The 282,274-nt window shown below is 34.0% G+C and overlaps 1 long non-coding RNA gene and 8 other non-coding genes across 9 annotated transcripts; 8 read left to right on the top strand and 1 right to left on the bottom strand.

The window, feature by feature from the left end:
- Positions 1–6,190: 6,190 nt before the first annotated feature.
- On the top strand, positions 6,191–230,626 carry LOC146993537 (uncharacterized). The gene is made up of 2 exons (XR_015044393.1): positions 6,191–6,558; positions 230,317–230,626. It is a non-coding gene; the product is annotated as an uncharacterized LOC146993537 (long non-coding RNA).
- TRNAL-AAG (transfer RNA leucine (anticodon AAG)) lies at positions 21,590–21,671 on the bottom strand. The gene has a single exon. It is a non-coding gene; the product is annotated as a tRNA-Leu (tRNA).
- Positions 64,742–64,823, top strand: TRNAL-AAG (transfer RNA leucine (anticodon AAG)). Its single transcript has one exon. It is a non-coding gene; the product is annotated as a tRNA-Leu (tRNA).
- TRNAL-AAG (transfer RNA leucine (anticodon AAG)) lies at positions 67,700–67,781 on the top strand. The gene has a single exon. It is a non-coding gene; the product is annotated as a tRNA-Leu (tRNA).
- On the top strand, positions 80,102–80,183 carry TRNAL-AAG (transfer RNA leucine (anticodon AAG)). The gene has a single exon. It is a non-coding gene; the product is annotated as a tRNA-Leu (tRNA).
- Positions 83,060–83,141, top strand: TRNAL-AAG (transfer RNA leucine (anticodon AAG)). The gene has a single exon. It is a non-coding gene; the product is annotated as a tRNA-Leu (tRNA).
- Positions 95,463–95,544, top strand: TRNAL-AAG (transfer RNA leucine (anticodon AAG)). Its single transcript has one exon. It is a non-coding gene; the product is annotated as a tRNA-Leu (tRNA).
- TRNAL-AAG (transfer RNA leucine (anticodon AAG)) lies at positions 98,421–98,502 on the top strand. The gene has a single exon. It is a non-coding gene; the product is annotated as a tRNA-Leu (tRNA).
- TRNAL-UAG (transfer RNA leucine (anticodon UAG)) lies at positions 180,510–180,591 on the top strand. Its single transcript has one exon. It is a non-coding gene; the product is annotated as a tRNA-Leu (tRNA).
- Positions 230,627–282,274: the final 51,648 nt, after the last annotated feature.

The following is a 282,274-nucleotide window of genomic DNA, read 5'->3' on the forward strand; positions in this document are numbered from 1 at the left end:
AAATGGTGTGAAAAGCAGTTGGAAATCAGTCACGGAACAGTTGTGGATTGGAATAACTACATGCGAGAGGTTTGTGTGGATTCTTTACTTAAACGTCAACAACGCAAAATAGGAGGCCCTGGTATGATCGTTGAAGTGGATGAAAGTATGTTCACGAAGAGCCAAAACAACGCGGGACGGATTTTACCACAACAGTGGATCTTTGGTGGAGTTTGTCGTGAAACAAACGAATGTTTCCTTGTGATGGTGCCAAACCGATCCATGAGTATTATATTAGAGGCAATAAATGAAAACATCGAAAAAGGAACTACAATATATTCCGATTCATGGAAATCATATTGCACTGAAAAACTGGAAGAGGAAAGTTTCGAACATTTCAAAGTGAACCATAAATACAATTTTGTAGATCCGGAAACTGGAACGCACACGCAAAAAATTGAAAGACTATGGGGAAGCGCAAAATGGCGGAATAAGAAACACAGAGGAACTGCTCGGCATCATCTAGAAAGTTACCTCGCCGAATTTATGTGGCGAACAAAAGGACACAAAAGACCCATTTGAAAAAATTCTAAACGGTATTAAAATATTTATGCCTCCAAAATAAAAAAAAAATGTTTAAAATTCTTAGAATTAACATTTCTTAACATTTTTTTTATGTGTATACTGTGTGTTGTCGCCAATAAGGTCTGCTTGGCGAGATTTGCGCCGGAGAAAGGGAAATGGCGAGGTTTTCGCCGGCGAAACGGAAAAGTACCGTTTATGTTTATATCATATTATCTATTATCATTATGCATTAGTATTATCATTATGTTTATAAAAAATTACTTTTGCGGCAATAATCATTTCCTGTTTTTCTTTAACCCTTTGAAGACCATAACGCCCCAGATGGCCTTTCATTCAAGCGACCACAACCACCCAAAACGGCCGAAATTCCGAAGTTGTTTTCTTCCCTTCCATAAGGTATGCAGTAGCAGGTGCAGTTTCCCCAAATGTATTGTATCAGTTTATTGCAGACAGCTTGTCCTAAAAGGATTTATTTGTGGTTTCTTTATTTTGTTATGAAGTAGACAGGATGACATTTGAAATCTTCACTCTTCTTTGTGCGTTAATGGATGGGGAGGGGAGGAAATTGCTGTGACTCTCGAAAACTTTTTCGAGCGGCTCGGTATTTTATGCATACAGGTTAGCGAAAACTTTGGTTTTCAAAGAGTTAAATAGAGATAGTAAATTGCATGTATTAATATTTTTGTTTCTAGCGTATTGTTTAATTTTATAAGCCGTTATTTTGAGTAACAGAAACTTTCCTTTTTATTCTCGTTTCATTCTCCCCCCCCCACACACACACACAATGCAAACTTCCAGCAGGAGCACGATTCAAATTAGGTAGAAGGAAGGAAGTATTTAAAGGAAGGTTTTGGAAAGTGAAATCAGACCGTGTTCTGCCTGCTGAAGGCCACGTTGCTAAATCAGATTGTCCTGCGATTAGAATTCTGCGGCCTTGAGTTATTCTTGCCATTAGGCTTGACTTATCTTCATCAATATTTTAGTTATTCATTACCATTTGAGTTAAGCCAAAAGTTATACTTATAATAATAATGTTAAACTTAAAACCTATTTTTTCCTTCTTTTCTGCATGTCTTCGTGGTGCAACAGTTAGCATGCTCGGCGCGTATTCGAGAGGTCCAGGTTCGAGTCCCGGCGAGGACATTGAAAAATTTTAAAGTTCCTGTTTCACAAATTCTAATGTTTCTACAAACGCTATTTGAGTTAATAAAAAGTTCTTTACACCCCTTTCATAACTTTGTGGTACTTTAAAGAACTTTATAATAATTCAACAAACAACGTCGCGTACATTTAATGACAGCTAAACCCGACTTACACGTTTAATAAAAAAGTCCAGTTTATTTCAAAAATGCAAGACTTAATTAGTACTGAATTGCTGCTCATAAAGAAAGGGAATGAATATCGGTATCGGTGTATTAGTTTTAAATAAAACCAAAAATTATACACCAGCTATTCCAAATACATATTGTTTAAATCATATGTTTAAATATTTAACGAGCTCTACGTAAAACAAAGAAACTGATGTTCTTAGAGGGAAAACAGAATTAATTCTCTAAACGACTTAATTTTATGAAATTTCCCCTTAATCTCACGTTTGCGTTCTTGATAAAATGCCCTTTATAATTAAGAGAACTCGATTTACCCACCTTTATTACTAAAATATAAAGATAGTTTTAAAACAATCCTTAGTGTTCGAAAAATTGTTTTCGAAAAATTTTTCGTTCCGAAAGTGTTCTTTTTCAAAAATGCTTACCAGTAAAAAGATTTACACTATAAGGTATTTCTCCCGCCTTCTTAGCATGTCTTCGTGGTGTAGTGGTCAGCACGCTCAACGCCTATTCGAGAGGTCCGTGGTTCGAATCCCGGCCAGGTGCACAGATCATTTTCCATCTCTCTTGCTTCGAAATAACCTAATATCTCTACAATACTACAACATTTTCCTGCAAAATATTCAGTATTGGCAAATATATAATACGAAGATAATCTTAGATTATCCTTTCAGTTTGGATTTCAAGGTAAATATCTTCCAAAGATAAGTCAAGAGAATACACAGCGTTATTCTGTTCGGCATTTGTAACTATTATTTAATCACTATGGAACATTATCATGAAGGATAATCTATACTGTTTCCCAGTGTTTTCACTTCATTTCTCAGGTACCAAAGATTATCAATATGTATTTTTTTATACAGCAATACCTTGGGAATCGAAAATAAACTTCACTATATATTATAGAATATATAAAATTCACTATATATAATAACGTTTCACTCTTTCCACACGGCATCTCTCCAAAAGTAGAGAATATGTTAATTTCCATCAAATGACTAAAGTCTTTCCAGTGCATAGCACAAAAATACCACGTCTGTTCTCCAGTGATCATGTCACTTGAGAAATTTTTACCGGCCATATAATTATCAGTTATAGCAATTCGATTTTTCTAAATTCTAGCAATTAGATACTATCATTTTCATGTCTTTCTGCGCCAGAGACTTCTTAAAAACCATCATTTTACAAATGCGATGCATCTGCAGATCATTGATGAGATTACTGTAATAACTCTGAACGTATGTAATATCCAACTTTTCGGACTTATTTCTTCAACAGTTTTCAATCCTGATTGCAAACACATTCCAAACACGCACAGTGTTTTCGGCAGTTGTCAAGGTTGAGGAGTGCCCGCCCCGTAAGCGTATTATCATCAGCAGCAATAATTCGACCTCGTACGGAACTACTCGAAACAAACAGATGCTCATGAATTGTCTCAGGTACTCCTTTATCAGTCTTCAAGAGCATTATAAATGTATCTTATAGTAGTTCTTGAACAAAACACAAATCTGATATTTGCAGCTTGCTCAGTCAGTGCCATTTTGGACACATCTGCTCTCACAATTTTGACAGATAGGTTACAACTTTGAGAATATTCCTCCCTCCCCCCAAAAATAAGCTTCTATACAGAATTAATATCATATACATTGATCATGAGCTCAGATGTACTTGTAGCCAACACTTGCGATAGTATAGTTGGAAAATGATTCAAATCTAAAATTACATATGCTACGCAACGATATTAGAAACTATATATATGTTAAAATAGTTAACATAGGCAATATTAATATCTAAATTAAAGACAGTGATATTTCTCTTTTAACCTTCTCACTCACCAAATACAAATTTTCTGAGGAAAACCATTTGAAAACAACTGTAGGCCGCAAAATGTCGTAAAAGATTTAAAAAAAAAAAAAAAAAAAAAATCTGAAACCTTTCAGATTTTTTTTTTTTTTTTTTATTTTTAAATACGTCCGAAGGGGCGTTTTTTTTAACATTTTGTGTGTTACCTTTATTTATTAAATATCATGTTCTTCGCACTTAAACCATAAAATTCAGGTCAAGAGAAATATCGAAAAATAATTTTAAATTGAGCATATCCTTAGAATTTCCGATACGCAATCTCACGAGCTAGAGATAAAAATGTTTCTTCTGTACAACGTTGCCATTGCTCGCTTTGAAATCCTTGAGTCTGTTAATCAAAAATTCGTTCAAGTTTTACAAAATAGGAAATCGGTAATAACAAAACAAATCGGTAAAACAAATTCCAAATTTCAGATTTAGGCCCATATTTGCAGGAGGATTATGTCATTGAAAATTGGATGGCTCTAGATACCGTTGTTTTATCACAATTCGAGAAACATACATGCATTTATGCATATTCTTCATTATTTAATTTCTTCAAATATAATACAAAGTGATAATATATGGTGGCAACAGTTCGAAAAGTGAAACGGACATTCAGAGTGATTCGATGCAAAATCGCAAAACGAAAAAAATAGTCTTTCATGGACAAAGTTCCTTTGGAATAAAAATTAAGTAATAAACCTGTTTACTCAGAAAGTACTTAAAGTTAACAGAAAAAAGTATTTATTACAGCTCAAGGGAAAAGCAATAATAATAAAAAACAATGCTATAAACAAATGATGTCACAACTGTCTTGTTTCTAGCGAAATTTTAGATAACTGAAAAGCGGATACTATTGCAGACTGTTATCAATCAAGCACAAAAGAGGTTGTAAACCAAAAAACGCTTAAGATTTACAATGGATAAAAATGAGCTTTTTTCGTGTGTCTGTCAATTTACGGTTCTTGTCCGCACGCCCACTAAAGAAAATGAATAACCGTAAACCAAAAACGGACACCGGACATCTTTACGGGCACCAATTCATTATTATCTTCGGATTAAAGAATGATTCACAACAAGGCCTTTTAAGTACAGGAGATGAAGTTGTAAATTCACTTTTGCATGTCAGAGTACAAGTGTCTCGACCAATGCTCTGAGAAAGAGAGATTTTGAAGAGAAAAGACCAGACCCTTCCCATGGCCAAACTGCACGAAAGCAAGCATTTCTTTATTTGTATAAAAGAAAGATATGTGAAGTAAAAAGTTCAGACACAGGCAACAATTTAATATTTTCGCCCAAAATTTAATATTTATTTGAAATTTTACGGCTTTCTGTGCACCATTTATGTCTGTTCTTTAGATCGAAATTAAAATACATCTGATATTCTGTACCCATTAACATATATCGATACATCGTGGGGACATACATCGATCATAATCGAAAATTAAAATCATTAATGATATGATATGAAAAACATCGCTAGCTTTGTTAAAATTTCCATGCTGAAATTAAATCAATTTCAAGAAGGAAAAACAACATACACTATCATGAATAATTTGTATAAAAATCCAACTGCAAGTAAAAGACCAGAATATAGTAAACTTGTTTTTTCAACTGGGCATAGAAATTGGAGAGACCTTTAATGCTTCAATATTAGCTATAATAATTAAGGGACCTGAAAATCGATGAATTTGCAATGCAATAACTATGTCAAAAACATCATAGCATCCATATTTCAGAATTAAATCATCGCGCATTTTTACTTCTTTGTATGAAGTAAAGGAAGTATCGTAATCGTGAAAGATTTCGGGTATCACATTTCAACGAAAATATCCATTTTGATGCCTCTCGAATAACGATAAACGATGTTCATCGTTAACGATGTTTAAGCATCTAAACGATGTTTTTGAGTGACATTTCTACGTACAGACAGGATAAAGGACTCTTTTCCTAGAACGGATTGAAAAATGGATTTAAAATGGGTTCAGAAGAGATTTTTTTTTTTTTTTTTTTTGTGGCGTCTGAACGTGCGTACGTACCTATGTATGTATCTCGCATGACTCAAAAACGAGTAGGCTCAGAACGTTAAATTTTGTATATGGGACTGCTATAACAAGCAGTTGTGCATATCCCTTTTTGGTTCCAAACGGCAGCACCAAAAGTAAATATATGTATATATATATATATATATATATATAAGATATAACAAAATATGATAGCTGCTTTGAAAAAATAATTGGCGATCTCAAAATTAACATTCTAAATTTGGTGCTCTCCCCCTAAATTCATCTATTCTCCCAAATTTGAGATCTTTCCATGTTACGTAACGTTTTCATGGAGATACCTCCTGCCCAATCAAATAATTGTAAACCAAAACTTTCTCTAACTCAACTAAAACTATCGCAACTTCCTCATTTCTTCTTTCGAACTGCTGCGTTCTCTTTCGCTTACGCTTTCTGCTGGCAAGACGCTACATTTTCCCGCTGCTACTTATTTGCCTAAAATGACGTCGTACTTTAAATGGAACTTATTGTATTCAATTATAATTAAGAAATATCTTGTCTGCAAAAGAATGATTTGATATGCATAAAAAATAAAAATTGTGACTCTTCAAGCTCAGTTGTGCTAAATGCGTCATCATGCTTTTCCACTCAGCCCCAGGGCTAAAGAAAGAAGCTCTGACTCAGCACTACCGTCAGCCACTACGGTCTTATCAGCCATCTACGCAGCATCGAAAGCTGCTAAAAGTTCCAGTGCTTTCATCTACGCATTTTAAAATCATGACATATGCATATACCCTTCTGTTATCCGCCTCTGCGAGGTCAGTTTTTTATTCTCACATGTTCGTAAATTGTGCATCTTTTGTTTTAAAAGTGACTGAATTTTTCTTTGCTTTAAAATTTTAATTTTTCTTTGCTTTAAAATTTTAATTTTTCTTTGCTTTAAAATTTTAATTTTTCTTTGCTTTTTTGCTTTAAAAGTGATTGAATTGCGGTTCTTGTCTTCCGGTTAATGTTTTATGCCTTTAGTTAATCTGCATGCAGTAATTGTAGAATTATCAACAGTTTAAAAGTTTTTTAACTACCACTAAGCCTAACGAGGCCGCCATTTGTTTAAATTTGAAAACTTATAGTAGAATAGTGAATTAAGTCAGTTTCTGCACTTTAAGTGTCTTTTTGTCGAGTGGGACCAAAAATAAACTTTCGGTTTTGTGCACCGAAAATTCTGTCCGCTGACCAAATTACTTATTTTTGCGTAAAAACGCATAATTTTACTTGTAAAAAATATTTGTTAACTGTTTTTTCTTAAGTAAGTTGTATATTTGGTGTTTTATGTTTTTCTGTATTTTACAATTTTTTATGAAGATATTTTGTGCGTATTTTTGCCTTGCCACGAATTGACAGCTGAATTAATTAAATGAGGAATATATCTGTAATGAAATTTGAGGAAATAAGCTGAAATGAAATGCAGCGGAAATGTGTATAATTTAATAGGCTGTCATGTGTTGTCCACATCAGATTTTTTGATTAGCAGAGGCAAGAAGGGAAATGCTATTAATTATGGCATGTTCAGGTCGCAACTGATACTACTCTTTATAATGCTGGTGGCAAAAGCAAATATAATTCTGCAACGTCTCTGTAAATACAGTAACATATAGAAAAACATTTTGAAGAATAGCTTGGCAAACCCGAAGGTTAGACCTATTAAAAAGACTCTAACAGCTCGGCGGATATCAAATACTGCTACATAAACTTAGTCTATGTCTATGATCGCCATCGCCATTTGATGTAAACGGTAAGAAATAGATTTAATTCTTGCCATCTCCAGACTGGTCTTCTATTAACGCCACGGCGCTAATAAGAACATATGCGGTTAAGACAGGAAAACATCACCTGAAAAGTAGAACTTTGTCTTGTCTTCAATTTCCAATAACTTTTAGGTACGCGAAAATTGTTCTTTTTAGTTATTATTGCTGACTATTTATTCCGATAAATGGTAATTACGTATTGCGTAATAAATTCATGCGGGTATATTTTGCGTGCTTACTTATTATGAACATTCCAAAATTCTTATTTTTTAACTAGAGAATGTGCAATTTTATACTATTCCTGCCAATTTACAGAATTTTATTCGAGTTAAGACTTCTTGAATGGCGCAATTTTATTAGATATGACACATTTCAGAGAATTTGAATTAGGTTAATCTTCTTGAATGGCTATGCATTTTCACTGTGCATTTTTTACTAAGCAATTTTATTTATAATGCAAGGCCATATTCAGAAATGGTTTTAATTTGCACTAAAATTTAATTGAATCAATTAATATTTTATCTTCATTTAAATTAATTTCTCATATCTGACATCTATGATGTACCAGCCGGCGATATGTTGTTACGTCTGCTGATATTCTGCAAGCAACAATTAATGAAACAGTTAACAGACAGAGTTCTGTGAAGCATGGCTGCACATTCTTCAAGATATTATAGGCCACATAATCGATTCTCTTTCCCATCTTACCTTAACAAATATACTGATTTCTCCTATGATGTTTTAAACTGTTTTTGAATATAAAAAATTTATATATAATTTCATCTTTGTATTATGAGGCATTATTTAATCTTTGTCGCATACAAACATCCTTTGCAAATAAGACAGTTCCAATAACTAAACGGCCCACAAAGATCTTTGCTCACTTCTACATTATTTTCACTTTTTGCGAACGAGATCTCACATAACCCTAACACTATAGTTGACGCAGATGACAGAGCCATCTTATCTGAAAAATGCACCTCTGGGTTCAGTTGTTCAAACATTACAGGAACGCATTAATGCGCTGGATGACCATATGAAAAAAAAAAAAAAAAAAAAAAGGATATTAAAGTTTTATTCAATCCCTTAACTGCCCGAAACACTTTTCTATCTCTGGAAAACAAGTTACTCGTGTATAAAACTATGTTGCGTCCCATTACTACATATGCCTGTCCCGTCTGGGGTTATCTCCGTAATTCAACACTTAAGAAACTTCAAACTATTTAGACTGTTACTGTACGTCACATAACTAAAAGTCGTTGGTTCATTCGCCACGAAGAATTCATGACGAACTAGATGTTGACAAAATCAGTGAATGTATTGCAAAGACTGTCAAAAAAAATTGTTTCGTAAATTTCACTAGCTCAGTATTAATTCTATACCACTAATGAATTATGACTTTACAGAACGTATCAACAGAAAAAGACTAAGAGCGGTTTTATTCTATTTAAGTTAGTTTATAATTTTTTCTTTACTTGATTTACTTTGCTTAGTCGCTAAAGTTAATTATTTATTTTTACAATAGTCCCCAACCCCATATTATGTTTCGGCCATCTTATTTCTAAATTTTGTATGGTTCCCGCCCCCGACCTTGCCTGATCTGCAAGAGTTGCTCTTTATTTCCAGCATTCCCATTGGCTCCGAGCTGATTCTGATCGCCAACTCTACCGTTTAACCTAGCCTCCGACATATTTGAATCGCCTGTTTGTCGACGTTGTACGACGCTTGCTATGATAGACATCACACGACTCGCTTGCTCTGATGTAACGCCACGACTTCAAAATGCCTCAACAACCTTTAATTGCTTATCGCGTCTACACCTTCGACTGAGTTGTTCTTCGTTCTGCTACATCATCAGGATTTTGCACGGATATAAATTTGCATCGGAGACTTCCTTGAAGCACTCGCCATGAGATTAAGCCTAGACTTCTATATGGTCGCGCACGTCCTATATAAGCCAAAAGAAAATTATGGGTAATTCGCCAACAACGTTCTACCCAGAATGGTGCTCATGCCATGCGCCTGATTTCCAGTGACTTGCTAAATCTTCCAATAACTAAAGCTTTTCTTTAATTTAAAGCGGAAAAATGCACAGATTCTGAAAGCAATTATTTGTTCTAAGAATTTTTATGTATCTGAAGCTATGCTAATCTCCAAAGCTACGTAAATAAGAATTTTTTATTTACCGTATTGGCCCGAATAATGTTTCTTGTAATGTTATCCCGCAATTACGAAGGTGAGGCGAAAAAGTATTTTGCATGTAAGAAGGAAATCCCGTATGTAATGATTATGTTGTAATATATTTTGGACTTAATGTAAATGACAAATAGGAAAGAAAGAAAAGAAATTATGTTAATACATAAGGTATTTCAAAAAGCTTGCAAGACTAAATAAAATATGGATTGAAGGACTGACTGCAGACCAGTTCCAAATTAGGAAATTCCTATTATTTGATTTGATCCTAAAATTTGATTGATCTATTTATTTATACTTTTTTATACCGCTAAAGTTCTCTAACAAGCAAAATTGGGCCCTAAGAAAAAAGTTTGCCAAAAGTATAACTTTTTTGTTTTCCACCCGATGTAAATATCCATTTCGGATATATCACATTGTATGAAAGTTTAAATTTGTTAGATAAAAAAGTGTAATTTTTTTTTTCTCTCACAAATAGGATTTGATACTCTGCATATGTTTTCATCCTCCTTTGACGTAATATATATCTTTTAGAAAATATAAATTTTAGCATTTCGCACCAGCTGCCTTTAGCACAATTTTTATACAATCGTCTATGATGTATAAAAATATGAGTTTGTCTGTCTTTTTTTTTTTTTTTTTTTTTTTTTTTTTACTGTGACTATAATATTTCACTAAAAAAATTACATAATCAACATTCTCGTTATCAATCAGAAAGCCTGCGTAATTTAATTCATTTCTTTATTTATTGGAACCACAAACCTCAGTGTCTCACAAAAGTAATGGGACACTTGTGTCAAATATTTATCCAAAAATTTTACTTCTTAAAATGTTTTAATATTTTGTTGGATTTCCTTTTACTTTTAAAACGTGATTTAATCTTCTTGGAATGGATTCGACTAATTCTTTTGTGATTTCTGGAGTGATTTTACCCCATTCTTCTTGAAGCAATGATTTTAATTGTTGTTTTGAAGAAATGGCGTGTTTGCGAATTCTTGATTCCAATTCTTGCCAAATATTCTCTATGGGATTTAAGTCTGGAGATTGTGGTGGTGTTTTTATTATTTCAGGACAGTTATACAGCAGCCAGAGTCTAACGTTCAAAGCAGTGTGCTTGGGGTCATTGTCCTGGTAGAATTTAAAATCGTTATGAAGGGTCAGTTTTCGTGCTGAAGATTTCAAATTTTGATTTAAAATGTCAATATACTTGTACTGATCCATTATACTGTCAATAAAAACAAAATTACCAACTCCAGCGGACGACATACACCCCCATACCATAACTCCTCCTGTTTTACTGTTGGCACCAAGTTCTAAGATTCTACCGTCAGAACCAAATATATTAAATTTACTCTCATCAGCAAATATAACTTCATTCCAGTAATCAGAGTTCTTATTTATGTTGGATTTTGCGAAAGCCAGCCTGAGTTTTCTATTCTTTTCATTTACGAAGAATTTTTTCCTGGCTACTCTACCGTGATATCCAGCAGATCGAATTACTCTTCTAATAGTCTCAGGATTAACAATTATTCCATATAATGCTTGTAAATCAGCAGAAACTTTAAGAGCACTCATTCTTCGATTTTTTTTTAATATTTTGAACAATAATTCACTTTATTCCATTGGAGAGCTTTGATGGTCGGCCAGGTCTTCTTTTATCCTGAATCATATGATTCTTTTTATATCGTTTAATGATATTGAAAACTGTTGAATGACTCATGTTAACTGTTTCAGCAGTTTCTCTAATAGATTTCTCACGTTCAATATGCAAATTAATAACTAATTTTCGAATTTCAGGCAAAGTTTCTTTTCGTTTAGCATTCATGGATGCACAGAGCTAAAAAACTCAAAAATTCCAAAACAAACTGGAGAAAAAGACTGCAGACGATTTTATAAATTATTGCTAATTGCTTTTGAGTAAAAATAAAAAACCCAAAAAATATTTTTATTGTAGTACGCAGTAGTATCTAATGGTGTTCCATCACTTATGTGAGCCATTTTTTGCTCCGTTCTAAACAATTGTATTTTTATTAAATTATTATTTTAATATTTTGAGAAAATGTATGCTATTTTATAATTGTTACTAAATTTAAGTATGAAACACACCCACAAAAAATTTTTACATGTTTTTTAAATTTACTTTATTACAGTTTCCTTTTGTAAAGCACAAGTGTCCCATCACTTTGGTGAGACACTGTATATGGCCAATAGTTGAAAGAGTTACTTAGTCGTGGAACATATTTGAAATATAAAATGTTTCTTAAATATTCGGCTATTGATATGAGACGGGTTTGATTATTTTAGAAGTAACTTTCAAGATTAAAATATTTATCTATGTTGAAACCAAGAAGATAAATTTATTGCGCTTTCAGGCACAGAAAATGTTTTATTTTTACCTGTGCAAAACAGCAAATTGACTTTCCAAAATATTCCAGTAGTTTCACTTATTGCGTGAAAAATATGTACCATCTATTTTATTATGTATGCTATTAAAATTAACAATGAACATTATTATGTATTCACAACTGAGTATTATGTATTACAAAAAAAACAGGAAGAGGGATTTAAATTAATGCACTCAATTCATATCTGAAAAATAAGCATCCACGCCTACATTTACATATTAATACCAATGTAAGAAATCTCTGGAACTGCATATCACTATAAAAATAAGCAAACAAAGTCAAAGGATGTTTTAAACATTAATATTTAACTAAGAACTCAAGTTCAAACGTTTCATAAATTAAATATTTTATTTAGAAATTTACGTAGAATTTTGGTTATTGTTCAGAACAGTAAAAATAAATGTAAAGAAAGATAAATTTGACGTAAAAAAATTTAAAACACCCATTCAAAAAATTCAGCAACATTTAGAAACGTCTAATTACATAAATAAGCCAGTGCAGCTTATGTATTGTGATTGTGTCTGCTTTAAATTACCTCACTTAAGCCAAGTCTTCTCAAATATTTTTACTTCGGAGTAAATGAAAGTTTCAGTGATTCCCATCATTTGAGCCCATTGTTTCTGAAGCAGACGAAAATTCTGAATCATTTTTAGTAGTATTGACAGAGTTTATTAATGGAAACACGTAATATAAAAAAAATTAAGAAAAAAAATATTTTTTAAAAACAAAATCCCTACTTATGAGAATTTTCGTTACATAATGAGACATTATATCCGCTTCATCTAACTCTATAAAACTACAATTCTTTTAATTCCATGCACTTTAAAAATCTTTAGAACTCTGTCTTACTGTTGCCACTTATTTTTGCTAAATATTACAATCCTATTTATCCCAGTCATGTACTATTATTTATAAGTTGTTATAAAATTAATTTTTACAGCTCGTGAGAATTCCTAATAAACAGTTATTATTTGTAAGTCTTAATATGTGAAATTTTAAATTTTAATTATTTTTAATAATTAACAGTTATTATTTGTAAGTCTTAATATGTTAAATTTTGAATTTTAATTATTTTTAATATGTGAAAAATCTGTATTTAATCTGTATTAACCCCCCCAAAAAGTGTCATCCACTACAAGTTTACAAAAATATATTTGAACTTGAGTGAATGAATAAAAAATATTTTACTAACGACTGAAAATTTGAACAAGATATAGGGAGAGTATGATCTAATAGTAAGAATTTTAATAAAAAAAATTTTTTTAAACATCATTAACATGTAAAAAAAACGAAAGCAATTTTAGATTGGAAAATATCCATAAAGCATTTGACTCAAAATAAGTATTCAAAGGAGCACTTAATATTACCCGCATAAATACTTGTAAAATTTTTAATCAGATAATTATTCATAAAAACACAATTCTAAAATCGTCTGCGATTCTCAATAAAATGCGAGCGAATTTTCTAGTGAGTTACGATCTACTTTGAGAAACTTCGAATTAAATGACAATCTGCTTTTTTTATGTCCCAAATTTTTAAAAATTATGCTCACTTATTAAAGGCGACTGAATAATCAGAAATAAAAATTAGAAAATAAGAATGTCTGTACGCTAAATCAAAGCGTTTTATCTTTTCAAATTTTATGCTTCACTTTGAGCATAATTGGAGACGCATCTGGAAGGCTATAAAATTAATGGACAGCTAATGGAAGAGTTTGTGTGTCATTATTCGCCAAAATTATACTTGCTGGAAAAGTGAATTATAACATAGCTCTAACTTTTAATGGCTTCGACCATAATATCATTCTAATTCCCGGCTAAAATAATTAAGCTCTTCATCATAACAATCAATAAAAATTCCACTAGACATTTAGCTCTAATATGAAAATCGATAGAAGAAAATATGAGTTAAAATTATATTTCGTAACAGTATATAATTAACGAAACGATGCATATATATGTGGTTGCGAGCGGAGATGACCGTTAAAGATACGCATGAAAATGGCGGTCGCTAATTTGCTTTTGGGGAAGAAATAAATGTGTTTTTAAATTCCATTGCAGTAATTTTGAAACTATTAAATAGGAATTATCTCTAAGTGTTCCAGAGTGTTAATCACTCATATGACATCAGGCTTGTATCGTATATCATAACAGATCAGATGAAAGATAAGATAAAGCTCATCAGAAAAAGCACCTTTTACGGCGGTTTTCCATCTTGGAAGGACAGGTTTTTATTACTTTCTATTAGCGGTTGGTTTTCTCTTACCTACATTTAATTAGAATAACGATGGGTGGATTTTAAAGGTTCTTCACTCATTTCTCTGTTTTCTCTTTTAATGCATATATTATATTTATTTGCAAATTTTCTAGACCGATCCTTAAAATGCACAATTAAGTACCCGTCACCAAATGTATTTTTCATCATGAAACAGAAGACTTGTTTGACTCGCAGTTATTTGCAAAGTAGTTTTACTTCTAGACTGCAGCGTTTGAAGAAATAGAACTATGCAAAAAAAATTACGAGGGTTCAGTAATCTGTGAGCGTGGTTCTATTCACCAGAGGAAAATCTAATGCGAATTTTTAAGGCAAGATTTAGCTGTCTAAATTGTTATTAATAACAGTATGTTATTCAAAGGTTATAAGGGCGAATTAGAAGGTGAAAGTTTCAAATTATTATAAAACCTCACTAACAGGATCATCAGTATGTTATAAACAAAACCCTAACAATTAAATTTTTAACCATAAATAAAAATACAGTTACAATAGCATAGGGTAATTTCGATGGAGATATTTTCCAGCGAATTTTATGAAAAGGTTTATAAAAATTTGGATTCAATTACAATAAAAAAAGCTCTGATGAACTATCTTTTTCCCCCTCTTCCCCCAACCACATAACTGTACTGAGAATAAAGTTAGGCTTGCTAATACAAAAATCTACAATACGTAAAATAATATCACATAACTCCACCCCCTCTCCCCCCCCAAAAAAAAGTTAACAGAAAAACAAATTAAAACCTATAGATAAAAAATCTGATGTGTACACCACATGACTTCCTTGTACGGAATATTAAATTATACGCATTTTTTCTTGAATTTTATTTAAACTTATTAGATTGAATTAAACCTACTTTGCCGACAGCGCATAAACCACAATAGAATAAATGCATTCTTTAAAATTCACTTTGTTTACCATAGCGACACTCTGGCGCTAGGTTTACTTAACAATATTATATTTCATTCATATTATAACTCAGAATGCACAAAATGTATATCATTTAAAGAATTATCTAATCGTTGCCACATGTTCTATTCAAATACTATAATAAAGCTACAACTATGCATTAAAGAAATTAAGCAAACAAAACAAAAAAGAACCGGTTTTTCACAGACGATTGAGTATTTCTCATTCAATTAATTCAGTTTTCACTTCGCGACAAGGCAAAAATACATAAAAACTCAAAATATCTGTTTTAAAAATTACGAAGTAAATCTTAAACGCTTATTTCCTCGAAAAAATTCCAGAAAGGGTTAAGCATGATTTAAATAATAAATGAAGGCGTTATCATTGTTGTTGCGAAGCTAAGTTTCTCTAGATTGGCAACAAATCCGCTATCCTGCTGTTTCAAATGTAAACAAGAGCAATGGCCGCCATCAAAAACATTATTAGGCTTAGCGGGCACTAAAACAATTTTAAAATTGTTGATAATTCTAAAAATATTCCATACAGATTTACTAAAGGCATAAAAACCTTAACCGGAAGATAAAAACAACATAATTCAATCATTTTTAAAGCAAAAAATGTACAATTTACAAACATATAAGAGTAAAAGAAACTGAGATCACTGAGCCGGGTAACAGAGTGGATATATTTATATACGTTTGGCGCGGCTGATTGAAACCAAAATACGAGGTGCACATCTACATGTTATAGTAGTCTTATATACAAAATTTCAACGTTCTGAGGCTACTCGTTTTTGAGTTATGCGAGATACGTACGTGCGTACGTTCGTACAGACGTCACGAAAAATTCTCTTCAGAATTCATTTTAAAGCAGTTTTTTAGTTTTTTTGGAGGAAAAGAATTTTTTATTCTGTCCTTACGTACAGATATCACGCAAAAACATCGTTAAATTCCTTACGTACACATGTTACGCAAAAAAATCGTTAAATTGCATTCGATAGAGGTCAAAAAAAATATTTTCATTGAAATATGCTACTTGAAACTTTTCACGGTTACAATACTTCCTTTTTACTTCGTACAAGGAAGTAAAGATGTATCTTTGATAAAAAAAAAAGAGAAATAAAACACGAATTTTGAGAATTAAAAAAATGTATTTAAACAAGAAAGAGCGTTGAAATCGCGTTCATTGACGTAGACGTTATCTGTAATGAAACACACTTACCACCTGTCTTAAAACAGCTTTTTTACTGCTTAATTTGATAGATTTCATTTGCTAAATTATTTATTCTAAATTTTTAGTATTAATGTATTAGGTACACTCTGCCCCCCCCCAAAAAAGAAGGGAGGAAACCGTTACAGTTCAATATCTCCCATTCTACTCGACCGAAAGACGAAATTTGATCTGCGTTTTTCATGTCTGGAATGCGCGATTTAGAATATGTGTTAGATTTATATGTAGCATTGTACTGACATAGCTATTGTGAAATAAAATCGTATTTTTTCTAAAATGACAAACCAATATTTTTTTCCATATTTTGATTATACGTCTCACATTGTGTCTAAATATTAAATTTTGTAAAATTTCCTCTGAAATTTAAAATTTATATTGGCGCACTTTTTTACAGTTTGCGCCGAGAATAATTCATTTGGCGAAATTCTTAATTTATGGTAACCTATCTCCCTTTCATTGTGTACGAGCGGAGAAAACGTATTTCGTTCATTCATTCTTGACAAAGTGCGTGAATCACATTTGGTGTTATTATCGCTTATGAAATATATGTCAAATTTCAAAACGCGCCAGTATCACGTATATCTTGTCAATTCACGTATTCAAGCATTAAAAACTCACGTAAATTTCGAATAAAAACTCTAATTCTTGACAGGTACGCCTAGAAATACTTTTACTTTTAAGGTGATTGTATAAATAGCATCGGTTATAATTCAAAAAGTTTCTTTAGATTGGCAATAAATCCACTATTCTGCTGTTTCAAATGTAAATAAGCAATGGCAGCCATGAAAAAATTATTAGGCTTAGCGGCACTTAAACAACTTTAAAATTGTTGATAATTCTAAAAATATTGCATACAGATTTACTAAAGGCATAAAAACCTTAAACGGAAAATAAGAAAAACATAATTCAATCATTTTTAAAGCAAAAAATGTACAATTTACAAACATATAAGAGTAAAGAAACTGAGATCACTGAGCCGGGTAACAGAGTGGATCTTGATAAATTTATCATTTTAGCTAGTAATAGATCCAATCTACCTACTACTACTTCTTGAATGGAAAGCTGCACTAATTAAAGAATTTCAACTTTTACTTTTCAAGTCACCTTATTTCAATTCTTTGCACAGTAAAAAGCAACTAGAAAATCTTATTCAAAAATTGCAAGATAACTTTATCATCACGAAGATTGACAAAGCCAGCAACAATTTTAATGTTATTTGAAAAAAGTTTTACTTCAACCTTCTGCATAATGAATTGAATAACACTTGCACCTACCAAAAAATTACCACCAGCACTAAGATTCTTCTCAATAAATTTAATGCACTGCATAAAAGACTTAAAATACATCCCCGGAAATATAATAACAGGTTTGCCAATCTCTATGCACTAAAAAAATTTCATAAGTCTCCGATCAAATTCAGGTTTATTGCCAATAGTACCAAAAGTTATCTTAAAGAAATAGATTATCTTTTTGCACAAAAACTTTGCCTAATACGGGACCTAATTAATAACTATGATTTTAAAGATCTGCATTGCAACTGGATGATTTTAAGTAACGAACTAGTTCTAAAAACTGTAAATACACTTAAAATAGACCATCTGTCTGTGAATTATTCCTTTTTACAAAAGAATTGACCTTTATCCGTTCACTCAGTAAAGAAGAACATAAATTTTACCAACACATCTATAGTTATATTGATGATGTCATTGCCTTTAACAACTACAACAAAATAGAAGTTGCTAATATCTACTCTACATGCTTAAAACTAAATAATACAAATACTGTGCAACATAATGTAGTCTACCTTGATTTACATATAATTGATTACAATTTAATAAAAGTTTACGACAAAAGAGGAGAATTCAATTTTTCCACACTAAAATTAACCTACTGGAATTCAAATATTTCCAAAAGAGTCATCCTAAACACAATCTATTCACAGCTACTTAGAATAAAAAGAATCTGCAATACAACAAAACACCTTCAAGAAGAAATACTATACTTCGTGACAATTTTGAAAAATAACCTAATTCTTCAAATAATTAAAAATACCTTAAAAAAAGCTGGCATTAGCCTTACCAATTTTTAGATTTTTTGAGTTAGATAATGATATTTTATACTTAAAGCCCAACGGGACCGTATAAAGTGGATGGCTGATTCTGAGAATCTAATGTAAAAATGTACAGATAATTCTTGTCACTACGTTTTCTTTCCTCCAAAAAATTTTGCCACAATACTTTTAATACTATTGTTTAAATAGTTTTAAATTACTTTGATGGCCAATTTTTACTCCTGTTATTAACAAACGGGCCTTTTCGTTTTTCAATGAAGCTTGATCCGCCCTCTAGCTTGAAGAATTACGACTTTTATTAACAAATGACTGTTTTTTCCATTTTACTCTTATTTTTGTGGCCATGTTAAGTAATTTTAGCTGAATTTAGCCATTTTCACTTTTTGAAGCAGTTCTTATTCTTAAAACAACTTGACTGACGCCATTTTGAACTTTTTCCACGTCTTTCCAGGTCTTTCGACCCCCTTTATTATTTGGGTGGGTTTCCGCCAACGGACGGTCTTTTGACATTGGCTGTTTGCCCAGTGACTTTGTTTTCCCCTTCTTACGTCGCACGACGAGTACGAGAGAGTTGAAAAGCACAGAGGGTAATTACAACCCCTTTCAGTTTATGCTCCACGATTGAGAAGACTGCATAGCCACAGGTCTGTTTTTTATGTTTCTTCTACAAAAATTTTTTGCTTGGTCTTAGCAAGACCCTCACTGTTAGATTTCTTTTCAATTTAATTTCAGATTTCTAAAATTTGTAAAGGTTTAATTCTTTAAGCTTGCAGGTCCAGCCCGTACGTTATTGTATATTTTGACTAATAGCAGACCGCTATTTATTATTATTTTATTATTTTTTTATTATTGCTGTACATCGAAGTTGCATTTACATTTTTTACACCTTAATGTGTCATTTTATGCGGACGCTTCGGGAAATTGGAACAGAGAATTGAGACTAAAAAAAAAAATTTAGGACAATTTATGTAATTAATTAAAAAATTTCGTAACGCAAAAGTTTCAATTGTCTGTTTCGGCGAAACGCGTAATGGAGTTAGCTTGGTTCGACGTTTAACCAGAAATTTCCCTTGAAAAGCCAGGTTGGACCTCGAATTGAGCTAATTTACCATTTTCCGCTTTATAATTTTTATATGTTTTTACTTTTTATTTGTTTTTACTTGTTCCATCGATTGGTTTTTTTATATGTTTTAACTTGTTACATCGATTGGTATTTTACTGTATTTTTTGCCTTTAACTTGTATCCAACGATTAGTATTTTCCTGTGTTTTATAATTTACATTTTATTTCACGTGTAGCCTGATATTTCACCCTTCAATGTCATTGCTTTTTTCAAAAAAAGGTGTTGAACTTTTTCTTGGAGCCACAGCTCCTGGTTACTTTTTGGCGAGCTAAATACAATTTCTCTTCTCATTTCCTTAATTTTGCAGCATATTGCGCAAAAATTTTTGACCAAAATTGATCTTTTTAGTATTGTACTTACAACCCAGCTTATAATATTATGTAAATATATTTATATACGTTATACGTTTGGTGCCGCCGATTGCAATCAAAATAAGAGGTGCACATCTACATGTTATAGCAGTCCTTATATACAAAATTTCAACGCTCTGAGGCTAGTCGTTTATGAGTTATGCGTGATACGTACGTACATACGTTCGTGCAGACGCCACGAAAAATTCTCTTCGGAATTCATTTTAAAGAGTCTTTTATTCTGTCCTTACGTACAGAGGTCACGCAAAAACATCGTTAAATTGCATTCGATAGCGGTCAAAATGGATATTTTCGTTGAAATATGCTGCCTGAAACTTTTCGCGATTACAATACTTCCTTTTTACTTCGTAGAAGGAAGTAAAAAACTCTGTGTAAAATGTGTATTACATTAGTGAAAACATCATGCAAAGCAGTTTCAAACTTATTCAAAAATTTATGGTATGTTTGAATAGCATTTTTAACATGGCATAGTCGTTTAAATTATTATTATTAAGAATATTTTTTTCAAACTTCGGCTGACAGATTCGATAGGTGGTAGACGGTTACGAGTATCTTCTCGAATTCGGTAAACCTCAAACCTCAATTTGAGATTTTTAAAAAGTTACTGCTTAAATCGCACATGAGATAAAAGTAAAATGTGCCAATAAAAACAATAAAGTAGGTCGAATATAAAATAATATATTGGATCGTTTTCTAGATTATGTCAAGCCGAAACTGGGTAAAAATTGGAAAGTAATTAAGCAAACAATGTTTGTAATAGCAATTAAATCGCTGTTCAAACAGCAGATATTTTATTAACAATCTCGTGGCCACATTACACTGATGTACCAAAAAATTATTAAGAAGATAATTGGTTAGCTTTATTGAATATTTTTATGATTTATATAAATATACTTTCCGAATATACATCGATTTCTTGCTAAAAATTTTTATTTATTATTTATTGTATTTATTAATTTTCCTCCCTTTTTCTCTGATGAAGATATCTGCTGAGAGGGCTTTAAGTTAATTATTTTGCATCAAATGACTAGTACAGTACCCATCGAAATAATAATTTACAAATTGGACAATAATTACTTTATTGAAAAGTTTATTAAAAAAAGTAAATTATTACTCTTCTCAAACTTAAACAAACTAGGGCTCTGCTGTGCTACAGTGGCGCCATCTGTTTCATACCACATCAGCTATTCTTTTTTTTCCCTTCATAATAAAATTCAGCAAGAGCAAAAGCTTTCCCTGTATTATAATTAACATTTGAAATAACAGAATTAATTGTTTAATAGTATAAAGTATTTTTATCGCCACCTGCCCTCCTGCTGAAAAAAAGGAAAACAAAAAGTATTTAAATATCCGAGGAATGGATATTGCTACCTTTTTTTTTATTCATTTATGGGATAGGGAAGATCTGCTTTTTATTTACTCATAAGGACAGCGAAGATGGCGATAAATTATGCGCAAAATTATAAACTCTGGCAGCGGTGGGATTCGAACCCACGCCCCCGAAGAGACTGGTGCCTTAAACCAGCGCCTTAGACCGCTCGGCCACGCTACCCTTGTTAAAAGGTTTAATAAATTTAATGTCGTTTAAAATTCAGTTAGACAAAAATATTGTACATGCTTGATTATATTTGATTACTCTGAGATTAATTACAGCTTGAAGCGAAAATGTTCGGCATGGATACCATGCAGACACGGCTTATAAAAAGCCATTTGTAATCCAACCCAATTTAAATATGATAGTATTTTTATACTACATTGCAACTTAAATTACTATTATTATAAATATCTATTAATATTACTACACTGTATTACATATTAATAATATTTTACTACATATGTTCTAACATACAATGCTCATAACATAATAAACCTCAAAATTATTCGAAGTATCTGATCATCCTGATTGATGATGATGATTCGATATTACAAAGTGATGTTAAATTTAAATCAGTTAACCAACTCAAATGAATTATTCAAATAATTTTTCGTACTTAGTTACTTGTTGAAAATTTCAATTAGGTGCAGAATGTGATAGGAAATTTTCTAAATTCCTCTGATGCATTGGTGCTTTAATAAAACTGCCTACACCTTTCTCTATATCATTAATATATACTGGTCAGTTAATGTTTTGTATTCAAGAGGTCTTTTTAGAATTCTTTATACTTTTCAGAACGCTCTCTGTTCTTTAGTTCTTGGTTGCTTTCAGAGCCGGATTTAGACTTAATAAGGCCCTAAGCTATTTGAGATACGGACCCGATATTATCTGATATTATATGTCAGTGCCAAATATGATTTTTGGGGGCCCCCAAGAAAGTGGGGGTCCTAAGCTTTAGCTTGCGTAGCTTATTCTTAAATCCCACACTGGTTGCTTCTCTGTCTTATTTCATTTTTGTTGGCGCCTAATCGTCTGCTAAGCGAAAACTTTCTCCTTTAAGAGTCGTTGCCTAGCAACAAATTCTTTAACGCTCATGCGCCAATATAGTTTTTATTATTATTATTATTATTTATTTATTTTTCTTCTTGATACTAATGTTTTAATAGATTGATGTCCGTTTCGCTTTTGAATAGCTGCTAATTGAGCGGTTAAATTATGAAGAAATTAAAGATTAATTTCAAAAGAAGTTTAGTTTCGTTATTTCGTAGTTACAGTCTACAATTCTGTTTTCCCTTTTTTCGGTAAATAGTTTTATTTCTCTTAGAATTTCATCTTCGTGTTTCTTACCGAAGTTTCAATATTCTAGCCAGTTTCAATCAATTTCTTATCAGTTTCCTTTTATTTACCTAATAAAACGTCAATACGATTTTTTTTTTTTTTTTTTTTCTTTCAGTTCTAATCGAAAACAGCAGTCATCGAAAATTCGGCTTATGAGTATAAAATTTTCCTAAATATAAGTATAGGAACTAGGGGAACGTATAAAAAGTTATATTTCGTAACTTTTGCAAAACTGATATTATAAAATTTTTTAAATGTTGCCTTGCCGAAAGTTCATCACCATATGTTAAGCCTCTGAAGCCTTAATATCTTCCATTAAATAGCAAATTAAATATTACAAAAAAATTTATTTTTAGAATGAAAAACTGTGTTGGAGTAAGACGAATTCCTTCAAAAACTTATTTTTAAAAAGACTCATTCAGCGGAGTTACTGATGTGATTGCAGAATCTTTTCCTGTTCCATTATCTTGCAACTTTGGAAGACATCTCTCACTTCAGAGCGAAATACTAATTTGGTTCCGTTAATAACCTCGGCAACAACTATGTATTTATTTAATTTTTTTTTTTTTTTTTTTTGAAATAAATTCTGATATTAGGTTTTAAGTTCTCTCTAAAACTTACCTCATTAAAAAAATAAAATTGGGAATCATTGCAAGGATTAAAAAAAAAAAAAAAAAAAAAGTTATTAATATTTATTGTCTTTTGCCCATGAAGTCCTATAGCAGTGCTTGAAACTGTAGCGTCGTTGACATCTCTTCACCATGTCCGCGTGGCCTAACGGATAAGGCGTCTGACTTCGAATCAGAAGATTGCAGGTTCGAATCCTGTCGCGGACGAAGTTCCTATTTTGCTTTGTTAAGGAATTTTAGCCATTGACATGATTCCAGGAGTACTCAGAACAATAAATAAATATACGTATCTTTAATTAAAAATACTCTTGTTTATGAAACGTTTTATTCTAGTATCGGGAAAATAGTAATTAAACTGTAAGAGGGAACTTAACTTTTGCAGTAGTGTTTCAAGTTATGCCATAACAGGCAGTTGTGGAGCATCTAATAATCACTCGAAATATGGTATGAAATGCAAAGGTAGTAAATGCTAAAACTATATGAGATTATGAAAGGAAATATTAAAAAATACTGCTTCAACGAATGTTTTTAATGCCTTGCCTTCATTTATTGTAAATGAAATATTAATTAGCATTTTTTAAAATAAAGACAAAGTGCAGGTATAATTTGCTCTTTTTTTGGAGCTCCAAAAGTAAAAGAAGTCAATAAATGAATAAGTAAAAAATAATATAAAATAAAAAAAAATAATAATAATAATCTGTAAGCTTTCAGATTTTACATTACGCCGAAAGGGGCGTTTTTTTAACGTTTTGTGTGTTCCTTTATTTATTAAATATCACGTTCTTCACACTTAAACTATAAAATGCAGTTCAACAGCAATATCGCAAAATAATTTTTAAATGAGCATATCATCTTTACAATTTCCGACACACAGTCTAGCGCTGGAGATAATTTTTTGTTTTATTTTTCCCTACAGTGTTGCCATTCCTCGCTTGGAAATCGTTGAGTTTCTTAATCAAAAGTTTTTTAATGTCTGACAAAATATGAAACAGATAATAAAGCAAATTCCTAATACCAAATTTGGGCTTTCAGATGCCCATATTCGCAGTAGGATTACGTCATTCAAAATTGGATGGCTCTAGGTACCGTTGTTTTATCCCCAATGCGAGAAACATACACACATTTATGCAGATTCTTCATTATTTAATTTCTTCAAATAATATTTCAAACAGGGCGATAATATTTGGCGGCAACAGTTTGAAAAGTGAAACGGACATTCAGAGTGATTCGACGCAAAACCGCAAAACGAAAACAACAATCCCTCAGGACCAAAGTCCCTTTGGACTAAAAATATTTTTATAATTACATTTTCGATTTGCCGTTTCCCCATCCTGCCCCGAATAATCCGTATTTTCTTACTAGTGTGGTAACGCTTCATCGTAAGAGTTTAAAATGTACCCTTTTAAAATGCTTAAATGTTTACGATATGCCCTTTTAAAAAAGACTCAAGCAAAGCAAGTGCATTGTCATAATTAATGAATAATGTATTCCATCTAGCCTTACCTACAAAGAGATTCAAATTTACTAGTCTTTCCTTATCCGCTCTGGTTTGTTTGTGGACAAAGAAGTACAGTAAGACCCCGCTTATGCGAAACAGCGCTAAACGAGGCTATCTTTACATGTAAATATTGGGGTTAGGGGAAGATGGCTAGGAAATTGGTTAGGTATTAAATTTAAAAAGTATGTTTTTTTTAATAAAAATAAAACCAAACATTTATTTCTTAAAGCCCAAATTCATACCACATTATTTTTTCTTGCAAAAACAAAAACAAAATATAAATAACAAAACGAATATTCTTAAAAAAAATAATAAATAAATAAAATTCTAATTCAGTCATATTTAATTAGCCTTCCGCGTTTTCAGTGTTCTGCCTTTTTGTGACAAAAGCATCTAATGTCGTTTGCCTTTTTCTTTTGCGTTGTTCTCTTAAAAGTTCTTCATAAACGGATAGAGCATCTCTAACACCGCGCCTTACTTTTGAGCTCCTGTCAAAATTCGGATCATTTTCAATGAATTGATCCATTATTTCAGTTATGGTAGACAAACTCCTTTTTACTAACGCCATCGAAAGTTCTTTTTGCTCTTCTTCTGAATCACTGCTGTCAACATTTTTGTTTTCTTCTTGTTCAGTTAATTCCTTGAGCTCATCATTAGAAAGACTAGCCGCTGCTTCTTGAATTATTTCTTCGACATCTTCCACATTTACCCCTTCAAAATATGTTTGTACAATACCGCACCGAACAAGAAATACAAGTACACTCTTTCGGATATGTATTTGAAACCTATCGCTGCATAATATTTCGGGGAATCCCCGTATGCTGCGAGCGATTTCGTGGAATCCCCGGGTTGAAATAAAAGAGCGCTAAACAGAAACAGCGTTAAGCGGGGTCTTACTGTACCCCCAAACACTCTGAACCGTACTTTAAAACACTTTTTTTTTTTTTTTTTTTTAATTTAGTTATAAGCAATGGATCTTTGACCACTATTTCTATTTGATACATTTCAAGCATATTTTCCTTATTTCCCTGTTCAGATACACACCAAATATCCTTCCCAAAGGGCTCAAAACTTCCCACGACATCATTCAATAAATAGAGCGTAACCCCCTGAAGGGGGGTGGGGGTGATTCGGACATCCAGGTCGCTGTCTAACTACGAAGTGTCGCTTTACACGCTTGTCAACAATCGGTAGGTTGCCGCCGGCTCAAAGCCAGCCGCCCCAGAACGAAACAGTCTTTTGAATGACACTCCAAGCTCGTTTGTGGGTTGAAATTCTATGGATATGTATTTCTTTTATATAAGCAAACCTCACAATAAAAGCGGTGAGCTTTGGGATTCATATTTCTCGCAGTTATTATTTGAGGTTTTTAAAAGACTTACAAATGGTTGCAATACAATGGTTTCTTATCAACCTGCTTAAGAGATCCCAACTTACCTAAGTGGCTGCCTTTGTAAATTTTCAATAACAAATACTTAAGAACGGTAAGAAAAGATGTTATTGAGGTGGTCTTCTGTATATTTGCTGTTACAGAATAGCATAGACACTTACATTTTTGTTGAGGATAAATGCCAGGTATGAGCAACGATGAAAACAGGATTTTAGCATTTGATCCTCAAGCCTGTCCTGTTCATTCAAAGTTAAGAAAGCTGATTCTGGTGATACTTTATTATATTCTTAGGTTCAACTCCACAAACAAAGACTTACAGTTTCAGATCGCATGTGAAAGTTTAATTGATGTAAGTTTACAGGAATCTAATTCTGTAAACTTACACCTGCATCTAATTTATGTAAATTTACAGAAAAAAACCTGCGATTTTTGCGAGAGACATGCCTGTGGTTTCTTTTTACTTCCTTGTGCGAAGTAAAAAGGAATTACTGTAATCGCGAAAATTTTCGGGTATCATATTTCAACAAAAATATCCATTTTGACCGCTATCGAATGCAATTTAACGATGTTTTTGTGTGTCATCTGTACGTAAGGACAGAATAAACGACTCCTTTTTTCCCAAACGGATTAAACTGATTTAAAATGGAATCAGAAGAGATTTTTTTCGTGGCATCTGTACGTACGTACGCATGTATTTCGCATAACTCAAAAACAAGTAGCCTCTGATCGTTGAAATTTTGTATATAGAACTGCTATAGCATGTAGTTGTGCACCTCCCGTTTTACTGGCAAACATCCGTACAAGAAGTGTTTGTATATATATATACAATTTTTAATAATAATTTATTCACTAAAGAAATATTGATTATATTATCTCCTAAGATTAATTTTAGTAGAATTATCTAAAAAGAGTGAATCCATAGTTAGTAAGTTTAATTCCGAAAATTGGTTTAAAGTAACTTGAATGTAAATTGTTAAAAATGTTTAATGGGAACTTGAATTAAATTATGAATAACAAAATTTCAACTGTAAAAAGAAATTAAATTAAAAGCAAGTAATTAAATTAAAAGCAAGTAATCATTGCTATTGATCGGAAATTAGTTGATTTTTCAAGGGGAACAAACCAACTCTCGCTCACTGAACAATAATTAAGAAATAAATACGAAGGTGTTTCGTCCTTTACTCAAGTAATAAGGCGATGCCAAACTGGCAATTTAAGTTAGGCCAAATATTTCCGTGAATTGAAGAGATCAAGAACCAATGCAGAGCACCAAAAAACTTATTCTGATTAAGCATTTTCGCTAATTCAATTTTGAGTAAAAAGCAATTTATGCAGTAAAATTGATAGATTACTTGAGTAATTGTCCCCCGACACCTTCGTGTTTATGCATTTTAATTCAAAACTATTTGTAAAAAATTAAACATTGGAAATCGGCATTATGAAATAGAACTCACAGTAATTGAAATAAACATTAGAAAATTACGAAATATAAGAAATATAAAAAATATAATGTAATCTTTGCAAAAACAATTCAAAAAATAAAAATTGAAATTTTAAAATATATATAATAAGAAAAGGGAATGTACATGAAGATATAAAAGGCGAGAAAAAGCATTAACTAACTTACGTTCTCTCTAGCAGGAAGTGGGCAAAGTGTTGTTCTCTTCGTGTCTTACTCAGAAGGGTTGTGTGTCCGAAATTCTTTATCGGCAGCGTCGGCTTTGAATTATTTCAGGCGGCGAAATTTGGGTGAAGTAATTTATGGAAGAGGGAGTGACTAGGAATGCTTGAGGGCCGTATGTTGTGGAGTTCTTATGCGAGTGAAACCGTCTGTTAAAATTTGAATATACTAGTGAATGGAGATTAATTAATTTCTGGCTAATTGTCGTGTCGTAACGAGGAAGAAATTAAGAAAAGGAAAAAAGGAATTTTCACTGTCAAAGAGCTATTTGACAGACTATAGATTATGAAATAGGCCCAATTTTACTTCCTTGTACGAAGTAAAAAGGAAGTTTTGTAATCGCGAAAAGTTTCAGGCAGCATATTTCAACGAAAATATCCATCTTGACCGCTATCGAATGCAATTTAACGATGTTTTTGCGTGATATCTGTACATAAGGACAGAATAAAATACTCTTTTCCTCCAAAAAAAATGATAAAACTGCTTTAAAATGAATTCTGAACAGAATTTTCCGTGGCGTCTGTACGAACGTATGTACGTACGTACGTATCTCGCATAACTCAAAAACGAGTACCCTCAGGACGTTGAAATTTTGTATATAAGTCTGCTATAACATGTAGTAACAAAAGAGAACTGCTAATTACAAAAATCATGTTATTGTTTCTTCGTTTGCTGTTCTAATCCTTCTGAGCTTGAATCTGTTCTATATAATATGTTAAAATACGATATATATGGTGTGTAGGTGTGTGTGTAGGTGTATTTAATTATGGCAAAGCACACGAGGGCTATCTGCATAAGGGGGAGGGATGCCTTCGTGGAGGACTTTCTAAGAGAAACTGGCTCGTATACACGTTACATATGGGGAAAACCACGAAAACGCCCATGCAGCCAGCCCGTTCGCGGGATTCGAACCTCGGACCGAACTACCAGTGTTCAGTGTCTTTACCGCTCGGCCGCTTAAAATACGATATATATAACATAATATGTTAAAATATGAATTTCCTCAGCCTCACATCAGCTTTGATGGAGATCACTCAGGGGAAAGGATCAAAGAATCTTCTAACCCTCTTTTCTTTGCCATCAACCTCCAGAAATATCTTTCAGATAGACGATATACTCGTATTAAAGACCCTCATATAATAAAAGCATTGTGCGTTTAAAAAGTGAAATTGATACGGTGAAAATCTGGAGCCCTGCTGAGATTTTATTTTTTCTAAGTTATTAGGCTACTTTAAAAAATTTACGTATTAAACTGGATTTTTCTGAACAGTGAACAGCAGTTTTTACCATATTCTGCTGTGCAAGGGGTAAATTTCTGTTTGAGGAAGAATTTTGGAGCTACCATCTTGACGATGCGACCTTCCGCTTTGATTTTATTATCTAACCAATATGATATACCACTATATACGTAAGTACCGTTAAAATAACTGATTTTTTTATCTTAATGCGCCCATGGTTGCTTGCAAATAGTTTTATGTAAACGGCACTTGGAATAAATTGCATATATCCGGTTCGCGTATTAATATTAAATAAAACAATATATGTTTTCTGCTAAATTTAGCTAATTATATACATTAGTTATTATTCTTAGAAAAATGTTTAACTTATTTTAACTTTCATCAAAATATATTTTCGGTTCAAGTTGTACATTTGATGTGATTTTGTGAAATACAATCCAAATTATTTTAATGCCTTTGGAAATTGGGTTTATTTATTTTGGATTTCACATCTTTAAATTTCTATCATCTTTTACAGTTTCATATTGAAATATAAAATCACTTGTATTAGCTTGCAATTTTAAAAACTGAAAAAGACATAAAGATAAATAATGCATATTTTATTTTCAGGTTTTTTTTTAAATTATTTTCTCTAAAGATCATATTCCATTAAAAAAATACTGATATTTACAAAATCTTGAGGTGCTATTATTTTCAGAAAAGTTAAAGTTTAAATTTATTACACCGAACAGTGTGAAGATGGACAAATATTTGAAAATACATCAATTTTGTATCTATAATTTTCCCTCAGTTTTCATCTTTCCTGCAAACTTCAGTGATTTCAGGCTACATCAGGAGGAGCGGCCTTACGGCGACGACGTGTGGAACTCCTTCCTGATTTCCTGCGCCCAGAAGATCTTCTTCGACGAGATCTTCCCTTTTTAGGCGATGAACTCCTCCTCCTTCGCCTGCGACTTTTCGGAGCTCCTGCCGATTTTCCTCGCCTCCTTCTGCTGGAACTTCTACGACGTCTTCCTCTCTCCATAACTTTGTAATGTCCGTCCAGCTTTGATAAGATGCCACGATCTACAGCACTCTTCACGAATAATTTGATTTCAGCCTCATTGGATTTAACATCCATTTTTTGATTGTTACGCAAGTACGTCTTGACATCCCGAAGTGTGGCACCTTTTCTGCCTTGAAGTTTGCGAATGGCATTCAGAAGCAGACGTCTAAGTACTGTTTGAGGTTGGGCATTGTTCTTCGCAACCATTCCTGAAAATCCTTTGGCTTTTTTAAGGGAGTGAACTTCGTTTTTCCTCGTATTCGTGATTTAAATAAGGAAGTAGGGTATATTTTAAAATATTGAAGGCATTAATGAAAACGTTGATGTACTGAGAGAAAATTCGGGTAACAGTTTGAAACCGGCGATTAAAATGGTGAAAAAATTTTCAAACGAATGCAAGAGCGATCTCGAGGACGAAATACGTGCATGATTTGATGAGGTTTAACCATGAATACTTGTTAGATAATATTTAACACACGAGTTTTTGATTTATCAAAAAAGAAAATATTTTAAACCACGAGAAGTATTTAATTAAAAAATTATTTTTAAATTATTATTATATTTAAAATTAAAAATTTTGTGTTTGCAGAAGCTTTATAATTAACAAACTATGCAGTGTGGTAAAACACATTTTAAAGTGACTTGTTTGAAAAATCTGGGTGATCTTTACTTAATATGTTTCACAAACAATCACTTAACACATGGACTGTATTCCTTCACTTTTATTTCATTACACTAATTATAAATAAGATGTCAGCGATGCGAAATAATTGATACAAAATAAGCGATATTCTACATGGCTATCACAAACACAATTCTAACAATCAATCAATCTTGTTGCCACACATAAAGTTCAAAACTAAAGGAAGAAAAACAAAAGAAATTTACGCTATTTGCAACAATAAAATGAAGCAAACGATACTCACATAAATACTGGGAATTCTGAGTAGTGTTTGAAGTATTCAAGTACTTTATTAAAGCGGTCATCGGAATGTTTTGGCGTTATATAAAATTTGCCTGTTTTATGTTAGACTATAAAGTTTCCCAGTTTGGGCGACTAAGTGAAGGGCCACTTTAGTAAGGAAGTAAAATTATTTTTAATGATAATATTGTTGCGTGCGCACGGGTTCGTTATGAAATAAATGCACAAGTCCGATGAAAAATTAACAAAAATTTATTATTATCACAACAAAAATGCTTAAATTTTCTCAAATTATCATGCAGTATTACAATATCTCACAGTAGTTATCTTTTAACTACTCAAATGTCCAATAGAACGTAATTCAAAACAGCTAAAGAACGCTAATCTGCGAATTCGCTACAATCAACAAGAGCAGTTTTCTAAACAACAACAAATTAAGCAACTACTACGAACTTATGACTTATGACTTACTTTTTTCTGGTCATTAACTACTAAAGAGTTTTCGTCAGTAGATCGCATTAAAGTGCACTAGGCAAAGATATTTAACTACTACGAACTGAGAGGTTTTCCTCTTTTTAAAAGATTTTAAAATCACGCGCTAGAATTTTCTAGTACTTTCTCGAAATCAAAAAGAGATATTTATTTATTTAACGCACGCGCTCTTGTATTTTTAATTTTTCCGGCTTAGCTTTCTTTTAATATTCGTCACGCGCTGCACTGCGCGAGAAATAAAACCATTTAATTTATAATTGAACTAACATTAACTTTTTAAATACCAAATTCGTAACAATATTGCCATTTTTTCAACTTTACTTCTATACTTTTTGAAAATTTAAAGAAACAAACTTAAAACTTCATGTAATTTGAATGCTTTTACGGCTAAGGACATGGAACTCGCACATGATCTTTATTTTATCATGTTTGACATATATTCAAGACACAAAATTCTTATTTCTGCGAAAAAATAAATTTGACTAGAAGAAATATGATATAAAATTGGGCAAGGGAAAAACATATTACAAAATTTTAGTCAAATATAAAACTATCAAACAGCCTTTTTAATTAATAAAGAAACTAAAATTTTTAACTGAATAATTGTTTCTATAGTTAAGCTTAGAAACTTCAAAATGTACGTATTCACTAGATAGTTAGATTTTACTTTTTAAAAAATTTTCTAGGAATCCCTTGAGTTGACCACAAATATTGTCGCTCTTCTTTTCTGAATATTTATTGATTGTGAACTAACTAAAAGGACTTACCAGAGGCCGAGCTTAAAAATTGCTTAACTCTAATAGTTCCATCTGGGTCCAAATCCACGCAAACGAGCTGCCTGCATGCGGGTTTTCGTGCTTTTTCCCATGTATAACATAAATGCGAGCCATTTTGTCGTAAAGAAGTTTCGCGAAGATATCCTTCCTCGTATCCAGCCTTCGAATGTTTTGCTATAATCTAAATAATACTAAACTTAACTATAAAGATATATGAGTAGTACAAAATATATTTCGTTAAATTGATTTTAAGAACTCATTAATATATAAAACAAAATGTAAAATGTTTTAGTTTTAGTTAAAAATGTTTTAAATAATATTATCTAAGACAAAATGGGTTACAGAAACCTCGCTGTATCAACATGGTTCCATGGTGATAACATTTTCACACATATTCAGCTATTCAGCATAATGTCACAACTAGTCTATGACAGACATCAAAAGATACATTCTTTTAATGGTTTCTGGAATATCAGAAGTTCGGAAAGAGGCATGTGTTGTTATTGCGAAGTGGAGTAGGTAGTATTTCATTATTTTTCAAATGAAGCAGCCCTATAAGCATTTCCGGCGAGCTTTCTGAAGATGGGAATATATTGAAAAATATGATATTAGTTAAATCAACTTTAGCAAATAGTTTAAATTTTGAATTTTTTTTTTTTTTTTTTTTTTTTTTTTTTTTTTTTTCTTAAAGACATTTGGGGCATTTTTATTCTGATAAGCAGACATTATTTGAAAAACGCAGTTTCTAGAAAGTGAATGAGTTCTAATGTAAACAAACTGAAGCAGTGGAAAACTGGGTGCTACTTTGGTAGACGGTTGCCGGATTTTGGCGATTTTTCTTTTGGCGAGTAATGCGACTTATGGTAAACCCATTGATGGATAAGTTATTTATAGTAACCGATACTTTGTTGTCATTTTTTAGATATATTTATGGACATGAGTGTATTTGTTCCAGTTGAAGCACCTTCGTGTACTTGCTAAGTTTGGATTAGCAGCAGTTTCTAACTCCTCGTAACTAACTAATCGTGTCAAAACTCCACTTCCAGTTCTGCTGCTGTGTATTGTTTAATCGTTCGTTAGACGGTGAGATTGCAGCGGCCTCCTAAGGGCAAGTCCTTCAAGTTGGATGCTGTAAGAGAACATTACGCTAACGCCAATAGTTCGACCCGAGGCGATGTCCAGCAAAGCGGTTAGTGGGTTTGTCAGTGTGGAAAAGACCCATGGGGCACCAAAACATCCATGGATCCTCACTGAAGACGAGAGGTGTAAGTGCTGACACCTTATGTTTCAATAGGTAAAAAGAAAATCAACAATACAACTTTAGCGATCTGACAGATGCTCTACAATTTATTACATACCTATACCAAAAATCGATATCTCAGAGTCATGTTTCTTTTTTTCAAGCTTTTCAATAATTTCAAAACAAGGATTTAAGTTTAGTGTATTGTCTTGAAAAGCTTTGAACACAGACTTGAAAGCATTCAGCATATTCCAAGATTTTTTTTTTTCAATTATTGCAGCTTTTAAGTAACAAACTTTCTGTAGTTCTATTAACAAAATATTATTCCCAATAATAGTATCGAATCGTAATTTAAAATTATTCCATTCTGAATATTTACTCGAAAACTTAGGTATTAGTAATTTTTTTTCTCGGTACATACTCGGTATCCATGTACACATCGACCTATTTTCACTTAAATCGCCCAAACTGAGAATCTTTTATAGTCTAATATAAAACGGGCAAATTTCATATATCGCCAAAAAAATTCCGATGGCCGCTTTAACAAAGTACTTGAATACTTTCGAACATTACTCAGAATTCCCAGCCTTTTCCAGTCACTTTCAAATATGATTTATGACAGTTTATAAATAATTCCTGATTATTTATAAACTATTATTAAATACTTCTTCTTTAATTAAATACTTCTCGAGGTTTAAAATATTTTCATATTTGATAAATCAAAATCTCGCGTGTTAAATATTATCTAACAAGTATTCAGTGTTAAAACTCAAACCATGTACGTATTTCGTCCTCGAGATCGCTCTCGCATTCGTTTGAAAATTTTCTCACAATTTTAATCTCCGATTTCAATTTGTTGCCCGAATTTTCTCTCAGTACATCAATGTTTTAATTAATGCCTTCAATAATTTAAAATAAACCTTACTTCCTTGTTTAAATGATGAATACGAGTAAAAACGAACTTCACTCTCTTAACGAAGCCAAAGGAGTTTCAGGAATGGGGGCGAAGAAGAATGCTCAACCTCAAACAGGACTTAGACGTTTGCTTCTGAATGCCATTCGCAAACTGCAAGGTAAAAAAGGTGCCACACTTCGGGATGTCAAGACGTACTTAAATAACAATAAAAAAATGGATGTTAAATCCAATGACGCTGAAATTAAATTATTCCTGAAGAGTGCCGTAGATCGTGGCATCTTATCAAAGCTGGATGGACAGTACAAAGTTATGGAGAGAGGAAGACGCCGTAGAAGTTCCAGCAGAAGAAGGCGAGGCAAATCGGCAGGGGCTCCGAGAAGTCGCAGGCGAAGGAGGAGAAGTGCATCTCCTAAAAAGGGAAGATCTCGTCGAAGAAGATCTTCTGGGCGCAGGAAATCAGGAAGGAGTTCCACACGTCGTCGCCGTAAGACCGCTCCTGATACTGAAGCCTGAAATTACTGCAGTTTGCAGGAAAGATGAAAATTGAGGGAAAATTCCCGTTACAAAATTGATGTATTTTCAAATTTATAGCACCTCAAGATTTTCAAAATAATAGCACCTCAAGATTTTTGTAAATATCATAATTTTTAAAATGGAATATGATCTTTAGAGAAATTAATTTTGAAATCTGAAAATAAAATATGCATTATATGTCTTTATGTTTTCGTCAGTTATTAAAATTCCATACTAATATAAATGATTTCATATATCATTAGGAAACTCTAAAGATCAAAGAAATTTGAAGACATTTATAACTATGAAATCCAAAATAAATAAATCTAAATTCTAAAGACGTTAAAATAATTTGGATTGTATTTCGCAAAATCTCATCAAAGGTTTAATTTGGACCGAAAATACATTTTGATAAAAGTTAAAATAATTTAAATGTTTTTTTCTAAGAATAATACGTAACGTGTCTTGTTAGCTAAATTTAGCAGAAAACATATATTGTATTATTTACTAATAATACGCAGAGGAAATTTGTAATTTTTCCGAATGCCGTCTACATAAAAATAATTGCAAGCAAGCATGGTCGTGTTAAAGTAGAAAATCAGTGGTACTATTCGGTTTTGTGGGCCGTTAAAAATCGCCAAACTATTTTTGATGCTAGTGCTGCCAAAACTAATTGCGGGAAACCTAATGCAAGAAAGGAAGTATAATAGTTTAATTTAGATGAAAGTTTAATTTCATATAATACTTTTTTATTATTATAATTTATATAAAAAAGGCTAAACATGACTGAATGGGAGCATAAGAGTTAATAACTATTTCAGATCATTATTATAATTTATATAAGAATTGGTAAACATAACTGAATGGATGCCTGCATCGCTATTTCGCTACCGATTTATCGCTAAAGCATAATTTCATCTCGTTGGTTGTTCAAACATAATTTTCTAAAATGAATGAAGCTTTTTATTTGAAAAAATTGTCGGTAAAGTGCAGAATCGCCCTCTTACTATTTGTATACCGCTTTTTACAAGGATAAAAACAAATAGATTTTTATCAATTTTCTTTTACTTTTTAAGAGGAAATAGGTCGATGTGTACATAGATAAAGTCAAGAGTGCGCGCAGTGCCACTTTTGTGCAATTCTGGGGTGAAAATAGGTCGATGTGTACATGGACACCGAGTATGTGAAATTCTTAAAAACGCGTCAAGAAGTGGGTGATTCTGCACTTTACTCAAAATTCTATTGCAGAATTTTCGTCATGGGCAATTCTCAAATTGTTAAATCCATAGGATATCAAAAAAGGATTTAAAATCAAAAAATGAGTTAAAAATTAAACTAGTATTTCAATGGCGTCTTAAAAAATATAGAACTATACGCTGCAATTTCTTTACGGCCCTCAAAATGGAATAGTACCAAATCAGTTATTTTAACAGCACTTACGTATATGATGGTATATCATATTGGTCCGATAATAAAATTAAAGCGGCAGGTCACGTCGTCAAAATCGCAGCTCCAAAATTCATCCTTAAACAGAAATTTACCCCTTACACAGTAAAATATGGTAAAGCCTGTTATTCAATGTTGAGTAAAAATGCAGTTTAACACCTGAGATTATTGGAGTAGCCTGATTACATATTCAAAAATTAGAGAAAATAAAATCTCAGCAGGATTCCAGAACTTTTACATACATATTTTTTTCACCGTACCAATTTCACCGACTAATGACATCTCACTTCTTTCCAAATTCGTTGAAAACTATGAAAAATATTAGAACTAAAATAAAAAGTATGTAATAACTACAATAAAATATATAACTTCAATAAAACATAACTACAATAAAATATATATAACTGCAATAAAACATAACTTCAAAAGTCTATATAACTGCAACGAAAAATACATGAAATTTTTAAACCCAGTTTTCTTTATTATTTCTCTTTTATTTTGAAATTTGTTTTATTCCGTTTTGTCATATTCGATACTCAATTTCAATTAAAATTTGCATTTTTTAATTCTAACGTTAGGTAACTAGTCATTTTGTTCAAATATTTACGTTGCTGTTTACTTAAATTCTGTGTATTCTTGATCGATGCAGTGATTAGCGACGCCTGCTGCCTTGTCATTGGCCTAACCTTGTATTTGGCGGAGATTTAGACAAAAAGCTCAGTCGATTTCAAGGGCATATAGGTAACTCTTCATCAGGAGAAACGAAATTTGACGGACTGGAAGGCACTTTCTGCTGATGTGAATAGTATGGAAGTTTTTAAACGTATAATGCTTTTACTACATAAGGGCACATAAAATATCGTGTATACGGAAGTTTGTTCTGGAGGTTGATGGCTCAAAAAGAGGGTTAGACAATTCTTTGATCTTTTCCCCAGGATGATCTCCATCTAAGCTGGTATGAGGCTCAGGAAATTCATATTTTAACCCATTATGTACCCAAGACCTCGGTCAAAGGCTACTTCTTCCCTCTTGGCAGCGTTAAAATTCATGGATCCGATTTGGAACCGATTCAAGCTCAGAAAGATTAGAAGAACAAACAACGAAACAATATCAATTAGCAACTTTATTTTTTTACGATATGGGTAGATTTAGTCCCAAGTATATCTTGCTTCATAAACGTTCAGTGTTAAATTTTGAAGTTTAGTGTAACATGCATAAGGAAAGATTCAATGTTTATAATGATAATTTTGAACCTGTTAAAAGCGCTCCCTGAACCTTCACTAACAAAACTTAAATTTATCAAAGACCCTTCATTAAAGTTTCTTTCTTAAGTTACAAAGTTTGTTACTAAATGAATTTCTTTACTCTTAAGTCTAACAATTTTCGTACTTGATTTTTGTGTTTTTCTCGTAAAGTTTCTTCATGGTGTTTTTTGTTTTTAGATCTTTTTTCACCGAATATTTGAAATATATGTCTGATAGTGTGTGTTGTCTCTATAAGAAATGTGGCTTTCCTGCTGATTCTGTCAACTACTCCTTGACCAAAGATTAACGATTTATCAACTGTCTGTTTATTGTTTTTGTATTAATTTCCAATGTAATTAACCCCTTCGAGCCGGGTAGCGAAAACGCGCGCTTATCGCTGAGGCCGGCAGTGTCTTACGCGAGCGTCTCTCCAGGGCCGGGGGCTTTTTTGCTACTAAGCCTAAATCCATGAAATTTCCGAAGTATCAACGCATTGTTTAATAATGCTCTATAGAGTATTTAAACGGCTTATGCTTTATAAATATTTTTATATATATACTTTAATTACCTTATTTCTTGTTTAAATGCATATTTTACACATTTTATTTTAATTACTCACCATTTTATGAATTTTAACATTATACATCTGAAAACTAAATGTATTACTTAAAATTCTCTTTTCGTATGAAAAATTTGAAAACAGGGATCTACACACAGTCCTACGTTACATTCCTTGCACTCGCAATAACTCATTTGCCGTTTTGGAGGATTTTTCCGGGAATGTGAACAAACGAAGCATCGTCGTCTCATTTTCTTATCAGTCTCTTCTGAACAAAGTTTTGGAAAATGTCTTTCAGTTAATCTTTCAGAATCAATATCAGAATTTCAGAATCAATATCTGAAATATTTTGCATCATTTCTGCTATTTCATGCTCTGTTAAACATTTTCGACGCTTCGACATTGAAACAGTAAAAACAGAAAGAATTCACGTCTAACAAGATCTAATTATTTTCTAAAAACTGAACTGTAAACGGAAATACTCAACGCTTTAGCGCATATAAAACTTCTACTTACAATAAACAACTACCACGTGCGAATAAAGTGCGATTTAAAGAGACGTCATAAATCACGCCATTCGGAAACATTTATTTCCCCGTTTGTTTATATAATCAAAAACACGTGTATGTGAGTCATACTTCTCTCATTTCGAGTAGAAGGTCTAATTTACATGGATCTGAAACCATATGGACATACAGTGCCATCTTGTGGCAGAAATTATAGTTTGAAAAACGTTCCAAAGTACTGGCACAAATACGTGACAGTCGGCAGAGAATGGAACAATCCTCTGGCACGCCTGCGTGTCGGCCGGTAGGTAAGTGCGTTCGTTGCTGGCACGTATACGTGACAGTCGGCGCGAAGGGGTTAATGTGAAGCTTGATTTCCAAGGTTTTGTTTCATATCATTTTTCATTTTGCTCCGTCCTGTCATTTAACTTTCTTTCTCAATTTACAACTTACATGAAGTTTGGTACTAAATGAACGTTTTCACTCTCAAGTTTAACAATTTTCGTGCTTGATTTTTTTTCTCGTATAATTTCTTCATGGCTTTTTTTCGTTTTTAGATATTACTTCACCTAACATTTGAAATATATGTGTGATAGTGTGTGTTGTGTCTGATGTGAAATGTGGCTTTGCTGATGAGTCTGTCAACTACTTGGCCAAAGATTAAGGATTTATCAACTGTCTGTTTACTGTTTTTGCATTAATTTCCAATGTAATTAATATCAAGCTTGATTTCCAAGGTTTTCTTTCATATCATTTTCATTTTGCTCCTTTCTGTCAGGTAGGGTGCCAATTTGGTTTGCATATATTCTATATGTTATCTCATTCTTTTATTAAATAATTAATTTCGCAGCATTTTGCTTAACACTAAATATTTTCTAGTTTTATATAGCTACGCACAAACGCTATTTGGATGTCGACATGGAGATGCAATAGGAAAGATTATGATTTCATGTGTGAGAAGTACAATATTTATTGCACGAATCGTACAAAGAGAAATTCATAGCTGCAGCTTGAATATGAAACCTTTCCTTTATTAAATAGGCGCATATGATTCCACGTAACGTATTATTAAATGATACGACAACAAGTTTTATTTGGTTCTTAGAATGATGTCAGACGCATGGTGTCTAGGCTCAAGGCCCTATCTCAAATCGAACAACTTTGGATGGTTGCATGACAATAAATTAAGGGAATAAAACTGAAGCAGAAGCCACATAAGCGATTATAGTTTGAATCAAGAAATTTATCGAAAATATTGACAAAATTATCGAAATATTGGTAAGTCTAATCAAATGGTGCTACCATTACAATACACAAGTAAGTAAGAAACAGAGATATTTATGTAAGATAAAAAAATATGTGAATCCGCTTTATAATTTAATTTACTAATTAATAACCTCTTAATACCCCATTTTTAATTTGGGTATTTCCTTTCTTTATTACAAAAGTAGCAGTAACTTTTCCGAATTGAGCCATTTCTAGATGTACGTATGTCATACGGCTTACGTTGCGTTCATGTCGTAGCTAAATCCTAACTTCAACTCATAATATTAAGAACTGAAACCTTTCTAACCTAAACCAAAACTTTCTCTTCGTGAACCTCCATATTGGATAACTGTGCGCTTTCGCTTCAGCTGTCTTACAATCAAGACGCTACTTCGCGCCCTTTACTTTGTCGAGCTGCTAATTATGCAATTATCTATAATGGGATGCTCTACATAATATAGTGGGATGCGTATTGCTCTCATGATCATGTGTGACGAAAAATGTGTTTTCTATAATCAGCTCGTGTCCAGCAATAAAATTTATATTCAATTCGGCCAAGTATGTCTACAAGTCTCTCCTTCGAGTGTCATCTTTCTAACTGCGCAGTAAAGTCTCTTTAAGCGTAGCTACACACACATGATCAGACACCTTTTACGCAACAGTTCCCTAGGTTTCCGAAATTAATCTTTTCTACCAGGATGGAGCCACAAGTCATACTGTTCGTGTATTCACGAATGCTTTAAGAAAACTCATCCGGGAACAACCCATGAAACTATATGTTAAATTATTTTTCTTTTTTTAGTTCATATATTTTTAGTTTAGTTTTTAGTAAATATATTACACTGAGTATCTTATTCCCATGAAAATGATATGACAAATTATTTTTCTTACTTCAGCTCATTAATTATTTTATGAGTTTTAAATAAAAACTTCTACAAAAGATTTTTTGTTTTTTTAATTTTTTCTAATTGGTAAATGTCTTAGGCTTAGCTGTGATACTGAGATAACATGTACAACGTTCCCCAATGTTACTTTGATAAATTAGGAATTTTAAAGTTATTAATCGGAATTTTTAAGTGTTTAAGATTTACTTCGTAATTTTTAATAGAGATATGTTGAGCTTTTATGTATTTTTGCCTTGTCGCGAAGTGAGAACTGAATTAAATGAATGAAAAATACTCAATCGTCTGTGAAAAACTGTTCCTTTTTTTTGTTCTGTTTGCTTAATTTCTTTTATACATCGTTTTAGATTTATTATAGTATTTGAATAGACCATGTGGCAACGATTAGATAATTCTTTAAATTATACAGAGTTTGTGCATTCTGAGTTATAATATGAACGAAATATAATACTGTTAAGTGAACCTAGCGCCAGAGTGTCGCTGTGGTAAACAAATAGAGTGAATTTTAAAGAATGCATTTATTCTATTGTAGTTTATGCACTGTCGGCGAAGTAGATTTAATTCAATCCAATAAGTTTAAACGAAATGCAAGAAAAATTGCGTATAATTCAATATTCCGTACAAGGAAGTCATGTGGTGTACACATCAGATTTTTTTAGTAACAGCATAAGTCTGAAGACAATTAGCTTTTTACATTATATACAGCTTTGTAATTACACTATGTACAAATCCTTCAACTGATAGTCATCCAACTTATACCGCCTTCTCAGGTTTAGGAACAAATTATCATATCCCTGTCAGTTAAATAATTTAGAGTGAGTATTTAACGCCTGCTCTTTTAAGGCAATGGTTAATAAATTGATTAGGTATTAGATTATTTTTGAGAACTTTAATAAGAAGCAAAATTTCGCGTTGTAGATCTATCGTATCTGTGCAGATATTTTTAAGACGTTGTATTTGATTTATTATTGTATTGTTAATTACTTTTTTGGATATGTTGGAATTCCAATTTATTAATTTGTTAGTATTGAAACTGTTTATTGTTTTGTTAAAAAGTAAAATTTTTTTGTAGTTAATGATTTGAAGATCGAGATAGTCTATGCTATTTTGTGAATTATTAGTTATATTAAGTGTAAGGCAATTTGGATAAATCTCGGAGTATTCAATCTTATTAAAATTATTAATTGTAATAAATCATCTATATATCTGTAAGTGTGCCTGTAGTAATTTAATTATTCTTGTTGTAGACTTTTTTTGGAAGTTAAATTCTTTTATAAAAAAAAAAAAAAAAAAAAAAAAAATATTACAGAGCGAGGTACTGGAATGGGACCCCATTGGAAGACCTCTGACTTGTTTAAAAAGTTGATTTTGAAATTTAATGTAGTTATAAAAAAGTAGCATTTTAGGTAGGTTTTCCATTTATTAAGATTCATAATCGTGAGCATATCAGGGAAGAGTTTAGGCAGATCTAGTAGACTAGTATAAATTTCTTCTAAAGGAAGTGAGGTATATAAGTTTTCAAAGTTTCAAGTTTGTTTGTTTTTGCGTAGAAACTATAGTTTTTAATTGTCAAAATAATTTTTGTTAATTGTTTTAACTGTATTTGGTGTTTTATGTATTTCTGTATCTTTCTATTTTTAATATAGATATTTTGAGTTTTTATGTATTTTTGCCTTTTCGTGAAGTGAGAACTGAATTAATTGAATGAGAGAGATATCTCTAATGAAATTCGAAGAAGTTTAATTGGAATGCAGGAAAAAATGCGTATAATTTAATATTCCGTATAGAAGTCATGTGGTGTACACATCAGCTTCATTTTCTTTGATTAAAAATTGCTTCTCGAAACGCGAACTTTGCGAGTTTTCACGAAATGCATAAAGTTTTACTATTTAACCAACTCTAATCTAAATATGAATTTCGTTTGGTTTTAAATTTCATATTGACCTGCGTACTACGACTTACTGGTTACGCTTAATACATTCAAACAATTGTCTTCTTAAATTTGCGAATGATAGAAGACGAATCATTGGGAGATTTTTTTAGCATTACTTTTGGCTTGACACAAATGAAACTGAGAAATCTTTTTCAAATCATATGCTCATGAATAAAATTCTTTTTTAAAGAAATATATTCTTAAAAACTGAATGAATAGTTATTCCCATAATTTGACATGGTAGGCGATTTGACATGTAGACGATTTGACAAAGGAAGCCGTAACTCGTTTTTAAATCGTAGAATTTGTTAATAAAAATTCCGATGTGTGCACCACATGACTTCCCCGTACGGAATATTAAATTAAATGCATTTTTTCTTGCATTTCATTTAAACTTGTTGGATTGAATTAAGTCTACTCCATCGATAGCGCATAAACCACAATAGAATAATTGCACTCCTTAAAATTCACTATATACTATACACCATAGCGATACTCTGGCGCTAGGTTAACTTATACAATTACATTTCGCTTATATTATAACTCAGACTGCACAAAATTTATATCATTTGAAAAATTATCTAATCATTGCCACATGTTCTATTCAAATACTATAATAAATCTAGAACGATGTATAAAAGAAATTAAGCAAACAAAACAAAAAAGAAACAGTATTTCACAGACGATTCAGTATTTCTCATTCAGTTAATTCAGTTCTCAGTTCCCGAGAAGGCAAAAAATACATAAAAACTCAAAATATCTAGTATATTAAAAATATCTAGTAATATCTAGCAAATAATAATCTCAAAATATCTAGTAAATCTTAAACACTTATTTTCTCCAAAAAATTCCAGAATCGATTAAGCATGATTTAATTCGCAATAATAAAAGAAGGCATTATATTTTGTTGCGAAGCTTATTTCTCTAGATTGGCAACAAATCTATTATTCGCTGTTTCAAATGTAAACAAATATGTCCGCCATGTTATTTAAAAATTAGGCTTAACGGCATTTAAACAGCATTTAAATTGTTGATAATTGTACAAATATTGCTTGCAGATTCACAAAAGATTCACAAAACCTTAACGGGAAGATAAGAACAACATAATTCAGTCATTTTTAAAGCAAAAAATGTACAATTTACAAACATATAAGAGTAAAGAAACTGAGATCACTGAGCCGGGTAACAGAGTGGATATATATGTAAATATATTTATGTACGTTTGGTGCGGCCGATTGAAACCAAAATACGAGGTGCACATCTACATGTTATAGCAGTCCTATAAACAAAATTTCAACACTCTGAGACTACTCGTTTTTGAGTTATGCGAGATACCTACGTACGTACATACGTTCGTACAGACGGCACGAAAAATTCTCTTCAGAACTCATTTTAAAGCAGTTTTATAATTTTTTTTGGAGGAAAAGAGTTTTTTTATTCTGTCCTTACGTAGAGGTCATGCAAAAACATCGTTAAATTGCATTCGATAGCGGTCACAAATGGATATTTTCGTTGAAATATAATACTGAAACTTTTCGCGATTACAATACTTCCTTTTTACTTCGTACAAGGAAGTAAAAATTTATAAGTTTTACAAAATCTATGTATGATTATAAAGAAAAATGTATGTTTGTGTGTTTGCTTGCGTTATTGATTTCTGATCAATTATGATCAACTTTTTGCCACATTTAATCGACTGAAATTGAATATAGGTGAAATATTGGATGGAATTTGAGCTTTTATAACCATTTAATTAGAAAGACGAAAATTATTAAAAACTGCCTGCCATTGTTGCTGATATAATGAGAGAGAATTAGCTTATTTTTCTGTCGTGTTTTTTATGTGGGTTCCATATTGCATCAGACTGAAAAATGTACGACTATGAATCGTATTTTTTGCATTGTTATTAGAAAAGGATAACAGCGGTATCGTTCTCTCTATTGTAAGATGAACCAATCTAACTTAACTGGCCTCGGGTATTTTCCTAGTTCGTAATAATTATCAGTGTTCTTGAATTACGCAAGTATAAAAAAAATGTATTGTATTTCATTTTGTTTACACTCATTCACTATCAGCAAAATAATTGCAAAAAAGCTGAAATATGCTATAGAGAAAAAATATTAGTTGAACAACCTTAATCGCATCTGAGCCTCCATTTGTCCTATTCCTTTGCTTTACTTCACTCCCTTCCCCTTTATTCGATTGTTTAGAGTTAATTAAATGAAATAGAATTTTTCGTATGTCACAACTGAATTATGCTAGTTTATTTCGTTTCATTATGTTTCACTCTTATTTTTTTTTTTTTTTTTTTTCCCTGTGTGAGTTTATGGAGGCCGTGTTTTTGTTTAGGTGTTCAACACCTGCCGCACAGTTACGACTCATTAAATGCATGGGAATTAAGTGTTAGGGAAGAAAATGAGTTGAAGGTCATTCACCGCACTATTGAATGAGAGTAAACAGGTTGGGATGTGTCTCCTGTAGAAACTGTTTACAATTAAAGCATGAATTTTGAGTCATCATTCAAGGAAAGTATTTCGAAGATACGGAACGTTTAGCGGATGTTTGTTAAGAGTAATGCTGTCAGACAATTCAGCTCTCGCCAACTTTTTGTAAAATTAATAAAATATGCATAAAAAGAGGGAAATGAGAAACCTAACAAAATAAAATGCTTTGAAAAATGTTTCGCCGAATGTCTCCAAAATTAGGATTAATATTTTTTATCACATGGTCCAAAAAAAAAAATGAAAAGAGGTTAGGCAATCAGGAACAATGATTATGTACACCTGGTATTCTGACACAAAATCGGACTTTTCTGAAATGACATACCATTTTTTTCCCTCGTATTTCAATTCTACTACTCAAATTATGCCAAAGTGCCAAGTTTTGTAAAAAATCCCACGGGTAGTTTTTAAAAAAATTATATCTCATCAGTGTTAAGTGAATTTGGTATATATTTATTAATATATCTTTTTTATATTATTATTAAACTTACTTGATTCTTTTTTTTCCTAAGTTCGAAATTTAGCTACAATCCAAATAAACTTCGCAGTTATTTTCTGATTTGTTTTGCAAATTTGTAGTTTTTAGTAATTTTTATAAATTTTTCGAAAACGTTTTGAATTATAACCTACAAAATTTTTACCATCAATTTAAAGCAGATGTATTTCTAGGACTCGAACCTGGACCTCTTGAATACAAGCCGAGTGTGCTCCCAATTACACCACGAAGGCATGCTGGATGGAGGAAGAAAGTACCATATAATGTTAAAATAATATATCTCATTTTAATGACTTAAATTTCATTACACACCTTTGCTGTGCTTTTAAGGAAGGTTATTTATTAGTATTGATGTATATTTCATTCATACATTACATTTTAAATAAAAGGTATACAACAAAAACACAAGGTATGACAAATAATAAAAAATGATACGAAAATACTAAATTTTTTAATGTGTTTTAAATATAAATATGAAAAATTGCAAAAAAGCTATTAAAAATAAGAAGAAAAAAAAAAGAAAAAGAAAAAGGGGGAGGGGGAAGACAGAAACCTTCCTTGAAACAATTTTTTAAAAAAACTCACTTTTTTATGTTGAAATCAACAGGAAAAAAATTTTAAAAATCTTTTTCATATTGTTTCAACATAAATACTTATAAATGAAATAAATTAATATTTTTTATTTCAGTCGCTAAAAATATAGTATATAATTTACAAAATAACAATAAAAATAAAATTAATTATTCTCCAAATAAAAGTCTTCTTAAAATCGAATTTTTTAAAATTAATTCACAGTTTGAATACTACTAAATGAATTAAAATTGTGTTACACAGGTTATAAAAAATCACTTAAATGCAAGCAGAAGACACAACTTCCACTCTTCAACTTGAATTATTCTTCTTTGATTTGAATCTACTTTGATAGATCAATCAAAGCCTTTGTAAAATGTATACCTCTATTTTGTATGTAAATGAAATTACGGCTGAATGGTTACTACTTTGCATTCAATGTATAATAATAATATATCAGCTGCTTTAAGTTTGCAATTTTTACAGTTACTGTTTATATAAAAAAAACCGGCACACCCGCTGATAAGGTCACACTTAGTGCCCGAATAACGAATGATTCACGATCCCATCTATAGTTGATATACGACACATAATCTAAATACATCTATTAGGAATTTGGCGCCAAAAAGCCCGAAGTTCGGCAAATGTCCTTTTCGCTGTTTAATAGTACAGTTTAACTGTAAATGAAATTTTTAAATGAGAATTAGTTATTATGGTTAATCTTTGGAGTATGGTAACTTGGCGATTTTTTGGCGAAAATTCGGCGACCAACCCTGCTACAGCAACCTGCTAGTTTTTGTTTGGACGCCATTTTGTTTTCACGAAGTAAAGGCATGTTATTTTTTTATTTATTTATTTTTTTTTTTTACTCAACATTTTTTTTCAACAAACTGCTGGCCGAATTACGCTTATACTAGAACTTTTATCGAACAGAAATGCTTAATCATGACGAAGATTAGGTTTGAAATTGGGAGAAAGTGCAGAATCGCCCACTGCTTGCCGCGTTTTTAAGAATTGCACATACACGGTATCATCCATGTACACGTCGACCTATTTTGACTTAAAAAACATCCCAAAATTGCACAAAAATGGCATTGCGCACATTCTTGACTTTATCCATGTACACTGCTAAAGTCCTAGCTAATAACCTTTATCGCCTTACCAAAATGTCGCCAAACTACCATTTACCATATTCCAAAGATTAGCCGTTATTATTATTAGCTCAAAGGAGCGTTAGCTCAGAAGAGCTATTAATTTCGTTTTAGTATTTTGCGTCGATTCACTTTTCAAACAGTTGCCACCAAATATTATCGCCCTGTCTTATATTTAAAGAAATAAAATAATGCAGAATCTGCAAAAATGCATGTATGTTTCTCGCATTGTGATAAAACAACGGTACCTAGAGCCATCCATTTTTGAATAACACAATTTTCCTCCGAATATGGGCATCTGGAAACCGAAATTGGAATTTGTTTTATTATCTATTTCATATTTTGTAAAGCATTTATGAGTTTCTAATTAAGAAACTCAACGATTTCAAACCAAGCAATGGCAACACTGTTCGGGGGCGGGGAACCCCCCCCCCCCGCGAGACTGTGTATCGGAAATTCCAGAGATATGCTCTTTTAGAATTATTTTGCGATATTGCTGTTGAACTGAATTTTATGGTTTAAGCGCGAAGGACATGATACATTTAATAAAAAAAGGTAACACACAAAACGTTTTAAAAAAGAGTCCCTTTGGGCATAACATCAAATCTAAAAACTTTCAGTTTTTTTTTTTTTTTTTTTTAATGTAGTTTCTTAAGATGATTTTTCTCACAGGATTGAGTTCCTTGTGAACTTAGAATCATGCTTTCGCTTTAAAGCCATATCTAGCTGACACTCTTCTCTTTCATCATTTCAATAACGTATTCTCTAATAAAATATTCAAAAAGTATGCAATACATCATGTGTAGGTGTAAATAAAGATTAAGATAGGCATTTGACTAGATATGGACTGCCCTAAAAATATTCTTCTCAAGATAGTGCAAATTGATTTTAAGGGCTTGCCGAACCTCCCACCCCAAGGATAATCACCAAAGAAATCCCCCAACGTCTGGCGACGTGTTTTCAAACTGTTTGGATACGGCTGATACGAGAAGCAGATATCCTGTGACACATTTTTATGAAAGAAAAGCGTTTGGTTGACAGTTTCCGTGTGGCCAGGGTGCCAGCTCCTTGGAGAGTTGTGATGACAGATACAGCTCGCATGTGCATCTGTCCTTCAGTTGTCCACAAGAGATCAAACGATGGGGTGGTAGATGCTCACCCACGCGCAGAGAATTTTTTATTTTATCCTCATGGTAAAGGATAACAAATACAAAGCGCTCTTTTTTTTTTTTTTTTTTTATTTTTTTTTTATTATTATTATTATTTATTTTTTTTGTGTGTGTGTCAGCCGGTGAGAATGAGAAAGCCCTGACCAAAAATGGGTGTGTATATTGCCGACTTTTCGCCATCAAAACTAGGGGAAATGATTTGTAAGAATATAATAGCTATTATGCTTTACTTAAAACGAGAACATTTTGACCCTAGTATATAATATTTCCACCATCCTCATCAGGGCCGGATTTAGATTTAATGAGGCCTATTTGAGATGTGGAGCCTTTATAAGTGCGTTATATTATATTTTAATACTATATTTTAATAATTTTTTTGGGGGGTGCCTAAGCTATAGTTTGTGTAACTAGCTATAGCTTGTGTATTCGCAAATCCTGCACTGATCATCATCGTTAATGAACGCGATCTACACTTGGTATTAGTCAAATGAATGTTGGAGAGCGTGGATTTTAAGCTTTGAGGATCCCTTTCACATAATGCGCATTTTGCTTAATCCACAGTCGTTAACCTGCTTGACGTTTTTACAATAGGACTAAATAAAAAAATCAAATTTTAATTTAAAATGTCTTTCGCAGGGCTATAAGTCGAAACTTTGAGGTTCAACAATTACTGGCTTAATTTAACTATCTATTTTACATTCCGAATTTGGACTTTTCTCCTATTATTTTTAGTACACTTTTTTTTTTTTTTTTTCCTAGTTTAACCTATTACTTGGGGCTAGGACGTACATATATATCGCGCATTTTTCACATGAAATAAGGCTCAAATTTATCTAGTACGGTGATTCAAAATTTCCTACATAATGCGAAACACGAAATGGCACAATCTGTCGATTCATTTTTCTGCTTTCTGCGGAATAAATAATTGAACAAATGGCTACAATACGTAACAAAATTACTCTCTATAGCCCGTGGGAAAAGGTTAACTACATACAGTTACGAATTTTGTATACATGTAAATAATTTTAGTGTAATTGTATATCTCTTGTAAAATGAAGAGTCTGAAAACAGCAAAGCTCTGCTGAAAAAAAAAATACGATTACAGGGGCAAGTCTACTTAACATTGAACGCACATTGAGATAAATGGCTATGTAGCTAAATTGCTGATATATCACCAAGCTGGCGATAGCTTTGGCGACTAATTTTCAGTTCCAAATGTTGGTAAAAATCGCCAAACGTGGCCAAACTTGCCGATTATTTGGCTATATTTTGGCGCAGTTCTTGTATAACTGTAATTGAATAACAGTAATTGATCCCTATATGCAACTGTAACCGTATAAGGCCTTTATATATGTAACTTTAACGCTTAAATGCATGTAGTCGCATTTGGCAACATACTCATATTTAGTCATGTAAATCAAATCAAAGCACAAATTTTAGCTTACTGCATAGGGTAATAAATTGGTTACATACTCATAGTTAATCATGTAAATCAAATCAAAACACGGATTTTAGCTTACTGCATAGTGTTAATCAGTTGGATATATACTGCTTACGTATACAGTTTTGGAAGTTTCAGTGTGATGTAAGGTGTAACGGTCATTATTGTGAGTTGATGTGTAGAGGGGGGTAGACATCATTTGTGTTTACGAATTCTTGATTTTGTAGTTGTTGTTATTTTGATGTATTCAAAGTTTTAAAATTGCTTGAACACCTTTATAAGGTATGTATTATTTACATGAAATTATTATTACACATTTACCTATCATATTTCTTTTGCATAATGTACTATTCGGCAACAATAATATTTTTTTCCAAAATTGGAATAAAAACTTCGTTTAGATTTTGTTTAGTATTTTTTCCGTTTTATTTTATATCAATTCTAATGCATTTTGACTTAAATTTAAAATAAATAGATAAAAATTCATGCATTTAAGGGTTAACGGTATATGCCTTCCAGTAATTTCGAGAAATGCAACCATTGGTCACATTTTGCTCCGGTTCCTGTGTAACTCTAATTAGTGCTGTAACTAAATAACTGTAATTGATCGCGAACTGTAACCATATTCGGCCCTTACGTGTAATGTATATGTCTGCCAGTAATTTCGAGAAAGTGAAGGTACTAGAGATTTCTAGGCGGCCGAGGGAAAACTATATAAAATCGGATAGAGTATCAGCTATCAGGTTTCTAGTTCAGAGTTTGATCTCCTTACGAGCTTCGCTGTTTGCTCTGTGTTTAGCATTTTTATTAATTGTGCTCTGTGATATTGAAAAGAGCTGTAGGAGTGCTTTTGGAGAAGGTTCTAAAACTATAAAGAGCTTCTTTTGCGAAAATAAATTTTATTAACTTATCGTCTGTTCTGCGTGCATTCAATTCATTACGAACCCGTACGCACGCAACAATATTTTCTCACGACACATCTCGTACTCCACTAAATTAACTAATATTGTCTAAAGAATATTTTAACATTTCCGAAAGTTGGCTGTTAAGTTTATTTCCGTCTTTCCTGAAATTATCGAAGTTCTCTTTCTTTTAAACTGTATTTATTTATTTTTGTAACTGCAGTCAGACAAAAAATCTACAATCGAATTTCAGTGCATCGAAAAAGAAAAAAAAAAAAAAAAGAAACTAGAATATTGTTCTAAAACTCATGTATTACTTTTGAAAGCTTAATGTTCTAAGAAAATGTTTAAAAATAAATAAAAAAAGTATTCTTTTTAGTATTTCATATATATAATCTTTTTAATAAATAAATGGACTTAAAACTATAACACATGTGATATCATTTTCAAATTTACCATAATTATCAAAACACAAAACAAAACAAATGGGAAATTTAAATAATTGTTTTTACTATTCAGTTTTTTAATTACAGTAAACCCTGTTTATACCTCTCTTAAGAACATTAAAAAAGTGTATAAATGTAAAAAATCGTGTAATCAAAATTTTAGTAGAGGCTAAATTCCGGAAATTTTAGCGGTTAAATAAGATTATTATTATACTACTGCAGTTATACAACAACCTTTTCTTTAGTTTCACCATTCATTTTAGTTTGTTTAAAACAGTACTCACATTTTTTTAAAAAAAGTTAAAAATCTTCCCTTTTAAAAACGGAAAGATTTAAATTGTAAAGTATTTGACATAAATATTACAGCTTTGTGTATTTTTTCATTGCTCTGTCGATTTCTTGAAACGTTTTGCAAACATTCATGACATAGTGATACTTTTCAGACGTCTTAGATTTTGTGATTATCCTGTGACCAAATCTTTTCCATTCTATCAGCAGATTTACGAAGTAGTCAGATCAATGCTTTTCTTTATTCCATCCTATTAAACGCCTTTAAATGCTCGTCTTCTATAAGGGAAGAAAAGACTAGTTCATAAATGTTAAAAATATCTTTCAACGTCTTTGTATGAAAGTTTGAAACAGTTAAAAAAAATTCAGTTAGAACATCTTTGGATTCTTCGTTTATAACATGACATGAAAGTCTAGAAAGCAATTTAAATTATGTAGTCATTCAGTTGGAAAACAATATTCCTTCCTATTTAATTGCAGAGCTAGACTTTTCCCACTTTTCCATTAGCACTGGCTCATTCATTGGAATATCTAATACAGAGCCTGCATTAAATATACCAGTAGAAGAAAATAGACCGAAAGATTTCAGAAAAAATATATCCTGAACCTCAAATCAATTTTACTGACAATTTTGCTTTTATTAATTCTATTTCCTTGACAAAGTTTTTTAGAAATTTAAATGTCGTCTTTTAATGAGAGTACCTTTGGTTTTCAAGACATTTAACGTTAAATTTATAGGTTTGGCTTATTTAATTATGGCAAAGCACACTAGGGGTCTCTGCCTAAGGGGAGGAATGCCTTCGTGGAGGACTTTCTAAGGGAAGCTGGCTCGTGGAAATTCACGAAACGCCGATGCAGCCAGCCCGTTCGCGAGATTCGAACCTCGGACCGAACTACCAGTGTTCAGCGACTTTACCGCTCGGCCACTGGTGGGCCCCGCTAAATTTATAGAATAGCGCAAACGCCAAATAATCGAGTTAAAATATGTTTCTTAAACGATTCAGGTATAAAGGATCTCCATTAGCAAATCTTTCTAATTAATTTTCTGTGTTATTCCACTAAGATATTTCCTGTTTCATCTGCTAACAGTATTTCAAATTCTGTAGCTGTCTTCGCTACAGTCTATCCTATTATGCTCATTCTTTCTATGATATCTTCACATGCAAAATTCCAGATATTATTGAAGCTGTTGGGAAAAATATCGATTTGTTAGGGTATAAATAGGCGTATAGCCGCAGCTATGTGTCGTATAAATGGAATATTTTATTGTTAACATAAATAGGATTAAATAAGGGCACATAAAAACGACGTATAAAATGTAAAAGGCATAAATCACAAAAAGTGCTTCATTGTATAACTTTTTCCAAAGAGAAATAAAAGAGTTAACATTTTTAATGTTAGTTCAGTCACAGTTTGGTAAATTTATGTTCAATTATATCTGTTGATGTAGATTAATGAAGTAATTAATGAAGTAATTTAGACGTTAACTTTAAGATTTAATGAAGTAATTTAGTTTCAATAAACGCCTTAAAATTCATCTTTGATGTTCCATATTTCATTTAATAAAATATTAGACTTCTGTCATTCTATTTTATTTCGAAAACGTTCTTGATTATTTGAAGGAATGAGCAGAAAATGCTGCAAATAATCAAATCTCGAAAGGAATTTTTGAGGATATTATATTTCATGAAGACCTTTCGGTTAATTTTACTTTTTCTTGATAAAACTTAAGAAGAAATATAGAAATACCCTTTACTATAGAACAGAAACTTCTCAAAAGTGTCTTTGAAATTTTTGTTGAGAATTACATCAACAAAAACATTAATAATTGTTGAATTAAAAAGAGATCTCAGTATTAAAAAATATATAACAATTTGTTTGTATTAAATTTAGTAAAATTTCCTTCCATACTAGATAGATGTTTAATTAGACATACCTAATACGTTTTAATTATCAACAACATTATATAAAAGACGTGCGTAACAATAATGATAATAATATAGATAATACGTACAAATATATACTTATCATTAATATTCTTTTAACAACTTAAAACAAAACACATATTTAAAAATATTTACCGTTATTAAAAGCCTTTACTTAAGCTTAAAAGCAATTTTTTTTTACATTCAAAAATATACATATTAATTATGATCCTTAATTAACTGTAATTAAATTAAACTTTTAAGAATTTTAAATCTGAAATTTATTTCAGGTTTTTTGCTTTGTAATTTCTCATATTTTTCGTTAAAATATTTATTTTCTTTGAAAGTCTTGTTAGGTCAATTTTGAAGAAAAAGAGAAAATAAGTTTAATATTAAACTATTTTCAATTTACCAAAAAATTAAGAGCTTTTGAAAAGTTCTTAAAATGTATAAGCTATCTTCGATAATTTTAATTTCAGTGCATTTTATATATTTGTTAAATTCCATGATACGAGTGTGAAGTATGAAAAGTGTTACATATATCAACATAAATTCGCCTGAGAATCATATTATGACATTTGTCCACACAATTGCATGAGGGGTTTTTATACCCAAGTTTGATTGTACTGAAATGAATTCAGGATCTATGATTATGGCATGGGTATATAAAATTTAAAATAAGAGAATAAGCCATGGAAATGCAAAATACTTTCCGAATAGATTAATAATGAAGTTACTACCAAACGATATGCTAACCGAATAAATAATTAAAAGTTTTGAATATATTTTTATCATGGAAATTGGCTCTAAAATACTGAAGAACTTTATAACTGGAAGGAAACAAAGATCCTGAATAAATTTTCAGAAATCTTTTACAGGTACGGAAGATAAGATACGGAAAGGATCTTTAGGAAGACAGTTGAGAATAAAGAAAAAGAAAGGCACAGAGACGTTAATAGAGTATATTGATATACTTTTAGTCTAACTCAATCTTTTGAACACTTTCTCCAAACTGATGCTAGGGCGCCTGAAGCAGATAACAAATTAAAATGGCTCATCGTTTGTTAGGAAAAGGACGAAAGTGAGACTGATTGCGGAAGTAAAGAATTTCTGATAACATCTCGGATCCTTTTTTTACTAATTTTCTGAGTTAGTAAAAATTTCTGATACTGTGATGAGGTTTAACTACGATGGATCCGTGGGAAGTAGTCAATCGTTGACAGACAAGGAGCATATGCTGTCTTTCCAAGAACCTCATGCTTTAATGAACGAACCAAGAAGAAGAAATGTGTATGGACATGCGTAACTTCGGATTAATGACACATGGTGGCTGAATGTCAACCATTCCCCCCCCCCCAAGAGACAACTTCCAGCTGCTGTCGGGTAAGCAATAATCCCGCTGCGTTTTTCTTACACCCACGTGCTGAATTGGAATCAACAGGCATTTTTCTTGGGTGTGGTGTCGAGATAACTGAGCCTCTGCTTTGCTTCAGTTGAAAATACATCTAGGAATTTAGACATAATTAAAATGGTTTTAAGCGGTAGTTGCCTGGACTCAGCCAATTAAAAATGCATCCTGGCTCCAGCATGAAGACAGCTGTTGTTACTAGAGATGCCATACACCATTTAACAGCATTTAAAATGCCATTTCCAAAGCCGCCTTGCAGCCTATTTCAACTGAACTGAAATCCATGGCGATGACTTCAAGGCTAAAAACACTTTTCGAGTCTTTACCCTTTCTAAGTAATACGAGGTTGTTAAAACTACCAAGATTGTATCCATATTTTTTTAGTTTGATGAAACTCCTGTCAAAAAGCCAAGACTATCTATCATTCTTGGGGCTCCGAAAATCTACAAGTTTGTTATATTCCTTAAATACAGCCTATGTGAGCGCTCCGAAAATACTGAGGCTTCTCTGTAGATTGAAGCAATATTCACTGATATCAGAGGTGCTGTAGACGTATCTCTGATGTGATCACGTTTGCCCACGGCTATTTTGATAACATTAATCAAACGATGTGGAAAAAGTACCCTTCAGAACAGCAGTAGAATTTACTTTTTTTTTTTTTTTTTTCCAATTCCAGATTATGAACAATTACAATGTAACACAATTCCATTAATCTATACAAGGCCAGATGTGGTGGTCTCTTTATTATGGAGACACCTAATAGGTGGGCCACTATCGCCTCCTATGAAGGGATGGACAGTTACAACCATGCCTTCTCCGGGATTCGAACCCAGGCCCTTCGGTATCGCAGCCAGGCTTCCCTAACCACTATACCGTCTATTCCAATATACCCCGTTAGGTTTAACGTCACTTAAACTTTTATACTGTTTATAATTCTTCATTCTGTTGCATGCCGAATTCTATTGCATTGATTAAAGGCATGAAAACCTTAACCGGAACATAAGAGCAACATAATTCAATTACTTTTTAAAGCAAAAAATGCCTAATTTCCCAACATACAATAAAGGAACTCAGTTCACTTGCGCCAAGTAACAAAATGGCAAAATATACATACCTATACACATACACGTTTGCTGCGGCCGATTGCAAAGATAAAGGCAGGCGCACAATTACATGTTATACAGTCCCACATACAAAATTTCAACGTTCTACGGCTACATATTATGCAAGATACATATGTCACGATATGTACATCACGAAAAGAAATCTCTTCTGAATCCATTTTACAGTCCGTTTCGGGGAGGAGGAAAAAAAAAAAAAAAAAAAAAAAGAGTCCTTTATTCTGTCCGTACAGTAAAAACATCGTTCGAATGGATTCGAGAGCCGTCAAAATGAACATTTTCGTTAAAATATGATGTCCGAAACTTTTTGCGATTACAACACTTCATTTACTTCGTACCAGGAAGTAAAAAAGGGCATTACCAAACATGATTTCGAATTTAAAAAAATTACATTGTTATAATAAAATTCTGTTCGCTGGTTCGAACATCAGTATAAGATGACGAAACATGCAGTAACTTGAAGATGTCTTCTCATATATATTCCGTGTTAATGTTGTTCTGATTCAAATGTAAGTTCTGTAGCAAAACAATGAATATGACAGTTATGAGAGGGAAAAAAAACTGGTGATAGGTCCACATAGCATAATTCAAAAAGAAAAGGATTGGCCACTTCATTCCGAGCATTTGGGAAAGGGTTGAGCAGCCTTTGCATTTCCTCCAAGCCGCAGGCGAAACTCCATTCAGACTTTCAAGATATTTTGTACTTTTTACTATTTCCTACGATTAGGGTATTCAAATATCTTTCGCCTTTTGTGCACGGCTGGTTTGGATGGGCGGGCTTTCGTGTGAGGTCACCATGGAGATCTCGGCGCGTGCTTGTGGTCACGCTCAAGAATCTGGCCCCGTGAACCTTGCCGTGAGGTTGTACATCCACACCCCCCATTGTGGGTGACCAGAAGTGGGTGTTGAGAGACTGGATTCTTTGAATCGAGGATTAGAATTACTTCTTCATTCAGTGAAATTCATTGAGTATGAAGCGGAACGGCTGTTCTGAAATGTGCTTTTGTAAGCCTACATGGATAGAAAGGTAAATCCCTAAGTAACGGGAGAAGAGGATATAAGTCTTTCTTTATAACGAAAAATTGAATAAGGATCGCTAAGTCCTTGTTATAATCTAAAGAACTACAAGAAAAATAACTTCATGTTAATTGCTAAATAGCGCGAGTTTTTTACTAAAATGATTTACCTTTAAATGTTGCGTTTGACGCTAAATTCTCTTGTGCTTAAAAAGGCAAGTAAAAGAGTAAATGCTATTAAATGGAATTCTTGTATCAGCAAAACCAATAAAACAACGAGGTAACGAGGTTCACACAGCAGTTTGAAAATGAATATACAGTAAGACCCCGCTTAACGCTGTTTCGTTTAGCGCTGTTTCGGTTTAGAGCTCTTTTATTTCAACCCGGGGATTCTCCGAAATTGTGCGCAGCACTAGGTTTCCAAATAACATATCCGAAACAGTGTAGTTTTGTTTCTTGCTTTGTGGACGCATTTTTATCATTTTAAACATTTGTTGACATTGTTGTAAGTTTAAATTTGTATAATACTATAACGATTAATACAGTGACAAATATTATGATCTTTAGTTTTTATCATGGGTGATAATAAAAAACAAGAAAAGAAAGCAACCAGAAAAAGCATTTCACTGGAAACTCAAATGCAAGTGATTAGAAGATTAGATTCTGGTGAACGTCAATCTCAAATTAGTGCTGCATTGATTTTGGCAACTTCAACAATAAGGACAATTCTTAAGAATAAAGAAAAAATACTGTCATCGGCAACTACAACTACGTCTAGCTCTGCAACTAGAATTACCCATTCTAGAAATAACATTATAGAGGAAATGGGAAAACGACTGTCTATATGGATTGACGACGAAATTGAACGCAATATGCCATTAAGCCAATCTATGAAATGCCTTCTTGACAAAAAGGCAGAAAATTGGAAACCCAGAATAGACTGAATGATCTGACTGAGAATTTTATTTGTTTTTAAAAGTATATGCGTTTATATTGTTTTTATTTTTGTAAGAAATAAATGCTTGATTTTATTTTTATTAAAAAAAACATTATTTAATGCCTAACCATTTTTTTATCCGTCTTCCCCTAACCCCATTATTTACATGTTAAGATAGCCTCGCTTAGCGCTGTTTCGCATTACGCTCTACTTCGATGGAACGTATCCCCCGCGTTAAGCGGGGTCTTACTCTTGTGCTTAAAATCAATTATAAATTAATAAAAATTTTAAATCAATAAAATATTGCAAAGAAATTCATATTAAAGGATGAGTTATTACACTCAATAAATATTATTACTCAGTTATTACACTTAAAAAATATTAAAAAAAAAGGGTTAGTTCTATATCTCCCGTTATACTAGGCCTATTGACGAAATTCAACTTAACTTACGTTTTTTATGTCTCGAAAAGCGACTTAGGATATGTATGAGATTTATATAGAGCATTTTTCTAATATAGGTATTTTGACACAAAATCGGACTTTTCCTCAAATAACATGCCAATTTTTTTCCCTATTTCGATTCCACGACTCAACTTATGCTAAACTGCCAAGTTTTGTAAAAATCGCACGAGTAGTTTTTAAAAAATTACCTTTAAAAATTTAGCTCCTCAATGTTAAATGAATTCGATATATATTTATTGATATCTCTTTTTTATTAAACTTACTTGATTGTCTCTTCCAGAATTCGAAATTGAAGCTTTATCTAAACATATTTTGAACATTTTTTATGATTAATTTTTAAAATTTGTGTTTTTAAATGTTTTTTTATAAATTTTTCGACAAACTTTTTTGCATTATAACCTATAAAATTTTTTATATCATCTTTCTATTTGTATTTCTAGGCCCAGCTACAAAAAATTAAATTTTTAGTCAAAATTTTCTAAGATATGCGTTAATTTACATATTGGCGCGTTTTGAAAGTTCGCATATATGTTACAAGCGATAATAACGCCAAGTGTGGTTTACGCACTTTGTTAAAATTATTTAAAAGCATGAACGATGACCTTTTTTTTTGCGCTCGTGTACAATGATGAAACAGGTTGCTATAAATTAAGAAGTTCGCCGTGTGAATTATTCTTGGTGCAAACTGAAAAAAAAGCGCCAAGATAAATTTTTGAATTTCTCCGTAAATTTCGCAACGAATTTGACAAATTTCAATATTATGGCATAGTAGAATCGAAACAGGGAAAATTTGTGTCAAAATACCTATATATATATATATATATATATTGTGTCAAAACACCTATATATACCTATACACTGTCCCTCCCCCTTTTTTTCGCAGTGTACGCATAGATTAATTTAGAAATGCAAAAATTTACAATATGATAAATTTATGACCCCTTCAATAAATTTTAAAAAAGTAAAATAAAACAACTTCAAAAACAAGTAAAATTAATTTCAAACCAGAGATGATTTATCTGTAAATTTGAATTATTATTGATGAAGCAACAATTTTGAATTTAATGGCTCTTCCTCATCAATATCAAAGTGAAAAAATTGTAAAAATGAACTTATATTTTCTCCCTCCTTTCCGCATCCTTCATTTAAGCATACTCGACATGTATTCCAGATATCCAGGGTTCGAGCCCCAACGAGGGTGCTGCACATTTTTCACGTCTCCTGTTTAAAAAAAAAAAATCCTAATAACTCTACAAATGGCGCCCGAAATAAGTGGTGGTAGACGATAATTCGTCACCATCAGGATTTGAGGATTGAGTCCCCTAAGCCCTAGTCAAAGAATTCTTTGCCCTAGTCGCCCCTTAAAAGCTGGAGTATATAAAGATTATCTTTTCTACCTCCTTTCCGCATGCCTTCTTGGCGTATTTGGAAAGCATGCTCCACGCGTATTCCAGAGGTTCTGAGTTCAATTCCCGCTAAAGGCATCACACATATTTACGTTTCCTGCTTCAAAAAATAAAACGAATGACTCTACAAACTGTAAACAGAAAAAATCAGAATAACATAAATTAAAAGAGCGAATGCGAAGAAATTTTTAATACTTGATTATTTGAATTTTATTAAAATAATTTTCTCTGATGGTCTATATAAGGTAAAAGTTTTCATGAAGGCATCCCTCCCCTTAGGCAGGAAGCCCTTGAAGCTTTGCCGTAATCACATAAACCAAAAAAATGTACCAAAGTTATAACAAAAAGGCTATTTTATTTTTTTTTCTCTCAGATATTTTTGCGCTTTTTCTTTTAATTTATGTCCTTCTGGGTCTTCCTATTCATAGTTTTTTAATATTGATATATTAGCTGTTGAATTGAATTTTATGGTTTAAGTGCGAAGAACATGATATTTAATAAATAAAGGTAACACACAAAATGTTAAAAAGAAACCTCTTTGGACGTAATATAAAATCTGAAAGCTTTCAGATATTTTTATTTATGTTTCTTTTTCTCCTTTATTTTTTTGCATAATTAGAAAAAGCATTAAATTTAGAAATAAACGTAAGCTTTTTAAAATACAGCATGTGTTTTGAGTAATCGTTTTCTGCTGTATTGCATTCTTTATATATTCATATGTATTTGATAAATTAAATTTATTTTGCTTGCTCTCCTTTTAGCTTTTGACTATTCGTATAATTTGATAAACACGCACAATTTATTCTGTATCAATTGAACCTCATGTAACATAATATCGGTTTATAAGAAATTTCAGATGTGGTAGTCCCTACAGAACATCACAGCATATCTCAGATTATCGACCGCTCTGAAGATCTCGATGGGGTTTATTTTCATGTTAACCTTTCTGTCGAAGTTAGCAAACAGATGGAATTGCCGTGCCACTCGAAACACTTGGCTCTTGAAATAATTAATAATGTCCCCATGGACGCTGTCCACATGTACACGGACGGCAGTAAACTTGTTAATGACAGTTCTGGCAGTGGCATTTATATTAGATTTCGAGATCAAGAAATAAGAATTCAAAGAAGAAATCCAGACTTCTGCTCGGTATTTCGAAACGAACTTATTGCAATTCTGGAGGGTCTGGACTCCATCATGTGGCTTTCTCAGTTAAAAGATATCTGGATCTTTTCGGATAGTAGAAGTGTCGTCCAGCACTTGGCTGATTGGCATAATGTGAGGGATAATACAAGTGCAGACATCCTCAGGAAACTAAAACAACTTCCCCTTTCTCATCAGATCCACTTTCAGTGGATTCCGTCCCATTGCTGGAAATGAAACTTCGGACAGCTGGTGCTAGCGAGACCACAACGCCTGCCGCTCCTCCTACTTATATGGAACTACTTTCTAAATGTAAGGCAAAGAATAAGGCCGCTTGGATGGTCCCACCAGCGCACCCATGGTATCAGAATAAGTGCCCTGGTGGCTCCTTGGTTCAGAGCAGCAATAGACGAGATCAAACTGCACTTACTAGATTCCTTAATGGCCATCTGTTATCAATGACTTTTGTTGGTGGTAATAAACACTTTGGAATATGGACTAAGTGTTCTACTGCACAGGCCTCTCCTGATCACATCTTATCTTGTTGGGGCTTACCAGACAGGATCTGGTTCAAGACCCACTTTTGGTACTGGAGTCTTTCAGTGTGAATGAGCTCATGAAACTGATCTAGCTCTGCTGGTCACGGGGATGAGAAACAACAACAACAGAAATCTCAGTATTAATTTACAATAATTTTTAGGATTATTTTTTGCTTAAGTAATAATCGTACATGATGATTACTGTAACACGTAGGTTGGTGCGAAGTGCTGCACAATGTCATTTGACTTCAAATAATATAAATATTTATTTTTTTCCTCACACCTGAAAATTAAAAAGGAAAGAACCCAATGGACCAATGAGCATCCTTATGAAGATTGCCGATTAGCATCTACAATCTGTTACGAAAAATCTAGTAATTTTTCTCCAGTTCACAAGCAAATTTATAATTATTTACATACAAGCACATGTATTTTGATTTGTGTGTCGAAAATATTAAAATAAATGTGCAAACTAATTTGCCCTCCTGCAGCTGAAGCCGAAGGTTCTATATTTGAACCTTCGAAATCGACCCTACAAATAAATGAATATTACGCCTATTCTTATTGCCTTAGCACCTCCAATTATTGTTATCGATTAGTTATTTTAACTTAGATTGTCACAAATGGTTAAAATTACAACTGCTTTAAAGTTGTCTTTACTTACAATAGAGAGAGCAATCCAAAATGTATCCCTAACAGAAAAATGCTTGTGCAGCTTTCTTTTACTTTCAAGCAATTTCATCTGGATAATAAAGTTCGTTTGGTTGTTTAAAATACATCAATCAAACAATAAAAGCAAAAAAGAGAAATATAAGCATCATTTGTAAAGAAGAAACTAGGGATCGAATAGTATGAAATAATAATTTTAACAAAAGAACTAATGGTATTATTGAGATTAAATATGCGCGAAAAATCAGAAATCGTTTTTTGATAATGTTTATACATTCAGAGGTAAATTTAATTAAAATGCGTGCATGCACATGCATGATATAAAATGCTATCACTGCTATTATCCATGCGTTTTTGTTTTTATTTTGACATTTCTCGAAAAACAAATTTAATTATTTTTCTGTTAAGAGCAAGTAAGTCTACAAAAGCTCTTGCGCATCGATTTGCGTGCAGTTCTAGATGACCTCTTCCAAATAATTTTCCTTGCCCTGCTTAAGAATTTTTAAGGAATGCTTAAAATCTTTTGGCAGTAACCCAAAGAAGTTTGGCGATAAGGTCTCAACTTAACATCCTCCTTCGTTTTTAGCATACACTACTAAATAGCAAACTTTAATTTGCACAAGGTATACTTCGACTTAAAGCCTTAGTGAGGGAACGGCAGATTTGACTCCAGGAATATTGACAAATTTCCAGACTTTGGCTTAATATATTAAAAAAAAGTAACGCAGTAGAAAAATTTGATAGTCATATTTTTGAGCAAACATTTGATAACCCATTACTACTCATAAAGTGCTTTAATAAAAGCCGTAGTCGTGCCGCAGTTGCGTCAGTGTCATGTTACTCACTGCCATAGTTTCCAGAAATGGCATCCATTTTCTGACAATTTTTATGCATGACCGCGTTTCTTCAAGTGTTCAACAGAACGCAAATCGATTAATTGGTCCCATATAGAAAAAACAGGAAAATACAAAATTCATAAATTGGCAAGAAATAGGCCTCTTACCGTGGCTCCCTAAAAATATCCAGAACCCAAATCTTATCAAAACCCACTACCCAAAACTAACATCAGCATAATAACAATGCTAACCAAAACAGTTAACAACACTAATCATAGTAAAAATTTATTACATTATAACCTGCTCCAATAACCTGTACTACTTCATCATTTGTGTCGGCACTTCTTACTGCTAGTTAAGATTCCCCCTCCAGGGGTCGACTGGGAACAACCTCCGGCATTCTGGCTAAGACCTGTACTTAGACAGACTCGGCTCCTGGAGTAAATAGTCAGTCTTCGCAGCGACTAGAACCATCGATTTTTCGTGGTAGGTTCAGGCTTGACAGGGACCGTACTGGTACTGTCTTGTCTGCCTCTTAGTTGTGAGAATGTTATAAGGTTTGATATCGGAAGTTGTCCTTGGGGGTTTGGCTCCCATTGATAGCACTGGAGGGCAATCGTTGACCTTCGTTCTCTTTGCAAATGACCGCCACTGCCGGTTGCCATTGACTTGTGGGCTTTAAACTTTGTGCAATTTTGTCCCCCTAGGTTGGCCATGGAGGTAGGAAAGGCCATGGAGGTTACTTCCTACCTCCATGAGGTTGGCCGGGAGGTATCCCTCCTTGGATCGCCTCTGGAAAAGGTGGCGCATTTAATCGTGTAAAGGCTTGGAAAGGGACCTGGTATGGGAGCCTCCGTCTCCGGTGTACTGCTAGTTAAGCTTGACTCCAACTACTGCTATCTTAATTATTATTTTCGGCATTTGGGAATTAATTATTATTTTTGGCAAAAGAGGATCTTATGTATACTATCTCAAGGTAGAAAACTGACTCATCAGATAGTCTGGGATAAGGCATTCAGTCCAGATGCCCACCCAGTGAACTTACTAGTTTAACGCCCTAACATTTAGTACCCTTAAACCACTTTTATAAACAAATCATTGTGCATTTTGTTTTAACTTGTAAATACCTATTAAGTGTACAAAATACGGCTTTAAAATTTAGAAAATATCAAAACTAAAGGAAAAGGAACTTATATGTCCTATATTTTGCGAAAGCCATACAATAAGAGTACAATAGCATCAAGTTTAATCAAGCATAACTATTATGAAAACGCTTCCCAACGAGTGGTAGCGTGGCCGAGCGGTCTAAGGCGCTGGTTTAAGGCATCAGTCTCTTCAGAGGCGTGGGTTCGAATCCCACCGCTGCCAGTTTGTACTTTTTAACATCATGCTTTCCGATAAAAAATAAAAAATATGCATAATTAAATAACGTAAAAAAATTCTGGACTAAACAAAAGACATAAGACTATGTGTTTAGAATTCACGTGCTACCATCTACGTCTGCGTAAATGAGCAAACCCCTTATCTTTGACAAATTTTCCATTTTGGTTGTGTCAACTGTTGGGTTTTAACAACTGTCAAAGCCATACTTTTGAGTAGAAGCTGCTATTCAACACTGGCCAAGTGTTTCGAGTCCTAATGAAAGATTCCACTGTCTTCAAAGGTATTCATTCTTTCCTACCACTATCGGCATGTAGATATTTTATTTGGATACTTAGAAAACGACAGCGGTATATCATTCTGTTCACCTAAATAGGAAGATAACTGTTCTCTTTGTATTATGTGTAATCTGCGTTACCCTTTGACTGTCATTTTTAATTTAGGCGTAATTAATAAAACTATTATAATCGTGCTGATAATAGGTATCATGGTGGTTACAGCGAGAGGTCTGAGAGGGGTTTGTTTATAACACCAATCCATTCAAGGCTGCTTTCCCTCTCTCTTTTTTCCTGCGCAATTGCCCTTACAATTCCTTTATTCTTTTACTTTCTTGTACGAAGTAAAAAGGAAGTATTGTAATCGCGAAAAGTTTCAGGCAGCATATTTCAACGAAAATATCCCATTTTGACCTCTTTCAAATGCAATTTAACGATGTATTTCCGTGATATATGTACGTAAGGACAGAATAAAACACTCTTTTCCTCCAAAAAAATTATAAAACTGCTTCAAAATGAATTCTGAAGAGAATTTTTCGTGGCGTCTGTACGAACGTATGTACGTACGTACGTATCTCGAATAACTCAAAAACGATTAGCCTCAGAACGTTGAAATTTTGTATATAGGACTGCTATAACATGTAGATGTGCACCTCGTATTTTGGTTGCAATCGGCAGCACCAAACGTATATAAATATATATCCACTCTATTACCCGGCTCAGTGATCTCAGTTTCTTTACTCTTATATGTTTGTAAATTGTACAGTTTTTTTGCTTTAAAAAATGATTGAATTATGTTGTTCTTATCTTTCGGTTAAGGTTTTTATGCCTTTAGTAAATCTGTATGCAATATTTTAAGAATTACCAGCAATTTTAAAATTGTTTAAGTGCCGCTAAGCCTAATAAGGTTTTTGATGGTGGCCATTGCTCTTGTTTACATTTGAAAGAGCAGGATAGCGGATTTGTTGCCAATCTAGAGAAACTTAGCTCCGCTATAACAAAGATAACGCCTTCATTTATTATTTAAATCATGCTTAATCCTTTCTGAAATTTTTTCGAGGAAATAAGCGTTTAAGATTTACTTCGTAATTTTTAATACAGATATTTTGAGTTTTTATGTATTTTTGCCTTGTCGCGAAGTGAAAACTGAATTAATTGAATGAGAAATACTCAATCGTCTGTGAAAAACGTTTGTTTTGTTTGCTTAATTTCTTTTATACATCGTTCTGAATTTATCATAGTATTTGATTAGAACATGTGGCAAAGATTAGATAATTCTTTAAATGATATAAATTTTGTGCATTCTGAGTTATAATATGAACGAAATATAATACTGTTAAGTGAACCTAGCGCCAGAGTGTCGCTATGGTAAACAAATAGAGTGAATTTTAAAGAATGCATTTATTCTATTGTGCTTTATGCGCTGTCGACGAAGTAGGTTTAATTCAATCTAATAAGTTTAAATGAAATGCAAGAAAAAACGCGTATAATTTAATATTCCGTACAAGGAAGTCATGTGGTGTACACATCAGATTTTTTTCCTTAGAATTTTCTTCTAAAGAAAGTATTCTAGGGTTATCTGCCTAAGGATCGGGATACCTTCCTGAAGAATGGAAATTCGTTTGTACTCACGATGCACTCAGAAAAACTCATGAAAATTCTTATGCAGTCGGCTCCATTCGCAAGGTCGATTTACCAGGTTCACCGGAGTTTAAACCCGGTTCGAATTACCATTGTTTAGCGATTTTACCGATCAGCCGCTGATAAGTTTCTTCTTACTTTAATCAATATTCTTATCAGGATAGTTGGTTTGGCTTGGTTTATTAGATTACGGCAAAGCACTCGAGGGCTATCTGCCTTAAGGGAGGAATTCCTTCTTGGAGGACGTTTTAAGGGAATCTGGCTCGTATACATGTTACACATGGGGAAATCCACGAAAACACCATGCAGCCAGCCCGTTCGCGGGATGTGTGGTGGTGGGCTCCTTATCAGGATATGTGATTGAACTTATGATCTGAGCAAAGGCCCTTTTAAACATTCTGCTGTCTTAAACAGAGCGTGTTTTCAGAAGTGTCAACTTGTTTTTATAAGAGTTAAAATCAAATTACGAGGAATCATGGGATGATTTGGGGGACTCATAAAACGTGGGGCTCGCAAGCTAGGACCTTGTAATCAGATCCTGCTGGATCTGAGATTCTGGTTTAAAATAGCCCTTCTCTGGATTCTGAATTAAAATTCTCGTGATATCTAACCTTTGTTCTGAAATTTATTGCTAAACATTTTAATGTCATCAGTGAATTATCCTCTTCGTATTTGATCATCTGATCTCAGTGGAAAAGAGTCGCAGTTGAATGCCGTCAGTAAATTAGAGGAACTAGGCTGATTCCCTCACATTTTATGCATTAACACTTTCAAGTATATTTTTAAACATTCATAAGTATTACAATAAATTTCATTATACCTCTTTTGAAAGAGAATTTGAACTAAAATATATATATGCGCCCTATAATGAGAAAGATATAAAAGAATAGTACGATAAGATCAAGCTTATAATTAACCAGAACTGTTATGGAAGCCCTTACCATACGTGGTAGCGTGGCCGAGCGGTCTAAGGCGCTGGTTTAAGGCATCAGTCTCTCTAGAGGCGTGGGTTCGAATCCCACCGCTGCCAAATTGTGTTTTTTATCATCATATGTTCCGATAGAAAAATAAAAAGAATGCCTGACAGATATACATAAGAAATAATATTAAAAAATTCTGGATGCAGCAAAAGACATAAGAGTACATGTTTTAGAATTCATGTGCTTAACAACTGAGGACATCTGTCTCTGCATAAATGAGCAAATTCCGCTATTTGGACAAATTTTCCGGTTCAGATGTACTTAATAAATCTTTTATTTACTGTTGAGGCCTCACTTTACTGTCTCTAGAGGTGTTTATACAGGTCCGGGGTTCGATCCTCGGGCTGGTCAGGGTTGACTAAGCCTTTCATTCCTTGAGTGGATCGATAAAATGAGTATTAAATTCACTTGGACTAAACACTGGGGGAGGGGAGGGGCGTTGCGACAAGCTGACCACTTGTACAAGGGTCATGCCCTCCGGGGCCCATGGTCAAGAAAGCAGAAATCAGGGCACTGTAGGCCATGGCTCATTAAGGGCTATTGCGCCACTAAGTTTAACTTGATGTTATCTAATTCCTCGTTTTATTTTTCATACGTACTCAAATAAACTTCGTTCGGTCTGACAGATAACCTCTGATTTATTCTTAAACAATAAATTGACTAAAGTTAACGAATATCGTGAAAGAAATTATTAGATTTTTAACGCTATATTTGTTAGTGACTCTGATTGTCGTACCGAAGTTAGTTACCGAAGTTAATTAGTTCGAAGTTAGTTAGTTAGTTCGGGAACCGTTACCGAAGTTAACCGTTACCAATTTTTAATGTTATATTTGTTAGTGACTCTGATTGCCGTACCGAAGTTAGTTAGTTCGGTAACCGTTCGAAGTTAGTTACCGTAGTTAGTTCGGTAACCGTTACCGATTTTTAATGTTATATTTGTTAGTGACTCTGATTGCCATACGGAAGTTAGTTAGTTCGGTAACCATTCGAAGTTAGTTAGTTAGTTCGAGGTTAGTTTGGTAACCGTTACCGAAGTTAGTTACTTCGGTACTTCGGTACCAAAGTTGGTTACTTCGGTGTTAGTGACTCTGATTGCCGTACCGAAGGATCCGTTTCGAAACCCGGAGATGCATCGATGTTTGTAAATGTATAGTGTCACTGGGGCCTGGAGGTACTCAAAATATGCGGCGAGCCGAAAATCCTCTCGAGATGGTGGTAGTAGGAGAAGAGGGGTGGGAAACCATCGGAACCCTGGGTTCCGTCCCCCCCTCCGGGGTGCTCTCTTTCAAAACTAGGGGCGGAAATGAGCAAAGTCGTACTGTCGCCTGTATGGTGCCCAAGGTTTTCGTCAACAACAGACGCAATCTTGCCTGCTAACCACATGGAGGTAGGAAAGGGAGGAGGGGCCAACCCGCGCTAAAAGTGAAGCACTGCTTTGAGGCTTGGGTCACCAGATGGGGTGTTCTTTGTTTACATTCAGAAGCTCGCTTGACAAGATTCTGATAGTATTTCGACACACAACAGTTCAATAGAAATCGAAAAAGGGACACTTTCGCATGAAAGAAACATGCATAGTGTGATGGATAATAGCAATTTGTATAGTTTAGTGACATTTACGCAAAAATCACATCTTGGTTATTTTTCGATAACTAACAACAGCGATTTTGATTATGAATTTGTTTTATAAAATTATAAGCTGTTGCAAGATTTTAAGAAAAATGTTATGCTTAAAGAATGAAAAATACCTTACGGTACATTTAAAATTGTATACGTCTTTCGATACCCTTGATAGAGTATTCGCTACTTTTATTTTATTTTCCAAACGTCAAAATGTTTTAAATAAAATAAATTTTTTTCACATCCATATATTATTGTAACACGTACCTTTTAAAATTTTTTAGAGGAGAGGCTTTACTGCTGCTCATTTTAAACCCATCGTTTTAATTTTATATATCTGAAAAATAATCACTTTGGGCTTACACGTTTTATAAATATAAGATTATGTATGTTAAAATATTTGTAATTAGGCACATAGGTCAGATTAAGTTTTTATTAAATAGAGTAACGCATGTAAGGGCTATCTGCCTAAAGAGAGAGATGCCATCCTGGAGGAATTTTGAAGAAAAACTGACCTTTGAGTGGGTATTAAAAATAATACTTATAATTTTCATTCAAATAATATTCATATATATATATTTTATGTAAAACTTTCGGGTGTATGCTAAATTAGTGTAAATTACTTTACACGAGAAATATAGTGAATGCACAGAAATTAAAGATTTGCACATGAAGTTACTACCAAACGATATGCTAACCGAATAAATAATTAAAAGTTTTGAATATATTTTTATCATGGAAATTGGCTCTAAAATACTGAAGAACTTTATAACTGGAAGGAAACAAAGATCCTGAATAAATTTTCAGAAATCTTTTACAGGTACGGAAGATAAGATACGGAAAGGATCTTTAGGAAGACAGTTGAGAATAAAGAAAAAGAAAGGCACAGAGACGTTAATAGAGTATATTGATATACTTTTAGTCTAACTCAATCTTTTGAACACTTTCTCCAAACTGATGCTAGGGCGCCTGAAGCAGATAACAAATTAAAATGGCTCATCGTTTGTTAGGAAAAGGACGAAAGTGAGACTGATTGCGGAAGTAAAGAATTTCTGATAACATCTCGGATCCTTTTTTTACTAATTTTCTGAGTTAGTAAAAATTTCTGATACTGTGATGAGGTTTAACTACGATGGATCCGTGGGAAGTAGTCAATCGTTGACAGACAAGGAGCATATGCTGTCTTTCCAAGAACCTCATGCTTTAATGAACGAACCAAGAAGAAGAAATGTGTATGGACATGCGTAACTTCGGATTAATGACACATGGTGGCTGAATGTCAACCATTCCCCCCCCCAAGAGACAACTTCCAGCTGCTGTCGGGTAAGCAATAATCCCGCTGCGTTTTTCTTACACCCACGTGCTGAATTGGAATCAACAGGCATTTTTCTTGGGTGTGGTGTCGAGATAACTGAGCCTCTGCTTTGCTTCAGTTGAAAATACATCTAGGAATTTAGACATAATTAAAATGGTTTTAAGCGGTAGTTGCCTGGACTCAGCCAATTAAAAATGCATCCTGGCTCCAGCATGAAGACAGCTGTTGTTACTAGAGATGCCATACACCATTTAACAGCATTTAAAATGCCATTTCCAAAGCCGCCTTGCAGCCTATTTCAACTGAACTGAAATCCATGGCGATGACTTCAAGGCTAAAAACACTTTTCGAGTCTTTACCCTTTCTAAGTAATACGAGGTTGTTAAAACTACCAAGATTGTATCCATATTTTTTTAGTTTGATGAAACTCCTGTCAAAAAGCCAAGACTTTCTATCATTCTTGGGGCTCCGAAAATCTACAAGTTTGTTATATTCCTTAAATACAGCCTATGTGAGCGCTCCGAAAATACTGAGGCTTCTCTGTAGATTGAAGCAATATTCACTGATATCAGAGGTGCTGTAGACGTATCTCTGATGTGATCACGTTTGCCCACGGCTATTTTGATAACATTAATCAAACGATGTGGAAAAAGTACCCTTCAGAACAGCAGTAGAATTTACTTTTTTTTTTTTTTTTTCCAATTCCAGATTATGAACAATTACAATGTAACACAATTCCATTAATCTATACAAGGCCAGATGTGGTGGTCTCTTTATTATGGAGACACCTAATAGGTGGGCCACTATCGCCTCCTATGAAGGGATGGACAGTTACAACCATGCCTTCTCCGGGATTCGAACCCAGGCCCTTCGGTATCGCAGCCAGGCTTCCCTAACCACTATACCGTCTATTCCAATATACCCCGTTAGGTTTAACGTCACTTAAACTTTTATACTGTTTATAATTCTTCATTCTGTTGCATGCCGAATTCTATTGCATTGATTAAAGGCATGAAAACCTTAACCGGAACATAAGAGCAACATAATTCAATTACTTTTTAAAGCAAAAAATGCCTAATTTCCCAACATACAATAAAGGAACTCAGTTCACTTGCGCCAAGTAACAAAATGGCAAAATATACATACCTATATACATACACGTTTGCTGCGGCCGATTGCAAAGATAAAGGCAGGCGCACAATTACATGTTATACAGTCCCACATACAAAATTTCAACGTTCTACGGCTACATATTATGCAAGATACATATGTCACGATATGTACATCACGAAAAGAAATCTCTTCTGAATCCATTTTACAGTCCGTTTCGGGGAGGAGGAAAAAAAAAAAAAAAAGAGTCCTTTATTCTGTCCGTACAGTAAAAACATCGTTCGAATGGATTCGAGAGCCGTCAAAATGAACATTTTCGTTAAAATATGATGTCCGAAACTTTTTGCGATTACAACACTTCATTTACTTCGTACCAGGAAGTAAAAAAGGGCATTACCAAACATGATTTCGAATTTAAAAAAATTACATTGTTATAATAAAATTCTGTTCGCTGGTTCGAACATCAGTATAAGATGACGAAACATGCAGTAACTTGAAGATGTCTTCTCATATATATTCCGTGTTAATGTTGTTCTGATTCAAATGTAAGTTCTGTAGCAAAACAATGAATATGACAGTTATGAGAGGGAAAAAAAACTGGTGATAGGTCCACATAGCATAATTCAAAAAGAAAAGGATTGGCCACTTCATTCCGAGCATTTGGGAAAGGGTTGAGCAGCCTTTGCATTTCCTCCAAGCCGCAGGCGAAACTCCATTCAGACTTTCAAGATATTTTGTACTTTTTACTATTTCCTACGATTAGGGTATTCAAATATCTTTCGCCTTTTGTGCACGGCTGGTTTGGATGGGCGGGCTTTCGTGTGAGGTCACCATGGAGATCTCGGCGCGTGCTTGTGGTCACGCTCAAGAATCTGGCCCCGTGAACCTTGCCGTGAGGTTGTACATCCACACCCCCCATTGTGGGTGACCAGAAGTGGGTGTTGAGAGACTGGATTCTTTGAATCGAGGATTAGAATTACTTCTTCATTCAGTGAAATTCATTGAGTATGAAGCGGAACGGCTGTTCTGAAATGTGCTTTTGTAAGCCTACATGGATAGAAAGGTAAATCCCTAAGTAACGGGAGAAGAGGATATAAGTCTTTCTTTATAACGAAAAATTGAATAAGGATCGCTAAGTCCTTGTTATAATCTAAAGAACTACAAGAAAAATAACTTCATGTTAATTGCTAAATAGCGCGAGTTTTTTACTAAAATGATTTACCTTTAAATGTTGCGTTTGACGCTAAATTCTCTTGTGCTTAAAAAGGCAAGTAAAAGAGTAAATGCTATTAAATGGAATTCTTGTATCAGCAAAACCAATAAAACAACGAGGTAACGAGGTTCACACAGCAGTTTGAAAATGAATATACAGTAAGACCCCGCTTAACGCTGTTTCGTTTAGCGCTGTTTCGGTTTAGAGCTCTTTTATTTCAACCCGGGGATTCTCCGAAATTGTGCGCAGCACTAGGTTTCCAAATAACATATCCGAAACAGTGTAGTTTTGTTTCTTGCTTTGTGGACGCATTTTTATCATTTTAAACATTTGTTGACATTGTTGTAAGTTTAAATTTGTATAATACTATAACGATTAATACAGTGACAAATATTATGATCTTTAGTTTTTATCATGGGTGATAATAAAAAACAAGAAAAGAAAGCAACCAGAAAAAGCATTTCACTGGAAACTCAAATGCAAGTGATTAGAAGATTAGATTCTGGTGAACGTCAATCTCAAATTAGTGCTGCATTGATTTTGGCAACTTCAACAATAAGGACAATTCTTAAGAATAAAGAAAAAATACTGTCATCGGCAACTACAACTACGTCTAGCTCTGCAACTAGAATTACCCATTCTAGAAATAACATTATAGAGGAAATGGGAAAACGACTGTCTATATGGATTGACGACGAAATTGAACGCAATATGCCATTAAGCCAATCTATGAAATGCCTTCTTGACAAAAAGGCAGAAAATTGGAAACCCAGAATAGACTGAATGATCTGACTGAGAATTTTATTTGTTTTTAAAAGTATATGCGTTTATATTGTTTTTATTTTTGTAAGAAATAAATGCTTGATTTTATTTTTATTAAAAAAAAACATTATTTAATGCCTAACCATTTTTTTATCCGTCTTCCCCTAACCCCATTATTTACATGTTAAGATAGCCTCGCTTAGCGCTGTTTCGCATTACGCTCTACTTCGATGGAACGTATCCCCCGCGTTAAGCGGGGTCTTACTCTTGTGCTTAAAATCAATTATAAATTAATAAAAATTTTAAATCAATAAAATATTGCAAAGAAATTCATATTAAAGGATGAGTTATTACACTCAATAAATATTATTACTCAGTTATTACACTTAAAAAATATTAAAAAAAAAGGGTTAGTTCTATATCTCCCGTTATACTAGGCCTATTGACGAAATTCAACTTAACTTACGTTTTTTATGTCTCGAAAAGCGACTTAGGATATGTATGAGATTTATATAGAGCATTTTTCTAATATAGGTATTTTGACACAAAATCGGACTTTTCCTCAAATAACATGCCAATTTTTTTCCCTATTTCGATTCCACGACTCAACTTATGCTAAACTGCCAAGTTTTGTAAAAATCGCACGAGTAGTTTTTAAAAAATTACCTTTAAAAATTTAGCTCCTCAATGTTAAATGAATTCGATATATATTTATTGATATCTCTTTTTTATTAAACTTACTTGATTGTCTCTTCCAGAATTCGAAATTGAAGCTTTATCTAAACATATTTTGAACATTTTTTATGATTAATTTTTAAAATTTGTGTTTTTAAATGTTTTTTTATAAATTTTTCGACAAACTTTTTTGCATTATAACCTATAAAATTTTTTATATCATCTTAAAGATGTATTTCTAGGCCCAGCTACAAAAAATTAAATTTTTAGTCAAAATTTTCTAAGATATGCGTTAATTTACATATTGGCGCGTTTTGAAAGTTCGCATATATGTTACAAGCGATAATAACGCCAAGTGTGGTTTACGCACTTTGTTAAAATTATTTAAAAGCATGAACGATGACCTTTTTTTTTGCGCTCGTGTACAATGATGAAACAGGTTGCTATAAATTAAGAAGTTCGCCGTGTGAATTATTCTTGGTGCAAACTGAAAAAAAAGCGCCAAGATAAATTTTTGAATTTCTCCGTAAATTTCGCAACGAATTTGACAAATTTCAATATTATGGCATAGTAGAATCGAAACAGGGAAAATTTGTGTCAAAATACCTATATATATATATATATATATATATTGTGTCAAAACACCTATATATACCTATACACTGTCCCTCCCCCTTTTTTTCGCAGTGTACGCATAGATTAATTTAGAAATGCAAAAATTTACAATACGATAAATTTATGACCCCTTCAATAAATTTTAAAAAAGTAAAATAAAACAACTTCAAAAACAAGTAAAATTAATTTCAAACCAGAGATGATTTATCTGTAAATTTGAATTATTATTGATGAAGCAACAATTTTGAATTTAATGGCTCTTCCTCATCAATATCAAAGTGAAAAAATTGTAAAAATGAACTTATATTTTCTCCCTCCTTTCCGCATCCTTCATTTAAGCATACTCGACATGTATTCCAGATATCCAGGGTTCGAGCCCCAACGAGGGTGCTGCACATTTTTCACGTCTCCTGTTTAAAAAAAAAAAATCCTAATAACTCTACAAATGGCGCCCGAAATAAGTGGTGGTAGACGATAATTCGTCACCATCAGGATTTGAGGATTGAGTCCCCTAAGCCCTAGTCAAAGAATTTTTTGCCCTAGTCGCCCCTTAAAAGCTGGAGTATATAAAGATTATCTTTTCTACCTCCTTTCCGCATGCCTTCTTGGCGTATTTGGAAAGCATGCTCCACGCGTATTCCAGAGGTTCTGAGTTCAATTCCCGCTAAAGGCATCACACATATTTACGTTTCCTGCTTCAAAAAATAAAACGAATGACTCTACAAACTGTAAACAGAAAAAATCAGAATAACATAAATTAAAAGAGCGAATGCGAAGAAATTTTTAATACTTGATTATTTGAATTTTATTAAAATAATTTTCTCTGATGGTCTATATAAGGTAAAAGTTTTCATGAAGGCATCCCTCCCCTTAGGCAGGAAGCCCTTGAAGCTTTGCCGTAATCACATAAACCAAAAAAATGTACCAAAGTTATAACAAAAAGGCTATTTTATTTTTTTTTCTCTCAGATATTTTTGCGCTTTTTCTTTTAATTTATGTCCTTCTGGGTCTTCCTATTCATAGTTTTTTAATATTGATATATTAGCTGTTGAATTGAATTTTATGGTTTAAGTGCGAAGAACATGATATTTAATAAATAAAGGTAACACACAAAATGTTAAAAAGAAACCTCTTTGGACGTAATATAAAATCTGAAAGCTTTCAGATATTTTTATTTATGTTTCTTTTTCTCCTTTATTTTTTTGCATAATTAGAAAAAGCATTAAATTTAGAAATAAACGTAAGCTTTTTAAAATACAGCATGTGTTTTGAGTAATCGTTTTCTGCTGTATTGCATTCTTTATATATTCATATGTATTTGATAAATTAAATTTATTTTGCTTGCTCTCCTTTTAGCTTTTGACTATTCGTATAATTTGATAAACACGCACAATTTATTCTGTATCAATTGAACCTCATGTAACATAATATCGGTTTATAAGAAATTTCAGATGTGGTAGTCCCTACAGAACATCACAGCATATCTCAGATTATCGACCGCTCTGAAGATCTCGATGGGGTTTATTTTCATGTTAACCTTTCTGTCGAAGTTAGCAAACAGATGGAATTGCCGTGCCACTCGAAACACTTGGCTCTTGAAATAATTAATAATGTCCCCATGGACGCTGTCCACATGTACACGGACGGCAGTAAACTTGTTAATGACAGTTCTGGCAGTGGCATTTATATTAGATTTCGAGATCAAGAAATAAGAATTCAAAGAAGAAATCCAGACTTCTGCTCGGTATTTCGAAACGAACTTATTGCAATTCTGGAGGGTCTGGACTCCATCATGTGGCTTTCTCAGTTAAAAGATATCTGGATCTTTTCGGATAGTAGAAGTGTCGTCCAGCACTTGGCTGATTGGCATAATGTGAGGGATAATACAAGTGCAGACATCCTCAGGAAACTAAAACAACTTCCCCTTTCTCATCAGATCCACTTTCAGTGGATTCCGTCCCATTGCTGGAAATGAAACTTCGGACAGCTGGTGCTAGCGAGACCACAACGCCTGCCGCTCCTCCTACTTATATGGAACTACTTTCTAAATGTAAGGCAAAGAATAAGGCCGCTTGGATGGTCCCACCAGCGCACCCATGGTATCAGAATAAGTGCCCTGGTGGCTCCTTGGTTCAGAGCAGCAATAGACGAGATCAAACTGCACTTACTAGATTCCTTAATGGCCATCTGTTATCAATGACTTTTGTTGGTGGTAATAAACACTTTGGAATATGGACTAAGTGTTCTACTGCACAGGCCTCTCCTGATCACATCTTATCTTGTTGGGGCTTACCAGACAGGATCTGGTTCAAGACCCACTTTTGGTACTGGAGTCTTTCAGTGTGAATGAGCTCATGAAACTGATCTAGCTCTGCTGGTCACGGGGATGAGAAACAACAACAACAGAAATCTCAGTATTAATTTACAATAATTTTTAGGATTATTTTTTGCTTAAGTAATAATCGTACATGATGATTACTGTAACACGTAGGTTGGTGCGAAGTGCTGCACAATGTCATTTGACTTCAAATAATATAAATATTTATTTTTTTCCTCACACCTGAAAATTAAAAAGGAAAGAACCCAATGGACCAATGAGCATCCTTATGAAGATTGCCGATTAGCATCTACAATCTGTTACGAAAAATCTAGTAATTTTTCTCCAGTTCACAAGCAAATTTATAATTATTTACATACAAGCACATGTATTTTGATTTGTGTGTCGAAAATATTAAAATAAATGTGCAAACTAATTTGCCCTCCTGCAGCTGAAGCCGAAGGTTCTATATTTGAACCTTCGAAATCGACCCTACAAATAAATGAATATTACGCCTATTCTTATTGCCTTAGCACCTCCAATTATTGTTATCGATTAGTTATTTTAACTTAGATTGTCACAAATGGTTAAAATTACAACTGCTTTAAAGTTGTCTTTACTTACAATAGAGAGAGCAATCCAAAATGTATCCCTAACAGAAAAATGCTTGTGCAGCTTTCTTTTACTTTCAAGCAATTTCATCTGGATAATAAAGTTCGTTTGGTTGTTTAAAATACATCAATCAAACAATAAAAGCAAAAAAGAGAAATATAAGCATCATTTGTAAAGAAGAAACTAGGGATCGAATAGTATGAAATAATAATTTTAACAAAAGAACTAATTATTGAGATTAAATATGCGCGAAAAATCAGAAATCGTTTTTTGATAATGTTTATACATTCAGAGGTAAATTTAATTAAAATGCGTGCATGCACATGCATGATATAAAATGCTATCACTGCTATTATCCATGCGTTTTTGTTTTTATTTTGACATTTCTCGAAAAACAAATTTAATTATTTTTCTGTTAAGAGCAAGTAAGTCTACAAAAGCTCTTGCGCATCGATTTGCGTGCAGTTCTAGATGACCTCTTCCAAATAATTTTCCTTGCCCTGCTTAAGAATTTTTAAGGAATGCTTAAAATCTTTTGGCAGTAACCCAAAGAAGTTTGGCGATAAGGTCTCAACTTAACATCCTCCTTCGTTTTTAGCATACACTACTAAATAGCAAACTTTAATTTGCACAAGGTATACTTCGACTTAAAGCCTTAGTGAGGGAACGGCAGATTTGACTCCAGGAATATTGACAAATTTCCAGACTTTGGCTTAATATATTAAAAAAAAGTAACGCAGTAGAAAAATTTGATAGTCATATTTTTGAGCAAACATTTGATAACCCATTACTACTCATAAAGTGCTTTAATAAAAGCCGTAGTCGTGCCGCAGTTGCGTCAGTGTCATGTTACTCACTGCCATAGTTTCCAGAAATGGCATCCATTTTCTGACAATTTTTATGCATGACCGCGTTTCTTCAAGTGTTCAACAGAACGCAAATCGATTAATTGGTCCCATATAGAAAAAACAGGAAAATACAAAATTCATAAATTGGCAAGAAATAGGCCTCTTACCGTGGCTCCCTAAAAATATCCAGAACCCAAATCTTATCAAAACCCACTACCCAAAACTAACATCAGCATAATAACAATGCTAACCAAAACAGTTAACAACACTAATCATAGTAAAAATTTATTACATTATAACCTGCTCCAATAACCTGTACTACTTCATCATTTGTGTCGGCACTTCTTACTGCTAGTTAAGATTCCCCCTCCAGGGGTCGACTGGGAACAACCTCCGGCATTCTGGCTAAGACCTGTACTTAGACAGACTCGGCTCCTGGAGTAAATAGTCAGTCTTCGCAGCGACTAGAACCATCGATTTTTCGTGGTAGGTTCAGGCTTGACAGGGACCGTACTGGTACTGTCTTGTCTGCCTCTTAGTTGTGAGAATGTTATAAGGTTTGATATCGGAAGTTGTCCTTGGGGGTTTGGCTCCCATTGATAGCACTGGAGGGCAATCGTTGACCTTCGTTCTCTTTGCAAATGACCGCCACTGCCGGTTGCCATTGACTTGTGGGCTTTAAACTTTGTGCAATTTTGTCCCCCTAGGTTGGCCATGGAGGTAGGAAAGGCCATGGAGGTTACTTCCTACCTCCATGAGGTTGGCCGGGAGGTATCCCTCCTTGGATCGCCTCTGGAAAAGGTGGCGCATTTAATCGTGTAAAGGCTTGGAAAGGGACCTGGTATGGGAGCCTCCGTCTCCGGTGTACTGCTAGTTAAGCTTGACTCCAACTACTGCTATCTTAATTATTATTTTCGGCATTTGGGAATTAATTATTATTTTTGGCAAAAGAGGATCTTATGTATACTATCTCAAGGTAGAAAACTGACTCATCAGATAGTCTGGGATAAGGCATTCAGTCCAGATGCCCACCCAGTGAACTTACTAGTTTAACGCCCTAACATTTAGTACCCTTAAACCACTTTTATAAACAAATCATTGTGCATTTTGTTTTAACTTGTAAATACCTATTAAGTGTACAAAATACGGCTTTAAAATTTAGAAAATATCAAAACTAAAGGAAAAGGAACTTATATGTCCTATATTTTGCGAAAGCCATACAATAAGAGTACAATAGCATCAAGTTTAATCAAGCATAACTATTATGAAAACGCTTCCCAACGAGTGGTAGCGTGGCCGAGCGGTCTAAGGCGCTGGTTTAAGGCATCAGTCTCTTCAGAGGCGTGGGTTCGAATCCCACCGCTGCCAGTTTGTACTTTTTAACATCATGCTTTCCGATAAAAAATAAAAAATATGCATAATTAAATAACGTAAAAAAATTCTGGACTAAACAAAAGACATAAGACTATGTGTTTAGAATTCACGTGCTACCATCTACGTCTGCGTAAATGAGCAAACCCCTTATCTTTGACAAATTTTCCATTTTGGTTGTGTCAACTGTTGGGTTTTAACAACTGTCAAAGCCATACTTTTGAGTAGAAGCTGCTATTCAACACTGGCCAAGTGTTTCGAGTCCTAATGAAAGATTCCACTGTCTTCAAAGGTATTCATTCTTTCCTACCACTATCGGCATGTAGATATTTTATTTGGATACTTAGAAAACGACAGCGGTATATCATTCTGTTCACCTAAATAGGAAGATAACTGTTCTCTTTGTATTATGTGTAATCTGCGTTACCCTTTGACTGTCATTTTTAATTTAGGCGTAATTAATAAAACTATTATAATCGTGCTGATAATAGGTATCATGGTGGTTACAGCGAGAGGTCTGAGAGGGGTTTGTTTATAACACCAATCCATTCAAGGCTGCTTTCCCTCTCTCTTTTTTCCTGCGCAATTGCCCTTACAATTCCTTTATTCTTTTACTTTCTTGTACGAAGTAAAAAGGAAGTATTGTAATCGCGAAAAGTTTCAGGCAGCATATTTCAACGAAAATATCCCATTTTGACCTCTTTCAAATGCAATTTAACGATGTATTTCCGTGATATATGTACGTAAGGACAGAATAAAACACTCTTTTCCTCCAAAAAAATTATAAAACTGCTTCAAAATGAATTCTGAAGAGAATTTTTCGTGGCGTCTGTACGAACGTATGTACGTACGTACGTATCTCGAATAACTCAAAAACGATTAGCCTCAGAACGTTGAAATTTTGTATATAGGACTGCTATAACATGTAGATGTGCACCTCGTATTTTGGTTGCAATCGGCAGCACCAAACGTATATAAATATATATCCACTCTATTACCCGGCTCAGTGATCTCAGTTTCTTTACTCTTATATGTTTGTAAATTGTACAGTTTTTTTGCTTTAAAAAATGATTGAATTATGTTGTTCTTATCTTTCGGTTAAGGTTTTTATGCCTTTAGTAAATCTGTATGCAATATTTTAAGAATTACCAGCAATTTTAAAATTGTTTAAGTGCCGCTAAGCCTAATAAGGTTTTTGATGGTGGCCATTGCTCTTGTTTACATTTGAAAGAGCAGGATAGCGGATTTGTTGCCAATCTAGAGAAACTTAGCTCCGCTATAACAAAGATAACGCCTTCATTTATTATTTAAATCATGCTTAATCCTTTCTGAAATTTTTTCGAGGAAATAAGCGTTTAAGATTTACTTCGTAATTTTTAATACAGATATTTTGAGTTTTTATGTATTTTTGCCTTGTCGCGAAGTGAAAACTGAATTAATTGAATGAGAAATACTCAATCGTCTGTGAAAAACGTTTGTTTTGTTTGCTTAATTTCTTTTATACATCGTTCTGAATTTATCATAGTATTTGATTAGAACATGTGGCAAAGATTAGATAATTCTTTAAATGATATAAATTTTGTGCATTCTGAGTTATAATATGAACGAAATATAATACTGTTAAGTGAACCTAGCGCCAGAGTGTCGCTATGGTAAACAAATAGAGTGAATTTTAAAGAATGCATTTATTCTATTGTGCTTTATGCGCTGTCGACGAAGTAGGTTTAATTCAATCTAATAAGTTTAAATGAAATGCAAGAAAAAACGCGTATAATTTAATATTCCGTACAAGGAAGTCATGTGGTGTACACATCAGATTTTTTTCCTTAGAATTTTCTTCTAAAGAAAGTATTCTAGGGTTATCTGCCTAAGGATCGGGATACCTTCCTGAAGAATGGAAATTCGTTTGTACTCACGATGCACTCAGAAAAACTCATGAAAATTCTTATGCAGTCGGCTCCATTCGCAAGGTCGATTTACCAGGTTCACCGGAGTTTAAACCCGGTTCGAATTACCATTGTTTAGCGATTTTACCGATCAGCCGCTGATAAGTTTCTTCTTACTTTAATCAATATTCTTATCAGGATAGTTGGTTTGGCTTGGTTTATTAGATTACGGCAAAGCACTCGAGGGCTATCTGCCTTAAGGGAGGAATTCCTTCTTGGAGGACGTTTTAAGGGAATCTGGCTCGTATACATGTTACACATGGGGAAATCCACGAAAACACCATGCAGCCAGCCCGTTCGCGGGATGTGTGGTGGTGGGCTCCTTATCAGGATATGTGATTGAACTTATGATCTGAGCAAAGGCCCTTTTAAACATTCTGCTGTCTTAAACAGAGCGTGTTTTCAGAAGTGTCAACTTGTTTTTATAAGAGTTAAAATCAAATTACGAGGAATCATGGGATGATTTGGGGGACTCATAAAACGTGGGGCTCGCAAGCTAGGACCTTGTAATCAGATCCTGCTGGATCTGAGATTCTGGTTTAAAATAGCCCTTCTCTGGATTCTGAATTAAAATTCTCGTGATATCTAACCTTTGTTCTGAAATTTATTGCTAAACATTTTAATGTCATCAGTGAATTATCCTCTTCGTATTTGATCATCTGATCTCAGTGGAAAAGAGTCGCAGTTGAATGCCGTCAGTAAATTAGAGGAACTAGGCTGATTCCCTCACATTTTATGCATTAACACTTTCAAGTATATTTTTAAACATTCATAAGTATTACAATAAATTTCATTATACCTCTTTTGAAAGAGAATTTGAACTAAAATATATATATGCGCCCTATAATGAGAAAGATATAAAAGAATAGTACGATAAGATCAAGCTTATAATTAACCAGAACTGTTATGGAAGCCCTTACCATACGTGGTAGCGTGGCCGAGCGGTCTAAGGCGCTGGTTTAAGGCATCAGTCTCTCTAGAGGCGTGGGTTCGAATCCCACCGCTGCCAAATTGTGTTTTTTATCATCATATGTTCCGATAGAAAAATAAAAAGAATGCCTGACAGATATACATAAGAAATAATATTAAAAAATTCTGGATGCAGCAAAAGACATAAGAGTACATGTTTTAGAATTCATGTGCTTAACAACTGAGGACATCTGTCTCTGCATAAATGAGCAAATTCCGCTATTTGGACAAATTTTCCGGTTCAGATGTACTTAATAAATCTTTTATTTACTGTTGAGGCCTCACTTTACTGTCTCTAGAGGTGTTTATACAGGTCCGGGGTTCGATCCTCGGGCTGGTCAGGGTTGACTAAGCCTTTCATTCCTTGAGTGGATCGATAAAATGAGTATTAAATTCACTTGGACTAAACACTGGGGGAGGGGAGGGGCGTTGCGACAAGCTGACCACTTGTACAAGGGTCATGCCCTCCGGGGCCCATGGTCAAGAAAGCAGAAATCAGGGCACTGTAGGCCATGGCTCATTAAGGGCTATTGCGCCACTAAGTTTAACTTGATGTTATCTAATTCCTCGTTTTATTTTTCATACGTACTCAAATAAACTTCGTTCGGTCTGACAGATAACCTCTGATTTATTCTTAAACAATAAATTGACTAAAGTTAACGAATATCGTGAAAGAAATTATTAGATTTTTAACGCTATATTTGTTAGTGACTCTGATTGTCGTACCGAAGTTAGTTACCGAAGTTAATTAGTTCGAAGTTAGTTAGTTAGTTCGGGAACCGTTACCGAAGTTAACCGTTACCAATTTTTAATGTTATATTTGTTAGTGACTCTGATTGCCGTACCGAAGTTAGTTAGTTCGGTAACCGTTCGAAGTTAGTTACCGTAGTTAGTTCGGTAACCGTTACCGATTTTTAATGTTATATTTGTTAGTGACTCTGATTGCCATACGGAAGTTAGTTAGTTCGGTAACCATTCGAAGTTAGTTAGTTAGTTCGAGGTTAGTTTGGTAACCGTTACCGAAGTTAGTTACTTCGGTACTTCGGTACCAAAGTTGGTTACTTCGGTGTTAGTGACTCTGATTGCCGTACCGAAGGATCCGTTTCGAAACCCGGAGATGCATCGATGTTTGTAAATGTATAGTGTCACTGGGGCCTGGAGGTACTCAAAATATGCGGCGAGCCGAAAATCCTCTCGAGATGGTGGTAGTAGGAGAAGAGGGGTGGGAAACCATCGGAACCCTGGGTTCCGTCCCCCCCTCCGGGGTGCTCTCTTTCAAAACTAGGGGCGGAAATGAGCAAAGTCGTACTGTCGCCTGTATGGTGCCCAAGGTTTTCGTCAACAACAGACGCAATCTTGCCTGCTAACCACATGGAGGTAGGAAAGGGAGGAGGGGCCAACCCGCGCTAAAAGTGAAGCACTGCTTTGAGGCTTGGGTCACCAGATGGGGTGTTCTTTGTTTACATTCAGAAGCTCGCTTGACAAGATTCTGATAGTATTTCGACACACAACAGTTCAATAGAAATCGAAAAAGGGACACTTTCGCATGAAAGAAACATGCATAGTGTGATGGATAATAGCAATTTGTATAGTTTAGTGACATTTACGCAAAAATCACATCTTGGTTATTTTTCGATAACTAACAACAGCGATTTTGATTATGAATTTGTTTTATAAAATTATAAGCTGTTGCAAGATTTTAAGAAAAATGTTATGCTTAAAGAATGAAAAATACCTTACGGTACATTTAAAATTGTATACGTCTTTCGATACCCTTGATAGAGTATTCGCTACTTTTATTTTATTTTCCAAACGTCAAAATGTTTTAAATAAAATAAATTTTTTTCACATCCATATATTATTGTAACACGTACCTTTTAAAATTTTTTAGAGGAGAGGCTTTACTGCTGCTCATTTTAAACCCATCGTTTTAATTTTATATATCTGAAAAATAATCACTTTGGGCTTACACGTTTTATAAATATAAGATTATGTATGTTAAAATATTTGTAATTAGGCACATAGGTCAGATTAAGTTTTTATTAAATAGAGTAACGCATGTAAGGGCTATCTGCCTAAAGAGAGAGATGCCATCCTGGAGGAATTTTGAAGAAAAACTGACCTTTGAGTGGGTATTAAAAATAATACTTATAATTTTCATTCAAATAATATTCATATATATATATTTTATGTAAAACTTTCGGGTGTATGCTAAATTAGTGTAAATTACTTTACACGAGAAATATAGTGAATGCACAGAAATTAAAGATTTGCACATGAAGTTACTACCAAACGATATGCTAACCGAATAAATAATTAAAAGTTTTGAATATATTTTTATCATGGAAATTGGCTCTAAAATACTGAAGAACTTTATAACTGGAAGGAAACAAAGATCCTGAATAAATTTTCAGAAATCTTTTACAGGTACGGAAGATAAGATACGGAAAGGATCTTTAGGAAGACAGTTGAGAATAAAGAAAAAGAAAGGCACAGAGACGTTAATAGAGTATATTGATATACTTTTAGTCTAACTCAATCTTTTGAACACTTTCTCCAAACTGATGCTAGGGCGCCTGAAGCAGATAACAAATTAAAATGGCTCATCGTTTGTTAGGAAAAGGACGAAAGTGAGACTGATTGCGGAAGTAAAGAATTTCTGATAACATCTCGGATCCTTTTTTTACTAATTTTCTGAGTTAGTAAAAATTTCTGATACTGTGATGAGGTTTAACTACGATGGATCCGTGGGAAGTAGTCAATCGTTGACAGACAAGGAGCATATGCTGTCTTTCCAAGAACCTCATGCTTTAATGAACGAACCAAGAAGAAGAAATGTGTATGGACATGCGTAACTTCGGATTAATGACACATGGTGGCTGAATGTCAACCATTCCCCCCCCCAAGAGACAACTTCCAGCTGCTGTCGGGTAAGCAATAATCCCGCTGCGTTTTTCTTACACCCACGTGCTGAATTGGAATCAACAGGCATTTTTCTTGGGTGTGGTGTCGAGATAACTGAGCCTCTGCTTTGCTTCAGTTGAAAATACATCTAGGAATTTAGACATAATTAAAATGGTTTTAAGCGGTAGTTGCCTGGACTCAGCCAATTAAAAATGCATCCTGGCTCCAGCATGAAGACAGCTGTTGTTACTAGAGATGCCATACACCATTTAACAGCATTTAAAATGCCATTTCCAAAGCCGCCTTGCAGCCTATTTCAACTGAACTGAAATCCATGGCGATGACTTCAAGGCTAAAAACACTTTTCGAGTCTTTACCCTTTCTAAGTAATACGAGGTTGTTAAAACTACCAAGATTGTATCCATATTTTTTTAGTTTGATGAAACTCCTGTCAAAAAGCCAAGACTTTCTATCATTCTTGGGGCTCCGAAAATCTACAAGTTTGTTATATTCCTTAAATACAGCCTATGTGAGCGCTCCGAAAATACTGAGGCTTCTCTGTAGATTGAAGCAATATTCACTGATATCAGAGGTGCTGTAGACGTATCTCTGATGTGATCACGTTTGCCCACGGCTATTTTGATAACATTAATCAAACGATGTGGAAAAAGTACCCTTCAGAACAGCAGTAGAATTTACTTTTTTTTTTTTTTTTTCCAATTCCAGATTATGAACAATTACAATGTAACACAATTCCATTAATCTATACAAGGCCAGATGTGGTGGTCTCTTTATTATGGAGACACCTAATAGGTGGGCCACTATCGCCTCCTATGAAGGGATGGACAGTTACAACCATGCCTTCTCCGGGATTCGAACCCAGGCCCTTCGGTATCGCAGCCAGGCTTCCCTAACCACTATACCGTCTATTCCAATATACCCCGTTAGGTTTAACGTCACTTAAACTTTTATACTGTTTATAATTCTTCATTCTGTTGCATGCCGAATTCTATTGCATTGATTAAAGGCATGAAAACCTTAACCGGAACATAAGAGCAACATAATTCAATTACTTTTTAAAGCAAAAAATGCCTAATTTCCCAACATACAATAAAGGAACTCAGTTCACTTGCGCCAAGTAACAAAATGGCAAAATATACATACCTATATACATACACGTTTGCTGCGGCCGATTGCAAAGATAAAGGCAGGCGCACAATTACATGTTATACAGTCCCACATACAAAATTTCAACGTTCTACGGCTACATATTATGCAAGATACATATGTCACGATATGTACATCACGAAAAGAAATCTCTTCTGAATCCATTTTACAGTCCGTTTCGGGGAGGAGGAAAAAAAAAAAAAAAAAGAGTCCTTTATTCTGTCCGTACAGTAAAAACATCGTTCGAATGGATTCGAGAGCCGTCAAAATGAACATTTTCGTTAAAATATGATGTCCGAAACTTTTTGCGATTACAACACTTCATTTACTTCGTACCAGGAAGTAAAAAAGGGCATTACCAAACATGATTTCGAATTTAAAAAAATTACATTGTTATAATAAAATTCTGTTCGCTGGTTCGAACATCAGTATAAGATGACGAAACATGCAGTAACTTGAAGATGTCTTCTCATATATATTCCGTGTTAATGTTGTTCTGATTCAAATGTAAGTTCTGTAGCAAAACAATGAATATGACAGTTATGAGAGGGAAAAAAAACTGGTGATAGGTCCACATAGCATAATTCAAAAAGAAAAGGATTGGCCACTTCATTCCGAGCATTTGGGAAAGGGTTGAGCAGCCTTTGCATTTCCTCCAAGCCGCAGGCGAAACTCCATTCAGACTTTCAAGATATTTTGTACTTTTTACTATTTCCTACGATTAGGGTATTCAAATATCTTTCGCCTTTTGTGCACGGCTGGTTTGGATGGGCGGGCTTTCGTGTGAGGTCACCATGGAGATCTCGGCGCGTGCTTGTGGTCACGCTCAAGAATCTGGCCCCGTGAACCTTGCCGTGAGGTTGTACATCCACACCCCCCATTGTGGGTGACCAGAAGTGGGTGTTGAGAGACTGGATTCTTTGAATCGAGGATTAGAATTACTTCTTCATTCAGTGAAATTCATTGAGTATGAAGCGGAACGGCTGTTCTGAAATGTGCTTTTGTAAGCCTACATGGATAGAAAGGTAAATCCCTAAGTAACGGGAGAAGAGGATATAAGTCTTTCTTTATAACGAAAAATTGAATAAGGATCGCTAAGTCCTTGTTATAATCTAAAGAACTACAAGAAAAATAACTTCATGTTAATTGCTAAATAGCGCGAGTTTTTTACTAAAATGATTTACCTTTAAATGTTGCGTTTGACGCTAAATTCTCTTGTGCTTAAAAAGGCAAGTAAAAGAGTAAATGCTATTAAATGGAATTCTTGTATCAGCAAAACCAATAAAACAACGAGGTAACGAGGTTCACACAGCAGTTTGAAAATGAATATACAGTAAGACCCCGCTTAACGCTGTTTCGTTTAGCGCTGTTTCGGTTTAGAGCTCTTTTATTTCAACCCGGGGATTCTCCGAAATTGTGCGCAGCACTAGGTTTCCAAATAACATATCCGAAACAGTGTAGTTTTGTTTCTTGCTTTGTGGACGCATTTTTATCATTTTAAACATTTGTTGACATTGTTGTAAGTTTAAATTTGTATAATACTATAACGATTAATACAGTGACAAATATTATGATCTTTAGTTTTTATCATGGGTGATAATAAAAAACAAGAAAAGAAAGCAACCAGAAAAAGCATTTCACTGGAAACTCAAATGCAAGTGATTAGAAGATTAGATTCTGGTGAACGTCAATCTCAAATTAGTGCTGCATTGATTTTGGCAACTTCAACAATAAGGACAATTCTTAAGAATAAAGAAAAAATACTGTCATCGGCAACTACAACTACGTCTAGCTCTGCAACTAGAATTACCCATTCTAGAAATAACATTATAGAGGAAATGGGAAAACGACTGTCTATATGGATTGACGACGAAATTGAACGCAATATGCCATTAAGCCAATCTATGAAATGCCTTCTTGACAAAAAGGCAGAAAATTGGAAACCCAGAATAGACTGAATGATCTGACTGAGAATTTTATTTGTTTTTAAAAGTATATGCGTTTATATTGTTTTTATTTTTGTAAGAAATAAATGCTTGATTTTATTTTTATTAAAAAAAAACATTATTTAATGCCTAACCATTTTTTTATCCGTCTTCCCCTAACCCCATTATTTACATGTTAAGATAGCCTCGCTTAGCGCTGTTTCGCATTACGCTCTACTTCGATGGAACGTATCCCCCGCGTTAAGCGGGGTCTTACTCTTGTGCTTAAAATCAATTATAAATTAATAAAAATTTTAAATCAATAAAATATTGCAAAGAAATTCATATTAAAGGATGAGTTATTACACTCAATAAATATTATTACTCAGTTATTACACTTAAAAAATATTAAAAAAAAAGGGTTAGTTCTATATCTCCCGTTATACTAGGCCTATTGACGAAATTCAACTTAACTTACGTTTTTTATGTCTCGAAAAGCGACTTAGGATATGTATGAGATTTATATAGAGCATTTTTCTAATATAGGTATTTTGACACAAAATCGGACTTTTCCTCAAATAACATGCCAATTTTTTTCCCTATTTCGATTCCACGACTCAACTTATGCTAAACTGCCAAGTTTTGTAAAAATCGCACGAGTAGTTTTTAAAAAATTACCTTTAAAAATTTAGCTCCTCAATGTTAAATGAATTCGATATATATTTATTGATATCTCTTTTTTATTAAACTTACTTGATTGTCTCTTCCAGAATTCGAAATTGAAGCTTTATCTAAACATATTTTGAACATTTTTTATGATTAATTTTTAAAATTTGTGTTTTTAAATGTTTTTTTATAAATTTTTCGACAAACTTTTTTGCATTATAACCTATAAAATTTTTTATATCATCTTAAAGATGTATTTCTAGGCCCAGCTACAAAAAATTAAATTTTTAGTCAAAATTTTCTAAGATATGCGTTAATTTACATATTGGCGCGTTTTGAAAGTTCGCATATATGTTACAAGCGATAATAACGCCAAGTGTGGTTTACGCACTTTGTTAAAATTATTTAAAAGCATGAACGATGACCTTTTTTTTTGCGCTCGTGTACAATGATGAAACAGGTTGCTATAAATTAAGAAGTTCGCCGTGTGAATTATTCTTGGTGCAAACTGAAAAAAAAGCGCCAAGATAAATTTTTGAATTTCTCCGTAAATTTCGCAACGAATTTGACAAATTTCAATATTATGGCATAGTAGAATCGAAACAGGGAAAATTTGTGTCAAAATACCTATATATATATATATATATATATATTGTGTCAAAACACCTATATATACCTATACACTGTCCCTCCCCCTTTTTTTCGCAGTGTACGCATAGATTAATTTAGAAATGCAAAAATTTACAATACGATAAATTTATGACCCCTTCAATAAATTTTAAAAAAGTAAAATAAAACAACTTCAAAAACAAGTAAAATTAATTTCAAACCAGAGATGATTTATCTGTAAATTTGAATTATTATTGATGAAGCAACAATTTTGAATTTAATGGCTCTTCCTCATCAATATCAAAGTGAAAAAATTGTAAAAATGAACTTATATTTTCTCCCTCCTTTCCGCATCCTTCATTTAAGCATACTCGACATGTATTCCAGATATCCAGGGTTCGAGCCCCAACGAGGGTGCTGCACATTTTTCACGTCTCCTGTTTAAAAAAAAAAAATCCTAATAACTCTACAAATGGCGCCCGAAATAAGTGGTGGTAGACGATAATTCGTCACCATCAGGATTTGAGGATTGAGTCCCCTAAGCCCTAGTCAAAGAATTTTTTGCCCTAGTCGCCCCTTAAAAGCTGGAGTATATAAAGATTATCTTTTCTACCTCCTTTCCGCATGCCTTCTTGGCGTATTTGGAAAGCATGCTCCACGCGTATTCCAGAGGTTCTGAGTTCAATTCCCGCTAAAGGCATCACACATATTTACGTTTCCTGCTTCAAAAAATAAAACGAATGACTCTACAAACTGTAAACAGAAAAAATCAGAATAACATAAATTAAAAGAGCGAATGCGAAGAAATTTTTAATACTTGATTATTTGAATTTTATTAAAATAATTTTCTCTGATGGTCTATATAAGGTAAAAGTTTTCATGAAGGCATCCCTCCCCTTAGGCAGGAAGCCCTTGAAGCTTTGCCGTAATCACATAAACCAAAAAAATGTACCAAAGTTATAACAAAAAGGCTATTTTATTTTTTTTTCTCTCAGATATTTTTGCGCTTTTTCTTTTAATTTATGTCCTTCTGGGTCTTCCTATTCATAGTTTTTTAATATTGATATATTAGCTGTTGAATTGAATTTTATGGTTTAAGTGCGAAGAACATGATATTTAATAAATAAAGGTAACACACAAAATGTTAAAAAGAAACCTCTTTGGACGTAATATAAAATCTGAAAGCTTTCAGATATTTTTATTTATGTTTCTTTTTCTCCTTTATTTTTTTGCATAATTAGAAAAAGCATTAAATTTAGAAATAAACGTAAGCTTTTTAAAATACAGCATGTGTTTTGAGTAATCGTTTTCTGCTGTATTGCATTCTTTATATATTCATATGTATTTGATAAATTAAATTTATTTTGCTTGCTCTCCTTTTAGCTTTTGACTATTCGTATAATTTGATAAACACGCACAATTTATTCTGTATCAATTGAACCTCATGTAACATAATATCGGTTTATAAGAAATTTCAGATGTGGTAGTCCCTACAGAACATCACAGCATATCTCAGATTATCGACCGCTCTGAAGATCTCGATGGGGTTTATTTTCATGTTAACCTTTCTGTCGAAGTTAGCAAACAGATGGAATTGCCGTGCCACTCGAAACACTTGGCTCTTGAAATAATTAATAATGTCCCCATGGACGCTGTCCACATGTACACGGACGGCAGTAAACTTGTTAATGACAGTTCTGGCAGTGGCATTTATATTAGATTTCGAGATCAAGAAATAAGAATTCAAAGAAGAAATCCAGACTTCTGCTCGGTATTTCGAAACGAACTTATTGCAATTCTGGAGGGTCTGGACTCCATCATGTGGCTTTCTCAGTTAAAAGATATCTGGATCTTTTCGGATAGTAGAAGTGTCGTCCAGCACTTGGCTGATTGGCATAATGTGAGGGATAATACAAGTGCAGACATCCTCAGGAAACTAAAACAACTTCCCCTTTCTCATCAGATCCACTTTCAGTGGATTCCGTCCCATTGCTGGAAATGAAACTTCGGACAGCTGGTGCTAGCGAGACCACAACGCCTGCCGCTCCTCCTACTTATATGGAACTACTTTCTAAATGTAAGGCAAAGAATAAGGCCGCTTGGATGGTCCCACCAGCGCACCCATGGTATCAGAATAAGTGCCCTGGTGGCTCCTTGGTTCAGAGCAGCAATAGACGAGATCAAACTGCACTTACTAGATTCCTTAATGGCCATCTGTTATCAATGACTTTTGTTGGTGGTAATAAACACTTTGGAATATGGACTAAGTGTTCTACTGCACAGGCCTCTCCTGATCACATCTTATCTTGTTGGGGCTTACCAGACAGGATCTGGTTCAAGACCCACTTTTGGTACTGGAGTCTTTCAGTGTGAATGAGCTCATGAAACTGATCTAGCTCTGCTGGTCACGGGGATGAGAAACAACAACAACAGAAATCTCAGTATTAATTTACAATAATTTTTAGGATTATTTTTTGCTTAAGTAATAATCGTACATGATGATTACTGTAACACGTAGGTTGGTGCGAAGTGCTGCACAATGTCATTTGACTTCAAATAATATAAATATTTATTTTTTTCCTCACACCTGAAAATTAAAAAGGAAAGAACCCAATGGACCAATGAGCATCCTTATGAAGATTGCCGATTAGCATCTACAATCTGTTACGAAAAATCTAGTAATTTTTCTCCAGTTCACAAGCAAATTTATAATTATTTACATACAAGCACATGTATTTTGATTTGTGTGTCGAAAATATTAAAATAAATGTGCAAACTAATTTGCCCTCCTGCAGCTGAAGCCGAAGGTTCTATATTTGAACCTTCGAAATCGACCCTACAAATAAATGAATATTACGCCTATTCTTATTGCCTTAGCACCTCCAATTATTGTTATCGATTAGTTATTTTAACTTAGATTGTCACAAATGGTTAAAATTACAACTGCTTTAAAGTTGTCTTTACTTACAATAGAGAGAGCAATCCAAAATGTATCCCTAACAGAAAAATGCTTGTGCAGCTTTCTTTTACTTTCAAGCAATTTCATCTGGATAATAAAGTTCGTTTGGTTGTTTAAAATACATCAATCAAACAATAAAAGCAAAAAAGAGAAATATAAGCATCATTTGTAAAGAAGAAACTAGGGATCGAATAGTATGAAATAATAATTTTAACAAAAGAACTAATTATTGAGATTAAATATGCGCGAAAAATCAGAAATCGTTTTTTGATAATGTTTATACATTCAGAGGTAAATTTAATTAAAATGCGTGCATGCACATGCATGATATAAAATGCTATCACTGCTATTATCCATGCGTTTTTGTTTTTATTTTGACATTTCTCGAAAAACAAATTTAATTATTTTTCTGTTAAGAGCAAGTAAGTCTACAAAAGCTCTTGCGCATCGATTTGCGTGCAGTTCTAGATGACCTCTTCCAAATAATTTTCCTTGCCCTGCTTAAGAATTTTTAAGGAATGCTTAAAATCTTTTGGCAGTAACCCAAAGAAGTTTGGCGATAAGGTCTCAACTTAACATCCTCCTTCGTTTTTAGCATACACTACTAAATAGCAAACTTTAATTTGCACAAGGTATACTTCGACTTAAAGCCTTAGTGAGGGAACGGCAGATTTGACTCCAGGAATATTGACAAATTTCCAGACTTTGGCTTAATATATTAAAAAAAAGTAACGCAGTAGAAAAATTTGATAGTCATATTTTTGAGCAAACATTTGATAACCCATTACTACTCATAAAGTGCTTTAATAAAAGCCGTAGTCGTGCCGCAGTTGCGTCAGTGTCATGTTACTCACTGCCATAGTTTCCAGAAATGGCATCCATTTTCTGACAATTTTTATGCATGACCGCGTTTCTTCAAGTGTTCAACAGAACGCAAATCGATTAATTGGTCCCATATAGAAAAAACAGGAAAATACAAAATTCATAAATTGGCAAGAAATAGGCCTCTTACCGTGGCTCCCTAAAAATATCCAGAACCCAAATCTTATCAAAACCCACTACCCAAAACTAACATCAGCATAATAACAATGCTAACCAAAACAGTTAACAACACTAATCATAGTAAAAATTTATTACATTATAACCTGCTCCAATAACCTGTACTACTTCATCATTTGTGTCGGCACTTCTTACTGCTAGTTAAGATTCCCCCTCCAGGGGTCGACTGGGAACAACCTCCGGCATTCTGGCTAAGACCTGTACTTAGACAGACTCGGCTCCTGGAGTAAATAGTCAGTCTTCGCAGCGACTAGAACCATCGATTTTTCGTGGTAGGTTCAGGCTTGACAGGGACCGTACTGGTACTGTCTTGTCTGCCTCTTAGTTGTGAGAATGTTATAAGGTTTGATATCGGAAGTTGTCCTTGGGGGTTTGGCTCCCATTGATAGCACTGGAGGGCAATCGTTGACCTTCGTTCTCTTTGCAAATGACCGCCACTGCCGGTTGCCATTGACTTGTGGGCTTTAAACTTTGTGCAATTTTGTCCCCCTAGGTTGGCCATGGAGGTAGGAAAGGCCATGGAGGTTACTTCCTACCTCCATGAGGTTGGCCGGGAGGTATCCCTCCTTGGATCGCCTCTGGAAAAGGTGGCGCATTTAATCGTGTAAAGGCTTGGAAAGGGACCTGGTATGGGAGCCTCCGTCTCCGGTGTACTGCTAGTTAAGCTTGACTCCAACTACTGCTATCTTAATTATTATTTTCGGCATTTGGGAATTAATTATTATTTTTGGCAAAAGAGGATCTTATGTATACTATCTCAAGGTAGAAAACTGACTCATCAGATAGTCTGGGATAAGGCATTCAGTCCAGATGCCCACCCAGTGAACTTACTAGTTTAACGCCCTAACATTTAGTACCCTTAAACCACTTTTATAAACAAATCATTGTGCATTTTGTTTTAACTTGTAAATACCTATTAAGTGTACAAAATACGGCTTTAAAATTTAGAAAATATCAAAACTAAAGGAAAAGGAACTTATATGTCCTATATTTTGCGAAAGCCATACAATAAGAGTACAATAGCATCAAGTTTAATCAAGCATAACTATTATGAAAACGCTTCCCAACGAGTGGTAGCGTGGCCGAGCGGTCTAAGGCGCTGGTTTAAGGCATCAGTCTCTTCAGAGGCGTGGGTTCGAATCCCACCGCTGCCAGTTTGTACTTTTTAACATCATGCTTTCCGATAAAAAATAAAAAATATGCATAATTAAATAACGTAAAAAAATTCTGGACTAAACAAAAGACATAAGACTATGTGTTTAGAATTCACGTGCTACCATCTACGTCTGCGTAAATGAGCAAACCCCTTATCTTTGACAAATTTTCCATTTTGGTTGTGTCAACTGTTGGGTTTTAACAACTGTCAAAGCCATACTTTTGAGTAGAAGCTGCTATTCAACACTGGCCAAGTGTTTCGAGTCCTAATGAAAGATTCCACTGTCTTCAAAGGTATTCATTCTTTCCTACCACTATCGGCATGTAGATATTTTATTTGGATACTTAGAAAACGACAGCGGTATATCATTCTGTTCACCTAAATAGGAAGATAACTGTTCTCTTTGTATTATGTGTAATCTGCGTTACCCTTTGACTGTCATTTTTAATTTAGGCGTAATTAATAAAACTATTATAATCGTGCTGATAATAGGTATCATGGTGGTTACAGCGAGAGGTCTGAGAGGGGTTTGTTTATAACACCAATCCATTCAAGGCTGCTTTCCCTCTCTCTTTTTTCCTGCGCAATTGCCCTTACAATTCCTTTATTCTTTTACTTTCTTGTACGAAGTAAAAAGGAAGTATTGTAATCGCGAAAAGTTTCAGGCAGCATATTTCAACGAAAATATCCCATTTTGACCTCTTTCAAATGCAATTTAACGATGTATTTCCGTGATATATGTACGTAAGGACAGAATAAAACACTCTTTTCCTCCAAAAAAATTATAAAACTGCTTCAAAATGAATTCTGAAGAGAATTTTTCGTGGCGTCTGTACGAACGTATGTACGTACGTACGTATCTCGAATAACTCAAAAACGATTAGCCTCAGAACGTTGAAATTTTGTATATAGGACTGCTATAACATGTAGATGTGCACCTCGTATTTTGGTTGCAATCGGCAGCACCAAACGTATATAAATATATATCCACTCTATTACCCGGCTCAGTGATCTCAGTTTCTTTACTCTTATATGTTTGTAAATTGTACAGTTTTTTTGCTTTAAAAAATGATTGAATTATGTTGTTCTTATCTTTCGGTTAAGGTTTTTATGCCTTTAGTAAATCTGTATGCAATATTTTAAGAATTACCAGCAATTTTAAAATTGTTTAAGTGCCGCTAAGCCTAATAAGGTTTTTGATGGTGGCCATTGCTCTTGTTTACATTTGAAAGAGCAGGATAGCGGATTTGTTGCCAATCTAGAGAAACTTAGCTCCGCTATAACAAAGATAACGCCTTCATTTATTATTTAAATCATGCTTAATCCTTTCTGAAATTTTTTCGAGGAAATAAGCGTTTAAGATTTACTTCGTAATTTTTAATACAGATATTTTGAGTTTTTATGTATTTTTGCCTTGTCGCGAAGTGAAAACTGAATTAATTGAATGAGAAATACTCAATCGTCTGTGAAAAACGTTTGTTTTGTTTGCTTAATTTCTTTTATACATCGTTCTGAATTTATCATAGTATTTGATTAGAACATGTGGCAAAGATTAGATAATTCTTTAAATGATATAAATTTTGTGCATTCTGAGTTATAATATGAACGAAATATAATACTGTTAAGTGAACCTAGCGCCAGAGTGTCGCTATGGTAAACAAATAGAGTGAATTTTAAAGAATGCATTTATTCTATTGTGCTTTATGCGCTGTCGACGAAGTAGGTTTAATTCAATCTAATAAGTTTAAATGAAATGCAAGAAAAAACGCGTATAATTTAATATTCCGTACAAGGAAGTCATGTGGTGTACACATCAGATTTTTTTCCTTAGAATTTTCTTCTAAAGAAAGTATTCTAGGGTTATCTGCCTAAGGATCGGGATACCTTCCTGAAGAATGGAAATTCGTTTGTACTCACGATGCACTCAGAAAAACTCATGAAAATTCTTATGCAGTCGGCTCCATTCGCAAGGTCGATTTACCAGGTTCACCGGAGTTTAAACCCGGTTCGAATTACCATTGTTTAGCGATTTTACCGATCAGCCGCTGATAAGTTTCTTCTTACTTTAATCAATATTCTTATCAGGATAGTTGGTTTGGCTTGGTTTATTAGATTACGGCAAAGCACTCGAGGGCTATCTGCCTTAAGGGAGGAATTCCTTCTTGGAGGACGTTTTAAGGGAATCTGGCTCGTATACATGTTACACATGGGGAAATCCACGAAAACACCATGCAGCCAGCCCGTTCGCGGGATGTGTGGTGGTGGGCTCCTTATCAGGATATGTGATTGAACTTATGATCTGAGCAAAGGCCCTTTTAAACATTCTGCTGTCTTAAACAGAGCGTGTTTTCAGAAGTGTCAACTTGTTTTTATAAGAGTTAAAATCAAATTACGAGGAATCATGGGATGATTTGGGGGACTCATAAAACGTGGGGCTCGCAAGCTAGGACCTTGTAATCAGATCCTGCTGGATCTGAGATTCTGGTTTAAAATAGCCCTTCTCTGGATTCTGAATTAAAATTCTCGTGATATCTAACCTTTGTTCTGAAATTTATTGCTAAACATTTTAATGTCATCAGTGAATTATCCTCTTCGTATTTGATCATCTGATCTCAGTGGAAAAGAGTCGCAGTTGAATGCCGTCAGTAAATTAGAGGAACTAGGCTGATTCCCTCACATTTTATGCATTAACACTTTCAAGTATATTTTTAAACATTCATAAGTATTACAATAAATTTCATTATACCTCTTTTGAAAGAGAATTTGAACTAAAATATATATATGCGCCCTATAATGAGAAAGATATAAAAGAATAGTACGATAAGATCAAGCTTATAATTAACCAGAACTGTTATGGAAGCCCTTACCATACGTGGTAGCGTGGCCGAGCGGTCTAAGGCGCTGGTTTAAGGCATCAGTCTCTCTAGAGGCGTGGGTTCGAATCCCACCGCTGCCAAATTGTGTTTTTTATCATCATATGTTCCGATAGAAAAATAAAAAGAATGCCTGACAGATATACATAAGAAATAATATTAAAAAATTCTGGATGCAGCAAAAGACATAAGAGTACATGTTTTAGAATTCATGTGCTTAACAACTGAGGACATCTGTCTCTGCATAAATGAGCAAATTCCGCTATTTGGACAAATTTTCCGGTTCAGATGTACTTAATAAATCTTTTATTTACTGTTGAGGCCTCACTTTACTGTCTCTAGAGGTGTTTATACAGGTCCGGGGTTCGATCCTCGGGCTGGTCAGGGTTGACTAAGCCTTTCATTCCTTGAGTGGATCGATAAAATGAGTATTAAATTCACTTGGACTAAACACTGGGGGAGGGGAGGGGCGTTGCGACAAGCTGACCACTTGTACAAGGGTCATGCCCTCCGGGGCCCATGGTCAAGAAAGCAGAAATCAGGGCACTGTAGGCCATGGCTCATTAAGGGCTATTGCGCCACTAAGTTTAACTTGATGTTATCTAATTCCTCGTTTTATTTTTCATACGTACTCAAATAAACTTCGTTCGGTCTGACAGATAACCTCTGATTTATTCTTAAACAATAAATTGACTAAAGTTAACGAATATCGTGAAAGAAATTATTAGATTTTTAACGCTATATTTGTTAGTGACTCTGATTGTCGTACCGAAGTTAGTTACCGAAGTTAATTAGTTCGAAGTTAGTTAGTTAGTTCGGGAACCGTTACCGAAGTTAACCGTTACCAATTTTTAATGTTATATTTGTTAGTGACTCTGATTGCCGTACCGAAGTTAGTTAGTTCGGTAACCGTTCGAAGTTAGTTACCGTAGTTAGTTCGGTAACCGTTACCGATTTTTAATGTTATATTTGTTAGTGACTCTGATTGCCATACGGAAGTTAGTTAGTTCGGTAACCATTCGAAGTTAGTTAGTTAGTTCGAGGTTAGTTTGGTAACCGTTACCGAAGTTAGTTACTTCGGTACTTCGGTACCAAAGTTGGTTACTTCGGTGTTAGTGACTCTGATTGCCGTACCGAAGGATCCGTTTCGAAACCCGGAGATGCATCGATGTTTGTAAATGTATAGTGTCACTGGGGCCTGGAGGTACTCAAAATATGCGGCGAGCCGAAAATCCTCTCGAGATGGTGGTAGTAGGAGAAGAGGGGTGGGAAACCATCGGAACCCTGGGTTCCGTCCCCCCCTCCGGGGTGCTCTCTTTCAAAACTAGGGGCGGAAATGAGCAAAGTCGTACTGTCGCCTGTATGGTGCCCAAGGTTTTCGTCAACAACAGACGCAATCTTGCCTGCTAACCACATGGAGGTAGGAAAGGGAGGAGGGGCCAACCCGCGCTAAAAGTGAAGCACTGCTTTGAGGCTTGGGTCACCAGATGGGGTGTTCTTTGTTTACATTCAGAAGCTCGCTTGACAAGATTCTGATAGTATTTCGACACACAACAGTTCAATAGAAATCGAAAAAGGGACACTTTCGCATGAAAGAAACATGCATAGTGTGATGGATAATAGCAATTTGTATAGTTTAGTGACATTTACGCAAAAATCACATCTTGGTTATTTTTCGATAACTAACAACAGCGATTTTGATTATGAATTTGTTTTATAAAATTATAAGCTGTTGCAAGATTTTAAGAAAAATGTTATGCTTAAAGAATGAAAAATACCTTACGGTACATTTAAAATTGTATACGTCTTTCGATACCCTTGATAGAGTATTCGCTACTTTTATTTTATTTTCCAAACGTCAAAATGTTTTAAATAAAATAAATTTTTTTCACATCCATATATTATTGTAACACGTACCTTTTAAAATTTTTTAGAGGAGAGGCTTTACTGCTGCTCATTTTAAACCCATCGTTTTAATTTTATATATCTGAAAAATAATCACTTTGGGCTTACACGTTTTATAAATATAAGATTATGTATGTTAAAATATTTGTAATTAGGCACATAGGTCAGATTAAGTTTTTATTAAATAGAGTAACGCATGTAAGGGCTATCTGCCTAAAGAGAGAGATGCCATCCTGGAGGAATTTTGAAGAAAAACTGACCTTTGAGTGGGTATTAAAAATAATACTTATAATTTTCATTCAAATAATATTCATATATATATATTTTATGTAAAACTTTCGGGTGTATGCTAAATTAGTGTAAATTACTTTACACGAGAAATATAGTGAATGCACAGAAATTAAAGATTTGCACATGCCGGAAATGAAAAATAGGAAATATGTATTGGTATTTATGCATGTGCTTGCAAAAAGCATGTATCTGCCTTCGACAAAATACTTAAAGATTCATTAAATTATTTATAAATGTATTTGAAATGAAGAATTTATTCACTTATAAACAACTGTTAAAGTACTGTGAAGAAATCTAATTATTAAATGTATCTAATTTATAATGATTATAAACGTTATCTAAATATATAATAACCTTAATATTGAATTGTAAACATAAATTGAAATCCTGTTGACAAATACGTTACAAAACTATTTAAGCAAGAATTGTTCGTACTGGAAAGCAATCTGTTAAAAGGTATTGTAAAGCAATTGCTATGAGATGCGCACTTAAGAACATAATAAAGAGTTTTGGAATATGTATTGTTGATATGAAGGGTAAAAAAAAAATCTGATAAGTATAATTAAAAGAATTATTCCCCTTACATTTTACAGTAACTCAGTTACAAGTTTTAAATAATACTTAAAAAAAAAAAAAAAAAAAAAAAAAAAAAACTTATTTTATTCTCTTTCAGAAATGTTCAGAGAAAGTCAAGTACTATTTAATACCTATTTAATTATTAGGAATTAGCAAAATACTTATTTAAAGTATTCGCTAATTCCTAATAATTCTCTAATTTAAAATGAACCGAATAGAGCATTAATTATAAATTGACTTACATTTTTCGATTTAAAAGATGCCTCAGAAGCCAAAAAATCATTTCATATTTAAGAAAGTATTTTAGGAAGAAGCTCTATAAATAGAAAAGAAATAATGCATAATTTTAATATTAATAATACTAATGTTAATAATAATTAATTTTAATATTAATAACTTTGATCTTAATTTTTGTACCTTAACCGAATAAAATCGAATTACCTTATTTTTTTTTTCTAATGTAATTAACGAAAACTTGTGAAAATATTTTATTCAAATTAAACCATTCTGAGACAACTGTCCTGCGAAAAGTATAGCATTTAATTCCGTTCAGAATGAAATGTTGTTTAAAAATATGTTGTTTTCACATACTTAGGACTCTGAAGTGTTGTAGAAAAAGAAAATATATACATTTATATGTATATTTACGACGTAATTACAAAATATTTACATCCGAACGCGTCAAATCCCCTAGAACTCAATGGTAAATGACCCAATGTTTTGGTCACCACGTAGGGATCGCCAGTGCTTCAGAGCAGGGTACGGGAGAAACTTGTTTAGGGCGACTCCATCTTACTTCCTACCTCCATGGCTAACCAAGATGAATTTCGTAGCTTTAATCTGATATCAAACAAGCGAGACTAGTCACAAAAACAACAACAACCAGTATTGCAAACTTCGAACATAAATGACCAATGAAATAAAGCCACAACTATCTTTTGAATAATTCAATCTTTTCGTGTGTGTGTGTGATTATGGCAAAGCCTCGAGGGCTATCTGTCTAAGGGGAGGGATGCCTTCGTGGAGGACTTTCTAAGAGAAACTGGCTCGTATACACCAATCTTTTCGCTGTTAGATATGTGAACTTTCCACGTGGCATTCATTTACGATGAAATAATATTATATTGATTTTATTCTCTGCGATTTGGCTTTGCCGTTTTGAACAGCTCATTCTGAATTTAAGATTTTTTTTTTTTTTTTTTTTTTTTTTTTTTTTTTTTTTTTTAATGTTCAATAGCTTTAATTTCTGGAGAACTAATTTTTTAAATAGTAAGCTTGCTGTAACTGCTCACCTTAAAATTATTTTGGAAGTTAAACTGAAATTTGTGTAAGAAGATAACATTAAGATTTTTGTATTTTTTAAGCATTTCTTTTTAACACTATCAAACCTTAATGTTAATCTCCTTGAGATTACCATATGACGATAAGCTCAAGTTTTCAGACTGCAAATTATCTCCCCAGCCTTTTTCATTTTTTATTATTATTATTTTTACCGTTATTCTTGCATTAACTGTTTTTTAATAAAATTTCTGATGTCTTAGAGAGATGTCATGATGAAATGAAAACAGACAAAAACAACCATTCTATGACGAGAAATATGAGTAAATTCAAAAAAGAAAAGAAGAAATTCCCGATCTCAGCTTCGAATCACGTCTCACGAGACATAATCACGCGATCTTATTCATCGGAACGTTGAGCAAAAAGAAGTAAGGGAACCAATGGGTTCGTCTATACGACATTCGACTTTTAATTACGATATTTATGACCAGAGATTAGACAGAAGACAGTAGAAACCTAAGTCGCTTATTTACGTCTGTTTGACAAATATATCTTCTTGGCGGTTAGAGGAATTTTGCTTAAGAGTTTTTGGCTTCATTGTCAAAATTTATATAGGTTGGCAATTGTAGAAAGTTCTGTACTTTCTCCGCAGCAGTCAATTTGAATAGATCTGGGCATAAACCTGAGTTGAAATGCTCTTTTAATCTTTTGTCTAAGATGTGTACCCTATGGCAGTCCTCTGGGTTGCTAAACCAGAATTCGCTGGCTAAGTATGACTTTGAGGGTTTCGCTTCATTTCATAAAGCAATAGGCAGGTGGACCGTCTTGCTGCGATCTATGTTACAATGCACTTTTAACCTAGTTGTGAAATATCTAATTATATTTAGGAAGAAAACTTTTCCTTGCTAAAAAACGTATCAATGAACATAGGGCTTAAGCGTTTTAGTTCTAAGTTCCTCAGCTTTTCATAAGCTAAGTCTATAGAGTCAAATATTCCTTTCTGTTACTCCTTAGAAGAAATACGAGAATTGCTTGAGCTATAGGCAGTAACAGTCATCAAGTCACCCTTTCTATGCAAATGTGATACAAGTAAAGGAATTTTATTTATTTACTTGGTTTTATTATATGTATCAAACACGGGCCCTTATAGCTGTCAGTATTGCGGCACAGCAGTCAATGTCGATTACCACTATCTCTTCTGGGGGACAACAAGTCTTTGCAAGCTAACTTTGTAGAATCATTAGGTTATTATTTTGAAACAGTCGGACATGAAAAAGAAGCAATGCCCTCGCCGGGATTCGAACCTGGACCTCTCGTACACGCGCCGAGTATGGAACCAAGGCACGCAGAATGGAATGGCACGAGTATGGAACCAAGGCATTTCACCAAGGCACGCAGCAAGAAGGGTAAAAATACCTTATAACTTACTCAGGATATAAGACAATTCAGGCTTTTGCAAATTCTATCCACATTTGAAGCAACTCGCACGACGTCCAGCAAGAAAGGAAAGAAAATCACCCAAATACACCACTGCAGTTGAGTTCAACTCTTTCAACTTGTATATCATGCTTCTGGAGAAGATAAACGTGTGCCAAATGAAAACAGAAATAACTTAAAATGAAAATTATCTAGGTAAATAAAATGAATCTTCGGAAAAGGGGATTGTCTTCATTAGTATCATTTTTATTATTTTGTTACGTATCTACTACAGAGACACAATCAAATCTAAAGTTTCGTTCGGTAGATATTAAAATTCAATTTCAGGAAGCATTTGATATTCATTTCAGCTTGTGTTATTGGTATTATGTTGAGAAAACTGTTTGCCACATCATTTTCGGGTGCAAGTTTCAAGCTGTCCCCAGTTATGTGGTGATGAAAAATAAAAATGGTGAAGAATTGTTCCCCAATAATAGGATGTAAAACATGAAAGTTGTACGGTGAAGTGACGAACGGTGGCATCGGAAGTGATGTGTTAAATAGTTATGGGTGTTCGACTGCTGTGACAATATTGAATGTTACAAAGATTTGATAAAAATAAAGATCTTATAGGTAGCGAAATCCTGTAAAGGAGGGTTCTACCATTCTGGTCCTGATTCTACCATTCAGCATGCGATGATCGTAGAAAGATAGATTTTGACTGCATCAGAAGTAGATTAAACCTTGACTGCAATGTTCCCGGCCATATTTTCTGGAATTACTTTCTCTGTACCTGCTCATTTCTGGAGCCTCCTCTGTTAATGCCCTAACGAAAGAAAAGATGCAAACTCTATGGCATATTTTGGATCACTTTTTCTCTTACAAGGTATTTTCTCCCTCCTTCCAGCATGCCTTCATGGTTTCTTAAAACAGTTTCACAATGGCAGATGGAATGGGGTAGTGCTGACACTGGACGCAGAACCTATTATCATTTGTCATATGTTAATCCGAGCAGACAGATTATCAATTCGCAGCTCGGATCAACATATGCCAAATGATAATGGGTTCTGCGTCCAGTGTCAGCACTATCCCATTCCATCTACCATGGTAAAACTGTTTTAAGAAAAATATTTTATTTATTTTTTTTTTTCATTTTCCCACCTAACCAAACAATTTGGTCTCATGGTCATCATAGGCCTCGCAGTAGTATTTTTCCCCTCCTTCCGGCATGCCTTCGAGGTGTAACGGTAGTACATTCAGCGCGTATTCGAAAGGTTCAGGTTCGAGTCCCGGTGAGGGCAATGCTCATTTTTCATGTGGCCTGCTTCAAAAACTGACTTTTATAAAGTAAAATTCAAATATTTTCTTGTACCTTTCGTTGACGCGCCTATGAAATTCCAAAGGACTCGCCTATGAACTACGACTCGCCACTGACGCGTTTATGAAATTCCAGGACTTTTAAAGAATATGTGAAGGAAGAAGAATTATTTCAAGTGCTAAGATAAATAAACATCGAATATAGAATGCTAAATTCCCCCCTCACCCCCCCCCCAAAATTAAGAGTATGTTATTCAAAGCCTCCAGGAGGTGTACTGGTGATGCAAATGCAACAAACGTGTTCTTTTCTAATTAATGTTTCGACTGACATCTCTAAAACTAATCTTACCTAAGTTTTTAATTAAAATTTAAAATGTTTAAGGACTTTGTCGATTCGAAGGATTCAAATGACGAAAAAAGCATGAATTTTTAAATCACGAATCCTTTTTAAGAGCAGCACGATTATACGATTCCAAAGTTTCCACCTTAATTTTTATGCAAACAAGTTACATACCGTTTATATTGTTTATAACGGTAATATCAAATTTACTTACATCTTATAAATAAGATAAACAGGAAACAAATTTTAGCGATTTGTGCAGAGGAAATAGCGTAGCAAATTCTTAGGAAACGATTAGTTGTAAAAATTGCTACCGTTCGGCCATTAAAAGTAAAAGATAATGACAGCTGAAAAGACAGTAGTGAAATTTATTTACTTGACTGTTTAATTGTCTTTTATTTCAGCTCAAAATTATATGATATATGATATAATCACCATACGTATGCTCGGCATAAACGCAATAGATATGTCGCAGGGGGAAAAGGGTTGTAAAAAAACACCTGAAGATAACATCAAAGCTATAAACCCATCCTCTGTGCAAAAAGGCATTTAACCCTTTTCTTTTTTTCTTCTTTAAAACCACCTGGTCATCATAAACCTAAGTTACCGCATGGATGATTTTTGACTGGGACCCTTTTCAATTTCTCTTTGTGTGTGTGTGTGTGTGTTTTTATTATTATTATTTTTTATTATATTTATTTACTTGTTTTTTTCGAAAGCCACACCTGACATGCGGCAGGTGACTGAGTGAAACAAGCTTTTTCCCCCCTGTCTTTCAAACAAGACAGACAAAAACCATACGTGTTTTTAATTATTTCTTGAAAAACCTAGGGGCCCAAATTTAGAACATTTGTTCTATAATATCTGTTCAGAACATTTAAGAACTGATATTTCTACAAACTTATAATTTTAGAGAATTTAGAATTGGCGTCTAAAATATCAAAATTTATATTTTACGATTATTTAAATAATTATTTTGGCTAAAATTTTACGATTTGTATTTTTCAAATTATGTTTCTTTTAATTCGCTACCGCTTTAACGCTTTTACTCTTAAAAGGCCTTTTTTTATCGCAAAGCCTTTTTCTCGTCTAAGGGTGGATATGTAAGATAAAAAAAAAAAAAAAAAAGTAACTATAAATTATACTTTAAATTAGTTTTAAGTAGCCTCTTTTTAATTAATTAAATTTAAATTAGTTTTAAGTAGCCTCTCTTTTTAATATCCGTACTTCCCTTCTCTATTCTGAAAATATTAATAACGCTTTTAGAATGCGTCTTGCAAAATTAATCCATTTATATAATCATGCCTGAAATGCAATGAAATCTCAGAAAATCAAATTAAAGAAAATATTTACTATAAGTACCACAGCTACTAACTGCGCAGTTTCTTTTGCCTTCTTTCTCCGATTCACTTGTTTCTAGCAAACGTGCTCCGCATCGTTCCGTTTTGTTTCATTCATAAGATCCGCTGGAGTCTATCCAAATAACTATGACGCATATAAGCATCTCAATGTTTAACTCCAAATTTCTAGATCTACACTGTTATCTTTTAATTTATCCAGTCTCCCAGTCCAAATTATCACACACATACGTTATACATACATGTGTAATTAAATTTGTAAAACATATGTAAACAGGATTTACAAAACAATATCCTGCGCAGTTGCGATTAAGATAGGCATTTCTAATTTTTATAGGTACAAATAATTTAAAATAATTCCTTTCAGTGCCTCAGTTAATTTGAAGCCAAAAGAAGCATAACTGATTTTACCTTAAAAAAAGGTCATACACTTCCTCTTCTTGACAAATTTTGAGTCTCACAATGATAATACTACCTTTTCCCTTTTTGTATTTATTATTGTGTATTTTTATTTCTTACAAATTACTTTTTCAACTCAATCCAAGTTAATGTAACAGATTCCACTAACTTTTATTTATTTTTTAATATTTCAACTTAAAAAAAAATTCTATAACACAATTGCTTGTTTAGTTTTAATTAATTTTAATTAGTTTAATAGTAAATAAATATATGTATATATATATAAATTATCACAAATTACTTTTTAATTAAAAGCAAAATTATTCAAAGTATTTTTGAACAATACGCTGCTGAAAATTAATCGGCATAGACAAAAAAAAAAAAAAAAAAAAAAAAAATTTAGAACTTCTTTACACAAAGACCCCCCAAAAAATTAAACTCAATACCCGATAAAATAAAAAAATCCTTTAAATACACAATATAAAAATTAAAAAAATGTGAAATTAAAACCTAGAAATATAAATACAGGGCAAAATATACGAAAACCAATGCCAGAAAAATAAATAAAGAATAGGATTTCAATTAAATCCGATGTAACGTTATAAAGGAGATACATCAGACTCAATTACACTCCCTCTTCCAGTTGAAAACTCTTGTTTTTCTGTATCTAAAACCACCTGATGAGCTATCCTAAAGTTTTTTAATTATAACAGTTCATTCGAATTGTCTAATTAAAGAAGACAGTAAAGCGGGACTTCGACAGTTGACAAAACAATTATGAGAATTACCGGAGAATTTGTCAAAGATACAGAGGCAGACGTCCTCAGCACAAGAATTCTAAGATGTGTACTCTTAAAGTCTTTTGCTGCATCCAGAATTATTTATTAATGTTATTATTTATGCATTACTTGTCAGGCATTCTTTTTAATTTTCTATCGGAACATATGATGATAAAAAGTACAAATTGGCAGCGGTGGGATTCGAACCCACGCCTCCAGGGAGACTGATACCTTAAACCAGCACCTTAGACCGCTCGGCCACGCATAGCAGTTCTGGTTGGTCATAAAAATGACCTTATTGTATCCTTATTTTACAGCTTTCGCAGGTGCATATATGTTATTTCGAATTCTCTTTCAATAGAGGTATAATGTGGTTGCTTTTAATACTTCTGAATGTTTAAAAATGCACTTGAAAGTGTTAATGCATAAAAAGTAAGGGAAAAGTAGCCTAATCCCTCTGATTTACAGACGGCACTCGTCTAACGTGATCTAACATTTTTCTTGCTTTTGAGAACAGTAGATAGGTTTGTACGAAAGAATACGCATAGACAACATAGACGTTCTTTGTTTATACCACAAGCTAAAATTTATGTTTTTACCTACAGTTTACATGGAGAATGAACTTGACACTTATTTTATTAAGTGCATTAACGTTCTATATGTCATTAAATACTTATTTCTCCTGTGTTTTTTCAATACTTTTCTTTGAGTTTTCTTTCATGATTTTATACATAAAATGCTATCTTAAAATCATCTTGACAGTTTTCCATTAAGAAACCACTCATCTTGCTGTAAGTAATGTTGTGAAAAATATATTAAAATTTCATATTACATGGAATAACAAGATGGGAAATTTGCAAGGCTGCGAGAGTGATTAGCGGACATCTGTAAATATAATAAAAACTAGAAAGACTGAATTGTTTCTAATGCCAGGAATGTTCTAGAAAATTCAAAGTCTGGAGACTTAATAAATAAATCAAGTTTTTGTTTTATATTTTCGTAGTCTGATTCGTATAAGAATTACAATTGTAGTTGAAGAAAACTGAAGCTAAATGCAAAAACTGCCAGATGTAAAATGAGTTGTATATATTTGCTTTCCAGTATCATCTTTCTGAAAAGTTTTTACTTAAAAATTATTAATTAAGAAAGCTTAAGAATAATATTTACTTGAAAATACACATACGACATAAGAAATACATACACAGATAATTGTAAAGCGATTAAAGGCTTGCAAGCTGAGAATTTCAAATTACGTAATAAATATATCTGAATTATTCCATGTTGTTAGGTTTCCCTTAGTTTGAATAACCATTTATTCTAATTTTTGTTATCTTTTCTGAACTCCTCAACTTCCCCTCCATTCCCTCGCCAGGATGCAAAATAAGTTAAAGTGAAGAAGTTTATACGTGCGAAAAGAGAAAGTTAGTCAGATTATCTAAAGATAAAGTTGGAAGTTAGTCAGAGTGTGATTTCGCTAGCATTGTGCACGTTGCTGTTTTGTCCTCCCTGCTGTTACGCTGAGTTGCGGATACGCCTTTTGGCCGTTTAAGTCTATCGCTGGTGTGGGTTGCTGAGTCAGCCTGTTAGTCTTATACAGTTCAGCAGTACTCTTTGCCATTTAAAGCAGTTGTTAAATTATTCTTAAGTTCCCACGGCAAGTAGTCAGTGTTATTGTGAGAACGAAGTACGTGTATTTTTGTTACAGAGTTTAATCAAATAAAATGGCAATTTAAACCATTCACCTGTGCGAGAAGTCGCCTGGCTTAGAAACACCTTTTCCCTGCATGATAGCTAAAAGAACAAGATCTCAAAATGTAAGATCACGAAAAGGAGTTTACCATTAAATTTCTCGCATAAATTAAGGGCAATTCCCGTTTCGGCTCATAAAAAGTTCTATAAAAACATTCTACTTTCGTAAAGCAAAACAAACCTATATTTATTAGCAAAAAATACAGATTGTATTATTTTGTAGACCAAAGGGCGTTAACCCAGAAGGGTTATTAATTTCGTTTTGGCATTTTACGTCGAAAGCTTTAGATGTCCATTTCACTTTTCAAATTGTTGCCGCTAAACATTATCGCCCTGTTTTATATTTACAGAAATTAAATAATGAAGAATCTGCATGAATGTATGTATGTTTCTCGCACTGTGATAAAACAACGGTACCTAGAGCCATCCAATTTTGAATAACGTAATCCTCCAGCGAATATGGGCATCTAGAAGCACTAATTTGGAATTTGTTTTATTATCGATTTTATATTTTGTAACATTTTAACGAATTTTTGATTAACAAACTCAAGGATTTCAAAGCGAGCAATGGAAACACTACGCGGGGGGGGGGGGGTAAACCTTTTTATCTCCAGCGCACGGAACTGTGTATCAGAAATTCTAAAAATAGGGTCATTTTAAAATTATTTTGCGGTATTGCTGTTGAACTGAATTTTATGGTTTATGTGCAAAGAACATGATATTTAATAAATAACACACAAAACGTTAAAAAACGTCTCTTTGGGCGTAATGTAAAATCTGAAAACTTTCAGATTTTATTTAGAGCATGTATTGTTTATATATCTATACAGAACAATTAAACATCTTTCAATGACAATCGGTTAAAAAAATTACTTTAAAAAAATTCTGAGAATTCGTCTTGGAATTTCGCTGAATGATTTATGTCTTTTATTTTTTGCTCGCGTACAAGTTTGCTGCACCAAGAACAATGCAGCCTAAACAACAAGAGATTAACAGAAATACTGATTCTTTTGTGAAGAACTTCAAAAAGTATCAAACATTCCGACTAATGCTCGAATAAATCAACAGCTTTTCTTCGAAATTTTTCGAACAGTAACTTTTCTAATTATTTCCACGAATTCTCAGATAATGACTGAAAGCTCCTGACATGTGGTAATTGAGTTAGAAGCTTTCATTTCAATTTAATTCGGCTTAAAACATGAATCCCTCAGCTATCAAGAAGACCGAATTGGATTTAGTCTCTTGTAGCGTAGAAATTATGGAGTAATAATTTTTACTTAATTCTTCTTAGCACGAGTGAAGAATAAGACGGGGAAAAAGTAGAATTTTATTTTTTTCTGGTTTATTTTTACCCACTCGCTTTCGCTATCCAGTCATACACTGCGGTAAAGATTGTTATGATTTTTGTTGTAAATTTTTTTTAAAAAAACGTTACATTAATGTGGATAGTTATTACACAATAAATGAATCCCAGTGAAAATTTATAAGCATTTTTAATTTCCATGACTTGTTTCGTACTTTACGACTCGCAGAAAGAGGAATTCTTTAATAATAAGAAAAAGTGAAAAATGTAAAAAACTGGTTGCCAGAAGACATTCGAAAGATTATTTATTATTTCAGCGGACGTAATGTGCAAAAGAATGTTTGTTTTACATGGAGGTGTTGGAAACTTGTCTTATAAATTATCTCTAAATCCTTATAAAAATTAATAGTATTTTTAAATTATATCATTCACATGATTATAAATTAAATTCCCTCGTTATTAATACTCTAAATTCCTTAATTTCTTCTTTGAAAATTTTTGAAAAAATAAAATTAAAATATGCGGAAGAGATTATTAATAAGAGAGATTCTAAAAAGTGCATATAGAAACGACTCACTTAGCACATTTCCAATTAGCACGTTTTCGAATTAAAAAACGTTTTTTAATAAGAACCTGTTTTTGTTCACTTAATGAAGATCGAAATGTACATATATGGCTCAGCCAGTATTTTTACAGAAATTACATAACAGTTACCATTGAACAGCACATACATTGAAGTACTAAGAAAACTGGTGCACTTATCAGATTAATAGATCCTACATAGGACCGTGAAACTCCAGAAGCTTGAGCCTTGAATATGCACAAGGATTCTGCAAGCAGTGAGCTTCATACTTCCTGCAGCCAGTCTTATAACATGGCTTGGAATTATCCTGCCCCAAATCATTGTTCGGCATATCAGCATTCTGTATGGCACATGCCTACTTGCACTGACAGTACACTAGGAGAAAGGGGCACCTAGTCCTAGCAAGCTTAAGGCTGCATTTACACAGTTAAACCTCCCAACCCCTCGAGGCGATCCAAGGAGGCCGGTCAACCCTAGGGGGCAATTTCTGTTCCATAAAGTCTGGGTAATTTCACACAAAGTCAGTGGTGGACGTCTACGTATCCACCCCAAAATCAAAGAATGCATGTTGGACATCGACCGTCCCGAAGTGCTGATGAAAAACAGCCAAACCTTCAAGGACAGCCTTCGATATCTGATCATGTAATGTTCCCACAACCCAAGGGGCAAACAACCATATGGTCTCTACCAAGCCTGAACCTACCACCAAATAAACGTTGGCTCTAGCCACTATGAAGACTGTTAATTTTCCCCCAGAAGTCGAGTCTTTCTAGGTACTGACCTAGCCAAAACGCCGGAATTATTCAAGGTCGACCCCCGACAGGACGACACCTTTCATCACCAAACCAAGGCTCTGGTCTCACTACGGTTCATCACCAAGCCAAGGCTCTGGTCTCACTACCAAGGAATGTCTTTGAGTGCTTGATGTTAAATTTGTCGCGAAGATCTGCATCGGAAAATAACCGAAGCTTGGTGCATGGCCCGTTTGCCTCGGACAAACGTTACCATCCCACTGCTACACGGAGGTGGACCTCTGAGAGGGTGCAAACCATTCCATAATTTTGCTCTATTTCGAAATGTAGGATGCCTGATTTCACAATGCATTGCATGGCATTTCAGATGCTGTCGGTAACTTTTAAGGTGTAATTAGATTACAGTTAATCCGTAAGTCACTAGTCACCGAATAGCCTTGAAGGCCAATGTCGTGCTTGCTTTTCCTCTTACTTTAAAGTTCTATCAAAATTTCACGTGAGGCCTCATACTGGTGAAGCCTTGGTTATTGCTGTGGTGTGATGAATATCAAACTCTAGGTCCCTGGATAGTGACTGTGATTAGTGACCGAAACGCCTTTGTATGGACCTCCGACCTAAGGTTCGAAAACCAATCAGAGTTATGTCCACGCAACGAAAAAGAATCTACCATCCACCGCCGGCGACATTCACTGAATCAATGATAGTAATATTACAATGCTAAACTTACAATGTCATCTATACAATAATCGTTACATAATAATCCGTATGAAAAATAAATATACAATCAATTAATCATTACATTGTCATGGATAGGATCTATGTATTAACCAATTTCTAAACCTATGTCTTCTTCAATACGTCATAAATTCATGTTCTTATCAGTTACATACCTAATGTTTGTGTCCGTACTATTGTTAGAGTTATCCAGTCACATCAGTTCAGACAGTTGATAGTTCCATAGCCCAAAGTATATGTTGTTGTGTAGACTATTCTATGTTTATCTAAACTGGATTCTAAGTTAACTTTTGATAAATCCGAAGTACACTTTTGTTAAGTTCATTGTTCACGTAAATACTGCTCGTCCACTTCGATACATCATAAATTCATGTACTTACCAGTTTGCACACCGTATTATAGGTGTCCATAGCAATTTGCACACTGTGTCGCAGTTATCCACAAAGCAATTACGAAATTGCAGCTGGGAAGTTCATTGTAATATGTACTCTATTTTACTTTTATCCACAGAAGCAAATGTTTTGTAAATAATAACTTGCCTCTCAGATGATTAAAAAAAGAAGGAAAGAAAACTAATTCTTAAATTTTTTCAATACAATTTTAAATTGTGCAAAACTACAGATTTGTTATACAATTCCAGTCTATACAAATTGACTGGTATTCCAACGATATAAAGCACATATTCTAAAAAATGCTATTATTTATTACATTACATGTATCTAATTGTGTTTATAAAAAGGCTACAATAATATTCAATGTCTTCAAGTAGTTAAAACATCTACTGGAAAATAGGAACTAATTCTCAATTATAATATTCATAGCAATCTTATTGGGTACAGCTGAGTTTGCATATAATTTTAATTTAAAACTTTATCTAAATGTATTGCACCACCTTAAACTGTGACTCATTGTTTCACCCTAAGTGATTCGCAACCTGTAGGTTACCAGTATATATAATTATATAGGTGATTATATAGGTGATCAGTAGCCTTGACGGCCATCAGTGTGGTTAGGTTTAATTTTAATTTAAACATTTATTAAATTTAAAATATTTAAATTGATTGTATTGCCTCATAGTTGTAATTTATATGTTGATCTTTAAGTCATTCCCAATGTATTAGTGATTTCTAGAAATCAAGAAAAGAGCTGTGTTCGGAGATCTAATTCTAGCCCTCTTTTCTGGAATATTATAATAAATACAACATTGAAGATTCAAGTAGGAGACGGTGTATTTTCTCAAGTATACGCCGACGATCTTCGGGCACTTCCGCAGCACATATCGAGCAGAAAGCAAAACGGGCTTTGAGTAAGCTCCTGGAATGCTCCAGAAATATAAGTTCCCCCCGCCCCAAAAAAATCAAGTACAGATATATATATATATATATATATATACACCATACAGAGGTAGAAGAGAAACTTCAGTAGGTGCAAAGAACATAAAAGTTACTTCTGAAATGAAGTATCTTGGGCCGATCTTGGATGTGAAACTGTTCTGGTTACCATACAGTGAATGTCTGAAAGGCAAAACAGGAAGAATTGTTAATAGATTGATTAGTATGAGAAACATTTTCCAATGATGTTCTAAAGGAATTACAGAAAGCCATTACTACGAATAGCAACTTATGGTTGCCATGCTTGTTGGACTAGCCTAACTGCAAGAATGCGGAACAGGATACTTCAAATTCAAACACTCATAGTGTTGTTTCTCTCAAGAGGGTACAAGACGGCTTCTACTCCTGTTCTCCAAGTTATAACGGGTTTTTTTCCAATAGACCTACACCTTGATTTAGAAACCAAAGCATAGTGGTATAGAAAATGAACGCGGCACTCCGAACTAAGTTCATTAGACCTCTAAATGGGTTCGATACCCAGGTACGATACAAATGTACCACTGGAAACTTGACTTGCCATCTAACAACGGAATGGAAATTTTCACAAATGGCTCTAAATCTCCAGCATTTCTTGTGGGTCTCTTTAAGAAAGAGTAAGAAAATTAAAGTCGAAGACTCTATACTTATACTATATATAATTTTCTTACTCTGGCTTGGAGGATTGAGAGAAAGCAAGGAAGAAATTGTCATCTGAAACTTTCAAAATGCAGTCTAATACCTGGAACAGTTTACAAATAGAGTTCGAGAAAGTTTTTAAAAAATATATAAAATGAAAAGATTAACAAGATATTACAATCTGATCTTCGTCCTCAGATTCCTATTTATTTCCTGAAGCAGTTTGAAGCTAAGCAGTTACAACAGGCCTACTTGCTTAAGACTTAGTCTCCTCAAAAGTTGAAGATCTTGAACACAAAATCTAATATTTAAAATGAGCTGTTCAAAATAGCAAAGTTTAATTGTCAGAAGAAAAACTGCCATAGTGTTATTTCATCTAAAATTAATGTCATGTAGAAACTTGCGTACCTTTCCAATGAAGACTAGGTTGCTCAAGACATCGTTATATATTTATTTCACGGATCACTTGCGCACGAGGCTTGCTAGAAATATTTCCTCCGACTAGCAATATTATTTATTTTTCTGTGATATGTAATCCACGAACTGAAACCAGTAAATATTTAAAAGGTGTTCCGTTAGAGATATTTAAAAAGGTCATTGTTTTTAATTTATCAAACCAAATGGACACGTTGTTATTGATATCAACTATAGTTCAACTAAAATTATCTGTCAGAAAAGCATGTAGGTTTGGAAAAGCAAAATTACACGTCTTTACAATACATGTTAAAGCATTATCATAACTACTAAATAAGTAATGTTTCTTTTTAACCCGAAAGGTGAAAATTCATGTACCCCTTATAAGTGGCATTCCGAAAACAGTTCAAAGACCGCAACGGGTACAAGAGGTATAATAATTTTCACAGCGTACCTTCAACTGACATTAAACAAGATATTTTCAGATTGTCTACATAGCCCAGACTGGCCCCCTGACCCCCCGGGCCAATCCGTTTAATTACACCACACTCGGTAATCCAATCACCCTGCCGTGCTCCAACATCGGAGGACGAGATTCTGCTCATCTTGCCTCGCCTCATTTGCATTTTCTCAGCTTGCACCTGCTTCTTTCGTCGCTCTGGGATCACGTGACTCTCTCCCGAGGCGATCATCTCCGTTGCCACGACAACAGCCACGTGACAGGAATGTCGGAGTTGAGAAAAGAAAAAGTTCGTGTTTTTAATTATAGCAGTTTTTTTTTTAACGGTTAAAAATCTCAGTTTCTTCAAGGTCGCTAAGAGATTTTTTCCTTTTGTTTCTGTTACTTTTTATTTTTATTATTATTATTTAATCTCATAAGAATCTGGGGTTAAAAAAGTGCATAACTGTGTTGTCGAAGATAAGTGGAGACAGAAGAAAGACGTCTCATTGCACCTGCGTAAAAATGATTTACGTTACCGTTTTCTAGACACTCATTATGGTATCTCTGATACCAACTGGAGTGTAAAGGAACTTCGACTCAATTTTTCCATATAATACAGAAAAATGATTGAATTTTTATGATAACTATTTTCACTAAGTGGCATTCTTAGGTACTTGCTGTCAGCCTATCCATATCACAGCACCAGTATACTTCCATCTCGCCGCCCCCCCCCCCCAAACTAGCCGAGCATTTAAAATTTGCAGTTAATTCTAAGAAGTTTAACTACCTTTCAGTTTAATAGATGGCTAAAAAAAATATTTCTCAATTTTCTTTTTGTCCTTGAAATAGTTTTTTACATTTCAAGCAACATCTCTTTCAATTATAACATGTATCCTCTGTTATTGCTGTATAATTGCATGGAATATAATCGTCACCAGCAAGTCATGCATGCAACAATCACTAGATTCCCTTTTGAAGAGAGTTAATTTTTCTGTTTAGCTTTCCTCTCCTCTCCCCCCATTTCTGAACCTACTTCTTTGGAGAGATTCGTCTTCTGGGTGATTTTCAGCTATTATCAGCTTTAACATAAGCCAGCTGTAATGGAGAGAATAGGAAATTTCACTTTTTGTTAAATCTTAAGTGACTTTTTTTTGACTGCCAGAACAGCGTTAGTAGTTTTATCATAAATTTCTGTTGCAAGATATTAATGAAGAATAATGAAGCATGCAAGAGTGCGTTAAGTTTTTCGGATCTTTAATTAAAAAAAAAAGTTTTAACTAACTTTCGTTAAAAGTATATAGTAAGTATATTCTTTTCCAAAATTTACTCTCTGACCTTCCCCTAAATTTGAATACTACACAAAAATGTGAGGAATTACCTGCATGTGTTGCCATAATGTGTATGGTCAACTTCTTCAACTATTGCTTTAAAATTATGACTTCCAGGTACTGAAGACATTTCTGATTTTTACGCCTGCGACGAGTGTCATCATCGCACAGAAAGCATTAATCTAGTATATTAATAAATTAAAGAACTCATTCTTTTTTCGCAGCTGCATTGCCACGATTATGTGATTTTGGTGTCTTTTTTTTGGTGGCCCAATGCCCTCTACGAGACTCTAACCTGGACCTCTCGAATATGCGCCGAGTGTGCTATCATTACACCACGAAGGCATGCTGGAAGGAGGGAGAAAATACCTTATATCATAAAACGGCCAGCTGTTTTAAGATTTTCCACACGCATCTTGTGATCGTAATGCATAATATATTACTTTGTAGGGATGTAAATTTGTAATGGTGTTGTTGTATTGGATTTCTTAGATTGTTTTTTTCCATTTGTACACTGGAGACTTTAGAATTGTATTTAAATATTTCAATCACATGTTTTGAAACGGGAAACGTGTTGTTAGATTTTCAATCAATTCGGTGACATTGCCTGACTCAATGGGCAATGATTACTCCTTATCTGCGTTCTTCCTGTTGTCTCCTAGGAAACTCTAGTACATACGAATAACGCGATGCGCTCATGTTGCATCAGTTGCCGAAGTCAATTTATAAACGCCGAAGCTTCGGCTACATAATCTGTAGGGTTTTTCTTATTTTGCATAACAAATTTATTTTAAGTTTGATACCTGTTCTAGACTTCTCAACTTCCCCTCACATTCTCTCGCCAGGATGTAAATTTAAAGTTAACTGAAGTGCTTATTTAAACGGGTGAATATCTGAGTTTTTCAGAGCGTGTTTCGTCAGCCAAGCGCGCGTTTCGTTGTTATTTCGCGGTCACGTTAGTTATCCTCTTGGCCTTATCAGGTTAGTATCACGCCGGTTAGATTCTTGTGAGTCCACCTCTTAGGCGTAACTTAAGTGCGATCTTGCATTATTTATTTTAGGTTTAACTTGTATTATATTCTATGTTTTAGTTTCCACCGCAAGTTGACGGTGTCTTTGTAACGCACGAAGTCCATGCCTTTCTGTTAACTAGCTTGAATTAATAAAGGGTTCTTTTTACCCTTCGTCTGAGTCAGTAGTTTTATTCACGCCTATGCGAAAATTCGCCAGGTCATTATAGGGTCTATTTCAGTTTATGTGGAACAAGAGAAACAGACTCTATAAATCATACATAAGTGACTATTCGACTACTCGAGATTTTTCGCGGAAATCAAGGAACTTAATTCTAGTGACCGCGAGGTATTACGTAAACCTCATAATCGGTTCAATTAGGTTTCAGAAAATTGAAGTAACATAAAAAAGATCCAATACTGTTGTTTTTAATGGACTCAAACGGCTACAGATGAGAATCAATATATTTAAATCGGTCTAGCCGTTCATTAATTCTGTGATAGCCAGTAAGAGCCCGGCTATATTGCATGAATAAAGGCATTTTTACTTCCTTCCCTTCAACCCCAAGAGGAAAAAAAAAAAAAAAAAAAAAAAAAAAAAAGCATTTTCTCCCTAATTTTAGAGAATGTTTCTAAAACTGTAAGATAGATCGGATAAATCTGTTCTTTCAGACATTTATCTATCACTTCTAATACTCCCAAAGTTATTCTAAATCCATTTAATATGCATTTTGTAAGTTCTAAAAATAATTCACATAGAGTGTATCACGTAATTATAAAGATGACTCCTTATATTTTGAATTCTACCTGCTGTAGTTTTGCTGTTCGCATGAGAGCTTGAAAGTGGCAAATTTCTTCTTTGAAAATTCTTTGCCAACCTGGGAAAGTGCATATGTTTCAGCCTGGGTATTATAACAGATTAAATACAAATTAAACTCCCTTCTTACTGCTAATAAATTCATTGCGAAACACAGCAAAAACACAGACTGTGTTACTATACTCTCAAACTCCAAATGTACACTTTTTTTTTTTTTTTTTTTTTTTTGACAACCTGTTTCTAATTCGGATTTAATCAAAAGTACCGTTACAAAATCTCCAAGAGCGGTAAGATAGCTTCTCCGCAGAGCAGTTTTAGGGTTGCTATAAAATGGAAAGGGACGGCAGTGTTGCCACATTTGGCGAGAAATCGCCCATTTGGCGACAAAATTGGTGATGTGCCATGGACGGATGGAGAACCTTCTGGAACAAATTCTTACCGGTTTAGCCCAGAATGTTCTTGAACACAAGCCAAAAACTATATAAATCCTGTTGGTACGCGGAGAGTGAGTGCGAGATAGTTAGTCTCGAGTTAGTCAGTCCGTGCGGAGTTGATCGAGTTGGCAGTCGGGCAGCGAGTGCCGAGTGGGTCATCAAGTGCATCGAAGAGTCTCTTAGTGTATCGCGGTTAGTGCATCGTCGAGAGAGTGCGTTGAGCTCCGGGAACGACTGAACCGAAGAGTCGGGAGCCGTGCTCTGTGTGTCGTCGAGTGCATCGCGAGTTGTAGCGTGGAGAGTCTCGAGAGTACGTGGAGTTCCGAGAACGACCGAGCAGAGTCGGGAGCTGTACTCCGGTGCTTTGCAGTGAAGCTGTCTCCACGGTTATTGCCTGACAGTGTGAAGGCTGTGTCGCTGATTGTTCCAGCATCTTTATAGTATATCTTCGACGACTGTAAAAGTGTTTTGGAACTGTCCTGATTAATATCGGTAAACAAAGTGTGTTTCGATATTTCATCAAGTGCCGTCGTTGTTATTCACTCCAAATCTGCACGAACCCGTGAAGAAAATTAAACGTAACAGTAGCCTCCAGTTCAGATCTAGCGACAACCTTACTCCGATTTGGAATGTGTGCTTACTAGAACGTTGCAAATATTTTGGAGAAATTTCTACATCATAATTATATAGAAAATCTATATTGTAGCTGAAATACATTTCTGTAACTGCTAGCTAAACTATGAGACATAGCAGGTGCCGGAATACGTAAAACATTGTAGTGAAATTACACAAAATCAATGAACAAGACAAATACTTTTCGAGCTGACATTATTTTTATTTTCCTGTAATACTGTCTCTATAGCTCTTAAATTTTTATACTCACTGAGGATACTTAAGACTCGAAAGATAGTTCCTTTACATATAATTTTCAAAGCATTTGGTCCAACTTCCGATGTTGAATTCCAGCATTTTAGATAAACCTTTAAATATTTGTTATTAAAATGAGTATTCCAATTAAGTTTACTGTGAAATAACACGTCTGAATAGTATACCTCAGTAAAAGTCCAGAATTCTCGCAGTTCCTGTAATGGTCTATTGCGAGTGTAATGCCCAATAGCCTTCAAATGTTAAATAAATGGAATCAGTATATAATTTTTTGTCGTCACCCTACTAATGCCTGGATCTTTTGGCAGAAGGTCTGTCTTAGCTGCGTACGGAACTTCTTTCACGTTACAGACCGTTTTGTGTGCGTATCTGTGGCTAAAATGCCCTTAAGATGACTGAAGAAGTGATAATTATTCCCAGATGAATCATAAAAATACTTTCGGTAAAGAAAAATGTTATACTTCATACTGCAATTTAACTGAGAGTTCACATAGTCAGTATGACTTGGGAGCGATCCTAGTTACGCAACGTAGGGAGCTATGTATATTGATTGTTATTGGATATCTGAAGGCATGCTAACACTGAGTGTCTTATAATTTAGTACTATAACTATCCTTCTTAGAGACTTTAGTCCCTACTAAGGAAGATGCGAGGAATCACTCCAAGAGTAGAGTACCATAAAAGTAGCAACAGCTTTTCCAAGTGGAGAAGGTGTCTGGAATTACGTTCTGGTCGCTGTCCACGATTTACCCAATACTTGATCGTCTATGACTTCCAAACCGTATCCGTTTTCCTATCGATATTTCAACATACTATATGATAATCCGATGTAAAACTGGTTTCCGAAGTTCTTTGACAAAGCGAAATGCACACTTCCAGAGTGCACGCCTTCTTGGTCGATATTAACTCAAGACTGTGTCCAATGTTTTCATTTTACCAATGGAATGGAACCGTCATCTTAAAAAATAATTTTGAGCAAAAGAGTAAAAATTGACTGAGACATAGAAAATCTCTGTTTTTGCAAAATTGTTGGGGACTATGCCACATCAAAAACATTCTTAATTTCCAGAGCAACTATCAGTTTTGTCTTAAAATTAATTGATATTTTTTAATTAAAATAGTGTCTCGGGCAAATAACAACTTTTATAATAACGGTCGCGTTAACTTCAGGGATAGAAAAAAGTTTATTGATTAAATACAATAGTTTTATTAGAAATAAGGCATAATTCTACCAATTAACAATTTTTCAAATATTTTTTGTTTTATCAGTCGATATTTTGAAGTTCTTATGAAGCTTCTTTCCCTAATCGGTAATGTATACAGGAAAGAAAACTATGATGCGGCAATTCGCTCTCGAAAAAGTATTACAAAGCGGTAAAAAATAATGGATAAGGCTTGAAAAATCCACGTAAATATTCTACAAGGTATTTAAAGTTCTTCAAGAGAATTTTTCAGATTTCCGTATATTCACTGAACGTATTACGAAATGCAGTAAATGCTTAAAAATACAAATCATAAGCAAGTTTAATAGCCCAAAGAACACGTAACGTATATACTCGCGTATAAGTCGATACCGCGTATAAGTCGACCCCCCCCCCCCACTTCGACATAAAAAATTCGTAGAAAATAAGAAACCCGTCTATAAGTCGACCCCCCACTTCCGAAATCGATCGAGAAACTTCAAAATTTTTTTAAGTACTACATTTATTCAAAATCATCTGAGGAAAAAAAGTAAATATACGATAAAAATACCTTGGTAAATAAACAAAATCAAAATCCTTCAACATCCGATTCATGGTCAGATTCGCCAAACATTTCATAGAACTCTTCTGTCGTCGTTGGCTCGTCATCATGCATATTTTCAGTCTCGAACTTTGTATTGTTACAATCACTACTAGAGCCTTCTTCAGTCATTTTTCCTTTCAAAAACAGCATCATCTTCCGTGCCGTCTAGTTGGTTGCTAATACAACATTTTTTAAATGATTTTATAATCATTTTAGAGGGTATTTCGTTCCAAGCATCTTTAACCCACTGAGCAATTAATGTAATATCGGGCTTTTTAATGTTGCCTCCCTTTGTAAATGTTGGTCGACCGGAACTAATCCACTCTGCCCAATATTTTCTAACATTTACTTTGAAGGGCTTATTGAGGCAGACATCTAGGGGTTGAATGACGGATGTTAATCCTCCCGGAATTACGGCCACAGTCGTTTTTAGGTGTTTTGTCACTTCTTCAGAAAAGTGTCCACGAAAAGAATCGTATACTAAAAGCGAAGGTTTTTTGAAAGCTGCTCCCGGTCTTTTATCCCACACACTTTTAAGCCAATCGACTGTTCCGTCAGCATCCATCCATCCCTTTTCATGATCAACGGACGATTCTAAAAATGATCAACGGACGATCTTTAAAAATGACTATCTGCATTTCTCTTTTCTTGGCGTGTTGGCGAAACTTTTTTATTGCTCGATATTGATCGGTTGTTCGGGGGCCGAAAATTCTTTGGTTTAATCGAAACGTACTCTAGTTAAAGTATGAATGTGATTAGTTCGTCACATAATTTAAGTCATGAAATTACTTCAAGTAAGTGAGTTATTTGATAAGTCGTCCAATTTGAGCGCGGGAAGAAAACAACTGCATTATATAAAGAAATTTTTGAACTTCCGATTCTTTTAATTTTTTATGGCCCCACGTATAAGTCGCCCCCCACTTTGAAGTCTTTTTTTTTTTTTTTTTGTCCAAAATATCTCGATTTATACGCGGGTATATACGGTATTTTTGTTTCATTTCATCATAATGACTCCTTATATTTTGAGATTTATCTGTTGTAATTCTGTTGTTGGCATCAGCGCTTGATGGCAAATTTCCTTTTTGAAAATTATTTGCCAAGCCTGTAAATGTGTATACGTTTTCAGCTTAGGCATTAGCAGAGTTTAAATGCAAATTAAATTCACTTCCTTCTGCTAACAGTTCATTGCGAAACGCAGCAAAACCGCAGACTGTGTTATTACGCTTTTCAATTCCCACAGTACACATTTTTGTTGGCAACCTGTCTCTAATTCAGAATTAATTAAAAGTAGTCTACAGTCCAGATCTATTAATAACATTTTTCCCATTCAGAATGTGTGTTTACTAGAATGTTGGCAATAAATAAGTCAGTCTCAAAGCATCAAGAACATACAAAAGACATATCACAGAAAATTCAGCACCCATTTGTGTTCAGGCATCCATATCCGCGATGAAGAAATATAATAATATCTAAAAAGATAATAACTGGTATAGTCTTTTATAGTAATATAAAAGGATTGGATTAGATTATTCAGTTATGGCAAAGCACACGAGGGCTATCTGCCTAAAGGGAGGAATGCCTTTCGTGGAGGTCTTTCTAAGGGAAACTGGCTCGTATACAGGTTACACATGAGGAAAACCACGAAAACGCCCATGCAGCCAGCCCGTTCGCGGGATTCGAACCTCGGACCGAACTACCAGTGTTCAGCGTCTTTACCGCTCGGCCGCTGGTGGGCTAGTAATATAAAAGAGATAGAAAATTGTGGTCTTAAATCACAAAGAAAGCCATGTAACGTAATCAAATTTACCAAAACAGTAGTTAATATAAGCAACACAACAACATAGAGCTTTTATAAATTTTGTCCAGCCTTGACTTAACTATCTTCTACAGTATAACATAATCAATGGATCAAAACGAAAAAAAATAATAATAATAATAAAGAGAGAAGTCGTAGTAAAGATTCCAAACATAAAAAAATCTGAAAGTTTTCAGATTTTAAATTATGTCCAAAGGGGCGTTTTTTTAACGTTTCGTATGTTAAAAAAACTTTATTTATTAAATATCATGTTCTGTGCACTTAAACCATAAAATTCAGTTCAACAGCAATATCGCAAAATAAGTTTAAAATGAGCATAATCGCTGAGTTTGTTAATCAAAAATTCGTTAAAGTTTTCCAAAATATGAAATCAATAGTAAAACAAATTTCAAATTTCAAATTTGGGATTTCAGATGCCCATATTCGCAGTAGGATTACGTCATTCAAAACTGGATGGCTCAAGGTACCGTTGTTTTATCACAATGCGAGAAACATACATATGTTTATGCACATTCTGCATTATTTAATTTCTTCAAATATAATACAGGGCGATAGTATTTGGTGGCAACGATTCGAAAAGTAATACAGCCTTTTAAAGTTTTCAACGCAAAATCGCAAAACGAAAGCAATAGTCCTTCAGGGATAAAATCCTTTTGGAGTAATAACTTCAAAAACCAGTTATAAAATAACATATCAACAGCTTTTTCTGTTGTTTTTTTTGCTTGAAAACGTATCAATGAACTGAAGTTTTACGGAAAGACGAGTCGAAAAATGAAAAAGCCACAGAAACCAGAACTTTTTCAGAAAATAACTTTATATGAGCATTATACTAGATGAATCTTCAGATAAGATCATTCTTAGGGTTATAGTTATGTACTACTTAAACTGTTCTGAATGGAAGAACAGTTCAGCAAAATGGCCAGTATGAGCAACCACTGGGTCGAATTTCTCGAATTTGTGAAGTTCTTTAAGTTACTGTGCTGTTAACGGATTCCAGCAACCCTAATACAATAATATTTCACGAATTTAAAAGTAGCACTTAAGAGAACATAACAGAGCTTTAAGAGTTACACGAAGTATAAAATTTTTATTTGGAATTTCTGATTAATTTATCAGCTTATAAAAGATCTTGTACAGTGTAATAGATTTCTGCTCATATTGAAATAGAAGGTAACAAACCCATTTCAAATTAGTATTGATATCTGAAAAACTGCATCTGAGTTTCACAATCGTGAATTTCATTCTGTATTGTCCTCAAAAACTTCAAAATTCTTAAAAAAATTCAAGATAAAAATTTTTTAATTAATTTTGGTACTATCCTTAAGTACTGCATGAATATGTACGAAACATTCAGTATCTATTATTACCCCAAACGATAATTGTAATTTTTAATCTTGCCTTTTTGACATAATATTTGATGAGATACAGTGTAAAAAGGAACGTGACTGCAACGAAATTAATAATTTCGTTGAACTGCTTTACTAGATATCATGTATACTAATGACAAGACTGTTCAATCAATATTCGTAGCACATACCGTTTCAATCAGTTGTTATCTGATAAAAAATTTTATTAAATCATGAGGGCAGTGCCATTTTGAGCTAGATGGCGTTATTTTATTTAATAAAGGTACTCCTAAGCAGCAAATAGCAATTTAAAAAGTAGGTAATTATACTACAAAAATTATTAACACATGAAATTCAGTATGTAATTTCCTTGACGATAATTTCCTATTTTATTTATCACTAACTTTTTTTATTATACTTATGACTTTTCAAATTCTTCAGTAATATCTAATTTATCCATTAGCTGTTATTATGGCATTTTCATTTTTAATTGGGACTTATAAAGAATGTTTGTTTCATATTTGCCTCACTGATGTGCAGATTTTTAAATTTTCGGTTCGCATTCTCAAACTTGAGTTTTCTTTTTTATGTCTAGTTATTTTAACAGTGTTTGAGCAATTTATTCATGTGAATCTTTCTCTGCACGTGAGTTATTAATTTAGATTAGAGAGTCATTAATTTATACATGTTCAATTCATTCTACACTCGGAAACTATAAATCTCTTTCTCTTTATATATATTAAGAGATAGATATGGATGCATATATATATATGTGATGTACCAGCTTTTGTCCGGAATAAATAGATTGGTGAAGAATCATAAATGTAGTCGTAGCTTAAATTATCATAAGTTTAAAAAATCTGATCTGTACACCACATGACTTCCTTGTACGAAAAATTAAATTATACGCATTTTTTCTTGCATTTTATTTAAACTTATTAGATTGAATTAAACCTACTTCGCCGACAGCGCATAAACCACAATAGAATAAATGCATTCTTTAAAATTCACTTTGTTTACCATAGCGACACTCTGGTGCTAGGTTTACTTAACAGTATTATATTTCATTCATATTATAACTCAGAATGCACAAAATGTATATCATTTAAAGAATTATCTAATCGTTGCCACATGTTCTATTCAAATACTATAATAAAGCTAGAACGATGTATAAAAGAAATTAAGCAAACAAAACAAAAAACAAACAGTTTTTCACAAACGATTGAGTATTTCTCATTCAATTAATTCATTCTCACTTCGCGACAAGGCAAAAATACATAAAAACTCAAAATATCTCTACTAAAAATTACTAATTATTAAAAATTAAATTATTAAAAATTAAGTAAATCTTAAACACTTATTTCCTCGAAAAAATTCCAGAAAAGATTAAGCATGATTTAAATCGCAATAATAAATGAAGGCGTTTATCTTTGTTGTTGCGAAGCTACGTTTCTCTAGATTTGCAACAAATTCACTACTCAGCTGTTTCAAATGTAAACAAACAATGGCCGCCATCAAAATAGGCTTAGCGGCACTTAAACAACTTTTAAATTGTTGATAATTCTAAAAACATTGCATACAGATTTACTAAAGGCATAAAACCCTTAACTGGAAGATAAAAACAACATAATTCAGTCATTTTTAAAGCAAAAAATGTACAATTTACAAACATATAAGAGTAAAGAAACTGAGATCACTGAGCCGGGTAATAGAGTGGATATATATTTATATACGTTTGGTGCTGCCGATTGCAACCAAAACATGAGGTGCACATCTACATGTTATAGCAGTCCTATATACAAAATTTCAACGTTCTGAGGCTAATCGTTTTTGAGTTATGCGAGATAGTACGTACATACGTTCGTACAGACGCCACGAAAAATTCTCTTCAGAATTCATTTTAAAGCAGTTTTATAATTTTTTTGAAGGAAAAGAGTATTTTATTCTGTCCTTACGTACAGATATGACGCAAATACATCGTTAAATTGCATTCGATAACAGTCAAAATGGATATTTTCGTTGGAATATGCTGCCTGAAACTTTTCGCGATTACAATACTTCCTTTTTACTTCGTACAAGGAAGTTAAAAACAGGATCTATTTACTATTATTCAGGAGAAACAGCAGTTACAAAATCAGATATCCGGAGTAAGTAAAAAGAATTACTAATAACTTTTTGTATGAAGTTTACTGCATCGTGACATTTAAGAAAAAGCCCTCGATATTCCTTTGCGAGTCCTTTTATAGCCTCTGGAAAGGTGGAGCTTCCAAGAAATGACGTCAGCCTCGTCAGCCAATCCAGTTCGCTTTAAATATTTCCAGAACATTCTATAACTGTACGTGTAGAAAAGGCGGGAAAAACAACTTGACTACGGGGCTGTGGATTTAATTCCACGTACTTTCAAATAAGAGACCGTCGCCATTAAAAAATGAAAAGAACATACAGTTAGAATTTTAAGTGTATTCTTGACTATGGAATTTTATTATTACATGCATATATATATAAGATAAAAGGTTGTAAATCAAAATAATAACTTGAAATTGCAGTATTTCCTTAACTCTCAGTTTTAAATTGGTTATTTTCCCTTTCCATCCTAAAAATAGTAACTGCTTATAATAAATCGCTGTAAACTGCTTAATTTCAAAATTAATCCAAGTTATACGATTCTTGTATGACACTCATGATGGAGATACTTACAGAAAGTTTCGAGCAATAGCAATTTAAATTTCAAATCGAAGTTTAATCTTAACCAAAAATAAAGCTAAACTAAAACTAAATCATTTTGAACGGAAGTTTCGTCTTGAACACGTCCTATTCCGTCTCTTCCACTTCCGTCCTGTGAACTGCCCTTACTTTACTCAAACGAAATTTCTAATTATGAAGGTGCAGAAAAGGCACGACTATTAGCATTCTTAGTGGAACTACTTTTTATGCGTCTCGATGTCAGCATCTTCTAAATCATTACACTCACACCCAAATCACCTTTGAATTAAGCGAAGATTATGGCCTCCATCATCGCGTTCTAAAATCTAATTCTAAATTCTAAATCCGAGTTTAGTTTATAACTCATGTTGTTGTTGTTACTAATCTCACTTGTTTGAATCAGAACAAGTCGACGAATTATCATCGGGGCAAGGAGTACTAGACTCTGTGTATCGTTGGCCAGAGCCTTGAGCCAAGCAGGTGGCAGTCCGACTTTGTTGACTGCAAAGAAATAATTTGAAGGACAGCACCCCGAGGGTAAAGTACAACGGTTCTCCCAATTCTCTTCTCCTACCACCGACTTCTCGAGAGGGCTTTCTGCTTGCCGCATATTTTGAGTGCCCCCATGCCGCGCAGACACAATACATTTACAAACATCTATGCCTTCTCCGGGATTCGAAACCGAGCCCTTCGGTACAGCAGTCAACGTCGCTAACCACTATCCCAATTGGGCGGCATAAAGCGAATGAATAAAATTCATTACCTAATGATTAAGCATGCGTTATCGCTTTAAAGCCTCGAAAATGTAGCAGGAATTAATTTATTAAATCTGTTACTCGGATTCAAATTTTTCAATTTTTTTCTTTTACATAATTTTATAAATTTTAAAACTTTTTAAAAGTAACAGCGTTTATGCTCGGTTTACTGCGTTATTTTTAAAATAAAAATGATAACGAATTTATAGCCTTTAAAAAGTTAAACTTAAATTTTTTTTTCATAAAAAATATAAAGTTTCTTTAGAAACCTACATAAGACACTAAGCATTGCGTAATTCCAATATTTGCTTCATCATATGTCCTATGTTTTTCATTTGAAAGTTTGTAAGATAATTGCTGAAAAAAAAATTAATACAGATTCGTTACTAAGATTGTATGTTAAACTAACAGCATGTAAAAAAAAAAAAAAAAAAAAAGCGGGGGGGGGGGTGGAGAAAGAATGAGGAAAAAATTATTTTTCTAGAAGGTTTAAAAAACAAAAGTACAAAAAGAGCAGGAGAAAAACAAAAACTAGCTTCTAATCGTAATTATTAAACTCATTGTTAGTAAGGTAGTAATTATAGATAAATTAATGTCGAAATATTAGATTCAGAGATGATAAATCGTAAATCAGTTTTTCAGGTTGAAAGCTACAGATAAATAAAATGATGATCCTAGAACATACTTCTTTGACAATGAAATTAAACTAAGTATTTCTAAACCTTTCAGGACTCTTAAAATATAAATTTTGCAATTATCAGCATATTTTGCAATATAAATTTTGCAAATACTATAAATATTTTGCAAATATAAATTTTGCAAATACTATAAATATTTTGCAAACATAAATTTTGCAATTATCAGCATATTTTTAATATTTATACGTTTTCAAAATAAAAGAAGAATTTTGCGACTTTAATGGGAAAATAAATATGCTAGTAACACAAATATTAATTTGTTAAAAAATTTAAATTCAGAGCAAGAACTAATACTCACCACTTCATTTATTTTATAAAATCTTTCTTTAGAAAGTTTCCTTGGAATTTTCATCAATTTTTAAAATATCCTTTTACATTTTAAGCTCAGTCCATAAATGTAATTTTCAAGCACCAGTTCAATGTAATTTCTATTTGGTTTCATAATGCTTTCATAAGATAAAACAATATTATTCATGGCATGAGCATTTATGGTATGTCTATTTGTCTCAGTGTATATGTGAAATAATTTGGAATTTTAAAACTAGATACTGCGGTTATAAAGACGAAGTTTGCAGTCATGGTCAAATTTATTTTTATTCTCATTGACAAACTTTTTCAAGTCAACACAAATAAACTGGCGCAATAAGCGCCTATTATAGAATTTTTTATATTTTTAGCGTCGTTGCGGTAAGCAGAGAATCAGCGGTAGTGCGTCTAGGTAGCAAAGCGCAGAGGAAAATAGAAAGAGTTCTCATATGAAAGTCAGTTTCAAAGTATTTGATTTCACTTCGTAATGTCAATTTCCCTTTTCACTATTTCCTAATTGGTTAATATTTAATTTTCTAACATTATTATTGGTTAAAGTGTTTATGCAAGTACCTGCATCTTTAGCGTTATACAAAAATCATGTGACAGCTACCGATTTTGAAAGAGAGAGAGAGAAGTTTATTATAAGCACTTACTATTTTTAGAATGGAGAGGAGAAACAGTCAAATTAAAATGGAGGATTAAGGTATTGCTATTGCAAATAAAATTTAGTATTTGAATTTACTTGCTTTTTCATTTTACATGCATATATTTGGAGGACTGGGTGGTATAATTGTTTAGTATTTCGGATAGTTTTAGAGCTCTAAAACTAATTCTAAAATTTATAGCATTATATTTCTCACCTCTTATTAAAAAAAAAAATAATAAAGACTAACATAAAATTATATTATGTGGAAAGTGAATTATATCTTTACATTATTTTCTTACTGAGATAGTTTTTCAGAGGTAAAAAATCATTTTCGTAAAAAAAATTATGCAAAAATTTAGTCAGAAGTAATTTTTTACTTAAATTTCGTACTAGATTTTAAAATCTAATATTATGTTTTTATCCTTTCAGAATGAACCAATTATTATATCAAATGAACACTAAGTTCTGTCCGACATTTTCTTACTAAGATTACAATTAATTTAAGAAAATTTGCGAAAATAAAATTAATAAACAAATTTAATTTGAATTAATTTAAAATGAACTAGTAACAAGTTTTTCAAAGAAAAAGAAAGGGGGGGGGAAATGACATTCAGATGTTATTGCTTATATCAATATTTTAAGTATTCTACTCTCAATTCGTGAATTAAATAAATTAATAAACTAATTGAATTTGCATTAACTGAAAATGAATAAGTTATTGAAAAAATAGAGATATGAGTGTCAGAATGTTATTGTATTAAATCTACATTTTATACAATCTGCTCTCAATTTAGAAATTATTCCATCCTTTCCTTTTTGCTAGTTGACTCTTGCTCAAGTGTGCATTTGCTACTGGAAAAAAAAAATCTTTTTTGCTTACTTAATACGAATAAAGAACATTTTTAAGCAGCATTCTTGTCTTAAAATCCGCGGACTAATCTTTGAGCGAGATATCACGGCTCTTAGCGATGATGGATCACTTAATGATTAAGGCGTTCATAGCGCACGTAGCGCCATCTAGGGAAAGATGATTGAACATTTTAACATTTTATTCTTTTGCTTTGGGAAATAGGTTGATCTGAAAAAGAATATCTATAATAGTTTTGTTAAATATCTGCAGTCAACTGAAATAAATTCGTCTATTAAATTTGCGTGATTTTTAGTTAAATAAAAATGAAATACAAAGAGTTGCATTTTATGATCCAGCATTTTCTGAATGTAGATGCGAAATTAGGTATAAATGTTCTATTTTGTTGATTCAAAATAGTACAATTTCAGTAAAATCACCAATAAGGAGCAATGCAGTAGAAGCTAGCTAATTTTAGAAGACATCGCAAAAGTATCTGCTAAAACCAGGATTACGTCAACTCTAATTACCGAAAAGCATGATGCAACAATAGAGGAACCAAAGTCAGAAGGTACTTAAAAACAGTCTTAACGCTAGAGATAATCCCCCGCCCCTCTAGAGCAGGGTTTCTTAAACTGTGGGTCGCGATAGGGCTTAATTTCAAAGTGGAGCCCTATGAAAGACCATCACGAAGGTGGAACAAGAGTAAATAAATAAACGACTATTAAAATCATTAATAACTTAAAAATTAAATAATTAACGAGTATCAAATTAATTAATAATTATTTAATTGATATTCATAATTAATATTTATTAATTATTATTTTACTTGTAATTATTTTTTAATTAATTCACAACTTATTATTAATTTATTATTATTTATTAAAGTAATTAAATAAAATGTAAAGAGATAAATTAAAATTTAATAGCAATTTTTTATATAATTTTATTGCTAAAAATAAAATTTTCTAGATCAAATTTCTACTAAAATAACTGTTCCGTTGCATAAAATAGTGCCGGAGCTTTCTTATTTAGGGCTCCGGTGCGCTCCGGCTAGAATTAGAATATATCCCCAAAACTAAGAAGTATCGGAGCCGGGCTCCGGCGCAATTTAAGCTCTGGGTCGCGACCCTCAATGGGGTCGCCAAAAATTTTAGCAATTTTGATATTTCTTTAATTTATTATAATAATTTTACAATTACCAAATATTTTTAGACAATGTATCTGAAAATAGATAAAGATAAGACAATACAGACAAAGAAAAAAAAAACGATAACGTTTCGATGCTTTTTTTTTTTTTTTTTTTTTTTCTTAATATAAACGTTAGTTTTCCTTGCTTTGCACGTGACGCTGTCATTTCGTCTGCTACTTACTTAAAATTTTCACATTGTTCTATATCTTAAAATTCGAAATTAAAGTTAATGACCAGAAAAATGCAATAGTATATTACAGGACAAGTGAAAAAATTGACAGTTCCACTCATGCGTGTGTCGGATTTGCGCAATACTTATGGGGGTCCCACAAAATTTTTGTAAATATTATGGGGTCCTGGGGGTCGCGAAAAAATCTCAGTTATAAAAAGGGGTCGCGACTGAAAAAAGTGTCGGAACCCCTTTTTATAACTGAGATTTGGTATTGGTACACTAGAGTGTTGGTATTGCTCGCTTTGAAATCGTTAAGTTTGTTAATCAAAAATTCTTTAAAGTTTTACAAAATTAGAAAAAGATAATAAAACAAATTCGAAAATTAAAATTCGGCTTCACAATGCGAGAAACATACATACGGTCAGGTATTATTCATTATTTAGTTTCATTAAATATAATACTCGGCGATAATATTTGTTGTCAACAATTTGAAAGTTGATGCGGACATTTAAAGTAATTACCTGACTGCATTTAATGTGATTACCTGATCGGTACCTGACTGCGATACCGAAGGACCCGCGTTCGAATCACGGAGAAGGCATGGATGTAAAATTGCCTGTCCCTCCATAGAAGTAGCGGTATAAGGTGCCTTCACAATAAAATGACCATCACTTCTGGCCCTAGTAGTGGCCAATGCCGTCATAGGCAAGTGACCGCCATTGGGGGGGGAGTGATTCCACTCAAAATGCCGTTTCGAGATTAATAGCTCTTCTGAGCTAACGCTCATTTGGGCTAATAACTAAACAAAACTCAGTGGCGTAACAGTGGCGTGCAGTGCCTGAAAATATGCTTTCTTGGCCGTGGGCCCCGGGGTGCGTAAGCATATGCTTTGAACAAGTAGTCAGCTTGTTGCAGGACCCGCAGTGTTTAGTCCCTAAGCGAACTTGGTACTCATTTTATCGATCCAAGTGATGGAGATCAAGGGATGAAAGGCTGAGTCGACCTTGCTCAGCCTGGGAATCGAGCCCCGAACCTGTGGTGCTGCTGCGCGATGCGCTAGCCGCTGCGCCACCGGGCCTCTGGGTTAATAACTAATCAAGGTATATATGACAGATTTGACATTTTGTGAAATCTGCATGAGCGAATGAATCAGAAATCAGTAAATTCCCAATCACATTATGTTTCGGCTATATGGGACTTAACATTGAAAGGAACAATTCTCAGAACCCGCACAATTCCAGGAAACCCACGTAGCTAGATTACCATTTTCACTTACTACAAAGACTTGAACGCCAAGCACTAATCAATTACCGCTCAGATTGGGATCACGTGAGGCTTCAGAAGCAAAACTTTCGTCTGATTGGTTGTCTCTAACCGGGACTGAGGTTCAGCCGAGACATTTTCGGTGGGGTCTGAAAAAATCCCGCGTAGCCGCAACATAGTTTTCGTAGCTAGGCGAGACTTCATTTCAGGCGGGGATCCTTTTTCTAGGAATCCTCCCGTTTAAACCAGTGCTACCAGAATCTCGTTTCTCAGAAAGGTCCCGTCTAGCAGGCACTATAGCCATGTGTGATAACTTCTTAAGCGTTATACAAAATCTAGTAAATTTTTATAACGAACACTGTATCTAGGCAGAATTAGTTTTGGAATGCGGAATGCATTTAAAAATGGAGATTTGAGTTTCACATTTTCAGCGGATATTTGAAAGTGACGTTTTCTGTGGGCATTGATATTTGAAAGTGACTATTAAATCTCCTAAAATATACGTGGATGATCAAAAACAAAATAGTGAGTACATTCATATGTACATTGTATGAGAAATCCTCGGCAGGGGGAGACGTTATAGACATTCTCTGAAATAAAAATATCCATCAGAGTGTTTAAAGTTTGCGACCGATACAAGGACAAAGAACTTTCCTTTTCTACACTCATTTATAAAAGAGGAACTGAGATATGACTTAATAAAATTTGTTTAAATTATCTCAAAATGAAAAATAATAAATATGATACTTTGGTGCAAAATAACTTTGGAAGTGCAATTCATCCTGTAAATGTCGAATATATTGTATGCGGGATATTGTTGGCAACAATTATGAACGTAACATCGCAGAAGGAATCTGTATAACTTCACGTCTTATGGCATCTTTTGGTTCTGACAAATCTCATGGATTTGATACGTACATCTTAGATTTAAGGTCAGAAACAGAAATCCAATCGGAGTTAGGTCGGGGGATCGTGGCGGCCACAAAACTGCAGAGTTAGGTAGGTGACTCATCAGATCCATTTTTGGCATTTTTTTGGTCAATGTAAAAAGCAGTTTAACGAAAATAATATTGCCTTGCCTAGAATGTGCAAGCTTTATTTCTAATCTAAAACCCAATCGAAAATATTTGGAACAGAAGGAACTATTGAACAAATCACAGAAGTAATTTCTACGGAATTAATTTCGATAGTGTAATAAAGAAAATCAAAAATTACATATCTAAACATGAATTCTTGGTTGTTGTTAACAAAGAAACAACCTACACTTTTTTTTAACATGTCCAGTCTTTTCCAAGTTCGAAATTAACATTAACAAAAGGCTTAAAGTTTTTAGTAGTTTACGTAAGTTAAATAGCCAGATATTTAATAATTTGAATAGTAAAACATAAATTCTTAAAAATCGTATTTACTAAAAAGCACAGAAAGCAAAGTAGCTGTTGTAGGTCAATAACTTCAAATAAATGCGATTTTAATGTAAATCACGATCAGGTTTTTTTTTCCTCTTTCATTTGTAACTTCAAATAATATTCAGTATTTCATAAATAAAATTAAAATAAATACAGTAGCACCTTTTTGCTGACAACTTTTTGACAGAAATTTCCTTCTCATTAGCATCTGAAAGCTGTTTTCAAGAAGCGTTATTCATGTCAGCACAGACTTGCGAAATCGACACTATTCTGCCAATCTTCAACAGACACTGAAACGACTGACCTACCAATCACATTTCAATAGAACTATAATTGGGTTCTTAACTTAAAAAGTAGGAAAAAAATAATCTTTTTTTCCTAGATTAGTAAACTCAGATTTTGAATTAAACTCTATTGATTTCAAAGGAATAAGACACAAGTCCCTCTTCTTCAGCAGCAAAAAAAAAAAAAAAAAAAAAAAAAAAAAAAAAAAAAAAAAAAAAAAAATTTGCTCCTTATCGCAAAATATTTTTATCGTAATATAAGCATTTCTAGCAAAACACTTTTATTAAATATCATCGTCAAAACTGATCGAGCTTTATTCAAAATTTACTTCAAAACAAATTTGCCTTTTTGCTAATTTTAAATTTTCCATTGTTCTGTTTCTCTTCTTACCGGATGTTTAGATTTAGTTTGAATTAGTTCAGTGAAATATATGTGTTTTAATTAATGATTCCATCAAATTAAGTAATTTTCGAATTATTATGAATTTTGTTGTTGCATATATGAATAAATACGTTTTAATACATATAAAGTAAAACAAGGTCTTAATTTAAACAGTATTAATTATAATATACTTAAAAATATTAAATACACCTTTTTAATCACAAGCAATAAAAAGCAAAAATTAACTTTTTTAAGTATCATGACATTCTTGATCGTACGCGAATAAAAATAAAATCGTGAACTGATAATAATAGCGGATTTTAAAGTAAAACTAGCTGGCAAGCCCGCAAGAAGAAAAGGCTGCGGCCAAAACAAAATTTACAAATTCTATATACACCTGAAAAGAAAATGCATAAAAACATATAAGTATGAATAAAATCAGTTCATTCTTTCCAAGCAGCAATCAATTCGTAAATAATTTTTTGTTGCCAAACCAGAAAACAAAAACTTTTGACATTTCCAGTTACTATGTTTGACGTCATGATTTAAATTAAATGTAATATAACAACTTTTTCTCAATATCAATAAAAGAATTAACGTGGCAATTATCTTAATCAGAAACAAAAAAGTTACCAGTAGCAGCTATTATTTAAAATGCTGGCATTAATGAAATATTTTCGATATACAATGACGCCACATGTAATCGTGTGCTTTCTTCAACGACAGAATATGACCTTATATAATACCAATATATTTAATGTTTGGCACTGCTATTTTTATTCCTTATTTTGTAAAACTTACAAATTTTTTATTAACAAACTCTTTTTAATTTTACTCTTTTCAAATTTAAGATTTGAAAGCGGTCAGTAGCAACACTTTTCGAAATTAAGCATTTTTATCTTCAGCGCGCGACTGTTGCCATTCGGAAGAATGGTACGAAAATTAGCGTCTCCAGAGTTTTTAATTAATACCTCGATTGATTAAAGTCGTACGAAGATGAGAATGGTCAAAATTACGGGAATAGCTTCTCTGAAAACTCAACTCTCCACCGTTCCGGAGGAGATGATGTCACAAACAAACAAACAGACGTATATCATCACTATAGACTATTATTATTCCTTGAAATTCTGTTCATATTCTCTTCATGTTCCAGTATAGTTCCTATATTCGAAACCTACGAATTTTAGTTAGATATGATAAAGAATATCATGATAGCTAAAAAATAATTTTTTGCTGTTTAGTGGAATTGACTAAAATCATAGAAAGTTTTTTTATTCATATATTTCATGTTACACTTTTAGGTCGAGACTAGGGAAAATAATAAAGAAGGAAGCTTACTGCTTCTTAACGCAAGAAAACTATTCTTTCCGATCTGGCATAAGACTACAGTTACTTTTCTTTTATTTAAATTTCAGTTTGATTTAGAATTCGATTTCATCATCAATTAAAATTACGAACTTTAGGGAAGCTTTAGTAAAGTGAAGAATTAATTTTTTTTTTTTTTTTTTTTTTTTTTTTTTTTTTTTTTTTTTGATTTAATAGTCCACCGTTGTTAGAAACTGCACGATAGTTAGGCATAAAAGGGATTAAAAAAATTTCTGAAAATTTTCAGATTTTATATTACCAAACGCCCAAATAGGCGTTTTTTTTAACGTTTTGTGTGTTACTTTTTTTTTAAATTAAATATCATGCTTTTCGTGCTTAAACCACGAAATTCAATTCAACAGCAACATTACAAACGAATCTAACAGAAATTTAGAATAAAAATTAATTATTGCACAACAAAATGTAATAATTAAAATTTGAAGCTTATTTACTACTGTAATCAAAACGTATCGGATACGATTCATTTAAAAGAAGCCGGATGAAGAGCAAAAAGCACTTCAACCTTTTTTTTTTTTTTTTTTTTGGAAGGTTTTTTTTTTTAAGAATTTAATAGATACCTGACGACAATGTGTATTTCACTTACTTCTGTAGTTTAAATTTTTTTTTTTTTTTTTTTTTTTTTTTTTTTTTTTTAATTTGAAAGGTTTCAGATTTTAACTTACGTCCAAAGGGGAGTTTTTTTAACCTTTTGTGTGTTACCTTTATTTATTAAATATCATGTTCTTTGCACTTAAACCATAAAATTCAGTTCAATAGCAATGTCGCAAAATAATTTTAAAATGAGCATATCTTTAGCATTTCCGATACATGTTGTCATGCCCCCTAGAGTGTTGTCATTGGTCGCTTTTAAATCGTTGAGTCTGTTAATCAAAAATTCGTTATAAAGTTTTACAAAATATGAAATCGATAATAAAACAAAATTCCAAAAAGTTAAATTCCAAATTTCAAATTTGGGCTTTCAGATGCCCATATTTGCAGTAGGATTACATCATTCAAAATCCGATGGCTCTATGTCCCGTTGTTTTATCACAATGCAAAAAATATCCATACATTTATGTAAATTCTTAATTATTTAATTTCTTCAAATATAACAGGAGCGGGCGTCAAATCTAATTGCCTCGGGTTTTGGAAACCCTAGCTACAGCTTTGTAGCAAAGAAGTGGAAGAAGTCTTAAAAAAACGTATGACGTGATTTCAGTCAAATGCGGGAAGTAAACAGGAAAAGGAGTTTCCTCCATAATGTAGTATTGAAACTGGAATCATTGCCTGTTTCTAATGTTCAATCAAGGAAATAAAAGGCATTATTTTAATAGAAGTCAGCCTCGAATAGAGATTAATTTTGACAGTTATTATCATCATTACAGTTATTTATCTTCCTTTCTTAAATTTAGCAATACCTTAGTCATCCAAACAGTTTCAGATGCTACAATTACAAAACACTGTAATTAAAAAAAAACTTCAATTAAACAAAAAAACATCGTTCCTTAACGCCAAATCTTTAATTTTATATCCAAACAAAGGGCAGTAGTAGGCGCAGAAAACACGGGTAACATGATATATTACAGTATTTTTGCTTTTTGTTCATTCCAACGCCTTCTCTCAAAGCTGCCGCCAAAACGGAATTCAATTTCTTTTCATTAAAATTTCGAAATCGGGTCACCCATGCTGATGTCTCATTTGCTTATCGGATCTGCGTGATAAATATTCGAATTTAAAAAAAAAAAAAAAAAAAAGAGAGAGAGAGAGAGAAAAATGCAAATCAGTATCGGTTGCCTCTATTTTCTCTGCTCCTGTTTCAAACGTGCGGGGGTATATACCGCTTCGCTGGTTAGAAGCATCAGTGGAACTCGAAGGCGTGGGTTCGAATCCCACCGCTCCTCGAAGTGATTTATTTTATCGATTCGTTTTAAGTTGTAAAAGAGCTTGTATCTGCCTTAAGTGGAATTCTGAAAATAAATTGCATCATTTACCAATAAAATGAAAGGTCTTTTTTTTTTTTTTTTTTTTTTTTTGTTTTGTTTTGTTTTTCACCTCCTCTCTGCAGTTGTTAGAACAATTTAAAAAATACTACGGAAATTTCAGCTGAGAGAAACATACTTTTCTATAATCAGCTGGAAAGAAAAATCCACTAGTAAATTAAAAAGAATAGTTACTTAATTCATGATTTAGCTTTTTAAATTTCAATTAAAATTTTCCTTTAGAAATTTTAGACCAGATGTTGTACTACGTATTAAAAGAATACAAAAATCTCTCTTCAGTGTGAAGTTACTACGCATAACATAAGACTTAGAAATTTTAAATTAGTACAATATACAATTAATTATCTGTTACCAAAATAATAGATATACCGGTTAAATTTTAAGAATTGGTTAATTTTAAGAAGTTCTCTTAAAAATTTAAGAGTTAAATTTAAGAGTATTTAAAAATTTTAAATTAAAATTTAAAGTTAAATTAGTAATAAAAAACTTAAGAATTAAATTTTAAGAAAAATTTAAAATTTTAAGAATTTTTCTGATTAAAAGAGCAATTTCAGATCAGTTCTGATTAAAGATCTTATTTCTGTTAAATTTTAAGAATTTCTCTCATTAAAAGAACCTGAAAAGACGATGGAACATATAAAAAAACATATTAACATTAATTTAATATTTAAATTAAAATATTCACTGATATAATTAGTAAATTAAAAAACTTTACTTAAAAATTAACAAAATTTGATCTTTATTTGGCTTTTTTATCTACATAAGACTTTTTCATTTGGTATTAAATCTAAACATCGAAATTTTACCGGTTATTTTACAAGGCCTGTACCACCTGCTTATCACTGAAAAAATTCATCTATTTACTACAAAATTCAACAATTTCATGAGTTTCATCGGTTTCAAACTATAAAATTCACGACTTTCATACTGATTCAAGCAGTTATATGATACATTTTATTTTAAAATGCTCTTTTAAGAATGGCATACGTCTTGCACATTGAGTGGGCAAAATATTAGACACATCCATTTTTTTTAATATGAACCAGTCTTCAAACGACTTGCTCATCTTGAGAAGAAATAGTTATCGCTATGATTAGTATGAAAATTGACAGAAATGAATAAATCTGAATGAGGCTTGATCACGAGTGCAAGAAATTTCGATCCCAGTATTTTTAAAATGGCTGATGCTCTTGAATTTTCTTGTGCAACATTAACTCGAGTGCCTAAAGACTTGCAGTTGAGAAAAAAAAAAAATTGAGCAGTAAAGATATTTCTGATAAGAAAACATTAGAGACCAAAAGAGGTCAAAGAGGCTGGTACGATCCCTCCGCAGCAATAGACAATAACACAAGACTATAGCAGTTCAGTATATATCAGGTCATTACAAAGAGTACAACGCAATAGATTTTACAGCGAAAGAAGCGTCAAAACTGAACCCGTTATGTGAAGGGATTGGAGAAAATTTGCTTTGTTAGACGAATTCAGTTTATTGCTCAGTTACGCAGATGATAAAATCAGAATATTACGCAAAGAGAACGAATTCATGCAGCCACATTGCTAAATGATAACTCATCAAACTAATTGATATGTAAGTTGGTCTAGAGATAATTTTCCTCCAGTACAGAGTGTTCTTTTAAACCTTTTTATGTCTTGAAACAACTTTCAGCACGGCAGTTTAACTTAATATTGTTACGAATTTATGCCTATGTAAATAATTTTGGAATGTGGGGATGTGAAATTGTAGTATTTTTTTTGTGTAATGTAACAGGAAATGCTTGCAAGAGACGAAGCTGTACCGGAAAAATAAGGTTAAAACTGGAAAGTCTATTTAACAGAGTAATGGCCATCTCACTAAATTGGCGAGATTTCGCAAAACTGGCGATGGTTTTGGCGACTAATTTATGTCGCCAAATTTGGTGAGAAATCGCCAAAGGTCTCCAAATTTGGCGACATTTCGGTCTGATTCCTGTATAACTAATTGGTACTGTAATTGAATAACTGTAATTGATCCCTATATGTAATTGATCCCTATATATAACACCGTATCCTACCCTTACATGTAACTTTAACTGTATATGCCTTCGAGTAATTTCGAGAAATGGAAGGTTCTAGCGATTTCTCGGCGGCCATGGGAAAACTACATAAGACTGGAGAGAGAACCTTCTTGGTGTGCGGAAGAAAGTCACCCGGAAAAAAGGGAAACGGAAAGAATGTCCCCGGAGAATAAGGAACGGAAAAATGTCATCCGGAAAATAAGGAAGGGAAAAAAAAAAGGAACTCTAAAATCTCACCAAATAATATTGCCAATCCGAGTTGGGGAAAGTGGTTAGCTCTGAGCTGCATTCGGAGTATTGACGTATCTATGAGAGTTTCGCCTTTGAGATGTACTTTGCATTGCGTTGTGTTTAACGTTCTTATGTGTTTGAAGTGCAACTACTGGTTGTACTGTAGGATACTGAAAAGAGCTGTACGAATATTTTTGGGGAACGTTCCAGAACTGTAAAGTGTTTCTTTTGGAAAAACAAATTTTGTGGAACTGTCATCGGTTCTGCGTGTATTCAATGAATTACGAATCTGTACACATGCAACAGTATCGTTATCTGTCGTAGATACGCTCGTTTATGGCCGCTGTCTTTTCTGATCATCTTCTTCAGCAGGACAATGGTTATACATAATTCATCTGAAATTGGTCTGAAATGCATGATTCGAAGTTCATGTTCAGCTCAGACCTCTAATCTCAATCCTGTTTAACATTTGAGAGGCAATTAGTTCATTACTTGGAATACAGCAAATCATATGAAGGCCTTCGTGAAGGACTTTCTAAGGTAAACTGGCACGAAATTCAAGCTATATGTGGGGAAAATTATGAAAAATCTCATGCGACCAGTTCTTCCAAAATTGAAACCGACTCAAACTACCACTGTTCAGCGATCTTACCACTCCAGCCCTGGTGAGCCTCATTTGTGGAACGAAATAGGAAGCTCAATTTAAAGCTTGGAAACACGTCCATCTAATCTGAACGAACTTCCATTATAGCTGCATGGGCTAATATTTCTCAAGAACGATATGAGCGATCGGTTGGATCCAAGCTAATGATGGACTAATATGTTATTAAGAGCTGTTTCTATTATTTTGGCAAGTAAGTCTATGTACACATATAGCTTAACATATGTAAGGCGTATTAAGGAAATTTATCTTTTTAGAAGAAACAGCTGCCACCCCTGGCAGCTAAAATGACTCTTACCGGTTAAAGATGGAAACGAACTGGGATTAGATGACAGAAACGGGAAATTCATTCCATCCTACTTCAAGTTTATGCCACGCTTCATCAACCGTGTTAGCTGGAGAAGGATGGCGAGCCAGTCTCTCAGCAGAAAATGACCAGATGTTTTCAATGGGTGACAGATCTGGAGACCATGGTGACAAGGGCAGTAATCGAACATCCTGTGTATTGAGGAATGTCAGAAAATGACGTGCAATATGTGTTCTTGCATAATCTTTTTGGAAGATGGCGTTTGCAGGCCTCGATGATAGGGAAATACCACTGGACCTAAGATGTCAGAAATGTACCGATTTGGTTCAAAATTACCGTCGATCCGAACTAGAGACGTGCGTGTCGTATACCCAATGGCTGCCCAAATCATCACACCAGGTGCAGGACCTCAATGCCGATATCGAATGCAAGCAGGCGACGTGTGGTCTCCTCGGAACTTCCAGAAACATATACGGCCATCAGAATACTGCATGCAGGACTTGTCTGAAACCAGGACTTGTCTGAAAAGACAACATTGTGCCACTCATGTATCCAGCGAGTCGCCGTCCCTCTCTGTGCAAGGGAAATCTAAGTAATGGTCGCCGTGCTAATGGGCCACGCTGCTGCAAACATCGACGCACCGTACGAGCGGATACTGGGCATGCTGCAAACATGCTTGTTTGCTGACTAATGGACTATGATGTGGTTGTACGGTATTGAAGGGCTGACCTCACAATATACTGTACACTCAAGCGTTATTCATGGGACGGCTTTGAGATCCTGCATGCCGTTTAGAATGACCCTCAGCAACCCACTTATTTTGTATTCTCATGACAGTGACTGGATGTCGACTAGTGCGATGGACGATATCACGGAACGATAATCCACACCCTCGATAGGCAACGAACCTGCCTCTATCGAATTCCGACGCTTGCTGGTAAGCATTTCTTATTATTCGAGGCATAGCACAATATTCTGAGGCAACTCCAACCTTACAAAGAGCTTTCTGAATATGAAATCCTGAACTTAAATGCTGGTATTTAGGCTGGCATACAGCTAAAAGTTAGCTCTTTCCAGCTTCTTGAAGATTCCCAGGAAGGGCATAACGAAATTGAAGAATCTGAGTGAAGTTTTCTAGAAGAAAAGATCGCAAAATAGAAAAAAAGCATTCATTATAATTTAAAATGCAAGGTTTTAATGCGTTCAATATACTCACCATTATTTTTACTAGGTCAAAGAGGCGTTAGCTCAGAAGGCCTACTAGTCTCGAAACGGCATTTTGCGTCGAATCACTATAAACAGCTATATTACTTTTCAAATAGTTGCCACCAAATACTAGATCTGTGTATTATATTTAAAGAAATTAAATAATTAAGAACCTGCATGAATGTATGTATGTTTTTCGCATTGTGAAAAAACAACGATACCTAGAGGCATTAAATTTTGAATAGCGTAGTCTTCCACCCACACCTTGAAGCCTGAATCTTGAATTATGAATTTGTTTTATTATCCATTTCATATTTTTTAAAACTTTAACGAATTTTTGATTAAGAAACTCAACGATTTCAAAGCGAGCAGTGGCAACGCGCTGCACGCAGTAAAATATTTTTATCGCCAGCGCGCGCGACTACCTACCAGGAATTCTAAAGATATGCTGTTCTTAAATATTTTTAATTCAAATGAGCATTAGCCGAAATGCTTTCGAAACGTGTATGTATATGTAAATGAAAAAAAGGAAGCCCCTTTGGGCGCAATATAAAATCTGAAAGCTTTCAGATTTTTTTATATTATTATTATTTATATATATTTTGCTAATTATTTAGAGCCTTTACTTAAACGTGAATGCAACATTTTAAGCACTAAAAAATTCAGCACGAAAATTCATATAAGTGAACTGACTGGGAAAGTAATAATATAATATGTATAATTCGATGTGAAACGGTGTTAATTGGCATAGATTTGATTTTACTAGAAAGAAAGTTTAAGTTTATTAGTTAGATTATTAATTGCGTTATTTAAAGAAAGAGACTAAAATCAGTCTCCTTTTTCTGTTTGTAGTTATTTTCAAATTTTGAAAGCGAAATTTAAAATTAACCTATTAACCAATTCGGATAAATCATTTAAAATTCACCAACTCGAACTAATTATTCTTAGTCAAATTTTTATCTTGGACGCGTCACTTTATATTGCACTCTTTCTCTTTCCGCTTCTCTTTGCAGCTAAACAGCTATATATACAATTAATTAAAGAACAAGGCTGTGTTAACGAAGTTAGCTGTGTTTGCATCAGAAATGTTTTATCAAGATTAAAAATTGTCCAATATATCAGGATTGTATTAAGTTCATAATGAATGAGTTTTTATCATTAACAACTACGTCAGCAACATCTAAACTATTTCAAGTGTGTATAATAATCCAATAATTGTATAAATGAGAAAAGTGTTTCCCTCTTTCTGTGAGGAAATTTGTCTGTTTCCATACAACCCACTGGTGTATTTTTCATGTAAATTTTATTAGCATATTTTTAAAGAAAAATATATGCGTATTAAAAAAAATTGCTAGAAATGCAGATAAAAACAAACTTGATCTTTTTTAATTGTCTTTATGTAAATGTGTTTAAAATGTTCTTTTATAAAATGTTAATTAATTTTCACGCAATTTTTTTAGGCAAATTACAGTATATTCCGGAGTATAACGTGCATTTTTAATGTAAAAAATAAGATCGTAATTTATTTTTGAGCGTTATACGCTGGATATCAAAATGATAGATTAAAAATAAGGAAAAAAAAATAGCATAAAAAATTAGTTACATTCTCACATGTGCTTGAATGCTGTTTATTTAAAAGAAATCAAATACCCTATTGTGAATTTAAAAATTTTCATTATCGGATAGCATGAAAAGTTAGTCATATTCATTGTCCATTATATCTTCAGGCACATCTTCGAATTCTGTTTCGTTTTCACCATCATTGCTACTCTGATCCATAAATAAATCATCATCACCTGTTCCATCTTTCACCAACACCAAATATCCTTTCTGCAGCACGATTTTCATTTTCTTTCGCAAACTGAATCACTTTGCATTTAATACCAGCATTATGTTAATTTACCGCTAAAAGATACACTACATCCATCATCTGTATTTCAACTAAAGTAAATGCCATTTACTAAAGCCTTCGATGTTCATTTCTAAATCAAAACTTCAAACAACTAAAGAAAAAGAAAAAGAAAAAAATCTGAAAGGTTAAAAGGGCCTTTTAACATTTTGTGTGCTACCTTTATTTATTAAATATCACGTTCTTCGCATTTAAACCATAAAACTCAGTTCAACAGCAATATCGCAAAATAATTTTAAAATGAGCATATCTTTATAATTTCGGATACACAGTCTCGCGCGCTGGAGATAATTTTTTTTCCCTCCCGTACAGTGTTGTCATTGTTTTCTTTGAAATCGTTGAGTTTGTTGATCAAAAATTCGTTAAAGTTTTACAAAATATGAATTCGATAATAAAGCAGATTCCAAATTCCAAACTTGGGCTTTCAGGATGCCCATATCCGGGTGGAAACGTTCAACATTCAAAATTTGATGGCTCTAGGTAGCGTTGTTTTATCACATTGCGAGAAACATACATATATTTATGCAAATTCTTCATTATCTAATTTCTTTAAATATAATGCAGGGCGATAATATTTGATGGCAGCAATCTGAAAAGTGAAACATCGCTTGTAGTGAATCAACACAAAATGCCGAAACGAAATTAATAGTCCTTCCGGGGAAAATTGTCCCTTTATACTAAAAACATCTGACTCCTAATCACGCGGACTGATTCTGGTATTATTTCTTTCATGAATTCTGAAAAATTAGGAAGTAAATTTCAACAAACACTTGGGCCCACCAGCGGCCGAACGGTAAAGACGCTGAACACTGGTAGTTCGGTCCGAGGTTCGAATCTCGCGAACAGGCTGGCTGCATGAGCATTTTCGTGGTTTTCCTCATGTGTAACGTGTATACGAGCCAGTTTCCCTTAGAAAGTCCTCCACGAAGGCATCCCTCCCTTTAGGCAGATAGCCCTCCTGTGCTTTGCCATAATTAAATAATCTAATCTAATCCAATCAACAAACACTTGAAATACATAGCTTACATCAAGATGAAATTTACTTTACTGAAAAGAGATCAAGTAGAATGAAATATTTATTATAAATCATAAGCTTTCCTGGAATATCTTGAAGAATATTAAAATTCTGCTGAGACTTAACTGAAAAAACTTGGTCTAATATTATCTCATCCAATCAAATTCTCCGAAATTTAAGACTTGGCATATTGTTATCAAGTCACAGCCCTATATCTGAGAAACATGTCTTAAGTGTTTGAATAAACTATCTTCTCGTTCTTTCATGACGCCTTTCTGCGTTCTTAAAATCCTTGCCCCACTCTCATGTTTCCATATGTATTATTCAAACACCGGCGGCAGATAACGCCTCCGAGGAGAATAAACAAACAACTCTATCGGACACCGAAACGCCAAATTCGACGCCCCTGCCGCACGTGCAGCCATCTCGAGCTCGCCGGACGCCCTCTGGACACCGGCCAACCCGGATACTTGTTGTCTGTCTCTGTCAGCGATCAACAAGTGGCCGGAAGTACAGAAGACAACTTAGCGATGGGCCGGAAGCGGATTTGGGAGCTAATTATAATACATATGGTCAGTAGGACTGTGCGCTGCCCTCGTGATCAGGGCGCACCCTCAGCACCGCCCCCATAGGTCACGCTGCCAGCGCTTGCCTTGAGGGTTTCAAGAGGTTTTGAAGAGAAATGCTCTTCTGTAAGCTACTTCTTTAAATATATTTATCGAATAATTATGATAATACGGAATGGAAAATGGAAATTTCCTGATTTACACAACTAGTAGATACATTATCGCATCGAATTTGGAATTTTTTTTTTAAATTCTTTTCAGGAATTATTCAGGTACTTATTCTATGCAGTTTAAACTTTTAGTCTAACATAATGTTAATTCTCGGCAATGCATATTAAATTCGTTTGTATTTCTTCTTCTTTTTAGTCCAAAGGGGCTTTGTCTCTGAAGGACTATTGTTTTCGTTTTGCAATTTTTCGTTGGTTCACAATAAATGTCCGTTTCACTTTTCAAACTGTTGCCACCAAATGTTAGAGTCCTGCATTATATTTGAAGAAATTAGATAATGAAAAATCTGCATTAAATGTATGTATATTTCTCGCATTGTGATAAAACAACGATACATAGACCCATCGAATTTCGAATGACATAATCCTCCTACGAATATGGGCATGTGGAAGACCAAATTTGGAATTTGTTTTAATATCGATTTCACATTTTTTAAAACTTTAACGAATTTTTGATTAACAAACTCGAGGATTTCAAAGCGAGCAATGGCGACACTCTACGGGGGAGGGGGCAAAAAACCCTTTTATCTCCCGCGCGCGGAACTGTGTATCGGAAATTCTAAAAATAGGCTCATTTTAAAATTATTTTGCGGCATTGCTGTTTAACTGAATTGTACGGATTAAGTGCAAAGAACATAATATTTAATAAAATAAAGGTAACACACAAAACGTTAAAAAAACGCTCATTTGGACATAATTTAAAATCTGAAACCTTTCAGATTTTTAGTTCAGTGGGGCTTTGTCCCTAAGGACTATTGTTTTCGTTTTGCGATTTTGCGTTGAATGACTATAAATGTCCGTTTCAGTTTTCAAACTGTTGCCACCAAATGTTAGAGTCCTGCATTATATTTGAAAAAATTAAATAATGAAAAATCTGCATACATGTATGAATATTTCTCGCATTGTGATAAAACAACGGTACCTACAGCCATCGAATTTTGAATGACATAATCCTCCTACGAATATAGACATGTGTAGAGACCAAATTTAAAATTTGGAATTTGTTTTATTATTTATTTCATATTTGTAAAACTTCGAATTATTGAGTAACAAACTCAACGATTTAAAAGCGAGCAATGACAACACTTCTACGGCGGAAAAAAAAAAAAAAAACCTTTTTATCTCCCGCGCGCGGAACTGTGTATCGGAAATTCTAAAGATATGCTCATCTTAAAATTATTTGGCGACATTGCTATTGAACTGAATTTCATGGTTTAAATGCAAAGGACATGATATTTAATAATTAAAGGTAACACGCAAAACGTTTAAAAAATGCCCCTTTGGACGTAATTTAAAATCTGGAACCTCTCAGATTTTTTTGAGTAATTTTTGTTTGCTTCTGAGAGTACAAATGCGTGTAAGGGAAGTTCTTAAAAATCATTTGAGAATAGCTCTGTTGCCGATAGTTGGTATACACGCCGGATACGTTTCCAGCCAACATCGCTAACTGTGTTGCCTTCTGTTACTAGTTTATTTGAAGTTAAATTTTAACTTACTTTACAGTGACTCCCAAAAGTGTTCGTACACTTATGATTTTCATCGAAATAGGGCTCCATTCATTAATTAAAAGTAAACTTTCTGAATGAGATTTTAATTATAAGATCTATAATCTATTCGTAACAAAATTACATGAAATATTTTTAAAATATAGCGAAAATTTATTTTTAAGAAATTAATAATAAAAAATAGACAACCATTTTATCTCACAAAAGTCTTCGTACACTGAAATATTTTTGGATAAAATCAAAATTAGAATTATCGCTTGCCGCTTTTTTTAACTTTTTCATTGTGGTGGCATTTAAAAAATCGTTTGCTTTAACTTTTTATTGTTTACTTCAAAATATTCTATTTATTATTGAAAAATGGGTCGCAGTCGTAAAGAAATTACAGTATTCGAAAATTGATAATTTTTCACCATAGTAGTGGTAAATCAATTCAGAATATCGCTAAATTAGTTAATTTATCCCATTCTACAGTGCAGTATGTGATAAAACGCTTTAAAGAAGAAAATCGGATTGAAAACAAGGTAAGAACAGGTCGACCGAGAACGTTAACTAAACATAATAAGAGATTATTAGAAAATTTGTGAAAAACCCACGTTTGAGTGCTGTAAAAGTTTCTGCAGAATTTAATGCAAAGTTTTCTACTTCAATTTCACCTTATACTGTTCGATGAGTTAGTTCTAAGAGAAGCTGGATTATATGAACGTTCTGGCCGTAAAAAAAGTTTTGTTAGTGAGAAAAACAGAAAGCTTAGGCTTTCATTCGCAAAATCAATCATAAATACACCTGAAACTTACTGCAATAATGTCCTATTTGTTGACGGAAGCAAATTTAACATTTTTGGTTCCGATGGTCGAATAACTGTATGGAGAAGAAAAAATGTAGAACTTTGATTCTAAGAACTTGGTTGGAACAGTTAAGCATGTCGGTGGGTATGAAAGCATCAGGATTAGGTAATTTGGTATTTATTGATGACATAATGAATCATTCTCTTTATTTAAATATTTTAAGAGACAATTTAAAATTATCAGCCCAAAATTTGACTATTGGAAACAACTTTATTTTTAATTATGATAACGATCTTACGTATACGGCTTTCAACGTTTGCTTGTAGTGTTTCTATAATTGTCCACAGGTTTTGAAAACATCACCTCAGTCGCTAGATTTAAACCCCAGAGAACACATTTGGAAAGAGATGGAGGTTAAAGTACGAAAACACGATATCAAAACGAAAAGCGAACTCAAACCAGCCATGATGGAAGAATGGATGACCATTGATACATAAATTTAAAAAAAAAAAAAAAAAAAACTAGTAAAATCTATTCCCAGACGTTTAAAAGCTGTTGTGGATGCTAAAGGATATCTTACTAATATTAATTTAACGAAAAATAAAAATATTTACTAATATGTCAAGATGTTTTTGAAGTGTACGAAGACTTTTGTGAGATAAAATGTTTGTCATTTTTTGATTATTAATTTCGCTATATTTAAAAAATATTTCATGTAATTTTGTTACTAATAGATTATAGATCTTATTATTAAATTCTCATTCAGAACGTTTACTTTTAATAAATGGGTAGAGCCCTATTTAAATGAAAATCATAAGTGTACGAACACTTTTGGGAGCCACTGTACGTTACATCGCTGCAAGTAATTGGCTGAGTTGTAAGCACAAAACGTGCCTTCTGTCCTTATTAATTTAAATAATTACATCCTTCTCAAGTTTGCGGTGCTACTTTAGATTTGGCGATAATTCGCTTAACATCTATCAAGAGATCGGATACTTTGGATGATTGCAAAGAACACTGAAAACTCTACAAATATAATCAAAATGATGTACGCATTAGTGCATTTTTACAGGTGGTCCGTAACGGGTGTGAAGTTGAGAAGTAGTAGCTTGGTATTCCGTATGAAAGATGTCTAATCAATCAATAAAACATGAATTATTCTTACAGAAATCTCTCTCTCGCTTTTTTATTAGCCCAAAGGGGCAGTTTGTCCAGAAGGGCTATTAACTTCGTTTTCGCATTTTGCGTCGATTCATTATAAATGGCGAATCACTTTTTAAATTGTTGCTACCAAATGTTAGAGCCCTGTATTATATTTAAAGAAATTAAATATTGAAGAATATGTATAAATGTAGGTATGTTTCTCGCAATGTTAGAAAACAATGGTACTTACAGCCATCAAATTTTGAATAATGTACTTCTCCACCCGATTATGGGCATCTGGAAGCCCAAATTTGGAATTTGTTTTATTATCTACTTCATATTTTGTAAAACTTTAATGAATTTTTTATTAACAAACGCAACGATTTCAAAGCGAGCAATGGGAACACTGTGCGGAAAGGGGAAAACAAACAAAACAAAACAAAACAAAAACACATTTTTATCTCCAGCGTGCGAGATTGTGTATCGGAAATTCTACAGATATGCTGTTTTTAAATATTTTGTGATATTGCTGTAGATTTGAATTTTATGTGGTTTAGTCCGAAGAACATGATATTTAATAAATAAAGGTAACACACAAAAGGTTGAAAAAGGGGAGTAATAGTATAACGTTTTTATTTTTATTTCTATTTATTTATTTATTTATTTATTTATTTATTATTTTGTGTGTGTTCGTGTGTGTGTGTCATCTAAATAGAGATTCTTTTAAAAATGCGGACGTTCGTCGAATGACATAGCCCCCGTTCAAACTCCGAAACTGCATCTAAACTGAATATATGTACAGCATACATAAAAAGAGGGACGATTTAAAGCCATGCAAGCTATATTTCGAATTCTTCTTAATTCAAATTAGCCCAGGAGAAATCTTTTTCTTTATGAATGCCCCCTTAGTTTGATTTAACTATTTTCTAATTTTATATCCTAGCATAATAAAGTGATTTTCGTTTGAAAGTAAAATCTTATAAAATTTGCAAACAGAGAATTCTTTATTATTTTATAACGAGCAAAAACGAAGGGCATTGACTAATAACGAAACTAAGAAATTTTAAATTATCATGAAACTAAAAAAACTGCACATAAATAAGAAATAAATAAAATAAAAATATAATTTTACATCCTGAAAATAAATTCTGCTGTAATGAGGAACTTTGAATTAATTTAAATACTTACTTAGTAAAAACAAAACAACAAAACAAAAAAAAATTAAAGAGTAGTAAAATAAATTTCATAGAGGGAAAAAAATGATTGGCTGCAAATCTTAAAATGTATAATGTATTTCTTATTTGTTAAAAAATTAAATAAATAAAATTCAATAAAATTATTCTTTTATAATCATGAAATAAAAGTCAGGAAAAAGAAGAAAGGATCATTGAAGAAGTAAATTTAATTCCTTGAATAAAACAATTTAAATTCGGCATAGTGACTGACGCCTATAAACCGCGTTTATGAGTGTCATAAAATGAGAACAATAATTTTTAGTTAAACTTAAAAAAAATAAATAAAAATAAAATTCAGCAGCTGTTGGAATCAGTTAAAAAGAAGAAAATAGTTTATTATTTTGAAATTTAAAAGCATCATTTTCAAAAAAAAAAAAATTAAATAATACTAATGAAACTGAAATCAAGCGTTTTTAAAAAGTTACTAAATCTTGTTCCGCAGCATCAATATTGAACATTATAAAAAAAAATCCGTTTGATTATTTTTTCAATTTGTAGAAATGTATATGCATTTTACTTACCTATCGTCGGAAAAAATTTCGAATAAACAAATGCTCTCTTTTGAAATTTATAAAAATAGCGTAATTTATAATAATTAATGTTAACTGCATACAAAACATAACATGACTTATTTAATAAATACTGTAATGTTCTGTATGCTGTTTTACATTACAATTAGTTGGTCTAAATTTTAAAATAACAAATATAGATATTATTCAGTATCAATTTTTGCGGTTATTTATGCCATCTATAATGAATGAGTAGAAAGAAATCATAACTTCGATTGAATTACTATGAAGCCATCACAATACAAGGTGTACAAAAATATCCAAACTTGATTAAAATTATATCAGCGAATTAATTTCCAGTTCTATAAATGTTGTTGATGGCAAGGGTAAATTACACACGCACATACACACAATAAGTAAATAAATAAAAAACAAAAGCATAGAATTATGTACCGCGTACATAATACAATGCCGCATATTACATATCGCGTACTTAATATATGGCACCAGAAATATCTTTCAGTAATTAGAATTTCAGCAGTTCAGGCTGCTTGTATTTTAATTTATATCAGTTGAATATGTCATTAAAAATAAGAATAATGATCTAAATTTTCAAGAACTGTGTTTACTGCTTCAAAGCAATCACTTTGTTTGGCAATTACGGATTGATTAAAACAGAAAGGTAAATAAATCCTGTCATGTTTCGCCGAATGGCAACTAAGAAAGTGTACTAACGGGCTAACTAACACTAAGAAAGTATGAAAGAGATACATATTTCATATAACAGCAACACTTGTCAAGGCGAGAGGATGTAACACTGCTGGCCATCCAAAAGGCAACGCCATGAAGTACAAGAGATGTCAAAGCTAAACATATTCGTAAAATAATAAAGAGTACAGTACTGAACTAATTAAAATTAGAGTCTCGTTCGACTTGCCGAGCTCGAAGAAATCATTATTATGTGTCGCCCATCATGGCCGGGCAAATTCCTACGACATGATTCGACAGTGAAATAAAGAGACTTTGGATGTGTGCTTGGGATACGGTTCTTGTAAATTTTCCCATGCTGCCAAACCTCATCTGGCCTAGCCTCGAATGGTATATGCTAGGTTACTGGATTGAGAATCATCGACTGGTATATAGACCTATCATGAGAAAGAAGAGGGGTAAAACAATAATGTGACTTAATGAGCAATGAAGAACTTTCGGAAGTTGCTTGCCTTCCTTCCGACAGTTCCTTTTGAAAACTGTCTGAAGATAAACTTCGAAGGAAGGCTGCAAAACTTCAAAGATGAAACGAAGGCTTTAGAATGTGCCAGAAGAAAATCTAATGGCAAACCATAACTCCAGGTGACGGACCAGTGGCATATGGTAGTGCATAATGCAAATGTCAAGAAATCTGCAACCTTTGGTATGACCATCGAGGTGCTTTCGACAGAACCCAGATTTGTTGGAAAAGACGATATCGTGCCATTCGTTTATCCCTGCCCAGCGTTTAACGCAGCAATGCAGCTACATAAGCTTGTGATGTATAATTAACGTAATCGCAGCAATGTAGGTCTTGCAAATATTCCCCTCTTTTTGCAGCCACCGTAAGGAATGAGCAACGTAAGCCAACGCAAAGCAATGATAGGAATTGATACTGGTTGTTGTGCAATAAGATCCTAATTCTAAGAGTTTTTTATGCTAGTATCAAGTCTATCACTATCTGACCTCTTGTTTCGTGGTGTGAGGTACCTGGTGCAAATATTCCGTCCGCCCTTTTCTTACTGCACGTTCCAAATTCATATTTACATCACTATGACTTGATTTCGTTCAACACGAATATCCGATTTCTCAAAATGATAATCTGCAGTCTTTACAAATTACAATACTACCTCTGTCAACTCAGAAACTTGCTAACATGACTTCTAAATTAATACTTGTTCGGCGTGTTACTGTATCTTAATGCCTGCAGTTATTTTCGAACGACTCTCGTCTTTATCCACCCCTTAAAAGAGCCCACTGTTCTCTCTTTTTATAAGTGGTACTACTGAAGAATATGATTGGCATATGCGCTGCAGTGTTAATCATTGGCATTTCCTTTCGAGGTCTACGCGTAGTGTACATTTTTAAGGACATTTTTAAGCGCAAATAGGAATGTAACGCTCTGATTACATACGCTGTCATAATCCATTGGATTCTTGATGGAAACTCAGAATTGTCCGAATTGAAAATAATTGCTTATAAAGATAGGAACGCGTTTCTTTTTTATTCCCGCTTAGTGTTTTCATTCCTCTTTGGTCTGGGTTCTGGACTATCTATGATGGTGAATTCTCCTCTGAAATCATTGTAATCTACCCGTGTAATCTGGGGCCTCAACAAGGGTTTAGCTTTTTGCTTTTATGTTTTAGTAAGCTTCAAAGTAATGTTTATATTAGAACAGAAATGCTCCTGAACGCAAATGCTGTTTATTAGTAGATGGCACGCGCGATTTTAAGAGTAATTTCCTGTAGTAAAAAATTCGCCATCTGATGGCGTAGATCGAAACCTGCCGTATTGTTTTATAGTAATCTTGTAGCTTATTAGTTTTTTATTGTAAAAACTTTAAAATACGTGTGTGTCTCCTTGATCGGAAGCCAGTTAGTTTTGGATTAAGAAGTTAAATTTTCGGAATTAGACGTAAGTAAAACTTGCTTTTTATGGTATAATATACATTCACTTTGTTACGTTATTTTTGTTTTCGACAAACCTGATCGAAGGTATACGTAGTTTACATTTAACGGCGAGCCGGTCCGGATCGATTAATGTATATTTAATGATTTAATTTAAAAGTTTTATAAGTAAAAGAATATTATGGAATGTAATAAAAGGTTAAGTGCCGCTATAAAATCTTCCTTTACTATGAATATTAAGCAAAAAAGAATTTCGTTTCGACTAAATGGAGTGAAACTAAATGATGATTTGAGAGAACCTCATCGAAAATTGTAGATGCATTGTTAAATTCTAGCGTCGAAGTTGAAGAGCTAGCGACCGAAATGAATGTTGCTGAAGAATATTATGATGAGCATATTATTATGATACGCGCAAAAGTAAATGGACCATTCAGAATGAAAATAATTCAGCAAGCAGTTCTGAGTGAGGTTTAAATTATAACCTCCCTCGAAATTAAAATTTTTTCTGAAAATTATTTAACTAACTTTCTTAGAACTAATTTAAAAACTGGTCTCAATTTAAAAAGATACACGAGAATCAGAATTATCATGACAGTGAAATTTCAGTGTCTGAGTACTGCGTACAACGTATTCAGCCAGGTACGCGTGCATAAAAAAATATTGAATTATTCGAATTTATTGAAAGTTATTCGCAAACATCTGAAAATTATAAAACTGCAATTTCTTCTTTAGAGAATTTTTGCGGCAGGAATTTTTACTAGTAGAAATATACGTTAGAGAAATGTTAAAGTTAATAATTTTTAATTTACGGGCTAACAAGATAGATTACTATTATTTAAACTATTTGATTCGACGGAACCGTATCCTAGAAGTCTAGAATCGCATGGGACCTAGAAGTTAATTCCGCGTGGCTTTACTCTGTAGTGGAATTTAGCCTTTCAGAAAATATTTTAAAGGCATGGCAACGTAATTCGAATTCAAGAATACAGAGGAAGACTGTTCTAATCCGGAGACAGATCTCGATGAACAGAAAGTCCTTGCGTAGAGAAAGAAAAGGACAGAGCAGAAAGAAAGAAAAGGACCACTTAGTTTTTTACTAAGTGGTTCGAGCGAATTTCAGAAATGGTTAGAATAATGTGTATGGGCCTAAGATTTATCAAAAGAACCCATGAAGATCTTATTCCTGTAAATATGCAGTTGGACATTCCGGAGGTAGAAGAAGCCTTCCCCCTCCCCAATTCTGTGGTGAATGGTTCAGCAAAAAGCGTTTGCCTCTATAAAATATTCTATAAACGGACTTCTGACTTTTAAAGATGAAACCGGACTAATTAAATTAAAAATAAAAATTACATCAAGAGGAGATACACTTTTCTTTCGATATCCTATAGTGCTACCTTTAGTGCATCATGTCATTATATCTTTAATTAGAAAATACGATTTGAAGAATTGCCGTGCTGGAATACAATGGCTTTTTGTTAGACTGAGAGAAAAACATTGGATTATTAATTAAAAAATCTGAGTCTTTTATTCTGTCCTTACGTACAGATATCACGCAAAAACATCGTTAAATTGCATTCGATGGCGGTCAAAATGGATATTTTCGTTGAAATATGCTGCCTGAAACTTTACGCGATTACAATACTTCCTTTTTACTTCGTACAAGGAAATAAAAAACCATTTGAAAGGTTTTCCCAAATGTGTAAAATATCAGAAGGTTACTACAAAGTCTCAAAACACTGTTCCTATTCACTTAAATTCCTTGACTGACTCTTTAAGATTGTTGGAATCAATCTTTGCAGTCCTCCTTCATAAGAAATCGTACTAAAGCATGAATAGTCTTGTGTAAGTATGATTTTTATAGAGCTCTGCACTTAAAACATATTACCGCTCTAAATACAGAAGCATTTATTCAGTCAGCGAGATGAAGAATCTGGTATCGTAGACCGTCTATCCATATATTCCGATAATAGTTCTGACGTTGTTGGTACTGACCATGCATTGAGAAATATAAATTGGAAGAATACTGAATGTAATGAAACTTAAACCCATCAGATGGAAATTCATTCTAGCCACTGCTACTTGATAGGATGGATGGTGGACGCGTTTATTTGTTCTATCAAGACTCTTTTAGTAAGAGCTTTAGAGCATTCCGCACTTGACTGTGAAGAGTTGGCTACTGTCTTGTGTGATGTCGAAGTAATTATCAATGAGATTCTCAATTACATCTCTGAAGACTTTAGAGATTTGATACCTTTGACCCCTAATATGTTCTTACACGAAGAGAAGGAAATTGGAGCAGCAAATTTTGATACTCTAGATCACAACAGACTCCAGGAAAGGTCTCCTTACTGTCAGATGTTGCGCGTGAATACATAATTGCGAAGTCGCTTCCGGAGGGAACATCTAAGCCAGTCGCCTAACCGGTATAGTGGTTAGAGTCTCTGACTGCCGTGCCGAAGAGCGGGGGTGCGAATCCCGGAGGCGTAATGGCAGACCGCACATTGAGTTGAACAGTCTTAAACGAATGTCGCATACTGCGCATGCCCAGAAAACAATTTGGCGTAATTACTATGTTGGCGCGATTTGAAAAGAAGATAAATACGGTATATGGCAGATGTACCGCCATCTGATTGTAAACAAATCTGGCGTTTAAATCTTCGTAGAGTATAATGTAAATGTAAATTAATTACTGTTTTAAAATACTATTTTTTTCTGTACTGCTGAAACAACTAGAAAGCTGAAATTATTGCGAACACTGAGGAGTATAACAAAGTGCTTGCAAATAACCCTGAAGAAATTTTACAATTCCTTAATACTAGTTATTAAATTCTTTGAAATGAGAAAATAAAAGCGCGAATATACGCTGACAAACTAAGCGAGAAACTCCAGTTTACAATTGCTGAGTTATAACATGTAAACAAATTACATCTAAATAACGAATTATTACGAACATATGTTAACAAATATTAAATGCACTGTTATTGATAAATTAAAATGAAACGTATATTAGAAAAATAAGCAAGTGCAATCGGTATGAACGTTAAAATAACTAATAAGCAAAGTTCCACAATATTGCAGTTGTTAAACATCACTCGAACACACTCGACAGCCATGGAGGTCACGAATAAGCTAGCGTAGGGTTCGTAGTGTTGCTTAGTCGCCAATATTTCTCCCCGCGCCAAAGGTACACCATCAAGCATGCGCAGTAAGCGAAATTCGCTTAACACTGTTCAACTCAATGTGCGGTCTGCCATTACGCATCCCGGAGAGGACATGGATGTTTGTAAATGTATAGTATCCATGCGTCAAATATGCGGCGAGTTGAAAGTTCTCTCGAGAGGTTGAAGGTAGGGCCTCTTTTGATCAGCATCTTTTAATTCAAGAATATTTTTAAGAATTTGCAGGCTTTTCTAGATTCGATTGATAACCATCGTTTTCTCCACATCACTTTCGAAGTCTGTTTCAGCAGTTCTTACATATAGTCAGTTTTTATGCACATTGTCTCAATACTGTTGTGAATTGACAGTTATTCTAAAATGAACCTTCATAACTTCCCTCAGTGATGCCTGAAACATTAGCTATAATTTTCAATTCATTTTAGGCTTCTTCTACATAAAAAGCCACATTTTTTTAAAACCGTTTTTAACTGATTTTAAGAGATGAACCTTTTGTATTGACGAGCATAGTTTGAGCGGAAATGTCAACTTACTCCTTCGAACTGCGTGCATTTTTACAAAATTCAACTCAGTTCATCGTTTACTAAATATCATTTTGTAATGAGATATGAAAGCTTTTATAATACTATAAAATTAAAGCTTGAGTGTTAAAAGTCGCATCTGCGGGAAGAAACATTAATGCTTTTCAGAAAGAGATCAGAGATGTGTTTACTACGCAGTTATCTAATTAGCAAGCTATTTTTTAATTTTTCAGTTCGCTGTCCCATTTCAAAATAAAATCAGTAAAAATACGGAGAGCCCACAAAGTCCCTGAAGAACTTCAACAGCATTTTGTTTGGGAATGGAACCAATTACAGCTTTAGTCCTGAGCAGACTTGCAGATGCAAGGTTCAAAGCTTTGGTGGCAAATGACATAGTTAATACAATCTCAAATTGCTACAAAATGACGATCTTCCAACTATATGCAAATTTAATTGATAATTACATCGAGTTAAACTGTAGCTATTATTGTTTGTTCATTGAATAACAATGGTCCATAAAATCTTGTCATGCAGGTCCCCCATTAACTTCAGCATTTATTTTCAAGGTGTCCCGCTTCAATTTCATTGTGACATGAGAATTTTTGTATTCCCAAATCTTCACATCATGTATATATTAAACCAAACAAACTGTTAAGAAAAACTTTGATATACGTGTAATAACATCAAACTATTTACAGTCCTATTTCTTACAACATATTCACAAACATGGACTGTCTTCAAGCCTTTGAGAACCTAAACTGGTGTACAAAATTTAAGGACGGCGGGTTTCCGAATGTAATGTCGTGCAGAAGTGTTCCACATGGACAGAAATCATGCTACAAGATCCCCAGTATGTAAAAATATATGGGCTTAGTGACTAAAATCATCCAAATAAGAAATAAAAAATCCGATATGGACAGTACACGACTTATGTACAGCCTATTAAATTATACACATTTTTTGCTGCATTTTATTTAAACTTATTTCCCCGAATTTCCTTAGAGATATAAGTCTCATCCACTTAATTCAGTTCACGCTTCAAGGCAAGGAAAAAATACATAAAAACTTAACACTAATTTTTAGAAATAATATTGAACTCAAATGCATAAACACGAGGGTGTCGGGGGACGGTTACTCGAGCATTATCGAAATTTACTGCAGAAATTGCTTTTCACTCAAAATTGAATTGGCTAAAATGCTTAATAGGAATAAGTTCTTTGAATATCAGCATTGGTTCATCATCCCTTCTATTCACGGAAATATTTGGCCTGACTTGAATTGTCGGTTTTTCTTAGCCTTATTGCTCGAGTAAAGACGAAACATCTTCGTATTTATTTATTTATTAATTATTGGGGCCCACCAGCGGCCGAGCGCTAAAGTCGCTGAACACTGGTAGTTCGGTCCGAGGTTCGAATCCCGCGAACGGGCTGGCTGCATGGGCGTTTTCGTAGTTTTCCCCATGTGTAACGTGTATACGAGCCAGTTTCCCTTAGAAAGTCCTCCACGAAGGCATCCCTCCCCTTAGGCAGATAGCCCTCGAGGCTTTGCCATAATCACACACACACACTATTAATTATTGTTCATTGTACGGGAGTTGGTTTGTTCCCCTTGAAAAGTCAACTAATTTCCGATCAATAATAATGATTACATGCATTTAATCTAAATCTTGCCTTTAATTTATTCCTTTTACAATTGAAATTTTGTTATTCATGATTTAATTCCAGTCCCCGTTAAAACATTTTTAACATTTTACTTTCAAGTTACTTCAAAACATCTTTCAAAATATAACTTACTAGTATGGATTCACTCTTTTAAGATAATCCTACTGTAATTAAACTTAGGAGATAATATAATCAATTAATTAATATTATTTAGTAAATAAATTATTATTAACTTACTTTGCAGCAATTGCGCAAGTAGTAGTAACTTGTTTTCGCATCAAATGAATTTAAGATCATACAACATTTGATATGCTAAATGCAGCTATTAGCATTATTTATCTCTTTCCTAATGTACCTACTTTATATATTACCTCCACCTTTTATTTTTAATTTTTAAGTTTTAAAGTTCTTCTACAAAAACTTTACTGTATTGAAGGCGAGAAGCCTCCTTACTTTTAAATCTTGCTCGTTTATCTCAAATTGAAATCATTAAATGTCATTCCACTAGATGACACACTTGAAAATTTAACGCCATGTCTGCTACAGGCAACCCCCCAAAAAAACCGTTTCTATGAAAAACATTTAACTGTATTTACATGATTACCTGCGGCACCTGACATATTAAATATATAAGACAGACTAAAAACAATCTTAACTTTCAAATCAATAACCATAGAACTCAAATTAAAAAATTCAACGCACACAAAAAAAAAAAAAAAAAAAAAAAAAAAATAGCATTAAAATAAGTACACTATCACAACTCCATACAGCAGAATTAGAGCACTTTAAACACCATGACTTCAACTCTATTCAACTTCAGATATTAAATATAATACCCAATCACAAAACACGAATTTTTCAGGAATCACTCTATATACTAAAATAACGTTCACTTTATCCCTATGGACTTAACACTTGTATACATAGTCATAGAGATACTTCTAAAAAATCTATTTTCAGCCAATTTAAGCTTTACAGCAACAAAACGCAAAGAGAAAGCAAATTAAAAAATAATGCGAGATTTTTATCCACTTAGGATACACTTGCATTGAAAAAAACAATTGAAATGTTTTTTTTTTTTTTTTTTTGACTCAGACAACTTCCCCAAGAAACTTCTCAACTGGTTACACTCTTGTACTAATAAATTCCTTATCAAACTAAAAAAATTCATTCAAGAAAGCTACGACGAAATACAAATCATTAAAGATATGGTTCTCGATTTTAGTCTATTCAGACTTTTTAATAGTCTAACTCAACGCAAAATTTATTTTAAAGTCAATTTTCTGCATCCGCAGTTTCACAATATTCATTTCTCAAGAATCATCAGCGATTGTAAAGTTTATACCGGCCAATTTTTCACCATCAAGAGAGTTTCGCAGAGACCGAAGAAAATGGTAGTCGGACGCTGCAAGGTTCGGGCTCTATGGTGGATGCATCAAAACTTCCCAACCAAATTCCGTCAATTTGTTCTAAGTCATCAAAGATGTGTATGGCCGCGCATTGTCATGATGGAACACAGCTCTCTTTCTTTTGACCAATTCTGGTCGCTCTTTCTGTATTGCTTCGTTCAAATAGATGAGTTGTGCACAATACAAGGTTGTAGCAGGTTGCAATTTATGTGGCACTCAAACATTGAACTTCTTTTTGTAACCTGTTCTTTTCAAATGATTCCAAACTGTCATGTGGTTGATGTTTAGTGCTTCTGCTCTTTCCTGACAGCTTACGTGCCGGTCTTGCTCCACCGGTTTCAAAATTTCATCGACTTTTTCAGTGACTGACCGACCAGAGTGAGGTGCATCTTTGATATCGAAATTTCCGGAACGGAATCAAGCAAACCACTCCTGGGTCCTTCGTCCCCTCATAGCAATCTCACCGTAAACTTCACAAATTTTTCGGCTTGTTTTTGCAGCATTTTTACCTTTTTTATAGTAAAAAAGCATCACATAACGTTTTTCTTCAGACATTTCACTCATTTCCAAATCAATGTAACCTTTTACACAAGCAACGAATTAGAAAACTATTTTCACAAACAATGGAAGCTGAATGTCACCTTTTAAGCACATGTTCGTTTGAGACAATCGGGTGATTGTTGCTGGATATATAGGCATCAACACCATCTAGTGGCAAAAAAACGCGGAGACTTTTTATATGACCCAATACATACATAAATATATATTTTGGGTGCCGCCGATTGCAACCAAAAAGAGAGGTGCACTACTATATGTTATAGCAACTCCATATAAAAAATTTGAACGTGCTGCGACTACTCGTTTCTGAGTTGTGAGATACATATATACGTACATACGTATAGACGTTACGAAAAAAACTCTTCTAAGTCCATTTTAAATCTATTTTACAATCCTTTTTGGAAAAAGGCGTTCTTTAGTGTGTCCGCACGTACAGATAATCACTGAAAAAACATTGTTTAAATGGATTCAATTTTGAGCCGAAATATTAAAAATATTGTTGCGTGCGTACGGGTTCGTTACAAATTGAATGCAGAAGTTCGATGAAAAATGAACAAAAAAAAAATTTATTATTATCACAAAATGCTTAAATTCCCTCAGATATTCTTTCAGTCTTATAATATCTCACAGTAGTTATCTTCTAACTACTCAAACGTTCAAAAATATTAATTTAAAACAATTAGAGAAAGCTAATCGCGAATTCGCTACAGTCAACAAGAGCAGTTTTCTAAACAACAACAAACTAAGTAACTACTACGAACTGAGAGGTTTTAATCCTTTTATAAGATTTTAAAATCGCGCGCGAGAATTTTCTAGTACTCTCTCGAAATCAAAAAGAGATATTTATTAAATGTTACATGCACGCGCTCTTGTATTTTCAATTTTCCGGCTTAGCTTTCTTTTAATATTCGTCACGCGCTGCACTGCACGGGAAATAAAACCATTTAATTTACAATTCAACTAACATAAGCTATTTAAACACCAAATCCGTAACACTGCCCCCTTCCCAAGGACTGCCCGTCCCGGGCTGTACAATCCCTGGACAGGAAGCCAAACTTACAACTGTGGCATAAATGCAATAATAAGCATTACATTACAATAATAAACAACATGAACAATAAATGCAATAAATAAAACAAATCAAATGCTATCAAATACAAATCAAATACTAAATACACATTTAGAAATAAAAAGGACCATGGTCTTACACTATTTACAATTATTTACATTACGTACTATGGCCATAGTAATGAGCTAACCTGTCGTAATGAACGACTTTAGGTTTAGAGTTCGAAGACTTACGAATCCGAACCACGACGTCAGTCAGCCTGTTTAGGACTGTGCACGGGCCATCCCAATGTGACTGTAATTTCGGACAAAGTCCTTTCCGTCGAGTCGGATTCCACAACCACACCTTGTCTCCTTCGTGGAATTGATGTTCAGTAGCTCTTGTGTCGTATCGGGTCTTCATCTTCTCCGTCGCCAAGTTGACTCGCTCTCGTGCAAAGTTGTGCATCGCTTCAAACCGGGCCTGGAGATCTTGAATATATTCCTCAGACGATGAAGGAGCATCCAGAGGGCGACCAAACAATAGATCACAAGGCAGACGAAGGTCACGACCGAAGAGCATCTGTGATGGAGAATAGCCGGTAGTCTCGTGGACAGCACTGCGGAAAGCTAGTAAAAACAGTGGTAATTTCTTGTCCCAGTCCTGTTGGTTTCTGGAAACCACTAATGAGAGGTTATTAAGGATGATTCGATTGAACCTCTCTACCACGCCGTCCGAATGGGGATGCAATGGCGTCGTTTGAGTTTTCTCAATGCCGAGTAGTTTGCACAGTTCTTTGATTACTGCCGAGGCAAAATTCCTTCCCTGATCGGAATGTAACTGAAGAGGCACTCCGAGCCTGGAAATCCAGAGCTGTATCATTACCTCAGCTACTGTGACAGCCTCTTGATCAGGAATATGATACGCTTCAGGCCACTTGGTGAAGTAATCAATGGCAACGAGTATGTATTTGTTGCCATCAGCAGTTCGTGCCAGAGGTCCCAAGATGTCAAAGGCGATACGTTCAAAAGGCGCCCCTACGTTGTAACGTTGCAGCTTGCCTCGGCTGCGTCTCTTCGGTCCTTTCCGACCTGCACAGCCATCGCAAGATCGGCACCACTTTTGCACGTCATCCTTTGCTTTATTCCAGTAAAAGCGCTCACGAACTCTCTGCAAGGTCTTCATTATTCCAAAGTGACCTCCTGTAGGGCTGCTATATAGTTCTTTAAGGACATCAGGAATGCGGGATCTTGGAAGTATCAGTTGCCATCGAAATGTCTTCCCATCATCCGATTCGAATTTCCGGTATTAAACGCCGTTTCGAACGTGAAGTTGTAAGGATCTTAAGTTTTACTAACGTTTATTTTATTTTAAATCTTTACTATCACTTCTTATTTTCTACTCTTCCGGCCAGAATTAAAAGCTTTGACTTATTTATGCAAATTTGTCTGGCGAAAGCCAAGTACTTAAGTTGTGGCTTTTTGCCAAGCAAGAGAGAGGAAGGAGTTAGTCGAAGCAGGCCGCTTGCCTTAGCAGTTTTACTCGGTTGCTGGTTGCCTTCCAGGCCAGAGGTTTAATCCTCTTGATAATTTTAAACGTATCGTAGTGTTAACAGTTCTCTGGTCTACATACGGCTTCCTGTTAATATACGGCCAATCTTCCACGTAGGCCCTTGTTTATTATTCCAAAGTTAAGTTAGAGTTTAGTTAATATTTTTATATTCTTACGTTCAGACCACAAGTGGTTGGTCTCTGTATTCCGAAGTCCGGAAATTATTGTAAAGAGTGAAAAATAAAGGGTTTCGTATACCCTTCCTGTGTATCTTGTCTACTTCCCATATTTATTGAACATAGCTTTAGTAAGCTCCCTGTTCCGAGTCAGGTCTTTGAATGTTCCCAAAACAAGTAAGAAGAAACACTGAACCTGATAGTGGCGCCCGACGAAGAAGAATAACCATGGCCGAGTTTCAAGAAGAACCTGTGCTGCCTGCAGAATCGGCTCAGAATCCAGAAATGCCAGCTGCCGCCCTGGAAGGATTTGGTTACATCGTCCAGACCATGCGCGCAGCGATGAAACCAGAAGCAACATTTAATGGAAACTCACCGGTTACCAGTTTTTTGGAAAAAATAGATGACCACTTCATGCTCTACCCCGTGCATGAGTTCCAGAAACTCACCTTAGCTACCAGCGCTTTGAGGGGCCAAGCGCTTAATTGGTTCAAATGCATAGGCAGAAGTCTCTTGGGTCAAGCGGGAAGTCCCACCTATACTTACGAAAATTTCAAGACTGCCTTAGTAAAAGCCTTCCCTGTCGTAAGGGATCTGCGAAATTAGAAGCGGAACATTTTAGCATATACCAGAAACCAATTGAAAATCTCTCAATCTTTATTTTAAGAAAAATTCACGTCTTCAAACTCTTGTATAGAAACCGTCCGGATCCTGAGATAATTCAAGTGATTTTGCCGAGGTTACTGCCCCAAGTACAAGACTTTATTGAATTAAGGAATCCGACTACACTGGAAAAGTTATTTGAGCTAGCAATCCAGTTTGAAAGTCGAAGAAGGGCGGACATTGAAAGAAGACGCCAATATCAACAACGAAACCAATTTGGTGAGCCAAGACCACAGCAAAGTCAAACAGCAAAGCGTATCAGTGGGCAAGGAAACCCGAGCATCCAAAAACAGCCGGCGAACGTCGACAGTTCAATAGCAATCCAGGAAAGTGGAAAAAGAAGGAAAGCACAGAAATGAAAAATAATTTAAACTAAAACGGATTTCTGCTGACGGGAGGGTGCGGAAATCCGAAGGCCACGAAAACCCCTCTTCCTTCAAGTTAAATACAGTAATGGTGAAAAATTTGACTCTTCCGAAGATTGAAGTGTTGGTGAATAATATCCCAGCCACCGCACTCCTGGATACAGGCGCGCACTGTTCCTGTGTGGCAGAAGATTTTTTTAGGAAGTATTTTCGGAAATACCGCATATATAATTCGGATAATACGACAGTGTTAGTGGCGCAAGGAGAAAGATGTAATATATAGACGTATAGGTAAATTACGTATAGGTAATATATAGACGTATAGGTAAAAAAGATGTAATAGAGACGTATAGGTAAATTACCGCTGTAAGTCCGTATCAAGGACGAACAAGTAAAGGTTATGTTTTTCATAGTAAAGAATCTGCAAGCACATATTATTTTAGGAATAGATTTTCTTTCAGAGGCACAAGCAACGCTAGATTTTAATGAAGCGTCCCTTAAGCTGACAATGAAACCAGTTCGAGAAGAAAAGGCTGAACCGCCGATGTTAAACCTTGACCACCTGCCTAATGACGAGCAACAAAGAATCCGACAAGTGGTAAGTAAATTTGCTTCGTTATTTAGTGATATTCCAGGATTTACTCAGGTTACTAACCATAGTATCGACACCGGAGATTCATTGCCACTTCGCCACGAAGCATACCGGTATGATAAGAATAGAAAAAATTATAGAATGGCACATTAGCGATATGCTACGTAAAAAGATCATAACGCTCATCTCAAGTAGTTATGCTAGCCCGGTGGTTTTATGTAAGAAAAACAATGACTATCCATTAACACATCCAAAAAGGTGGCGTTTTGCGATTGACTATCGAAAATTAAACTCCATAACTAAATATCCGGTATATCCGTTACCTATTATTGAAGAAATTCTAAGGAGCATATCGTCTACCAAATATATGACGACTTTAGACTTAACGACTGGTTATTTTCAAATAGGGGTTATACCGGAGGACGTGCCTAAGACTGCTTTTATAACCAAGTCTGGCACTTATGCATTCCTGCGTATGCCGTTTGGCCTTTCAGGGGCACCGGCAACATTTCAGCGATGTATGGACATTGTGCTAAGGCCTGTTTTTGGAGAGTCCACATTTATCTATTTAGACGATATCATTATTACTAGTGATAATCTGGACCAACATGTACAGGATTTAAGACAGGTGTTTTCATTATTAAATGAGGCCGGTCTAAAAGTGAATGTCGAAAAGTGCAAATTTGCAGCCTCTGAATTAAAATACTTAGGTTACAAAATATCTCAGAAAGGAATAGAGACAGACGAATCAAAAATAATCGCTGTGCAAAAGTATCCGCTGCCAAATACGGCGAAGAAGCTCTCTTCTTTTCTAGGACTTTGTTCATATTATAGGTCCTTTATACAAGATTTTGCAGCTATCGCTGAACCATTGTTAAAATTAAAAAGGAAAAAGGCAAGATTCTCGTGGACGGCCGAAGCCAATAGTGCTTTCGAAAAATTAAAGCAAGCATTAACGCAAGCCCCTGTGTTGAAATTTCCTGGAAAGGATGAGAATTTAGAAATTTCAGCGGATGCTTCGGATTATGCGGTAGGAGCGGTACTTTCGCAAAATCAGCAGCCCGTGGCATTTTTTAGTCGAACTTTAAATCAAACACAAAGAAATTATTCTACGACTGAGAGAGAGGCACTTGCAGTTCTGTTAGCAGTGCAAAAGTTCCGAGTCTATTTTGGAAGAGCGCCAATAACAGTGTATTCTGAACATGTGGCGGTAACTAGATTGTACTCAGGGAAAAACTTATCCCCAGGGTTAATAAGATGGGCACTCAAGCTACAAGAATATAATCTGGTAATCAAGCATACCCCCGGAAGGGAAAATATCGTAGCAGATGCCCTATCCAGAATAAAAATAGATGAAGAAGGTAATACTGTAAAGGTGGCAATGCTCACAGCATGTACAATAAATTCCCGAGAAACTGTAATAACCGAACTGGGTAAGGATCGTGAGTTTGGAAGCATTTATGAGTATTTAAAGGATCCTGAAAATTTTAGCCACCAAGATATTGTGGCGATAAGAAATAGGGCGGCCCATTACGAACTAATAGATGGTCTATTATTTTATACAAAAACTACAAATTCCAACAACGAATTTCGACCTGTTATCTCAGCTAGTCTTAGATTAAATATCCTGCAGGAGTTACATGACAGCCCTTTAGCTTCTCATGCTGGTATTCGAAAAACTATCCAACGCGTACGCGAGGCAGTCTATTTTCCTGAACTGCAAAAGTTAACAAAGGCGTATGTCCAGTCCTGCCCAACATGTCAATCAGTTAATTATATTAATTTCCGCCCGGCCGGGTTTCTAAATAGTATTAAATCCGATTTTCCAAATGAAATAATTGGCATCGATTTATTGGGCCCTTTCCCAAAAAGTCAGTTAAATAAAAGTCGCTATCTCCTTGTTATGGTTGATCATTTTAGTAAGTGGACCGAAATTGTTCCCTTAAAACGAGCCTCCGCGAAATTAGTTACTGATGCTATTTTAAATAAATATATTTTAAAATACGGGGCGCCCCTAAAAGTTATATTGGATAATGGTCCTCAATTTGTAAGTAATATATTTGAAGACATGTGCCAAAAACTGGGCATACGTCATTTAAAAATGGTCCCGTATCGGCCGCAATCAAATATAGCGGAACGGGTCAATAGAAATATAGTGAAAATTATCCGTAGTTATGTTAAAAATTTTCATAAAAGCTGGGATAACTATGTCAATGAATTTGCTTTCGCCCTTAGGACCGCAAAACATGATACAACGGGCAAAACTCCTGCTGAGTTATTTTTAGGCAGAAAGATTATAACGCCGTTAGATAAATTATTTTATGTTCAACAAAGAGCCCCAGAATTTAAAATGGGTGATATAGAAAAATTAATTAAAGAAGCAAAAAAGAACACTGAAGTAACACAAAGAAAACAGAAGCTCTATTATGATATGAAACGACGGGGAGTAACTTATAAAGTAGGAGATGAAGTATTAAATATTAAGCATTCACTTTCTTCAGCACCAGAAGATAAAACCGCCAAATTTTTCCCACTATTTGAAGGACCATATGTCATAGAAAAAATAACTCAGGCTGTAGTGGTGTTAAAAGCCAGGAATGGTGAAACATGCTCCGCAAACATTGACCAGATAAAACCTTACTATGACCGTAATAAAATGCAAATATTTAAAGATCTTTTGCAGGATCCGGCACGGCAGGCACTGCAGGCACAAGCTCCAGAGGTGGAACAACGACAAGTACAAGGGCAAGCCATTAGGAGGCAGGAGCAATTGAAAAGAAAGTTTTCCCGTTGGAAAATTGATGGTAACAAGAAAAAGAAGCCGTTCCACCGACCAGAAAAGAGAGGGCACGACCACCCCCAGAATGAAGAAGGGAGAAGTACGACGAATGCAAAGAGAGCCAGGAGAAATAACGGCAACTATAACCCGGCTCCCAAACGGAAGATCTACTCATCGGACAGGACTCTACGCAGCAAATGTCGCCGAATTGCGGAAGGACCACCAGCGGCGGAGGAAAAGATACAAGGAAAATTTGAACGGCCAGCAACGAGATCCAAGCAGGAACGAGAGAGAAGTGTCCCGGTTCCGCCAAGACCAGCGGCCATCAAACGGCCAAGACCACAGGCAGAGGCGAAGAAGAAGGTATTCAAGGGTGACCGAACTGGAGGGAAAAGAAAGCTCCTAGAGGAAGGAACTGAAGGGCGAGACCGCACAAGAAGGAGGATAAATCAAACACGAATCTTCGCTACCTTCCAGGACTGGGCAGAGAAAAGAATGTCCGAATATCACAAAGATAAGTAAAACTTTATGTTACTTTGCAAACTTAAGTTAATCTTCCGTTCTTACTGCAAGTGGCAGATTTCAAGACGTTTTACCTCATGGGAGGTCTAGCTTTATCGCCAAAAAGGCGAGAAATGAGTTGTTACCTATTTTGGTATTATGTTTTTCAATTACTCGCGAGTAAAACTAAAGTTGATGTATAATAGGAATGTGTAAATACTTGAATATTGTAAAAGTTATTGTATAAAATTTTATTTAAAAGATTCTGGCAAGAAAGAAGTTTTAGTCTGAGAGACTTTTGAAATGTAGTATTTCAATGTAGAAGAATTGGCACTTGCTTGGAAAAGAATAGAAGTTAACAATGTACTACTAATGTATGTTTTAAATTGCGTAAAATTAACGGCATGTTAATATGTTCTTATATACAATGTGAACTGTTATTTTAAATGTTAAGAAATACTGTGATATGGTAAAAGTGAAAGTGAATAGAAATATAGTGAAAATTATCCGTAGTTATGTTAAAAATTTTCATAAAAGCTGGGATAACTATGTCAATGAATTTGCTTTCGCCCTTAGGACCGCAAAACATGATACAACGGGCAAAACTCCTGCTGAGTTATTTTTAGGCAGAAAGATTATAACGCCGTTAGATAAATTATTTTATGTTCAACAAAGAGCCCCAGAATTTAAAATGGGTGATATAGAAAAATTAATTAAAGAAGCAAAAAAGAACACTGAAGTAACACAAAGAAAACAGAAGCTCTATTATGATATGAAACGACGGGGAGTAACTTATAAAGTAGGAGATGAAGTATTAAATATTAAGCATTCACTTTCTTCAGCACCAGAAGATAAAACCGCCAAATTTTTCCCACTATTTGAAGGACCATATGTCATAGAAAAAATAACTCAGGCTGTAGTGGTGTTAAAAGCCAGGAATGGTGAAACATGCTCCGCAAACATTGACCAGATAAAACCTTACTATGACCGTAATAAAATGCAAATATTTAAAGATCTTTTGCAGGATCCGGCACGGCAGGCACTGCAGGCACAAGCTCCACCGACCAGAAATAATGCCAAAATTTTTAAACTTATTTGTGTGACTGTAGAAAGGTCAAATTATTGTGAATATGTGTTAAAGGTTGAATGAATGTAGTTAGGCTCTCTGACGCTACACTTCAGAGTTAGCCACTTTCAGAATAGTACCTCAGGGTTTAGAGATGAAGATAAGCTGTGTTACGAGGTCTTGTTATGTTGAATTTTAACACGTTAGTGTTTTGATTGTAGGCGGCAGTGTTGAACACTTTTACATAAACACATTCGTGTTTGGTGTTTTCTTTTACAACACATGTCAGAGAGCACGGGAAGAGATAATTAAACAAAGTCATGAATGAAATAAGAATGTTAAGAGAAATATAAATATTCATGTGACTTGCCATTTAATTGTGTAACATTTCATTAAACTAGCTCTGGAAGGAACCAGATTTCAACTAAAAGCTCCTGGTTAGATGCAGTACAGATGAAAAGTAATTGTCCATGGAGCTGATAATGTAAAAACAATTTTTTTTTAAAAATTCTGGTTTCTAGTGAGAAATGTTTGTAAAAGATTGGCCTCGCGTTAGATTCTAGAGCTAAAAGTTTTCAACAAGGTCGTTTTAGACCTCAGTTTCAAACTAATTAACTCTGGCGGGAAGTATGTAAGGATCTTAAGTTTTACTAACGTTTATTTTATTTTAAATCTTTACTATCACTTCTTATTTTCTACTCTTCCGGCCAGAATTAAAAGCTTTGACTTATTTATGCAAATTTGTCTGGCGAAAGCCAAGTACTTAAGTTGTGGCTTTTTGCCAAGCAAGAGAGAGGAAGGAGTTAGTCGAAGCAGGCCGCTTGCCTTAGCAGTTTTACTCGGTTGCTGGTTGCCTTCCAGGCCAGAGGTTTAATCCTCTTGATAATTTTAAACGTATCGTAGTGTTAACAGTTCTCTGTACTACATACGGCTTCCTGTTAATATACGGCCAATCTTCCACGTAGGCCCTTGTTTATTATTCCAAAGTTAAGTTAGAGTTTAGTTAATATTTTTATATTCTTACGTTCAGATCACAAGTGGTTGGTCTGTGTATTCCGAAGTCCGGAAATTATTGCAAAGAGTGAAAAATAAAGGGTTTCGTATACCCTTCCTGTGTATCTTGTCTACTTCCCACATTTATTGAACATAGATTTAGTAAGCTCCCTGTTCCGAGTCAGGTCTTTGCATGTTCCCAAAGCAAGTAAGAAGAAACACTGAACCTGATAAAGTGAATCCCAGAGTGCCCAGTATTGTTTTGTTGTAGGACTAGAGATAGAAATGTCCTGCCAGGTAGATTTTCTGTTTGATGACTCCATTAAATCAATTATGGGTTTAATGTCACGGTCTTCCAGCTGGTCTTTCCTGACTTCATCATCACTCCACGGGTCTCAAACTGCCGATGTTGATGTTATAATTTGTCTTGCGACCGGACTCAGCAGCTCGTATTTCGCATCGACCCTGGAGCAATATCGGCATGGCATTTCCGTGTGATGATCCCTTCCGATGACGGATAGTGATGTCATATTCTTGGAGTCTCTGTATCCACCTGGCTATTTGTCCCTCAGGATTCTTGAAATTTAAAAGTCAGGCCAATGAGGCATGGTCCGTGCAGAGGAGGAAGTTTCTGTCGTATAGATAATGATGGAAATGTTCCACAGCTTTGGCTATGGCGAGCAACTCTTTCCTGGTGACACAGTAATTCCTCTCCGGTTTAGACAGGCACTTGCTCCAGTACGCCACCACACGTTCTTGGCCGTCTATATCTTGGGACAAACAGCACCGACACTTTCATTGCTCGCATCCGTGTCGAGAATAAATGGTCTGTCGAGCTGAGGATACGTCAGAATTGGAGCAGATGTTAAAGCTTCCTTTAAGTTGTTAAATGCATCTTGTATTCTTTTGTCCACAAGAATCTTTGCTTGCTCTCTGTCAGCTTGTGAAGGGGTCTTGCGATGGAAGAAAAGTCCTTCACGAATCTTCTATAGTAGGTGCAAAGACCTAGGAAGCTTCTCAGCTGATGGACATTTTCGGGACGATCCCAGGATTTAACCGCTGATACCTTTTCAGGATCCGTGCGCACACCTTCTGCAGAGATGACATGTCCCAGGTAAGTCACTTCCTTTCGGAACAATTTGCATTTAGCGGGACTCAGCTTCAGATTGGCTTCTTTCAGTTTCTGAAGCACCTTCCTAAGATTTTCTAAATGTTCTTCAAAACTCTTTCCGATGATGATGATGTCGTCCAGGTATATCAGGCAGGCTTCGTAGGAAAGGCCTTTCAAAACAGTCTCCATAAGGCGTTCGAAAGTTGCCGGCGCATTACACAGTCCAAACGGCATCACCTTGAATTGCCAAAGCCCTCCTCCCGTAGTAAATGCCGTCTTTTCTCGGTCATCAGGGTGTATTCCTACCTGCCAATACCCACTCTTTAAATCAAGCGTTGAGAACCACTTGCTTCCAGAAAGAGTTTCTAGAATGTCGTCAATTCTAGGAAGAGGGTAACTGTCTTTCTTCGTAACCTCATTCAACCGGCGATAGTCAACACAAAATCTTGTTGAGCCGTCTTTCTTTCTGACGAAAACGATGGGAGATGCCCATGGACTTGCTGAAGGCTCGATGACATCGCCTTCTTCCATATCTTTTAACAGTGTTCGCACCTCTTCCTGTTTAGCAAACGGTAGACGTCTTGGATGTTGCTTGATCGGGGGATGATCGCCGGTATCTATTCTATGTTGTGTTAAACTAGTTCGACCCACGTCAGAAGACGAGCAGGAGAAAGCAACTTGAAAATCTTTAATTATGCGATCGGCAGCATTCCTCTCTTTATCTTTTAATTGCGCATTCTGCAATAACTCCGATGTAATGCTCTCTGAGGACACGGATTCTTGGATGATACTCTTTCTTTCAACGCTGGTTACTGGAGTACATGTTGCAACCACTTCACGTTTCTTAATAACTCTCGCCTTCTCAGTTACATTGGCGACTCTCACCGGGATAACCGTTCTGGATAGGTCGGCGAGTGTTGAGGCTACTAGTACTCCTTTCGGGCTATTACAGTTATTGGGATAATCTATGATGCCGTAGCGGAAATTTCTATTTTCAGCTATGGACCCAGGAAGTAAAAACTCGGTTCTTGCGAGTATTGTGATATCATCTTGAGCTATAATTTTGTGGATAGATTTCACTCCATCATTAATTCCGAATAGGGCTATGTCCTCAGATGTAGAATGCAATTCGTTATTTTTAAAGTCCAAGGAAAAATTGTATTTCCTTAGAAAGTCCAATCCGAGTATGCAAGAATCAGTGATCTCTGCTACATATGCCGTGTGATGGTAAGCGGCACTTCCAAACGTGATGTTAACGTTTATTTTTCCATCGATGTCGATCTTCTCATCGGACACAGTCTGGAGGGTAACGCAGGGCGGCGTCCAGATAAGTTTGTTTCACAGTTGTTGAGCCAAATCTTTTCGGATGATGGTAACGTTGGCTCCTGCATCTATCGTCATATTGCAGGGAACTCCATTAATATGTCCTATTATGAAAAGTCCATTACTGCCGCCTGTCACTGCAGAAATCTGAAGCGCTTTAAACAGGGGCTTTTCATTATCTGGCAACCTCCGCCCCGCGAGATGGCCACTAATTAGTTTCACTGCTGTTTGTTAGGAGCGGTCTTAACATCCGTACCCTGGGGTATTCTGCAGTTTCGTCGTATGTGTCCTTCAGCACCGCAGTTCCAGCACTTAACGGTTGGTTTCTTATCACCAATATTCCGTCTCAAGTCGTTCAGTTGTCTAGTTAAATCGTCTAGACGAGCGGTGACTTGATCCCCTGGCTCCTGGACTTGAGCAGCTCTGACTGGGTGGCGGTCTCGATGAGTGGCTTGCTGGGCTGCCTCGAATTTCATGGCGTACACTAAAGCGCTTTTCAAATCTTTAACATCTGCCATTCGCAGTGCTTTCTGTATTTCAGGGTCCCGGATTCCATCGATGAAATATTGCAGCGACAGGATTTCTCTTGTTTCTGTCGGGCATTCCGAAAAAGCGTGATGTGACAGCCTTTCAACATCCGTGGCGAGCTCCTGAAGTGTTTCGGTGGGCTTCTGCTGACGGGATTTTAGTTGAAGCCTGCTGTAGTCTTTCAAACATTTCACTCCAAAGCGCAGCTCCAATGCGCAGGATAGAGCTTCAAAGTCTAATCTCTGGTTTTCGGGAAGCGTCTGCAGGATATCCGCTGCGTCTGCTCTCAGAGAAGCGGCGAGATGACAGGCCTTAGTTTGGGAATTCCATCCATTCGCATCCGCAACGATAGAAAATTGGGTCTTATACACTTGCCAGGATGTCTTCCCATCATATGTGGATAGCTTCAGAGATAGACGAGCAGGCATCGGTAGAAATTTAAAACCATCCGGATTGCTCCGTGCCGTCGCTACGAATTTCTTTAAATCATCAACTTCTTTGGTGACCGCAGAAACTCTATCATTAATTTGTTGTTCCACGGCAGAAACTCTATCTTCTTTTTCTTCTTTTACCGAAAAAACGTTTTCTTCAATGTCTCCAACTTTATTTTCAACTGCGTCAATTCTGCCTTCCATAACCTCGAATTTGTTTTCTATTACGATGGTAACTTCTCTTTTCATCTCTTCTTGTCTTGCTTCAATCTTTTCCTGTCCTGATTTCATCTCTGCTTTCATTTGTTCCTGTCCCGCTTTCATTTCTGCTTTAAATGATACTTGGTCATCTTCCATCTTTTCTTGGAACGCAGCAAAAGCACTGATGAGCTGCTTCAATTGTTCTTCCATCGCTCTTGTTATTGGAATTCAAATCCCACTTCTGACACCAAAAATTGTTGCGTGCGTGCGGGTTCGTTACAAAATGAATGCACAAGTCCGATGAAAAATGAACAAAAAAATTTATTATTATCACAAAATGCTTAAATTCCCTCAGATATTCTTTCAGTTTTACAATATCTCACAGTAGTTATCTTCTAACTACTCAAACGTTCAAAAGAACTTAATTCAAAACAGCTAAAGAAAGCTAATCCGCGAATTCGCTACAGTCAACAAGAGCAGTTTTCTAAACAACAACAAACTAAATAACTACTACGAACTGAGAGAATCCTTTTAGAAGATTCCTCCTTTTATAAGATTTTAAAATCGCGCGCGAGAATTTTCTAGTGCTTTCTCGAAATCAAAAAGAGATATTTATTAAATGTTACATGCACGCGCTCTTGTATTTTCAATTTTCCGGCTTAGCTTTCTTTTAATATTCGTCACGCGCTGCACTGTGCGGGAAATAAAACCATTTAATTTACAATTCAACTAACATAAGTTATTTAAATACCAAATCCGTAACAATATTATACCCGAAATTTTTCTTTATTATAGTACTTCGTACAAGGAAGTAAAAGGCTACAAAGGCGCTTTTTTCAAAAGATAGCTCGGAGTACAAATGGATAGAAAGGGAATATAATCACATCTGACTGCAAAGAATTACACTGTTCTGTCTATCGTTAGGAAAAGGTTGCCAAGGAGCTGTTAAGGACATCTAGGCCATTCTTCTTTTTGCACCAATTTTAGCTGCGGAATAGTTGATGGGAGTTGGTCATGTGCTGCCAAACTTCTCCCGAGAAAGTCCAGCACGTCTTTTAGAGGATTTAAGTACAAGGAACTTGTACGTCAATCCACGCGTTGAATATCTTCTTTCTCCAAACGCTCTGGAACAGGTACTGTATAATAAGGTTGTTGTCTTCGAAGAGGAAAGCCGGACCCACAGTGCCTCTAAACAGACGTATATGAAGCAAGAGAACCTCGGTGCAATAGCGGATACCATTTTGAAACTTTGCAACTTTGTGGCTATACTGGCCATCAGCAGGAAAAGAATATCCTGATCTTGCCAGTTCTTGATCCCGTGTAGGGCCTGACAGCGAAGTCATTGGGTGCAGGATACGCACATCTCTAGTTCAGATCGATGGTAATTTGAACGCAGGTCGGTACATTTCTGACATCTTTCGTCCAGTGGTTATGCCCCATCTTCGACGCCTTCCAAACGCCATCTTCCAACAAGATAGTGCAAGACCACATGTTGCACGTCATGTTCTGACATTCCTCGATACACAGGGTATTCGATTACCTCCCTAGTCTGGAAATGTGTGGTGAAAGGGGCGAAAATTCCTTGATGTAGAGATGTGGATGTCAGTACGGCTACCAAGCATGGTGCTATCCCAAACGAGAACCTTGGCACCTCCTAAATGGTCTCTTCCGATGATGTTGGAGGGTTGATTGCATGTCTCCTCTCCAGATGTGTCTTCACTAATTTAAACTCTTATTTTTTATATTATTACTTCGAACAGTGTTGCCACTGCTTGCTTTCAAATTGTTGAGTTTGTTACTCGAAATTTCATTAAAGGTTTACAAACTATGAAATTAATAATAAAACAAATTCGAAATTCAAAATTTGGGCTTCCACGTGCACATGTTCTGGTGGAGGATTATGTTATTCAAAATTTGATGACTGTAAGTACCGTCGTTTTTTCGCAATGCGAAAAACATATATTCATCCATGCAAATTCTTCATTATTTAATCTCTTTAAAAATAATGCAAGGCGATAATATTTAGTGGCAACAATTCCGTTTCGAGACTAATAGCTCCTTTTGGGCAAACATGTTGATCTTTTGGCAAAATGTGTGGCAACACCCAATATCCTATCGGTAATTCTAAGGATATGGTACTTTAAAAAATTTTATGATAATAAAATCACTGGTTTGTGAATCCGAATTGCTATGATTAGAATAATCTATGATTATAAATCCAACTACGATCGATGCGATATTTTCAAATAAAAGCATAAAAACAGATGTGGTCATAAGTACGTATAATTATCATCTTCCACTGTATGAGAGAAGAGAATAATGAAAAACGAGTAGTGCTTATGATTAATATCCAGCCATAAAATTTGTAAATATATTTATTTATAAACGAGTAACCAATTCCACATTTTAAATAGCAACGAGCTGTAAAAGAAATAATATCATTAAAGCTCGCTGTTATTATATTTAAAACAGTGGATTGGCGACAGGTCATATGCTGGCCACATCACATGCTTTTAGCTTTTATATTTGTAGTGATATTTATATGAATACATTTGAGCTGCGGACCGAATCATCCGGGTTTTTATTGTTTTTTACTTCCTTGTACGAAGTAAAAAGGAAGTATTGTAATCGCGAAAAGCTTCAGGCAGCATATTTCAACGAAAATATCCACTTTGACCGCTTTCGAGTGCAATTTAAGGATGTTTTTGCGTGATATCTGTACGTAAGGACAGAATAAAAGACTCTTTTCCTCCAAAAAAACTAAAAAACTGCTTTAAAATGAATTCTGAAGAGAATTTCTCGTGGCGTCTGTACGAACGTATGTACGTACGTGCGTACGAACGCACGTACGTATCTCGCATGACTCAAAAACGAGTAGCCTCAGAACGTTGAAATTTTGTATATAGGACTACTATAACATGTAGATGTGCACCTCGTATTTTGGTTTCAATCGGCCGCTCCAAACGTATATAAATATATTTATAAATATATCCACTCTGTTACCCGGCTCAGTGATCTCAATTTCTTTACTCTTATATATTTGTAAATTGTACATTTTTTGCTTTAAAAATGATTGAATTATGTTGTTTTTATCTTCCGGTTAAGGGTTTTATGCCTTTAGTAAATCTGTATGCAATATTTTTAGAATTATCAACAATTTAAAAGTTGTTCAAGTGCCGCTAAGCCTATTTTGATGGCGGCCATTGCTTGTTTACATTTGAAACAGCTGAGTGAATTTGTTGCCAATCCAGAGAAACGTAGCTTCGCAACAACAAAGATAAACGCCTTCATTTATTATTGCGATTAAAATCATGCTTAATCCTTTCTGGAATTTTTTCGAGGAAATAAGTGCTTAAGATTTACTTAATTTTTAATAATTAGTAATTTAATTTTTAATAATTAGTAATTTTTAGTAGAGATATTTTGAGGTTTTATGTATCTTTCTCTTGTCGCGAAGTCAGAACTGAATTAATTGAATGAGAAATACTCAATAATCTGTGAAAAACTGTTTATTTTTTGTTTTGTTTGCTTAATTTCTTTTATACATCGTTCTAGCTTTCTTATAGTACTTGAATAGAACATGTGGCAATGATTAGATAATTCTTTAAATGATACAAATTTTGTGCATTCTGAGTTATAATATGAACGAAATATAATACTGTTAAGTGAACCTACCGCCAGAGTGTCGCTATGGTAAACAAATAGAGTGAACTTTAAAGAATGCACTTATTCTATTGTGGTTTATGCGCTGTCGGCGAAGTAGATATAACTAAATCCAATAAGTTTAAACAAAATGCAAGAAAAAATGCGTATAATTTAATATTCCGTACAAGGAAGTCATGTGGTGCACACATCAGATTTTTTTATAGAAAATTCGGTTTGACATGCAAGTGTTTTGCACTGCAAGCAAATTTTATTTTCGGAAACCAAGACATCATTATATTTAGAATAATGGTAACTTAAACAATGTGTACTACCTTCTGTTAAAGCACAAAGAGCAATTAAAATAATTTCAACTTGATTGAGAGTTCTGAAAAATCACAAGCATATATATATGTTTGGAATCTTAAACTGCGTATGATAAATTACCCTAAAAAATCAATTTTTAAAAAACAGATAAAAAGTAATTAATTATTAATGAATACTGTAAATAAAGGTGCACATCAAAAGTAGTTAAAAATTCTCCTCAGCTAAAAGTAATTTTCCTTATGAGAATCTTTGTATGAAATAAAAATTTAAACTGCCTTATTTTTATTTCCTCAATAGTATTCTTTAGTACTTCGACAAAATAAGATTTGTGCAGTAATCCGAACTTTAATCAGTAAGAATTACAATTTCTGTCGCGGTAGCGTGGCCGAGCGGTCTAAGGCGCTGGTTTTAGGCACCAGTCTCCACGGAGGCGTGGGTTCGAATCCCACCGCTGCCATGTGTTAATTTTATAGAAAGCACAACGTAACAGTAAATAATAATGAAACATTTGTTTTGATAAAGACTGCAAAACCTAAGAGACAATGCGATTTTCATTTTTGTCTAACATATTAGAAAAATTCGAAATTTTATTTTCCTTTTCAGATGCAGACATCTTTTAGTAGCAAATCCAGGTAAAACATTTTTGTTTATAATGTTTCTGTTTTAACAAAAAATTAGTATTGAAAATCATGTAGCGAAAGATAATTCCCCCCCTCCCGGAAAAGGAATATTTTATTTATATTTCCTAGCTTTTAAATAAATAAAAAAGAATTTTACAAAAGTCGGGTGTATTTACATTAACTATTTTCTATTTTTTATGAATTTGTGAGGAATATTTTTAGCATATGTTTTATTGCGAATGTAATGAACACTATTTTAATTTTTAAAAAAATTAAATCAGTATTTCTAAAATTGTTATCCTCTTATCAGTTCATTGAAAAAATTGTCATAAATTTATGAAAAATTCTATAATTTCATTGACAGCATATCTGTCAATGAAATTATAGAATTAACCAACAGTTATTACATCAACAGATCGCGTTCCAGGCTCACCAAAGATCCATCAGCGGCCGAACGGTAAAATTGCTGAACACTGGTAGTTCTGTCCGAGGTTCGAATCCCGCGAACGGGCCGGCTTCATGGTCGTTTTTCATGGTTTCCCCCATGTGTAACATGTATACGAGTCGGTTTCCCTTAGAAAGTCTTCCATGAAGGAATCCCTTCCCTTAGGCAGATAGCATTCGAGACTGCCGTATTCCTGTAAGTGAAACAAGAACCTGCGTTCAAATATGCGCCGGTAAATGTTTCATAACAGACCACAGCTATTAAGTTGGACATTCAATAGCGGAATGGGTATTTGATAACGTCGTAACTATTTCATTTAGATAAAATTGTAACCCAAATATACTCTTTAAATTTATGTTTAAATATGAAAACTTTCATTCTAAAATGACTTCTATATTATTTAGCACAGTATGTAAGATTTATGTATGCTATTTTATTTTTACGTATAATTTCAATTTTTATATACATTTAAAATAATATAACTATAAAATGCGTAAATTGTACATAAGGAGCCTCACATAATGCATGTAAAATTTCTCTTTTGCTATCACTTCTCCATAACTTTTGATTAGTGTTTTGGAAATTCCATTTGTGTTTATTTTGTCTCTATTATGATCTAAATGCCTTAAATACTTAATTTTATTACTTTCTAAAATCGGCCAAGACTGTCGCATTATCTCTCCCTCTAGCGTCTTACTAAAATTTAAGGTTTTGTTTCTATTAATTCAGTCCGTTGATAATCTGCATTAAAACTGATACTTGATTTAGTTCTTCATTAAAATGGGTTGGTTGTCTATTTAACTTTATATTGTTATCTCATTGTTTAATTAAAGCATGAACTTAATTTTCTCAAAATCTTTATTCACAGGAAAGTAAACTCTTTGGACAATTTTAAATTGTCACGTTTATTAAACACTTTACCCATTTTTTTTTTTTTTTTTTTAGTCCAAATGGGCTTTGTGCCTGAGGAACTATTGTTTTCGTTTTGCGATTTTGCGTCGAATCACTCTGAATGTCCATTTCACTTTTCAGACTGTTGCCACCAAAAATTATCGCCCTGTATTGTATTTGAAGAAATTAGATAATGAAGAATCTGCATAAATGTATGTGTGTTTCTCCCATTGTGATAAAACAACGGCACCTAGAGCCATCCAATGTTGAATGACGTAATCCTACTGCATATATTGGCATCTGAAAGCTCAAATTTGAAATTCGGAATTTGTTTTATTATCGATTTCATGTTTTGTAAAACATTAACGAATTTTTGATTAACAAACTCAAGGATTTCAAAGCGAGCAATGCCAACGTTGTACAAAAAAAAAAAAAAAAAAGCATTTTTATCTCCAGCGCGTGAGACTGTGTATCGGAAATTCTAAAGATATGCTCAATTTAAAATTATTTTGCAATATTGCTCTTGAACTGAATTTTATGGTTTAAGTACGAAGAACATGATATTTAGTAAGTAAAGGTAACACACAAAATGTTTTTAAAGAAAAGCTCCTTTGGACGTAATTTAAAATCTGAATCCTTTCAGATTTTCTTTTTAGTTTTGCTGTTTTCTTTTTTTAGTTTTTATTATTATTTATGTATTTTATGTTATCGTTAATTTTCCGTCACTCCTTCAAGTTTCATTATATAAGAATCCTTGCACTTTTTTCTTTAGCAAATGAAACCTAGAATTCACGTAGAGTTTTTTCTTTGGTATCCTTTCGAATAGGGAAAAAATGAATACGGCGCTTAAATTTCTCACAATATGCAAACAAGGCCTAATCAGGGCAGCTCCAGGAGGTGGCTGGCGGAGGCAACTTCATTTTAGTTGATGATCATCTTCGGAACATCTTCGTTAACAAGGCCTTTTCCTTAGAGAATCTCGTGGGCAGACGGCAAGTGTCAACTCTCTGGAATTTCTTCGTTAGGAAGGGTGTGGAAACGATAATTGATTCATCCTAGAGCAATCTTTGGAGTCAGTTCAACCTGCACGAGGAGGGTTGTTGACTGTCTGTCCGTCCATCAGACTAGGAACGACTTGTATCCATCACTAGGAGGTTCGTCCCACACCTTCCGCATTTCACGCCATGTCGGACACCATGAGTTTACTGCGCGTTAATCGTTAACGTTCACCACCTGAGAAGATATGCTAAGTAAGCCATTACGTAATCGGAAAGAGAAAAATGATCTTCGCGAAAGGGTTTTATTTATATCATCAAAGTGTATACTCCGACCTTGATAAAAATATTTTTTGTAAAAAAAGGGAAGCAGGTAATTTATTTTCAAAATTAAAAAAGTAAAATTGATCATTACTTTTTAAGATATATAACGAGGCAGTAAATTTTTATTTATTAAATATTGCCTGAGGACAGATTAACTGCTGCAACTTATCAATATTTTGAAACGTAAACTAATAAATTTCAGATTGGTGTAGCATTGTTTTGCACATACATTCGTACGGTGTCCGCCGATAACATCGCGGCAAAAACATCGTCGACGAAAACATCGCGGAGAAAACAACGCAAGGTGAAAACGTCGTGCTACAAAACATCGTGGGAGAAAACATCGCAAAGAGAAAACATCGCAGTTCTAAAACATCGTGGTACAAAACATCGTCGTAGAAAATAAAGCGGTTCAAAAACATCGCAGTTTAAAAACATCGTCGTCGAAAATATCGTGGTAAAAAAATAAAGTATCTACAAATCATCGCATGACGATAATATCGCAGACATGCTTTTTTCAGGTTTTAATAATTGTAAATGGATATTCCCATAATGATTTGTGAGCGCAAGGTGTAAAGAAGGATAAATTTTACTTTCACATATTTTATTAACTAAGAAATTTTTGCTGAAAACGTAAGAAGGAAACTTAAGCATAGAAAATTAAATGTAACTTATAGATTATACTTTTCATGAAATATTACCAGTAAAAGCTTTATAAAAATGATTTATTAATGGCCTTTGTTAGTTAACTATGTCGGTTTAAAATTATATTAAGTGCTATAAGTTGCATTAATTTTTTATGCTTAAGTTTCCTTTTTATTTTCTCAGCAAAAATTTATTAATTAATAAAAAATATGAAAGTAAAAATTATCCTTCTTTCCATCTTGCGCTCACAAATCATTATGGGAATATCCATTTACACTTATTAAAGCATGCCTGAAAAAAGCATGTCTGCGATGTTATCGTCATGCGATGATTTGTAGATACTTTATTTTTTACCACGATATTTTCGACGACGATGTTTTTAAACTGCGATGTTTTTGAACCGCTTTATTTTCGACGACGATGTTTTGTACCACGATGTTTTAGAACTGCGATGTTTTCTCTTTGCGATGTTTTCTCCCACGATGTTTTGTAGCACGACGTTTTCGCCTTGCGTTGTTTTCTCCGCGACATTTTCGTCTGCGATGTTTTCGGCTGTAACCCATTCGTACCGGCTACCAGACGACCTGTCGCTGGGGTTTCTACATGTCGTCAACTGGACTCCACCGTTGGATTTGATCAGTCCCAATACTGAAAGAAATCCCTCTGGACAACGGATCTGAAGGTCTCCTCTTCCTTTACAACATCCTAACGAGGGAGCTTTCGGTATTTTAAATGTCCTCATACTGCACAAACAATACACATTTACCATAAACCTCCAGGTCTGCTTCAGGATTAGAATAGCTTCAGGATTAGAATGCTTCAGAATTTCCAGAGAGTTGCCCTACTTTATGGCAACTGGTTTCCCTATTCCCATGTCAACAAAGCGGGAGTTTTGCATATGCAGTGAAAATCGTTTAACACGAAACCGAAGGAGTACTTTTTCGTGTTAAAGGATATTGGGGGAGGGGACATATTTTCAACAAAATTAAGTTTATTAGAGTACATTTTATTTACATAGATAAATGCATGTATTATCTATACTATCATTATATATGCATATATTTAATAAAAAATCAATGGAACAAAAACATCCACAAGAATTTAATTTAATACAAAATTTTCAAGTTTTTTGAAAAACAAAACATTTATTGAGTTTTGGGAAATTAATCTGATATTTTTCTTTGCATTGCCTTTTCTAGCATCAATATTGTCAACAAATTGCTCAATGTAGTCCATTTCGTTATTCATTTCACCATCGGAATGTGCGTCTAAATAACTGCGCGTACTTTTTATGATGTTTCCTCATTTCGGATGGCGTGGGAATGGACCACTTTTATTTATACTAACCACTTTTATTTGTTGCCGGCTGAATGAATCTTTAGAAGCGTATTTTCACTGTGAATGTACTGTAATTATTTCCTCAATGCATAAAAAATTTCTGTACCGCAAAACAATCTTTACGTTGCTTTTTTCAGCCTCGTTAAAATTTTTACGTAAGGGCACGACGAAAATTGCGTTACCTAATATCATTGGGTTCTCCAATTATCTCAATGCTCTCACGCCCAAAATGAATTATAGTCTACTTATTTTGCTGTAATTCAATAATCACTCAAGGTATAAAATAATGCATTAAAAATTATTCAACGACTTAGCAGAATTACACAAATTAAACATGACAATATTTATTCACCGCTTCTTGCAGGCAGGTGAATCAAATCAATTATAAAACTTGAATACAACCTAGAATAAATCAGAAACTTAATCTATAGATCCGTCACTTATCTCTCCGCAGATCAGACCTAGTACTTCTTAACAAATTTGCTAGCTACGAAAAAGTTGCATTATCTAAACTCTGAGCAACTTCGGTTCAATAACCAGACGACTGTATTTACACATCTTACTGCTGATGCAAGATAACAGGACGTGTTTTTAAATTTAGCTAATTTGTCCTCTATTGAAGACCGACGAAAAAATAAAAATTATAGAACAAAATTAATGCCAAAAAAAAAAAAAAATTCTGAAAGCTTTCAGATTTTATATTACACCCAAAGGGGCGTTTTTTTTTCTTTTTAATTTACACCCACATACACGTTCCGAGAGCACTTATGTTCGTTTGGGCTAAAAATATTTAAAAACAGCATATCTTTAGAACTTCTGACAGACAGTCTCGCGCTAGAATATTTTTTTTTCTTTCCATTTTTTGCTTTGAAGTCGTTGAGTTTGTTAAAGTTTTACAAAATATGAAACAGACAATAAAACAAATTTCAAATTCCGAATTTTGGCTTCCATGTGCCCATATTCGAGTGGAGGACTACGTTATTCAAAATTTGATGGCTCTATGTACGGTTATTTTATCTCTGTGTAAGAAACGTACATACATTCAAACAGGTTCTTCATTATTTAATTTCTTTAAATATAATATAGGGTGATAATTTTTGGTAATAACTTCTGACAGACAGTCTCGCGCTAGAATATTTTTTTTTCTTTCCATTTTTTGCTTTGAAGTCGTTGAGTTTGTTAAAGTTTTACAAAATATGAAACAGACAATAAAACAAATTTCAAATTCCGAATTTTGGCTTCCATGTGCCCATATTCGAGTGGAGGACTACGTTATTCAAAATTTGATGGCTCTATGTACGGTTATTTTATCTCTGTGTAAGAAACGTACATACATTCAAACAGGTTCTTCATTATTTAATTTCTTTAAATATAATATAGGGTGATAATTTTTGGTGGCAACAATTTAAAAAGTGATTCAGCCTTTTGTAGTGATTCAACGCAAAATCTCGTTTCGAGACTAATAGCCCTTCTGGGCTAACACCCCTTTGGGCTAAAAACTGGTTATGTTAAATGAAATCTTACGTCTCCACTGAAGTCTTTGCATTTTCATATCTACTAGAAACGCTTCATACATTTCTTAAAATTTAATAAAAAAACTGTTTGAAAATTTTTGAAGTTGGATTTCTTTATTCTGTAAAATTAAATATTACATAGAATTTACCTAAAATTTAATCTGTATAATAGTTTTTTATTTACTTTTTTTAATGCAATGAGCGAATTTTGGGTCGGAGCGAATTTTCAGTTTGTTACACATGTGAATAAAATTGCAAAATAATGATACAATGAATAATCTGTCTCTTGCAATAAATCAGAGAAGTATAGTAAGAAATCCTGAAAACTAATTTTATTAAATAAATCATGAAACGAAAGTATATGAATGCTTACGTACTTAAGACTCATTTCTAATGAATCGCCAAATATAAGATTAAAAATAAATTCCGGCCTATTTATTTTAATTATTTACCAGTTAACAACTGAATTTTTCTCAGCATCCTTTAAAAATATAAAATGATCATAAAGACATAAATGATCAATAAAGGCTATGAGGAGGTATATCGATATACCTCCTCATAACTTTTCTCTAAAGCGCTTAAAATGGAACTTACACAATAGCGATCTTAAAAAAATAAAAAAAAAGGGGGAAAAGAAGGGAAGAGTTTTAATATAAAAATTTAACTATTAGCAAACTCAATAAAAACTGCAATATTTAAAAATTTTAAGAATAAATCTTAAAAATTTGAGTTACGAAGCTTGAGCGCGTTAACAACAGTAGCAAATATTAACCTCCTCTGTCTCAGAGAAAATTACAGAAAAAAATATTCATTTGACTAATAATTCCTTATATGCTCGTGGCGAGGTTTGAGATATGCATAAACCATTTACTTTAGTTTGTCATTTCAGTTATGCACTTGTAGCTTATCCTTGAAGGTAGGTTTGGTTGGTTTACGCGATTACGGCAAAGTCTCGAGGGCTATCTGCGTAAGGGGAGGGATGCCTTCGTGGAGGACTTTCTAAGTATACACGATGCACGAGGTGATAACCACGAGAAACGCCTATGAAGCCAGCTCGTTCGCGGGATTCGAAGCTAGGACCGAACTACCAGTGTTCAGAGACTTTACCGCTCGGCCGCTGGTGGGCCTTTGAAGGTAGAATATTTATACTGCTGGTTACTGAAGACAATTACTTTAGCAACTTTGCTTTCTTCCTCTTCTAACTCAGCGTGTGTACGGTTTTCATGTAAAGTTATACTGCTTTACTATAAAATTCAGTCGGTTAATAACATAACGGAGTAGTAACGATCGACAACCAATGCAAATGCATGAAAATTCTAGAACAATAAAAACAATTGTAATAACAATGCCTTTGAATGAAATGATGATATGAAAAGAATCTCGTATTTCCCATTTCCGAGATTTGTATTAGAGAATATTTTCCTTTTAAAGAATCACAAAAATCTAATTTATTTTCCGATTTCTATCCATTGCTGAATAAACGTTCATCTTGTTTTCGCATACTGAATCAGACGTTTGGCAAAGTGACACTTGTCAAAAAAGGATTAAATTTAGTCTCTCTTAATCATCTTAAGTCTAATGCTTATCTTGAAGAAAAGATAACATAAACATCCTTATTGTTAAAATTAAAAAGCCTCTAAAGACTGAAATTTCTGTTGTACTATATGTATTGAACATAATTCAGTGCAGCCAGAGTCGGTTGGATCCCTCCCCTTTCTTTTAAACTATCAAAGTTTGAAATGTTGCTGAGCAAAATAAATTCCACGTAATGTGGATTTAAGGCTTCATGCTTTATGTTAATGAAGTGTTTTTAGAACTACCATATAACCCTATCCGTTATATGACCCTACTCTCCTAGTGTATTTTTTTCCCTAACGTTTTAGCACAATGTTCTGAAATTTAAATATATTTGCATAATTTTCTTCTTTAGACCAATGGGAGAAATTTGACGAATACTTTTAAGTGCATAACTTTTCCCTCTGAAATTTAGTTCATTGGCAAATTGCATTCTCTGAATTACCTTCATGTTTTTTCAGTGTATTGAATTTGTATTTGCATTTTTGTATTAGTATTTTATCCATTTTTATTTCCCTTCCGTTTATTATTTAAAACGCGTTTTATGCAGATTTTTCTTTAAGTTACCCAGACGTAGGAGGTGGTCTCTCACACTAGAAACTTTTCAAACATGTGATATCACCTTACTTCTATTATTGACGTTCCAGCTTATTTTAGCCTTACCTACTGCTGATGGGTTCTATCTTTCCAAATCTGGCTCCTTTGTTCGAAACTTCTCTTTCGTTTCTGTGATGACCTTCTCAGAAAATGCGGTCAAGGCCCATTCATGAGAAGTGTGCTGAAGCTTTACAAGGTAACTGAGTTTACCTTGTACAGCTTGCTCAAATCAGATAGTGTAATGTTAATATTATTACGCAATCTAATTGGAATGTAGATTTCTTCTAAAAAATAGTATTGGGATAGTTATCATTAGTTTATCAATGACTATTCTTCATTTCCTACCTTCTTATAGCTGATCCGAAGATCAGCTATAAGATATTGGCATATCTTAATCTTCTTAGAGCGTGCTTCAGAAATTAAAAAAGGGTTAGGATTATTCAATTATGGCAAAGCACACTAGGGCTATCTGCCTAAGGGGAAGGATGCCTTCGTGGAGGACTTTCTAAGGGAAACTGGCTCGTATACACGTTGCACATGGGGAAAACCACGAAAACGCCCATGCAGCCGGCCCGTTCGCGGGATTCGAACCTCGAACCGAACTACCAGTGTTCAGCAACTTTACCGCTCGGCCGCTGGTGGGCCTTTCCATAGTATGAGATTATGGAAAGAAGGATGGATGGCAGGAGCTCGGGAAAATTCGCGAGGCGTCGATGTCTGTGACGCTGCATTGTTACTTCATATCTATGGTACCTTAATCATAATCATAGTATTCATGCAGCAAAAGCAAGAAACTCAGAGGAAGAAAAGATTTAATAATATTCTAAAGCAAAGATTTCAACCCTTTTCTAACAGCTTTCCCTTTTAAAAGAACGGTTTTCATCCGTACATTTTTCTGTACAGCATACGACATAATACAAATAATTGCGTATAAATAACTTGATAAAAATTAGACTAATAATAGTAACAAAAGTTTTTAAAAATTTTCGATTAGATTTATATTTTATTATTATCTTTAATTTTAGAAAAATAAACAAGTTTTTACACACAAAATAACAGATTTTAATTCCAGAAAAGTTCAGTTTTAATTAATGTGATGGCTACGCTTGTTATAATGGGACATTTAAAAAAATATTTAACTTGTTTCTTTGTTTACAGTAGAAAATTATTGACTTGACTAAAGCCTACTTCCGCTAGGTAAGCACTCTGGCTGTCGAGCGGTTAAAGTCGCTGAACATTGGTAGTTCGACTTAGGTTCGACTGCAGGCGAACGGGCTGGCTGCACGGGCGTTTCTGTGTTTTCCCCCATGTATAACATAGATTCGAGCTAGTTTTCCTGGTTAAGCTCTCCACGAAGGCATTCCTCTCCTTGGACAGATAGCTCATGTGGCTTTGCCTTAATCAGTTAAACCAAGTCAGTTGATAAGAACAGGAAAAGTGAATAACGTTGGTTGGCTAACGACTTTTAGTTGAGATATTTCTCTCGGATGAATTTTAAATTCCCAAATTTAGCTTACCGGTGTGTTTTGAATAAGATTTGCTTCTGAACTTCCTCCTTCAGACTCCTCTTGCATCCTAATATCAAGATTAGATGTATCGTATTTTCTGCAGGTGTTCTATGCATGTGTTCTGCAGTGTGCGCATTATAGTGGCATAAAGAACTTGAGTGAATACAAAATTGAATCATTTGAACGCATGAAAACTATAATTTTCATTCACATTTACATAACAAAAATTAACAGTTCATTCCTTTTTATCTGATAAATCATTTCCGATTTTTCATTTTAAGCCGAATTTCTTGTAACAACATTGTTTAAGCACTTGAAACATCTGATCCTCGTAAACATCGTTTACTTTGTTACGCCAGAAACAGGAGGCAATACAACAACATCCGAGATATGAGATTTCGAGTTTTCTCCTCCCAAGCTACTCCAATAAGGACTAGATCTTTGAAAGCTGGGATGCGTAATCCTTGAATTGTTATCTCCGTCTTCGAAGAGACAGTTTGCCAGTAGCCAATGTTCATATCTATCATCGAAATCAAACTCTGCAAAATAAATATATAAATCAATAAAAAGAGGCATAAAAGCGCAAATTGTTACTGATCGTTAATGTTATATGCAGAATCTAATCTTCCCCTCTCTTTGCAAAATAAATAGTATTTTTGTTCTTATAATATGCATTTGGCAAACATTTCATTGATGGGAGAAAACAGAATTTCTAATCCTTAGCTAGTGTTTTATGTACAGTAAATAACCTTTAACGTCATAATATTTGTTCACGACTGTTTTGATCATATAAATAGAATATTAACGTCAAAACATGAGAGACTAGGCTCCCCAAAAAACTGTCAAGACAAATTAATTCAATAAAAATACACTAAAAATATAAATGCATACGTTATTACGAGACTTTAATCAAAAGTTACAGCTAAAAGTCGTCAGCAGTTGAATTAATTTGTCTTGACTGTCGTGTGATGCCCATATCATGGGTATGTTTTTTAGAGTTATTAGTTTGTTTCTCTATCATCATCTTCGAAAGGTTTCTTACATATTGTCTTAGTCTGAGAAAAGCGACTGATTCTGCCGTTAGCGCTGAAACGTGAGCACTTCCAACAGTGTCTGACCGAGCTTGACATTTCTCATAGTTCACGTTAGCTGGAAATAGTACATTTTGTTCATCAAATTCCTCTCTTTCATCTTCTGTATAAAAGCTTCCACGCTTAAAACTATTCTTTATTGTTTTTCTGAGATATGGTTTCAGGATAGATACGATACTCAGCAGATGCAATGCAACGAAGAGATCCGTTTTCCTTCCTCGAATTTACACTCATGTCCATAAATTAAGGATAATTCGGAGTCACGCGTAAATCGAACTCTAAAATAAATATATCACCTGTAAAATCACTACACACATCTTCAAGAATCATATGCAAATTTCAGGAAGTAACCAGATGACACCGATGGTACGTCACAATGACGAGAGTGTAAGAGAGTGATATATAAGAAATACAGGCAAATAAAGTTGTTCGCAGGCGCTTTATAAGCATTTCAGTACAATAACCGAATAGTTATGACACAAAGGATGCATTTGGATGATTTTTTACGTGGTAGAATTATCGGCCGTCTGGAATGTGGGCGTACCCAACTGGAAGTATCAGACGAACTTGGAATTTCCCAGAGTGTCATCTCCAGGCTTTGGCAACGATTCCAAGATGATGGTAATGTGAGTAGACGTTACAGCACAGGTCGCCGCAGAGTTACAACATCGAATGAGGACCGGTATTAGGCAGTTACTGCCAAAAGAAACAGGCGGAACACAGCCTCAGACCTCTTTCGTCAGCTCTCTTCAGCCACTGTATAACGTTGCGCGCCTCCAACTTGCACGCAACCAAGAGGTGACTGTGAAAACTTGTATAAAAGATAGAAGCTTGTGAAGGGTTTAAGTCCCTTTTTATTCAACGTAATAAACTACAATTGCGTTCTCTTGACGCTTACAGACGGTGCCAACTTGGCAGTCAAATAAAAATAATAACCTGAAAAGAAAATAAAGACAAGATTCTAACTACGAGGCTCTCTAAAATAACTAACTCACCGCGTTTTACAATACCGCTGCTAATACAGCAGACTTGAAGCTCACTGGAACGATGACCACTCCTTCCCGCCAAGCACATAGGCCGCAACGCGGGGTTCTTCAATTCTCGCTAACTACCTCCGCGCTCGCTAAGTAAAAGAATCTCTCACCGAACTTGTTTCCTTCCTATTTAAATCAGAATACTTCCGCTGATAATTTGAATCCTTGCGCGTTCTACTCAAATTTACATATTCTGGCATTGGCAGTTCCAGGGGAAAGTAAGGCTTGACAGGAAAGATAGTTTAAACTTAAAATAAATGTTAGTTAAAATAAATATAAACCCTACATTTGCCGCTGCCAGAATTTGGAAAACTTGGAAGCAGGTCCTACAAACGACCTGTTGTAAGTTTATCTAATTCTGAACTAATTGGCGAGAACCTCGTTTACACACAAAAAAAAATTCTTATGTAACAATTATACTAAAATTCTGTTGCTCGTTACAAAGCTTTCTTCTTACAGCAACTTTTCCTGGACTTCATCAATCAATCTTGGTCTTTCCTTCCAGCATCTGGAAGGAATAAGTATCAGTATCTTTCTACATACATTATAATTTACACTTTCTTGACACAATAAATTTTTGTTTTTAACGATTCGTTTTTCTTAGTTATTGCTTACTTCACATTCATTCAATTTTTCAAGCATTAATTTAACTTTACCCTGGCTCTCCACCGTGTGTGGTGTCAAACGGGAATATTCGTGTTTTAGTCTTACAACACTTCCCCTAACCACCATGATTTGTTAGAATTCAACAACCAAATAGACACACCTTACTCGACATTCTACAACTCAATGAGCTACTTTAATATTCTTAAAAATTCAAATGTAGGTGGAGAACCCTACAAAACACATTCATTCTAACTTCCCCCTCATTCATCTTTAAACATGCAGGCTTTCGCTCTAAAGCATGACTTTATCTACAATTTACTACTTAAATTTTGACTTCATTGCTTTTAAGCATTCACTTTTAGCATCTACAATTTTATGCTTCTAGACTAAATTCTACTTTTACATAACCTTCAAGTATTTACATACATTTACAAAATTTTATACATATACTTTTTACAATTTACCATAAAATGAATAAGAGAAAATAAATTTTTACTTTACTCATTCTTCGCCAAGCTGGCGGCACTGAAACTAAAATTCTTATTAATACAAGAATACGAAGTTATTTTTATCTTCGGCCAAATTTTGGCTTTAACATAACAGAATTAGTCTTTCGACCAACAGAAAATGCTTGTTTTTAGCTTTTACACTTAAAGAAAATAATACTTTTGCCTTAGCTAAATAAAGTAAAACAAAACTAAGTCTCAACCGAGACATATTGACTTTCGTCAAAACATAGAACTTCGTACTTATGCATAACATTTCGGAACAAAAGAGAAAAAAAAAATATAGAAGGTTTTAACTTATCTTTGAGTTTTCGATGCTTGAAACTCCGTCATCCGTTTTTGGCAAAATTGATCCCAAGTTAGAGGTTTCATGGGTGTCAATCTTCTCCTTATTGATCTCCGAGTGTCGTCCACGTTGCTCTTTCTTTTGCGTCCTCTACATGCTGGCCTCTTGACGGAGTAATCGTCTGGTTGTTGGCCTTTGCGTTTCTGCCTGGGACGGCTGGTCTTGACGTCCTCCGGTCTGGAGTTTTTCTTGAATTTCTTCTGTTCCTCGTATTTTTGTGCCTCCTGCTGGCGTTTCAGTTTCCGGAACGGCGGCCTTGCTGGCACCTGACTCTGTGGCCGTGTGCGCGTTCTCCTTGATGTGTAATTTCTCCTGCCATCCTTTGTAGGTGGTGTTTTCGTCTTTACCACGGTTTCTTTACCCGGTTCATCTGTATTTTTGCTTTTCTTAAACGCCGGAGTTTGAAAATCATTTTTTCTTTTTGATACCGACGTCCGGGTTGTAGAAGTGCTAGGTCTCTCTTCAGTTCTCCGTTTCTTGGGTGGTGGAATAGTTGTTGCAGTCTCTGGCCCTTCTATTTCGTTTAGACTTGCGTCCTGCAAGAAACTTTTAAGGATTTCAAAATCATTTGGATTATAGTATTTTTTCACCTGGTCGGGACTTGCTTTATAGATTTTCCCTCTGTCGTTCTTAAGATATAATACTACCCCTTTGATTTCCTGAATTACATAGGGGCCTTCAAACTTTGGAGCTAGCTTTGCCATAAAATTGTCTGGGGCACTTGATAAAGAAAATTTCCGCTTCAATACTTTATCCCCAACTTTAAAATCTGCTTCACGGCGTTTTCTATCATAATATAACTTTTGTCTATTTCTTGCCGTATCCGAGGTTTTAAGCGCCTGATCAATCAACTTTTGCACATCTTGTTGTTTAAACTCCTGCTCTCTTTGTTGCACAAAGAATAATTTATCTAAAGGCGTAATTAACTTTCTGCCTAAAAATAATTCTGCTGGAGTTTTCCCCGTAGTATCATGATGTGCCATTCTTAAAGCATAAGCTAATTCATTTATGTAGCCATCCCAGCGCTTGTGATGTGTGCTCACGTAACTGCGAATTATTTTTACTATGTTTTTATTAACTCTTTCTGCTATGTTAGCCTGTTGTCTATACGGAACCATTTTGATAAGGCGTATGCCAAGTCCATTGCATATGTTTTCAAATACTTGATTAATGAATTGTTTTCCGTTATCGCTAATGACTTTTATCGGTGCACCGTATTTTAAAATGTATCTGTGTAAGAATGCATCTGCGACTGTTTTGGCTGACGCGCGTTTAAGAGGAACAATTTCTATCCATTTTGAAAAATGATCTACTATTACTAAAAGAAAACGATTTTATTTAACTCGCTCTGGGGGAAGGGACCAAGGAGATCTATTCCTAAAATTTCATTCGGAAATGTAGCGCGAATGCTATTTAAGCACCCGGCCGGGCTGTAATTAATATCATTTATTAACTGACATTGATTGCAGGACCTGACATACGCCGTTACTATTTTGTATAATTGCGGGAAATATACCGCCTCGCTTACCCTTTTTATAGTCTTTCTGACCCCGAGGTGGCCCGCTGTTTTTTTTTTTCGTGCAACTCCCTCAAAATGCTTAATCGAAGCGAGGCTGGGATGACTGGCTTATACTCAAGATTTTCGTTTGTTGTTTTCGTATAGAATAATAAATTATCTATTATTTCATAGTTTTTTGCTCTATTTCTTATCGCATCGATATCTGTGTGCTCAAAGCTTTCGGGGTCTTTCAAATAAGCATAGATATTTCCAAATTCAGGATCAGCTTTCAGTTCAGTAATAACCGTATCTCTAGAATCTAAAATTTTTGAAGTCAACACAGCGCATTTAAGTTCATTTCCTTCGTCGTCCAGTTTTATACGAGAAAGTGCGTCAGCTACATTGTTTTCCTTACCCGGTTTATATTTTATTGTGATATTATATTCTTGGAGTTTTAAAGCCCATCTTATTAACCTGGGCGTTAGGTTTTTTCCCGAGTAAAGTCTACCAACAGCCGCATGATCCGAAAAGACTGTTACTGGCGATTTGCCGAAATAAACTCGAAATTTGTGTACAGCCATTAATACGGCTAATGTTTCTCTTTCTGTAGCTGTATAATTCCTTTGTGTCTGATTCAATGTTTTACTAAAAAATGCCAGCGGATGGTTATTTTGCATAAGAACCGCACCCACCGCATAGTCTGATGCATCTGCCGCAATTTCCAGGTTTTCATCCCCCTCAGGGAATTTTAAAACAGGGGCATTAATAAGCGCTTCTTTTAATCTTTCAAAAGCTGTGTTCGCTTCCGCTGTCCACGTAAATTTACTCTTTTTTCTTTTGATTACTAAGAGTGGTTCAACAATATTAGCGAAATCTTTTATGAAAGATCGATAGTAAGAACATAGTCCAAGGAAAGACGAAAGTTTCTTGGCGGTGTTAGGCGGTGGGAAATTCTTAATAGCTTTTATTTTTGAATCTTGCGTTTCTATACCCTTTTGCGAAATTTTATAACCGAGATATTTAAGTACTTTAGTTGCGAACTTGCATTTTGAGGCGTTAATTGTAAGACTGGCCTCTTTTAATAATTTAAAAACTTGTTCGAGGTCATTAATGTGTTGTTCCAACGTATTACTCGTTATAATTATATCATCTAGATAAATTAAAGTTGATTTTCCTAGGACAGGCTTTAGAACAATGTCCATAGCTCTCTGGAATGTTGATGGGGCCCCACACAACCCAAAGGGCATGCGTAAAAATGCATAAGTGCCCGATTTTGTTATAAACGCGGTTTTGTGTATATCTTCGGGTCTCATAGCTATTTGATAGTAGCCAGACGTTAAGTCCAAAGTAGACATATATCTTGTCGATTTGATCTGTCTAATGATCTCGTCTATAACCGGCAAAGGGTAAACTGGAAATTTAGTGATACTATTTAGTTTTCTATAATCGATAGCAAACCTCCAAGCCCTTTTATCTGAAGGAGGAAACTCGTTCTTTTTCCTACATAGTACGACTGGACTCGCGTACTCACTATTTATGGGCGTTATTATTTTATTCTTTAACATCTCCTGAATATGTTCTTCGATGATTAAGTCTTTTTGTTTATCATAGCGATACGGTTTAGTCCTACAAGGTTTTTCGGCATTTAATTGAATCTAGTGAGTCACGATTTGACAGTTTTCTGGTTTTTCTGAAAACAAATGAGAAAAATTACTCACCACTTGCTGTATTGCTTTACTTTCCTGGTCATTCAAATGGCTAAGGTCCAATTCAGGTGTCTCTACAGGTTCCACCACTCTCTGGTCCATCTCCAGCACCACGGAACTATCTTGAAAATTTAATTTGGCCCTCGCGGCCCTTAAAAAGTCCATACCTAAAATAAGAGAGTGTTGCAGGTGTTTCACCACAAAAATTAATACTTTGAGATTTTCCTCTTTTACCTGTACGTTTAATGATACTTTCCCGATGCAGTGACATGTTTTTCCTTGCGCCGCTATAATTTCCGTATTTCTGGTTTTAAATAGTCGTATCCTATAAAAATTCTTTTTGAAGAACTTTTCACTCATGAAATTTCCTTCTCCTCCTGTATCGATGAGGGCTTCTACTGGTACATCGCCAACCAGGACTTGTATAATTCGTAGCTGTGAGTTTTTTACGATGACTGTATTTAAATGTCTATTTGAGGGTTTTTTTAAAACTTCCGGGGTCTGGACCCTCCCTTTCACAGGCCCCTCTAGTCGTTTAAAGCTTTCCTTTCAATCTGTGTCTTCTGGGTACGCGGATGCTTATTTTCAAATTTTCTTTTTGGGCCTTGACCTTCGAGTTTCGATGCGTTAGCTTGATAGTTCTTTCCCCCATATGAGCGATTTCCATTTCTGGTTTCCTCCTTCCTTCGGGTATGTTGAGAATATGTTTCCCCTCTCGCTTTTTCCGCTATTCTGCGATTTTGAAACTTCACCGCTATTCGAAAAGTTCCTGCAATGTGTTTGGGTTTCTAATTTCAAAGTAGTCTTGGACAGCGGGTAACAATCTTGGTAATATTATTTCAATAATCTCCGCATCGGGTTTTTTCCCATACAGCATATCCGTTAGCTTGATTTTTCGTAAAATAAAGTCCGTCAAATCTGCTGTATCCCGTTGATAGAAACTATATAGCTCGGCTTCCAGCCGTGCGCGATCTTTCACTATGGGGAAGGCCTTTACTAACGATTTTTGGAAATTTTCAAATGTATACGTCGGGCTTCCAAATTCACCTAGAAGAAATTTGCCTATATTTTTCCACCATAGCGCGGCCTGTCCTCTTAGTGCTGATGTGGCGATGGCAACTTTTTGTCTTTCAGGCACAGGGTAGAGCTGAAAGTGGTTTTCTATACCATCTAAAAATACGGACACCGAATTTTTTCCGTCGAAACAGACGTTTGGCTTGATTGATGTTCTCAAAGTCTGGACCAGGTATCCAAATCCTTCTAACTGCGTTGTCATTTCTTGGTGTTATCCAGCGGCTTCCATCCAGTTTTCGGCCATTTCAGTTCGATAAGTGTTCGGGCGCCAATATAACGTTGCGCGCCTCCAACTTGCACGCAACCAAGAGGTGACTGTGAAAACTTGTATAAAAGATAGAAGCTTGTGAAGGGTTTAAGTCCCTTTTTATTCAACGTAATAAATTACAATTGCGTTCTCTTGACGCTTACAGACGGTGCCAACTTGGCAGTCAAATAAAAATAATAACCTGAAAAGAAAATAAAGACAAGATTCTAACTACGAGGCTCTCTAAAATAACTAACTCACCGCGTTTTACAATACCGCTGCTAATTCAGCAGACTTGAAGCTCACTGGAACGATGACCACTCCTTCCCGCCAAGCACATAGGCCGCAACGCGGGGTTCTTCAATTCTCGCTAACTACCTCCGCGCTCGCTAAGTAAGAGAATCTCTCACCGAACTTGTTTCCTTCCTATTTAAATCAGAATACTTCCGCTGATAATTTGAATCCTTGCGCGTTCTACTCAAATTTACATATTCTGGCATTGGCAGTTCCAGGGGAAAGTAAGGCTTGACAGGAAAGATAGTTTAAACTTAAAATAAATGTTAGTTAAAATAAATATAAACCCTACAACTGGTATGACAATTTCAAGGCAGACCGTGTACAGACGCTTATGGCAGATTAGTCTATATGCTCGTAGACCTGTCAGATGCGTTACACTTACTACAATTCACTGTCGCCTGCGGTTAGCCTGGAGTAGAGAGCATGCATTGTGGACCCCGCAACAGTGGGCTTGTATGATGTTTTCCGACGAGTCCAGGTTTAGCTTGCAGTTTGATTCTCGCTGGACTTTCACATGGAGAGCTCCAGATACCCGTTACCACCAAAAAAACATCATTGAACGACACCGTTCGGTGGTGCAGGAGTATTCGTTTGGGGTGGAATTATTCTGTGTTACAGAACTGACCTGTATGTTCAAATTGGAACCATGACAAGCCAAATCTATCGGAACGTCATTCTGGAACATCATGTACGTTTGTTTCGGGGCGCCGTGGGCGCACGATTTGTTCAATCTGTGTTTATGGATGACAACGCCCGTCCTCACCGTGCAAACATCGTAAGCGAATGCCTTCAATCGGAGGATATCACCCGTATGAACTGGCCAGCATTCTCACCGGACTTGAATCCAGTAGAATACGTGTGGGACATGTTTGCCCGACGAGGTGCAGCCCGTCAACCTCCTCCTACATGTCTACCAGAACTTCGGAGATCATTGCTTTTTGAGTAGTGTAATATGCCCCAAGATCACATCGATAATTTGAACTCAGCATGCCTAGGCGTTGTACGGATTGTATTGCATCGTCTGGGAGACATACAATGTATTACCAATCATACCAACCATGTAATATTGGTTTTATGTAAATATGTTTTTTTTTTTTTTTTTTTTTTTTTTTTTTTTTTTTTTTTTTTTGTAATTTGCTCCAGGGAGAAAAAATCGCTAATTTTTTTTATAATATCAAACACATAGCATCTTTTTTTTGCTCTTTACCTTTTGTTTAATAAATAAGCTTTACAAATAAATCAAATTTGTTTTGCTTCTAACTCTTCCTTTGCCTGATTTTGCATTATCCTTAATTTATGGACATGAGTGTAAATAACACCCTAAATAAGAAAGTTAATTAGACTGTGACTAAGACAGTTAATTATACTGTAAATATGACAGCTAATTAGAGATTAGATTTCTGCGAAAGAGGTTCAAGATTTAATGTAATTTGTCTTATAAACTATATTTCGTAGAAATTTAAGTCATATACTTAGATTTTATAAACATTAACCGGATCCTGAAGTTATTTACAGATTGTCAGAACCTAAAACAGAAAAGCAACTTAAACGTGTATTAGGTTATAAGATATTTTCTCCCTCCTTTCCGCATGCCTTCGTGGTGTAATTGGAAGCATACACGCGTATTCGAGAGATCCAGGGTTCCAGTCACGGTGAGGCCACTGCACACGTTTCACGTCTGCTGCTTCAGAAAAAACCTAATGGCTGTACAAGTGGCGCCCGAACTAAAGGTTGTGCACAATAATTCATCACCACAAGGATTTGGTGATTGGGTCTCCTGATCCCCAGTCGGTCTTTAAAAGCGAGTATACAAAATATTTTATCCCTCCTTCCGGCATGCTTTTGTGGTATAATTGGAAGCATATTAGACGTGAATTCAAGAAGTCCTGGGTTCAAGTCCCGGCAAGGGCAAAGTAAATTTTTCACGTCTCCTGCTCCCCCAAAACCCTAATAACCCTACAAGGTCTACTTAATTACTGGTGGGGGTTCTACGGGTTCATGGATTTGGAATGAATGATGACAAGATTTTTCGAAAAATTCTGAAACAATCAGCAACACAGCCTTCAGGCTATAACGGTGCGAACAACTTCACGAAAAGCACTAAAATACAGTTCCCGACTCGGTTCGATCTTTCTCAAGCTAACCTCTGAACTCGCAATACTCACGATACTTTAGATACACTCAAGATAAACTGCTACACCCCCCGCGTACAGGCAGGATACTTATAGCTTTTGGCCTGCCTTTGAGAACATTCTCGGGAAAACCGGTAAGAATTCGTTCTAGAATGTTCTCGCTCCGTGTATGGCATATCGCCAATTTTGCCGCCAATAACAGATTTTAATTCCAGAAAAGTTCAGTTTTAATTAACGTGATGGCTACGCTTGTTATAATGGAACATTTAAAAAAAATATTTAACTTGTTTCTTTGTTTTCAGTAGAAAATTACTTGACTAAAGCCTACTTAGGCTAGGTAAGCACTCTACCTTTTGTTTAACAAATAAGCTTTACAAATAAGTCAAATTTGTTTTGCTCCTAACTCTTCCTTTGCCTGATTTTGCATTATCCTTAATTTATGGACATGAGTGTATATCCTTGTTTCACACGTTATGAAGAGACTGTTCATTTCATGGCGACAATAGTATCCTTTCATAGTTACATATTTCGACTGCCTGGTATTATTATTGAATAACGATTATAGTATTATTTGGAAAGAATGCAACTGGAATATTAGCAACTTAAGAAGACATTTATATCATGTCCAGCACAATTGTAAGTCAAAAAGTCTGATATGGACATCACACGACTTCCTTGTACGGCCTATTAAATTACAAACATTTTTTGCTGCACTTCATTTAAATTTATTTCCTCGAATTATTGTAACTTAATTAACCGATCCCCCAAGGCGAGTTGAAAATGACATCAAAAATTGCAAATTTTGAATTTAAATAACCCGGCAATTTTATGTCAAACGGAAGACAAAAATTATATTTCCTGATTTATCCAAAATTATTATCATTATTATTTTTTATTTGACATCTCCCAGACATGAATATTTTCGTCATTTAAAACATCTCTGAAACTGGAAGTATATGACTACGACAAAAGATTACGAAAATAAAGACCGAGTACGGACTTTTAAGTAGGTAAGGGGGGAGTATATATGTCAAGACGCCATTTTGAACTTTTTCCACATTTTTCAACGCCTTTCACTCCCCTTTTGCTTTGAGTCAGGTTGCCGCCAACGGACAGTCACTTGGCATTGGCTATTGCCCAGTGACATTGTTTTTTCCCCTTTCTACGTCATCCGACAAGTTGGAGGGCAATGGAAGCGCTAGGAGGTTCGCAAGCCCTATTCGAGTTTCCTCGTCACCAAAAAAGACAGTTTTGTTCCAGTTCTGATTTTTTAAATTTTTTCTCTAAAAGTTTTTCTAGGTCTTGGCAAGACCCATGCTGCTTGTCGTCTTATTTGCTATTTTTTCCTTTTTGATTTAAATATAATTTACGGTTTCTTTGCAAAGTTTTAATTCTCTAAGCTCGCAGGTCCAACCCATAAGTTCTTGTATATTTTGACTTATAGCATACCGCTATTTATTTATTTATTTATTCATTCTGTACATCGGAATTGCCTTTCCATTTTTTACACCTTAATGTATCAATATATGCGGACGCGTGGGGAAATTGGAACAGAGAATTGAGACTAAAGTTTTTTGACATAGTTTATTTAATTCATTAAAAATTTGTCGTTTTTACAAGTAATTTAAAGTTTCAATTGTCTGTTTCGGCGAAACACGTAATGGGGTTAGCTTGGTTCGAAATTCTTTTTAAAAAATTTCCCTTGAAAAGCCAAAGTGAACTTCGAATTGGGCTAATTAACCATTCACCGCTTCTTAATTTTAATATATTTTTTATATTTTACCTTGATCAATTGATTAGTATTTTACTGCGTTTTATAATCTACTTTTTTCGTTTAGCATATATCCTACTATCTATATTTTACTTCGTTCAATTGAATTGTGTTTTTACTGTGTTAAAAACTACCTAATTTGTTTAGCATATAGCTTTTTTATTAATTTAACTTGTAAATATTCAAATATTTTTTCTCCTCTTTCACACATTTCATAGCAACTAAATATGCTTACGTTGGTGTTTTCACGGAGCAACAGTTTTTGGTAACTTTTTGGCGTGCGTACTAAAATTCATCTTCCAATTTCCTTAATTTTGCAGCACAAAATTTTGACCTAAGTTGGTCTTTTTTCGTTTGTTGTTATATCCTTACTTATATATATATACTCACCCCCACTTTGTATACACATTAATTGATCGGAGGTTGGTTTGTTCCCCTTGAAAAGTCAACCAATTTCCGATCAATGACGATAATTACTCGGTTAATTGATTACACTTTCATTTTTTAAAAATTTCCATTTTCAGTTTTTTCATGATCATATTTGATGTTTCATTTTTCATTATTATTTTCATTAACTTTTCAATATTCATTTTTAAATACTTACAAGTTACTTCATTCAACTAAAATTCTACTACCTCTCTCAAAGGAGGTAATATACTCAATAATCCAGTAGTAAATAAATTATTATTTTATTACTTTGCAACTTTTGAGCAAGTGTTAGGCAATTTATTACGATTAATTAATATCTAATTATATTTGATACTCCGATTATAATAAAAAAGGGAGGTGTACAGTATAAAACATTTCTATACAGCAGTCCTATATTTAAAATTTCAACCATCTACGAGTCCGCATACACCGACATCCCTCGAAAAGTAGTCAAAATGGATTTGGAAACGGTCAAAATGGATAGCCGGGATTATTCGCGATTACAATACTTCCTTTTATTTCCCACAAGAAATCAAATTTTGAAATCCATTTTACAGTTTTTTTGTTTTTAATAAAGAGTTCTTTATTCTGTTCGTACGTAGAGACGTCCCTAAAAGGTAGTCAAAATGGATTCGAGAACGGTCAAAACGTATATTTCCGTTGAAATATGGTACCCGAAAGTTTTCGCGATTACTATTGTTCCTTTACTTCGTACAGGGAAGTAAAAAAGGATATTATTCTTCAGTCCATTAAATCCCACTTCAAAATTCGTTCGCTAAAATATTACCATCACTCATGAATTAATATTTTGCCCTTTCATTTCCTAATCAGGCAACTTCAACTCGATTGAAAAAAAAACTTTTTATAATTTTAATTATATTAAATGATTTGAAGATTACAAACGAGGAATTGCCAATGTTTCGAAAACAAACAAACGGGACGCATATAAGCATTCTGTACCGTGCCACGCGCATAGGGAAAAATCCGTACTTGAGATTGGACAACTTTCAGATGAAATCATTTTCTCTTGGAATAATGACGTTCAAGGCGTTCCTAAAAGCGTAGAGGACACGATGTCATCGGAAGCCATATCCAATTATGAGGAGAGATTTTTCCCTAAGCGCGTGGCGCGGTAGAGAATGCTTATTACGCGAACGGGACTTCAACAATTCCATTAAAGTATTCGAATGATAACAGCACTGACAGCGATCACATTAAGAGGCAATTATTGTACATCACATTCAGATCACCTTTTTATAGTTCATTTAATGGCCATCTTTAAATCAAATCGAATAGACATAAAAAATAAATGTCTTATCATATGTCTCAATTTTTTCTGAAATTTTTCTGAGTAATTACTTTCGGAAAGAATCTGCGCTTTTATTAATACTCATAGTTACAGTATAATTCAAAACATTTATTTTAAATTACCTTTTGTGCTTAGTTTGAGAAATTTCGTATGCAAGTTTTGATTAACAGCGAGATTAATTGCCTATGATACGCACAAAAAATTACCTTCTTTTGCTAAATTATAATCTCTAAATACTGTCATCCTCTGATATTTCTGCAAAACTTTATTTCGAGCTTCTTGTATGGCGTGTGCAGACCACGTTTCCTGAGCCTCAGGATAAGCTTCTGAAGTATTCCTGAGAGGAGTCTCCAAATCTGCAATTAAGTGTTTAAAAATTCTTGAAATATATTATAATAGCTGTTCGATACCAGTCCAGAGAAAAAAGAAATTTTAATAATAATTTGTAGAGTTATTTTTGCTGAAGCAGGAAGCATGAAAAATGTACAATGCCCTCGCCGCGATTCAAATTACGGACTTCCAGCTTGTTAGCTGGACGTGCTTTTCAGTTACGCCACGAAGGCACGTGGTAAAGGTGGAGGAAATACTTTCCAAACGGAATAACTTAAATCTTTCTCAAAATGTAGTTTACTATTGGGAAAAGTGTGTATTTAAATTCCCATAATGAATTAATAAACAAATGGGTCTACTGCAAAAGTGTGTATTTAAATTCCCATAATGAATTAATAAACAAATGGGTCTACTGCAAAAGTGTGTATTTAAATTCCCATAATGAATTAATAAACTAATGGGTCTATTGCAAAAGTGTGTATTTAAATTCCCATAATGAATTAATAAACAAATGGGTCTACTGCAAAAGTGTGTATTTAAATTCCCATGATGAATTAATAAACAAATGGGTCTACTGCCAAAGTGTGTATTTAAATTCCCATAATGAATTAATAAACAAATGGGTCTACTGCAAAAGTGTGTATTTAAATTCCCATAATGAATTAATAAACAAATGGGTCTACTGCAAAAGTGTGTATTTAAATTCCCATAATGAATTAATAAACAAATGGGTCTACTGCAAAAGTGTGTATTTAAATTCCCATAATGAATTAATAAACAAATGGGTCTACTGCAAAAGGGTTATTATCAATAATTATTGTCTTAAATTTTGTCTTCAATAAAAATTAATAATTATCTCTTCTCCACGACATTATAGTTTAACTCTTTCTCAGTATATTCTCCTACAACAGAAACTATAAAATTAAAGAAATAAACGTATGTTATTTATATAATTCTTGCCAAAATATTCAGATGCTTAACTTTATGGTATTTGTTACTTCTAATTCATTGCTGCTCAGAAGGGAAAGTGGTTAATGACTCTGACTGCCATACCCGTGTTCGAATCCCGGAGAATGCATGGATGTAAATTGTCTGTCCCCTCATAGAAGGTAACGGTAGTCACCTACTAGGTGCCATAATGAAATGACCACAGCTTCTGGCCTTACTAGTGGCCAAAGCCTAAAATAGCTAGTGCCTACCATAAAAAAAAGTCTAATTTACTTCTTGCGATAAATAAGTTATACACTGGGTAATACAACTTCATTCTTCATAATTCTGCTCGTCCTCATCATGAAAACTTAAATTCTGTGACGTTACACAAAATCGTTAAACTATTCGCATAAACTTTAAAATATATTAAGAAATGCGTATATTATTCTAAAAGTTACAAGCAATATCAGAACTTAAATTGAAATCTTATGCCGCATGAAATGGCAACAGCTTGAAAACTTTTTGGTTTGCAAGCCGCACAGTAGATTAAAGTAAGAACTGATGTCCAAGCATAATTAAATTATACGAAAAATGGGAAGGATATGTGATTAAACATCAAAATGAGTATTCGTTAAAAAAAAAAAAAAGAATGAAAAAGATTACATTTATATATTTGTTTCTTTTCCTCTTTGACCGAAAGTTGATCGGTGATAAATGGAGAACAATTTTTGAAACCTGGAATCTCCCATAGTTAGAATATGCAATTAATTCCAGTGAAGGCTGTTTTCTTCTGTTCCAGTTTCAGATTACTGGGTTAAATATCGTATTCTTTTCTATTTATATGCTTCAACTAGGTATTAGTTATATTTCTCTTATAGGCTTTTCTGTTATTTTCAATAACATTTGTTTCACGAAAAGCATCGGCGTTGAGCCAGTGCAATTAGTGGTAGGCTAGCTCTGGCCGCCGACCCTGTTCAAGAAAAGAATGTACCTGGCAGGAGGAGATTCCTGGCAGAAAAATTCTAAAATTTATAGAGAAACCGGGCGACAGAATTTATAAGTCAAAAAATTTACGCTGGGCGGGTGGAAAACCTAGCGCCGGCCCTGTTAATGATTCAGTAACAGCAAAAGAAAGAACTGGTTGAAAGAAAAAGAAGAAGTGGTAACAGTAAAAGAAAGACGTTGGACAAATAGTTTAAATAGAGAAATATCAGTTAACAATCCACAATGATTTTTGAAAATTTTCTATCAATATTCTAAAATAACACTCATATTTCAGTGTACTTCGAATGGCAACCCGAATTCAAAAATGACAATTAACTGCTGGGAGCGAAATCGAAGAGAATAAAATTTTTGTTTTATCAGCAGGCTACAAGTATAATTTTTGAAAATCAAGCGGAATTATAACCATGTATAAATAAATAAAATTTTATTGTGACCTTTCTTTATATTCTGAGGCAATTGCCGTGTTTTTAAGTAGATGATAATCCACACTTATCTCAAATTCCAAATATCGTAATTCCTAATGTGGGGTCTAAATAATTTAGCTGGATTATAATACAATAATAATAATCTGTTATTTATATTCTGTGAGGTGAATTATCAACGCCAGAATTAAAACACCAGCAAGCAAAGAGATACAGGATTAAAACACTTCAGTGTATCCCCCCTCACTATTTTGCGATACCACTATTGAACTGAATTGTATGGTTTCAGTGCGAAGAAGAACATGATATTTAATAAATGAAGGTAACACACAAAATGTTAAAAAAATGCCACTCTGGGTGTAATGTAAAATCTGAAAGCTTCCAGATTTTTTTAAAATTTCTTTATTTGTTTGTTTTTTCATAATTTCGATTAACCTAACAATTTTAATCTAGCCTATTCAGATACTAAAAGGTTTAGTTAGACCTCGACAGAAATTCAAATGCCCATTTACCAAAACAGGATCTAACCTCAAATTGCGACATTCACAGCAAGGCCAGCATTAGTGTAGTAAACAGACTTTCTTTTAATCGGCAGAACAGCAGACCGCAGGCCTTCGAAGTTTACATTAAAAACTGCTTACTATTCAAAGCTACATGAGTAATGAAAGAATCATGGCGAAAAGAGGCAGAAAGGAAAGAAGTACACTGCTCAACACTGAAAATGCAACGCCAAGAAGGAGTGGTCAGAAAGTGATGAAATTTGGAAAAAAGACAGAGACAGCAAGCAGCAATAAGTGATCTTTATTTCAAAATGATAGTCTGAATACAGAGTGAGAACGGCGTCGCCTCAGTAGGATGTAGGACCACCGCGGACAGCGATGCACGAAGAAAGACATCTAGACATAGAGTCAATAAGAGTGTGGATGGTGTCCTGAGGGATGGCTCTCCATTCCCTTTCATTTGCCACAGTTTCGTCTTCTGAACGAGGCAGAGTCTGCAAACGGATCCCAAACATGTTCGATTGGTGACAGGTCAGGAGAGTACGTGGCCAGAGAAGCATCTGTATACCTTGCAGAGCATGTTGGCAGATGCGAGCACTGTGTGGTCGGGCGTTATCCTGCTGAAAAATTGCATTAGGCAGCTCCTGAAGGTAGGGGATTGCCACAGTACATTATCCAAGTATCGTTGGACCGTCATAGTGCCCTGAATACGAACTAGAGGTGACCTGGAATCGTAGGCAATAGCGCCCCAAACCATTATGCCACGTTGTCGGGCGGTGGGGCGTTCCACAGTTACTACCGTATTAGATCTGTCTTCACGTCGACGTCACACGCGTATGCGGCGACTGTCACTGGATAAACAGAAACGTGACTCATCTGAGAACAGGACGTTTCGCCATTCTGTCATCCACATCGCTCCAGTCCGGCACCATTCTAAATGTTGGCGTCTATGCTGTGGGGTCAATGGCAGTCTTCTTAACGGACGCCGTGAGTGTAGGCCACGTTCAACCAATCGACGCGAAATGGTTCTGGTCGACACGGGAGCATCCAGGGTATCTTGCACATGCTGCAGAATTGCGGTACAAGTGATTTGCGGGACCGCCACAGCTTGTCGGCGGATGCGTCGATTCACGCGTGCTGACGTCACTCTGGCTGCACCTGCACCCCTCCTTCTTCCCACATTTCCTTGTTCCAACCATGTTCGCCATAGCCGATGCACCGTGCTCGCATCCATGTGGGTATCAGCTGCGATTTGACGTAAGGACCCACCCGCCCTTCTCAGTCCGATCACCATACCCCTCGTAAAATCGTCTATCTGCTGGAAGTGCCTTCCTTGACGGTGGCCTAGCATTCTCTCCTATTACACGTATCCTCCGGGTTAAAAACTAACTTTCTTCGATAATTCGTCTGGCAGAAATAACGACACGAATATTGCCCGTTCTGCACGTTCCTTCCCTTATATCTTACTTCACGTGCGTCGGAGAGCTGCGCATTTCACATCATTCGCATAACTCAGTGACGTGCGTCTACCCTCAAATTTGCATAAATTTCTGACCACTCCCTCTTGGTGTTGCATTTTCAATGTTGAGCAGTGTAATATAAATAACGTTTCGTTAGTGAAACTTTTTTAAACATAAATGCCACTGCATAAGCATTTCTTTTAATAGTAGAACAAGATAACGATAACTAGACACAACGATGACAAGAAGGCTATTTATTTAACGATAAGAAGAAGGAATGATGTCTTAATCTTGCGAGTTTTTTTACAAAATACTGATTTTTCAGTAGGGATGTTATGCATTTAGATTCTGAGATTTAATTTCAAAGAAAAATTGGTACTTCCTGGTTCAAGAGGCCACTACATACGCTGTGATGTCATTTAAATTAATTTGTCGAAAATCAGAAAACACTACGACAAATTTGAAAAGTTTGATAAAATGTAAAACCGTAAAGTGTGCAGAAGAACAGCTTTTACCTTTGAGGAGGCCATAATTTGACAAATGCTATTATTTTAGAATCAAATATTTTCTTTCGTCCCACATATTGCCACGGCATACATTTCACTAAATATAATCCAAGCATAACACATTCTCTTAAATATGAATCCAAGTATAGTAAATTCTTTTAAATGAGAATCTAATTAGTCGTAGCCCAGATTCGTTAAGATTTTCTGCGCATTTACGCCGTATTTTGGATTTAAGAAGCTGCGTTTAGATTAACTGTTAAAATGTTGAAAAGCCGCGTTTTCTGATTCCTTGCTCTGATAAGCACTCCAGCAATTCGAATATATTGTACTTTCTTCATATGCATGTTCTTTTATCATCTCCATTAGGCTTTTTTGTTGTTGTTGTTTTATTGGGATTACGGCAAAGCACACTGGGACTGCCTAAGGGAAGGGATGCCTTCGTGGAGGACTTTCTAAGGGAAACTGGCTCATATATACGTTACACATGGGGAAAACCACGAAAACGCCCATGCAGCCAGCCCGTTCGCGGGATTCGAACCTCGGACTGAGCTACCAGTGTTCAGCGACTTTACCACTCGGCAACTGGTGGGCTTCATCTCCATTAGAGTTTGGTTTTTCTGCCCAGCATTTGCAAAATTAACATTCCTTTGTTTCCTTGAAGCTTCCTCTAAAACCCCATTATTTCAGTAAATGTATGTCTATATTACCTTTTCGCTTTACAACTAGATTTTCATAAATCTCAATGACATTTTTCGGGCCCACTAATTTTAGTTTTTCAGGGCTTCATTAAAAACAAGCAAGGTACTTATCTCCAACTCATTGGCGATTTGTAGGATTATAGAGAAAGGTGTTTTAGCGAACTTTAACGCTCATAAATGCTGTTCTGTTCATAAATTATGTGCTTACATATTACTCCGTCGACCGTGAAACTGTCGCTAAACTGGCGACTTGGCGCCAACTATAGCTAAGAGGAATGTAAGCACCGCTAAATATCCCACCTTTTGTTTGATGTAATCCCGATTTTTTTCCCAATAAGCCACCATTTGTTTTTATATAGGCTATAAGTTAAAAATTGTTGTATTTTTCCTTGCATTTTGAAAGAAATGATTAACGTTTGGGAACTGACTGATACGGAACAGCAACTAGAGTATTATTTTCGAAGTTATGTGATCCTACCATCAAAAACGTGTGTATTAACGGACACAATATAGTTAGCTGAATATAGCCGACAGAATAATAATAGACTGGAACAACAAACTGCAGGAAGTTTATACTCATGGCATTTTAAGAAGAGCTTTGAGTAAAGTCGGAAGGCCTAACAAAATGAGAGAAATCGACGAAAGCCTTTTTAAAAATGCAAAAATGAAGCGGGTCGTATAATGATTGTTTATTAACCCTTTGTTGCATACAAATAATCTAGAGAAGTTAAACGAAAATGTTTGTATTTTTTCTACTTATACTACCTTAGTAATAATAAAAAAAAATGTATTCAAATTTTCGTTTTAAATAATTGCTACAGTTTGTTCACTACAGTGGACAGCATGCATATACGTACATGCATACAAATCTCTTCCCAACAATTTACGTTCATTGCATTTGAAATCATTTCCTGCCTTGTTTGCAGTGATCATTATCGTCTTCTAAATGGTAAATCTACAACTGACATGTACATACAGATCCTCCAAAATACCTTCATTTCGTCGATTGTGATTGAATTCATTTTGCTACGATTTTGTAACCTGTACCTATTGGATTCAAATGTCAAATGTTCTAGAAATTCCTTGTCAAAGATAAACATTTCCAGTGGTGTTTTGGCTTGATAAGCAGTACATTTGGGTTTCAATTCACTCTTTTCGGTAGATCTTTATTTACCCACTCCACAATTTTCTCGAACTGACATTTAAAATAAAATGTCTAAAATTACTAATTATGAATTAAAAATGGCAGTATAAGAAAATGTAAGCAATATTATATAATGTTTACTATGAGAAATTGTACTAACTTGGAAACAGAAGTAGCAGCCATTTTCCAAATAGCAGTGATGCTGTACAGCTATCTATGATCGACAGTTGAAAGTTCTAATAATATAGAGTGAATAAACACAGGAATGGAATCTGTTAAGGCATTTATAGAAGAATAAACAAATTTAAACGTTTGTCTACTAGAGTGGACATGATGCAACAAAGGGTTAAATAAAGAGTCGCTAATTCCTTTAGAATTACGCAAAAACGGAATTCGCATTTTGGTGGAATTTTCGCCCCGCCAAGTTTAATGTTTCGATGATAGCCAACTTTCATGGTCGATGGGATATTACGTAAGCACCATAAATTATTATAAAAAAGTATATTGTAAGCAATAGCAAATTGTATGAGAAAAGCAAAAATCTCTATGACCAATATTTACATTTTTGATTTTTTGACGCTTTGAGCGACTGTCCGAGGTGGCCACTTTAACAAAAAAATATCAAAAAAATCTATATGAATCGCATAAGGTTAAAATCTGTAAATTACCAGGCAGCCTGATAGGTTTCTTGAGTTCCTGGGGACACTTCTGATTATTATGTTTCAGTTCGGATAAACATTCCAAAGAAATGGGAGGTAAAAATTTTCTGTTGTTTCCACCTGAAGCAGATCTCGATACTCTGTGAATCCATCGTCGTTGACCAAGGATGGAAGGAATGAAATGATGTGGCAACTCACGCTCATTATTTTGCTCAACAAGCTCGGTTTATTTCTACAGACTCCAGACTTTCCCAGAAAGCCGAACTGTTTCACTTCTGTTGATGCCACGTCAGTGTTACATTTCTTAGGTGGATAATGAAAGTTCATTTTAATCTACGCATTAAAACTGAAATAAATAAATAAAAGGAAAACCGATAAATGGTTATGAGCTCAACGCAAAAATCAGTGTAACGCATATAGAATGACAAATAAGCTAAGATTAACAAAAGAGACGGTAAGAGAAACACCACTTTTGCTTTGTAAGGTAGATTCTTCTTCAAAGCATAGCAAATACAAATCCAGCTATTAAAAACTATTATTGGCATATAAAGTCAAGTGTTCTTCCAGGCCTCAAAATTGGGATCTTCTGGTTTTACTGGTCACTAGTCGTAGTCTATTAATGTTTTATTACTTATTCAGAACGGTTGTATTATGCTCACAACAGAATATGGTACTATTCGGTTTTGAGGGCCGTAAAAAAATTGCAGCGAAAATGTATGCGTAAAAGCGCCAAATCTAGCAAACGCGCCCGTTTAACAGCGCGCCACATCTACCGTATGCGTTGATTTCAGATTGCATAAATTTATATAGTTCTATATTTCTTAAGACGCCATTGACATACTAGTTTAATTTTTAAATCCTTTTTTGATATCCTTTGGATTTAACAATTTGGGAATTGCCCATGACGAAAAGTTGGCAATAGAATTTTGGGTAAAGTGCAGACTCACCCACTGCTTGATGCGTTTTTAAGAATTGCACATACTCGGTATCCATGTGCACATCGACCTATTTTCACTTAAAAAAAATCCTAGAATTGTACAAAAATGGCACTGCGCACACCCTTGACTTTATCTATCACATGGACCTATTTTCACTTAAAAAGTAAAAGAAAATTGACAAAAATTCAATTGTTTTTAACCCTTGTAAAAAGCGGCAAACAAATAAGTGAGCGATTCTGCACTTCTGAATTCCGATTCTGAATATTTTCAAAGAAAAGGCATCATTCATTATAGAAAATTACGTTTGAACAACCAACGAGATGAAATTATGCTTTAGCGATAAGTCGGTAGGGAAATAGCGATACAGGCATCCATTCAGTTATGTTTAGCAATTTTTATATAAATTATAATAATGATCTGAAATAGTTATTTACTCTTATGCTTCCATTCAGTCATTTTTAGCCTTTTTCATATAGATTATAATAATAAAAAAGTATTATATGAAATTAACCTTTCATCTAAATTAAATCATCAATCTTAGATACTTATTTACTATTATACTTCCTTTCTTGCCGCAATTATTAGGGTTGCCGCAATTATTTTTGGCAGCATTGGCATCAGCAATAGTTTGGCGATTTTTTACGGCCCTCGAAACCGAATAGTACCCAGAATATTTTATTTAAGTTCTAAGAAATCTTTTCTAAACTAAATTTTCTTGTTTAGTTAATAAAAGTAACTAAAATTTTCTTATTTAATTTGATAAAATTTTTTCATATGATAAATCCTTATACGCATGTATCTTTAATGTTTTATCAAAAGTAATGATAGTGGTAAAATATGCAACACCTCAATAATAAGAATATTAAGCATCTTTTAAAATAAGAAATCTTAGATTGTGTCTGACAAATAATTATAATTTTATTACCGCTAAATCTACATCATTTAAAAAATAATAATACAAAGAGATTATATTAAAAAATAATGGGTAAAAGCCTAGTATACAGCAAGATAGATATATACGATGGGATATTACGTACCTTGAAAACCTACTTTTGAAAATTATCGCCAACACTAAAGTGACTCGTTTACTGCTCATAATAATGTCGCCAAAAGCCGCCAAATCCCGTGTGTGCCGTATACTAGGTTAAAAGAAAAAATGATCCGGAAAGATATCTTGCTGTAAATATTTTCTGAAAAATGTGATTTTTCCTCTCATCGACAATTTAATTAAGTTTCATTTCCCGCTTGAGGACGAATAATTAACAATCCTTCCTTCCTTTGTTATTTCGTGCATGTTAAAAGAATACAAACGTTAAGATATATGTTACGTTTAAAACAGCTTGTAAAATTATATCTTCAGTAATAGCTGTCAAATGCAGTATGCACTATATATTGGTTATCGAATTATTAAATGCTATATATGCAGTACTACAACTGTCGTCAAGCGATGAACTACAATATACATGAAATATTTTACCATATAATATCACACCACGATTATATTTATATACATAGAACACATATATTGGTTTAATACTAGTACACACGGGATTTGGCGTCTTTTGGCGACATTGTGATGAGTAATAAATGTTTCATTTTGGTGTTGGCGACAGTTTCCAAAATCGCGCCAAGGCCGTATCGTATACTAGGATTTTACCCAAATACTTTTAAGTATTCATCTAGTTTTGCAATAATACCAAGATAAAGAGGAGATTAGATCTTTTAATAAGCACCTGTAAATGTAAACAGAATGAAAATAAATAATGTTCAGATATTACTAGAAATATAGGTAAACTGTAGGAAAAAAAAATTGGAAAAATAATAAATCCTTTTAGATAATAAATAATGAAAATTCAAACAGCAAATCAAAAATTAAATATACTGCAAAAAATTGCTAATACCCACAAATAAATAAATAATTATGAACTTAGTGAATAAAATTATATAATTAGATATATAGCTACATTTGTAGATCCAGAATTAAAATTATGCAACTAAATTCCCTATGAAAAAAAGTATAGATTAAAATATTTAAAGAGTTTAAATTCTTAATTAAAATTACATATCAGAAAAAACAGAAAACAGCAGCTCTGATAACAGTTGTAACCGATACATGCCAACAACAAAATAACTGGGGAAATTTCATATTCATTTCAAATTTTAAAAAATTTAGCGCGTTTCCAAAAATGAACAAGTCTGAAAAATTTCCATTAGCGAAGGATCAGCAGTGCCAATTTGATAATATTACGAAGGGCAAAGTGGCAACAGTTGGATAGCGGAAAGAATAGTTTAATCGGTTTGCATAAAATGTGAACAATGATTACGTAATAGAATACGTTAATTCAAGTAAGATTTAAATCGCTTATTTTCAAGTGAAATGGGTGATAAAACTGCACGAAATATGAGTTTTGATTCAGAATAAAAATGCATCTGCATTTATTATATTGAGTTCTCCATACAAATACGTGAAAGAGATAGAATTATTTTTAACTTTTAGTTCTGCATTTCTTCGAAAAGGAGTTTTCCATTTTCAGAAAAAATTCCCGAAGAAGGCCATATCGTTTTCATCCTGAAAAGCACCAAGGCTTTTCCAACACCCATTTGAAATTAGAGCAAAAATTTGAATTTTACCAGTTATTCAAAATGTGTATTCTTTATCAAGGTTAAGTTACTCAAATATGGTAAAGCATACGAGTATTGTCTGCTTAAGTGAAGGGACGCCTTCGTGGAGGACTATCTAAGAAACACTGTCTCGTTTTCATGTAATATATGGGGAAAACGACAAAAGGTAAAAACCAACCATGCAGCTAGAACGTTCACATGAGTCCACTCGGTCCGTGGTGCGAGACTATGTATCTGCAGTAGTGATGGGCAACTTCGGTACTTTCTTGTACCCGGTACGAGAGTAACAGGTACAGATAAGTACCCGGTACAAAATACCCGTTACTCAAGTAACCGTTACTTTGAAAAGTACCGGAAACCGATTTCAAGTACCGAGTACCCAAGTAACGATTTGGAGTATCGAAGTAACGAAACCGGCGTAACGGTTTGCTGTACCGGAGTACCCTAGTAGCGGTTTGCTGTACCGGAGTACCCTAGTAACGATTTGGAGTACCGAAATACGCAGCTAACGATTTTGCGCACTGAAGGAATTCTGCCACGTCACCACGTGTTTGATTTTATCTGTACGGAGTAAAATTTTGAATATCAGAAAACATGTCAACTATGGAAATGTCTGAGGAGCAGACCATTCATGGACACAAGGAGCGCATATCACCATTTCGCAAATACAACCAGATACTACTGTCTCGTACCAAAACCGAAGTGAGCTGAACCCTCATCGATCCTCCAGTAACGAATACCGAAATACCGAGAAGAGACGCATATTTTCGTTACACAAGGAGCGAATACCGAAAAGCACCAGTTTCGATACAGAAGTAACGAATACCGAAAAGTACACATTTCGGTACAGAAGTAACGAATACCGAAAAGTTCCCGTTTCGGTACAGAAGTAACGAATACCGAAAAGTACCGACTTCGGTACTGAAGTAACGGGTACTTGGATGTACCGATTTTCAGTACCCGTTACAACCAAGTACCCGTTACAAAATACCCGGTTCGGTAGTACCGACTCATCACTAATCTGCAGGGTGTATTAGTGCAGCGATGGCAAACTTTCAAGGGAGGATAAAGTACACCTAGACGATGGGAAATAACATAGCAATGCATGGTCGGAAACGCTTTCTTGTCGCGGTAGTGACGACACGAATCACAAGAAAGGAAGGGCATGAATAAGGGAACATGTTTATTATGCTTAGTACAGCAGAAACCAAGAAACAAGAACAAAAACGGACAACGATCATCATCAAAGAAGGTGTTCGAAATTACGACTCGGAATGTGATGCATCCGTCATATTTCCAGTGCTCTGAAGATGCATAATATAAGGCTCCTGCATCATGGTCTGGGGTCGTAATTTCGAACACTTTCTTTAATGACGATTATCGTCTCTTTTTGTTCTTATTTCTTGGTTTCTGCTGTACTAAGCATAATAAACACGTTTCCTCACCTTGTTCCTGTCCTTCCTTTCTTGTGATTTGTATCGTCACTTCCGCGACCGGAAAGCGTTTCCGACCATGCATTGCTATGTGATTTCCCATCGTTTAGGCGGACGCTATTTCTTCGGAAAGTTTGTCACCGCTGTACTGATACACCCTGTATAGATTTATGTTAAAGGTTTCTTTTTAGCAAACTTATTGGCTTCAATAAATAAGAAATACTCTCATCTTAAAGTCCTTCAATCGCTACACAAGCCAGAGGCTATATCTCGGAAAAAATAAAAGGAAATCTTAATTAAAACATCAATCAAAGGTTTTCAAATTAAATCATTTTTTTAAATCGATTTTTGTTAACCTGATCTCTAGATTTCAATAGTGCATTGGAAGGGAACCGTGTCAAATCACTCTTCATTTTTTATTCTGTATGTGATAACATTACACAGTATAATTAGAAAAAAAAAAGTCTTTAGTTAGGAGTCAATCACTTACTGAGAATTAATCTTATGGAGAACTTAATTAAGTTGTCAGCTATGAATTGCAAAACAGTTTTAGTTTTGAAGAACAGATGCGTTTAAGTCTCATAGCTGTTTAAAAAACGCCATTGCTTCTTAGTTCATGAAGCTGATGCCGAAGTTTATTATAGTGTTTAGTTAACAGGAATTCCAAAGACGTAAAAGATAATTAAAATTATTTCTTTGTTACTAATTACAAGATTGAAAGTTCAGTTTAGTTAATTTAGGGCCATGATACTATTCTTAAAATGAAATACTAGAACACAGCGTTAATCAGCTTGATAGTTCTTACCAAAAATAGCATAATCAATTTCTTTATATTCCCGTTCTTTTCATGATGATTAAACTCCCAATTAATATTAATGATTGATAACATTTAGTGCTTTAAGGATAAAAACTGCACTAAAAGTAATACACGTTTAAACTCAGTTCAGGTCGATCTATCTTCTAACCTATCAATTAAATGTGATATGAATACACGTCATCATCAGACAATAATTGCCTTCCAGAATACAATGAAGTGATATTTATTTAGATGTTGCCAAACTTCATAATGAAATTATTGTAATTTTTATAACAAATTATTATCCCAGTTGTTATAAAATTAAGGTATGCCTACGCGTATGTAATTTACATATTTTTAAACTCAGTTTATTGCGTGCTTTTAATATATTGTAGCTGAATAGGCAAAACATTTCAAATGTATAACTTTGTCATTAAAATCTCTGAGAAACTTCAGGATTTAGTTCTCCAAGATTTATTTTTTCGTGAGCTATCTAATCTTAGTATCAAATGAAAGAATGAAATATTATATAAGCCAATATGCCTTCCTTTGTCATAGTTGTTATGGTAATTAAACCTTCAAAAAGGATCACATTATTAAAAAATCTGATGCGGACACCATATGACTTGTACAGCCTATTAAATTACTCATATTATTACTTTTCCGTTTTGGCGAAAAAGTCGCCAGTAATGGTACAACTGATGCCAAACGCAATATCCTCGCTGGTAACCTTTTACGATTGTTTCTTTCAATACTGGCAAACACTTACATAGAATTTTTACCAGATAGTTCAATTTAATGCCCTAAGGCCATTCGCGGTAATTAAGTCAACTAGGGTGCAATCACACCGCTTACCCGATGGCAAAGTCAAGAGTTAAAATTTATCAATTATAATGAGAATGCACTAGCAAAGTACAGCACTGCAGTTTTACATAATTTCTGACTAAGCTATTCTTACGAATTGAAATAATTCTTGCATTTAAACTTGTATTCCAAATTAAGATTTAACTTGAAATTAATGTAGATAATTACTGAGAGAATTAAATTTTGTAGCGTAGTTTACGTGAGATGAGATCACTTGGGGTCACGTGATATGAACCGGCGAATCAGGATGTTGAAACATAAAAGCATAGTAAATTCTTAAATTAATATCTTTTTACAAATTTATTATCTTTATTTATTGGCTTTTTACAAAATTTTAAACGATATTAAAATGTGTATGCCTTCAAAATAAAATATTCTTAGAACTAACATTTGTTAGCATTTTTAATGTGTATACTTGTAAAGGGTATATTGTCGCCAATAAAGTCTGCTTGGCGAGATTTTGCGCCGGCGAAACGGAAAAGTACCCACATATTTTTTGCTGCATTTCATTTAAACTTATTTCCTCGAATTTCATTAGAGATGTATTTGTCGTTCAATTAATTCAATCCTCACTTTGGAACAAAGCAAAAATACATAATTCAAACCATCTTCATTAAAAATTGTAAAACACACAAAAAATAAAACGCCAAATACATTTAGAAAAAAAATTTTTACAATTAAAATTGGAGTTTCTGCGTAAAACCAAGCAATTCGGCCAGCGGGTCAGAAGGCAGGTTTTTCGGTGCACAAAACTAAAATTTACTTTTGGTACCACTCAGCAAAAAGACATGTAAAGTGCAGAAATTGACTTAATTCACTATTCTACTAAATTTCAAATGTAAACAAATAGCGGTTCTTTAGTGGTTGACTCGCCACTTAAAGGTTTAAATTGTTGATAATTCTACAACTATTGCATGCAAATTAACTAAAGGCATAAAAACCTTAACCGGAACATAAAAGCCGTATAACTCAATCCCTTATAAAGCAAAAAATGCGCAATTTACTAACATATAAGAATAAAAACAACTAAGCTCAGAGAGCCAGATAACAGGATGGAAATATACGACTGGTGTAGCGATTGCTACGAAAAAGGGAAGTTCACAACAACGTGTTATAGCAGTCCCATATACAAAATTTCAAAGCTCTACGGCTGCTCATTCTTGAGTTATCCGACATACATACATATGTACAGACGTCAAAAAAAAAAATCCCTTCTGAATCCATTGCAAATCCAATTTACAATCCTTTTCGGCAAAAACAGTCCATTATTCTGTCCGCACGTACAGATATCGCACAAAAGCATTGTTCAAATTGTTTCGAGAGCGGTTGAAATGGATATTTTCGTTGAAATATGATACCCGAAATTTTTCGCGATTACAATACTTCCTTTACTTCGTACAAGGAAGCAAAAATTATCTAATGGAACTTCCTCCTCTTCCACTAATGATAAATATGTCTGCTTGAAAGAGAATGCTATCATAAATGCCATTAAAAATGCTATTTAAGAAACTTTCGAGTATTCTTACCTTAATTTATATCTCTTCAGACATACTATTGAGACACATGTTTTACAATTTTGTGCCTTGTAGCGGTATTTTTATTATGCATTAGATACTTTAATTTCATTATTTTCAAGAAGAATTTCTACCAGAATAAACATATTTCATGATGATTTGTTAATATGTTTGTTATTACTGAAAAACCATTTACTTCATGGGACTCTTAACGAAAGGAAAGGTTATGTAAATTCATGCATTTATCAATAAATAAATTTTAAATATTCAAGTAAAAACAGCAGCAATAAAACGTGTGTAATTTTTTGACGTAAAAAATTACGGTAATGAAAAGGGACTGCAGCTATCAATGTGAAAAAACTACAGTTATTCATGTAGAAAACAATAGAAAAGGAAATTTTTACGGCTATACCAAGCAAAATACTATAACTTAAAATTGTTATAGTTATTGACGTAAATACAGCATAATAAACAAAACTGCTATTGCGACGAAAACTATAACAAAACAAAAAAATTGGTATAAGTAGAAAATAAATAAATAAAATAAAAATGCAAAGTTACTATAGTCATTTATGTTAAAAACAAAATACCGGTCATGTATATATATTGTAAGTTCATAAGGAATAGAAATCTTGATTGTTCTGTCTGAGGAAAAAGGTGTAAGATTAAATGTCTAAAATTAAAGCTTGTTATAGCAGTGGTTTAATCTTTAAAAGTAAAACTAACAACTAACATAATAGAAGTGGTGGAAAAATTAATAATAAAAGAAGCAATAAAAAATGACAAAAGCTATACATTAATCCCCCTTATTTAATGCTTCAAATAGAACTTATCAAGGGGTAAGTATTTAAAACACCAAACTGGGTCTATTAATGATTGCCGAACAACAAGTTTCTTTCCTCTCGATAATGTAAGACTTTAAACCGTTTTAAATACATTTCCTTTTTTGGAAAATTATATGTCAGATTGTATCATTATGGCCCTTAAACTCCCCCGACATGCCATTCATACTCTAAGAATGAAACACATAATTTTTTTTTTTTAATCTTATGAACATTTTAAATTAAAATCACGAAAACTGCATTTATTTTACAAATGGTGTTATACGGGTGATGATTTGTCGAGGACTGTTTTATAAGAATTAATCAAAATTATTTAACTCGTCATACATGGAAAAACCCACGAAAACGCCCGTGCAGCCAGCCCAGAACTCTAACCCCAGATCGGACTACCAGTGTTCATTGGCTTTTACTCTTCGGTCGCTGGTGAATTTTTTTACTTTGAATTTCATTTCAAGATGCAGTTCTGAACAATAATAATATACGGCAAAATATTTCTAAGCTAACATTTTTTGAAAGTTTGCCAAACTAACTGCAAAACCAAACGCAATAAAAAAAATTAAAAAAATCTGTAGTAGAAGGCAGAGCCACCTGGAATTCCTTTCGACATGTTTAAGGCATCAGATCAACGACTTTTGGCAAACGTTCGGAAAGAATAACCGATCATCGTTCGATTCGGACCACCCCCTCGCAACCGTCCATGAACCTTCGTCCGAATGTCCATCCGGACAACCAGATGTCGCATCCGTCCCACGATCGACACTTTCCGAAAGGAGTTTAGAAAATATCCCATTACGCCGACATGCTCAAACAAAACCAAAACAATCAAGAAGGGAAAAAACCGCGAGAATAACTGGAATTTGCCAGAGAGTGTCTATAAAAGGAAATACCAAACTTTGAAAACTACACGTGAATGGGAGTTGGAGTAATAGTAAATACAAAGCGTAGGGTACACACAGGCCTTCTGCCAGAGGCGAGCAAGCCTACGTCTCTCTGCAAAAGAGAAGTGTGTGTTCTTTCGTGGCCCACTGAACAGTCCTACTCACCACCCTTTTCACATACCCGCACTCGCACCACCTACTACGCTTGATCGGGTTATTAACTTTTGATCTGAATAGATATATGCATGGGTACTCGTATTACCTGCGGAGGGTGTTGTCGAGCATTATGGGTGTGCTGGGGGTGGATGGAAAAGAAAACAGCATGAATCGAATTCCTCGCATTTCTTTTTTTTTTTCCCTCGATATCTTATGCCGTTGCATAATTAAGCATCATATGACAAATACGTAAACACATACGTTTACAGTCAATATAGTAGCTGTTGTGATAATTCTTTTATCAAATAATATGGAACAGAGAAATATATTTATGGTGTACTGACATTTAAAAAGAATAAAAGCGATTAGATTTAAAATCGGATTTTGCACGTATCCTCTTTCAAAGCAATTAAATAATGACGAATTTAAGAAATTACTACAACTAAAAAAATTTAAAAAATTAATGTTTTTTTTATTATTATTTTTTATTTTTTTTAAATTTTTATTTATTTATTTATTTATTTATTTATTTATTTTTATTTTTATTTTATTTTATTTTTTTTTTTTTTTTTTTCAAAATCTGAAAGCTTTCAGATTTTATATTGCGTCCAAAGGGGCGTTTTTTTTTAACGTTTTGTGTGTTACCTTTATTCATTAAATATCATGTTCTTTGCACTTAAACCATAAAATTCAATTCAACAGTAATATCACAAAGTATTTAAAAGGGCATATCTTTAGAATTTCCGATATACACAGTCTCGCGAGCTGGAGATTTTTATTTATTTATTTTTTTCATATAGTGTTGCAACTGCTCGCTTTGAAATTGTTGAGTTGTTTATTCAAAAACTCATAAATGTTTTACAAAATTTGAAATAGACAATAAAAAAAACTCCAAATTCCAAATTTGGGCTTCCAGATGCCCATACACGGATGGCGACGTGCGTTGTTCAAAATTGGATGGCTCTAGGTACACTTGTTTTATCACAATGCGAGAAACATACATACATTTATGGAGACTCTTCATTATTTAATTCCTTTAAATATAATACAGGACTCTAATATTTGGCGGCAACAATTTAAAAAGTGATTCGCCATTTATAGTGAATTAACGCAAAATGCCAAAACGAAATTAATAGCCCATCTGTGCTAACGTTCTTTGGTCTAATAAATAAAAATAAAATCCGAAAGCTTTCAGATTTTATATTATGCCCCAAAAGACTTTTTTTAACGTTTTGTGTATTAACTCTATTTATTTAACATGTTCTTCGCACTTCAGTTCAACAGCAATATCACAAAATATTTTAAAACAGCATATTTTTAGAAATTCCAATAGATAGTCTCGCCCGCTAGAGGTAAAAATGTTTTTTTTCGCAGTGTTGCAATTGCCCGCTTTGAAATCGTTGAGTTCGTTAATCAAAAGTTACGAGATACACACATATATTCATGCGGATTTTTCATTATTTAATTTCTTTAAATATAATATAGGGCACTAATATTTGGTGGCAACAATTTAAAAAGGGAGTCTCCATTTATAGTGAAACGCCACAAAATGTCATTTTCAGACTGATAGCCCTTCTGGGCTACCGCCTCTTTGAGCTAATAAATAAAAAATAAAATTCTAAAAAGTTGTTTCGAATTAAAAATGATAAATTGTATTAAAAGTGATTCGATTTTATAACATATTGTCATTTTATTTTTAAAATGTAAAAAATTTTAAACGTAATTACGATAAACCACACTTTTAGTTTTAATAGGATTGTATGTGGAAAGTGTTTAACAAATTTCGTAACACAGAAATCGAAAGTATTATATATTTTTCTTTTACATATATATAAAATTAAATTTATTATAATCTGAAAGAAAATTTAAATAAAATTTTAATCTTGGTTTTGTTTGTTTGACTACGGCAAAACCGTGGTTGGCAATTTCAAAAATCGTCGGTTATGATGAGAAATAAATAAATATAATGCTACCAATAATTTATTTTAAGGAGCTATAGAGTTCAATTTAATACCTTTTTACTTCCTTGCACGAAGTAAAAAAGAAGTATTGTAATAGCGAAAAGTTTCAGGCATGATATTTCAACGCAAATATTCATTTTCACCGCTGTCGAATGCAATTTAACTATGATTTTGGTCGACATCCGTTTGTAAGGACAGAGTAAAGGACTCTTTTTCCCCAAAAAAATTTGTAAAACTAATTTAAAATGAATTCTGAAGAGAATTTTTCTTGGCGTCTGTGCGTACGTACGTACATATGTATCTCGCATAACTCAAAAGCGAGTAAGTAGCCTCAGGACGTTGAAATTTTGTATACAGGACGGACTGCTATAACATGTAGATGTGCACCTCGTATTTTGGTTGCTATCGACCGCACCAAAAGTATACTCTGTTACTCGGCTCAGTGATCTCAGTTTCTTAATTCTTAAATGTTTGTAAATTGTGCATTTTTTGTTTTAAAAATGATTGAATTATGCTGTTCTTATTTTTCGGTTAAGGTTTTTATGCCTTTAGTAAATCTGTATGCAATAATTTTAGAATTATCAACACTTTAGAAGTTGTTTAAGTGCCGCTAAACCTAATAATTTTTACCATGTCGCCCATTGCTTGTTGACATTTAAAACAATAGAATAGTAAATTTGTTGCCAATCTAGAGAAAGTAAGCTTCGCAATAACAAAGATAACGCCTTCTTTTATTATTGCGAATTAAATCATGCTTAATCCATTCTGTAATTTATTCCAGCAAATAAGTGTTTAAGATTTACTTCGTAATTTTTAATATAAATATTTTGAGTTTTTATGTATTTTTGCCTTGTCGCGAAGTGAGAACTGAATTAATTGAATGAGAAATACCGAATAGTCTGTGAAAAACTGTTTCTTTTTTGTTGTTGTGTGATCGATTTCTTTTATACATCGTTTTAGATTTATTACAGTATTTGAATAGAACATGTGGCAACGATTAGATAATTCTTCAAATAAATAAATTTTGTGCATTCTGAGTTAAAAAAATGATAGAAACGTAGCGCTGTTAAGTGAACTTATGGCCAGAGTGTCGCTATGGGAAACAAATATAGTGAATTGTAAAGAGTGCATTTATTCTGTTGTGGTTTATGCGCTGTCGACGAAGTAGATTTAATTCAATCCAATAAGTTTAAATGAAATGCAAGAAAAATGCGTATAATTTAATATTCCGTACAAGGAAGTCATGTGGCGCACACATCAGATTTTTTTTTATTTATCAGTTAAGTTTTCATCATGAAAAAATGAGGTTTTTTTTTTTTTTTTTTTTTTTTTTTTTTTTTTTTTTTTTAGTCCAAAGGGATTTCAGTCCCGAAGGACTATTGCTTTCGTTTTGGCATTTTGCGTCGGACTCATAAACGTCGGTTCACTTTTCAAACTGTTGCCACAAAATGTTAGAGTCCTGCATTATATTTGAAGAAATTAAATAATGAAAAATCTGCATAAATGATTGTCTATTTCTCGCATTGTGATAAAACAATGGTACATAGAGCCATCGAATTTTGAATGACGAAATCCTACTGCGAATATGGGCATCTGAAATCCCAAATTTGGAATTTGTTTTATTATAGATTTTATATTTTGTAAAACTTTAACGAATTTTTGATTTACAAACTCAATGCTTTAAAAGCGAAAAATGGCAACGTTATATATAAAAAAAAATACTTTTATCTCCAGCTCGCGAGACTGTGTATATCGGAAATTCTAAAGATATGCTTAATTTAACATTATTTTGCGATATTGCTCTTGAACTGAATTTTATGGTTTAAGTGCAAAGAACATGATATTTAGTAAATAAAGGTAACACTCAAAACGTTAAAAAAACGCCCCTTTGGACGTAATTTAAAACCTGAAAAATTTCAGATTTTGTTATTGTCTTATTTTTTTTTTTTTTTAATCTAATGTGTACGCCACATGACTTCCTTGTACGGAATATTAAATTATACGCATTTTTCTTGCATATCATTTAAACTTATTGGATTGAATTAAATCTACTTCGTCGATAGCGCATAAACCACAACAGAATAAATGCACTCTTTACAATTCACTACATTTGTTTACCATAGCGACACTCTGGCCCTAGGTTCACTTAACAGCGCTACATTTCTATCATTTTTTTACTCAGAATGCACAAAATTTATTTATTTGAAGAATTATCTAATTGTTGCCACATGTTCTATTCAAATACTATAATAAATCTAAAACGATGTATAAAAGAAATTGATCAAACAACAACAAAAAAGAAACAGTTTTTCACAGACGATTCGGTATTTCTCATTCAATTAATTCAGTTCTCATTTCGCGACAAAGCAAAAATACATAAAAACTCAAAATATTTATATTAAAAATTACGAAGTAAATCTTAAACACTTATTTGCTGGAATAAATTCCAGAATGGATTAAGCATGATTTAATTCGCAATAATAAAAGATGGCGTTATCTTTGTTGTTGCGAAGCTTAGTTTCTCTAGATTGGCAACAAATAAAGTTTCAAATGTAAACAACATGGCCGCCAATGGAAAAATAATTTGGCTTAGCCGAAATTAAACAACTTTTAAATTGTTGATAATTCTACAAATATTGCATGCAAATTTACTAAAGGCATATAAACCTTAACCGGAAGATATGAACTACATTTTTAAAGCAAAAAATGCACAATTTACAAAATATAAGAATAGAGAAACTGAGATCACCGAGCCGAGTAACAGAGTGAATATATATATATATATCATTTTAAATCAGTTTAATATTTTTTGGGGGGAAAAGAGGCCCTTATTCTGTCTTTACGTACAGATGGCGCCCAAAAACATAGTTAAATTGCATTCGATAACAGTGACAATGGATATCTTCGTTGAAATATGATGCCTGAATTTTTTTGCAATAACAATACTTCCTTTTTACTTGGTACAAGGAAGTAAAAAGAAAGAAAGAAAGTAAAAGTCGTGTTTTAAAAATATTATTATTCAAAGCAATATTAATAAAATAAATGATGTTTTATTAGTCATATGTAATGCAGTTTTGTGTAGCTATAATGAAAACAAATAGGAGAAATATTTTTTTTATCTCTATTCATTTTTATCCATTATTGCTGTAATCCCTGAGCTTTTTAACCGAAATGAATCTCCTACGCTATCCATCTTGTCTAAAGCCGCGTGGAATTTTGTTCCAGTCCAGAGAATTTATCACTAGGAGTGATTCACTTATATCAATTAGGGGCGGGAAACAGAATACCCCCGACGAAGACAGAGGCGGCAGCTTCAAAGAAAATCTCTCCTGCAAAATCCATTTTTCAAAACTATCCTTAACTTTCAACATGGGTGGTATGACTGATGGAGAATATGCAGGCACCCCAAAGAAGCTGGTGGATGGGTCTTTTCCCCCATACACACAAAAACCTCTCCATCAGAGTTACCAGAGAAACAAACACAATTCGGATCCACCCAAATAATTAGCAGCAAACGCTTTCAGGAAAAAAATAAGCGTTCCTCCAGAAACTAAACCAAAAAAGAATTAAAAAAAAAAAGCATTTTCGTGATTACATGCTTTTGCCAAGAAACTCACTCAATAATTGTGCATTTTATCATCTCTAATGGCACCCGTTGCACAAATTGAGTTGTTATTCAGAGTTAAAAGATTTTCCTCAGGCAGCTAGCAGGTCTTGAAGATGAAGGAGGGTTTACAGTAATTGTGACACATCGTTCGCTACCTACAGACAAGGCTTAAGCGTTTTGGCGCTGCTTCTATTAGCAAGAAGAGGCAATGGACACAGATTATTTTTATTTTTATTGTTTCTTCCTTTGTCCTCCATTCCACGGGACATGCACTGATGGTGGTCCGTCTACCTGTAGGCGGGGTCTAATTTAGATGTGTCCCAATTCAAAGGTATGTGTAAAAGGAGAAGAATGGAGACAAGACAGGTGTTTTACCAAGTGTTTTAATCTTAATGTTATTAAAAGGTTTCGGTTTTACCTTACCAGCGTTATCTTCTGATTCTCTCTCCTATTTAATTTTGACAGAGCACTTTTACTAATAACTTTTAAACATCATACATTATAACAGAGACCATGAATTCTCAAGATATTTTAATCTTGAATTTAAAATAATGGAAGATTGAAACTATGATTTATTTATACTTATTAATAAATAATATTAAAAGTTATCATTCTGTTGACGAATACTCTATTCTCTTTTGAAGTAGCAGAGGTTTTTTTTTACATGCGAAATAAGTCGTTTCCAGTACTATTCTGATAACATTACACATGATGAAAATATTAACTAGTAAATACTTACCTCCTACCAAAAGAATTACCCAGACTTGCGAATTTGTTGTTTAATTTCATTTAAACAGATTTGGCTATACTGATTTATTCCATTTTTGTAAATTTTTTAGATCTGCATGGAGCCATCCTGTACATATACATCTTGTACATAACATTCTATACATGGTCTCCTGAACCTCACGTACTAATAAGAAACATTATCAAGCTAGTAGTCAGAACTCTTTAGACGAAAACTCATTTAACAAAAGCTGAGAAATAATAAATGAAGCTATATCGAAGTTATAGAATGCTTATCCTTTTTGAGATCTTGATATTATAATAACCAAGATTTTTATTCAAAAAATTTCGAAAAATTTCAATTAAATTAAATATTTTGGGGGAAATAGAGTTCATTTAATTTTCTGAAAAAGAAAGCACTTTTTTCCCATTTTGAAAATTAAATAAAATGTATCACCTACTTTAGGTGATAAATAAGTATTTTATTAACACAAAGCGGTAATTTGCCAGAAGCGGTATGAATTTCGTTTTGGCATTTTGCGTCGTCCACTACAAAACGGCGCTTCACTTTTCAAACTGTTGCCACCAAAAATTAGAGCCCTGCATTATATTTAAAGAAATTAAATAATGAAGAATTTGCTTGAATGTATGTATGCTTCTCGCACTGTAAAGAAGCAAAAGTACCTAGAGACATGAAATTTTGAATAACGTAGTCCTCCACTCGAATATGGGCATCTAGAAGCCCAAATTCGGAATTTCTTTTATTATCTATTTCAAATTTTGAAAAGGATTTATGAGTTTTTGACTAAGAAACTCAACGATTTCAAAGCGAGTAATGGCAACACTCTACGAGGGGGGAAGGGAATTGACTCAAGCGCGGGGAGACTGTATCGGAAGTTCTAAAGATATCCTCTTTCTAAATATTTTGCGATATTGCTGTTAAATTGAATTTTATGGTTTAAGTGCGAAGAACATGATATTTAATAAATAAAGGCAACACACGAAGCATTGAAAAAACGACTCTTTGGGTGTAATATAAAATTTGAAAGCTTTCAGATTTTTTAAATTTTATTTAAATCAAATATATCTCCTATAAAGCAATCCTTATTTTGAAAGCCGTAGATTTATTGCTGTGTTACTGTTTACTTGAAAGAATGCTGACATTCATCGCCTTTGTTTTTTCTGTAAAAGACGATGAATCTCATCACAGATGATTGATTGATAACAAATTCCCGTTATGGATTAGATGTGAGATTTTAAAATGTAGGTACCTAAACAAACTTACCATATTAAACACGGCTGTTTATTGTAGAAGAAATGCTTTTTAGGAAGACATTCTACGCGAAAATAAACTGCCTAATATTTACATAACACGAGGGAAAACACTGAAAGGCACACACTAAATCCGCCAGTTTCATCACCAGGAATCAAATGAATAACGTATTAAACTATGTGAAGAAAACGCGTAATCGTCTGAAGCAATTATATGTAACTATATGCGTATTTGGGTGTATGTGTGTGTATGTGCTTTTTAATTTTGCTGTATCAAAAACATTTTTTAAGTAATTAAGAAGGGTAAGTTTTTTCTAATTACTAAAAAGTATTTAAAAAAATGAAATAAACTTAACCTAATATATTTATTTTCACAGTAACTTTTGAGTATTAATTTAATTTATTTTTCTCCTCCACACAGCAGGATATAATGATTGTTTCTGGAAAGAATCTCACCGGAAAATAAGGAACGCCGCTTTTATCACTAATCCTCAGTGGCTAGAAGTAAAAATCAAGCTATCACCGCATCAAAGAAAAGGAATGGAAGGAGAGGAGAAGACTACGGGGGTTATTTTTTAGACCCAAAAGGGGCAATTTGTCCTGAAGGACTATTTCGTTTTGGCATTTTGCGTCGAAAACGTTAAAAGGCTGTATCAAATCGTTGCCACCATATATTATCGCCCTGTTTTATATTTACAGAAATTAAACAATAAAGAATCTGCATAAATGTATTTATGTTTCTCGCATTGTGATAAAACAACGGTATACCTATAGCCATCAAAATTTGAATAACGTTATCTTCCATAGAATATAGGCATATGGAAGCCCTAATTTGAATTAAAATATGTCTTAGATTTCAGATTTTGTAACACTTCAACCAATTTTTGATTAATAAACTAAACGATTTCAAAGCGAATAGTGGCAACACTGTACGGAGGGGGAAAAAACATTTTTATCTCCAGCGCGTGAGACTTTGTATCGGAAATTCTAAAGATATGATCATTTTAAAATTAATTTGCGATATTGCTGTTGAACTGAATTTTATAATTTGCGTATGTAGAACATGAAATTTAATAAATAAAGGTTACAAACAAAACGTTAAAAAATGTCCCTTGGGACATAATTTAAAATCTGAAATCTTTCAGATTTTTTTTGTCTTTTTTTTATTCATTTTACTTATTTTATTTTAAAAATGGCATTCATTCGATGGTCATGAAATTTTTCATCTATGGTTAGAATAGATTTAAAATAAATGAAATTCTCTTAAAATAAAAGAACAAAATGTGCATTGGTTTCTTTCTGCTTGTCAAGTGAAATAGCTGAGACAAAAATTGCTACTCCCCTCGGAAAAAATAGTTATAGAGTACCATTTAAGTTTCTAAACCGTTATTGGAAGTTAAATTCCTTTTCTATCAGCCTCGTTTCCATTTCCTTGCCAGAATGTAAATTTCTAGCTCGCGCGATAATCAAATTAGGTAGAAAGAAGAAGTTATCTAAAGGAAGGTTTGAGAGGGTAAAATCAGAGCGTGCCATGCCTGCTTGAAGGCTACGTTACTAACTTTGATTCTTTGGCAATCCGTATTCTGCGCGGTTGAGCTATTCTTGCCATGAGGCCTGTTTTCGCAGATTTCGGTCAGAACCAACATAAAAGCTAGTTATACTGCGAAGCTATTAGGCTATACTTAAATTGCATAAGTTTCATTTCATCCATTATCTTTGATTAAGCTACTAGGCTGTATTTAAATTGCATAAGTTTCATTTCATCCATTGTCTTTGATTTAGCTATTAGGCTATACTTACATTGCATAAGTTTCATTTCATCCATTATCTGTGATTTCATCCATAATCTTTGATTTAGCTAATAGGTCATACTTAAATTGTATAAGTTTCATTTCATCCATTATCTTTGATTTAGCTAGTAGGCTATACTTAAATTGCATAAGTTTCATTTCATCCATTATCTTTGATTTAAGTTTTAGGCTATACTTAAATTGCATAAGTTTCATTTCATCCATTATCTTTGATTTAAGTATTGGGCTATACTTAAATTGCATAAGTTTCATTTCATCCATTATCTTTGATTTAAGTATTAGGCTATAACTAAATTGCATAAGTTTCATTTCATCCATTATCTTTGATTTAACTATTAGGCTATACTTAAATTGCATAAATTTCATTTCATCCATTATCTTTGATTTCATCCATTATCTTTGATTTAACTATTAGACTATACTTAAATTGCATTAGTTTCATTTCATCCATTATCTTTGATTTAAAGGCCGAAGTTACCGACTTCTGTAAGCAGGAGTTGGTGCCGTCTGTTGGGTCGTTTAGACCCTTTTCCTGCCTCTGTGGTACTTATAAGACATAATGAAAAGTCGCTGCTTGTCTTTTTAGAGCTCTGATCTAATTTTATTCTACCTGGGAAGGCCAGACATTACAGTGTCACGAAGGTGGTGGACAATAATTCCTTATCACCAGGATTTGCCGACTGGGTCCCCCCATTTGCAGTCGCCATTTAGAAAAAGGGGGAGAGTATGTAAGGTATTTTCTCCCTCATTTCCGCACGCTTTTGTGGTGTAACTAGAAGCACACTCCACACATATTCTGAAGGTTCAGAGTTCGAATCCCGGCGAGGCACTGCACATTCTTCACATCTATAACATAAAAAAACTCTACAAAGTTTCCAAAAAATGATCGGATTTGATTTAAGAACGGTATGAACATTTATATTTTTAACCAAAATTTCCATATAAAGGCTTTAACATTTCCTAACTTTCATTTACAGTTTAGATCAGTGGTCCAACCTTTAGTTACCCGACGGCCAATCAAACATTAGGAGGGTGAGGGCCACAGACATTAAAGAAAAAAAATGAATTACATATAAATCACTAGTTTAATATATCACTTTATTTTACAGTCTAGAAATCAATGTGATGATTGGCACTCACTGTAATTTCAGTAAGGCAGTCTCAGGCTTAAAGTCTCAGGCTCGATTCCAGTGAAGCATTTTCAATGCGATTTCTCGTTTTTGATTTATTTTGTTTGAGAGCAGAAAAAGCACTTTCACACACATATGTACTGCCAAACAACGATAACATTTGCAAAGAGAATTTATGCAGTTTGGGAAAACGTTCTTTAGAAATCAGTTTCCAGAAATGTTCATTGACATCACACTTTTTAGTCTGGTAGAATGGATCTGCCTGAAGATTACAAATTTCCATCTGAAGGTAGCAAGACACCTCACTTATTTCAATCTCTATGGGGGTTGTTTAACAACGATCCTATAACAAGTCAAAATCCTGGATCTGTCCTGGAGCTCTTTCTTGATATCCGTAATTATTTCATGAAACATAACTAAAATTTGTGTCATGTTCTTCTTTCAGTTACTGACAAAATGGAAAGTGTGCCGTATTATTTGCCTTCAGTGCAATTTGCAATACATCAAGTGTTTTGCGAAAGCTTTCAATATGTCCATAAAGCTGAGATATATTTTGTTTTTTGCCTTGTAGTTTCAAGTTTAAAGCATTTAGATGGGATTTAAATCTGTCAGAAAAGCAAGATTATTTAAAAACTGGATTTTTTCCAATTTTTCTTCATACTCATGCTGAATATTTCCTTTTTTTGAGGAAAGCAAGAATTTCATTCCTCAATCCAAAAAACTGTTACAGACAATTTCCAGCACTTAGCTAGCGAACTTGACAGTACAATGAAATGGCACCACACTCAGTATCCGAATTGTCCCCAAATGCAATAAATGTTCTCTGTCTCTGGGCATTGCCTCCCTTTATTAAATTTACAATGTTTACAACAGTTTTCATTGGCTCACTGAGCCTCATAATTTTTATTATTTAATTATTATACTTAATCTGATTATTTATATTTATTATATAAAGCAGTAAGGAGGGTCTTTTGTTTTTCCAAATGTTTAACTAACACTCCCCCCCCCCCAGTAAGAAAGGCGTGGACCGCGGGTTGGACCACGCTGGTTTAGATAATGGCATTTCTAGTGCCGAAACTGGCAACAATAATTCCCAAACGAATAATTACCAAAGTAACTTACTTTTATAATAATATAATCACGTTCTCATCATTCAAAGAGTTTAACAGAATAAACATATCCTCTTAAAATTTCATTCTTAATCACTTTCTGTGACCACCTGCAGCTACATCACGGAATAAAAAGCAAATATCTCTTGAGATATATAAAAAAACACTGACACAGATGACTGAAAACTCAACTTTGCTAACAATAGCAGACCTCCCACAATGCTAGGAAGCAGAAGAATATAAAAACAAACGAATTTCTGTGAAACTTGCCAAATGCTGGAGTTACAGAAACCAAGATGGAAATAAAAAAGAGCGCAAAAAGGAGGAGGAATATTGTTGAAACGAGAGCATAATATGAAAGGCAACTTCAAAAATCAATTCTGTTCAGGAACTTAGCTTTCATGAACTGATCTGGTGGGTGGATAAACGAAAGATAGTAAAAATCATTTTGTAAGGTCTATCTGTTCACGGCTAAGCAGAAAACTAAGCTGCAAGAAAGGAAAACGAGCACGTTTTCTGTGTTTACCTCTGATAAATATACTCTCGTAAGCGAATCTATTGAAGAATAAATGCCGTGGCAATAGCGATTCGTCACGTTTCAGACTTGAATAGGTAATGCTAAAAATATACAAACGAAGATCTCCTTTTTCTTCGGATATATATTAAAATCTTAGTATCAGATGACTGCCTGGTTAAAAGAAAGATTTTTACTAGAAAGATGCATATTAAGAATTTTGAGAAAAAATTATGCTGGAAAATGTTTTTAATCCGCTGTTGCGTTCAAAAATTAAGATAAAAATTAACAAAGCCATTTGTTTGTTTATCAGAGACTAGCCTTCGTCTGGCTTTTAATATACCGCAAAAATGCCTAAAGGGAACACCAAACATTGAATTTAAAACCTGCACAGAATTTTACTCTGCAAAACAACTTTACAAACAAAGCAAAAAAAAAAAAAAAAAAAATTCAATAAAAATGTATAACATATTAAAAAAATTATAATGAAATAAACAATATCCCTTAATACAAATATTAATTATCCTAATAAATAAATTGGTCTACTTCCCGTTGCAAAATCTTAAGATTTCAAATGGTATAAAGGAAGTTACGAACTTTGGTTCCTAAACAAAATCATGCAAAACTTTTTATATAATTAAAACATAGTTAAAAAAATTACGATGAAATAAGTAATAAATCCCATATTTTCAAGAGAAAACAGTCAGCAAATTGGTATCCAAAGCAATGAATGAAAAACTGTTGCCAAAACCACATTTCTAAAAGAATGAAACTATCACCAGAAAGCAATAACCAATCAAAATTGTGCTTTGTGGATGACATAATTCAAAATATACAAACCTCTTTCCCATCAGCTAATAAAGAGAAAGAGAGAGAAAAAAGAAATTCTTACTGTTGTGCCTCGGGAGACACATGCACGTCAGAATACGAAGATTGCGATGTGCGTGAACGTGACCAAAAATCAAAAGAAAATAAGAGGCATGAAATAAGCAATATCCATTAATAAAAATATTAATTATTCTAATAAATAAATTAACCAACTTTCAGCTGCCAAAAAAAATCATACTAAACTTTTCAGTATCTTAGAAACAGTGAAATAAACAATAAATATTTTATCTCATATTTTCAACAGTCAGCAGTCCAGTATACAAAGCATTTAATGAAAAACTGTTGCCAAAACCACATTTCTAAAAGAATGAAACTATTCAAAATGATGCGACTTCATCAAAAAAAAAAAAAAAGATAAAAATTTTAAAAAAAAAAAAAAATCTGATTCAAATTTTGAAAAAAATCTAGTAATTTTACATGGAAATTGTCACATGAATAAAAGACACATTGCAAACTGCTGTTATAAAGTTATATTTGTAGTGAAATCACATTTATCAAAGTAGTCAGGCATTTTATTGCATTAATTAATCAGTTCTAAAACAAGCGTATATTCTTTTCAATTGCATTTTTTTTTAAAAATATATATATTCTGTACTTTAATTGTTGCTGTTAGTTCAAGAAATTATTTGGCCAAAAGCTTCCATGGTGTAACAGCTTTAAATAGTATTAAAATCTTGTAGTTTAAATAATTTAAATAGATGAACATTAAGGTATTTGTGAATGGCAATATTTGAAACCAGACTCGAGTGCCACGTGCGACTCTTGCACGAAGAATGTAATTTATTTTAAAATGTTAGAATATGTTTTCTCTTCTTGTTTGTATCTCGCCATTTTGAGTGCTAAATAAAGTTTTTGTGTGTGTGTGTGTGTGTGTTCCATCATTGGAGTTGCTTCATATTGCCAAAGAAGTATTACAGAATTATTTTGTAGGCACCGACCGAGATCGAATAATCGTGCGTATTTTTATTTTATTAGTTCATCACTGAACATAATATTAATGATACCACATTATTACTTCCTGTTCATATAGAATTGCTTTATTTTATTAGTTCATCACTGAACGCAATATTAGTGATACCAGATTATTACTTCCTGTTAATAATAAATTGTCTTATTTTATTACCGTATTTGATATTATATTTAATATTCATTTTAGTTGTTCAGACGGTAGCTATATATATTGCTCTATGTTATTATTCTTATTTTAATCACAATTAATGTGGTAGAGAGAATGAACTTCATATAATTTAAATATTTTATTTTTGAGGTATACGTACTTAACAAAGTGCATTTAATTTCGTGATTCCTGACTGCATTAATTAATTAAAGTAATTGAATTGAGCTATTTTTAGGAAATATAAAGAACACAGTGTTCGTTAATTTTAAACATAGAAACAATGTCTTACTTAGGAAGAACTCGTAAGGAAGATTTGCAAAATCTCGCGGCTGAATTGGGAGTTCATGTGACTGCAGATTTGAAAATAGTCGATTTAAAACAGAAAATTGTTGAAAGTAGAGATTATGATTATAAGTCTTCGTCAAAGGAGTCTTAGACACAATAACAGAAGAACGGAAAGAGAGGGAGAAAAGAGAAAAAGAGAGAGAGGAAAAAGAAGAACGGAAAAAGAGGGAGGAAAGAGAAGAACGTAGGAGACAGGAAGAAGCAGAAGAGCGGAGACGGAACGAACAGTATGAATTAGAGAGATTAAGACTTGAAGCAGAGACAAAGTCTCAAAATACCGGACAGATCCGGCCGAAAACGGAGCTGCGTCACCTTCTGCAGAAATTCGATGACAAGAAAGGAGATATCAGTCTATATTTGCTATTGTTTGAAAGGCAAGCAGAATGGGCTAAAATTGATAAATAAGAATTTGTATCTCATTTACTAGGACTACTTCCTTACGAAGTAACACAGTTAATAGCTAGAGAACCCTCCGATAAAGCTAAAGACTATGGGCACGTGAAGAATTTATTGTTAAGACTGTTTAAACTAAGCCCGGAAAAGTTTAGGCAGAAATTTATGAAACATCAAAAGAGTACCGAATCCACATGGGTGGATTTCAATTATGAAATAGAAAATTATTGCAAAGAATGGGTGACTGGTCTAGGAGTTAAGACTTTTGATCAGTTGCTAGATTTGATGGTGCTTGACCAACTTAAACGTCGAGTTCCTCCTGAAATTCGAGATCATTTTCTTGATGAATGGGTAGAGATGATTTCATCTAAAAAATTAGCTGAAAAACTTGATGCCTATGAAAACGTTTGCGGAAACTTTCAGAAAAGGCCTGTAGTGGATCGGCAGAAAGAAAGATACAATGCACTAACTCATGGTAAATTGAGTTCAGATAATAAAAATAAAACTGAAAAAAAAATTGTCATCAGGATTTAATTCGCAAAGCTGGTTTCATAGACCTAGAAGTCCACGTCCAGATGATAAATATGAAAAACGAAAAACGCCACAATGCTATCAGTGTGGGTCCTATCAACATTTAAGACCCCAATGTCCAAAACTTAAGAATAGTACTGAATCTCCTGCTAATCTTAACAGAACTAGTGCAAAACCAGAGGATAAATTTCTATTACCTTATACTAGTATGGGTTACGTAAATGGTCATAAAATTCCTATATTAAGGGATTCAGGTGCTAGTATTGATATAGTTTGTCGCAAATACATCACGCCGGAAATGCTGACAGGTGAAAATGTGTGGGTGCAACAGCCATTAGATTTGAATCCAACCTGTTTACCATTGGCTGAGATCGAACTAAATTGCGATCTTGGGCGAGTAATAACTAAGGCTGCCATTATTAGAAATGAACTCGACAAAGGAAGGTATTTATTAGGCAATCGAACTTTTGCACTGTTGAATAAACAAGGAAAGGAACCTGATAGTTGTCCTCACCAGGTTAATGCTGTCTCTACTAGAGCTCAAAAGAAAAGAGAAATAGCCAAAGAGAAGATCTTGGAACCGATGAAGGAAGAAAATAAAGCATCCAGAGATGTTTTTGAAGAAGAAGATAATTTACCGGAGCTAAATTCGGAAGATGAAACTCTCATGAAACTGGTAAACATTGACTCAGAAGAAATTGCACAACTTCAGCTTGCTGATAAGGAACTGTCTAAAATCATCCAAGAAGTTAAAGAAGGTACATGCAAAAATGAGAACTATAGTCTGACAGGAAAAGAACTTTTAGTTAAAAAAACGACGGATAAAATGGGCTTTGAAAGACAGCTTGTCGTTATACCTGAAAAACTCATGCCGTCAATTATAAAGATGTGCCACGAAGGAACTTCTGGTCATTTGGGTGTCAAAAAGACCAAAGACAGACTTGCTAGATATTTTTACTGGACGAGGTGTTACAAAGAAACTGAAGATTTTGTAAGAACCTGTGATGCTTGTCAGCGCGCTGGAAAAGGAAATGACAAAAAGAATGCTCCAATGACATTAGTAACATTTCAGTAATTTCCGAAATATTCACGAAAATAAATGTCGATGCCGTTGGTCCGCTACCTATGTCAAAGACTGGAAAAAAATATATTATTACAGCTCTGTGCATGTCGTCCAAATATCCAGATGCTGTTGCGGTGACAGACATTTCTTCGCCATCTGTGATTGATGCTTTCTTACAGATTTTCAGTCGTGTGGGTTTCCCAAAAGTGATCCAAACAGATCAGGGGACCTCTTTCGTCAGTGCTTTGACAGAGGAATTTTTGGAGCGTTTCGGCATTAAACATGTAAGAAGCTCTGTGTATCATCCGCAGAGTAATCCCGTTGAGCGATTCCATAGAACGCTAAAAAGGGTGTTAAGAGTCGTATGTATAGGAGCGACTTCGGATTGGGAGAATTATCTACCATCAGTTCTTTTTGCTCTCAGAACAGTCACACACGAAAGCACTGGTTTTACACCAGCAGAATTAGTTCATGGCAAAAACCTACGAACGCCAGTCACTTTACTTTATGAGCAGTGGCTAGAACCGATTGAAGAAAGCAATAATGTTGTCAGTTACGTTTTCGAACTTATTAATCGAATGAAGAAATGCCAAGAACTTGCCGTGGAAAACATGTGTTACGAATTTGGTATTTAAAAAGCTAATGTTAGTTCAATTATAAATTAAATGGTTTTATTTTTCGCGCAGTGCAGCGCGTGACGAATATTAAAAGAAAGCTAAGCCGGAAAATTGAAAATACCAGAGCGCGTGCATTAAATAAGTACTGGAAAATTCTAGCGCGAGATTTTAAAATCTTATAAAAGGAGGAAAACATCTCAGTTTGTTGTTGTTGCTTAGTTTGTTGTTGTTTAGAAAACTGCTCTTGTTGATTGTAGCGAATTCGCGGATTAGCGTTCTTTAGCTGTTTTCAATTAAGTTCTATTAGACATTTGAGTAGTTAAAAGATAACTACTGTGAGATATTGTAATACTGCATGATAATTTGAGAAAATTTAAGCATTTTTTTGTTGTGATAATAATAAATTTTTGTCCATTTTTCATCGGACTTGTGCATTCATTTCATAACGAACCCGTACGCACGCAACAATTTTTGGTGTCAGAAGTGGGATTTGAATGCCAATAACAAGAGCGATGGAAGAACAATTCAGGCAAATGATGACTGTATTTGCTGCTTTCCAAGAAAAGATGGAAGGAGCCGTCAACTCCGTTAAGGAAGAAATGAAATTGGGCCAGGAATCCGTTAAGGAAGAAATGAAATTGGGCCAGGAATCCGTTAAGGACGAAATGAAAGCCGTTCAAGCTGGTCAAGAAGAAATGAAAAGAGAAATTACCTGCATAATAGAAAATAAATTTGAAGCTATAGATAGCAGAATTGATACAGTTGAAAATAAAGTTGGACAAATTGAAGAAAAAGTTTCTTCCGTAAAAGATCAAATTGAAGAAAGAGTTTCTTCGGTGAAAGAAGAAATAGAAGAAAAAGTTTCTGCTGTAAAAGGACATAGAGAAGGGAGAGTTTCTGCTGTGGAGGAACGAATTAAAGGAAGAGTTTGTGCCGTCCAACACCAAATCGAACAACAAATTGATGATAGGGTTTCTGCAGTAGCCAAAGAAGTGGCTGTTTTAAAGAAATTCGTAGCGACGGCAGGGAACAATACTGATGGTTTTAAATTCTTGCCGATGCCTGCTCTTCCACCTCTGAAGCTATCCACATATGATGGGAAGACCTCCTGGCAGGTGTATAAGACACAATTTTCTATCGTGGCGGATGCGAATGGATGGGATTCCCAAGCGAAGGCCTGTCATCTCGCCGCTTCTTTAAGAGCCAACGCAGCGGATATCCTTCAGACTCTTCCCGAAAACAAAAGGTTAGATTTCGAAGCTCTGTCCGGCGCCTTGGAGCTGCGCTTTGGGGAGAAGTGTTTAAAAGACTACAGCAGGCTCCAATTAAAATCTCGTCAACAGAAGCCTACCGAAACACTTCAGGAGCTCGCCACGGATGTTGAAAGGCTGTCCCATCTCGCCTTTTCAGAATGCCCGACAGAAACAAGGGAAATCCTGTCCTTGCAATACTTTATCGATGGCATCCGGGATCCTGAAATACAGAAAGCTCTTCGAATGGCAGATGTAAAGGATGTAAAAAGCGCTCTGTTGTACGCCGTGAAATTGGAGGCAGCCCAGCAAGCAACTCTTAGAGATCGCTATCCAGTCAGAGCTGTGCGAGTCCACGACCCAGGGGACCAATTGATGGCTCGTTTAGATGATTTATCCAGACAAGTCGATGCTTTGATACGGAGTAGCAGTGAGAACAAAGTGGCTGTAAGATGTTGGAGATGTGGTTCTGAAGGTCACCTACGACGGCATTGCAGAACACCCCAGGGCACGGATAATAAATCGGATGAGTTGACAAGACCAGTGAATGCTTTAAGACGGAATAGTGGTGAAACGAAACCGACCCTAAAGTGCTGGAATTGCGGTGTTGAAGGCCACCTACGAAGGAACTGCAGAACTCCCCAGAGCACGGAAAATAAGGCATACGATTTAAACAGACAATTAAATGCCACGGGAAGGAAAAGGACTGACAAGAAACCAAAGTGCTGGAACTGTGGAGCTGAAGGCCACGTACGAAAGAATTGCAGAACACCCCAGGGTACGAAAATTGAGACAATTTCTGAGCAACAACGCAGGAAACAAATTAATTACCATATCAAGGAACGGAGGTTGCCAGATAATGAAAAACCCTGTTTTAAAGCGCTTAAGATCTCTATAGTGAGTGGCAACAATAACGGATTGTCCATCAATGGGAATATCGATGGAGTTCCTTGCAATATGATCATTGACACAGGAGCTAATGTTACCATCATTAGGAAAGATTTAGCTGAACAGTTTAAAGATAAACTTATTTGGACGCCATCCTGTGTTACCCTTCAGACTGCGTCTGGTGACAAGATCGAGATAGCAGGGAAGTTAAACGTGAACATCACGTTTGGAAGTGCCGCCTACCATCACACGGCTTATGTGGCGGATATCACAGATCCATGCATACTCGGATTGGACTTTTTAAGGAAATACAATTTCTCCCTAGACTTGAAAAACAACAAACTGCTTTCAGCATCTGATGGCATGACTATCCATCCTCAAAAGGGATACTCACCTAGAAATGCCGACGCCTTGTCCGAAAGACCCAGCTCAGGAAGCTGCCGAAATCGTACTAGGGCCAAAAAGAAACGCAAGACTACCAGCTATTCTCCATCCCAGATGCTCTTCGGTCGAGACCTTCGTCTGCCTTGTGACCGCCTGTTTGATCGCCGTACGGATGCTCTTTCATCGCCTGAGGAACACATCCAAGATGTCCAGAAGTTATGCACCGTTCCGCACGAAAGCGAGTAAACTTGGCGACGGAGAAGATGAAGACCACATACGACACGAGAGCTACTGGACATAAATTCAAACAAGGAGACAAGGTGTGGTTGTGGAACCCGATTCAACGAAGAGAACGCAGTTCTAAATTACAGTCACCTTCGGATGGTTCATATACAGTCCTGAAGAGACTGAATGACGTCATGATTCGTAAGTCTTCGAACTCTAAACCTAAAGTCGTTCATTACGACAGGTTAGCTCATTACTATGGCCATAGTACATAATGTAAATAATTGTAAATAGTGTAAGACCATGGTCCTTTTTGTTTTTAAATGTGTATTTGATTTGATTTGTATTTAGTATTTGATTTGCATTTAGTATCTGATTTGTATTTGATAGCATTTGATTTGTTTTATTTATTGCATTTATTGTTCATGTTGTTTATTATTGTAATGTAATACTTATTAATGCACTTACGCCACAGTTGTAAGTTTAGATTCCTGTCCAGGGATTGTACTGCCCGGGACGTGCATTCCTTGGGAAGGGTTCAGTGTTACGAATTTGGTATTTAAAAAGCTAATGTTAGTTCAATTATAAATTAAATGGTTTTATTTCTCGCGCAGTGCAGCGCGTGACGAATATTAAAAGAAAGCTAAGCCGGAAAATTGAAAATACAAGAGCGCGTGCATTAAATAAATAAATATCTCTTTTTGATTTCGAGAAAGTACTGGAAAATTCTAGCGCGTGATTTTAAATCTTATAAAAGGAGGAAAACATCTCAGTTTGTTGTTGTTGCTTAGTTTGTTGTTGTTTAGAAAACTGCTCTTGTTGATTGTAGCGAATTCGCGGATTAGCGTTCTTTAGCTGTTTTGAATTACGTTCTATTAGACATTTGAGTAGTTAAAAGATAACTACTGTGAGATATTGTAATACTGCATGATAATTTGAGAAAATTTAAGCATTTTTTTGTTGTGATAATAATAAATTTTTGTCCGTTTTTCATCGGACTTGTGCATTCTTTTCATAACGAACCCATACGCACGCAACACATGAAAGAAGCTCAACAACGGAGGAAAACATGGTACGATCGAAACGCAGTGAAAAGAGAATTTGCTATAGGAGATTTAGTTCTTGTTTTATCAACGAATCGTCAAAATAAACTAGAAGTACAGTGGAAAGGACCTGGAAAAATAGAGCAGAAAATTTCAGAAACCAATTATATTGTAAGTTTCGAGAACAAAATGAGCCAAATCAAGTATATCACATTAACATGCTTAAACCATATTACAAAAGACCATAAATGATTAATATGATAACTGAAGTGGAAGGAGACTTAGAAATGGACATTCCTCGTTTACCTTCCAATCCAAGTATATTAAATTTCTTGGACATCATAGAGGAGAATGAACTCGAGAAAAGGTTGAAATCCGAGCAGATAGAAGATTTACGAAAGATTTTATGGAAATATTCTGGTTGTTTTTCAAATAATCCTGGACTAATAAACTTAGTTTGTCACGATATTGAGCTATTAAATAACGAATCAATACAAATAAAGCCATACAGACTGTCACCCCGACAGACTGAAATTCTCAAAAGGAAAATCCAGAAAATGCTCGATCTTAAAATTATAGAGCCGGGAGAATCGGACTATACATCTCCCATGATTTTGATAGAATCTTAATCAAAGGATCCTCGGCCTTGTATTGATTATCGTAAACCCAATTCTGTTACTAAAACTGAATACTATCCTTTGCCTAATATTGAAGAACGTATCGAAACTGTAGCAAAAGCAAAATATATTACCCTTTTAGATTTATCTAGAGGCTACTGGCAAATTCCGTTAACAGAAAGAGCCCAAAGATATGCAACATTTGTAACTAGTTTTGGAAGTTTCAGGCCTCTACGTTTACCCTTTGGATTAAAAAATGCCCCATATTTTTTTAGCAAAGTTATGACTAAAGTCCTGGCTGGATGCGAAGGCTTCGCTGTACCATACCTGGATAACATTGCCATTTACTCAGAAAACTGGGAAGAGCACCTTAACTTCTGGTCTAGAGAGAATACAGAAAGCAAATTTATGACTAAAACCATCAAAATGTAAATTTACACAAAATCAAGTGATATACCTAGGCCATGTTGTGGGACAAGGACAACAAACCCCGGATGAAGTAAAGATCCTGGCTGTAAAGGAGTATCCTACACCTAAAACCAAAACAGAAGTACGTGCTTTTTTAGGACTGGTAGGGTATTATCGCCAGTACATAACGAGATTTTCGGAAATTGCTTCACCCCTCACGGACGCTTTGAAGGGGGTAACAAAAAAAAGGAAATATACAATGGTTTGAAATATGTGACAAAGCTTTTAAAAATTTAAAAGAGTTGCTATGCAAGAAACCAATTCTGTATGCTCCCGACTTTGATAAATTGTTTATTATACAAACCGATGCCTCAGACAATGGCATGGGTATAGTACTATGCCAATTATATGATGAACAACGTGAACATCCTATCTTGTATATAAGCAAAAAATTTACTAAGTTTGAAATGAATTATTGTACTACTGAAAAGGAGTGGGCTGCTATTATCTACGCTATCAAGAAACTGCATTTTTATCTGGATGGTCAGCAAGAATTCTTGATTCAAACTGATCATAATCCTTTTGTCTGGCTACAATCCAACGCCAAATGTAACTCTAGATTGATGCGCTGGGCACTCTCATTACAACCCTATAATTTTAAGGTCATTCATCGCAAAGGATCTTTGCACAAGAACGTAGATCTTCTGAGTAGAATTAAGTAATGTAATAACTCTTAGTGTATGTAACCACGTTCAGAATTTATTTTATTATTTAATGTATGCTCAACTTATGTATTTGAACGTTCTCCATTTTTTTCTTTTTAAATGTGGTGTAAAAGTATTTGTTTAAAACTTTAAATTTTTGATCTGAAATTTGGAAACTTATGAGAGAAGTTACCTTTTCTCTTTAAGCAAATGAGCAAGCCGAGCTTATTAAACTGTCAAATTTTACAGAACTTTTCCTTTCGGAAAAAAGTCTCTCCGTTGGGGGAGAGGTTGTAACAGCTTTAAATAGTATTAAAATCTTGTAGTTTAAATAATTTAAATAGATGAACATTAAGGTATTTGTGAATGGCAATATTTGAAACAAGACTCGAGTGCCACGTGCGACTCTCGCACGAAGAATGTAATTTATTTTAAAATGTTAGAATATGTTTTCTCTTCTTGTTTGTATGTCGCCATTTTGAGTGCTAAATAAAGTTTTTTTTGTGTTCCATCATTGGAGTTGCTTCATATTGCCAAAGCAGTATTACAATGGGATAGTCGAAATTTTGATACAGTATTTTTTTAAAAACATATACATTTTAAGAAATATCTCACGCAAAGATTTCGTTATCAAGCCATAACGTTGAAATTATATGGTGAATATTTTAGTGCTAAGTTGATCTAAAATAAACTCGACAAAACAACCATATCTTAAAAATAGTCCACTTAAATACCTCCATCCCCATGTCTTCTGCACCGAAGAGTTAAATTTTGCAAGCCTTGCAGCAAAACTCGAATGCTCACTGGAGAAGATATGGAATATGACAGGGTTGGCCAAACTTCATGTCAGTAAGAGCCGTACGTTTGAATTCAGGAATGGTCGAGAGCCGCATCTAGATTTTCTAAAAGCCACAAGTTCATATTTACATCATTATAATATAGAAGTAGTGGAGGAGGTTTTAAATAGAAATAAATTCCTGATAACTTTGTAAAAAGAGTCTAAACTAATTAATTACTTCTTTTTGGGCACTGGATAGTTTTAGTTTACCATATTTCATACACATATTTTATACGCACGAACCTCACAAACTGCCTGCGAGAGCCATATCAGGCTCGCGAGCCGCACTTTGGCCACCCCTGGAATATGACGTAAAGAATCTCTGCGATTCGGCCTGAATGTCCTCTGTGGAATCAATATAACGATCCTTCATTTCGAATTTCAACTTGGAAAATAATAGTAATAAAAGCTCAGAATATTCAGTCCCGAAATGGGGAACAAAGGATAACTTAGAATTCGTTTCCAAAAAAATTCGCCATGTCGAAGAGGCTTAGTACGTTATCTTTGTGAAACTACAAGATAATAGCTTCTAGTCTCTATGGGTAGTGTCCAAAACCATATCTAATTTGATCTGAAGGTACATCTTGTCAGCATTCAAATTTGAATCTTTCAAAAAAGTTTCCAATTTCGTAATCCTAGTTTTAAAGCTTCCACGACGTCGATTCAGCACTTTTAGTTTTTCATCTAATAACAGTACTGTAGAATTATCTCTACTGTTCAGTTCATCATCTGCGTTAGCCATTTTCTTTTTAAACACACGATCAAACTAAAGTTTTTATTGCTTTTAACGTTCGAAAGAGCAATTTATTTAGAGAATTCCCCTCCGGCTATTAAGGACCACTGTTATGGACTGTAACTACGAAATAACGAAACTAATTTTCTTTTAAATCCATCTTTTATTTTATTCGAAAATTAACCGCTCAATTAGCAGCCATTCAAAAATCCAAGCAACACATTTTTCATCGAACTAGCTAATAAAAAGAATTACAAAAAACAAACGATATTGACGCATGTGGCGTTACTAGATTCGTTGCTAAGCAACTACGGTAGGGAAGCAGTTTTCGTATAGCAGACTTTCTGCTCGCCGCATATTGAGAGTGCCCTTATACATTTACAAACATCCATGCCTTCTCCGGTATTCGAACCCGGCCCTTTCGGTACGGCAGTCGGAGTCTATCCCGGTTGGGCGGTATATCAAATATATTAAATAAATTTTTAAAAGTGAAACTATTTCCAAGGTAAAATCTGAATTCATATTTTGAGGAAATACACTATATGGGAAAACATGAAAACCGACTTTATTCTACCATTTTTTCAAGAAATGCTCAACGAAACAGTTGGATCAACAAATGAAATCAAAACAGTTGGGGCTAGGTTAGATAACTTCTGTAGTTTATTTTAGACTTCCTTCCTCCGATAATCTTATTTTGAAGGAACTTTTTTATTTATTTACTTATTTACTTAAAAGTGTAATACAAGTTGCCTAAAAGAAGTGGAAATTTTCTATAACTTCATAAAATTCACGGTAAATCTTTGCACCAGCCAATTATTTAATATGAATTTTTGATTTTTATATATTTTTTAAAATAATACGTACCGATAAATTAAGCAAAATTTTGATTGCTTGCGTATTAGCAATTTTTAAAAGCTGAAAATAGTGAGCCGTCGAGGATTTTCGACATTTTACGATCTGCAGCCTCATTTTATTTATCGTAGAATCTTATTTTTGAAAGATAAATTTTTAAAAGTTAAAAGTAAAACGCAATTTTCCTAGACAGTTAGAAGTACCATACAGAAAATAAACTGCGGCTAGAATTTGTGGCTGAAGATTTCCCAAACGGAAATAATTACTGAGGAATTTTGTTGCACAGTTGCTGTATTGCAAAATCTTTTATCTCACATTTAATCAGACTGCCAAAATTGTAATTTTTTTTTATCTGGTAAGCATCTCCTGGGTCCAATTCTCTTATTACCATAAAAAACTTCTTCAAGAGCAGACCAGCCTACAAACTACTTTACAATAGTCTACGTTATGGAGTTATTTTAAATAGAATTCGTCTACTTTTCAGCAAAAGAAATATATGGCTTTAGAATTACACTACCAGCACCAAACTTGAGAAATATATCTAAGACTTTGAGTAATAACACCACACTTTGTGGGCGCTGGTGGGAATTGCTCGCTGCGTAAACATGTCCCCTGCTCATTAAAGCCCTTGCGGATTAAACCAACAAACGACCACCCCCGCCCGACAGACCGTTGCATAAAACATCGCGAGGTAGCCGCATGCCATCTGTTGCCGATTCAAATAAATCCAGCATCCTTATTAAATGCGGCACTTCATTACACGCCACCCACGCCCGCACACGAATTCCTGGCCCAAAGGTTACGCACGCCACCTGCAGGTCACGCCATAGGGGCTTAAGCTTTTCGGAAGGAGGGACTTGTCGATTAGGGCCCGTCGGCCATTTTTGGTTTTTATTCCTCAGAAAGCGAAATAGTCTTTTCAGCAGAAATCCTCGTCAGTGCACGGAGTTCTGCATATAAAATAATAAATTTACTTTAAAGCAAATGTTTAATTGTTTAATTTGTTTAATTTTAAATTTTAATACAAATATTTCAAATACTTTTTAAAGTATTAACCCGTAGCAATTAACAGTGGCTGGTAATCGAAAACATGATTACATTAAAGCATTTTCTTACTCTATTTCTTAATGAACAGCTTCCTTTTTCATAACCTGACAATGCCTTTGCAAACTCTGCAATCAATTCAATGCGTTGAAATTAGAGTTGTGAATTTAAACGGAACTTGAACTGAATTTTTATTTAAAAGGTACAGCCTGATGGTTTTTAGCCCAAAGGGCGTTAGCCCAGAAGGGCTATTAATTTCGTTTTGGCATTTTGCGTCGAAAACTTTAAAAAGTCTGAACAACTTTTCAAATTTTTGCCACCAAATATTACCGCCTGTATTATATTTAAAGAAATTAAATAACGAAGAATCTGCATAAATGTATGCATCTCACAGTGGGATAAAACAACGGTTCCTAGCGCCATCAAATGTTGAATAACGTATGTCTCCACTCGAATATGGGCATGTGGAAGCCCAAATTTGAAATCTGGAATTTGCTGTATTATCGGTTTTTTGTAAAACTTTAACGAACTTTTTATTAACAAATTCAAGGATTTTCAAAGCGAGCAATGGCAACGTTGTACAGAATAAATATTTTTATCTCCAGCGCGTGATTTATCGGAAGTTCTCAAGATATGCTGTTTTTAAATTATTTTGTGATATTGCTGTTGAATTGAATTTTATGTGGTTCAAGTGCGAAGAACATGATATTTAATAAATAAAGCTAACACACAAAACATTAAAAAAAGTCCAATTGAGTGTAATATAAAATCTGAAAGGTTTTTTTTTAAATAATTTTTCTATAATGATTGTTAAAATATTGATTCTACGGAAGGTGAATTTCTTCGCCATACGCCTCACCAGAAGGAACAAACATAAAATAAAATAAAAATATTATATACCATACCATTTAGAAACTTCTTGCAGTAAGAGAATAAAAACTAATCTTTAACACGTTACTCCTCATGAGACATTTCCAATAATTAATTTAATCTATCTGTATAACGCAAATGTGAATTTTGTTTCTTAATAATTTTCAACCGAAACATTATCTCCTTGAAAATTAAGCTTTTAATTATTATTTCTTTTTTTTAAGTCCAAATGGGCAGTTTTCCCAGAAGGACTATTAATTTCGATTTTGGCATTTTTCGTCGATTCACGATTTTGTTTCACTTTTCAAATTATTGCCGCCAAATATTATCGCCCTGTATTATATTTAAAGAAACTAAATAAAGAAGAATCTGCATGAATTGTTTCCCGCATTGTGATAAAACAACGGTACCTAGAGCCATTAAAATTTGAATAACGTAATCCTCCAGACATGTGAAAGCCCTAATTTGAATTTGAAATTTGTTTTATTATCGATTTCATATTTTGTAACATTTCAACGAATTTTTGATTAAAAATCTAAACGATTTCAAAGAGAGCAATGGCAACAGTGTATGGGAAAAAAAATATCTCTAGTCCACGAGATGGTGTATCGGAAATTCTAAAGATAGGCTCATTTTAAAATTATTTTGCGATATTGCTGTTGAACTGAATTTTATGGTTTGAGTACGTAAAATAGGATATTTAATAAATAAAGGTTACACACAAAACGTTAAAAAAAGGTCCTTTGGACGTAATTTAAAATCTGAAATCTTTCCGTTTTTCTTCTTCTTCTTTTTTTCCTTTGTCCTCGGTTATATGATAAATGCTCAAAACAACATCATTTAGAAATAACTGGTTACCGAGCTCGTTTTCAAAGCGTATTTTTTTTCAAAATGTTTGTTATATTTTTGAATTTATGATATTTTTTTATTGGATTGCACTCGCACTTAAATAAAATCACTATAAAAATTCATTATTTTGTGAAATTTTTAAAAAAAAACTGAAAATTTTAAATTGAAATTAACAAAAACATCAAGCATCACTGACAAGAAAATAATGATGATAAAAACATATTTTTGATTTTATGTTGTGTGTACTAACCACAAGTATACAATGAAGTAGGATAACTGGAAAATATTGATTCAGTAGTATATGGCGAAATATGATAATACTCAAAAATTAAAGAAAAATGCATACTCTATTGAATTAAAAAATGATAGAATTTAAATTCTATAAGGCTAATTTTTTAACTTTTACTCTATATTATACATAATATACAAACTCTGTATATAAAATTTCAAGAGATTCTATAAGGAACTTTTGCAGTTATCATGGTTGCTGCGAACATAAATTTTAAAAAAATTAATCAAAAATCGCATATTAAGTTTTCAGATTAACGTTACATGATATTTGCACAACTATTCACGTTGTCAAACGAAAATGATAAAACAGGTAATAAAAATTCCAGATTTTCCAGACATATTGAAATGCTTGAAATTAAAAATAACACTAGTGTTATTTTTAATTTCAAGCATTTCAAGAGTGAAAATTGCATCTTTAATTTGGCCTTTAAACTCTGACTTCTGTGTGGAAGACAGAAATTTTCGTTTTGTCTGTCAGAAAAACTGGTTGTTTTTTATACCTAAGAATGCGACCTTTAAAAATGTTAAATAAAACAAATTGGTATTTTTTAGGAGAAATAGGCCTTTTGAACGAGGTCGATTACCTTAAAAAGAACTGGAAAGTATCCACTGACTCAAATGGCCAGTTTTGTTTAATGTTTAAGGGGGAAAGATATGGGCAGTCTCGTGTCCAAAAATTAAATGCTTCAACCTAGCCATTTCTCGGAACTGATAAAAAATATGCTTTTACAGCCTTATCAATCTCATATTCGGAATGAAAACAACAGCCACGTAAATTTTGTTCGAGTTTAAAAAATAACTAAAAATCACACATAACAAGATCAGGAGAATATGATGGATATTCTATACCTTTAATGTGTTTTTGTTCAAGAAATTCAGCTGACAGTCTTTCTAAATGAGAAGATGCATTATCACAGTGAAACATGAATCCCCTAGTTTTTACATCTTAAAGAATTTCTGGAAGAACTTAGTGGTAAACCAGTTAGCAGTACCTATCTTCTGTCCTTCTAATTTGATTGCTTTAATCAGTCCTATATCTCTGAAGAAAATGGCATGCATTACTTTTTTCATTTCTTCACCATCGTTGATTTGGGGTCATTTTCAAAAACCCATACTTTACTTCTTTGACATATTGGAACATCAAAAAACAGTATATTCAGTTTATCACTACTTACGATTTTAGAAATAACGTGGTGTCCACCATTTTTAAGCGATTCTATTGTTTCTTTACTGATTGTGATTACTTTCTTTATGCTCTGCGTTTTGATGTTTAGTTAATTGATAGGGACCTCAAAGACAAACTGGCTTTTTCATATGAAGATCTTCACGAATAGTTTTCTGTATAGCTGCGGATCCAATATTAATTCCTTCTATATTATTTTATAAGTACAGTGGTAATCATTAATAAACATTTTTCGTATAGTCGACATATTTTTTTTGAGACTACAGCTCACAAAAACTCTTCCTTTGTGGTCTTAATCCAGAAAGGAATTTCGATCTCTGCGATATTCCGTAAATCATCTGAATATAATGGCTCGAAATGGAGCTTAATTTTCACGTGCTAATTGTATACGTTGAATTCATTCTTCTTGATTTATCCTCACATTAAAATAATGGAAATTTATGACGCAATACTGCGCTTGCGTGAGCTCTATTTTCTTTTCTTTCAAAATTTATTCTGCGATTAATAAATTCCAGTTGTTGCCACAAATATGGCCTGTGAACAAACATAAAAGAGTTTAAATTTACGCATGTAACAAATAATTTTTTTAGCGCATATTGTATGGCTGTGTCTCAAAGATTTCAGCTACCTATATATATTGCTGTAATCGAAATAGTATGAAAATAGCACTGACAGAAAGAAGATCGTTAATTCAGATACTTAACGATTCTTTTCAACTTCAGCTGAAACATTTAACATGCTTTACTCAGCGTTATATATGAATGAGAGAACAATTTTTCAGATCATGAAAGAGTAACTCAAATTTAGCCTAATACCTAAATTTAAGATAGTCCACCTATAAATAAGCTCTGCAATAGGCTAAATTTGTAGCTGGAACCCCCTCCTCCCCCGTCTAAAAGTTTCAACTAAATAACCAACCATTAAAAAGTAAAATCAACTTCAAAGGCATTTATCTCTTAATTTCAGAATTACATTTTCATCACTAAAATTATAGATATAAGTATTAATTAGGAAAGCGATCATGTTTAGATTCGTTTTATTCTTTATTTTTAAACAAATCTGTGGAAAAATTTTTTTTTCAAATTCCACACACTGTTTTTCAATTAAATTCTTCTTCTTCAATGGTGACAGAGTTCTATAGTGTTTAAAGTAAAATTAAGCGTTTAATAGTTTTAAACTGATCGTAATGATTATCAGTTACAGATAATACGGTTAACTATAAAAGCAGGATTTCTGATGTAACGGTTACTACATTCACAATTTTTCATTATATGCCCATTTTTTTCAGTAGATAGCAAACCGGCCCAATAATTTGCAAAATGATAAAAATTAAAAATTAAAAATTGCTGAAAGCATGTCATTTAGGGAAATTTTATTGGGGGTTATATTAGACATTTAATTATTGTTAAGGGATATAATTTGAAAGAAGTTTGAGAATAATAGTTATAAGAAAAATTAGTTATATTCTATTCTATTACATAAGGAAATCCTCGAAAACTTTTTAGGCCAAAATATACACAAAAGTTTAATTCAGTGTTTTCTGTATTTCATCTCTGCTAAAGCTTTGCTCTATTTAGAAGCTGATATTAAATTATTTTAACTATATTCATTTACAACTTCCTACAACTAACATCATTTACAATTTAATAAATATGCAACACAACGATGCATTCTCAGAATCAAATGTAATCCTAAATTAGAAAATTTTAATTTATGAAATAATTCTTAAATTACTATCATCTTCTATCACTCCCTCAAATCTCTATCTCTTGACCTTCTAAAAAGAATACAAAAACTTTTTGTCTATTCAGTACTTAAGTGTCACAGCATGCACTGATTACCAAGTTTACGAATTTAAATTCAGATCCGTTAAGTTTCAAGATCATCTATTTCTCCTAGCCTGCGGAGTTTTAGGTTAATTATCACTAGAGAATTATAGAAATTAAAATGGCTTTGAATTTCCGTCTTACCTAAAGCTATAGAGCTAACTAATTGAAAAACGTTTAGATTCAATTGTTACAAAAATGAAAATTTTACTCATCTTAATCATAAACTACTAAATTAAATAATATTAATAGAACTTGAAAACATATTCAACATTTTGTACTCCCGTAAAAATTATTCTAAGCTATCCATTTTATCATCGCAGTGTAAATGCCAATACTAGAATAATATCATATTAGTACGTATAATATCATTACTAGTATTATACTATATATATATATATACAGGGTGTTTCAGCAAATCGGTTACAAACTTTCACGAGAGATAGAGTACACCTAGAGGAAGGAAAATCACGTAGCAATGCATGGTCGGAAATGCTTTCCTAGAACACAGAACGCAAAAAAGGAAAGAAACGAACAGGGTAAGAATAATGTTTATTATGCTTAATGCAGCGGAAACCAAGAAGTAAAAATAAAAACAGACGATCGTCATCAAAGCTGTTCGAAATTACAACCCGGACCGTGACGCAAAAAGTGTGCGTCATGCATCTTCCATGCGGACTTCCGTGTGTGATGCAGAACTTCCATGCCCCGCAAATGTTAGGCCTGCATCACGGTTCCGGGTCGTAATTTCGAATACCTTCTTCAGCGACGATCGTTGTCTACATTTGTTCTTATATCTTGGTTTCTGCTGTACTAACATAACATGTTTTGCCACACTGTTCGTGTTCTTCCTTTTTCTGTGTTTTGTGTCGTCACATCCGCGCCAAGAAAGCGTTACCGACCATGCATTGCTATGTGATTTCCATCGTCTAGGAGTAAACCGATTTGCTGAAGTATCCTGTATACTAGTATAATATCACAGAACGAAACTAAAAGATGAAGAAGACGCAAGTTTTATATAAATTGCAATTTTATGAACCTATGATTTGGCTAAGAACACAGCTAACTTTTCTTTATGACTGCATATACTACAGTTAGGGAACTTTCCAAAGAAAACAGCTAGAGAGTCTAAGCAAAGTGCGGCTTCTTCCACAGATATATTATTTTTTGTTTATTCCTGAGTTTATCCCTCCCGGATTCTCGGAATTGAAATTAAACTCGGATACCCGGAGTTCGCCAGTCTTGACTCCTTCCCAATAGTTTACAGAAGTCCCAATCCTTAGAAACAATCCTTTATATTACCTTTAATTTCAAATCATTCAATTTATGGAACTGCTAATAATCTATCATCATTGGTACTAAATCATTAATTTTTAATAAAATTAGGGCCTTCAAAAGGCCATGCAGATGTTAGTATAGAATAAGGTCTAATAAATCGCATACATCTTCAGACAACCAAGAAATTTCAACACAGATGAGGAACTTTTAGCAAGATATCATTGCATTTAGTAATGCTACGAATAACATTCAAATCGAATATTCGCTCTGACATAAAATAATTTCGTAGAATTCTCAATCTGATAAATGTTTTGGAAATATCGATAACACCTAGCGTAATAAAAAAGGTGAGACCTTTGATGGAAGAGAATCCTTGTCATCATGGAATTGTATTCAAACAGCTGTCTATGATGTATGCAAAATTCAAACATTGTATGAGTTTATACGATATTTCAGTAATGCTGGGTGTGCTGCATTAATCATGAGCAGGAGGTTTGCAGCACAGTTATATATTACATTACATTACTATATTTTAGTACTAGCCTTGAAGAATAAAGAATCATTGCATCCAATTTGCATTCATGATACGCATAGCCAGTTACCAATTTTCTAACAGTTATGCCGAAAAACGTTCAAGATTGGAGGCATGAGTATTAATTTCACTTAAATGTAACTACTAGCTTAAATTCCACTTTAACTAGCAACGGCATTTTCCTTAAAATTACATAAGAGTGTAATCTTAAAATAGTAATTTTACTAGCTCTAAAATTATTATAAGTAATGTAATAAATCTTCTGCTCAGCTACCAGATAAATCAAGACCTTTTCAGAGTTTCTGAAACGACCTGTAATCGAAATTAGCTCAAGATTAATGAGGAAATGATCATTGAGTATCATTTTTTATCAGTGCAAATGAAAAAAAATCTTAGTTTTAATTGACGACGATTCATTACCACAGAAAAAAAGTAATTGACAAGTTTTTATTTTCCCACTGATTAGTCTTACTGTCTGGTTTTGTTAGGAATCTATCCCTGCCTTGAAAAATTCCAAGCGCTATTAATTGATCTTGTTTTCTTATGATAATAATGGTTTCCTTCTATAATTAAGTATTTTTGAAGGCATAATTTCTGGATGCCAAATTAATGAATGCCTCTCTAATTCTCAAGGAAATATAAATACTACATTAATTACGATTAATTAATGTGTCGTTTTAGCTTGTTATCCGTCTTTGTTAAGTTGTCCTGTATTTCTCCAAAGAACATAAAGCGGCACTCAGATAATTTACTCAGTTTGTGGTCGCTTTCTCCAAGAAAATTCAGATTTCTTAAAAGAACTTAAAGATAAGTTGCTTTTACTTATTCCTGGAGTACAATAGAGCTAATATGTGCTTATATTGGATTTTTGACAATTATAAATATAGTGTAAATGCAATAGATTTTCATATGCCAGGAAAATTAGTAATCTAACAATAAAAATAATAATTTTTTAAGTACATTGAAAGTACATTTTGCACTTTGGCAGCTGAGGGTGATGGTTCGGTAAAACCATCGAAACTAGTCCTGTGAAAATTTGCAAATATAACGCTGATTTTTGTTGTTTGACTTCTAAATTAATATTTTTTCGGCGTGTTATTTTTACCTAAATTACCTACATTGAAAGTTGTTTAATTATCTCATACTAACATCTTCGAATTACAATTAAAGTTAAAATTAGCATTGATTCATTCTATTTCATTCTATCCATATTTTTAGGATTCGTTTTGGCTTCTAATTGCTTCAAGATTTTTATTGGCCTCGCTTCACAAGGAAAATAGTAATAGCTTGTTTCCATCCATGAAAACAAGCACATCATTATATTGTGCTATGGACAGTTTGTATATATTCAAAACTGCGTGTCATTCATGAGTAATGTTCAGCTGGCGGGCTTGCCCGCTAGTAATGTTTTAAACTTTGTCTGTGATGAATATAAAATTTTTACTTTCCTCAAAGCATTTTGTGTTCATTAAGTATTCCGTTAATTTTATAACATATAAAACATCGTAAAATTAACGGAATAATTAATCAGGTTAAGTAATAAGCAAATAAACGCATATATCTATTAACAAGGGGAAAAAATATCGCTTCTAAAAAACATGAAAATCGTAGTAAAAAAGAGTTACCACACGTTTAAAACGTAGGCTTTGTGTTAACTAATCCATTTTGAACTTTATGAACAAGTAAAAAATATGCCATTAAAATTCAAGAACCCAAAATGGCGAAAATATATGACTCAGCCTCTTGTAAATGCGAAGAGGATTAATCCCTCTCCTTCGAAAACAGAGAACATCTTGGTGAATCTCCCGCCCCCTCTCCACCTGCTTGACCTCACACAGTGTTTGTTCTTCGTGACACACCAAGCCTTGTTTTAACACCTGCGTGGCATTTGTGGAGCACGGGTAATGGCTTGTAGCGATTTGGCACCCTGTCATGAATTATGAAAGCGAATAATTGATGGCCAAGTATGCCACGAAGGATAAGATACACAGATTTCGACTCCCAGGGTGGCAACGGCTTGTGTAAATATGGCTATCGTGATCTGTGTGCCGAGATCTGGGATTTGTTTTTCACAACCGCAAATCAAATTGCGAGAGTCAGTCTGTGTTATTTTGACTGATTTATTTGCTTGCGAGCATTTGCAAAGCATTTTGATATTTTAGAATTCCAAATAGAAATAAATAATAATAAAATGAAATGTAAAATAAAGACAAATTTTAAAATCAAATAAATAAATAAAATCTGAAAGGTTTCAGATTTTAAATTACGTCCAAAGGGGCGTTTTTTTTAACGTTTTGTGTGTTACCTTTATTTATTATCATGTTCTTTGCACCTAAACCATAAAATTCAATTCAACAGCAATACGTAGCAAAATAATTTTAAAGTGAGCATATCTTCAGAATTTCCAATACACAGTTCCACGCGCTGGAGATAAAAAGGTACCCCCCCCCCCTTCCCGGAGAGTGTTGCCATTGCTCGGTTTTAAATCGTTGAGTTTGTTAATCAAAGATTTGTTAAAGTTTTACAAAATATGAAATCGATAATAAAGCAAATTTCAAATTTTGGATTTCAGATATCCATATTCGCAGTAGAATTACGTCATTCAAAACTGTGAATGTCTGTAGGTACCGGTGTTTTATCAAATGCTAGAAACATACATACATTTATGCAGATTCTTCATTATTTAATTTTTTCAAATATAATGCAGGACTCTAACATTTGGTGGCAACAATTTGAAAAGTGATACGCCGTTTATAGTAATTCGAGGCAAAATCGCAAAACGAAAACTATAGTCCTTCAGAGACAAAGCCCCTTTGGACTAATAATTGTTTAACTTAATTAAATTTATTTAACTTATCAAGTGTCTATTAAATGCATAAAATTAAAATCAGTTTCGCTATATCTAAATGCTAGTGTAATGTGTTAGCTTTCCAGTTAAATTATGTCTTTGCACCTGGGTTGACTAATATTGCGAACTATTACTTAGTATTCAAAGCAAAGAGGAAATTTAATTGGAAAAAAATGTATCTTAAATCAGACACAAATAGGGAAGTTTTAGATTGACCAACTGGAATTTCCAGTCGTTACACTCTTAACTTAGGTTCTTTTAATCTTTAAAACTCCTCTCATTTACATATTCCGAGGAGCACACAAAACAGTAGAAATATAGGGAAGATTTTAATATAAGTAATGTTAATTAAAATAAACTTTGCAGGATTTCTTCCCTATCATAATTTAGCGCATCCGAAAACTGTAGTCGTTAACTTCTGTAATAATGAACCATGCTTTACAAAGTAGAGTATCGGGTACAATGTGTCGGTTTTTTTTCGGGTATCATGTTTCAACGAAAATATCCATTTTGACCGCTCTTGAATCCACTTGAATAATATTTTTGGGAAGTATCTGTACATTCGGACAGAACAAGAACTCTTTTCTTCAAAACGGACCGTAAAATGGATTTAAAATGGACTTAGGTTTTTTTTGGGGGGTGACGTCTGTACGTATATATGTATGAATCTTGCATAACACAAAAACGAACAGCTGTAAAGTTGAAATTTTGTGCATGGGACTGCTATAACATGTAGTTGTGCACGTCCCTTTCTCGTTACAATCTGTACGTATCGTGACGTCTGTACGTATATATGTATGTATCTTGCATAACGCAAAAACGAATAGCTGTAAAGTTGAAATTGTGTGCATGGGACTGCTATAACACGTAGTTGTGCACGTCCCTTTCTCGTTACAATCGGCCGCACCAAACATGAATATATATGTATATGCCACTCTGTTACCCGGTTCGGTGAATTGTTTTTTTATTCTTATATGTCGGTAAATTGTGTATTTTTCGGTTTAAAATGGATTGTTGTTCTTATGTTTTTCAAGGTTTTTATTACTTTAGTCAATCTGAATGCAGCAGTTGTAGAATTATCTACAAATTAAAAGTTCAGAGGCGCTAAACCTGACGAGGTTGCCATTTGTTTAAATATGAGAAACTCTTAGTAGAAGAGTGAATTAAGTCACTTTGTGCCCTAATTTCTGTCTCTTTTTGCGCAATGGGACCGAAAGTTAACGTTCAATTTTTTGCACCGAGAATTTTGTCCTTCTGCTCTCTGCCGAACTACTCGCTTTTATATAGCAGAAGCTCTAATTTTAATGATAAAAATTGTTTTTGAGCTGTTTTTAATGGTATTTGCTGTTTTAGGTTTTCTGTATTTTATAATTTTTAATGAAAATTGAGTTTTTATGCATTTTTGCTTTGCGGGCGAAAGTAAATTAATATATAACCAAAATTTAAAATCAATTCCTTACCGAAAGTCACTTCAGTAAAATATTTGTGAACCTTATTGGCAAACATCTTACCATAAGACAAAGCAATTCCCATTTTATCGCATATTAAGATGCTGCCGAAAATAAATTTGAATTTGTTTTTAATAATTATGATTAATTTTAAGCGTTTTAATGTAGTCAGTTTTCCTAATTTGAATGTAAAAATATAGTATATAAATGTACAGAGTGATTACAATTAAAGATCACACTAAGAAATTACCCGAAATAATAAAAAAAAATATCAGAAATTTTGATTTGAAATTAATTTTGAATGAGTGCATGTGAAGCAAAGGATCTTGGTTTAGTGTGTGGGGGGGGAGGATTTGAGCTGATAGGGTAATTGACGATCCGTTTTTGTCCAAAGTAATAACAAACATTTATGAACGAAGACAAACATTCATGATAAAGAAATAATCATGCTTACTTTAACTTTCTGGTCTACGCTGAAGCTGAAAAAAATAGTATTTTCACACAGCAAAGCATGTGTTGAAGAGATGTTGAGAAGATGATGCCAGTTCTCATTTCGGTTGTGTAAAATGTCCATTAAATCCAACTTTCTTTAAAAAATATAAGCCAAAAAATCATAAGCACCAGACTGCCGCTTAATTATCTTACATGAAAACTGTGATATTTAAGCACTGATGTTGTTGCAGCGAGAGTATAATTAATTTTTCGAAAGAGATTCGTATTTACGGCCATTGCAGAATAGTGACAAGGTCTTCAGGCCCGAAACTGGCCTGAATGTCCTTTTTATAAAGACAGCAGTCGGAAGGCCAGCAATAAATGCTGCTAAATAACACAATACACCTGTATGGCGTAGTGCATGCAGATATTTGATTGCCCAAATTCTGCAGTTTTGCATAATAACATAATAATGTTAAGGACCGAAAGGAGGACCGACAAAATATTAGGAGGTATCCCATGACTTTTGTCACTTCAGTGTATAAAGAGCATCCTTCCACATTCCGTGCTCTCATGGTTTAACTGGAAGAATATCCGATTGGCAATCGGAAAATCCAAAGTTCAGATTTCTGCGACGACTGATTTTCGTGTTTCTTGCTCTGAAAAAGCCTAATAGCTCTACAACAGTAACTGTGAGGGTGAAACTATAGTGTATCAAATGCTCCATAGCCATCCATCATCCATTAACATCTGAATGCTGAACAAGAAGCTGAAATCCGAAAATTCCTCATGCATTCATGTCCTAATGTGACGACTCTTCAAGATGAGTTACTTTGCAAAGATAACATTTTAGCATGTGCCGTACTTTATTATAAAATGATGGAGAAACACTACACGACTATTGATGTCCATAGATTAGGGCCATAGTAGTCCACGATTATTAATGTTACTATATCGTTGTAGCTACTATATCGTTATCGAATGGTTTCGGATCCCTACAAAGTTTGATATTCAAAGAGCTCGTCCTTTTACTTCCTTGTACGAAGTAAAAAGGAAGTATTGTAATCGCTAAAAGTTTCAGGCAGCATATTTCAGCGAAATTATCCATTTTCACCGCTATCGAATGCAATTTACCGATGTTTTTGCGTGATATCTGTACGTAAGGACAGAATAAAATACTCTTTTCCTTCAAAAAATTATAAAACTGCTTTAAAATTAATTCTGAAGAAAATTTTTCGTGGCGTCTGTACGAACGTATGTACGTACGTACGTACGTATCTCCCATAACTCAAAAACGAGTAGCCTCAGAACGTTGAAATTTTGTACATAGGACTACTATAACATGTAAATGTGCACCTCGTATTTTGGTTGCAATCGGCCGCACCAAACGTATATAAATATATTTATATATATATCCACTCTGTTACCCGGCTCAGTGATCTCAGTTTCTTTACTCTTATATGTTTGTAAATTGTACATTTTTTTGCTTTAAAAATGATTGAATTATGTTGTTCTTATCTTCCGGTTAACGTTTTTATGTCTTTAGTAAATCTGTAGACAATATTTTTAGAATTATCAACAATTTTAAAGTTGTTTAAGTGCCGCTAAGCCTAATAATTTTTTTGATGGCGGCCATTGCTTGTTTACATTTGAAACAGCAGGATAGTCGATTTGTTGCCAATATAGAGAAACTTATTAGCTTCGCAACAGCAAAGATATCGCCTTCATTTATTATTGCGAATTAAATCATGCTTAATCCTGTCTAGAATTTTTTCGAGGAAATAAGTGTTTAAGATTTACTTCGCAATTTTTAAGAGATATTTTGAGTTTTTATGCATTTTTGCCTTGTCGCGAAGTGAGAACTGATTTAATTAATTGAGAAATACCGAATCGTCTGTGAAAAGCTGTTTCTTTTTTGTTTTGTTTACTTAATTTCTTTATACATCGTTCTAGCTTTATTATACTATTTGAACAGAACATGTGGCAACGATTAGATAATTCTTTAAATGATATAAATTTTGTGCATTCTGAGTTATAATATGAACGAAATATAATACTGTTAAGTGAACCTAGCGCCAGAGTGTCGCTATGGTAAACAAGTAGAGTGAATTTTAAAGAATGCATTTATTCTATTGTGGTTCATGTGCCGTCGGCGAAGTAGATTTAATTCAATACAATAAGTTTAAATGAAATGCAAGAAAAAATTCGTATAATTTAATATTCCGTACAAGGAAGTCCTGTGGTGTACACATCAGATTTTTAAATTTTAAAATCATTTTACTCTAGACGCTTCCACGCACTTTACAAGAATTTAACGACATCAATGTTCTAAATTCTGACACAGTATTTAGAAAGAACTGCCGTTTTGATAAAATAATTTCACAAGAACAGTGCGATATTTTAATGATACTTTTTGCAAAAGAACAAGGCTACGATTTTCACAAGCGGTAAAATGCACTTTCTGTGGTTTTTATTACACCGCAAAATGTTTGTGATGTGCATATATCATATGCAAGTGAGTATCATCGTGTGACACCGACAGTACGCATTACAACGTCATCCAACAATTAATTTTTGAACTGTTAATTTGTTATTGACTAAAATCTATTGCTTTACGAGTATTCTTCACGCAAAATTTCAATTCATTGGGTAACTCCCCCCTAGACCATTCTAAAATGAAAATGTTAATTATAATCTTCTCATATCTTTTACTAACAGTTAAGAGGGAAGAAGCTGTAGAGCATTTGAGCTGCAAGAAGTGGTGCGCGCTGCAGTACATTTTAAATTTCCAGAACAGATAAGCAAAATTAATTTTAATTACAACGACTTCAAGAACCCATTTTAATTCGAAAATAATTTGGGAAGTTCTGCGATGTATGATTACATTGAAACATACAAACAGCTGATGAAAAATTGTTAGGAATGCGAACATATTAATCTAAACTGCCAATTAAATACAGTTTCAATCGATTTTCAGTTTCAGAAAGGGGGACGAAGAACGAAGATAAACAGGCCATGTTTAGTTCTCATGTATTTCTCATTAGGTGAAAGGTAAAAGAACAAAAAACGTGACCTCAATGGGAGGTAGGAAATCTTTTCAAATGTCGGTTCCTCTTGTATCGAGTCAAGTATCGAAATGATTGGCAGGTGGCAACAAACTGAAGGCGTTTCCCAAACACTTGATGTCTTCATGTCCAACTTATCGTTCGTTGAAAAACAGGCGCCATCGCCAGCTTTTAAAAGGAATGCCGAAATCGTCTGCACGACGCCCTGAGTGAATAAATGGCAATGTCCGTGAAGAAGAATGCATAAATAAAACAAAGAAGCTATGCTAAGAATTTGAAATATGAGAATGATGTAGTACTGATATCAGACCGCGAATTTCAGATGCGAAGCAGCGAAGACCATGTATATGTCCAGAGAAAATTTGCGAAGAATACAAAAAAAAAGGGGGGGGGAGAATTTGTACTGAAAATAATCATATGTAGAAATTTTAAAAGTACAATCCATTTTACTTAAAAGGTCAAAAAGAATTAAAATTAATCCTCGTCAAATAGTATTTGAAGATGATTGTAGGTAAAAGAACTTTCTCTATTCACAAAATAAAGTATATTTTAACAATATATATATATATATATATATATATAATTCTGCAGATATTTATAATGAAATACGACTGTACACAACACATAACGACGATCATCCCCCCCTCTTTTCCAATACCCGAAAAATGCACATATATTTATTTACATATATTTTTTAATGTATTTTATAAATTAAATATATTTTAATGTATTTTATAAATTAAATAAAAAAGGTAGCGAAAATATTGATAAATACCAAAACTGCAACAAAAATATATTTTATTCATAAACTAAAACTACATACTTAACAGGCAAATAAAAGGCTAACCGCATCCCCCCCCTGAAAATGTGATACTCCAAGTGGGAATTTTCCCCTGAGAAGTGAGAACCCCTGGTATAGAGTGTATATCATTCAATTAGAAATAATTTTTAAAGCCTCCTATTCTTACTAGTATAATGTATTTATGTAAAATTCAAACTGAAAATGCAGATATTTGCCTCAAAGTTATAACATGGCCCGCCAACGGCCGAGGGGTAAAAGCCGCTGAATACTAGTTAGTAGTTCAGACCGCGGTTCGAGTGCCGGTGAAAGGGCGTTTTCGTGGTTTTCCCTATGTGTAACGTGGATACGAGCCAGGTTCTCTTAAAACGACCTCCACAGGGCATCCCTTCCTTTCCGTGTAGTGCCTAAGGGTGAGCACGTAATAACTAAAAACAAAACAACAACAACAAAAAAAAAAAAAAAAAATGATAGAATATATGAAAAACTATGTAATAAAAGAACTTAATGGCATTAGTATTCTTATTATTATAACATAGCATTAGAAACATCTTTTGTTTATTATATTAATGACATAAACGTTAAACTGCTGTTAAGAGTTAAATAATTATTAATGTTTTGAATGTTTATTTCATTGGTATAAATCAGGAATGGGCAAACGTTTTTGGGGTGCGGGCCAAAAATCGAAAACAAAAAGTTTTGCGGGCCCAAGATAAATTTTTCTAAAATTTTAAAAACAATATACAAGTATAATAATTTAAATATATTAATGAGATTATCAGGTTCAATTGTTCCGTCTTACCTTCTTCGGGAACATGCAAGGACCTGACTCGGAACGGAGAGCTTACTAAAGCTATGTTCAAAACTGTGGGAAGTAGACAGGATACACAAGAAGGGTATACAAAACCCTTTATTTTTCTCTATTTACAATAACTTCCGTACTTCGGAATACACAGACCCGCTACTTGGGGTCTAACGTAAAAATATAAAAAATAGAACTAAACTCTAATTTAACTTTAAAATAATAAACGTGGAAGATTGGCCTTATATTAACAGGAAGCCGTATGTAGTACAGAGAACTGTGAACACTACAATACGTTTAAAAATTATCAAGAGGATTAAAACCTCTGGCCTGGACGGCAACCAGCAACTGAGTAAAACTTCTAAGGTAAGCGGCCTGCTTCGACTCACTGCTTCCTCTCTCTCGCTTGGCAAAAAGCCACAACTTAAATACTTGGCGTTCGCCAGACAAACTTTGCATAAATACTTTAACGCTTATAATTCTGGCCGGAAGTAGAAAATAAGAAGTGATAGTAAAGATTTAAAATAAAATAAACGTTAGTAAAACTTAAGATCCTTACAAGATGAATGAAACTGCGATTTCATTTTTAAAAGTTCCTTATATTGAGGTTCGAAGTGAGATACTGATTCTAAGGAACGAGACTAAATGCTCATCTGTCAGTATACTTCTGAAATAATTCTTTCTAAGGTTCATAGTTGAAGACAGTTTTTCACATATATAAGATGAAGCAAACATAGCACTGATTTTTTGGGCATGAGGTATTAAATTTGGGAAACTTACTTTCGATAATGACACTGCTTGAGATAATTGTTAGATTGCAACTCAATTAATTCACGTTGCAAATCTGACCTTATTACTTCACAATTTATGTTGAAAGGCCCATGCCTTTCAACATAAATTGTCCAGTTCTGTTTGAATGGCACTGAATCATAACATTCAAACAGAATTGGATAATTTCAACATAAAATTATCCAGTTCTGTTTGAATGGCACTGAAATCTTGAAATCTTCGTTCGAACTCAAACTGCAGTTTTTTCAAGCCATCTTCATAATTCTTAAGATTCTTTTCATTTACTGAAGGTATTGAATTTAACCTCGGGAAATGAGACAAGTCGTTCTTAGCTAGCTGCACAGCAAACAAATTAAGTTATTTCTTAAGAAAGCTTAACTTAATTTATTAATTTTAACTTAATTTCGTAAGTTTTCGTATTTATTAAGTATTCTTTTATTGGTTTCATCCATTATTAAGTTAAGATAATTAAGTTTTTTCTAAGAGGTCTAATTCACCTATATCGAATTCCCACATGTTTGCTCCCCGAGAAAGAGATAACGCTTGTTGGCGCCAATTTACAGCTATAACTAACAAAGAACTTCCACTTTTAACACTTTACCAATTGAAAGCTGTCTGTGCTTGCTATTTCCGTTAATTTATGTTTTTAGAACAAAAATAGAGAAAGTAAAAAGATCATCAGCCCTTTGAAAAAAAAGGATGAAAAATATAATATTTAAACAAGTAGAAAAGGCGATGGTATATAATACATAAATACATATTTCTTTTCATTTGCCTCGGACCGGCAAATTAAAATTCTATCCATGGGCCGGATAGAACCTTCCGGCGGGCCGTAGTTTGCCCATCCCCGGTATTAATTCTTGATATTGTTTTTAACTGCTCGATTTTCTGTAAAGAATAAACTATCATAATTTGAAATATAAATAAAAATAATCTTACGCTATGGAATTTGGCAACTCACAGAATTAGTAGTGTGATAGGCATCGCTAATATTTAGTATTTTAGTAAGATAAATAATGGATGATGATTGGGAGTTTAATGTGAAGGAAAAGATTTGGATTATATAACGTCAGTAACAAAACGTAAACCAAAATAAAGTAAAATAATATTAGAAAATTCTAAAATGTTATGCTAAAATACCTAGAACTTTCTTTCCTGATGATCGAGGATATCAATAAGGGCAATCTTTCTCAATTTTCTCGCTCGGGAAAGTTCTGCGTATATTAACATATACGGCAGTTAGCCTCATTTATAAGAACTGCACTTGCTGCCATAAGTCTGCGTACATGCTGCCAATCTTCTACTTTTCATTTCAATCGCTTATCAAATCGTAGCGGAGATAATTGAGACACCGCTCAGTTAATCGTGAAGCTCTACTGATTCAATAAATGCAAAAACAAACTACCTGTACAGTAAACAAAACAAGAAAGCAAAGCGATTGGTTAAAAGGTAATGAATCATCACCGCTAAAGGTCTGCGTAATCTTTTAAAAGAGGGGTAGTGTAAGATAGCTTCACCAAGCCTTTTTCTTGTGCAATCGTGATCTTTCGGCCTTTACATACAAGATTTAAAATACTGTGCATTGTTGTTTGAACCATGGCAGAAGGAAAACAGATTAATGTGGCCTAGAAAAAGATTATTGTAAATCTTTGAAAAAGGGGGGAAATCTCTGAGAGAAACTGGTAATTTAGTAAATAGTAGTACACATTCTTCCAATCCCAAAAGTGATCAAGAAATTCAAAGCAACAGGGCTGTTGACATCTAGACCCAGATCTCGACGTTCATCTACACTGACGCGACGTCTCGCATTGTGGTCCGTGCAGTAAAATAAAATCCCAGACTATCGGCTTCAAAGCGTAGCCAGTCACTGAAAGTTTCAAGAAGAATGCAAGTTTAACAACAACTTGAAGCATATTGAAAAGAACAATATCCATAGCAGAGTGGCTCGAAAAAAGGCCATTCATCTCCAGAGTAAACCGAGCAAAGGGCCTTCGCTAAAGAGCACATCAATAAACAAAATGTCTCCTGGAAGAAAGGCATGTGGTCAGATGAGAGTAAATTTTGCATTTTGGGCATCAAAAGAAGAAAGTACTTTTGAAGAAAGCTAGGTCAAGAATATGAGAAACAAAACATTTATCTAACTGTAAAGTATGGAGGTGGAGGTGTTATGGTCTGGGAAGTGCATGGGGAAATCTGGGGTTGGTAATCTGGAGTTCATTGAGTCAAACATGAATAAATTTGACAACTCGAACATTCCGAAAAGAATCTTCGAGCCAGTGCAGAAAAGTTGGGGTTAGGGAGGATTTTCTTTTACAACAGGATAATGATCTCTGACGTTGAGTCATTGTAAAGTTATTATTATTTTAAAGATTTTCTGGTGTATTTTAGTGATTTTTTTAACCTTTCAAATCTAGTCGATTTGAAGAATCAATAAAAGATCTATTGATTCTCATCGATGATGTTTTCTTTGTGGTCGTTGCATAAAGATTTAAGTCTGAATGCCTGTACGCAGACTTTTGGCGGCAAGTGCATATCGTCTAGGCGCTGCTCGCACATGTCTAACTTTATCAAACATGCTATTCCATTGGCAAAAACGGAAGTAAACAACAACAACGGGATACAAAGTAATTTTCTTTCAAATCAATCTGGGTTTACAGAACTATATTTATAAACGTTAATACGCATCCACAGAAGTGCCGATAATTTTATATTTACATATATAAGAAGCCAAAATTCTTATATAAGTAAATATGTAGTGAAAATGATTCAGTTAAATAGTTAAAACTTGTATAATAGAATCAGAGGATGAAATAAAAATTTGTTCGCCCATTTCCTAAAATTAGAGATGCAAAATTGATTAGGTAATTTTGCATCTCTAGTAGTTAAGTTTATGTCAATGACAATTTCCAAAAGGCGGCAAGAAGATCTACATAAAATATCCTCCTGCTAAAAAAATAAGCAACAAAGGCAAAACACAGAATAAAACAAACTATTTAATGGATATGCGTGAAATTGATCCAAAAGGTTGATGTGGCATTACTAGACAACACAGCAAACGATACAGCAAAGACATACAAAAACACATGTCCCGTCGTAAGACTGAATAATAACTCCTGCGAACCTTGCGGTATATGCAGGGATTAATGGAACTACTCATTTTAATAATTCAACCACCATTCTGTACCCGTCCCTGAATAAAAGATCAGTTGGCACCGCCAACAAATATCTTTATTGAAAAACAATTTTACATAAACAAAATTACAATCTTCTTGATTATCCTTAACAGTACAATATAATCCACTGAATTATTAAAACAAAACTTAAATACAATATTACATAAATAAAATTTTACTATTATCTCAATAATCTTAATAATACAAAAATCAATCCTTATATATAATTTTTTACAATATTACATAATATTTTTAAGAAGATTGTATTATAATTTTTAATCCTTTTTTTTTTTTTTTTTTTTTTTTTTTACAAAAGACATTTTCTTATTCATTAACTTTACTGAGAACTTAAGAACAAATCTTCTTCTGTTTCTGTAATATTTTTCATAATTTCTTGTATTCCTTTTCTTGATTTTTCGTCCATATATATTTTAACAACATCCGATTCAAATCTCAATCTTGGTATAAATCTACACCATCTGTCCTTTAAAAAAACACAATTAAAAACATGTTCCACATCTGCTTCTCTAGATCCACATTGACACATAATAGATTTAATACGGAACATGAGCATGATTAGTAAGAAATTGATTCAGATAACTATTTCCAAAAGTTTTCTTTGTGTTAACTTCTTTTAAGAACTTATAGGTAAATCTGCCTTTCAATTCTTTGTCCCAATAGGATTGCCAAACTTGTATAATTTTAATCCTTAAAGAATTCTTAAACGAAACAATCGACGTTGGAAGAAAATCATCTATAACCTCTTTTTTAGAGGCTTGCTTTGCATAAAAATCTGCAAGTTCATTCCCTGAATGACCAATATGTCCACGAATCCAATGAAAATAAATATTTCTTTTCTTAGAAACTTCGAGATATAAATTAAATGTTCTAAGAACCAAATCCGTATAGATCTTAGAGGCAACAATAGCTTGAATTGCACTTTGGCTATCTGAATAAATATTAACTTCTTCTTGAGAATTCTTTCTCAAAAGCCATTCCAAGGACTTTAAAATAGCGTAAACTTCCGCTTGAAAAACTGAAGAATTATTACTTAAACGAAATTTTTGAACAGTACTTATTTCTCCACTTGAGAAAGCAACAAAAGAACATCCAATTTTTCCTGCAATCTTAGAACCATCAGTAAAAATTTCAAAGCCTTCACCTGAAGGTACTTTCTTATCCCAATCCAGATTTGAATATAATGCAGGATGCTTAACATTCTTTAAACTTAATAATTCAACATTATTTATATCTTCAAGAAAATCAAAATCAATATCAATTTCAATACTTTTACCATTCTTTAAATTAAATAGAATACATTCTCTTTGTGCAATCAAATAAATGGGCTCACAGCCACTTAAAGTAAATAAGCAAGCACTGGAAACCGTTCTAAAACACTTTGTAATGCTAAGCATAGCTAGTCTTTGAATCTGAATCAGCAGATTATTAATTCTCACATTATTTCTGTACCATGCAGGACAGGCATACAGAATCTTTCTCTCAATACTTCTTTTATAAAAAATCTTCTTAATATCACTACTAAGTCCTTTAATAGCATAAAGTTTATTCAATATTGTAGCACAATGAAATTTAATCATCTTCAAATGAGGCAAGAAAGAAATTTGATCATCAATCAAAACTCCAAGATATTTAATTTGCCTAACGCACTTTAGCGAATGCCCATTAAGTCTTCCTCTAGGTAATGTAATCATTTTACCCTTCTTTGCAATACCCATTATTGCACATTTTCTATGATCAAATTCCAATTTAACTTTTTGGACCAATCATTAATCAATGCCAAAGTATGGTCAATATTTTGGTCGATTGTATGACGACCACTAGCAGAAGCTATCACAATTATGTCATCAGCATAAGCTTGAATCACAACATTATCTTTAAAATGTAATTCAAAAAGGGAATCACAAAGAAGATTCCATAACAAAGGACCTGAATTTGATCCTTGAGGACATCCTTTACTGTACTTTCTTGAAATACTAATATTTCCTTCCTGAAAAATTACTAGTCGATCACTTAAATAATTTGAAAACAATTTAAATAAATTCATTGGACAATTAAATCTTTTTAATTGAAGAAGAACATACGGCCACCATACGTTGTTAAAAGCACTTCTAACATCAAGAGAAACCAATGCAGTATGTAAATTATTCTTTTTATTTTCTTCCACTTTTTCCAAGAGATCCTGAATTGCAAGAGTGGTACTTCTACCTTCCATAAAGCCATATTGAGAAGAATTCAAAGCATGGCTAGTGTATAAATGGAACCAGAGCCTTCTAGTCATTAATTTGTCCAAAATCTTTCCAAAAACAGACAAAAGACAAATAGGTCTATAAGAGGAAAGATCACTCTTCTCTTTACCCTCTTTATTGAAAAGTATTAAAGAGGCTATTTTCCAAACCTTCGGAAAAATTACACAATGTAAACAGACATTATAAATTCTACACATAAAGGTAGAATCTATTCTTAAAATTTCCTCTATAATATCTAAACAGATACCATCCAATCCTGGGGCACGACTTTTATCCATTGAATCCACTACATCTTGAATTTCATCCCTTGAAAAGCTTAAATCATTGGAATTATTTTCATAATTTATAGAACTTTTTCTAATTTCTTTTTGAAAAACCGTATCATCTGCCTCCAGATCCTCTGGAAAATGGTATTTAACCAAATAATTCAAAGTCTCTTGAATGGAAACAGTAAAAGAGCCATCATCTTTTTTAAGTTGGCTCAATGTTAAAGCAGACTTATATTTATCAGTAGTAACTTTATAAGGAATGCCAAAAGGTTGATTTAAATTTGTATGGGAACACAAGTCATCCCAAGAACGATTCTTAGCTAAATTAATTTTTTTTTTATAATTACCTCTTAAACGTTTATAAATGTTTTCTAAAAACCTCTTATCATCTAAATTAAATGCACTAAGAAATTTTCTTCTAGCAAGACGTAGTTTAGATCTTAAAAGATCCAAATTTTTGGTCCACTAAATAGTCTTTTTCTTAACAGAATAACGACTCTTTTTTAACATATTCTTATCACATAAGAAAGTAATTTCTCTTGAGAAACTTTCTATAATCTCATCAAGATTCTCTTCATCAACTTCTTTAGTATTAAACTGTTCCAGTAAGAACGTCAAGTCCTTCTTAAAGTCAATCCAGTTTAATTTACTAAGATTGTATCTCTTTTTTACACTTAAGGAACTTCTTGTCACATTTATGTCTATATCTATGTAGTTATGATCACTACAAGATATGTCAGAGACAACTTTCCAATCAATATTTAATGCAGAATTAGTCAAAGTCAAATCTATCCAAGAAGAGCCTCTACTTCCCTCAAAAGTGGGAATTGAATCAGAATTATTCAATATATGTAGTCCATAAGTATTAGCAAATTCTAATATCAATTTGCCTCGAGAATCCTCTTCCTGGTTACCCCAAACATCGCTTTTTGCATTAAAATCTGCACCAATTAATAAATCATTAGCTAAATTTTTATCTAATATTATTGAAAGTTCGCTCAAAAATTTTGCCAGGTCTGCGTTTGGGGAACAATAGGCAGAGATTAACAATAAATCCCTATTATCAATGTTCAGTTTCAATATAACCATACAATTTGAGGTAAAAACTTCTACCACCGAAATTGCATTATCAAAAATGACAATTCCTGCCAAAGGAATTTCTTTATCAGAATAGTACACTCTATGAATAGAGGAAAAACCTTTTATTTTGTTATGAACATAATAAGGCTCTTGTAAGAGCGCAAAAGAATAATTTTGTTCGTTAAAACGTTGCTGTAATTGAGACACTGCCGCTCGTGCATGATGTAAATTGATCTGAACCCCTTTTAATCCTTTTAAAGAACTGTGAGCCATAATTTGTTCTTTTGATTAACAGATCAAATTGCCTTTTTAAACTTGAACAGCTATTTTTATCTAAGCTCGAGTGTCTCACATCCAGATCCAATTTATATTTATTATTGGCTATAGAACAATTAACACAGATTGGATTATTATTACAATTCCAGTGGCTATGACCAATTTGAGCACATTTTGCACATATCATTTCTTTTGCACATCTTTTCTGGAAATGTCTAAATTCTTGGCATTTATAACATCTTACTATGTTTATATATTCTTTAATTATTATCCTAAACCACTTAAAGTTTAATTTTCCTTGATTCATTATTGTCTTAAATTTCTGGGGGTGAATTTCAGCCACCCAGTGTACTTTATTATTTATACTTTTAATCTGAAATAGGGGATTAAATCCTCCTTCTTCAAAAATTGAATTTTGTTTTAAAATTGCATCCTGCAATTCATCCTTCTTAACTTCAGAATCAATATTGTACAAGATTATTTTTGGATTTTTCTTTATAGGAGCTTTCATTTCTATATCTTCCTTCAATAATGTATTTGTTTTTATCTCTTCTTCTAATTTATTAATTTCTTCATTATTTAAACATTCTACTGCTATACCTCCATTATCAATTTTCCTTACATTTCTGATTCCAATTTTAAGTTTTACAGGATCAATGGTTTCCACTATTTTCATTTTGACCTCTTCTGAGGAAATTCCTTTAACTTTAGGAAATATTAACGCTACATGTTCATTCTTTTTCATTTTATCTTTCTTTAGAGTCAAACGTTTTTCTATTTTTTGTTCCTTTACTATTTCTGAAAATGTTTTTTCAGTAGGTATTTTTTGAATACTCTCTAATTTACCTTTCATATTTTCTATCTCCAGAGCTTGCAAAACACTAAAATTAAACAACGCTTCTTGCGCTTTAAATATCTTTTTCCTTAAAGGAATTGTAACTCTTGAAGCTTCCTCAACACTCGTCTCTATATCACTTATCAAAAGCCTTGCCTCCTCAATCAGTTCATTTTGAGGCATCATCTCAGTTTGTATAATTTGATCCATTGTCGTTCGAATTCAATTGGGACCCTAGGGTTTCCCCAATTGAACTTGGAGCCTGGATTTTGACCTCCTCCCCTAGGAGGAGGAGCCCTCAGACCACGTCAAGGTACCAGACTCCTGGGAAGTTTTATTATTGGCTAAGATTAATATATATAATATCCAATTATTCTAATTTTCGCTTTTAAGATCAATTCAAATCACAATGAATGCCAATAACTTCCCCTGAGGGTCCCGTCGTAAAAGATATCAAATGGGGCAGAAGAATGTGCAATGGAAACACCACGCTAAAACCGGCATGATATCCTCTAGTTTAACAACGGCGAGGCAATGTATGCTTGACAACGGCAAGGCAAGCAGGCAATAGTGTCGTTGATCGCTTGTCGTGGCAGTTGCGCCAATTACTGTAGTAATGCATATCGGAGTTCGTAGAAGGTGCCTGGTGGCACACTGCGACCTGCTATCCGTCATCTCAACACGTTCCACACATGCTCTATGGAATTCAGATCCGGTGATCTAGCAGACCACGTCAGAAGAGAAGTGGTTTCACATTCCAGATAACTCTGCACTACTCGAAGTGTATGGGGGCGGGCGTTATCGTCCATAAATATCCCGTCGGTGTCGATTGCAGCGATGAAAGGATGCACAAGAGGATGTAAAATTAAGACGCGATATCTGACGGCTGTCACCAGGAATTACGTAGAGGTCGGTTCGAGCATTCGTTCCTATCCCAGTCCATGCAAGTAAGCCTTCTCTGTAATGATCTCTTTCGACCATGTTTGGCCCCGACAGCGCGTCTCTGGCTCTCGTCATATCGTCGCACTTCGGCAGTTGTTCAGGACGTTAAATGGAGACTTATCAACTCTTAATCTTTAGATTATGTGGCTCCACTGCTCTTTGTGTCCAAATGCGATGTTCACGAGGCCCAATTCAACCGCGTTCAGACATGCGATGGGAACAAAGGAGCATAAGCCTCAAGTCGTCAGGTGTGCAGTCTACCTGCAAGCAATCGACGGGACACAGGGCGGTGGGATATAGGTTGTCTTGCAACAACAGAGAGATGTGAAGTCAGCTGTCGTGCTGTTGGTGATCTACGGCGTTTTGCACACAGCAATATGAAGTGATCGTCTGCGTTGTGGTGGTTCTCCGGCGTCCATACCTTCGTCTTCTGCAAGGGTTTTGACCCCTTTAGTGACGATTACACAGCCTATTGTTGACAGTGCGATGCACATTCAACTCTCTTTCAACAGTGGCTTGTCTTGCACCAGCTAGCAACATCCCGATATCCTTCCAACGCATTTCATCCTGCAAGTGTGTTTTCAGCTCATGCTTTTCGCTTTGCAGGGTACTTTGCCAGGTACTTTGCTTGCCAACTGATACCTATGTCCGGCATGCCCCTTTTTAAGCGGTTTTATGGTAATTTTGGTTGCCTTTTTGTATTTGGAGATGTAACCTTTATTTCATACGTAAATTATATGTTTTAATTCCCCTTTTTGTATTCATCCTTTTCTTTTAGCATTTGTTGCTTATCTTTAGAGCACGAGTGTACAACTACTATTAGAAAGGGATGTTACGAAGTTCATTTAGAGATCAAAATTAACACCTCCAAGAGGGATAATAACGGCTATGAAGACCAGGGCTTGATTGAACAATGATTTCTGGCAAGTTTACGAATCATTTTCTATCAGTACATGTATCTGATATCAAATCTGCAGACCTTTGGTGTTTAGATGCCATCGGAATTTTAGATTACAAAGAAATAAGATATAATACACTATTAAAAGCAGCAGCAAGACAGCATCTCGTTAAATCAGTAAAACGGGACCCGACTAAAGTTATGAAGGGTCATTACGTTAGGTTTTTGATAATTCTGTTTTTCCTAACAGTACAGAGTTAGCTAAATATTGTCTGTATAGTACTGGAAGGAAACGCGTTAGCTTTACCAAAGGAAAATATGATGAATTTTTTAACAAATGGGAATCTAATGATATAATTGCATGTATCACAGACGATAAAAAGAAAGGTATACAGTTTTTGCCTCACTGTCGAACGTGAGACAAGCCGCACAACAAAAATACGACCAATGTTCAACGCACTTGCATTTATAAAAAGTTCTCCAGCGCTGAATAACTGTTTTAATTATTATGGTCGAAACATAGAAATTGTACTGAGCATCTTAAATCATTTCTGAAAATGTCGAAATGGTATTTCTTCAAGTAAAAGAAAGCTTTTTTTTTTTTTTTTTTTTTTTTTTTTTTGTATGATGTTGTCTGATGATAGTATGAAGGCAAAGATAAGGGGCGCAAATTCTTAAGATTTCCATGCTTTAACAGAGAGAATAACCTGAAAGTGTTACCTTACGAACGCGTGTCTTCGAACTTTCCTTCTCGGCGGCTCTACTGAATCATCATTTAAACCAATTTCCTGAAAATTTATCCGAAACAACACAGATTTTTACCTGATTCATTTTATGTCCACAGCCCCAAACCAGTTTAAATCCGTAAACAGTTGTAACAGAAACCAAAAAATTCACTCAAAATATTTTATCTTTTGCACACTGCATTTTGCGATGTTGACAATCTAACTTAACTAACGTAATGAGTGATAAGAAGGCCATTGGCATTATTACATTTCTTGTTGATTATTGTGTGTTCACTATTGTCGATTTAATGTCATCTTCAAAGACTCATACTTTCTACGCATGCTGGAACATTAAAAAAGGCAGATACATTTCATCGATTGTGTAGCATTTGGCTTACTTAGTTTAGTTTTAATTTTGAATTTCTTTCATTTTGAGTCACTCCATATATGCTGGCTGGTTTGTAAGCGCAAGAAGTGCTTTCTGCTTAATTATTTTGAGTTCTGAATAAAAGGGCATTTCATACATTTCTCAAGTTCTGTTTCCTGTTTAGAATTATTATTATTTTTAATCTAGGCCCCCGAAAAATCTTAAAAACTCATAGATACAGAAAAAGGTAAAATGATACTGACTTATTGTAATAAGAATACTATAAAATCGAATTGGTAGTACACCTATTTCTCTTCTTACAGGAAAATAGTTAGGCTAATTAGCTTGGATTCAAAGATTCTATAACAATACTAGGGATTCAGAAGTATGTTACACGAACTCTAGTCAGTAGCAAAAACTAAAAGATCATTGCATCGTTTGACCCATAAAGATTCTGTTATAAGACTAAGAGATCATTCTATTTGCAATTTAAAAGAGTTTTTGAAGATAAAGATAGTGTTCTATGTACAAAGCCTAATATAATATACCGGAAAGATACTCAGAACGCTAGATATCCTGCCATTTTTTCGCCCGCTTATTGTTCTTAAAAAACACAGAGGACTGCAACATGAAGGTGTCACGATACTAAAGGCATGCTTAGAAGATGAGTATTGGATTTGAAAGCAAAAAGGACACTTCCGCCTGTGACATATATATATTTATTTGTAATTCAATTTCATTTAAAATTTGCTTCTTACAAATAGAGAATGTTTGTTATATATATATTATACATATAACCGCGTAAAATGTCAAAGATTCAATGCACGGAAATTCTGAAGTATAACCAGGAATACCATCAGATGATGAGAGTCAAGGACATTAGAGGGAATCGATTTATCGGGACAGCTTTATTTGTACATTGGACAAAAATCCTGATAATCTTATTGACATGTCGACCTATGCATTTTGAACTTGTAATTTCCTTATCGACTGAAGCCCACATAGAGACTTTAAGACGATTCAATGGTAGAAGAGGCAAACCGTATGTGATATATTCGGATAATGAGCATTATCAGGATAAATGAAACAGATTGAGCAGTTGTAACATGGATCGGAATACTGTGTTACAGTCGCCACACTCAGAAAATCAGATGAAAATTCAACCTTCCATCTGCCGCTTGGTGGAAGAGACTTGTATGATCAAGGATATTTTAAGACGAGTCTAGATTAAACTTCTTTAAACTAGGAGACGTTGGATAATGATACTGTACAGTCAATATGCTTTTTTGAAGAAGGAGACATTAAAAGTGTGCAATGCCTTTGCCGGACTCGAACCTGGACCTCTCGAATGCGCGCCGTGTGTGCTAATTTCACACATCGAAGACATGCTGGAAGGAGAAAGAAAATCGCCAAATCTTGGTTGTGAAGAATTACTGCCCACTACCTTTAAATTCAGGCACCACTGTATAGTCATTAATTTTTTTAAGCAGGAGACATGAAAAATGTGCAATGCCCTTCCTGGGACTTGAACCTGGACCTCTCGAATACGCGCCGAATGTGTTACTGCTACACCACGAAGGCATGTTGGAAGGAGGGAGAAAATAATACTGTCTGATGAAAAACAGATTATCAGTTGGAGATCCATTACATACGCATCGGACAATAATGAAGCTCCAATTCCAATGATATTTTTAATGATTCTTCACAAGCTACTTTCATCTGAAATCTTCATCATAGATTAAAAAGAAATGACCAAAAAAAAGATCCAAACATCGAAAACGACCGAGTAATGATTTCCGAAAGCGATTCTGTAGCGAATACTTGAGACAGTTACAATAATATGCGTTAAATGAAAGCTGTGCTTCTGAACTATGCTAAGGAGCAACGGAACTAATGGTCCCTATCCAAAGTCATTGACATTTTTCCATGAGTCATGACTTTCATTTCAAAAGAAGCCCATAGATGGCAGGCACCACCAGATTTTAAGGGAACGAAATCTGACAGGCGAAATGCAATTATTTCGACACGAGTTATTTTAGGGTATAACTTTTATACTCTAGCTTCTTTTTTTCATTTAAAATAGACAGATTGCAAATTATATAAAACACATAAAATATAAATTAAAAGCCTAATATTTTTAAAAACCAGTTGTTTTCATTTCTCTTACCTTTGACGAATCTTTTGTGACAGTGTGCTAGTTTGGTACACTTTTCTTAAAGAATACTGCACCAAATTCCTTCAAATGTTACGTCATGATGGTTAAAAACATATAATTTAAGAATAATAAGCAGTATTTCATATTTTACTTAAAGAGAAAAATATTAAAAATAAATTACTAAGATGTTTTAAAAATCATATATAAAAATAGTAATAAATTTTTAATATACTCAAAACTAATGATCGTAAACTTTATATCCTGTATAATTTCAGAGAAATAGTTAAGATAAACAACTGTGAAAAGTTTAAACCTTCCAGCTGAATAGGTTTCAAGAAAAGTGTACCGAAAGTTAAAAAAAGCACATTTTGAAAAAAACTGTAAAAACCATTTAAACATTAGTAACTTATAAAAAATCACTTTTAATATTTTCCTGCACAATAATCACCTTGAATTGACATTTCTACATCAAGTTGTTCTTGTTTTATTAATTTATATTTCTTTCTTGCCATTTTAGAAAGCTTTTTTACAAGCAACGTAGGCCTCACGAATTCTATCACAATCTATTTTTCTCAAATACTTTATTAACATTTAGGCTTTACCAAATCCTGCTTGTATTCCTAAAAATTTCATTACTTTATTGTGGCTTTGTACACCACCATTAAAACATATTATCGCATCTAACCTAATTTTAATGTGATGACACTCACAAAAAATTTTTGGTATGTGTAACCAGATATTAAAACTTTCATTCGGGACTTCAGGAACCCGTGCTCGGTACGGTCACGCATTGACATCCATCAGAAGAAACCCAGGACCAATAGATGCGACATAATACTGATCAAGAATCTCGTCTCGTTATCTCTCATTGGTCAAAGTTACTCCATGGAACACATGCTGGTCAGTGATTCCACCACCTTTGCAATTGTGGCTTTCCACAATATGGGATTGGTTGCATCTGGTGCATTGTTCCCTACAGATCAACTGACGACTTGAATCACTCTCCAGTGTCAAACTGAACTCATTTGCGAAGAGAATAATGCCCATTAATGAGTGGTCCAGGAGACGTGTTATCTTGCCAAACATAAATGGCACCTCTGCATCACATTTACGTTTGGCAAGCTAACATGTTAAGGGTATACAAAACAACTGGTTGTCTAGCATACAGACTTGTGTTGTGAAAACATCTGCATATTGTAGTAACTGAGATTCTTGTTAATGTTGCCAATGAATGATTTGCCATAAATGAGCTGAGGCACAGTATTGTTGCTCCTCTTTTCGGCCGAAAGAAATAAATAACGGTCTCCTGCAGGTGTTGCAACTCTTGGTCTGCCTGGAACATGTCTTCTAGACACACAATCCTCCCATTCAAACTCGTTCTATAGCCATTGGACCACACTACAAGGGACATCGAAGATGTCTAGTACTATCAACTTGGGACATCCCCATTTCCATTCATCTGATCACCCACCACCTCAATGAATCAGACAAATGACTTCTCCTGGACACTGATAGACTCTACTGGATACAGTCAACAAAACTGCTAATAACAATTGAAGATCAACGTTTGTGAACAAAATTTACAATTTTCTCCCATTTCTATAAAATAAAAGTGGCAGCTATTATTTTTGCATATATGTTACTATCATGCATATATAAAATGTGAATTTAAATGTTAGACATTTTTGTAATGGCAAGCTTTGAAAAACATGATGTTCCTTAACTTTTGGAACACAGTGTATACGTTTACACATAAGTTGTCAAAATATTTAAAGAGGCCTTCCCTAATATTCATGAACCTAACGTGAAAATGATTATCTCTGGTGATTTGATGTTGAGAAACTGGGAGCATTTACAGAGACAATCCACATTTAATACAAATCGTGAAAAAGGGTCACTTATAATCAAACTGCATATAAAACATATACAAGGTCATTCAAAATACCTGGTAATAATGTGAAGATAAGTAGAATATACAGAAATAACAAGTATCAAAACATATCAAGTATTCAAATACATATTCTAATTAAACATTAACAGTTCTTTGCAGTTTATTTGATTGATCCGGCCAATCAGAGAATCTAGTGTTTGATAATATCACTTTCTGTAATGCTGAATTTACTGTATTTCTAAATCTGGACACCATTACATATTAGAACAGCACTTCATTACCCAAAAGCAAACAGATTAATGATAAAATCTACTATGGTTAAATGCGTAATGAAGAAAATAAATATATAACATTTGCAAAAGGCAATATTTTTATCAATTTTTCTTAATATATTTTCAGTTGTAAAAAGAAAGTATTAATAATATGTTTAGCCATCACCTATGTACCTGACTAAATCTGGTTCAAGACACAGATTAAATACCTGATGTCAAAGAAAATTATCACAGTACTTAATGTAATTTCTTTGCCTAATCAAGTATATGTATCTTCCAGATGATGTGAATGTAGGGAAACATCCAGCTCATTCAAAGCCTTACCCTGTAATGACACAAACAAAACTGAAGGTTCAGACCATCCACCACCTCAACCTCTGTGATGCACAAGAATAAGGTTTTCAAATTCTTTTTCTAGAAGGTGAGACACACAAACATCAATTAATGCTTTTGGTATAAATACGGTTGAGGCTCCTCCCTACTTTACAGAATTTTTCTGCTCCCATAGTGGACTGACCTGTAGCTGTTCGCCCTCAAGATAAGAGTTTCAATTAAAATCTCTGCAAAACACAAAGTTGCCTGTCTAGTTTAAAGTTTTATTTTGTCATGTTTTTTCTTCTCTCTTCAATAAATGGCTGTTATTCTGTTTCACCTGTCTGATGAACAACAACTGGACAGCAAAAGTGGACAAATGGGTAAATATACTATAATTAACTTCAGATACACTCCTATGAGATTCATCTTTATTATTCCTCTCTTGTTGGTAAATCCTCATCATGCCTTTTTTATTTGTAAATTACTTATAATGTATATAGTATTAGTTTAAAAAGTGCATTTTATAAGCATAAAAAATTTGCTCAGGTATTTAAACCATGTAAGTAAGTGGCATATCTTGTACTTGTTAATATGCATACCTCTAGGAATACCAACTATGCAACATAAACTTTTAAAAATACGTGAAAAAAATTATTAAAGGCAAAGAATGCTATGCAAGATAATAGTGGAAGACAAAAACAAATTGAAAGCTTCATAAATTAATTGCTTCCAAAGCATATTTTCTTTAATTTAAAGCTAAGAAATGTTCTGTTGTGTTCATGAAATTCTTTACCCGGCTTTTATTATCACAATCAACATATGCTTCCAGTTGTAAAACCGTTACAAATGATGCAAATATTCATGCTTAGGTATTTTAATTTTAAGATTTATTTAGTGAAAACTTGGAACATAAGGCAGTTGCATTATGCACCAAATCCTCAATAAGAAACGGATGCTTATTATCACCGTATCTGTGAAAAATAGAGGCATTTAATATCTGATGTTACTAAAGTCCTATTGTTAGATTTATGGTGGTTGGGGAAGGAGCGAAATGACTTCGACACCTTTAAATTTATTGATTAATTTGAAATGTTTGATATTTTGTAATTTTTCATATTATTTTCTTGAATTTAAAAATTACTTGTAGTTTATCAGAATTTTAAAAAAATTAGCAGCTTTACAATTTTCTTCCACATTCTCATTCATAATATTTCAAATAATGCTGTTACTTAAACAATAAAAATCATTTGAATTACCTAAAAAATAAAATTAATATATTATTCATTAATATGTCAGCACTTAAATTTATTTTTAAAATGTAGTTAGACGCACAACATACATACTTTCATGAAATGTTACAGACCTTCTGCATCCAAAAGAATTAACTATAAACGAAAA

This window comes from Stegodyphus dumicola, chromosome 12 (assembly GCF_044657685.1).
Source record: "Stegodyphus dumicola isolate Sdum_Otavi_A_Nest chromosome 12, ASM4465768v1".
NCBI classification, from domain to species: Eukaryota; Metazoa; Arthropoda; class Arachnida; order Araneae; family Eresidae; genus Stegodyphus; species Stegodyphus dumicola.